At 41.5% G+C, this 288,358-nt stretch overlaps 9 protein-coding genes and 2 long non-coding RNA genes across 12 annotated transcripts; 6 read left to right on the top strand and 5 right to left on the bottom strand.

Annotated features, from left to right (window-relative positions):
- Window positions 1-645: 645 nt before the first annotated feature.
- Window positions 646-94,239, bottom strand: mpped1 (metallophosphoesterase domain containing 1). Its single transcript, XM_026146499.2, has 7 exons — window positions 94,079-94,239; window positions 87,801-88,167; window positions 82,391-82,572; window positions 58,220-58,445; window positions 16,392-16,507; window positions 5,057-5,170; window positions 646-1,842 (listed from the first exon to the last, which is right to left on the bottom strand). The coding sequence occupies exons 2-7, from the start codon at window positions 87,977-87,979 to the stop codon at window positions 1,724-1,726; spliced, it is 936 nt and encodes a 311-aa protein (XP_026002284.1). The 5' UTR covers window positions 87,980-88,167; window positions 94,079-94,239; the 3' UTR covers window positions 646-1,723.
- Window positions 7,975-9,562, top strand: LOC145421445 (uncharacterized). Its single transcript, XR_013902799.1, has 3 exons — window positions 7,975-8,099; window positions 8,470-8,562; window positions 9,182-9,562. It is a non-coding gene; the product is annotated as an uncharacterized LOC145421445 (long non-coding RNA).
- A 9,915-nt stretch (window positions 94,240-104,154) lies between the features above and the next one.
- On the bottom strand, window positions 104,155-224,240 carry scube1 (signal peptide, CUB domain, EGF-like 1). 2 transcript variants are annotated; one of them, XM_026146357.2, is made up of 23 exons: window positions 223,975-224,240; window positions 218,674-218,796; window positions 200,960-201,085; window positions 186,867-187,001; window positions 155,666-155,794; window positions 153,544-153,660; window positions 148,750-148,839; window positions 142,931-143,047; window positions 121,251-121,373; window positions 118,372-118,488; window positions 114,057-114,179; window positions 113,837-113,956; window positions 112,415-112,513; window positions 111,491-111,607; window positions 111,225-111,383; window positions 110,909-111,112; window positions 110,666-110,827; window positions 110,355-110,522; window positions 109,395-109,556; window positions 109,090-109,287; window positions 108,563-108,715; window positions 108,371-108,450; window positions 104,155-108,233 (listed from the first exon to the last, which is right to left on the bottom strand). In XM_026146357.2, the coding sequence occupies exons 1-23, from the start codon at window positions 224,060-224,062 to the stop codon at window positions 108,081-108,083; spliced, it is 3,063 nt and encodes a 1,020-aa protein (XP_026002142.2). In that variant the 5' UTR covers window positions 224,063-224,240; the 3' UTR covers window positions 104,155-108,080. The 2 variants fall into 2 exon arrangements, with proteins under 2 accessions (XP_026002142.2, XP_026002143.2); XM_026146358.2 differs by lacking the exon at window positions 148,750-148,839.
- A 4,606-nt stretch (window positions 224,241-228,846) lies between these two features.
- On the top strand, window positions 228,847-229,607 carry LOC145421444 (uncharacterized). Its single transcript, XR_013902797.1, has 3 exons — window positions 228,847-229,084; window positions 229,170-229,287; window positions 229,419-229,607. It is a non-coding gene; the product is annotated as an uncharacterized LOC145421444 (long non-coding RNA).
- A 1,570-nt stretch (window positions 229,608-231,177) lies between these two features.
- On the top strand, window positions 231,178-241,103 carry samm50l (sorting and assembly machinery component 50 homolog, like). Its single transcript, XM_026147705.2, has 15 exons — window positions 231,178-231,739; window positions 232,504-232,617; window positions 233,376-233,477; window positions 233,572-233,659; window positions 233,806-233,912; window positions 234,065-234,195; window positions 236,944-237,031; window positions 237,106-237,234; window positions 237,353-237,424; window positions 237,911-237,997; window positions 238,192-238,262; window positions 238,553-238,620; window positions 239,159-239,305; window positions 239,558-239,699; window positions 240,308-241,103. Exons 1-15 carry the CDS (start codon window positions 231,719-231,721, stop codon window positions 240,351-240,353), a joined length of 1,413 nt encoding a protein of 470 aa, XP_026003490.1. The 5' UTR covers window positions 231,178-231,718; the 3' UTR covers window positions 240,354-241,103.
- A 1,703-nt stretch (window positions 241,104-242,806) lies between these two features.
- LOC113009536 (uncharacterized) lies at window positions 242,807-250,524 on the top strand. The gene is made up of 6 exons (XM_080291775.1): window positions 242,807-243,823; window positions 246,650-246,757; window positions 247,001-247,167; window positions 247,290-247,488; window positions 247,588-247,678; window positions 250,131-250,524. Exons 2-6 carry the CDS (start codon window positions 246,755-246,757, stop codon window positions 250,322-250,324), a joined length of 654 nt encoding a protein of 217 aa, XP_080147901.1. The 5' UTR covers window positions 242,807-243,823; window positions 246,650-246,754; the 3' UTR covers window positions 250,325-250,524.
- On the bottom strand, window positions 249,260-254,872 carry LOC145421442 (serine/threonine-protein kinase pim-1-like). The gene is made up of 9 exons (XM_080291776.1): window positions 253,952-254,872; window positions 253,322-253,558; window positions 253,071-253,196; window positions 252,853-252,947; window positions 252,667-252,714; window positions 252,364-252,582; window positions 252,094-252,274; window positions 251,837-252,007; window positions 249,260-251,747 (listed from the first exon to the last, which is right to left on the bottom strand). The coding sequence occupies exons 1-9, from the start codon at window positions 254,010-254,012 to the stop codon at window positions 251,656-251,658; spliced, it is 1,230 nt and encodes a 409-aa protein (XP_080147902.1). The 5' UTR covers window positions 254,013-254,872; the 3' UTR covers window positions 249,260-251,655.
- Window positions 254,873-260,791: 5,919 nt separating this feature from the next.
- Window positions 260,792-265,047, top strand: LOC145421440 (uncharacterized). Its single transcript, XM_080291773.1, has 5 exons — window positions 260,792-261,311; window positions 261,549-261,715; window positions 261,838-262,036; window positions 262,136-262,226; window positions 264,654-265,047. The coding sequence occupies exons 1-5, from the start codon at window positions 261,180-261,182 to the stop codon at window positions 264,845-264,847; spliced, it is 783 nt and encodes a 260-aa protein (XP_080147899.1). The 5' UTR covers window positions 260,792-261,179; the 3' UTR covers window positions 264,848-265,047.
- On the bottom strand, window positions 263,783-269,382 carry LOC145421441 (serine/threonine-protein kinase pim-1-like). Its single transcript, XM_080291774.1, has 9 exons — window positions 268,462-269,382; window positions 267,832-268,068; window positions 267,594-267,719; window positions 267,376-267,470; window positions 267,190-267,237; window positions 266,887-267,105; window positions 266,617-266,797; window positions 266,360-266,530; window positions 263,783-266,270 (listed from the first exon to the last, which is right to left on the bottom strand). The coding sequence occupies exons 1-9, from the start codon at window positions 268,520-268,522 to the stop codon at window positions 266,179-266,181; spliced, it is 1,230 nt and encodes a 409-aa protein (XP_080147900.1). The 5' UTR covers window positions 268,523-269,382; the 3' UTR covers window positions 263,783-266,178.
- Window positions 269,383-274,673: 5,291 nt separating this feature from the next.
- Window positions 274,674-278,944, top strand: LOC145421438 (uncharacterized). The gene is made up of 5 exons (XM_080291771.1): window positions 274,674-275,193; window positions 275,439-275,605; window positions 275,728-275,926; window positions 276,026-276,116; window positions 278,551-278,944. The coding sequence occupies exons 1-5, from the start codon at window positions 275,062-275,064 to the stop codon at window positions 278,742-278,744; spliced, it is 783 nt and encodes a 260-aa protein (XP_080147897.1). The 5' UTR covers window positions 274,674-275,061; the 3' UTR covers window positions 278,745-278,944.
- On the bottom strand, window positions 277,680-283,279 carry LOC145421439 (serine/threonine-protein kinase pim-1-like). The gene is made up of 9 exons (XM_080291772.1): window positions 282,359-283,279; window positions 281,729-281,965; window positions 281,491-281,616; window positions 281,273-281,367; window positions 281,087-281,134; window positions 280,784-281,002; window positions 280,514-280,694; window positions 280,257-280,427; window positions 277,680-280,167 (listed from the first exon to the last, which is right to left on the bottom strand). The coding sequence occupies exons 1-9, from the start codon at window positions 282,417-282,419 to the stop codon at window positions 280,076-280,078; spliced, it is 1,230 nt and encodes a 409-aa protein (XP_080147898.1). The 5' UTR covers window positions 282,420-283,279; the 3' UTR covers window positions 277,680-280,075.
- Between the last annotated feature and the right edge of the window lie 5,079 nt (window positions 283,280-288,358).

Here is a 288,358-nt window from a genome sequence, read left to right as displayed (position 1 = left end):
ATTAAGAATCTATGAAAGTGGTATAATCAGTGTGATAGACAGCATCAAATGGCAAAAGGACGTAGGTTTATCAATTATTTAAAGTTCCTTATTGCCCTGCTGAGATGAATGGAAATGAAAAATAAAAAATTACAATTAAAACGTGGATTTTAGAGAAGGTGCTAAAACTGTGCCATGTTTGTGTTCTAACATGTAAACGGCCCTCCTACTGTTTTCCGCATTTTTGCGTTCCTTGGTGAGCGGTTCTGACCCCTTTTCCTGTCTTGCCAATTTGGAAGCATTAAGACGTCAGCTGCTGCAACGAACGCTGATGTGTCGAAAGAAGCGAGAGTACAGCGTGAGTAAACTGCAGCCCCGGGGAACATTCATACATAATGTCGGAGATCAAAGTGTGACGTGTTCTTGTTATGCTAAGCACATTCAGACTCTTACTGGGATCAGCCACATTCAGAAATAAAGCAGCGAAAGAAAATTACTGTTTTTTGTAACACAAACTGCTTAGAGACATAAAAGAGTTAATACTCACCGAATGGGGCTGAGCAGCTTCACAAAGAAGAAAATACTATAATAAGCGTTACATTACATTACTAAACAAACCAAATAAAATGTAACAACCACAAATTTCTTGACACATTTTTTTTGAAAAGCATAGCAACACTTGGTAATCTTCAAGAAGAAAAATTCAAGTTTTTTTCTTTACATTGACAAAGAACATTTACATCGATCAGTTAGTTACAGCTTTGCTTCTCTTGAAAAGTTGAAGATCCATATCTTCCATAATTAACATAACATGAGGAAGCATCCTACTCCTCCCAGGTCTGGTGACATGACTGTTCAGATTAGCTTATAGCACCTTTACGTTGCATGTTACCTTGTCTCCTTTACAAGTCCGTGAGCCAGACGTTCCAGCCAAGGGCTAAAAAGCAACCGAGTCATTCATAGCATGAAGCATGGAGAGGAGGGAAAAGGAGGTGGAGGAGCAACATGGGAACTACGTGGAAGCAGGAATGGGACTCTGCCTTTAGTGGTTAAGAGGCTTACTGAGAGTTTCAAATGAGGCAAAAGGGAATCACGTCAGACATCTAGACCTCTTGTGCCCCCATACACTCACTTTGATTTCTCAAGCACAGACATGCTGGTGAAAAGAAAGAAAAAAAGAACACTCCAGCATGCTCCAGGCCTGAGGATGGGATCAAACAAGGAAGATAAGGGCAGTAGTAAAAGTTCTTAGTGGGAGGAAATTTGTAAAAAGATGGAAACTGATGTTCAAAAGTATGAAAAGCTTGGTGAAAATCCCCCAAACAAATGTCCCGTTAGTGCTGTGTAGCCGTGGTTCAGCTAAAACCGTCCCTTAGACGAGGCATTGGTCTTTTGCATTTCTGAGAGCAGCATCAGATTGTCAGTGCAGTAAAAGAGGATTTGAAGAATCGTCAGTTCGTTTGCATTTTACTGTCCTTCCATTAACCCTTGTCTCTTCTCTTTTAAAGTCCATGCTGAGATGAAGAAATGATGGCATGTGACAGAACACAACAGTGTGAGGGAGCGTCCTCCTTCCCTCACTCGGTCAGCTTCACGATCAGATTCTCCGGACGTGTGCTGCACATGATAAACACATCTGTGCAATATTTACAGGATTTGGTCCTTTCTGCCTGCTGCCTCACCTACCTCTCTTCATTTCTTTCTCCTTACTGATGGTAGGGGTTTGCAGATGAGATTCCTGTAGTCACGTAGTCCTGGGATTGGGCAGGTCAAAGACAATGGGCGCGTTCATGGGAAGGAAGTTCACGGTGCAGGCTGAGGCATTGATGAAAGTCGTTGTGCCATCTGTCATCATGCCATAACCTGAGGAGTTTTAAAAATGTCAGTGTCAATTTGATTTCTATAGGGCATTGGAAAGGTTGGCCAAAAAGAAAATAAATATAAATAAAATAAGACATTCAAAACAAATAGAGGTTACAGTTTATTCTAGAGTCTAAGACCCTGATCCCCTCTTTGGATCGGGCCCTTAGACTCTGGAAGCTGTAGTAAGAGGATCTGCCTATATGATCTCAGTACTATTTTTGGGTTATATAACTCCCTGAAAAGCCTTCAGCTGATCCAAAATGCTGCAGCAAGAGTCCTGACAGGGACTAGAAAGAGAGAGCAGATTTCTCCTGTTTTGGCTTCCTGTTAAATCCAGGATTCAAAATCCTGCTCCTCACATACAAGGTCTTAAATAATCAGGCCCCATCTTATCTTAATGACCTTGTAGTACCATATCACCCTATCAGAGCACTTCGCTCTCGCTCTGCAGGCTTACTTGTTGTTCCTAGAGTATTTAAAAGTAGAATGGGAGGCAGAGCCTTCAGTTTTCAGGCCCCTCTTCTGTGGAACCAGCTTCCAGTTTGGATTCAGGAGACAGACACTATCTCTACTTTCAAGATCAGGCTTCAGCTGGTTTAAATTTGCTAAAACTGGAGTGATGTGGTTATATCTTCTAATACCTGTTGCCAAGCAAGCAATGGAGAGTGTTAAAGACTAAGCTACAGAGAACAGCAATAGTCCAAACTACTAATGAAAAAGTTGGCAGATGTTTACAACTGTAGACACTAAAAACTAAGATTTCTAACAGTATGGGAGTAATGATAAGCAAGGGGACCAAGGGTTCCACCAAGGGTGTCAGTTAACTTGTCCAAAGAGTAGTTACAGCTTCCAAATCCAATAGTTTCTGTCTTGCTTTCATTTAGGGTTAGACAATTGTGTTAACCAGTCTTTCATGTAGACAGTTAAACCAAGGGAGCAGGGGGACAGAGACAGTTTCATACGGATGTAAGTTTGGATGTCATCAGCATAACAGTGAATATTATATTAACAGGGATCAAAATGGACCCCAAAGGGGACCCAAATGGACCTCTGTGTGCACCACACAACTCAGAACCTTCAAATCCTTCAGCTGTCCTGATTATTCATATGTAACTTTGGTTTTAGTTATTCATTTGGTTATTAATCAGACCTCCACGTTTAGGCTTTATGACACTGATTAAACTTGTCTACATTTTTCATTCAACCGTGGGGAAAAAGGACAAAAAGAAGAATTTAAATCAGTGACTCAACAGTTACAGGTATAAATATATGCTCCTTTCACTTTTTGTAAAACAGAAAAAAGGGACGATACTAACTATTTTATAAAAAAACAACAACGATGCAGACATTTGGGGTGGAGCAGTTTGACTCCCCAAATGGAAGAGACTTGGAAGCGTTGTAAATATACTCCAGGGAAACAAAAGTCTGAGAGTGCACCACAGGAAGAATCGTAACTGCGGCGGTTCAAGGGACAAATAAGAGATACTGCAGATCTGAACTGAAGAAACAGCTGCAAAACTGGAAGCTAGAAAGGCTCATGTGTTCTGAAATCCTGAGATTCTAGTTTGTGAAAATATATGCAGAGTGTGACACTAACTCCACTACACGTCTGCTTCAAAAGTGCATGCCTTCCAAATGGCAGACATTAAAGTGTTACAGTTTTTCAAGCACAAGTTAACTGCCATCTCTTAAAAAGCACTACATTTTAACGTTGTGCCGTGAACGTGTCATTTTCACCATCTCTTGGAACATTGCTTTGCATTTCTGTGCTGCTCCTTTCACATTTGGAATACATGAATACAAAACACGCTGAGGATCATTTCTGCCTCTCTGTGAGGCCTCACATTAATGAAGAGCACTGCTTTCAACCCATTTCTCCTCTTATAAAATCTGATCTAGTTTCTAATCTGGTTCTCTCTGATGTGGGACTCGTGCTCCAGGGGTTCAGTGCTGACCTGATAACCCTAAATAAAAAGCCACCCTCAACGCTGGGAGTGGGCCTCTTTGGCCCTGCTGGCCTGTATGAAATGCTGATAGGGATGTGGCCGCTCAGCCATTCTATGTTTTTTAAAACAAAAGTGTTTTGTGTTAGTTTAATCATTTAATTAGCATTTTAAGGTTGATGGATTTTCACAGATTTGCACTACCTTTATATGTTAACATGTGATTAGTTGAAATAAAACCCTATGGAACCACTGATACAACAGTTGCACGGCATCATTAGATGCTTAGTAAAAAAAGCCTTGTACTAATTAGCGTACTTCTTTTTCCCTAAACAGAAATTCCTCACATTATATGTGAGTTTGCATGTGTCAGAATTCTGATTTGAGTCACCTCATTTCAGTTTTCTCGATTTAGCACCAAATCACATCAACAGGCACCTCGAAGCACTTTATATCGCAGCTACAGACCTAAACAGCAGTTTTCTGTCTGCTGTGGTTCAGGCTGAATCAACCTTTGTCCAACTTGTAAATGTAATTCATAAATTTACCTTTAAAATTCTGTTTTCAAGTCTAATAATTCAAAGTAAAATTATCAGTGGAAATATATTTAAACATATTTGTGCATAAAATTAAATTCTAAATTGTTGATGTTTGGTTTTCTCTCTATTCTACAATGATAGCAGAGTAATGTTGCAGCCACACAGGTTACGTGATGCAACAAAAAAACTTGTTTAAGCTGTTCCTTAAAGGCTGCTTACTATTATTATTATTAGTTAGCTACCAGAAGCCTACTGAGGGGCAGAACTAAGTGCTTGTAAGCTGTTTGGTCTGTAATTTGTGAACAGCCTGCGCTGGTCTAAAGAATATAACATTCAGAGTCCTCTCAGATCTGATTTTTCATTCAAAGTGATTCATTTTCCATCCATTCGCTTCTGCTTATCCTTTTCAGGGTCGTGGGGGGCGCTGGAGCCTATCCCAGCTGTCACAGGGCGAGAGGCGGGGTCCACCCTGGACAGGTCGCCAGTCTGTCGCAGGGCCAACACAGAGACGGGCAACCATTCACACTCACATTCACTCACAGATTCACACCTATGGGCAATTTAGATTAATCAATTAACCTATCCCCACAAACTTGTGGGTGATTCATTTTATATTTTATATTACCTTTAAATTATTGAATACACATAATTTAAATATCAACGTCCATTTAATTGTAGCGTTCATTACTGCATTAAACATAAAGTATTCGACAGCAGTGTAATTAGTCGTACCTTCATGAATGTGGCCGAAAACATGTAATTTGGGCTGAACTCTCCTCTGGACTGTGTTGAGCAGCTCCATGCACCCAACACGCTGCATCTTCTTGGGAACCCAGTCCAGGAAACCTGCACACAGAGACGTGAATCAGATACGCTGCCATGCTCACAAAGCTTATGAAGGTTTGTGGAAAAAAATCTGCAAAGTAATGCAGTTTTTTTATTTTATTTGGTCAGTTAGTTTCACGCCCCAAGGACCTCAACAGCTACAGGCCGGTGGCTCTGACATCCCACCTGATGAAGACCCTGGAGCGGTTGGTCCTGGCTCAGCTTCGGCGCCTAACAAGCTCATCACTGGACCCACTTCAGTTTGCCTACCAGCCTGGCATTGGAGCGGATGATGCCGTCATTCACCTCCTACATCGTTCCCTCGCTCACCTGGAGACCGCTGGAAGCACTGTGAGAATCATGTTCTTTGATTTCTCCAGTGCCTTCAACACTATTCTTCCCTCGGTTCTAAAGGACAAGCTGGAGAACTCTGGAGTGGACCATCACCTCACTACCTGGATCCTGGACTACCTCACCGACCGACCACAGTATGTGAGGACTCAGGGCTGTGTGTCGGACAGGGTCGTCTGCAGTACGGGGGCCCCACAGGGAACGGTTCTGGCTCCGTTCCTCTTCACCATCTACACTGCAGACTTCTCCCACAACTCCACCCAGTGCTTCCTGCAGAAGTTCTCTGATGACTCTGCAATAGTCGGCCTCATCACTGATGGGGACGACAAGGAGTACAGAGGTCTGACCCAAGACTTTGTGGACTGGTGCCAGCTGAACTACCTCCAGATCAACGCCAGTAAAACCAAGGAACTGGTGGTAGACTTCCGCAGGCACAAGCATTCTCCACTGCAACCACTGAACATCCAAGGTATGGACATTGAGGCTGTGGACAGCTACAGGTACCTTGGTGTTCATCTGAACAACAGACTGGACTGGACTCATAACTCAGACGCCCTCTACAGGAAAGGGCAGAGCAGGCTGTACCTGCTGCGGAGACTCAGGTCGTTTGGGGTGGAGGGCCCACTCCTGAAGACCTTCTATGACTCTGTGGTGGCTTCTGCTATCTTTTATGGCGTGGTCTGCTGGGGCGGCAGCATCTCTGCTGGGGACAGGAAGAGACTGAACAGGGTGATCCGAAGGGCCAGCTCTGTTCTAGGACGCCCTCTGGACCCAGTGGAGGTGGTGAGTGACAGGAGAACGGCGGCTAAGCTGTCATCCCTGATGGACAACATCTCCCACCCCATGCAGCACTGAGCAGCTCCTTCAGTGGGAGACTGCGGCACCCACGGTGTGGGATGGAGAGATTTCGCAGGTCTTTCCTCCCCACTGCTGTCAGACTCCATAATAAAGACTTTAACTGATCAAGCACACACATCCATACATATGCAATAATACTAAGTGCAATAATCCTTTCTGTCATCGTTGTATTTTTACTCAGTTGTATATAGTATTTGTATTTGTATTCTATTTTTATCTTATTGTATATTTATTTTATTTTATTCTACTGTATATAGTATAGTATTTTATTCTATTCTGTACAGCTGTGTACTGTATTTATTCTTATTGTATTCTAATTTTTGCCTCATAACTTTTGCACTGTCCACTTCCTGCTGTGACAAAACAAATTTCCCACGTGTGGGACTAATAAAGGTTATCTTATCTTATCTTATCTTATCTTATAAGAAAATGATGCCCATTTCCATCCACTACCTTTATGCAAGAGCTGGGGTGTCAGCTGTTCTACAGTGGGGTGTATTTAAACCCCTCCAACAGAAGAGGAGACACTGAGGTGATAGAAGTTGAAAAATGAGAAAGATTAATCTTTCTGGTTAACCAGCTGAGCCAGGAGTCACGTAACTTTTACTTTTCTACCAACAACATCTCTGAACATTTAAAAATCACACCAATTGGTTTTTGTTCTGGAGGTTAATCCAACATGATGACGGTACTGTGAGCACTGAACAACATGGGAATGCCTTCACAGCGGGGCTGATTCTGACAGCTTTTTTCATTCAGTGCAGTTGTAGACATGCAATAAAAATCTTTGTTTTATTGCAGTTTTTTATTTGTGTAAATAACTAATTGCAATCAAAAAGAAAAAAAATGGAAGGAAATCATTATACACACACTCAAAAAAGTGAAATTTGGTGGTTATTGCATTTACAAGACTCTAACATGTAATTTGAACACAATGAATTTATGTTTCTAAAGTGAACGTAATAAAATCATATAAGATCTACAAGAAATTTACCAACTTAGCGCCTCTTAAATTTATTCTTGTTGATATGACATGATAAAATCTAACAAGAGTGGTTAGCTGCCTTAAAGACTCGCGATATCACAAGATCACGTGAGATTCTAAACAACAAGAGGCAGGAAAGCACATGGTTTGCTTCACGGTCATCTTGGAAAGGTAAGAGTGAATCTATCTTTATCCATCTTGATGAAAATACTTTTTGCACAAAGGTATCATTAGTTTGTCGATTCTTTTCAGTTCTATTTATTCACATTTGTTTTTTTTTTGTTTGTTTTTTTAAATATCTGTTTGTTTATGCCATTCTAGCTAGCTAACACGTTAGTGCAAGAATATAGCACAATGTCATGCTAGCATGATAGCCTAATATGAAAGACTTAGCTACTCCAAATATAGATATTGTTTATAACTTAACCTCTGCACATAAGCTAGTTTGGCTCTACCACAGAGACTGTTGTGATAAATTTACATTTTACGTGTGGGTTGTTGAAATTTGTAAGTTTGTAAGTTGCAACTGATGGACAGTGGTTTATTTAACAATTTATGTGTTTTTAGTACACTGAGGAGGAAAGACAAAACATGAACAGATATGTTTTCCTGTTTTTTAATTTTTTTGAAATTAAATATTTTTCTACTTAATAAACTTGGAGACTTGCAGTTCCCTCCTGTAAAGATAATAAATGTTTAATCTTATCAGGTGGTGAAAGGTCTGGAGAGCTGGCAGGCCAGTTCATCAAATTCATGGTGAGCTAATATTTTTCTTAAAAATTATCACATTCCCATGTTAAAAATGTAATATATTCATTTGTAAGTGACATATAGTTTTGAGACCAAGAAAACATTGCATTCTGATTTTATGTACACATCATCTAAACTTTCTTGAATTGGGGGTATGGCATGATTAAATTAATACACAAATTACAAAACAATATTAAAATGACAGACTTGTCTAAAATGCATAAATACTATTTGAAAAGATTAAGACTGTAAAACAATAGCCTCTGTATTTCTCACAAATTCCTGGTAATTCAACTAATAGTTCTTTAATCCCACTGCCAGGTCGTTGAGATGGATTTCCGTATATATTTGTTTTTTTCCCCCTCTGTGTATAAAGACTGATGCTGTTGAAATCAGAAGAGAATACATCACCAAAGGTCTTTGCGTGTACCTGAATGAAGATCCTGAGAAGCTGGTGAAGAATTACCTGGTATGTTAACTTGCCTGTATCCTTAACTAAGGAGATGATCAAAGATAAGCTTGAACTACATAAAAGAGTTTCAGGGGATGGGGTTTTCCTATAAATTACCGGTGGCTGTAAAAAATACCTTTTAAAATAGGAAAAGTAAGAGCTTTAAGTTTCTCACTGGATACTACACACACCATTCTTGAGTGTTTTATACTATCATTATTATAATATCATTATAATAACCTCATTCATACAAGATTTTTATGTAACATTTACACTTCAATGGATGTATCAGGAGCAACTTGGGGTTCAGTATGTTACCCATTGATAGTTTTAGTATCAGATTAGAGAAGCCAGGGATTAAACCAGTAGACAACTTGCTCTACCTCCTGTGCCACAGTCACCCCTATCACAAGATTTTGAAAGACAGGACATTGTTGAGGTATTGAATGAACTTCTCTTGAGTCAGGAAAAATATCGGGCAGTCATTTTTGATTACATTTACATTATTATAAGGCTTGAATGAATAAAGCTTTTAGGTATTTTACATTAATGTAAAACAGATATTTACTTTTAAAACTGTTTGCAATGGACATTAGTGAGAAATCATTATCTTTTTTTGTTTGTTTTATTGTCACAGGAAGTTGATAACAAGCATCGCCACTGCCATAGCAGAGACAGTCTTTGGAATCTGTGTCATTCGGTCAGAGGGTGCGGAGCCTGGCGATGACCCTCAGGATGTTGTGATTGTTCTAGAGGGGGTGGAAGTGATGGGTGAGTTGGGCAATGTAGTTTTTGCAGTGACAATGTTGCTTGGTCTGGTCTATTCACTGAACCTGAGCTACCCTCTGGAACTCAGGTACACCTTTGAGGTCCTGCACAAGATTCTTATGGAATTAGATGCACACGAACTATCCAACAGCACACAAAGTACAGGTTCTCAAAACACTATTTTCTCGTTGAGAAATGTTCCCATTACAACAGCTACACCATGTATCTGGACCATGAACCTAAAATAATTGCAGATATTTTCTTTTTTGAAAGTGCATCTGTTGACCTTCAAAGTAGTTGTATTAGTCATCGGAAAATCACCTGATTCAGCCATTCATTGTTGTTAAAAATTGTTTTAACAGGTTAACTTTCCACTTTGTCCACTACTTAACTTGTACTTGCATTTCATGTATTCTTTATACATTATGTGAAATTTGCTATAAATTCAATAAATTGGAGAAAACAAAAAGATGTGTATGACAAATTTTTATTTACCTTTTAGATGTAATAGTGAAATGTATGTTAACCAGACTCTAGACTTTGTTAAATGCTCCAAAAAATTACTCTTTAAATTAACTTAAAATAATCATGGAAAGAATTTCCACGTGATTAAATTGCTTTCTATTAGCATTAAAGACTTGTGTTGGAATAACTTAATTTGTATGAGTTGGTTCAACTCAATTAACTTAAGCTGGGACCAAATTTAGTAAATTAGTTGGAGAAAACCTACTGAATTGAGTTGGAACAAAACTCTTTAAGTTGGATCAACACTATTAAAATATATTGGATCAAAATGCAGTAAATACGTTGATTCATCAATCTTTAATTAAGTTGGTCCAACTTGAGTGCATTAAGTTGGAGTAACAGAATTGCATAATGCTAAAATAAAGCAATTTAATCACGTGGAAATTCTTTCCATGATTTTTTTATGTTCATTTAAAGAGTTATTTTTTTGAGTGCATATGTGTGCAGTCAAACTACCAGAAAGATACTGGAAATTGTATTTTCTGGTTTAATTATGTAGTTCAATACTCCCTAACATCGGAAACTCATTCAGTACTTGTATCCTCACCCTCCCACAGCAATGATCCTTGCTGGATCATTTCACTAATTCATTTAATGTGAGCTTGGTGATGCTGAGTTACATTTTTAGAAAATATAAAACAGTTATCTTTATTTCAAGACATAAATGTTATGAATGCCATAGTATGAAATTTGATGCATACACACTTGAGAAAGAAGCTCTTCTTTTCAAGCTGCTTGTCTAATGGCAAACAACATTACACAGCACTGAAAAAAGACTCTTAAAAAGCAGCCACAGAAAATAAAGTTCAATCAAAGCCGCACACAGATGCATACTTCACAGTATGTGTGACAAGGATAAAGCACGGAGTGTATATGATTTAGTGTCTCCTCCGCGACGACGGATGCTGCTGATGCTGAGTCAATAAAAGCATCACGTCAGAGGAATAAAATGACTGAGGACTGCGCGCCTCCATCTTCCCTGCTGTCTGTCGCTCTGCTCAGACAAGAGGACGAACAAAACAAAAAAGGCAACAACGATGAAGGCTAAAGGCTACAGCATCCTCAGTGCAGGAAAATAAAAGTTCTATTAAATATTGGTTATTGTGATCAGTGAATTCAGATTTTAAGTGTAAAATCATATAAAATGCTACCAAATTAATTTTTTTATCTGCCTTAATGTAAATATGTTTTATTCAGTATGACATGAAAGAGTCTACTAACTCATCAGGGAACAAGGTTCAACGTGAGCAACTTCTCATTGGTTCTTTGAAAACATCTTCAAGCTAAAGGCTCATGCAGTATAGCAGATATATAGTACAGTTGTTCTGCTGTGTGTGTGTGTGTGTGTGTGTGTGTGTGTGTGTTCACAGCTCCGTCACTTCCCACTGTGTGTAGCAGAAATCTATAGACACACATGGAGCAATCGTGCAGTGACAACAACGTCATAGAAATCTGTATAAATAGTATAAAGTATAAATTAAGTTTCCCAACAAGTATAGGAGGAAACAGAAAGCAGTTCAAATAGACTAGCTTGAACAGGTTGTACCCAGCAGTTCCCCGTATCTGCAGAGACTGCAGTCTCTCTCTGTTCAGGACTTCTTGATTTTACATACGAACATGTTTCTCTCCTGCTTACCAACACACTCACTGTTGCTGTGCGTCTCCCTGCGTGCAGCAGAGAGAGCGGCGAGGCTGAGGATGAATCAGGGAGACATTTGTATAGTAATATATTAAATGAAACAAAGGTACACAGTTTTAACGAAGCCACTTAAAGCCACACAGGGACTATTTTCATGGAAAAAAACAGCAAAAAACAAAAACGAAACAAACAGACAAAAAACAAAATTTCCACAGACACAACTTTTTGGGGGATTTTATCCGTGCCTGCAGTGAGACTTGAATTATCAAGTTGAAACAGCACACACAGCTTTCAGGGTGTAGTCGGGGTGCTAGCTCAGGAGGTAGACCGGGTCATCTACTGATGGGAAGGTTAGCAGTGTCCTTGGGGAGGATTTTAACCCTGAGCTGCTCTCTGATGCATCCATCGGAGTGTGAATGTGTGTGAATGTGGCATGTTGTATAAAGAGCTTTGAGTGCTCTGGGAGAGCAGAAAAGCGCTATAAAAGAATCAGTGCATATGTTCCAAACATACGACAGTAATCTTTAAGTATGTGTTATTGTGGGGTCGACCTTACAATATAAAGCACCTTGAGGCGACTGTTGCTGTGATTTGGTGCTGAATAAATAAAATTGAATTGATATTTTTAAGAATCTAAGGGTCTGAAGTCGTTGCGGGTAACACTTCAAGCTTCAGGCAAACAAATTTAAATGTCCTGGTTTTTCTTATTGATTAAGCTCCAGCTGGAAATGATGTTTTGGGGCTTCAGGCCACTCAATGCTATAAGTTTAATTGTATAATGGGAGGACTTTTCCCACAATGAAAGCCCCGATACTACATCAGAGGTGCTGCTGATCTGTTTGCTTTTAAAACAAAGAGAAAGAAAGACAGCCTTTATACATTTTTATATTCCCCAGCAACCTGCTCACAGCAGAATTAATGGACCCGCTTGTGCTCAGCAGAGGAATAACGACATCTGTGTACTAAGCTGGCAGTGAATCAGTCATGGTTGTAAAGTGATACAGACCAACTTCTTTACCCTCTAAATCTCTCCACCTGTAAAACACACACACACACACACACACACACACACACACACACACACACACACACACACACACACACACACACACACACACACACACACACACACACGTTTAGGATGGGTTTAGGCATAAAATGCCTTAAAAGTGTATTTTTACAAGCCTTGGGAGATGGTGGAAGTAAAGTGAGAAGTTACGAGGGCTTTTTGTGTCTCGGGGTATTTCACTCTAATGTGCTCCTTGTTTCGAAGCAGCTGCTGCTTTGGGCATTGAGCCTGTTTTCCTCTTTTTGTCTCACTTTCTCCCTTGTTCTCTCTGCTGTTAACTTCTTCCTCACAGCCAGATGAAGGGGCCATATTTTTCCTCTCTAGCCGCCGATCTGCAGCTTTATCGCGCCTCATAAAAGACGTTTGCTTTTGCCGCAGTGCGAAATTATGTCTTGCTCCTGCTCCTTTTTGCTTCACCTTCTCATCTGTTGTGTTTTACTTCGTCTTATTAAAAACAATTAGAAAATACTGTAGTGTCCGCGTTTGTGTTCCTTTCCCTTTTTCCATACTACTTTTTTTTTCATGTCATTCCCTCCAAGTCTTGCTCCGAGTATGTGTGTGTGTGTGTGTGTGTGTGTGTGTGTGTCATGCATTAGTAGCCTGCTGTAGCTGCTCCATATGCCTGTGGCTTATGAGCAGATAGCTGGAGACACTTGGCTAAGCTGAATGGAAAATAAATGGCCGTGTTCGCAGCCGAGACGCAGACAAGGAAATCAATCACACACACTCATCTGAACACCACAGCTGCAGCAGGAGATGAGGTGTGAAAGTGTGTGTGCAGGAGAGAAAGGAGTGTGTGTTTAGCCATATTTGTGATGCTTGCACAGGATGTCAGTCAGCTTGTGAGCTAGCATCTGTGTTTATTCAGACTGCTGCAACACTGGTGTGTAAGAGGATGAAAACAAGTGTGTATGAGCTGAAAAGTGATTACTAAGAAGGCTAATGATCTCCTGTACAGGTAAAGTGTGCTCTCAGGCAGCGCAAGATGAGCTGACTGATCTGTGTGAGTCATCGCTGTGATTACTTTCACCTTTTATGCATCCACTCAATCCAACAATGATTCATCGGGGCCCTTTCCACCACTCTTTCATTTGAAAGGTAAATGAACCATTGACAGAGCATGCTCAAGCTGTGCGTGTGTGCACGTCTACAAAAGCTGTGGATAAATGTCTGCATATACAGACTGTATGGTTTTCTGTAGTGTCTCTACAAGGACTACCGCGGTCAAATTTCATGCGTCGAGCATGTGACACGCTTTCTCACTGCTCACAGAAAAGCTCAAAGCTGCTCGTTTATGAAAAAAAGAAAAAAGCACAGTTAGCTTTCTTAATCTTAATACCCGACTTGTTCCACATTTCAGCTTCAAATACACTGTATGAGTTTGATTTGTCAGAGGCACACAGGCCTTCCTGTAATGTCATAGTCACATTATGGAAAACAGTGGCTGCAGACTGCAGCACGCCCAAAATAACTGTGACTGTGTGCAATGATGTCTGCTTCAACTGCTCTGTGAACACTTACAGGCAGCTGAGGTCTGACACAAGAGCACTGAGACTGAGTCCATTTCAGTTTCTCAATGCAAAAACCCCCAAACAACAAAGGGCACTGCTGTGTTTTTATTCTGATGGAGCTGAACGAGAGGCTCATAAATAGACTCGTCAGTAAATGCAGCCTGATTTGTCAAAATGTCACCAGAAGCTGAAGTTTTGTTTGCTGCTTTTTGATACATACAGCTTCATAGCATCCACGTGTGTGTCGCCAACTTTTTTTTCAGAAATATCAGCTTCAGGACACAGAGTTGGGCTTGGACAGTAACTCATACTTGTAGTGTAGTTCAGAAGCCCCGAACTTTGTTTATTATTTTCTATTATTGGTTTATTTTTCTTCTTTTTTTTAAATTTAAATTTAAATTTTAGTTACCGTGCCAATATTCTGTGTATAGATTTATTGTGACCTCTAATATCTTTTGAAATTACTGAGTAATAGCTAATATAGTAAATACTTTTTAATCAATAATAATAGAAGGTTTGTAAGTGTGAGTGATCTGAGCTGACCAGAATAATCGGAGAAAGCGGGCAGAAACCTGCCGCTCCACATCTACAAATCTATAACCAATGCAGCACAAACACATGCGCAAAATAGATCTGTGGAGGCTGAAAGTATGTAGCTTAGTCAGTCAGTTTACCTAGCCTTCTTTCAGTCTGAGACGATCGTATCAACATCAAGTAAAAAGCACAGATAGATAGATGCTTATGGCTCCGCCCCTGTAAACAAAACATGTTGCTCCATGAAACGGCCCCTCCCATACGGAAAAGATATATATAAATCTTATAAAGTTTGTATCTGTCTTGTGTGAAACTTGTATGAAAAGCATACAAGAGTGAAAACAGATATAAGATCCCTTGAAAAATTATATAATGAAACTTGTATGTTTTGGATACTTACTGGAACAATATATGAAAGTAATGAGAAAGTGGCCACTTTCATGAGTGAATCATAGAAGCCTTCTATGATTCACTATATGAAGCAAGCCAAATCTGATGCAAGTTTTTTCTATTTCTTTTCCATATGGGCTGGCTTACAAAGGGCGTGGCCTCTGAACTGACATGATGACATAGTCTAGTCTTGTTCTCCACGATTTCAGTCATCAGTTGTGTTTTCCACCTAAATTTCAAATTTTTGTATGTTTTTCTGGTTCCATGCTATCTCTCTCAGCCTCCTCCTCATGTTTTCTTGGCCTCCCTAATTTATGAAATTTCACACAGCAAAGCTCAGTTTTTCTCCTTCCAACAAGCCGAGATTATGCCGTGTTTGGTTCCTCCTCTCTTTTGAACTGAAAGTTAACAATAAATGGAAAAATAAATAAAAGATTAGGTGAGTTTTTGCGAGTCTCTCCACGCACAGATGTGACGCATTCTGTTCCAAACACATGTGGTGTATTTATCGAACCATCTGTGTGTGCTTTGTCTCAGTGTTCTGAGTGCACCTCTCTCCTCGTTGCATATGTATTTAAGGGAGGGCTGCTCAAATGAAGTAGACAGGTTAACTTCGGCTAATTAAAATATGTTTTCTGCTGGATTTACTCTAGTGTCCATGTCTATTTACACAAGCCAGATCGACTGCAATGAGGATTTAAACATGTACTGTATTAAACTGAACCTTTAATTTACACAAGCAACAAAAGAAAAAAGTAACAGTTAAGCTACAAGATAACTGAATGTAAACAAGTGTGGATTTGAACCTTTGACTTGTAGTCACTGAAGATGAATTTGATCTGTACGGCAGACACAAAACAGACATAAACACTCACACCTTGTCTTTATGTCTTGAATATAAACTTCCTATAGACATTCACGTAGCTCACTCTTGCTGCCCGTGCTGCACTGCTGCAACATGAACAAGTATCCTAACAGGTTGACTGACGAGACAAAAAGTACAACAAACCCAAAACAAGGTGGTGATGATGGTGGTCTGGGGCTGCATCGACGACTTGCTGTAATTGGTGAAACTCTGAATTGTGCTTGCATAACTTCTACCAGGGAAATTCAGACGGAGAACGCCAGGCCATCAGTCCTTAAACTGATGCTCAAGGGCACTTGGGCTATGCAGCAGCTTTTCACAGTCATCATTTAATAACTTCATATTGTACCTGTGTTATCCTTATAGATGTAAAATATCTATAAGATGTAAAAATGTATTTGATGATCTGAAACATGTAAATTTGACAAAAAAAATGATTCCACTACCAAATAATTGCAACTAAAAATGTATGTCAGTAACAGTGTTTCAAATTGAATATCTATGCACATGTGTGTGTGTGTGTGTCAGTTGTAATATGTGTCTCACCCAGTGGAGGGCAGTGTGTGACCAGAATGTCTGTGTTGTCTGGGATCTGGTTCCACTTATCCAGCAGAGCTTGACCTCGCGGCAGGTTGAAGCCCCAGCCGTAGTACCAGGGTTGCCTGCATACACACACAAGAGAAAACAGAGACATCATGCTTTGTCTTACAGCATCCAACAGGTGTCGCAAACCTTCTAGTTCTCCAGTTTTACATTAACAACACTGAACACTGGAGTTGAGCATTGCACTAAACACAGGACCTTTCTTTTTATTACCGGGTGTAAATCAGAACTCGGTCAGTCTAAATTCTACATGATAAAATCGATGAGTTCGATCCCTGGCTGCTCCAGTCTACATGCCAAATATCCTTGGGGAAGATATCCATCGGAGTATGAGTGTGTGTGAATGGTAGCATAGCAAAAAGTGCATGCTTGACTGAGGTTGTGTGAAGTGCTTTGATTGCTCAAAAGGACTAGAAAAGCGCTAAGAACAAGTCCATTTACCATTACCCTGACCTCAATAATCTGCTGGCTGATCGTTTGTTGTAGAATTCATTCTCACAGTTTAATTTAAAGGACCCAGAAAATAAAGCGGAGCTGCTGTCCAGTACATAAGCACCTCACAGCACTGCATTTCCTTTGTTTCACCTGTCTGTATGACCGCTGTATTTTATTTATGTGTATTTTGTATCTGCCACTCCTCAGTGCATGCAAATCACACATGAAGAACTAATCATGGTGAAACACCCTGCGTTATTTGAGCAGAGCTCATTTCTATCATTTAATATCTGCTTTATAGTCAGAGATGAACACTAATAAAGAGGAAAACACATCAAAGCAAGATTTTAAAAACTGCAAAAGAAAACACATTTTTAGTAACATGACCAAACTGTTTCTGCATCGTGGATAAAGAGCATGTTGAACAACTAAGTGCTACAAAATGAGAGGGAGTTATATTGCAAAACAACATATACAGTAAACTTGTGAAATCTGTTGTGTTGAAGCTTCTTCGTGATGACGGTCTACGTGGAGTTTTTCTGATCTATGTAACTTTTGGCACTGGTAGCACATTTGTGGCCCGACCTCTGGAAGCTGTCTGCAACTTTAAGAATATCTCACGAAAATGTATGGAGATCATCAAAGTTGACACGCGATGCTGACCCATTATTCCTTAACAATGTTTAATGATGCTCTGATACGTGTAACCTTGTAATTGCGATGCCCGACCATGCTTGCTTTCAGTCGCTAAACATGCAGTTTGACCTTCGGGACATGAAAGCAGTAATAGGATGTAGAGCAAAGGGATAAATCAAATGGTTTTGAGGGAGATGGGTGAGTAGAAAGATATATTAAACATCTCCTTGCGCACAATCAAGCCTGGAATGCACCAGGATGAGAAGACAAGGGAAAAAAGAAGAGGAAAGCCTTGATGGCTGGGGCTCGTGTCCCTTTACTTTGATAGCGGACGCCTTGGCCGTGAGTGATGCAGAAGAAATTAACATGTCACTTACAATCTGTACTCCGATCCATCTTCCTCGACAACACGCTGCACGCTTGTGTACATGTGTGCAACCACAGGCGACAACGTCCTCGGCTGCTGCCATGCAACCAACTTTTTATAAATTGCTGAGTGCAGTCACTCAAAACACCAACTTTATCGCTGCGGCCACTGCCGACACGTCTGTGCTCAGTGAAACATCAGATGAGGATTTTTCGGAATAATTTCCGGTGTGTGCCGATGTGTGTGGGCGGGTGTCTTACATGGTTAGGAACTTCAAAGACAGAAAGACAGGACTGAAGATAGGAAGAAATATCTGTCACAATGAATGTTTTCCACCTTTCCCTCTAATTAATAAAGCTAAAAATGGCAGCTTGGAGGTCAACAATGCGGGGACGGCTGGTCAAGCAGATGCGACAGTGCATCATGGAAAATCACCTCCTGTTTCAGCTTGAGTGCGTGCGATTAAAATTCCATTACTTCTTGAAGATCAGAGACTAAACATTTCTGACGAATGATCCAACACTGCCCATGAACACAAGCTCAATAATTTACATGGTGAATATTAAAACACTTGGACTGGCCTTAGCATATTAATGGAGCCTGTGGAATTTAATATTCATGTTGATCTTAACATAGATGTCTCAATGAAAACAGATGAGCTCAGCTATACGATTGATGCTGCGGATTCTCTCTGTGAGGGATAAAGAGCGAGTAAAGGAGAAGACGAAAGAAACCCTTGTGTTAATGACCAGCACGTGCTGATTCAGCTTAACAGCGATAGATAAGCAAAGAGAAAAATTCATGAAGACACTGATAACAAGTGGTGAGATGCTTGGATTGACACATAAACGCTCAAACCAACCATTTTGCTTGTTTTCTTAAAATAAAGTACATTTTATGGTGTTTGCAGACTGTAGAGAGGCTGTAGTGAGAGTAGGAAGCTGATGAGAGCCACGAGAGGTGGAGGTATGCACTGGAGTGTCAGTGGAAGCCAGACAGAGTAAATGTGTGTGGATGAGAAGCAAACAGATGGAACGAGTTTCAGGACCCGTGTCAACCAACCACCTGCTCCCTTGATTCAAAGGCAAAGAATGAGACGGCGTCATTGCTCAGAAGGTTGTGTTTTATTTCATTGTTACACCTGGATCTGTTGTTTCTGTCTCTGTGATGGAGTGAAAGCTTAAGTTTAGATGCATCATTAGTTTTTCTTCCATTTTGCCACCATAGTTAAGGAGAAACACTGTTTGAGCATCACATTTCAATGCACTGTGCACAGATTTTAGTGCAGGGTATCATGTGAGACCATAGCCAAGTGTGCCCTACTAGTGTTGTTGCACTAGGGCACCAACGCTGTGCCTCACTGCTGAATGCAGCATCTTCCAAAAGGTGCACATTTTTACTTTAAAAGTCTACATTCTCCATTTCTGATTTGCAGGACACTCGTCAAATTTTCACTGGTGCTAAGTGGGTAGTTGGTCAGTGTTTGCAGAAAAAATGCTTCATCCAAATAAATAAGGGCAACTCTAGAATTCTGTTAGCATGGAGACTTTTGTTGCAGCACAGTATAGTGCACTAAGCAACAGTGAAATGCATGGGGGTTAAATGGTGTCGTTAGCATTTTAGCAATTGATCTTTCTGCCTGAAACCCAGCAGGTCTTTAGACTTCCGTGACTGCCCTGATGAAGATGAAGGCAAAGTCTCCTCTGGATGAAAGCCATGTGATTATGCCATCAACTGTTGTAACTTGGTGTGGAATTTAGTCAGTTTTCTACTTATTTTTTTTAACTGTAAGGAAAAGAATTAATGCTGAAACTGACACTATGCTTTGCAATATGGTTAGAAGAATATATCATTTCTAGTTTTCTGCATCTTCGGGCTCGTATGACGTTTTAAAGAAAGCAGAAGGAACTGATGATTGATCACTGAGCACCTGTCAGAACTTTTTGAAACATAGTTTGGTGGAATAAAAACTTATAACAAGATTTTCAAAAGGCTGCAAAATTTCCAAAGGAAGAAAAAATCATTATCTCAAATTCGTCATAAAGTCCCTAAAACACTGATGGTCTAGTCTATCATTTTGTCAACGAAGGATTATAGTACCTTTGCTAAAGCACTGGAGCTTGTTTTAATTTGGTACCATCAATCATTCTGTATGGGAAGGTGTCACTCTCTTTCAAACAGTTATATCTCATTTTACCAGCAAACCTCCTCATAGTGTCCACGGTGCCAGGAAAACGTGTCCGTGCCGATTGTAGGCGTCACAGTTACTAAAAAGAGATTATCTCCCGCGAGGAACTGACCGTATCTTCTTTCTAGGAGAGAACCACTCCTGTGTTTGCTGAGCAAACCCGGGAATAACTAAATGTAATTCCACTGATCATATCCCTGCTGCAAAGTGATGTTTTTTATCAGGTAAGAGATTACAATGATACAGGTGATTTGTGTTAAGTTACAGGAGTAGAATCAGGCGTGCGGGCGTAGGGGGAGCGTATTAAAGATTCTGTTGACGTGCTGGGCTGCTGTTTGTTATGGCTTTTACAAGAGAAAAAAGAGGAGAAAACAGATGTTTGTGCTACAGAACTCAGTCCCCAGGCGCATCTTCGGGCTGCGCGGGGGAAAAAACACAACAGCCATGAAACCGTTACTTTCATTTCTCACACTCACACAAACGTTCAGAGCTACTGGCTTCACCTCTCCTAAGGACAAGAGGAAAAGTCAAACTTGAATGCATTTTTGCAGACCCATTTTCACTTGGGTTTTCATGCATGTGTTTAACACTGTCAGTGTATATATTTGTGCATGTCTGTATAACAGAGGGGCCTCAGATATCACCCGAGCGAGTCCACGAATCATTGAATGCCTCTTCTACCTCATTCTCTCTCTTCTTCATCTCATCACGTATCTGTGCCCGTTTCTCCTCCTCTCCTCTTTCTCCTCTTGACATATTACTCCATCTCTCTGTGAATGTGTGTCTCTCTCTCCTCATTTCTCCTCCTCACTCACCTCGTTAGCGAGGGAAACGACCTGCTGCCAGGAGAGCAGTCTGCTCTCTGTGAGGCCACGTTGAGAGGGAATTTTTGAAAAGCACATCAGCAGCGGAGTTATTCTGAGGTCCAGCAGGGAAGAGAGAGAAACAGGGTTTGGAGACAGGTCAGGAGGAAGTAGGACTGTACATCCAACTTTAATTTAAGACAGAAATCTGGCCAAAGGTCAGCGCATTTTTAAGTATCAAAAGCTGGCCCTTGCCAGGTTGGTTATGATTATTGTGATCTGGCCAAAGACATTTGCATATTTAGATTTTTAACAGTTACAGAGCAACAGTAACTGCCGGTGTATCACTCGCCTGGAGGCTTGCTGGTCTACAACTGCCCCCTGATACTCCTATACATCCTTACATTTGTCATTCATTGTACATTTTCTTAAGTGCTGGGGCAGCTCTGATGCAAATATCTTTACAGATGTAATGATCGGAAAGCTCACTTGCTTCATTAAAGCCCTCATTGTGCTTGTTCCTTTCAACTGTCGTACACCAATGTTAGCCAAGCAGTTAGTAACAGAGCTAAACCTCTGACACTATGACTGTGGAATATGGAAAGGAGCAAATGTTATAACATCGGCTGAATGGAACTGCACAGCCGTGTCATAACCCTCTATAAATATCAAATTAATATTTCTCACTTAGTGTATCAAAATGCTACTACGTAGTAACACTCAGGTGAAAAAACAAATCCAGGTGTGATGGTAGAAAAAAGTGCTAAAAACACATGAACACTAGTCACAATGGAAGTGTTGAAAAGCAAAAGATGAAAAAAGGGATGTTGAAGTAAGCGCTGTGTTTTTAAAGTATACAAAGAGGAAGTAAGAACTACAGAAGATTAATATAACGAGGTCCATCCTAATGTTTAACACAGGCCCTGTGCTAATCATTACATGCACCGACACAGTGAAAACACCCAACTGTGATCACCTCTGCTAGATTTAATTAACTACTCACGACTTAACAACCCTAATAACAGCCTTGCAGGCAGGTTGGGTTGGGCCACAGCGGTGCGCGCACACACACACACACACACACACACACACACACACGCACACACACACACACACATACGCACACACACACACACACACACACACACACACACACACACACACACACACACACACACACACACACACACACGCACGCACGCACACACACACACACACACACACAGGTTTCTCCATACTTGTAAATGCATTCATGCCTGTAAAATTGTGATTTTATTTCAAACCACCTCTGCCTGACATCTATCTGTTTGCCTGTGCTTGCAAACCTTGCTGGGGAAGAAGTGAGCAGAGGGGCGCACATGATCCCATGAGACTTAACAGCTCTCGCAGAGGTTGATTGCAAAGTCTCTACTAAATCATCTGGCAGGTGAGACCACCTGCAGGTAAATTAACACTAGCTGCACCACACAAAGTACTTCTTGCATATGGCATTGATGTAACTCAGTTTTTACTCCTAATGACTGCTGGATGCAACAAAAATGTATTAATACAAAATTTTTAAAATGCAATATACAGTTTGATTAGTTAGAAGACACTGTCAAATCTTTGTTGACTACAACATCTCTTACTTTTGACTAGATAGACTGTGGCATTTAAATGCTCAGCTGGTACTGAGGGGCTCAGAGTGTGCCAAGATAATATCCCCCACAGCATTACACCACCAGCAGCAGCCTGGACTGCTGAGACAATCCAGGGTGGTTCTGACCTTATCATCTAAATGTTGCAGCAGAAATCAAGGCTCAGAAGAACAAGCAATATTTTTCCAATGCCCTGTTGTCCAAGTTTGGTGGCCCTGTGTGAATCCTAACTTCAACTTCCGGTAGCACTTTCTGCTACAGCTCGGTAATAAAGTGGTAATAGTAAGGTAACAAGGGGGAAACAAGAGGGTAATAAGGTGGTAATCTCTAAGTTACCATTTATGCAATTTATGCAATTGCCAACTAATATCATGGAAGCAACAGTGGTTACAATTGAGTAATATTATGCTGAAATTTATGTAATTGCATAATAAGGGCCCCAAAACTGGGGGTAACAATGTGGAAATAGAGCTTGGTAATAAAGTCGTAATAGTAGGGTAACAAGGAAAAAACAAGAATGTAATAATGTGGTAATTTCCAAGATATTACCACTCAGTTACCTGTGGTAGGTTCTGTGTAATAAGCATAAATAATAATAATAATAATAACAAACAGCCGGATTCCTACTTTCCATTTTGTCCCTGGATAAAGACAAAGAAGGAGTTGGGTGCCAACTGCTAACTTTAGCCACTGTTTGCCTCCTTTTTGTTTGCCTCCTAGATCCATGCTTGCATAAATCAGTGGATTATACCAATACATTTAAAATCAAACCCATATTATAGCTACTGCTGTAGAACTGCAAGGTAAGTAAAACCTTTTTTTATTCCTTTAGTTATATTTAGGACCATGTCTTTTGTAGTTATTAACTGTCACATACTGTCACCTTACACCACTAAGAGAGTAGCTAACAGTAGGTTAGTAGCTAATGTTAGCTTAGCTAATAATACCTAGAGTAGTTCTAAAAACTAAGGTTGGATAAAAGTAAGACTGTCATGAAAAAGCTGATCGTTATTATTGTAAATATGGACAGAGAACAAGATGCGGTTAGTAATACTTTCAATTTTTTTTCTCTGACAGTTTTTGTTTTTTTTGTGAGGAGTTTTTTTTTTTTGTGAGGAGTTTTTTTTTTGTGAGGAGTTTTTTTTTTGTGAGGAGATTTTTTTTTTTGTGAGGAGTTTTTTTTTTTTTTGTGAGGAGTTTTTTTTTTTTTTTGTGAGGAGTTTTTTTTTTTTTGTGAGGAGTTTTTTTTTTTGTGAGGAGATTTTTTTTTTGTGAGGAGATTTTTTTTTTTGTGAGGAGTTTTTTTTTTTTGTGAGGAGTTTTTTTTTTGTGAGGAGTTTTTTTTTTTTTTTTGTGAGGAGTTTTTTTTTTTTTGTGAGGAGTTTTTTTTTTTTTGTGAGGAGTTTTTTTTTTTTTTTTGTGAGGAGTTTTTTTTTTTTTGTGAGGAGTTTTTTTTTTTTTTGTGAGGAGTTTTTTTTTTTGTTTCCTGTTCTCATGCTGTTCTCCCATAGGTGCCCAGCCTGAGAAGAGGTCTCTTTTTTTCCTCTTGTACTTTTTCCCATTGTTGTGTAATTTTTCTGTGTTTTCTCTGCAACGCTGCCGATCTCCGACTGTATTCCCATGTGATGTCTTTGTTGTGTGTGTAAGTCGGGGGGTCCTATTCCTCTGCGGGGCAACCTGCATATGGCCAATAAAGCATTCAATCAATCAATCAATCAATCAATCAAATGAGACATATATATTTGCCCCAAAAATTAAACACTCCAGTTTAGGTCATGTTTGCAGACCATGTGGTCTTCTGACATGTCGTATTTAAATCCACAAACTAAATGCACTGATTCTTATATAGCGCTTCTCTACTCTCCAAAGCACTGTATGCAACATGCCACATTCACCCATTCTCACAAGCACTTTCTTTACACGTAGTGCTTTCTAACTACATTCACACTCCAATGGATGCATCGCAGAGCAACTTGGGATTAGTATCTTGCCCAAGGATACGTGACATGCAGACTTCACGTGCAGACTGGAGGAGCCAGTGTTTGAACCACCAACCTACTGATCAGTAGGTGACCTGCTCTACCTCCTGAACTACAGCCACCCCAAACCTGTTGGGCAACTTATTGTGAACACTCCATTTGGCTCTGCCATGGACATGGTGAGGCTACATGTGCTTTATTTACCTATCAGCTTATTAGATAATGAAGAAACAGTAATGACCCTGCTTCTGTGTTCAAGAATGAATCCCTTCTCTTACTGACAGTCCCTCAGTGCGCAGTAAGGCTAACTGCAGAAATATTAGTGTGTTAAAAGTTCAGTACCTTAATGACGAGGGTCCCTGAAAGATTTAATTTTGAGAAGGCACAAACCCACCGGGATTTAATGACAAATACAACTGCATCATAAGAACAAAACCATAATGGTGATTTTAAAGAATGTTTAGCACAAAGGTCAATTAAGTTCAGTTGAATTTTATCTTTACAGCTCCAGATCACAACACCAGTGACTTCGAGTCACTTTACATCGTAAGGCAAAGACCCTACAATAATACAGGGAAGGCCCAACGATTAGATGACCCCCTACGAGCAAACATTTGGCAACAGTGGGAAGGAAAAACTTCCCGGTTCAGGTAGTGGCAGCCATCTGCCACGACAAAGACACACTATGTAAAAGGGCCAGAAGCTTACAAAGGAACCAGAACCAGATCGTGCCATACATTTGCCTAAATATGTTTATCCCCTCCAGTGGCAGTAATTAAGGGTGCACTCCAGGCACTTTAGTACAATGGACAGTGTCCTGACAACTAGATACTGCACTGCAGGATCGGCAACATTATGCTAGAATAGAAAAAAATGTCAGTGAACATGTTACAGATATGGTCAATAATATGCAAAACTGCAGTGTGCCAAATATATTAACTAACTGTATTTATTAGGTTGATAGAAAACATAATCCGGTGGCTTTAATGTTCCCTTCAAAATCGGTGCTTCAGTTAAGCTGTGTGGGAATGCAATTTGTAGGAGAGAGACGGCTGCGTGCCAGAGCGAACACTGCCATGAAAAAGTTAAACCTATTAGAAACGTCTGTTATGGATTTCATTATTTTTTGACGAGCCTGCCACATCGAACAGCCAACTCAAAAGCTCCGAGTGAGTTATTACATCTACAAGGCTGCGGTATTGATCAACACGCAAAATTATTATAACGTGTGACCGCTAGCATAAGGAATTACAGGCCATTCCAACATGTCTGGAAACGCTTTGCAGAGCAATCCAGGAATTCCTGCACACATTTGTAACCGAAGCTTTTAACGACATAGACAAAAGGACACATTCACAGGAACCTTTATGACATCCCGTTCTAAATTGATTTTCCCTTTGCAGCTGTAACAGCATCCACTCTTCTGGGAAAGTTTTCCACACCTATAAAATTTTTCCCACTCATCCCAGAGAGCAATTGTTGGGTTAGATACTGATCTTGGTGTTTGATGAGACATCAGTCAGGACTTTGCGCAGGCCAGTTAAGTATTTCCGTTCCAACCATCAAACAACGCCTTTATGAAGCTGAAGCAAGCTTTCTTCTCACTGGACCAGTAAAATAATGATACGTCTGTCTTTACACTGTATTAGACTGAAACGTAATATTAAAACGTAAGTCTTAAACGACTAGAATGACAACAATAGTGATAGAGACAAGATAATACAAAGCAAAGTCAAGAAATCAAAGAAGGCAGCAAAACACAATCGAATATTTAGAAAAAGAATCTAATTTTCTTGAGTACAGATTCAGTATTGTGTGTTTCGAAAAGCAGAGGCTCCACCAGGCCTGCTTTCACTCACCATCCCCTCTCTCCTCCCACACAATGGGATTAGCAGTGCTTATTTAAGCTAATTTGACTCAGTCAGTTTTAACTCAACAGACATGGCGACACTCGTGGACATAAGCAGGCATGTGCGCAGAGGCAAAATCTGCACATGTGCTTCAGTGTTCACATAGCCTGTGGTGGTACACGCCAAGCATGCAAGAGTTTGACTTGCTCGGCCCACTCAGCCCAGCGGGACGCCGAGCGACACAGAGGGGGAACAAGTTGTTTTATATGGCGCAAAGAGACAGTTCTTCACGTTAATTATTTATCGTGACTCAAAACCACTGTGGACGCACGCTATTCGATTCCCCCAGTCGTGGACAGACTTTGATGTTTAATCACGAGCAGCACACACGCAAGTCCAACCACCATAGTGGCTTGATCCTCACAGCAGGAACACAGAGAGGCAGAAACAGGGCAGGAGAACAAGAGCCACTGAATGAGAGGATGGGGGGACAGACAAAAAAGAGGACGGTAAAATACACAAATGAAGAGAAAGAAACGGGAATCATTAGTTAATAGATGAGGGCATGATGAAAGAGATAGAGAGAGCAGGGAAGGAAGAGAGGAAGAGAAGCAGTGAGGGAGGAACACAGCGCTAGAAGCAGGATTAGAGATGTGACAGAGACTCGCCTGCAGCATCTTTCTCACTGTCAGAGTGTGTGTTGTGGTGTACTAACACCACCTTACTCCATCCAACACACACACACACACACACGCACACACACGCACACACGCACACACACACAGGTGTGCTCAATGTTCTTAAACTGATAGAAAAGCATTTTTTACATTATTAGTTCCTTATGGAGAATGTTAACTTAGAATAGAACAAAACAGCCTCTTATTGTCAGCAAGATGTTCAACGAAATTATTTAAATTATCTGCACATGTACAACTTTGTCATAAAGAAAATCATTTTATTTATCTCTCCTCTGTCATTACCTCAGCCAAACGACTCTTGCTGCCTAAGCCTGAGCAGCCTGTTGGCAAACGTCATGTAATATGACTAATAACTTATAATTTTCATATCAATATATTTTATCCTGGAAATGGCCTTTAATGGAAAAAAAATCCTTAAAGTTCAACAGAATAAGATTTAATTCCATTTAATTCAGTTGTTGATTAAATTATTATAAAGTGCGTCAAGGAGCTTTACATTGTTATGCAAAGAGCCTGCACTGTTAGAGAGACAACAGTGAGAACCATCAGGAGCAGCATTGGGAAAGTGGAAGAATTCCCTTTAAACAGTAAGAAGCCTCACACTCGGGGGGAGGGGGGCATGTGCTGCACCTGGTTGTGCTGTAATGGGAACGAGGAGACAGAAGAAGGAAAAAATAGAGATGCCACAAACAATAGAAAGGACAAAAATCAAACTCAATAAATACAAGACAAAAGACAGTGACATGCAGCAGGTAAAATAAGTATTAAACACCAGTTTTCCAAGTAAATATGTTTCTAAATGAACTACTGACACGAAATCATCATCAGATGTTGGTAACAACCCATCAGATCCAGACATACAAAGAAGTCAAACCAGAGATGCTCATAAGCACGTAACACGTGAAGAAAAGAAAGTCGTGACACCAGCTGAAATCTATCAGTAATTAGAAAGCACTCCTGCTACTTAGTGCACATTAATATCAGCTGGTTCAACTGATGGCCTATAAATGGTGTGTCATTACCACATGTCACGATGGGTACAACCAGCGAGCGCTCCCACAACCTCATTGTTACAAAACATACTGATGCCATTGGTTACAAAAGAATTGAATAAATACTGGAGGTTCCAGTGAGCTCTGTTGGGGCCGTAATCATCATGGTGTGGCTCTGTGTGGCCTTTGAATAGCTGTCCACTGTAGTGACCACTATGCATGAGGGTTAAGATGAAACCAGGGTGGACGTTTCAGTAAAACAATCATCCTAAACACACGGCCAAGGGCTGGATAGGTTGTTACCAACATGAATGATATGATATTACATGTCCCATTATACTTTTTATAAGTTTTTCTTTGGGCATTGGCTGCTTTTCCACTCATGTCTACTCCAGTGTTTTATTCCAAGGAATACTTTTGTTTCGGTTTGTTAGCTGAGACACTTGAAACTCGACTCAGTGTTGTGTCTACACATAGCAGAAAACTTAGAATAGAACCCATGTTATCTCGTGTCTTTACCACCAGCCTGTTCCAAAAGTACTTCATTTGTTCCCATTTCTTCAGCTGAATCTCTGAAAAATGCCAAAGACACAGTGTGCCAGGCACAAAACTGTATTTTTGCACCAACAAGGTGATTCTGAAAGTGCTATTAGATGAAAACGTGGCACATCTTGACATCTTGGTGCACAGTTTGTTCTTTAAAAATTTGAGGAAATTAGTCGAGTAGAGAACCAAAAAAGAAGTGGCAGGCCTAAAAAACTGAACCGTATATAAAAGTCCCTAAGAAGCAGGAAATAATCCAGCTCAGGCCAAATATCGACCTGAGAAACAAATCCCCTCAGCTGACCCATCTTCTGTTTGCTGAAGATCGGTCACAAATATTCTGAATGCAACAGTGGCTCTCAATAAGCCGCTTTAAAAGAAAAGAAACACAAAGAAAAGGCTGAGATGTGAGAATTGGAGCGAACATTAATGACTTATGGAGTGATTTATCCAAATCTGAACATTTCAGGTCAAACGTTGTCAGTGTGTAATCAGGGGTCACCAGACAGGTAGTACATCTAGAAAACATGATGGGGGCTGGTATAAATGGTTATGGGGGTGGGGTGATTCACAATTGGTATATACAAAAACCAAATGCGATGACCATAAACAAGCTTGTAAACTAATGGATTTTATTCTGACTGCAGTTAAAATTTGTGGGAGATCTCAAATTATTTGTAGCGACTTTTCAGATTCAACTTTTTTTTCAAGTTATCTGATGTGGATGGGAAAAAATCTAGGTACAAACCTGTCAAAGCCTCATATTTTGATATTTGATCAATAATCTTGAGACGTTGGCTCTCATTCACTTTGATTTTGTCTTTTAAAATGAGTTTGATTACTCTGGAGGTTCATGTACAGTTGGTTTAAAGAATATTGGATTTTTTAGCTGCACTGCTCCTTTAATCTGCCCTTTTTGTGGCCTCAGTTTCACCTGTGTGGCGGTGAGTGTGTCCTCGCTGTAAACCTCTCTGCAGAGAGGCAGATTGGAGACATGTTGGCCCTCAGCATGACTTATGTAACTCACAGCAGGTCACAGAACACACACACACACACACACACACACACACACACACACACACACACACACACATATATTATCACTCTTAGCTCTTTGTGTGTGGGGAAGGGAGGGGGGATAATTTTATTATCACCTATCTCGGTGTTTAAGACAGATCTGTGTGATGGTGTAATTGCAGGTGAGCAGTGAGTGCAGCAGGGGTCTCTGCAGAAAGCAGCAGAAGGATAAGAAGACTGCCAGCGTGCTGATCTGCACACAGTGTTATACTAGACACAGTCATCTTTCCAGTGATACACTAGCAACACACACACTGTCAGCAGTGGGCCCAGTTGGGTTTGGTTTCCTTGTGTGTGTCCAAGCATCCTGTGAATCCTGGACAAGGACACTGTGGCATCACAGAGCCCATCTGTGGGACAGAGAGTGGGGACATCTGTCCATTTGACACACACAAATGGTGTGTGTGTGTGTGTGTGTGTGCACTTGTGTGTTGCTCACAGCTGTGTTCACTCACAGCTTTCACACCCATCAGCACCATTACACAGAAATACTATGATATTGCACACATTCCCAGTGAGTGTTACATGCCAACTACTATCTCACGGTTTATGGGATGAACTGCAACTGCACATATGTATGTGTGAGTGGAATACAGTTGTTATCTGTAGTGCATAGAAAGTATTTTTCAATTAACACAAACATGCACACACATATATTGAGGGCTCAACCAACAATTATTATGATAATGATCCAGATGGAAATCAGTAATGGAAGAAAAGGATGAAAGTGGAAAGTAGGGTTAAAATTTTTAAACAGTCAATATAATTGATATAGTCTACGTCAGGGGTCGGCAACCTCTCTGATGATGAGTGCCATTTAAAATTTCCTCAGAAGCCAACATGATTGCATTAGCAATAAATTTAATAACGCTCTATATTGACAGTTACACACTATGTAGAACAACTTCATAGAATTATATTTGTTCGCAGATGTCGGCGGCTATCAGCGAATAGTTATCAGCTATTTGGAAACAAAAAAAGACACTTTTTAATCCATAACAGCAAATGAACTGTACAACAGAAAATACAAATGCTATTTATGGTCTCCTCACAACAATGATAAGAAAAATAAACTGAGCCAATATAGCATGTTTGTTGATACAGAGACACACATGTTACTGTGATCTCTGGTCTCCACTCAGACACACAGGTCTCCGAGTGTCCAGCATTCAGGACACTGAGGACTCATGTGAGAGAAAATCTGCTCACACAGACATGTAGAGCCAAGTACTGTCAATAAGGCCTCTACAATGTTCTGAAGACCAGCAGGTGAACATGCAGCTCCATGAACACGCACAGCTGTGGATTCCAGCTGCGCTCGTAGTTCTGCAAACTTTGACCCCACAGAGTCGAGCTTTTCAGTTCAATCAGCTGCATTTCGATGTTGCATTAACTGGCAATAACTGAGCCAGTTAATGCGAGACAAATCCAGCTGCTCATTAAAGCTTTCTGGTTTGATCAGAAAAGAAAACATTGGTCCAAACACCTGAAAGTCCCAAAAACGCATAGTGAATTCTGTCTCGAGTCTACGGATGTATCCGTGTATCTCCGTGGTGCTGATGCTGTGCTGAGCAGAAAGCTCCTGAAGCATTTGAAGTGTCGGAATGTGGAAAGCTAACAACGTCCCTCTCACCAGTAGGCTAAGCTATTTTTAGCCAATTACAAGTTGAATCTGGTAGTTGGGGTTGTTAGCTAAGATATCGTCATTAAGAAGCGACACAGCTAATGTGTGTATGCGAGCTAATTTGCGATGTGCACCGCTGGCCCAGTCATTTATTTTTTGATGCACCTTCTCAGATTAATTCACTGCGTGTCGTGCCCAGGGCTGGACTGGGACACAAAATCGTTTTAATTAGAGACCGGCCCACCAGGTATTAAAGCCATAAAGCCTTTGAATGAAAGCAAACGCTGTTGTGACAGTGATGTACGCTCTCTGTGCCCCCCTTTCCCTGTTAATGCCCTACCTGCCCCCCTGGCAACACTTTGCTAGACCCGCCCCTGCACAGTTACCAGCTGTCAGCTACTTAGAAAAGGATCCTGGTGTTATTTGTCTCTCAGAAACAGTTCATAACTTCAACTCATTCATGTCACCTAAAAGGTAAACCTGTTTCTCCATCACCTGTTCAGCTCTGATGATTCAGTAAGGACATCTCCTGGTTTCATCTTCATGTTTCCCTCTCACCACATATCCAAACCGACATCATGACCAGCAGCTTTACAGCTGTGGCTCCAGCAAACATCAGCTGATACTAGAAATTAATATTAAATAAATTCTAACAACAGCTGATCAAGCTTAAACGTGCTGCTGTTGTTTAGCGCGACATCCGCTGGTTTCCTCTTTCTGGCGCAAACTGGGAGATAAACAAACGAGAGAGAAAAGCCGATCAGCTGATCACTGATCAGTTTCATGATTGAAGTAGCAACAGGAGAGAGAGGGGGAGAGAATGAGAGAAGAAGAGGCAGCTGTGCAGCATAACGACAGAATAAATCCAGCTTTGTGCCTTTTTCATTGTAGCTGCCTACGTCTCTTCTCAGCTCAATACGAAACGTGTAATATTTTCTCTGAATGAGGGACCATTCCATTTTTAAGGAGCCGTTGGAAACTCTACTAACTAACCTTATGAATAAAGTTCACTATCTGTAACATCATAGCACCACCCATAGCTGGACTGGCCATTGGGCATTTGCGCGGTGGGCCGCTGGCGATTTTTTGTTTTTATGGGCCGATCGATTTTTTTTTGGGGGGGAAGGGTATAAATAATGAAAGGTGTTGGATTGGCCAATTGGTCATGATCGACTCTGGGCTGGACCAATTACAGCCGAGGAGGTCGGCTGCACCCTCCCCCTTGTTTAGCAATCTTATAGACGAACTAAAGAAAATGGAGAACAAAATGGAAAGGAGGTGCAGAAAAAATTAGGGCCAAAAAGAAACAAGCCCTTCAGGCAGACGCTGCCAAATGTGTAAAAATAACTGAATTGTTTGGCGGTAGCTATGGCAGAGCTTCCACAGATTTAGCAACATCAGCAAGTGGTGGAGGCCAGCAGGTGGATAAGGGAAAGGGGAGGCAAGAGGAGGAGAGACCCGAGGCGGCCGCCGGTCATAGTGGCAGAGGAACTGAACTTCAGGTAAGAAGTTATGACCTGCTGTCTGTCTGTGTCAGATATAAACCAAGTTTAGTTGTAGTTTGTTTTCGTTGTGCTGACTTTTTACAGTCGCTTAGAATAACTGGTACTGCGTACTAGCTAGCATGACGGAGTTTAAATACTGCTGGGCGGGTGCTATGAAGTTACTGATAGTAAATTTTATTTTATGCTTAAGGTTAGTTTCTCAAACTCCTCAAAATCTTAACAAATTGTGCCAATCCTTACATGTTGCACCAGCTGATTTATCATCTAAAGTGGAGAAGTCTGTGACAGAGGAGACAGAAGAGCAGCAGAGAGAGAGATGGAGATGGAGAGATGACTTTATGTCATCCGTGAGGGATGCATTTGACATATGTTTCACATATTATAGCCCAACAAGTTACTTATAGCAATTTAAATACGAGCAATCAGTTTTTGGCAAATACCGGCTATTACAGTTAATAATACAACAGCTTCTTGCCATTTTTTGTGTTTCTTTTTATCGCTGTGTAACTGAGTTGAATTGAAAGCCTGCATGCGCTAGTACCTCTTGCCACAAGTTCCCAGAATCCGTTGCGGTTTTACCCCTGAATGACGTCACATTTTTGGTGGGCCGGTCTCTAGTCAAAATGCCCGGGCCGATTTTTTGTGCCAGTCCAGCCCTGGCACCACCCAGCTGTATAGAAACTCCGTCATGCTAGCTAGCACGCAGTACGAGTTATTGTAACTGACTGTAAAAAGTCAGCACAACGAAAATAAACTAAACCTAAACTTGTTTTATATCTGACCAAGATAGACTGCAGGTCATAACTTCTTACCTGAAGTTCAGTTCACCTGACACTCGGACCTGCAGCCACCTCGAGGCTCTCCTCCTCCTGCCTCCCCTTTCTCTCATCCACCTGCTGGCCTCTGTGGGAGCTCCGCCATAGCCACCACCAAACAACTGAGTTATTTTTCACATCGGCCAGCATCTGGCCAATCCACCACCTCTCATTGTTTATACCGTTACAAAAACCCCCCCGAAAAATCACGGCCAATGATCACTCCAGCCATGATCGTGCCATCAGTTAACCCTTTGCACAACAGCTGTGGCACGCGTGCCCAGGGTTGCCGACCCCTGGTCTACTTTATTTTACAGTGAAGTAACATGTTCAGAAAAGGTAAGTAACAAAAAAAAAGAAAAAACAACATCAGGAAGGATGGTTCAAACAAAGCCGGAATCCAAAAAGCAGGCTATAAGAAGCAAGAACAGGTAAGAGGAAAACTGACTTTAGATTTCAAAGTTACCCTGTAAAACTAAATCATTTCAGAACAACAGCTGTGAAATACCTTTCAGACAGGATTCCAGTATAGTGACTGTGCTTATTGATGTTGTAAGGACAGCTGACAGATCTATCCTTCTTGTACTGCTTGGCTGAAGTGCAGTGTTTGATACAGGAGACCATACGACCCTGAGTCTATAGCACTGGGTTGAAATATATCGGGGACAGCTGTGTAATGGTTTATGTCATTTTTGACCAGTCAGAAAGTTTTGGTTTCTATTCATGAGCACAGCCTTCCTTACTCTAACTTGTGGACTCCATCAGCTGTCTACACTAGGACTTACATCTGGGCCACAGAGAAGTGGCATTTCTTTCAGCTATGCTGTTTATCAGTGTTGGGAAAGTAACTTTTAAAATGTACTCCACTACAGATTACAGATTACATGCCCCAACATGTATTTTGTAGCGTATTCCGTTACGTTACTCAATGAGAGTAACGTATTCTGAATACTTTGGATTACTTAATATATTATCATGCTTTTTACAACTACATTAATGTACTATTGCTGTGTGATTCATTACTGAAGGTTACTCTCCACACCAACACCAGCTAGATGTTTAAATCTTAATATAAATGAGTAACAGTAGGTGGACATTAGGTAAGGCTGCACTTTTTGCAGTGATCTCGTACACTATTCGGCCCGTATATAAAACAGGTCCGCGGCTCCGAATCGTAGTAAAGGGACCTCTGACTGATACGTCGGGTACGTAGCTGAAAACTAGCTTTACTTTGTTGTCTGGGTCAACTTTGCTAGCGAGAGACAGAGAGAGGCGTTGAAAGGCTGCTGCAACGGGACTTATTCGTTCGGAGGAAAACACGAACACAGAGTGCAGTCGAGTCTTAATAGCTTACTTACAGCTGGGCTCGTCAGGCTCTCTGTTTGGCTGCAGTGGTTATTATTATATTTACATGCTTCCAGCTCCTGTTTCTGCTCCGTGACAGCTCGTACTTTTCCTTTTTCTCCCTCCCTCGCTCACAGACACATCACGGGTACGGCAGTTCATTCTCCCTGCAGCACGGACTACACTGCCCATCAGGCTGCATTGTTTAGGGCGTAGGTGTCAAACTCTGGCCTAATTACATTTGGCCCGCGAAGCCACTCCAAATTACTATTAGAGCTGGCCTACTGGTATTATACAGCTAATATATATATTGTTTAGTATTAAGCTTTGCTTGTTCCATATTCAGTTTTTCAGCAAAACGTGTTTGAGTCCATAAGAAAAGATTCATTCATAAATCTGGAGGATTAAATATATTTCAATAAATATTCATGTTAGCCCGCGACTTTGTTCCAGTTTTGAATTTTGGCCCACTGTGTATATGTGTTTGACACCCCTGGTTTAGGGCGATGCCTGTAACACCCTGCTATTGCCTTCATATTTAATCATTTAAAAATGTATTTCTTCACGTCATTATGAGACGTGAGATTGAGGCACGGGCATTTCAGCCTCTTAATGCGTTTTTGTTTGGGTTTCCACCGGCGTGGAATTACCAAACATAGAGAGGGCACAGCCTAACATATGAAACAGGAAAAGACCGCCGTGTAATCCATTTATTTCAACAAAGTAACTGTATGCTGAATACCACCTTTTTAAACTGTAACTGTAACGGAATACAGTTACTCATATTTTGTATTTTAAATACGTAACGGTACATGTATTCCATTACTCCCCAACACTGCTGATGAGACACATCTGCATCTCACAGTAACGACTCAACAAACCTCTCCAATGTTAAAACCAATATCAAGAGAAATCACTGGTCTAGGATGCAGCAAAGCTCAAGTCCTCCCTTAGTCCTTAATCCATCCCACGATAAATCAGTTGTGGCAAACCTGCGTGTGATATTTGATTTTAGTAGTCACCCAGTCCTGCTGCTAATATCTGAGGATTATTGCAAAGATATGACCAACACTGAGTTTTAGTGATACTCGGACTATGTTTGATGCTTGTATTTCTGGTCAGTTCGATTATTGTAATGGTGTCTTATCAAGTATCAGTAAGAAATCAATTAGTGCTGTCAAACGATTAATCAGAGTTACTGTGATTAATTTTTATTAATCACGATTAAATTCATTTTTATTCTATGTTAATTGCATTTCATTGTGCATGAGCAAACAGACTCAAGAAAAAAGGGAATATATACGCACTTTTATTGAACATATTGAACATTCATGTTAACAAAAAACTGTAAACATTTATCCACATTGATGTGGCCCTGTTACTAAGACTAACTTGCTGTCATTGTCCGAGAGGAGAGCTGGCCGCTTCTTATGTTGCCTGCAACTGAGAACAGTCTCTCGCACAGAACGGGGGTTACAGGAGTGTCCAGATATTTGCAAGCGAGCAGTGTCAGCTTATCATGACCTCCTGAATGAGCTGAGCACCACTCCAAGGGACAGTCCTGCACACTAATGATCGGCTCTGCTCTGTACAAGTGCATGATTCTGTCAGGCAGAAACTCAACATCGAATCCTGAGCCCATCTGTAAAAGACTCATTTTCTTGGGTGACCCATCTTCACAAATCTGTTGAGGTGGGGACTGATCAAGCAGCGTTCTTCCAAGTGTGGTCTACACCCTCTCTCGGTCACTCTTGGGGAGGCACTTCAAGTCCTTGAAATGAAGAACCAAAGCTACGTAAAGCGTTCAACGACGATATTAACAGGTCTGCAGTTTGTTGCAATCCACTTGGCAATTGTGTCAATCGATTTGTCCGAGGTAGACTTACTGAGTCTTCGTGAGTGGTTTGTCGCAAGTTGGGCGAAGCATTAGCCAAGGTGCTAGCAGCATCCCCAAATAATGTATGCTTCATTTCACTAGCTGGGCCCACGTCCTCATTTTAGGATTTGAAAAGGGTGACTGAGGGTGGGGCACGTAAACGAGAATGAACACCTTGCAGAACTGGGGGAACCTATATAGATGACAGCCAGAAGGAGCGTGTTTGGAGGCGTGGTGCTGCTCCTGAAATTCCCGTACATAATCTCCAAATTTTGTGAGTGTGAAGGTAACTCTTCTTGGACAAACTGCCTGAAATGCTTTTACAGGGACATTTCAGGGATTTTGAATCATTCTGCGCTGCAGATGGATTAATTGTGTCAAAAATTTTAATTAGATCTGCGTTAACAGATTCATTTTGACAGACCTAAAATCAATACATAGTCTTTAAAACGTTCAAAATATAGCATCAAACCTTTGTGCAAAAAACAAGAAAAGTGAACATATACAGACCAGTCCTAATGGACCTTTGCCTGTTCTCCAGAATACACACTGGAACTGTTGTCCTCATTTAAATGTTCGATCTTTCCTGGAAGTTTTTATCTTATACATTTGTTCATGGCCTTTATGTCTTATTGCTAATTTTATTCTTTAAAGTTTTATTTTTATGGTAATTTCAATGTATTCTTCACTACAGAGCCACAGAACAGTGTCTTATTTTTACTTTTCATTTTTGAGGTTGCACTTCAATCTTGTACGGCCTATTTTTAAATTGATATGATGTGGAAATGCATGCACATCTACAGCAAAAGTGGGGCAGGAGCTGTGCCAAAAACCATATCAACACATGAAAAAACCAACAATTCTGTGTGATGACAGCATGATGAAGAGCAGCTATGCTTGAAAAGCTCCACACCACCAATATGCAACAAACAGGTAAAATTGGAGTTCTGCAGAGTGCAAGCTGTTGATTTTTTCCATCTATTTTAATTGATATGCAAATTGTTTTTATAATATATTCCTGCACTTTTTTTAAGGTCTATTGTTTGTTTATTGTGTGTTTGGGAAGCACTTTGTAATGCTGGTTTGAGAAGTGCTATACAGCTATTTGGGCTGTTTTGGGGCTGTATTGTTTTAACATCACTTTCATTCAAGTGTTTCTAAATACATTTTTTCAAAGACACTCTCTGTGTCAGACATCAGAAACCAGCACCGGTGTTGGATAGCTGTCTTTCTAACGCTTAAACATATTTCCAAACAATAGATGATGAAGCTCTTCACCTTCTCTTGTGCCAGACATTTGAATTTGATTGTATATCTGTCTTTTAAACTAGTGTCAATTTCCTGGTTCAGTTTATTACTTCGTACAAAGACAAATCCAGAAAGTTTAAAGCTGCAGGGTGCAAGGACAGCTGTGACTGGCACATGTGCTCAGACACTGATTTAGGGAGTGCTTTATTTGCTCTAATATTGCACGATCATTTAATTGTGGATAATGATGTTGGAGATTAACATTTGTTTAATTGTTCAGTCCTGCAAGAAAGGATATTAGTTAAACAGGAGCCAAAACTTAGCAAATACTCAACAAGAAAGCCAACAACATGATATTAACCTGGTAAAGATGAATCTGCCGAGCAGCCCCTATTAACACTTATTTTTAGATAGTTTATCACATCTGGACTGTGGAAACTGGCCCGTTGGCATTCGTTGCACAGTATGTTTCATTTTTACTGTTTTTATATATTGACAGAAGATTTTTCAAAACAAAGTCTGATTCTGAATAATATAAACTCACCAACGACGTGTATAACTCGTTATCGCTGTGATATCGTTGTGCATCACGCTTAGCAGGAAGTCCCACAGATATCTGTCTGTCTCCACAGTGGGACAGATGGAAGGCAGGTTTTATTGCACACATTTCTCCATCTGAATTGATATAAGTAAAGTTATATATACCTGGGTTATCAATAACTCAATAAAATGAGTGTGGATGGATTAAAGAAGATTCAAACTGTTATTCTGATGCTTTGAAACAATTTATTTAGTGCAGCAGAGCATCACTCTGACAAAAAAGGGAATGTAATCATAGATTGGATGTAACTTTGAATCATACGTGAACACTCTGGAGGAGCCTCAAACAACCAGACAAAAAAAACAGCAGCAGGAAAGTTGTCCAACCAGAGAAGGGAGGGTCACATAAAACAACTGCACAGGTTTCACTCCATCATCCATTCCCCAAGTGAGCGCTATTACTGCCTTCCTCCAAAATGTGCATGGCCATCATACCAACTTTCTCTCACAAACAACGTTTGTCCATGCATCTAAACTGTACGTCTATCCATCCATTTATCCCCAAGGCAGTAAAATCTGCTTGTTTGCTGAGATGCCGAAAATTCACACCTCAAGGCCTGCGTCAATTACACACACACAAAACACACACACACACACACACACACACACACACACACACACACACACACACACACCTGGCAGGTCTCCGTCTCCCTGATGTTTTACCGTTTTTAATAAAAGCGTCTGCCATCACAGGGAGAGATAGAAGACGCACGCGTGTGTGTGTGCGTGTTGTGTGTGTGTGTGTGTGTGTGTGTGTGTGTGTGTGTGTGTGTGTGTGTGTGTGTGTGTGTGTGTGTGTCTTTAAGTGTGCAGACTTTGCAGCAGAGGAAGGCTTTTGGGATGAGGAACGATGGATAGTCAGACAAACAGAAAGACGCAGAGCAAGCAGTGAAAGTAGTGATGGAGGAAAAAGGGAAAGGATGCTGCCAGATACGTGAGGAGCCAAGACAGGCACTGGGGGAGGACATCAGTGGACAGGCAGAGGGAAGGCATCAAACACAGGATTAGTGACAGATGACGTTCAAGTCCCCTGTTTCTACTCTGCTTTGCTTTTCTGACACGCCAGCCCTTATTGTCCAATCACCGCGGAGCGCCAGAACTGATTCCGTCTCACCTCAGAAAGACAGATTCATGTCATACATCCTGAGACTAACAGGGAGTCAGATCCTTTTAGTACTGGGCTCTGATACAGTCAGAGGGTAAAGCCCTCTTTCACTAAAGGCACGTCACACTTAACCTCAGTAAAATATTCCAGAGCTGCATGTTTTTATGACTGCAGGATAAGATCCAGCAGCTTCATGCACCATTTTAAACACATTTCTCCCATATTCAATCTGACGTTTTGGTTTTTTTATATATGGTCTTTTTATTAGGAAGCTTTTGTTCTAGACTAGAATTTAACTTTAGGATCTGCAGGTTTGATGAAAGCTTCACTGCCCAACCCAAGCTCACATTTAACAAAAGGTTGGTTTAGCATGCCAGCGAGCCCATTACAGTCTGTCAGTATATGTTATGGATGGCACATAGAGTGCCGCTTCCTGTGTTTTTATTTAAACTTCAATATTTCAGATCATCATATAAATTTTAATTTTAGATAAGCTGGGGAAAGACAAAATGCAGTTTTGTAAATGATGATTTCTTTTATTAGGGTAAGAGAGTTAAAGCCACATCTCCACTGAAGGAACTTTCCTAAAGAGCTGGTCTGGGGTCAAACTCGCTGTTTTAATTATTTGAAACCATTCCTGCTTCAGGGGGTTGATCGGTTCATTCAGGAACTTTGGGAATGGAGCTTCTATCACTTAGCCCTCATCTGTTTGTTGTGTAGTCTGTGCTGACATTTGTAAATATTTGCTCATTTTGGACATTTTAAATTTGTTTTGCTGCTATTACAGTCAGAGCTGACTCAAAGCAGCAGACTTTAATCTGTCTCCAGTTCAAGTGTGATTGCATCCAGCACCGCTTTATACTTTATTACTCCCTTTTGGACTGAACTGGGACTGCTGGTTGTTCACAGGTCGCTGTGTCAGCTGGGGCAAACTTAAAATAAGTGAAATGAATTTAGGCCATATTTGGCTGGATCCTCGGGTCCAGGGTTGTTAAGGGCCACAATTTACTGAATAGGTTTTGTCATCCTGACACTTGACAACAAAAACCACTCGGGCTTCTCAGTGTGGAAACATAAGGACTCAAACTGGACATCACATCACTCAAACGAAAACACCTTCGAGGTTCCATAAATCATGATGGGTCACCTGGCGATTTGTTCATTTTAAAACTCCAGCTGGATTACAGCAAATTGTCACCTGAGGGTGTGGAAAAAAGCGAGGCCTTGATGTTTGGGACGTGAGGTGCAAAGATGAATTACCCCGAATGCCTTTTAATCGAGCACACCGAAGGTTGCCCTTCATTCATCCACTCATTCGCCTTCATGTATGTTGTCTAATCCAGAAACTTTCAAGGATTTTAAGCTTTTAAGATGCTGTGCGATGCATAACACACTGTAAACTATATATATGACATGTGGTTATATTCAGGAGTATGATCAACACATGTATGGTGTACAACAAAGGGAAAGCTTGAATTATAACGCTTACACAGCTGACAGAATATTTGAGTGAAACTTTTATCAGCTTGCTTCTGGGTGAATTGATCTTGGTGCCGTACTCTGATGAAGCCAACGTGCTGAAAAATGTCTGTTTCAGTGATAAATCTTTCCCTTCATTGCCGATTTCCGCCTTCCACAGTCACCAGCCCATTACATACATCTTATAAGTTGATGAAGCACCGCCATGATGCCATTTCCATTTTCACAGTACAATACAAAGCCATAAACAAAACCGCGTGAATCACAGTAAACAATCTCAGGGACGTGATAAATGTGGCTCTCAACATGTGCCACACGACTCCGCCGCCGACGCCAGTTAGTGTCAAGAAACACAACAATAACAAGTACGGGCCACAGAAAAATGCTCCGGGACGCTCCCCAGAGCCGGCAGTTCTAGACAATCCCTCCATCCCAGACTCTACCCCACTACCCACCCACAGATACACATGCACTACTCAGCAACACCCTCAATCTGCTGGGCTCGGCAGCGGGTGGGAACTGGGATGTGACAAATCAGCGGAGACCCTGACAGTCAACTTCATGCCCGGCGATAATGAGCTCCCGCCGGAGACGGCTCTCGCAGGGAGGGAACTAAGATGTGGAAAAACTTTAACGATGCGCTAATCGGCCGAAGCGGAGTACGTAAAGGATTTTTAAAAAAGGAACACAAAAAAGTTCTCTCCTTAGCGAGAAGGATGTGAAAATGTAAGAATGGGAGGATGAAGGGAGGAGGAGATGAGTGGTTTGAAGACACACAGATGGGCGGACAAACATAACCAGGATGAGGGGATGAGCACGGGAGTCTCTGCGGAGGCTGGGAGAGTGTTCTGGATGTGCAGCGGATGAGGACGAGCTGGATCAGAGCACATGGTTTGAGTGCTGCGTAAGCCTCCCTGGTGAACGCTGCGGTGTGTGCGTCTCTGTGTGCGTTTGTCTTCGAGAGCAGGTGGGTGAGTTGCTGTGTCGCTCGCCCACCTGTGCAGCTCGAGGAGATGAGGGACATCACATTCAAGTCTGATTTTGGGGACTGGGAGTGGAGTGAGTGGGCCTCTACTCAGCCATGTTAAGTCTCTGTGGCTGACAGCTTTCACAGTGGACTAACCGAACCAGACAGAAATAATGAGGCAAACCGGACAGCTTAGGTGAGAAACTGGGATTCACCCACCCGGAGGAGAGATTCAGCTGATGTTAAAATGTTTAGCTGTAATCAAAAATGAGAACTGCCCCGAGGAAATGATTTTCAGTGACCTGTGCTCTAAATATCAGTATGACGTTACTGCTCTTTTCTATTTATTTCTATCAACAAGTGCCTGATGGCTCACATTAAGGCACAGTGTGTGTTCTAAACAAGATGAAAAGGCTTTGTTTTAATATTAGTGCTGCTATGTAGGCTGCTAGTCTTACGTTCTGGCACCTTCCAATCAAGCACTGGTTGGAGGTTTGCGTAGGAGCCGGGAGCGAGGCTCCATTTCACTGCGAAAACCTGTTACAATGTGTTTGTGAGATGCCAGTAGACTGTTATCCCAAGCACCACTGCAGCCACCGATCGATACTTTTAACAATATCGACAGCGATAAAGGCGATTTGTTCTCGACCACTGTTAACAGGCCGTTTCATTTTTCTCCAAGTCTAATCCCTTCTCTGCAGGCTGGGATTTAACGGGAATACGCACGTACCCGGCACCACTTCACCTGTTTTCCAGCTTCGCCTTCAAAGAAAGCTCCATGAAATGTCAGGGGAAGGAAGGAGAAAGAATTCGTTTCCAGCTCCTCGTCGTGCCTCAATTGTTGCGTGTGACATTTTACACCCCCGCCCCTCCTCCCCCATTAACAAAGCCATTCTTTACTGTGCATTCATAATGAAGGGCAGTTTAACTTGCATTTAGAAGCGCTGGGGGAAGCACATTTGTCCCTTCCTGTTCCAAACAATAACCAATTACCAGAGAGTGTGAGGTGGGCTTCGGCTCCGTGGATGAGACGCCTCAGACAGCGGAAAAGCTGTCATGGGTGGGAGGCTGGGGGCTGGACGCAGGTGGGGGTGGGGGCTTTATGCCTCTAATTGGAGGCAGATTTCACGCTGATATTTCTGATGATGCTGCAGCATGAGGGACACAGAAAGACAGAAAAAGAGGGGCTAGGAAGGGAAATGGAGAAAAAGGAGGTGAACACGAGGGTGTGAAAATGAAAAGCACTGATAAAGAGAGACAAGCAGACAGAAGGGGAGAGGGGGAACTGGGATAACAGATGATGGAAACACTAAGAGGGGGAGAAGAAGACAACAGGCCTCACTGCTGTTTGTCTTGCAGGGATAATATTCCACCAAAGTCTAATTCTGTCCATAAAAGCTGTCGGACTTTTTTTTTTCCCTTTCCTCCCGCAACCTACCCCCCTCCCCTTCTTTCAGAGTGATAGTTGCCTTGGCAACCGTGGCAAATCTTCCTTTTCTCAAACAGATGTCCCATTTAGTTGGAAATTAGAATATGTAAAAAACCCATGAGACGCAAATTATTTCAAAGTTCTCCGGTGAAGAGAAGGAAACGAGGGGCGGGGGAGAGGAGAAGAAAGGAACAGAAAGAAACGAGGAAAAAAAGGACCAGAGTACCCCACCACTACCAGACACCTCCCCCCCCCTCCCCTTCTCGTAGCTCATCTTCTCTCCTGCGGACTCCCGCGCTTCAGCACATGAATCGTAGAGATTAGCCAGCTCATCCAGAGCTAGTGGCTTGTTCAGGGGAGGTGGATGGGCAGCGGCCTGGAAAGAGGGGTGGTAGGGTGCCTTCCTCTCCTTCATCCAGGATGGGGTTTGGGCAAACGGTAAGACCTGCCAGCGCGGCAGAAGGGACACACTGCAGCGCGGCTCACCGAGCTGCCCTGGAGGAAGTCCCTGCACACTGCAAAAAATATCCTGTTCTCAGGAAACCTCATTTAAGTTGGCATGCTGAGCCTTCAAATCCTACCAATATGTGTTCCTTGGTTTTGTTGCTAATAAACATGCACCTTAACAAGTTATTTAAGTCAGATTTCAAGAATCAATAATAATTTTGCAAATTCCTGCCATTTGGGTGAATTAATTGCTCTTGTTTCAGATGCAAATTAGTTCTTGGAAGAATACCCATTTCAACTGAGCATTTGATTAGATTTAAAGAAAGAAATTCACCCAAAACACTTTAATCACTTCAATAAAAAGAAACTGGCTGGGACTAGCGATTAACTGGCAAAATGCAAAGAACATCACGTCGTCCTGAGAAATTTCCAGCCCAGCTCTGAGGGAGATACTGGAACCGCTATTTTGCGCTGCCGTGCCACAACTGAACAGGCAGAAATTTGTCGCCGAACAGCAAGACCATCCACACCACAGACAGCAGTCTCAGTATGTAAACTCGCACCTGAGAGATGCCTCAAGGCAAAGCACAGTTCCTGTGTTGGTTGCTAAATTGCATTTTTAGGTAGAACTGTAACATTCTGTCTTTAAACGCGATCCCACAGTGTTCTGTGCTGTAGCAGTGAAATAAAACAAAGTGCTAATTTAGTAACAATTAAAAAGTTTCATTCCAGGAACCAGACAAATCAATGATCATTAAAGGAAACAGAAGAAAAATGACTATAATATCATTAATGCTTCATTTTCTTACCAAAGTTGAGGTTTTCCTTTGTGCAGCTTTATTAGCTTGACTTATGATATGTTTTAGTGTGACAGGACAGAATTCATCTAGGCAGTAAAACTAGTAGGTAGCAAGAAAACGTTTTACAAAATGTGATTTTCAGTACATGTCCAGCTTGTCCTCTTGCCTCTGCTGCCTTAATAATGGTGGTTAGCCTTTTCAGTCTACATGACTCTTCCAGCACATCTAATCCAGAATTTTTTTATCTCTCTCAGTGTTCTGTGTCATAATTATCGTCTTCCGGGGGGGTTGCCAAATTCCATGTTGTGCCAGTGCTCATCAGCCTGCTCGTTTGACAGCCTGATATCTTGATAGCCTGTGGATATTATTCCTGGTTCCTACCTAAACATGACAACGGGGTTACCATGAACCCCCTACTTACATGAAAAAACAACAGTTCAAAGCAGTTAGTTTATGCTGTTTTAAATTCTAGTAAACACAGTTTTAAAATCTATAGTTACAGAAAATTGTGATACAAACACTACAAGATAATAAACTGCAACCTTTGACAAGAGAATAACAATGCAAATTACAATTAAATAGTCCTAGCAGCGTGAGAGTATGCAAAGACGGGAATCTCAGCATTCCCTAAAAAGAAAATTGGTGAGAAAACGTGCCTCAATTTCAGCGCATCAACATGTTTGTCTTGCTTGCAACCCTCATTTTAATGCAAGTGGTTCACTCTGAGTTAATCTGCCTTTTTTCACAGTGAAGACGTTTGTTTTTGCAAAACTGCTGCAACAAATGAAACGGCATTTAGAAGACGGGGAAATGAGACTTCCCGGCGTGGACATTTCTTTCAGCGTCCACTGCGTCCCGTCGCCCGTGTCTCTGTGATCAAACCCTGAACATCGCCGCTCACAGATGAACTGCCGAGACAGAGAGGCAGGGAGTGCTGTGTATGTGTGTGTGTGTGTGTGTGTGTGTGTGTGTGTGTGTGTGTGTGTGTGTGTGTGTGCGTGTGTGTGTGTGTGGCGAGGCGAGGAGGAACATAAGGACAGAATCACTTTAATTTATTTTTTTCTCAACAATTGTGCGTGCCTTGAGCAGGGAAGGCATGTGTGAAATGGAGGGAAATGCCCCAGAGCATGCCATAACACAAATACACATACAAATGCTGACACACACCCGTGCACATAAGTCCTACCCCTGGAGGCCATTTAACAGGTAATTTAAAGAGAAATCCCTTGAGGGAAACGACACAGTAAATGTCCTCCCTTCTGCTCTTCTTCCCTCCATAACTGTTTATTCTGCTACGGGGCAGCACACAGCACTTAGGAAGGAGATAAAGATGAAATTGAAGAGGAACAGGAAGACAGAAAAGGGAATGGGTGGAGAAGGTGGTGGTGGGGAGTGACGAGTGTTAAAGTAGGCCATTTTTCCCCTTCTATCCGTTACCAACCCCCTTAAGTATCTGTTTATTAATGTTCAGTGTTCTTAGGCTACTTTATTTGGGTCCTTTGGGAACGTAAGTGCTATGGGGATGGTGGTGTGGGAGAAGGGATGGAGGAGGGGAGACGGATGGAGGAGAGAACAAGTCTCGGGGGAGCTCAAGAATCTCAGAGTGACTCCGATGTTAATTTAGTTGGGGCTCTGGTGAGGAGGCCTAGAAAAGCATGAACTCCCAACTGTATGTCTCGCCATCTTTTTATCTTTACAGGAGCACGCTGCTGCATGATACAACGCGTTGACTACAGACTGTGCATGCATTACATAGTATTCCACTGCATACGTAACATTTGGGTTTTTAATGGATTGCTTTCCTCCCAGCCGCTGATGTTTGTTCCTCTGAGTTCAATTATTGTTTACCATAAAGATATATAATAATACAATAATGTGAACATTTTACATCCAGAGTTTTAAAAAGTAACAAGACTCCCAAACCGTAATATTTTAGGCTAGGTGACAAATCGTCAACATGTTACGCTTTGGGCCACCACGAGATCGGAAAAATGAGGAAACATGAGAACCGTTTGGAATCAATCTACACATGTTCGTTCATTTGACTTAAATTGCTTTGGAAAACACTATCTAACGTCATTAAAGTGCTGGTTAGGGCTGGAATACATTCCTTGAACGCGTATTAATGCGGGACCGTCATCCTACTGGATTTCATCCATAACCCGGCTCGTAGCATAAGAATGCAGAAGGTCACCTTTCGCGCTCTTCAGGAACGCCGTGAGACGTGACAAATCGTCAGGATGTTACGCCTCGGGAGTGAGAACGGGCTGAAAATAAAGAACATTTTCAATATTTGTGACCGGCACACAGGCAAAGAAATGTCTTTCTCTGAAACTAACTTTGTTTTCCAAACTTCTTCAACCTTTTTAGCAAAAACTGCACACAAACACACAAAGCTACTGGTGTCCTGGTTTGCTCAGTGAAAGAGGGAATTAAGATTCACACAGGATTGAACCAGTAACCAGTTGTTACCTGCTGAAAGCCTTCAGCCAATCAAGCGCTATCCAGATGTGTAGACATTTACACATGAGTTGACATTTAAGAAAAAACCCTGAAACCAACGAAAACAACACATTCTGGAATAAAGCCTGTGCTCATATTAAATTTCGAGGCTTCATTCATTCTTAATTTTCCAGAGAAGATCTGCTTTTTGCTTTTTGCAGAATCCCAAGCTGAGAACCTTGAGTTAGATTTCCCCTTTTTTAACTAAAACGTAGCCGGTAGGTCAGCTTTACTGAAGTGGGTGTCATTATTGAAGCAAATCACAAGAGGTCACTTGCTAAGAAAGCAAATATGTTTTGTTCTATAAGTTTGTTCATACAGGAGTTAGACTTCATCACATTAATGTAGTTTATGTCTTCATTCAGAGATTCATTAGGATTCGTGGGTGCTATATTCTGATACTAATCAGATAACTTGTCTGGAATCCCAAACCCATCCATCTTCTTCCACTTTCTGTATGTAATCCAGGATTGCCTGGGACCTATCCCAGCTGTCGCAGGAAAATAAGAAGGCTCCACCCGGGACAGGTTGCCAGTCTGTCACAGGACTGACACAGCCACTCAACCACTGATGCTCATATTCACACGTATAACCAAAAATAACTGACTGGGAGAAAAACAGAAACAGGGCGAACATTCAACACAGAAAGGATTCAAACCTACAGCCTTCTTACCGTGCGGTGATGGTGCTAACCACTCTGCTGCCCTAGAAGCTCAAATAGTTGTAGCTTGAACACTTTATTTCCTGCGGCTGTGTAATGGCCCATCTTTTGGAAGTAAAGTGCACAGTGTCATTTGCTGTTAGAATAAACTGAGGACTCGATTGATCAATGTCTGGAATAAAGGATTAGATGTATTTAAACCTTTCTCTTTGCAACTCTCTTTCTTTGGAAAATGCTCATGGATGGATCCTGGTGGCGTAAAATCGGTAACCTCAGTAAACTCAAAGAAAGTCTCGTACTGATGGCTGTAAGCAACAAACTAACAACAGCTCCTGTTGTTGGTTTGTTGTCAAATCCAGACTGTATTCAGGTTATACTAATGATCACTGCTGGAAGCAGAAAAAAGTGTGTCAATCGTACAAAGTCTGATCTGGTCAGGTCAGGACCTTTTTATGGAAACCTGACGGTGACGGTTCACACAGGAAGCTGACGCACTGAAATAGTGCCAGATTAACAGGTAGGCTCGCATGTGTGAAAGGGGCTTGTGTGTTTCAGAGGTGAAAATATCTCCAACACTCCAGAACTGAGAGTGAGCTCTAAACCTCAGCGCCTTCGTGTCAGTACGTACTCTCTGAATTCAGCAGCGGTGTTTACGCCTCTGAAGCCAGAGTGCACATAAACATGTGTGAAGTGCTCACTAAGTGGAGCCATGCTACAACACAACACTGTAAAACGGATTTAGTTATGGATTAGCTGCTGACCTGTAATCAGGGCCTGCACGTTGTTTTCAAAGCATCCTGAAATGAAGTGAAACCAATGGCTGGCCGGGAGGCAGGGAATCAGTTTAAAACTGACTGATCTGCAAAATGGTCATCTACACAATTTGTACTCAATGGGCTAAAACTCACATCTCCACTGATGGTGTGTTTTCAAAAGTTGTCTGTTATTTCCCGTTTCCCTCCATCTGTCAAAACTTTCTCTGAAGTCTCTCCTCATCAGAACAAGAACAAAGCAAACTCTAAAAGCTTAAAGAAGAGAAACAAGGTCACAGTACCTTGATGCCATCTCCACCATCATTAGACTCATTATCACTAAAGGAGAAGCTCTGCACACTATTACTGTATTTTACCTCTTCGTTTTCCACCCCTCCCCCCTTCTCTCTTACTTTCACCAGGGCCGTGAAAACAAGCAAGTTAATTAAAGTCAGTGAGAGTCCCTTCCGTTTGCCGCTCATCAGTGAGGACAAGCCATCAAACACAACGCAGGTAGTCCATTTCTGTCAAATGAGGGAGCTTAGAAAGGGAAGATGGAGGAGGAGAGGGAGGAGGAAGATGAGATGGAGGGGGACAGGGAGGAGGAGGAGATGAAGAAAGAGGAAAACGGCCTCTCTTCATCTCTTTAGTTTTTGATGAGCTTTCTTAATTGGGCCACTATAGAAGGAGAAGTGAATCCTCAATAATTAAAAAATCTAATTAAGGAGTCTTTTGCATCTCCGTCCTTAATTATTCCACACGGAGCAGTGGGGAGCGATAAATTTCTGCCGTTTTCATTTAAAGAAGAAAACAGGGTCTCTCGCTTTCTCTCCCCTGTCACTCCGTGCAAATCCCCCATCAACAAACACACTACTTTGTCCCTCTCATGCCTTTGTGATTTCTGTGTGTCTGTGAATGAGCCGTCTCCTCCGCCTGTTATCCGCTCCTCAGAGACCGTCATTATATACGTTTAAAGAAATTGAACTTTTTTGGATCAACACTATAGGAACCTCCCCGGCCTCCTGCTCACGTGCTGCTTTCATTGCCCCAATATTTTAGAAAAAACTCAAAGACGTAAGGACAGACGGACAAAGACATTTAAGGTAGCTACTGTATATCTTAACTCTATAAAACGTTCGTTAGAATCTGAAATCAAGTCTCTAACCCCATTAGCTCCCAAGTTATAATTGCTGCCCTCTAAAATTCAATTATTCTAAGCATCTGTCAAACAGCCTGAAGCTAAACAGACACCCGTCAAGGTTTTACGTTCTTCTCTCGCATAGAAAATTGGAAAATAGGATATTAGATTTTGGTTCTCATGAAAAGACTCAACCCAACAATGACTGTATCCAGCTAACAGGGATGATGTATCACAGCCTTACAGTATATTCTTTTCTACTGCATTGTTGTCCAAAACCAATAAAAAGCACGTCACTGAGCTACAGTGTTGCATTCATAATGATGAGCATGTTGAAATAGGAGGGACTTTAGTAGGAACACATAAGTCTCGAGAGCCACGCTCAGGTAAAAGGAAACGGTGATTTTTAGCAGTTAGAAGTGTTTCTTCTGAGTCTCGTGTAATAAAAAATCACAGCCTTTATTTATCAGACTGAAATCACTCAAATGCTCAGGAGAGGAGACAGTCTGGCAATGTTATATTGAGACTTTGGTTTTACACGTATCTGTGTTTGTTTTATTACGTTTAGGCAGTGAACCACTGTGGTAGGTTAGGGAAAATGTGGTTTGAGGTAAAATGCAGAATTTCAAATTTGCCTTCATATGTTTGACCACAAGAGGACAAATACATGTTATGTATACAAGGGGTTGCCTGAAAAGATGACATCAGGAGATAATCTTGACCCTAACCCTGGTGGGAGCCTGTACTTCTACACGTTAATGACAAACCTCAAAACTAAGGACACTTTGGCTTTTACCTACTTCATGTCGCACCTGGCTAAACACACGTGTGTGTCTGTGTGTGTGCGTGTGTGCATCCATCTGAACAGCCAATCTTCAGGGGGTTGGTGGTTGATGGAATTTGTTTCAAATTCAAATTTTGCTGCTTTTATTATCTCTTGTTGAAAGGTTTTTCTGTTTTGTCAAAGGTAAGCAGCACACAGAGAAGCATGATTTTTTGCAGGACTACGATTATTGTTATTTAAACGTGACTTATTTTATGATTATAAACTGACTGAATTTGAGTTTAGAAAAGTCAGGAAACAGTGAAATCTCCATCATAAACAGCAAATCCCACACTGACATGGTTTCATCCAAATGCTGTTTATCCTGAACAGCAGCTGGAAACACACTAACTTTGTTTTTCTTTGAGTTCATTTAAAAAAACAAACAAATGAATAAAAACAAACATTATTGTTTACAATGACTTCCACAGTTAATCATAAACTCTTACATAGTCAGATTAATCACTGATTTCTTTAAGCACTGATATAAGTACATCCAGCTGTATCAACTGTTGATACTTCCTGGTGTCATGAGTAAAGCTGCAGTCACGAACAGATCAATCTGAATAAAACATAACCTGTGACAAACTTACACTGAACAAATGTGTCACGTGTGCAGATTACTTCAGCTGGAAAAACATTACACACATGATTGGCCACTGTTTAGGAAAATGTAACACAGAGAAAGGAGTGAATTATTGTGATAGATGCTTTTGTTGGAGATGTTTTCATTCCTGCTTCTATCAGACGTGACTTTCTACTCTATTGGCTACCGATATAAAAAAGTTGTGCAGAGCGAGAAGCGCATACTCGTGGCTGCATTTGTGCTGGTGGGGGAGCGGCTCCATAAATGTGCAAAGCTGCGTGTCCCGGCCATGCAGCTCATTATTAATAATGACTCAGATGTCATCTGCCGAGGTTGCCAGATTGGTGTCTGCTGCCTAGAATCTTAGTTGCTAAATTATGAGTAGAGAGTAGTTCTGAGATACCAAGCATCCAAGATCTGTGATACCAGCTGGTGAAACTATTATGTACTTTTCGTGTGAATATCGGATTTTTGGTGTTTTTAAAAGCAGGATTCAGTTCAATTAATAAAAAGTCCTCAGAATTCTTTGCTCGGAAAATTATTCCTAAATACAAAATGCACTCATCTAGGATTTTGTATATGAAAGAACACCTTTATCTCAAATACTGGCTTTTACGATTATCTCTAAGGGAAGCTCATACTGATGAAACACACAATTCGGCAACAGAAGAAAAACTACTGAAACAATAACATACTGGAACAACTAAAGAAGTCTCACCGCAGCATCGTTATGTCTTCTTTCCCATTTTTTAGAAAAGCTAGAATCTAACATTTTAGCCAATAAATCACAGCTGCGCACCATCGCAAGTATGAAATAATGTAATTTTAGTATTCAATTAATTATATACAGTGTAGCTAAAAGGGCAGCATCTTCCATTTACTCACAGTAACACAAATGTTGCAAAAACGCAATCCTTTTTCAATAAAGTAGCATTTCTTCGACAAACATCGCGAGTAAAAGGAAAACGTGGAGGACTATGATGACAATAGAAGTATAACACACATGACAACATCATTTGTATCAACACAACATGGACATGAAAATGAACACCTGACACTTAGCCAAATATGTGTCTGTGTGGCTTAAAGGGCAAACAGGGTGAAAGCTCCTGATTGGGGTCCAAGCATGTACAAGCTGTGAAATAGAATTTCCTTAACAATGACGGGTTTTTACTCGGGCATGGCCTCCCACGTTTAAATGACGACTGATTAGCAAATTAATTACAAAGGATTTGTTTTGTTCCTGCTTTTTATCCACCTGAGATAACAACCTAATTCACACCTCGGTACTATACTACAAAAACCAATGAGTATCATCATGGTCCAGATGATGATGATCATTAACATAATAATAATAATGACAATTTAAAGTAGAACACTTTTGCAATTGTTCATTTTCTGGCACTATCCCATGATTTCCTAACCATCTTTCCAGTGGAAACACTTTGGGAATCTGTGCCTTTCCTTCCTCTTTGGAAGCACATGATTAGCAGCATCTGTCTGATACTAACCCTCAGAACGCTTTTCATTCCTGTAGAAGCAGCAAGTGTGTACTTGGTTTTTTGGAGGACTGTATAAATCTATTGCTATCCACAAGCTAAACTAGCTCATTGATCAGATTGACTAATGATGGCCGAATCTGATTGAAGTTTCTCAACAATTAAGGGGCTAACGACGAATACCTTTGAAAGTCCCAATTAGCCACTCTGGCAGTAGAGTAATGGGTTTCCTGCTTAAATAATAATATACTAGGTAGAGAAAATTACAGCTTTTAACATTAGTATGAGCCCACTTATAATTATAGCTTAGCATGAATTATGACCTGGTTCTGTCTGCATTTGAGCAATTGTTACCATAATTGGACTTAGACAAATCTATGCACATTTATTTCCTACTTATTATCTAATACATAGAAAATAAATGAATGCAGTGAATAAACAATCTATATATACAGGAAACCAAAACAGTCACAACAAATAAATCAATACTTGATTTTTAAACATGTGTTACTTTTTTTTCTTTTCTGAATAGCCGTGAGCAATTTTTAAATCCACTGCGTGTTCATGAACAGTACACTCAAAAGTTAGGCTGATATGAGCCACATGCATACTTAAAGCCTGTAAGAGTCAAAGTTGGGATAATCAGCTTGATATTACAATACCAAAAATAATAATAATATTTCAGCCTATTGTTCTCCAAGTGGTCTAACAGGGTAATACTGAAGTATCTGACCTCAGCTCTGTTTAAAGGTGACAGAAAACCTAGCCGGTGACAGCAGACTGGGTTTAATAAAAAATGCTTTCAGACATGAATTTATAAGCACGTAGCAGTAAAGCAGTAAAGACACAGAGTTCAGACTAAGGTTTGAACTCATAATTAGGTCATGTATGTGGCTATGTTAACCTCTGTCTCTCTTCCACAACATGTCTTTATCCTGTCTTCCTTCTCTCATCCTAATCACAATCTCTGTACCTCATCACCCAAACTTTCCCACTATTCATCTTTTCATAAGAAATAATATTAATGTGTGATTAGGCTGCATCGTGTACAATATAATCCTTTAGTATTGTAGTGGTGCTATGAACAGCTGGTGTCTGCACCAGCGCTCATATTAACCCCTCAGAATGTGAAACAGGTAAAGAGACTCAGAGCAGAGAGTTACTTCACATTCAGATTGGCACAGGAAATCTGTGAGGACGAAATCAGGCTGAGTGGTGATGAGGAAGAGACGCAGAAAATCAACTTCCACTAACATCAGCGAGTCACATTTACTCTGACAGCAGCCATACCCTTCATGCACACAAACGTAGATACTGTAGATCGATCTTTATTCACTTTTTTTTTTTTTAAACTTGTTTTGGTGCTTGTCAGCCTGTGAAAAAGGGGACAGAGGCGGTTCAGTTCTTCCACCATAATATTCAACATTCTACTCTAAGACTGAGACATGCACATGAGTACTCCTGCTCTGTCCCATCAGCTCTCAGACAGAGCATCTTTCTGCAATATGTTTGTGACAAATGGCTTGTAAAGTCACATTAGCATCAGAAGTGGGGAAACGGAGCAATGCCCCTGCATCTGTCTGATTTTTCAATACATGAAGAGATAAATTAAGAAGCTTTTGGAAGTAAGAAGGATTTAATATCAGCTGGGATAGTAAAAGGTTGCATGTGCATCTGTTTGTGTATACGACAGAGTGTGCGAGGAGCAGTAGGGGCCTGCTAGGAAGCACACAGCTTCACAATACCTCTTAGTAGGAGAGGATGAAGTAGGAGTGAGGGACCCCAGGAAGGAAGGAGTTAACGGCCCGTGAAGCCAGATGGATGGAGGAATGGAGGAGGAAGAAGACACACCAAGTGATGAAAATGGGAGGCATAACGAACGTTATAGGTGACAGAAAGAAATGAAGAAGTCAAGCCAGTCACTGCTCAGGAAATGATGAAGGAAAGAACAGAGTCACTGTTTCTGCTCTTTCATTTTCCCCTCTTCTCTTTTTGGTCTGAGATAAAGACGGTCCCAATTAAAATTCAATTACATTAAAATAAAAACAAATAAAAAAACCAAAACAAGTTACACTAGCATGGTTTCGCTTAAAGAAGAGCGTTACTGGTTACTGCAAATGAATATAAAGCTGCTCTAAGGTGTCGTATGATAAATGATTTGTTTCCTAATGGCAGAGGTCTCGTCTAGGATCATAATTCTGCAATCCATAAAGTATGAAGGCTCACTGAACATGTTCATGTGAAGAAAATCAAATGAAACAAAAGTCATGGCCATCAGATTCACTTGATCTCAACCAGGCTAAAAACATTTTGGACTGAAAGAGCTCTCCACCACTATCTGGAGCCTTTTCCAACTGACACAAGGCAAGAGGCAAGGTATACCCTGGGCAGGTCACCAGTCCACCACATGGCTAACACATCTACAGCCAATTCCTTAGAGTTTGTCTTTAGACTCTGGGAGGAAGTCTCTGGGAGTACCCAGAGCAAACTTGTCAGGCACGGGGAGAACACGCCCCACAGAAAAAGCCCAGGCCGGGTCGGACGTAGGAACCCAGAAGCTTGTTGCTTTGAAGTGACAGGTCTGACCACACCATCACTGGACATTTTATAACTAATATGTGAAGCTTGTTAGTGAAATTTTGACTTGTTTCTGTTCTCTGTGTGAGCCTGTCCTTTTGTGAGCTCCATGTACATTTAGTTTGGAGGTAGTAACGTCAGTGCTTGTGGTGGAGGGTGTGAGGTGGTGGGGGTGGGGGGATCAACAGGCCATACAGCGTGGCACTGGTATCACTATGGTAACACAGGTCATAGTGATAGCACCATCCTGCTACACTGTAAAATCCTAAAAAGTTAACAATAATGATTTTTTTAAGTTGAGTAGGTTACGCTGGTGTTTTAGAAAACGTTACAGTTTAAGAATGCATATTGCAATCAACTAAGAAAACACAATCAGCTCTTTATACAAAGTAGTTACTGCCACTGTATCTGGACAAAATGTGAGGAGCAGTGAAATAATGTGCCGCAGCATTCAAAAGTGCCAAGAGCCACATCTACGAATTCCTTTCAAAGAGGAGATTGAGAGATTAGAAAGGTGAGAAAGAAATACAAGGACGAGTGGTTCTTTAATTTTCCCAAATCAAGAGGTAAGGGTGGAAACAGGCGTGCAGAAGGTGAAGAAAGGGAGGAGAAGAGGGAAGAGAGAATTGGTGTTAAACAGAAAAAAAAGAGCGGAGGATTAAAGAGAAAGAATAATGAAAGGATGCTCAAAGGTAATCAGGGTAGACATTAAGAAGGAAGGTGGTGAGAGGGGAGCAAACAGAAGAAGGGGAGAACATGCAGAGCCTCCAGCTGGAGCCCCTCTGTGCTGCAGGAACACACCCTGGGGCTTACACACACACACACACACACACACACACACACACACACACACACACGCACACACACACAAGTATGTAGTCCAAGACAAGCGAGAGGACATGAGGGTGCATAAACCCATGACCAGACATTCACACATTCGCACAGACACTCATCACATCATGTGGCCATTAAACCAGCGAGGGCCAGCTGATGAATCCGAATAAATCTCTTCCTAAATCTGCACACCGCTCTTCCTTTGTCCCGCCGTTTCTGTCCACATCTCTCCCCAGATTCCTGCCCTCCGTAGGCGCTTTCACTTCTCCGTTCCCTATTGCCTTTTTCTTTCTTGACTTTTCCATCTATCTCTGCTCACCTCGGGCAGCTCTCTGCAGTGGCCCGAGCAATAAAGTCAGGGGAACCTGCTATCACAGCAAACCAATTACCCAGCACACACACACACACACACACACACACACACTAAAACAGTGTCCCTGGGAACCTGTCAGTAAAACACCTGATCATCATCATCAAGTATGTCAGCCCATCATCAAACCACTTACACACACACATGCATGTTATCACATCCTGGAAAACTGAAAGCAAATCCAGCAAAAGATAAATAAAGAAGAAGATAACTGATCAGTTTTAGTGATTCCAAAGGTCCCCCCAGACCTCAGGAACTTTCTTCTTCATAAGTATAAAATCTGGTAAAGAATCACACTGGAGGACGAGAACTGCAGTTCATAAAACTCTCTTTTAAATGTTGGGGGGGGGGGGGGGGGGGATTAGCTCATACTTTAGCATAGGTCGAAAAAGGACAAACATTGTTGATCACCATGTCAAAATACTCGCTGTACAGACTGGTAAAATATTAGCCATGTAAATGCCCATCAGCCCTGACAATGGATCAAAACAAGACGAGTGACTGACAATGAATTGCTGAGCTTGTTTGCAACAGAGGAATTTAAACTTGTTATGATGCTCGTCAGCACAGGGGTGCAGTGGGTAGCGGTGTTAGCGATGGTTTCTCATTTGGCCTGCATGGGTTGCTCTGGGTCCTGCCACACAGTCTAAAACACACATGCTAGGCTTCTTAGTGATTCTAAATTGGTTGTCTCTGTGTTAGTGATGGCAGCTGGGATAAGCTCTGCCCTCTGCAACAGTGAATTGGTTAAGCAATTAAAAGAATGAAGATATAAACTTTCTCGTGTAATATGTCGCCTCAGCAATCCAACTGGTGCAAAAACACTCTTTAAAGCTTTATCAGAAAGCTACCCAGAATTATGTGTTTTTGTGATTTTTTTCAAGGAAAATAAAAACAAAATTCGGTTTCAGGTTTGAGCCCAACTCATGGACAGATGCATTTGCTTCAAGACAAAGGGCAAGAAAGGAACTGCTGAACCACTAACAGTCCCATTTCTCTCATTCATTGTGTAACATGTACAGTGCATTTATTTATTTGAATGCTACCTGGCCTGAGGTTTGCGCCAAGATTATACGTGAAGAAAAGTAGAAACAGCCAAACTCAAGACTGAGTGTTGACCCATTCAGACCCTTACAATATACATGGGATTCATTTTTTATTCACAGTAAATTAAAGGATATTTCCAGTACTGACTGGGTTTTTTGACTCTCCACTTGCTAGAAGAATATGCTAGTAGAGAATGAAAAGGGATATTAAGAACTTTCCTACCTTGAAGAAAGTAGACTCATAATTCAAGTGGATGCTGTGATGAAAATTGGATGTGTTATTGAGCATAGCCAGTGCAATGTGCATGTGGAAACCGCTACACCATGGAGTCAACCTCCACATGTCAGATTGCATCACATTATAAATCTTCAACAATCTGTTATATTTGACTACGTTTGAAGTTACCACTGCATGACTCGTGTCAGCAGATTTATATGTTTCTATAAGAAAACCAAAGAGTCAATCCTTTGTTAAGAAAATACTCCACATACTGTACGCGCAGCCCTAGTTCTAATATGCAGAAAGAGTCACTCACCAGGGGGAGCCATAGATTCTGAAGCCCCGCACGGTGACCTCAGAGTCCTGCAGGTAGATGCAGTTGGTCAGCAGTGACTGGACGTTCTCGTAATTCTCTGGCTTGAGCTTGGAGGCTGAAGGGAAGTAGTAGAAGTCCTGCTTGATGAGGTCTGCCATAAACTCCTGGTCAAAGGTCAGCTCATGATTTCCAGCAATTACTATCTTGATGTCGTAGGGGAGGGTACCTGAGAGGGTAAGTGGAGTAGTGAAAGTTATGGACAGGGAAGAGGGGAAAAGAGAAAAGAAATGAAATTTGAATGCAAAAGTGGTAAGAAGGATGGAAAATGAAAGAAAGGAGAAAAGAATGAATGGGGAGTGTGATCAGGAGGCCCAATTCCATAAGGAAAAATAGATGGGGTGGTGGAGGATCATTTTCAAGGGTGAAGAAAGAAAGAGAAAGAAATGACAAGAGCGGAGGGAGAGGAGATGATGAGGAAAAAGATGAGAGAGTAGGAAAGAGAGAGAAGGGAAACAGAAACGGGAAGAAGATATCAGCACAAAGAGGGGAAGCACGGCAGATACCCGGGAAGGAGAAGAGAGCGACAACTTTAAACCCAGCTCAGATGGCTTGGCATTCACATGCAACAAGGCTTTCTAGTTGTTTTCCTCTATATTTCGAGTAAATCTGTACATCTGTCTTAGATTCCCTCCATCAGTCAAGGTCTCAACCCAGTGCACTGCTGTCTTCTGTTAATGGAAGCATAGCTGAATGCATCCGTCAGGGAATCTTTATCTGAAGGATGGATGAGGAGGATCATTGTTGGCTTTACAAAGCAGAATATTAAACATTTATAGACTACGGCAATAACTGCTGCATCTTTAGCCCCTTCGTTTCCATCATCCCCTTCTAATCAAAGTCTCCCTCCTTCAAGTCAACGTGCATTCTCTGCTCTATTTCAGCAGCCATAATTGGCTATTCAAAGCTTGGCACAGCAGGACGCGTGATCGATCTTAGCTCATCAAACCCAGCAGTAGCCGGGCCTTCACACTTCTACACAATGTTTTCAAAGCTCGGCTCGGGAAACAGAGAGCTAACACTGACAAACATCTGGGGGTCTGCTTTGTCAGGTAAAACGGCTGACGGAGGGTTCAATCACCGCAGCTTTTTTCTTTTTTTGTTGCTGGCAGGACGACGCGGCACGCAGCTGAGCACGCCGGTTTGTGTGTCAGCATGTGTGCGCTTGCGAGCGACTTTCCCATGCGTGTGCGAGTTTGCACGCATCTGTGCATGAACGTGTCATGTTAGTGAAAAGGAGTAATTAAACCGAGCTTTAGAAGAGGCTGACAGCCCAGTGACGGCTCTGTCATAACAGCCAATCACAGCCCAGTGACAGAAAAAGAAAACGAGTGGAAGAGGAAGGAGAGAGCGACAGAAATACTTTAGGAAGCCCAAAAATCCTTGAGTGTGAAGGAGGAATAATAACAAGATGAAAGCAGCTGTCAAAGAGTGCCCATCTCTGCAGTTTGGGTCTGGGCCGCCCCCTCTCCCTAACACAGCTCCAATTTGTTTGGCAGAAGGGCTTGTGTTTAGTTGTCAAGCAGACACCAAAAAAGGCCCATAAATGAGGGGCTGCACCTCAACAAAGGCACACGGACACAGATAATCAAAAGATGTTCCTTTTTGTTCCTTTTCCTCAGGGTTTGGCATCTGAGGCTTAGTCATCCCCAAATAAATCAATGTTGGAGGAACAATACGTTCTAAAATATCATCATATACCAATCATATACCGATTAAAGCTCTCGGGACCGCTGGGAATTCTGTGCTTTACTTTCAGAATTTCCATTTGTGCTCCAAAATGCATAAAATCCCTGCACATGACTGATGCAATAATTGGCATGTGTTTCGCGTGCCAACTGGCCTGTGTTCTAAAGTGCGATGCCAAAGCCTGCACCGCGGCTACTGAAGTCTAACATTTACCTCTCTATGCCTCTCACAAATTTCAAGTAAGTTAATGGGGGTACAAGAAAAAAAAGTCATAGTGAATTCATTCATTACACACAGATTATGGCCATAGTAACACTCAGGTTACAGCTCATGTTTGTTATCAGCCATTCAGTGGACACCATTAACTTGCACAGACTCCCCATGATAAGGCACTTCTCTGATGGAGAGTGGTCTAGAAGGAAAGCCCCAGACTACAAGAGCATAGTTGCTGTTTATCAATAACCAGAATGAATATTGGATGGAAGGTGCATCTTCTGGCCGGCAAGAATAGTCTTCAAGAGGACATATCACCCTGAGTCAAGAAACACAAATGTGTGGATTTCGTTATGTTAATAGAAAGACTTCTGTGAGTTTTTGCGAGCCTCTTTAAAAAATACACCAAGGGGCTGGGAATTTAATAAATCTAACAACAACTACAATACGGCTGCAAGAAGATAAGCTGATGGTCATACTAATGATCACTGCTGTAAGAGAGAAGAAACAAAGACAGAATACAGAAGAATAAACACATAATGAAAGAATATTTGATGCTTGTGAAGACGCAGAGAAACCGAACTATTCTGTTGTATTTGTGTCCACCTGGGGAACAGAACTCAGCATTCTCTTTTCTCTTGGCCCTGTGGCTGTAATAAACTGTCCGACTGCCATCCTATGCTGGGCAGTTAGCTAACAGTGGCTTTCTAAGGCTACAAAATTATTTCCTTCTAATACTGGAAATTAGGCAGAAAACCAGCAGAAAACTGTGGCCCAAGAAAACAAAAGTAAAACTGAATGATGCTCAGCAGCTTTCTTACATATAATCAATTTAAAAAACGAGCAACAATGTTTCAGTTTTAGAACAATTTTAGTTTTTAACATATCAGGAAACATAAAAATGATCTAGTCCTTATAAAGTTTAAAGATCAGGTAAGCTCAGATAAACACACGATTTGTTATAGTTTATTCAGCTAGAACTGAGCTAAAATGCAGAAGTCGTGTTTGAAAAGCTGGAAGAACCACATTTAACAGCAATAATGTAAAGTAATAGTTTTCTGTTTACATGCCATCGATTACATGCCAGAGATTTGTCAGCCCTCGATTATACACAGCTCTCTTATGGTCCACTCAGATCTGGACTTTGACTATGCCAAACTTAGATTCGTTGGTATATTAATGAAGGGTTCATAGTCAACTGATTGACTGCAAGTACTGTGGCAACCAGCCCAAATATCCCATCACCGTGTTTGACAGAGTTATTTCTGCTGATATTTCTGCTGTATTTGGTTTTAAACAAACATGGTACGGTGCATTTTAGCCAAACATTACTACTTTGGTCTAATCTGTCTAAAGGACATCGTTCGAGAGGTCATGCGGTCTGTTTGGATGCAATGTTGCAAACCTGCGCCATGCTGCCATGTTTGTTTGCTGAGAAGAGACTTTCTCCAAACATGCCATCTTTTTTTAAATGTAGTTTCCTGAGCTTTGACATGTTAGGTGAGGCCTGTAGACCCCAGTTGTACAGGAGCTCTTGTTTTTTCTCTGAGCAGTGCACAGTGATGGGATTTCCACTCCCAGTGAATCCCAGACCTGTGAATAATTTTCCCCGCTGTAAGATAATGATTTCAAATTGTTTAATAATGGCCTTATAACCCCTCCCAGACTGATGTCAGCAGCAGCTGCTTCACTGCTGATGTCTTTCCTCTGTGGCATTACAACAAACACCTGAATGCTCTAGACTGCCAAAGCTAATGCTTTTATATTGATAATCAATTGATTAAGTAAGGATAAGCGGAAGCGAATGGATGGATGGAGGAATTCTGTATATTTGATTAGCAGTACTCGGCTTTTACGTTCCATTCTAATACTTACGGTTTTTCATGCACTGTTTCTGCATTTTAACTTTTTGTTAAACAAAATAATCACACAGTCAGGCATGTCATATTTTGTAGATCATTTATGGTTTTATTTACCTAATTTTAAGACCTGCTGAGGACCAAACATTTTTCATAGTACAGTATAAAGAAAAGAAAAAAAAACTGAACTGACCAGATGAGCTGAGCAAAAAGTATGATGAAATATGATTTGTTGTTTGAACTGGATAACACTGTAGGACTTATACAACTTGTCTATTTCACATCCAAAACACCACGCAAACGTAGAACGCGAGCAGCATAGACACCCTTGATGAGTCCATCACCTAACAAAGGTTTAGTGATGTGGATAATGCAACCTATCCCTCCCTCTGTGGAGCAGGATTTGCTGCGACCTAAAACCGCCACTGATATGTGTCAGTGCCAATCTTACAAAGTCACGCTGTAGTCAGTTACAGTACAGTATTTAATTAACCTTTTTACTGTGCACACAGACCCTTGGTCCCAGACTTTAGACGTCATGGCAGTGATTCCTCCTGAAACAGCAGAAATCCTCATCATGTTTATGCAGCTAATCTGTGCTAGACTGAATAAATCAAAGTAAAATCCAATGATGTTGCTGGAGCTCCCTTCAAGGCAGCCAGTTATACCATAAATTAGATGCGACTGCAAGAATGATCACCCAGGTGAGCAGTATAATTTAGGCAAAATATTAATGTCATTTTATAACTTTTTAAAAGGTGTGCAACAGCTTTGCCCCATCTTCTTTCTAGGAAAATATTTAGAAATATAAAGAAATCTATATCATGAATTCAGCTGGAATAAACTCTGCATGCATGCATCACGTTTGCCACATAAACATATTTGCTCAGTGGTTATTGATTAATGATATATGACCATTTTATATGCCCCAATAACTGTCCATGTAAAGCTGTATATGCACATTTACATATGTAACTTTATTTAATAATTTTTATATATTTTGGATGGAGGGATGAAGGGATAGAGGGATGGGTGGACTTGCAAACAAATTTGATGCAAAATTTGAAGTCGTGTACAATAAAAATATGAAGAATAAAATGATTATACAACAATAGGAGAAGGAGCTAGAGGCTTGTCTCTCAATATAAGCAATGGCTGGGGAGAGCCCGAGTCACTCAGTCCCCATCTATCGAGTTTGTCTGTTTACTGTTGGTGCACATGCTTAAGGCATACACCACAGGGGTGCTTTTACTTTCTTTTGTTTGTAATTCTACTCAGTTGTAGAAGTTGAGGGAAGTGCTTTGAATAGTTCTCAGAGCTTCTTGAAGGACATTCCAAAGATATCTGGATGTTGGTTGCCTTTTGTTCCATTCTTTGTCAAGATGATCCCACAAAGCTTCAGTAATGTTGAGGTCCAGGCTCTGATGAGGTCAATCCACGAGTAACAGCGCTCCATTGTATATTTTTTCATCCAGGTATACTTTCACATTGTATTTGGCAATAATATTATTTTTGCTGTGAAATCTTTTCTAGATTGCCAAAAAAATGGGAACAAATGATGTTTTGTGACAAATTTCAATAATTTAAAATTACTTCTTTGCTAAGTTAAATGAAGACACGCCACTGTCTTTTATCCTGTCTTCCTTCTCTCACCCCAACCAATCACAGCAGATGGCCCCGCCCCTCCCTGAGCCTGGTTCTGCTGGAGGTTTCTTCCTGTTAAAAGGGAGTTTTTCCTTCCCACTGTCACCAAAGTGGTGCTCATAGGGGGTCATATGATTGTTGGGTTTTTCTCAGTATGCATTATTGTAGGGTCTACCTTACAATATAAAACGCCTTGAGGTGACTGTTGTTGTGATTTGGTGCTATATAAATAAAACTGAGTTGAACTTACCTATGGCTTTGAATTTCTTAAACTTGACCTTATCCAAAACCTTATGATAACAAAACAAAAGAAATTGAAAAAAGTTACTTAATATTAGCTACTAAATACTAAATAACAGAAACCTTTTGTAAAACAAACAACTCTGTAAAATAACTCTAAACTAACCTCAAAATAAAATGCAAATAAATAAATGTAAAAACTAATTTGACAACCCTGAGACACCAATTACAACATATTACTCAGACAAATAGTTTATACTAACTTTAATATACCTATTTTAAAAAAAGATAACACCAATGTAAAATATTTCAAATTTATTTAATAGTTCTCTCGCCTGCTAGTTAAGCTTTAATATTATTAAATTAAATTAATTTTGGATTCCTAAGTTGCCCACACTGGTAGCGACTGAAAATTTGATGACTTCGAGCAAATACAAGCAGAATAAACATGAGGTGGATATTGTTGACCAACCTTGTAGTAAATATACTGTATTAGACTCGAAATGTTAGCATGTGACAAGCTGTCAGATTCAAAGTGATGTGCAACAAGCAACTCGCTTGTGGACGCAGCGTTAGAGAAACATTTTTCTACTACTATGATTGTTGCTTTCAAAATCTATTAACTAAAATAGAAATGCTTATATGTGTGGTGTGACAGTAGTCTGGCTACACAAGCCAAGTTTTGTTTTGTAGCTTACCTAGCCTTAGCTTAAAAGCTAAAAGTAAGGTAAAGCATCGAGAAGCAGGACAAATTAGCACGCTAGCAAGTGACAGAGCCAGCGCTAACCAACAAGAGAACATTACAAACATCAACTGACTAAAAAAGATGTAGTTCCAGTGGTATGATATAAATAGTTCAGGATTTTAGGACAAAAAACACATAACAACAGTACTCCAGCAGATATGGAGTAGGGGTGTGGGGATGGCTAATTGGTGAGAGAAATATGTCCACTGTCAACATACAAGAAATTCTCCATTACAATTAATGCCCTGGAGGACGGGGCTGTGGCCCCCCCACACCCTCTAGCAGATCGTTGCATGAAGGAACCTTTTAAAAAAACAAGCGTGTCCATGCTCACAGGTGTACACACGGGTGATCACACCCACAAACTACACCCTTTTTGGCTCCTACCTCAAAGCACACTGTGTTCTGTTGATCTTATGTGCTGCACAATAATGTTTAACATTTAGTATTTACTGTCATATTCCCATATATCATTGTGATGTTGTTTATTCCTCTTGTTCTCTTCTGCTTGTTTTCTTTTTTCTTTCTCAGCAGGTGACCCAGGTGATAGATTTATTTTATTTATTTATTTTTGGGTTGTATGGAAGCCCCAAACGCAATTTCATTGTTCTTGACAATGACAATAAATAAATAAATACAAATACAAATACAAATATGCATTTTTTTTCTTTTTTTCTTCTTTTTTTTTTCTGCTCATTCTGTTGGTTTTTGTCTTTTGCCCTTCTCCCCCGTCCCTCTTCTCAGCTGTTTCTCTTTCCCTCTTTCTTTCTCCCCTTCTTTCCCCCAGTCAAGTCTGTCCCATGTTCAGTAAGTGAAAATAAAATAAACAATAAAAGGTGAATCAAATGGACCATTACGGCAAGGCTGGGATGGTCAATTTGGTAAAGTAAATCCGTTGGGTATCTTTCTTTGCCTTTAGACAATAATTCTGACGGCAAAAGAGCCAAACGGGACAGGCCAAAAAACAAAAAAAAAATACAAACATCAACTGACTAAAAAAGATGTAGTTCCAGTGGTATGATATAAATAGTTCAGGATTTTAGGACAAAAAACACATAACAACAGTACTCCAGCAGATATGGAGTAGGGGTGTGGGGATGGCTAATTGGTGAGAGAAATATGTCCACTGTCAACATACAAGAAATTCTCCATCCATCCATTCGCTTCTGCTTATCAGGGTCGCGGGGGGCGGTGGAGCCTATCCCAGCTGTCATAGGGCAAGAGGCAGGGTACACCCTGGACAGGTCGCCAGTCTGTCGCAGGGCTAACACATAGAGACAGACAACCATTCGCACTCACATTCACTCACACATTCACACCTAGTGACAATTTGGATTATCCAATTAACCTATCCCCACAAGCTGCATGTCTTTGGACGGTGGGAGGAAGCCAGAGTACCCAGAGAGAACCCACGCAAACACAGGGAGAACATGCAAACTCCACACAGAAAGACCCCGGCCTGATGGTGGAATTGAACTCAGGAATTTCTTGCTGTGCGGCAACAGTGCTAACCACCGTGCCACCGTGCTGCCCACAAGAAATTCTCCATTACAATTAAAAGTTGCACAGTGAACATGTCAGCAAAATGCACTTAAAAAGGTATTTATTGAGAGAAGTGTGAGTGCTGTATTCTGTTACTGAGTAACAGTTTTTACTACTGATGAATTAATGTGGAGGCAGCATTTTTTTCTGCTGTAAATAAGCATTATATAAAATAGCTGGGTAAGGTGATGTCGAGGGAGGATATGTACCCACCTATCAAGACTAAATCACTGCATCTAAATGCAGAAAAAAAAGATATAAAGGAAAGTGGCACGTGGATGCATGTGAGCCCAAGAAAGACAGACGGCAAGACAACAATGGAACAACAGCACAGGAACAGGGCACTCATAAATTCTCTAACAAATAAACATTATCTGTGTTGCCTCAGAAATTCTGCAATGTGAGCAGTTTTCACCCATGAAGTTTGACAGCCAACTGTAAACTGAGAGGAATAAATCACGCACAGAAATATAAAACTCCACCAGCTGGACACAAATACCCTCCTCCCCATCCTCACACACGCACACTCACGCACACACTTTTACTTTCCAGAATTAAACTTCAATTTCATGGATGATTTTTTTTAAAGTTTCCCCCAGAAGAAGCTGCAAAATGACAAGGTGTGAATACCAAATAGCTTAATGTTACACAGTAGATTCTGCAGCCAGTGTTTGCATCTGTTTTCCATCCCAGCCAACCGCCTTCAGTGTGAAAATAATAAAAAGAAAGACTTTCAACAATACAGTCGATTATCCTGAATGTCCACAAGGAACAAATTGCTCAGAAACAGAGAATGAATTTGTTACTTCTCTGACAAAAGCGAAGAAAAGAGGAAAAGGTGTGGGTGGAAATGTGCGAGTCAATGTGAGGGGGAAATCTAACATATGTGGCAACAGACCTTCACAACACGGGGAATGTTCTTTGTCACCCCAATATCTTTGTCTTTGAATTCAAGTGACTCTTTTTAAACATCGAATACTTTTAATTTGCCTGGTGCAGAGGGGACAGTCGAGTAGCGTTAAAGACAAAAAGACCAGAGAAAACGCAACAGCGCAACACAAGGCGGCTTTCAGGAGTGGAAACAGCTGGACTTCAGTCTCCCCCTCCGTCCCTTCATCCCTTTATTTCTCTCTGGTTCTTTTTCAATCCTCTCTCACTCATTGTCTTCACTCTTTTGTTGAGTGCCTGGCCCCTCCAGTCATGCACATCCCAGATCTGCTCCATGTCTGGCTGTCTGTGTGTCACCACAAAAACCTCCATCTTTCCATTAACTCCAAATGGTGGTCAGTGTGAGGGTAAATGCATGTAAGGTTGCATGTGCAGCCTGCATAGATGTGCTTGATCCCTGGAGTTGGGTGCATAAGCATAATGTCTGTGGATCTTGATATGTGAGTGAATAGATTGTTAGTGTGTGTGTGTGTGTGTGTGTGTGTGTGTGTGTGTGTGTGTGTGTGTGTGTGTGTGTGTGTGTGTGTGTGTGTGTGTGTGTGTAACTCCAACTGCCACCACATGAAATCTTCCGGAGTTCGGCCACCATTGTTCTGATGCTGCAATGGGTGGTCTGCTCTTTGAAGAGGAAAATCCTTGCTCTGCCCAAAGCTCTTGCATGTACAGGGGGATTACTGCCCATTGTGTGTGCATTGGTGTATGTGTGTGTGTGTGTGTGTGTGTACTCTTATATGTGCGCTTGTGTGGATGCACAAACAAAATAAAAAGGAGACATTTCCTGCCTGCCAAGACAAAGTTAAATCCTATCTCTGTATGTGTGCGTGTTTGTGTGTGTATACTCCAGATATAAAAAAAAATAGTAGCCAAAATGTTCAGCCAAATAACTTAATACCAAAGTATGTGTGTCTAGAAATTCTGTGTGTGTGCTACTGCAGAAAATAGAGGCCAAATGTTTCCTGCCAAGCCAAAATGATTAAATCAATACCAGTGTGTGTGTGTGTCAGTATGAGTGAATGCATGTGTGTGAAAAGCAGTAACCAAAACTTTTTTCTAAAATTAAATTAAAGGAAAAGCAACAGATTATTACAGTTTCATTCTTAAGTTTGCACATGAGCCTTGTGTAGCTAAAACACCTTATATAAGTCTCATATTTTTTTTGTTGAATGTCATTGACTGGATGTGAGGTTACTATAGTGAGAACGTTTTTTCTGTGTTATTGTGTCATATTTTTTAATTGCCTCTTTTTGCATTTATAGGCTTTAAAACACGCATCTTTAAGGGAGGATATTTCACCTCATCTCTTTCTTCCTGGGAGCTAAAAATGCGCCTGTCTGCCACAACGTTAACACTAATGGCGTGATCTGCCCCAAAACAGGTCAGTATTTTTAATATTTGGCTCATCAATGAAGTACTAAGCATGGTAACAGAACAAGACAGTTAGCTAACAAGAAACAGCCACTCCAGTTTCCAAAGCTCGTACACGTCTAAGTTCATTAACTACTAAAGAATCCAGAGCAAGTCTGACTATCGTATCGTATCGGCGCACTTAAAACCCTTTAATTTTCTTAAAAATCAACAGCGCGCCTTATAATCCGGTGCGCCTCATGTAGGAATTCTGGTTGTGCTTACTGACCTCGAACCGATTTTATATGGTACAAGGCGCTCAAAAATCTGTCCAAAATGTTTTAGTACGACTTTGGTAAGCTACAAAGCCGCACTACCTACCTTAGACAGGAGCCTCGCGGAGTAATCTGGGTCCTAAACTCCGTCCGTTTCGGGTCCCAAAGTCAAACGAACACTGCAGCATCACTGAGAGTTACAAACTGTCTAAATTCTTTCATCTTTAATAAAATGATCAGCTGCTGTTTTACCAGGTGTAACAATTAAGTTTAACATCCAGGCATCCATGAAAACAGAATTTATTACATTTAACGGAGTTAGAAGTTAGCAGGAAGTTAGCTCGCTAGTTACCTAAACATGATATTGCATGTTCTGACTGAGAGATTTCTGAAAAAATTCAAACGTACAGCTCTGCTATCACTTCCAACATAAATGAAGACAGGAAACTAAACAGCAGTGACGTTTGTAGGGTTACTGAAGTTGGGCTAGCTGGTATATAATGATGTGCAAAACGATTGTTGTATATTAGCATAACATAAACACAGTGAAGCTGCAGGATGAACGCTAACTTTTTTTTCCACTCGATAAAAGTTAACGTGAGGGTTCCTGATGGTTAGAGACAAATGCAATCGCATGGCAGGATGCTGTAAACGGACCAAACTTCAGTCAGGAGAACAACTGAGATAATCCATCCACAATACGAGGTTAGTCATTCATATACTGCAACAACGAAATATATGGTACTTTGATTGATAGGTGTACAAACAACAGGACGCTGTAGCTACTGGGCTGAATTATAATATGATCTTTTTGTGGTACAGCTGTCTACTGCTAGCTAACCAAGCTTTCTAGCCTTAGCTGACAAATTCATCTGTGTCGTAACCACCCAAATATCAGAAAATTACACTGTTAGGGTGCCAAAATTTGAACGTTGTAAAATTCATAACTAATGGGTGACATCAGAGTAGCTACATTCACACCTTTAATGCTGAGATTAGCCTACCTAAAGCTTTTATAAGTACTCTAGTGATCCAAGAGGAGACCACCTAAAAGCATCTGGTAATGATGGTTTAACACTACACTATTATAAATTATAAGTGGAGATAATATCATCTTATCAGTATCACGCCACAAAGCATATAGAGTATCAGGACTGAAAATGTCAGGGTGTGGTCCAATATAGTGGATGCCTCACAAGATACTAAGGAAAGAAGGACAGTATGTCAGTCACAAGTGGTTAGCTCACTGGTTATTGATTTGTGATTGACAAGGTTTTAATAAGCATTTCCTAGTTTATCCTAATTTCTGACATTAATGGGAACCATAATTTATAAAACAGACACAATATTTTATATTCATTGTGGTTTACTGAGCCCCAGTGAACAAAGCTCACACCACAAAGCAGTTGAAGGCCATTTTCCTATGAATTTTATACAACCTGAGATCTTTTTAGAACAAGACGAATACAGGTTTTTAGATCAGGATACTGTGTCCATTATTAATATACAGTCTATGTTCTGCAAAAACCTGATCTGATAACTGCTGGGCTAAACATGTAACCATCATTCCTGTTTTCATTTTTCATAATAATATCCCCCCCCCCCCCCCCCGAGCTTGCGACCCCCACTCAAAAAGTGTAAAATGTTAAGTATTTTTGGAAATAGAGGGGACTGAAACCCACGCCATCAAAATGCCTGGAGCCTAAATCCAGCACCTTAGCCCACTCAGCCACAGCTCCATGAGCAGGCCAACAACAATAGCTCGTGTGATGGAGTTTTATATCTTTCTTGTATTGCTACTTTTAATAATGGTTTTGATATAATTAACTTCTATGTCAGAATTAATTGAGGTAAAAAAAAAGGCTTTATAATGCTGGGAGGTTTCTGTCAATGTTTTATTGAAAGCAGTAATCGGATAAGCACAAATTGGCAGATTGTGTTGGACTCTTGTACCATAAACGTAAAATATCTAAGGTATGTGGTATCAGATACTGTCACTGTATTGTATATTGTATAAAAGTTACATCCCTCTGAAAGTAAAATAAAGTGGAAAAGCGTGAATAGACGATGTATTAAAGTTGTAATCGTAATACTACAAATCTCAGTTCTATTGTTCTGTTTTTATGGCTTGGTACCAGCATTTTGGGCGTTTGTGGTTCCTGTATAGATTTTTATTGGCCTTTTTGCACCATCTCTGATTGTCTTACTGCTCTTATTTCTTGGCGTATCTGCCATGGTTGTAGCAATGGAATTCTCTTAAAATTCCAAGGTGTAATCAACCAGGATTACACCTGCATACCAATCTCTGTCAATAGCCTGTGTGTTTATATATATATGTCTTCTTTATGTATAAATTATAGAGAGATAACAGCCAGACTGTGCAGTTTCAGCCAGCCTTTCTGTGTGTGTGCATAAACAGAATTCCAATAATTCAAAGGGAAGCTTCAGAGGCAACAGCAATGATGTTCAAAGACAGACAAGCTAAAGACTCAGCCTGGATCAGTTGTAATTGCTTTACAGCGTCTGTGCGCGCACGCGTGTGCGTGTGTGTGTGTGTGTGTGTGTGTGTGTGTGTGTGTGTGTGTGTGTGTGTGTGTGTGTGTGTGTGTGTGTGTGTGTGTGTGCGATACGAGTCAGAGGAAACAAAGTAGTCAGTGACATAAAAGAAAGAAACAGGGAAGGTAAAGAGAGGTGAGTAAGGGACGAACATGCAACAAGGTAGAATTGGATGATGGCAGGAAGACTTCTGCCTTCCCACCTCAGCTTAAACTTAATACTCATTTCATTTAAATCACCGCCCACACTCTGCTGCATATCCCCACACACTCACAAACATGTACACACACAGTCGTACAAGCAGACGCAAAACAAAGACAGCCAGCAATTATGAGACGGCATACACAAACACCACCTACTGCGCCACGCATCCAAAACACACATTTTATCTGAGTACAGCAGCACCTCCTAACACTTCACAATGTCCTCGCTGAACATAATGCATTACACACACACACACACACACGAGCAAAGACACATAAAAGCAGCGACAAAGACGGATCCAGCGCATCATCAAGCGGCCTCGTAGGTGGTCTGTCTCTTCTCTTTCACTCTCCGACACTCCATCTCTGTCTCTTTCATCCTGTCTGCTCCGCTTCCATGTTCAGTGTTACAAAATTGCCTCCAGGATAATGTGGCTGAAGATTAAGCTGCAACTTTCAGAATAAGCAACGTGGGTTTTTCCGACGAATGCTGATGAATAAAACCACTGGCTACTCGCCATATGTCCCATATCTGTTTCGTTTTATTTCTACTGATGCCAAATTTAGCTGATGCTAAACAACATCACTTGTACACTGTGCTGTTGTACCTTTATTGTTCTCGTCAAAGCCGCTACATCATCAGACCACATCGACTAGCAGGGAATGCTCTGAAGGTAGTTCCAGGCCATTGTGCTTTAGTACCAAGGTTTATGTAACGTCATATTTAAACCTTGGATGAGAACACGAACTGTCCTTCTCTGATGAACAGCTTGTTAACACCAGGCCTATTTGAGTACTCTTACAATGGCGTGCTCAATCCCAACTGGTAGCGACCGGTGGCTGACACTCATGAGCCTGGCTCTGCTGGAGGTTTTTTCCACTGTCACTGTCAACTGTGAAGCACAACTCCCTGTTTTATAAAATGCTGCACAAAAAAGTGCACATTTTCTGTTTACTGAGTTCCCAAAGCAGTTCAACCAGACACACCCAGCCCTTCAGGTGTGGCAGTGTGACAGGACATGCCCAAAACACATCATTTAGGAGACATCCTGGTGCCATGCCCGAACCATCAGCATCCATTTAGAGCAGTGTTTCAAGACCACTGAGCCGCGGCACATAGATGTGCCGTGAGAAATGATCAGGTGTGCCGTGGAAGATCCTCTGGTTCCACCTGATTAGTACGCTAAGTGACCGACATGAGTATCGGGCAGATCAATTACATTCTCTTCCACTAGTGGGTAGTACAACTAACTGCTCTAATTAAATGGGTTGCCAACTGCCAATAAAACAGAAGAAGACGAAAAAGAAATGACATAATTGGCATGCAGTGTGTAATAGCAATGGATCAATATTTGAAAGCAGTCAGTCTGACCTGGTCCTGGAGAAAACTCCGAGCCAGATGAAGGCCCTAGCATGAGTAGTGGTCACAAGAACGCAAAAGAGGTATACTGGGGACAAACCAAGCCAATTCTGCTATACAGGGTACGCAGGAAAAATGATCAATGTGCTTTTCGTGACATTTTTGTTTAGTGGTGTGCCGTGTGATTTTTCTAATGTGAAATATGTGCTGTGGCCCCAAAAGGTTGGAAAACACTGATTTAGAGCATATGAGACCATAGCCATGCAAACACGTCTAGAGGCTGTATCTAGCCAAGGCTTTGCTTCGAGCTAAACATCACCATCTACAGTCGGTGAAAATCCAGATCGATGATGTTACAGATTTAACCCTGTAACAGTTGGTTTGCTGTCGGCTTGACAGAGAGGACTAATGACAGATTTAGCAACAGTTTGCATACGACGAATTACAAACACTGATAAAAAACAGTGAAAGGGAAAAAGAGAATTAGGAAATGATGAGAAAGACTTCCATCATTTCATGAGAAATATCCACCGAGGGTTTACTATCTGAACTCGAAGAGGGAAAAAAGAAACTTATTTGAAAGAAAAAGATGCGCATTCTACTGCATCTTCTTCCCTCCCTGATATAAAAGCAGCGAGGGACAGATGGGAAAAGGTTTGCCTAAATTTACAGTCACGTGAAATTCTGTTGAGTTTCTCAATAAGAGTGTCAAACCTCCTCATTATGATCTCCTCCAGCAGCACTCACTGCTGAGTAAACACACGTAGAAAAAGAGGTGAAAAAAAGACAAAGGAAAGGTGAGAAATGTGGCAAAATAAGGATTGAATGAACAGTGAAGGAAGAGAGAAGAGCAGACCAGAAAAAGGCAGCAGCTATGAAAGTTTAATAACCTCGCTGTTAGAGAGCTAAAGAGAGAAAGCTAAGAGACGAACGAGGGCAGCAGAGGCGGTAAAGAAGAGATCCAGCGGGCAGGTGAAAGGGTTGAGGAGTTCAACACCTGACAAAGGTTGGAGATGAAGGGGCATAAAAATAAAACACACCCAGGCAAGCAGAGGCAGGTGCAGAGCAGCAGACACCCTCTCGCTCTGCCAGGCAAATAAAACACACACACTTGCATTTAAAGTGCCGACACGGCAATCGCATCATGGTCGTCGCTTATCTATTATTCAGCAGTAAAGGGGAACAGATAGAGCAGGCGCTAAATTAAGAGCTGTAACAAAGATGCTAAAGGCTGTGGACCTCGCAATCTGGAGTCGGGGGGGGGCACAAATCCAGCGCTCCTGAGGCAGCAGCAGGATGAAGACTTGGGTTATTTCTCTTTGTACAGTCTAATAAGAGTAAAGATACATTTTTAAAGAAGCACTACCTAAAAATGCATCTAATAAAAAAAGCCGATAACATCTCACAGAGGAGGTGTGTCCTTCACTGTGTTATTGCCCATCTCTGCAGGTCCTTCCAGTCATGAAGGACTTTCATCCCAGTTTGTTTGTTTTTGTTCCCACCGACCCTCCTTTTCAGTCCAACCACAGATGGAGGCAAAGACGTGGCCGGTGAGATGTTGAATGGTAACATTGAAGCAAATGGTTATCACATCTCCTCTTTGCACATCATCATCTGAGCTTCACTGTCTTGTATCTGCACGAGGACGTGTCAGACCTCATTTATAAAGCACAAACAAAGTTTGCTTCACCTTAGTCTCAGCAGGTGGCTGTCTCATCTGCTCTATGCTGCTTCACCATGAAGCATAAACAGGTGAACTGTAGAAAAGCTTGCTGGCTGCCTGTTCCTGCTCCTTCAGCCTGATGCAAGAGTCTGTGATTAGGAAACTTCTTTACCGCACTTTATATTTAGCACTTCTGAAATGCTCCTGCTGTTTTTGAAGCGGCACTGCTACCTCTGTCCCGTGCATTTCAAGGGTTATTGTGGTGAACAGCTGTGGTATCAACGAGCTAATAAAACAAGCTGATATATTCATATATATGAACACAGACAAAGCAGCGATATAACGGGATGAAAAATGCACTGATGGCTAAATAGTGGCGTGAAACAAAATTTTAAAAAAAAACAATTACATTAAAAACATTAATGATATCAGAGCATTAGCAGCACAGTAATTTGAAGAATACCAGAAGCCATGTGCTCAACTTAATGAAATGAATAAATTTAACAGGCTGTAATGTAGTCCCAGGTTACAAAAGACCCGAGGTGTGCATAAAAGGTGGAATGAGTACGAACTGATTAATGTTTTGTTTTTTTTTTACCTCAGACGAATTTTAAAAAGAGGACATTTCATAATTTTTTATGCAACCTGCATATGTGTAGAACTATTAAAGCGCTGTGAGTCAACTGGACGGTGTTTTGCTACAGTGAATCTGAAGGAAGTGTAAGAGAGTCACTGATGTCAATCAGGAAAAAGCAGACAGAAGGAAAGAAAGAGTGAGAACAAAGCCTTTAAGAATTAAAGCTGCTCCTCTCTTGACCCAGAGTCGACACCAAAGCAAGAGGAGATCCATATTTAAACACTCGACACTCACTGCAGTACATTCCCGCTCTGCTCTGCCAGATCCCGTTATCACATGGCATGAATAAAAATGCCACTCAAGCCTACAGCGAGGGCAGCGCACACAAACAAACACGCAAACACTTAGGGTTGCCTCAGCTTACGAAATCCACGTGGATCGTTGCTACGGCGCGCGTGTTCGCAGGCACGGCTTAGCGCTGAAAGCCTGATCAAAGAGACCATTATTGGAGACAATTGGACTGAAGTGCGCTGCTCACAAGCTCCAGGTCTGCCTCTCACCCTCTCTAACCTTTTTTTTACTTTCCCCAATTTATTCACTCGCTCCTCTCACCTGTTCCTTGCAAACATCTCCGCCCACAGCAGTCCAGTTGAAAAGCTGCCCAATGTGGCTTTTCAGCTCCACTTAAACGTGTCCTTTTTTATTAATCAGTGCTCTTCAGCATGCACATTGTGCTTGCATAAAAAACAGAGTGACCAATAGTTGTGCATTCATTTTGTCAGGAGAATTTTAGTTCATGGTAAATGGACTGACTCTTATTTAGCGCTCAGTGTGATGTTTGCACAGGATTTAACATTAAAAGTATATGTATATGTAGTTATGTCAGTTAGGAACAGCATCATTAGTCATTCAGCACCAGGTGCATGAGCAGACGAGGCCATGGGGTAACTTTACTGAACTGTACTCGAGTACATGTAAAGTAAAGTAAGTCTGTTGGACTTGGACCCACTTTTTTTTTTATTAATGTTGGTGCCTCAACCGCTAATCATCCTTTAGGCAAATATTTGACATTGTATATGCTACTATATTTATGTACTATTTATAAATATAAATTCCTGGATATTATAGATGAAGACAATATATTATAGACATAGATGCTATAGAATGATAAATTATTAAACTCATCATCAGCTGAAACACTGATCCACACATTACTAAAGCAATAGTTATAATCCAGTAAAGAGTTCTGGTTCTGGGCCACATCCAGCCCAGTCTGTGAGCAGCATCAGAGTTTGGCTCACAGTTTGTTCCAGTTTTGGAGAAATCACAACTTCGCTGTATTAATTTAGCAGACTTTTGAAGACTTTTATTTATTTTTAAAATGTACGTATGTACGTACATGTGCGCTAATGATGTTAAAACAGACATTTATAAGAGATGATGTGAGTCTTACAAAAAGCAACACTGATGCAGAATGTAGAGCTTGTACAATACATGAACTCAAAGTGTTTATTTAGTGAAGTCAGAGGTAAAGCTGTGGGCTTTTGTGGAGAGCAGATTACTCTGTTCAAGGGTTACAATTTGAATTTGCAGAGAAATGTGAAGATCTGACTGAGGCAGGCCAGAATATTTGCTGCAAAAGCAACAATGACTTTGCTCAAGCGTTGCACATCCTGTGATGGATGTGGGCACAGTACCAAAGAGTGTTTGGTGGCTTCTGCTACACTAATAAGCCCTGAGAAATATAAATGAATAAATCAAGACATAAATAAATAAAGGTAAATGAGATGAAGCATTAGATCCTTTATATACTGACTGACAGGATGGATCACCACGACAATAAAAGTGTGGCATCAGGTCCATGAGCTGCGAGTTTACCAAAGTAAGGCAGTATCCCTCTGGGGAGACACATGGGCACTTTGCTCTGCTCCCTATTATTTTTAAACCTCCGCGTTCTCCTTCCCTGTCATCCCCTTACCTTCCCACCACTTTCCCTGCATGAATTTCCTCTCCTCTCCTCTCCTGCAACATTTGCCATCTCTGAGAAAGCCTTGAATGGCTGCCAGCAGCCCCAAGAGCCAACTGACTTCCTGCTAAAAATAAAAGCTGAGAAAAATAAGAGCTGGAGAGAAAGGAGTGGAACCAGAAAGGGAGGTAAGGAGGATAGAGAAGGGGGAAGAGGGAAAGGAACAAGACAAATAATGGGGGAGAAAAAAGCAAAGATTGATAGGAGAGGAAAAGATGAAAGAGCAGAAAGTTTGGGAGCAGATGGTAACACCTGACCGAAGTTTGTACAGACGCTCTTTCCAAATCAATACGCTAAACCTGATCTCCCAGCAAATCTGTTCAGCACACACTAAACAGCAGGAGTTACATTCATCTACAGAACATCCGTGTGACAGAGACAGGGAACAGGAGGGAATGAAAAGGACAGAAAGAATAGGAATAGCCACATTATAAATATTTATATCAGCAGTGGAGAGAAGGTGGCGGGGTTGCAGAGGAGAAGGAAATAATGGGAGAGCGGAGCAGGAAGGGATGGAGAGAGGAAAGACTGACTTCAGAGGCAGCAGCAGGCGCATTTGGCTCAGTTTATCTTTTCTTTCCCGTCTCTTACGTCGCCTCTCTCACCGCTGGAGTGCAGGCTAGCGGATTTACATCTCGCGCTCCCCACAGCTCCCGTGTGTGTGAGCGAGGAAGGAGGCGAAGGACAACAAGTTCTCCCCTTATCTCCCTCTACTGTCTGCTTCCCTCCTTCAGACAGCTTTACACGCACCCGCCATCAGGCACGCACCTTTTCCTGGCGTGATTTTCACCGGGGAAAGGTGTGGATGACGACGATGAAGGCAGCGATAGCAGGAACTGTTCTGCCTTTTCTGTAGATTCGAACACTGAACTTTTTTTTTCCGCTGTTGCTCAGCTTCGTGCGAGGTTACTTCTTCCTGTTTCAACAGATTTCACGTGGCGATGATAAGACTTACACGCGCTCCTTAGTCAGTACAGAGATAAGAAGCTTCCAGCAGAGCAAAAGTCAAAGAAAACAAGTCTGAATTCTCTAAAGGCTCCTTTACTTTCTTCTTAACAAAGGGTGTAAGAATATAAGGACGCACGGCAGGAATTTCTTTGCCAACTAAACTTAACTTTCATGAGTATTTGATTTACATGGCACTGACAAAGCATAAAACGTTAATAAATAATAAAGTTAATTATTATTAATAAATAATTTACAGATTATTGTTGATAAATAAGTTCTAAGCCATTAAAAACAACAGGTTTGGGGAACTTAACAGATTAACACCAATGATGGCAGAGCCGCCTTTGAAGGAGCTGGTCTGACATCAGCACCAACCTGAGACTTCGCTCACTGCTCGGACGCTTGGGTCCATGGAGGGGAATAAGAGCAGCTGCAGTTAGGAGATCACTCACTCTGCCGTCGGCACTAAACCTCCTGTTTTTTCACAACAACTTTTATAGACTTTCATAATACGGATGCTTTAATCGTGATCTGTAAATGATCACTAAGTCATTTGAAACCACTACAAAACAATATGAAGCTCTTTACGTGGCTGAGCGTCCGTTCTGCTGCAGTTTGTATCTGCTGCACCTACAGCAGCAACAGACAAGAAGAAGGTTGAAAAGTTGGTTTAGAGTCAAAAACCCGTCAGGAACAAAACACCTACTCCAACAACTCCATTAACAGACAGGAAGGAGAGAAATATAAACAAGAGTCACTAATTATTAATAAACGTTGTTTATGTAATATTAAGGGAACATGGTACGTAGAGGTGGGAATCACCATACATCCCACGATACGATATTATTGCAATTTTCTTAAATATTTTGCGATATTCAGATTCTGTACATGAAGGTAAACTTTATCAATATTCATTTTATCTAATATCAAAGTCTCGCACTCAGTCTTTCTCTCATTTCAGTTTTATTGTTGACAAACTGAACGGTTTGTATTACAGTCTAGTCCCACTGAACTGAATGCAACCATCTGGTACAATTATAACTATTCTGCACTATGCAATATGAAAACTATGCAGCCCCTTCAGCAACTGAAGGATTTGAAAGTAAATTAAAACAAAATAATTTTACATTAAATAAAAAAGTTTTAAACTTAATTAAAATAAAACATGTCTTAAATTAAAATAAGTAAACTGTCGTGTTTATTGCTGCCAAAAAAAAGTTAAACACATTTGGACAGTGAAGGAATGTCAGGATTCTTGCTCAGAAAAAGGATCAACGTGCTCTGAAGTCAGAGTCCACAAAAACTTTTTTTTGTAACAAAATATCGATTTCTGCCGTCCCTGTATCGATACATTATTAGCAAACAAAATATCACGATGCTACACAGTATCGATTTTTTCCCCACCCCTAATGGTACGTTACAGGTTGCACTAAAGAGTGAGAGAGTGAAAACAAATTTCAGGCAGCTCAAATTTGTTGTGTGTGAGGATATGTTTCAGTAATGTTTAATAAAAACAACCTTTTGATAGAAAACAACATTATTTGTATTTGTTTTGAGATGGCAGGCTGACAGGACTCCACACAAAGACAAGCCAGTGTCCTCCTAACACTGGTACCAAGCCTGCAGAAATGGGGAGAGTTGTGTCAGGAATGTGGCATAAAGTCTTTACCCAATCAAACATGCAGATTATCAAGAATGAGATTTCCGTATCAGATCGGTTGGTTAACAACGACCGCCTCTGGTGCCGTCGTTCAACAGGATGCCGGTGGAAACTGTGCTGCTGTTGGCCAAAGACAAAGGAAGAGGAACGTGTGTTCTGACGCAGATAAAGAGAAGGAAAGGCTGCAGTGTGGAGGTGCAAGTAAAGGCCTATGACTGGTGAAGGGAGAGAGCTGGCTGATATGATGGAGAGAATGAGCACATATAAGTTGTGAAGGCAAAGAGAGGATCAGACAGGATCATGAATTTGAAGCTGGAGGCTGAAGAGGTGAATGTTGTTGGTGTTTATCCCCCACAGGCTGGACGTTAGTTAGAAAAGAAAGAGGAATTCTTTAAAGTGTCCCCAGGAGAGAGAGAGTGGTGGGTGGAGCAGACTTCATTGGACAACAGAAGAGACGAGGAAGTGTTGGGTAGGTATGGTGCCGACAAGAAAAATGGAAGATCGTTGGGTTGGCTCTGGAAGTCGAGGAGAGTAAGTAAATAAAGGGTGAGGCAAAGATTACATGTTGGGAGTTGTGGAAGAATGTCTCAGAGAGTACAGGGAGGAGTCGAGAAAGGCTTCGGGTGGTAAGAACAGCTGAAGTGGTGAGGGAAGCTGCCAGAAGGTGTTTGGTGTATCCTCTGGAAAGACAACAAAGGACAAACCGTAGGCTTGTTCTTATACTTTACCGCAGCACTCAAAGCACTTCATGCAACATGCCTCATTCACACCCATTCATACAAGCTCTTCTGTTCTATACCGAAGTGCATTGTCTCTAACATTCAGGCTCTGAACACACCAGAGAGCAGCTTGGAGTTCAGTATATCCTGAGGATACTTTAGCATGCAGTCAAGTGGGGCCTCCAGGGACTGAGCCACTAACCTTCCAATTAATAGAGGACTTGCTCCTGAGCTACAAACACTGAGATTTGGTTGTGGAATTAGGAAGTACCGAAAAGTATCCAAAAGAAGACAGATCAGCGGAAAAAAGGCAGTATAGGCAGACCTGTCATCCCAGACAGGTCACCTGGTAACGTCTAGGAGAGAAGGCAGTAAAGAAGAGATAAAACAATCTTGAAAGATCTTGAAGAGAGTAGGGAAGCCTTAGGAATGGTGAACAAGAGTATTGTACCAATTTGTTTAAAAAGTGCAGACTGTAGTAAATATAGAGCGATGAGACCGATGAGCCATAGAAGTTATGGTGAAGAGTTGTAGAATGTAGGTTAAGGACAGAGCTGACAATCAGGGAGCAGCAGTACGCTTTCAGGCTGAGTATGAGCACTACAGATGCAACGTTTGGTTGAGAAGCATAGAAAAGGAGTTTGAGTTTGTCCATGTGGATCTACAGATTACAGAGTGACACAGAGTGTCAGGAGTGACAGGGAAGGTTCTGCAGGCATTACATCAGGAATCTGAGCCCCTTCTTATTTGCTGACAGATGAGACCAGGCTGGAGTTACCGTGGATGTTTTGAGTCGACATTGTGAGAGTAGGGAGAAAGTGGAGGAGAGCTGGAAGAGGAAGGAAAGTGAGACTGAGGAGGACAGGCGATGCTGCATGGAGTAGAGGTAGTGAAGGTAGATGAGTTTAAATACCAGGGGTCAACAGCCCAAAGCAACAGGCAATGCACAAGTGAAGAAGAGGGTGCAGTGGAGTGGGTGGAGATGAGCGTCAAGAGTGATTTGTGACAGAAGGATAGCAAGAAGAGTGAAAGGAAAGGGATGGCAGCGCAAAGAATGGATCTATGTGGATCCCATGTGTGAAAAGCTGGTGTGCAGTACGAGGGGATGTTATACTGTTTGGGGTGACCCATCGAGATTCGTTAAGTTAAACAGTATCAGTTATTAAGTTGTATCAGGTCGTTGCTGCGTAATAACATTTTGAGTAAAATGTGGAATATTAAAGGTTGATTCAGGTTCCTGTTTTCTGTGCTGTTGGAGAAACTGTGAAAGAACCAGGCTGGTTCGAAGGGTACGTTCAAACTGTCTGTGCAACCTCTGTAAGAAACGAGAGGAGTGTAACACAAACCAGACTCACTTTGTGCCACATCGCACTATATTGTGGGTTTTGCATGTTTGCCACAAATCACATGTGGGATTCTTGTATATTACAGCGATCAGTTTCCCAAAGCACAGCATACGTTTTAGTTTAATGGTTGTTTTCAGTACAGTCTAAAACTGGCTCAAAGACACTTCATGTTCAGCGCATTGAACGCTCACTTTACTTTATACTTTTACCAAAGTTTTTGTTTTTGGCTTCCTGTTTTCTTGTGACATGTCCGAGAAACTCGAGGTTTTTTATAAGCTGACTCAAATCACTAATCTTTAAATTCAACAAAAAGAAACTCAAATCTATGCAGAAAGGATGCAAACTGCTTTAAAAATGTGTGCGAGAAAATGGTCAGCAATATTAGGGAAGTTTCTGACTTTGAGTTAATGCTCCAAAAACAAGTGGAAGCTGTTTTTAAAAAGAGAGTTTCATGCATCAGCATTAAAATACTCTCTGAGAACTTTTTAGTTCTTCTTGATTAGGATCAAGATCACAAGGGGGTCACGGAAGACAGCTAAACACATAGAACTGCTAACCTAGCCAGTCGTTGAACTTCTTGACCTCGGAGGGCAGTCCCAGTTCGGTGAAGTCTCCAGCATGGATGAACACATCCCCGTACGGCATCTGGATGGCATCAGTGCGGGAGTGTGTGTCCGAGATGCACACAAAGCGTGTGTAGCCCGGTGGCTTTGGAGTGTCGTGAGGCATTGGGTCAACCCTGAGACAAGAAAAGGAACAGAGGACAAGAAAGCAGGGAGTGAGGATGCGAAACGGGGCCACTGCAGCTTTTGCTGTACTGAAACAATACAGCAGAAGGGACAACAATGCTATACGTAAAGTCTCTGTGGTAAGAGGCTGACAATGAAAAAAGTTAGAATTAGTATCCAACAGAAAATCATCCCCACAGACTGAGGCAGATGGGGAAACAAGAGACAGCACAAAGGAGGAGGGAGAGGCCACAATAAAAGCACGGTACCCACAGAAGCAGAAAAAGAAATGTGCAGAGATAGAAAAAGAATAAAGCACAAATATAGAAAAGAGCAGAGTCCTGTGGGATTTCAAGTGAGTGTGCAGATCCATGGGGTCTCTGGGGGGGAGAAGGAGAGCTGGTGAATAACCATGGCCCACTTAAGTGAGCTTTCCTCCAGGTACCTTAACACCCAGCCCTACTTCCTCCTCCTCCTCCACCCATACCACTAGAGACAGAAAAAGATGAGGCGACGAGGGAAGCAGATACACATGCACATAAGACAACCAGCAAGAAATGAGTCACGAAGTAATAAAATACAAAAGAGGGTTCATAGAAAATATAGCACAACTGATGGGACTGAAATGTAAGATGATGTAAAGTGACTGAGCTCCACAGGATCTCTTCTTCACATGACTGTTCGAAAGACTCTGTGATTTTATATAATAGCCTAAAGTTGAACTAAAGCTCAGAAATAGACTGAGTGACTTAATTGCACAAGCTGCCACAGCTAGAAATTGAACAAGCAGAATTGAGGTCAGTTATAGTCATGCTATAAATAGCCTGATCTAAGGTAGCTAAAGGGGGGTATTAGAGTGTTAATGTGCTGGTTTGACAACATGCTGGGAGGAGGAACCCTTGGACTGAGCAGTTTCTGTCGTATTGTAGCTAGAGCTGGGCGATATGAGATTTTTTCATATCACGATATGTTTTTTTCATTTCAGGCGATAACGATATCTATCACGATATAAGCCAAATAACTATATTTGTAAGATTTAAATGTGCCGTTGCTCACAAGTAAAATGTGAAATAATCAGCAGCTTGTTTTTAAATATTTATTTCCCATAATAAGTTCAACAGGGTAGATGTACTTAAGGAACATGAGACTTTTTCAGATAAATAAAGGCAAATATTGCAAACTACACAAAAGGCAGCCGCTAAAGCGTTTAAGTTTCAAAATAGAACAAACGAAACAGACTAAATTGTCAATTCCACTTAGAAACAAAATATTAATTCTAAAAATAAATCGTAGTTTGTTTTACAGAAGAACAGACAAAACTGACTAACTTTTGTCAATATCAAATAAACTGAGAACTAAAAGGAAATTCTCAATCTCTCCTTGTTGTATAGCTGAGCTTTTCAAACAGTTTTAACAGTTACTTTAGTCTGACAAAAGCCGAATGACGAATTAGCGCTTCCAGTCAGACACTGAGGCTACGTCCACACGTACACGGGTATTTTTGAAAACGGAGATTTTCCGTTTTCGTTTTAAAAAATAATCCCGTCCACACATAAAGGCAGAAATGAAGGAAAACGCTGCTATGAACATGCCAAAGCAGCAGGTGGCGCTAGATTCCTAACCGTGCAGAAATGTTGGCCAATCAGAAGTCTAGAAGCCTCGGTGGGAAAAAGTAAACAAAGCTGCGGCATAGAAGCAGAACCGAGTCGTATGTTTATGTAAGCATTTAAACACTGCAGAGAGTAGAATTAACAGTAACAGTATTGTAGAAATTCATTTCACCGAAACAATAACGTGGCGCACAGTGTGACGCATGCACCAGTTTATTGTATTTCCAGACTTGCTTTCAGCACAATTTACAGTGCAGCTACTCTGTTTTTTGTCAGACTTGAAATAGCCGAAATACCTTCACACTACGGAACTTCTATGGCTCTTCCGTTCGACAATCTCTCCGGCATTGGAACCATCATCTGTTTTCTCTTCGGTCACGCTCGGTTGATTTTTCTAGTCGGCACACTCATTTCCTCCATTATGCGCTGACTCCATTACCCGCTGGCTGCTTCCCAAACAAACACACGTGCGGCTTGGCACTTGTGCTGTGCGTAGCAAGTCACGCGGCGTGACGCTGCGGCTGTGATTGGTTCAGCTCTGCGCTACTGAATTTGGATCGGCTGACCTTTTTTTTTTTTTTTTTTTTTTTTAAGAGGACAAGAGCGGCGAGGTCTATCGCGATAGCTTAATTTCTCTATCGAGTAAAAGTTATATCGCGATACATATCGTTATCGTTCTATCGCCCAGCTCTAATTGTAGCCCTGTTTATAGAACAATGTCTGGATATGCATCAGAAGTTAGTGAGGGGGATTTTTGCCTGTGCAGCTACGCAGAAACACCCAGGTCGGCAGGCCGCAGCTTTATTGATATATACTGAAATACCCGTCATTAAAACTACAAGAGAGGCTGTCAAAGGTTTATGGGAGGAAGAGAGAGACAAAACACACACATTACATAAAGCTTGAATGAGCATGTCACTGAAATAAGTATTTGATCCCCAAGGAAAATGTGATTTGGTACATGATGGAGAAATCACTAGATTTGCATACATTTCAGGAGGGACTCCAAACTTTCCAAGCCCTTTAGGTTTCTTAGATGTTGTTTTACAACTCAAAGACGCAGCTCCTTCCACAGATTTTCTGTCGGACTGAAGTCTGGAGACTGGCTAGACCAGTAGACCTTAAGAGCCATCCACGACCCACCTTCAGTGTTCTGGCTGAGGGAAGGTTCTCGGCCCCTAAATGCAGTGAAGTCGTCCTGTACCCTAATACATATGCCTACCCCCATGTTTGACTGCAGAGAAGGTGTTTGGGTCATGCTCACGTCTTTTCCTCCAAGCAAGGTGGGCTGAGTTGATGCAAAAGAGGAAGATTTTGGTTTGATCGAATCACCCCACCCCCTTTAGTTGCTTCTATAAGTAATATATTAGAGTTTTAGATGTGGCGTTTCAAATCATTTTTAGCCTTGATTTGCCGTTTAATAATGTCAGCTTTTGACATTACTATATAATACTTGATCTGTGTGGTCAAAAAGTAACTGCTATTGTCTTTGAAGCCCCAATGTTAAAAAACAAGAAACCATATCTTGACATTTATAAGCTACATACTCAAGAGTGCCATTTATTGCCACTTACTGCTGCATCTTGAAACAGTGGAAATCACACCTGAATGAAAACTACCATTAAATATAAACAAGGGGAGAAAAAGGGATTCAGAGCTTCAGATTTCACAAGAGCCCCACAGAAACATCCTACATATGTTCAAAACCTGATCACTGACAATTCCTTACAAAGGCGCGATCTGAAGCTTCTTATTTACTTGGTTGGAATTGCAGTTACGCAGCTGTCTGCAACATCCTGCGGTTTGATGCTCTTGTTATGAAAGAAGTGTTCGGTGCACGGCTTCTTAGCTTTAGGAGATTACTTCTAACCTGACCGTGATTCACAACGTAGAACATGTTACAGAGTCTACTCATTTATTGAACAGCTTTAATGATGTAATTTAATACTATAATTAAATGGCACCGCTGGCCAGATATTGAAGTGTAGCAGAAATTCAATTCAGTCTTATTAAAACATTCATATCTTTATGCTTTACTGGATCATCTGTGTCTGAAGACAAAATATGAGTATGAATTATGTGTTTATATTTTGAACTTTTTTAGTTGAAGTTCATAATTAATGTTATTCATATAAATAATCAGCAGTACTGACAGAGACTCCAAATTGCTTTACATTTTAGGGAGAAGGATAAAAAGTGAGCTTATTGTAGAATAAGTTCACATATGCATGGTTTGTTTTTCATGAAGTTATAAATGCATATCATCCTTTTTGGATTCAAAGTAGAAAACTAGCCTACAATCTACAAAGAGACAATCTGGAACTATGTTATAAAAGCCTCCCAGTACAGGCCAATGGGATTTCGTCTCACAGATGACATGACTCTTCTGGCTCCGTGGCTGCTGCCATGTTGATTTTTTGGAGCCAGAAGTGACAATATACTGACTACGTGGTTGAGTGCAACCATCTCAGCCTTGCAAGCGTGGTTATCAAGCTACACTCACTATGCACAGTCACAAAAGCATGCTGATCAATGCTAAGCTACAGACTGATAAAATCCTCAGATTTCACTAACTAAATATCCTTGGATGGGCTGTAGCGACACAGTGGGTGATATCATGTGTCAGATAATAACAATAATAACTTTGAGCAAGCCACAAGTGGCCATTAGAGGAGCTGCAACACCTGCACTGTTTTTGGCATTTCTGCACTGCAGCCTCGCAGGTTGCTGGTTGATCAGTACTAGCTTAGCATAAACTACAAAGACCCTTTGTGGCAGGAATGACTGACTTCCAGTCTGCGTCTGCACAGACTCACATTACATATAAAGTGAACACTTGGAAGGCTTTTATTTTTTGCAAAATATTGCGTAATGTAAATAATTTATTTAAACTTTAAATATTGAATTTTATTTTACATTTTAAATAAATAAAATTATTACATTATGTAAAATTCCAGTAACTATTTCTTGCATGTTATTTTAGAGCCTGAACTATAAAACAATTGCAAGAAAATTCAAAAGTAATTTTTTGCAATTTATTCCTTAAAAATGTATTGTGCAATTTATTTTCGGTTTTTCGAGGGAAAAAAGCAAAATAAATCACTCTGCTGATGTGGAAGTCTCAAGTTGGCATTACAACAAATAGCTGTAGCCATGGCAACAGATGAAGAAGCTTCATAAATGCAAAGAAAGGAATGTTATTAATTTACATGCATCGTTCCAGGAGCACACGAGATGCAAACGGTCAAAACAGTTTAAAGATGTAGATTAAAAATCAGTGTCAGGTATCTGAGCAACGGCAGACAGTTTGTATTTATTTGACATTAATCATTTCAAAAGTATTAATACATTATCATTATTATTATTATTAACCCTATTATTAGTCTCCTGAAAACCCAACAAACAGAGCTCAGTCCAGACATATACTTTATGTGGCAACTGCTGCTGATCAAGAAGTAGCTGCAACACTCAGAACTATAAATCATTATCTCTACATTTCTGTTATACAGTGTGTTAGTGCAATTTAAAAGATAACCAAACAAAGATATCAACAAATGTTTATGAGCTCCAACTCTCAATGACAGCAGGATGCTCCATGATTACCAGCAGCTACATTTCCATCTACTCACATGTGAACGTGAGGCGGCTGGAAGCGTCCCTGGTTGATATTGTAGAAGGTGAAAGCCTGAGTGGGGTTGGTGCTGTACTCATCCACCTCCACAGCAGTCCTGTTGCCTCGCTGTGAATGTGACTGAGCCTGCGACTGCTGCCGCCTTGCGGCCATGATCTCTGACAGGGTGAAGGCCATGATGCTAGGGACCAAAGCAAATGGAGGAGTGCAAAGTTGTAGCTGCTGGTTGTTTTTGCTTTAGGGCAGTGGGTGGATTGTCCCTGCCTTATGAGAGGCTGCTGGGAAATGTCCTGACGAGTTCAAACCCTTGGTGCACACACAGTCCCAGTGACCTGAGGAGACAGCATCACATTCTTCTTCTGCACCTGCAAAGAATGCAAAAGAGCAGAGCTGCAATTTGGCGTATGACGTATTTGCAGGAGAACCCTTATTTGAATAACTGAAAAAAGAATCATTGCAGTTATCAAATATTTAAACAAAATGTGCCGTGGAACATTAGCACAGCAGCAAACAAGTGTTTGCTATCCAAGGATACTGTGGAATAATGGCACAGTTAGCAGTGACACTGCCTCTTTGTGTCTGTGGGGTCCCAAAAAACTCTCCATGACTAAAGCAGGTGGTGGAACAGGAGTTGGACCTACTGATTTAGACTAGGTTTAAATCACAACGGACCGTTTAATGGGCACAGTGAACAGTACCTGAGCTCAGCTGGCCGGCTACACTGAACTTAACCCTCCTGCCATCCTTTAAAAAACTCACACCCATCACCCTAGGGACCATTCTCAGCCACGCCATAAAAAGACCATATATCCATATTTTATTCCACTTTAAATTAGCCAACCTTGTAAAACTACTTCTCCCTGAAATATTCATGTAAAGTTTTAATTATATTTTCGTTGTTTTAACCCTTCAAATCCCAGTGTTATTACATGAGCGCCCTGTGTTATAAGCCCCAAAAACCAAAAAACGAAACTAAATATTTCCACAAAAAACCAGTTGAAGTAATATGTGATTGTCATTATAAGTAGGCCTTTAGATGGACCAAAGATTGGCACCAACATACATTTTGACCTGCCATTATTTTTTTTGCATTTTTTTTGCAATTTAAAAATTAAAACTTCAAGGCCCTGAGTCTTCATTGACATCCAAGAAAAGAAGAAAAAATAAAATCATATGATGATAATTTGGGGTTGAAAAATAGCGTTTATAATGGAAGTCAATGGGCAGAAAATGGTCCCCAGGGTGATGGGTGTGGGGATTTCTGCTGCTCAGCCATTTTAGGCTGATTTAAGGAATTCACACTGGAATATTAACATTGACAGGTAAAAACTATCCTGTGGCAAGTTTGGTTATATTCCACTGAACACAGTGGAAATGGCAGCCATTTAACACATAGCAGTGGCACAAAAAGGTCCCAAGAAGGCAGGAAGGTTAAATGGCTCAGAGCAACTGCTGTGTTATACACAATACTGGATACCAACTGCACCTCCTGGCAGGGATAACACTGTCACTAAATACAGACCTGTACTGTGTCTTATGAATATGATTTATTTTATTTTTTAATAGGGTAAAAATAATAACTATTAAAGTAAGATTGCAGTTACCTTAAAATAGACTAAATCACAGTTACACTACAACCATGGATGATAAAAAGCACAATTCTGACACGAGGCACGCACAAACATCACAGCAGTGTCTACATGTAAAGCCTAGGTTATAAAGAACGAACTGAATTACCCAGTTCAGTGAGAAGCTAAATGACAAACGTGTGTTTGGGCACAAATGTGTGTTCTAAATTAAATTAAAAATGCTCTTTAGGTTTTTCGTGTGCTACATTGTTCTTTTCATTCGAGTTTTTCTTTTCAACAATGAAGTGAACTGATCATTTCCTTTCACTGCCCATCCCTGACGTGTGAGACCTCCCTGTGTGTGTCGCCCATTAAAGCTCAGATTTAACTCTGCAGCTCATTTTTCAGAGGCTCTGACGACTGCTGGGAGAGCGCAGAGCCGCTGAGAGGTGCTGAGATGACGGAGACGCTGGAAGACGGAGGTGATAATTTGGGGACAGGCTGCTTTGGCAGAGTCCGTCTGGACTGCCGCACGATGTCGGCGTGCCATCTCGATTCCTCATTCGCTGACGCGACAGATACACACTTCACACCCCGGTTGTTTGTCACGGGCAAATCCCAGCATGGTGGTCGGTGGATGTGTTTCAGGAGTGTGTGCAGCACATGTGCGCATTAGCAGGTTGATGTGTATGAAGGCCTGCGCATGCATATTTTAATGTGCTTCTGTTGTTATAAATGTGACAGTGACAATCCCTCACACTGCTAGTGTCAGACAGGAATGTATTAGCAGATGCTGAGACTGTAACACACTGGGCTCAGACGCAGCTGTCGAAATCACGTAGTTGACGACTGAATATACAGCTAACATCAGCCTGTCTAAAGAAAAGGGTTTAATCCATTGATAATAAATAATAAATAAATAATATGATCGATCGATTAAGGGATTTAAGCAACCCGTGGTGATCTAGGTGAACTCTTGCAGTTGTGAAAATAACTGCATTTCCTAAATCTTTCCAGAAAGACGGATCAGGATTTATTTCACTGCTAAGCACTACGTGGTGGAGAGTAAATATTAACACAAGTTGTGATTTATTTGTGACCAAATCAAATAATTTTGGTGTCAAAATCTAACCAAACAGAGGCTGAGTGTTATAAGTCACAGGATACAGGCCTGGATTGGATTTCTCTGCCAAAGGTCAACTATGATGCTCTTATACCACGTCACCTCCTCTAAAGATCTCTTACGACCTGATGGGGGCGCTACACCAGCTAGTCTGCAGCCAAATACAGCATATTGATTCCACATGTTGCGTTGAGCCCTGAACTGAACAGCGACATAATTCTCCAGCTTGAGCAGATTGACAGGTTACAGCTCTTTAATACAAAGTGTGCATGACTTCCAAGTGAGTCCATGTAAGAATATTGCAGGTAAGCAGGTGTCATGTGTGTTTTCTCTGCATTTTCTACACAGGCTGCACCTCATCCAAGCCGAGGGACTACTTCCAGTACTGAAACCTGTCTGTAGTGTGCTACCTGTCAGAAAAAATCACCTTCAATCTCCTGACCTAATTTACCCCATGTTTTCTATTTTTGCATATGTTATTTGAAAGTAATTTGCAGTCGACCTATTGCACTGTTCAGACACAAGGATGTGTTGGGATTGGCTGCTTTTAACCAGCAATTCATTCATTACTTTAAGATATTATTACCAGTGTCACTGAATCATATTATGGTAATAAATGCCACCATTATCTCAATATTATGGCTCAACCTTAGCTGCTATTATTTGATGTTGGTGCTATCAGCAGCTCAGTAATCTCTGAAATGTAGGGTGGTTTCTGAACGCTGAAACAAAACTATATCTGACACATAGCTTAACAAATTCATTTTGCTTTTCATTTAAATATGAAAGCGTGTTAGAAGAAGCATCTGTACCTACACTGGAAATGTTGGCCCACAGTGGGTTCGTACGTGCTCCGCTGAATGCACAATCACAGTAGTTGAGGGCATTCACACTGAAATTAAAAGAGTGTAAGGCGCTGAAATGGTGCGCGCCTGCTGGTATCAGTGTGACGAGTAATTGAGCGATGACAGAGACGGGACTGTACAGCTCTGGAAAGCTATCGTAAGGAAAGAACGTTGTCTTTTACTCAGACAGTTTTCCAATTACAAAGTAATTTACCAGGAAGGTGAGCTTACATGCACCTATTTGCATTCGGTATGACATGCTCTGCTGCATGAAAACCTCAACGTTTTTGGTTTAGTTTCTTTTAAACGGGACTTTTGGTTTCATTAAATGAATAAAATGGCTGAGTTTGTTCACACAGCACTAAATTCAATCTGAGCGCAGGCTTAAACATTTACATGCCAGTGAGACAGCCGTATTGATTAAAATTAATGTACATCTGTTCCATCAGACATCCGCGAGACTGACAACATGTTGGAGACAACTTCTGTGTGGACAGCCTGTTTGTCTCTGAAAATGTTTCTCATAGAGTCTCGTCCTTTGTTATTTTAAAGCGAGTGTTTCTGCCACCGGAAAATCCTCTTTTCTTCCGCTGCATTTTACCAGCTCCCAGCAACATTTAACTTATGTGTGAAAAAGGTGGATGTCTGATGGAAACATGCTAACATCAACATACAAGCATATCTAGGAAAGCAGGAAAGCAATAAAAGCAGTCTTCACTCCACTGTTGCAGTATTGTTCTGTTTTAGCCTGAATGTGTGTCCCTGTTTTTATGGGTGTACAGAAAACCATCAGTGGATTACTGTCACTTTAAGAAATAATGGGTGCCATTTTTTCACGATTTCTAATTGTGTACATTTATGTTGTCTTTTGCTTCATTGTGCTGAATTTTAACAGACTAGCTCCAGTAAATTTCACAGAGATCATATCGGCCACCTCTCTCTGTAATGTCCAATTCAAAATCTTGTTTAAAACATTCCAAAATAAAAGCTGTAAATGAATTTCATGAATTCCTTAAATAATTCTAAGTTTAAATTGATTTGCTTATGCGTACTTTACCTCAGGAGCATTACCCCAAAATGTATCTGTGCTTTAAAGTGTACTGAACCTCATGTGAGTGTAATGCTGTTTTTCAGCACACACTGCAGAGAAGAAACCGGTCACACAGCCTAACAAAGGAACTCCTGTATTTTGTAAGATGGGGGGTCAAGAAAGAAGAAGGACTCGTGCACACTCGAGCCCACACAATCTGTTTTACACGTTCACAAGTTTTCACTCACAGACTCTGTCCAAACAGAAAAAAACATTTCCTGCAGCCAAAACTCATTAGCTCGTGATTTTTGTGTTCTCTGCAAAAGTGCCTTTAGATCATCTGAGTTATGACAACGTTGTCTGATTAAAAATGGGGGTCAAGACTTCTGGTGACAAGACTAATACTGTCTGCAGTGAAGATCACAGTTTACAGGAATAATTAAGATGCAAAAAATTGATGAGTTGACTGTGAAAATAGATACAAGTGCTATTTACTATTTTTCTGGCTCAATTTGTTTGTCATTGTTTGAATTCATAACAGAATTACAATGCTTTTATTATCTCCACTGTATGGGCCCCTAGTCTATTTGGTAATTGGAGAGAAGAGAAGAGAAGAGAAGAGAAGAGAAGAGAAGAGAAGAGAAGAGAAGAGAAGAGAAGAGAAGAGAAGAGAAGAGAAGAGAAGAGAAGAGAAGAGAAGAGGAGAGAAGAGAAGAGAAGAGAAGCCCTGCAGCGCTCACACGGATCCATCAGTGTTCACTAGTGTAAGTGGAGCGGCTGATAAATGCAGAAACGTCTGATTGATGCGCTCTCCTCATGGGGACATTGTCATATTTAACAGCGACCGTCACATTAGACCGTGTGCCGATCCTCCCTGCTTATTCGCCCGTTTCCTGCTACGTATGGACACACAGAGAAAATTAAAGTGCATCTGAGTGTGTCGCTGAATTACAGTTATCTGTTTTACGCGTAGCCTGGAGATAGTGTTGGTCTGATTTGGAGTCACGGCTCTGTGAAATTTGGTGACGGCTGAAAGAAATTTCCTATCCAAGGCTGAAAAATACAAGAGAATAACATCCACAAAGATTTCTGTGCCGATTAACTTCTCTTTTAATGCGGCGTTTTTCACCTTTAATTCGCTCCTGCTCACTTTGTCTCAGCAAAGCGTTTTGCAGGCAGAAACTTTAATTAGAAATCAGGTGAAAAGTTCAAAGTGCGTCTGTGATTATCGCCCTCGTGCGCGTTTTGCAGAGGTGTCCGTGCACTCACACCGAGTAACTGACTTCTAATGAAACTTTTCAGCCGTTTGGTCCACAGGCTGCACCAGCTGTCTGCTTCTCACACGTGGAGCCTGGAAGCTCCGCTATCAGCCTTCTTTTCAGTCTGAACTGCCCTTTGGATGCGGTGCTGTGGTGAAGTATGAACGACTATAAGAGCGTTCCGGTGAGCTCCACTGGAAAACGCGACATCTGGGGACGTATATATATATATATATATATATATATATATATATATATATATATATATATATATATATATATATATATATATATAAAGCTCTCTGCAACCGAAGCCGGGTGAGTGGAAATGTGGCATCAGGGCTGAGATTAACCCGAGAATATGCCGCGGTATGCGGGTTCGGGGCAAATCTCTGCTCCGCTGTCTCATGCATTGTAAACAGAGCTGTAAAATAAATAGGAGTCTACCTACCAGCTTCAGTCGCAGTGAGGCTGCTCAGTGTTGGATGGTGTGGAGAGAGGAGTGTCTGCGCTGCCACAGAGACGCGCTGGTCAGTTTGAATGCGTACCCCGTGGTGCACCGGCACAGCGTCGTAGGCACAGCCTCTCTCTCTCTCTCTCTGCCTCTCTCTCTCGCCCTCTCAGTCCGGCCCACTGTGTTTCACCGGTGAGCGGTACAACGAGGAGGAGCAGAGCAGGGAGGGAGGGAGGACCGAGAGCAGCTGCGTGCGGCACCACTGGACTCATTCCCGGTCAGAAAACCCGAGGAAGCAGTTCGGTGCAGTTTTACTTATACAGGACCAAACCACAACAACAGTTTCCTCAACGCACTTTATATTGTAAAGCAAAGACCCTACAATAATACAATAATATGACCGCTTGACTACACGGGGACCACACGGCCCGTGTCCATCCGTTTGACGGTGAATGTTTCTGTTCAACATGACTGTTTCATTCACTAAATCGGTTCATGTGCTGAAACAGCAAACGGACATTTCTTTTCTTATTTTCCCTGCGGCTGTAAAACGATCAGAAAGCAGCATTCAGTCGCTCTTTTTAATTTCAGAAAGTGACTGCAGCTCTGTGACATTTACAGTAAATATAAAATAAAGCTCTAATCCGGGTTAGTTTATTTATTTTTTGTCAGTTTACATTTCTAATAATTATTCAGCAACAATAAATTTGGCTTGATAGGCTCATTTGTTATCAAACGTTAGACGTGATAGTCCAGTCATAATGGTTATTGTCAAGTTAATTTCTCATCTATTTACATATCTCATTAACCTGGAGGTGCAGTGGTTAGCTCTGCTGTCTTACAACTAGAAGGTTGCGAGCTTTAACCCTGGCTGTATGTTCTGTGCGAGTCTAAGCAGTGTTGATGGATTAGCAGCCCGTCTAGGGTGAACCCTCTCCTCACCCAATGAGCGCTGTGGAAGGCTTTACCCTCATTTGACCCTAACTTGAACAAGCAGTTAAGAAAATAGAAATCATGGATCAAAACTGTAAAAAAATGTCAAAAAGAACAAAGTTAATTGTCAAGTTTTTGGGTTTGGATTCTTGTTTATTATACAAGCCAACATTTGTGAAACAAGCGCGACAGTAAAACTGTGTGAAACCACAACACAACCTCAGTCTGAACATGTTGGCAGGATTTCACTTTCTATCAAATGCTGTGGTTTGCATACTGACACTTTACTTCTTCAGCTGAACAGTTTGAACTACTTTATAGAAGTTTGTAAGTAAACATACTAAAGTACTGCAATAAAGCGCAGATTTATGCTACTTGCACTTTAGCACCTTTAGGTCATTTCATACAATATTCTGCTTCTACTCCAGATTTCAGGAGGGGAGATACTTTTCACTTCACTGTCTGAAGCTGTTTAGTTACTGGCTACTTTATAAACTGGGATTTTTATACATAAAAATTAGATTATACAAACATAGCTGACATATCAATTAAGTGATCAATCGACCATAATGTTAACTGATAGATAATTTAATGTGGAAACATTTCTCACTATTTCTCTTATTATTTACAAACCAAATGAAAATAATCATTAGTGCCAGTTGAGTACAACTGGCACTAATGATTATTACTGGATGAAAAAACTGGGTGATAAAAATGAGCTCCACCTCTATCGATGAATACTAATAATCCAGTGATAGAATTTATGCTCCGTTTATTGTTGTTCTTTCAAAAATTCTATTTGTTTTGGTGGCAATTGCCAGATAAATACAACTACAGCAAAGAAGGAATCACAATTACACATAACACGCATAAACAAAGTCCTTCATAATAACAGCAACAACCCATTGCAATAGCATGAAAGCAACACAAGAAACATCAGAAAGTTTAACCTGGTGTGATCCTGACCTCTGTCCAGACTGCATCCATTCAAATTTACCAAAGAGAGGCTGTGATACATCGCATCGTTGTACCGTGTCGTCGGTGACCTGCAATCTCTCTGGATATATTTATCATCTTATTAAGTTTGTTCTTATTAAATACAGATAAAAAGATCCCAGGCAACAGAGAAACAAAAGGAAAAAATGCCACCAGCTCACTGTCTCCAGTTTTTGATACATACATATCTTAACATGCATATCTTGACATGGGATGCAGTAAGTCCTTAAACAATTGAGGAAATGGAACAAGTGGAAGGTAAAACAAGAAGATGCACGCCTAAAAGGCGATCTACAGCATATCCGAAAGAGGACCTGAGAGATGCATCTGAGCCTTCGGTTGATGCAGCCTCATCAGAAATGCGCTCAGGTGGCTATCAAGAAGCTATTCTGAAGGAACTGAAAGACGGCGGCACGGCTGATGTGTGCCAAATTACACAAGACCTGGACTGAAAATCAGAGCTGCCACAGAGTGTTAATCCAAATTTGATATTTGAAAACACAATGGAGGCTCTTTCATGGTTTGGGGCTGCACAAAACAGTCATATCAAAATGTTACAAATGTTGAAAACCAACATATAATGCTTAATGAGAGCTGCACCGAGTCATTTATCCACTGATTACAGATATAAACGATGTCTGCATGATCTGATATTAAAATAAATGTACATATTGTACCCACGAGCAGGATCAGGACTATATCGCTGCCACTGTTTGCAGCTATTCAACAAACACAAGATGTATTTTCTTCAAGACCACAGATGTTTTTAGTGCGTGTCCTTTTCTCCATGTGTGGCTTTCAGCACATGCGATGCTCAGATTGTCACCGTAGAATCCCGCCCCTTCTCACTCACCATGTGTTTATACACCACTCTGCATTTAATTATGAGTTATTATTATTCTCTGGCTCTCTTCCACAGCGTGTCTTTTGTCTTGTGTCTCTCCACTCAGCCCCAGCCGGTCACGGCAAATGGCTGCACATCGTTGAGCCTGGTTCTTCCTGTTAAAAGGGAGTTTTTCCTTCCCACTGTCACCAAAGTGCTTGCTCACAGGGGTCATATGATTGTTGGGGTTTTCTCTGTATTATTTTAGGATCTTTACCTTACATTATTAAGTGTCTTTGGGCGACTGTTGTTGTGATTTGGAGCTATATAAATAAACTGAATAGAATTGAATAGATTTTTGAGCCCTGATCCAAAAGGTAACTGCAACCAGAGCACTGTAGACACTTAAAACAGACTTCCAGTGATGCAGAATAAATGAGCAATATTTGTCTGTTCATAGTTTTTAATGAGGAAGGAGGATTCGGTATCAGACGCAAATTATTTTTCAACCATGCTTGGAAGACACCTTTAAAGGAATCTGCAGACAAATGTGTTTGAAGAACTTCAAGCTGTGACAGTTACACTCTGCCCTGTGCTGTGGTAGTTTGTTAGAAAACAAATTAAAAGAAATGCTGTACAATAAATGTTAAAATCAGAAGATAATTCATGCAAAAGGAGCTGACACTCTTAGTGTGGTGGCCCTGATCCCTTTGGGCCATGACTATGACAGCGTGCCTTGCAGCAATAAAATGCATCTCTGTAGCAGATCTCTGCAGGTAAAGTGTTTCACTTCCTTCAGCCTGTGACCTGTTTCCTTGTTCATTACAATGTATGTTATTAATGTATAAAGCAAAGCAAGCAAAGGCTTGTAAAATCTTCATCATTTCTGCTGAAAGGAGAACTTCATCATTTATTGGCTGTGTGAGGGATAATCAGTCAAATTACAGCATTACAGCACATCCCCACCTCTGCTCCTGTTTATCCTCAGGTAATTGGACTGGGATTTAGGCCAGTAATGAGCTGAACAAACAGAACGCAATCCAGAACTCAAATATATGCCCAGGGTGGAAGCTTCCAGAGTAACAGGCTGAAGTGAGTGCACCATCTGGTGGACACTTCACTCAGACACAAAGCAAGTACAAAAAACATCAGTTGAATAAAAAACACCAGTAGCGCTCCACCCTCTCACACCGGACCAACAAAATTACAGTTACTCAGAATAACCTCAGTTTCGGGCTTTTGTATCTTCATCTCTTGAGTGTATCCTTTGACGATGACACAGCTTCCTCCTCGAGAGTCCATCCATTCGCTTCCGCTTATCCTTTTCAGGGTCGCGGGGGGCGCTGGAGCCTATCCCAGCTGTCATAGGGCGAGAGGCGGGGTACACCCTGGACAGGTCGCCAGTCTGTCGCAAGGCCAACACACAGGGACAGACAACCATTCGCACTCACATTCATACCTAGTGACAATTTGGGTTATCCAATTAACCTATCCCCACAAGCTGCATGTCTTTGGACGGTGGGAGGAAGCCGGCCCCGGAGGGAATGTTGACACATACTCCTCGAGAGTGTTGAACACAAATCTTTGGTGCTATGCAGCAAAATTACAAAAAGCAAAATGTGTTGTTTTCTAAGTAGTAACGGACTTCAGTACTGCTCACACACCTGGACTAAAGAAGCTTCTCGGACGAGAGGTGAAACGTCTTCAAGAAACCTGAAGAAGTCCAGACGCTTTTCTTCTGTTAAGACTACGATTGATGACTGAGAACCACAGACATACTTTACACTCAGTTCTTTCAATACTGCGGTAAAATCACCAAATTGGAGATGAGACACTTCATTTCTGGCTGATTTTGCTGAAGTAGAGCCTGAAGAAATAGAAAATATGGTTCAAATTCTTACAGTGTTGGCTGCATATATATTAAAAGTTCAGTATCTGGTTTATGCAGTGTACACTATATTATGCACATAATAGGAAAATAAATAGAATAAAGTTGCATTTTTGCAGATTTATAACATACCTTATATGCACCCAATAAATGTGTAATTTGACCAAGTGATCACATTTTCCTAAGCAATCGGTCCGTGTTCTGTCTTTATCACTTCATAGCCAGTGAACTTTCAGAAGAGCAAATGACTGAGGAAGGGAGACAAGACAGCGAAGGGAGAGTAATCTCAGCATCTGGCACGGTCGCATTTGCCTGCAGATGCTGGCAGCTGATTGGACGTCCTGGAAAGATCACGTAGGAAATATCAGATCGGCCTGTCAAATATGATTAATTACTAACAGCAGAGAAGCTCAGCAGTTACAGTGATATTATAAACAGGCAGTGAACTCAAACATTAAAGTAGACCGCTGCTGCCAGTCAGGTACAGGCCACTCAAATTAGCAATATATTAACATGTATATCACATATAATAGATTTGATATAATTACAGTGATTGTCCTTAAAATGGAAGAAACTGAAGGGAAAAAAATCACCATTGATTTATCACGAGGAGGTGATACGACTGAAAGAGTAGAGAATGTAATTTTGATGTCAAAGCGACCATATTTGACACAATAACACAAAATGAAACATGAATGAAAGTATGCTTGCTGTGACGCATTATCTCACTCTGTGGAGGCTGTTGCTTCCATTTCAAACTAACAGTAATGTTGGATATTTCTATTCCAGTGCTGCACAAAGAACAAAAACTGAGGAAAGTGGGATAAATATGTCTCTTTTTGTGACTTGAAATGTGTATAATTTATCCAAAGTCACTGCACGTTCATATTTATATATCTACAGTAAAGTATTATAGGAAGACCACTACAGAGGGCCACAAGCTCCACTCTGTCCCTGCCACCCTCAACCCCGCCCAGCAAGAAAGACTCTTCTATTTGAAAACTAAAAGGCATTTGAGGCACATGTGCATTTGAAGTATATTACAGCTGCATTATTGTACTTGGAAAGAAAATACAACCTAGTCTGATTTTGCACTTTGCACAGTGCATATTTTTCAAAAAGTTGAATAAAAGAAAATTGTTATTTTCCAAATATTTATTCACATGTTTTTCAAATTTTACAGATTCCTTGATGTTTCTTGATCTCTGCACAGCTTCTCACTGAAACTGGCTCTCTTTAAGTGTGCAGTATGGCTCCTGCATGATTTAAGAAATAATCACTACTATTTAAGACCTTTTTAAGACCTCAATAAATAAAACTTAAAATGGAATATTATTAATGCATCTACATCTCAGGTTTCTGAAACAGTCCTGGTAAGATATAAAGCGGTCCATCATAACAACAGTCCCTGCATAATCATGCTCAGTGCTTTCTTTTGCCACATTACAGGAAAGTGAATCTAAGACAAGGGATTCATGTTTATGTGTGATTTTCACCACTTTCTGGGCTTCAGCCAGTTTATTGGTTATATTCAGTTAGAATGTCATTGGAGCTAATAGGGGATTGCGTTGTTCTGTAACACAGTAGTAATAACGTACTAATTTGAGAAATCACCTCTCACAACTACACTTAGAATTCACATAATGAGTCAAGGTCACTTAAAGTGACTGTGGTAAAAGTTATTTTTGCAACAGCTGGTGGAAATACGACTATAACAATACTAATAACACACAGACTATATGGGCAGTTCTAGTTATCTAGTATTTAATAATGTTACTGTTTTCTTACACCCCATGGCTTTCACTGTGCTTTGTTAATCAAATAAAAATGATAACAATAATAAAGAATACAAAAAAAGGAAAATTAGAGATGCTAAAGATTAGACATACAGTGGCATGAAAAAGTGTTTGCTATCGTCTTGATTTCCTATTTTGTTTCAGATCATCAAGTAAATTTAAATATTAGACAAAGATGACACAAGTATGCAACACACACTTTCTAAATGTAGGTGTTTATTACTAAAATAGGAAATCAGGAAGGGGGCAAACACTTCTTTCACACGACTGTATGAACTGTCATGATGTGACTGTTTAAGAGTATTTTTACTGTTTTTCTTTTTCTTGTTAGTCCTCACACACACACACACACACACACACACACACACACACACACACACACACACACACACACACACACACACACACACATATATGTATATATTAGTGATGTCAATAGATTGAAAAAAAATTATCTGATTAACTGATCTCACAATTTTCTATAATTAATCGCGATTGATCACAATTACTTGATCAATAGTCTGGCTGTAATTACATTTTTTCAACTTTATTTAAAAAGCTTGTAACTGACATTTATGCAATATAATGAGTAAATGCAGAATAAACACAAAGAATGTTAAATGCTTAAATTCAAAGAGAATTTGAACAGTTTTCCTTTAGCACAGGCTCAACTTTTAAAAAGCCTATATGCTAATAGGGAAGTATACACTGATATATAATATATATTAGTGCTGTCAAACAATTAAAATGTTTATGCAGATTGATCACAGGGGAACTGTGGATTAATTTTGATTAATGATTAAACATCATTTATTTTTATTCTATATTAACCACATGCTTACACTAACCAGTCCCCGGCCTCCTTCCTTTTGCTTAGCATACATGCTCAGGGTCAGGAGCTCTTTGTCTTGATGTCAGTGGCTTCTATCTCCTCCTTTGGCCAGTTTTTTTTTTCATCCCATCAGGGTACCTGATGTACAGGAGGTGACTGATGAAGGCTCCATTCCATAATCTGTATCCGTAGCCAGTCTTGTCAGTGATCTCACTGAGGGGTTTCAGGCCTATGCAGAACAGCAGTGGGGACAGAGCATCTCCTTGGTAGATCCCACACTCGATGGTGACTTGTGCTATGGGCTTGGAGTTGGCCTCTGTGTTGTACGCCACATCCCCACTGAGTTCCTGATGAAGGCTCTCAGGGTCCTGTTGATCTTGAATAGTTCCAGGCATTCCAGGTTCCAGCTGTGGGGCAGTGAGTCATAGGCCTTCTTCTAATCAATCCACAGGTTGGTCAGCCTGGTCCTGCAGTCTCAGCTGACTGCTCGGTCTACCAGCAGCTGGTGTTTTGTGCCTCTGGTATTCTTGTCCATCCCTCTCTGTGCCCTGCTTTTGTATTGAGCCATGTGCCTGTTCATCTTAGCCGACACAGCAAATCAGTTTACCAAAAGCACCTATGCAAGGCCTAATTTCTATATTGTGTGAGTCCCAGCTCCGGGATTGCACATTGCCCAACTAATGCTGCACCTGAGCCAGTTAACATAAAAGCAAACCCAAATGCAAAAGAATCTGTTTTAAAATGCAACTCTTACTCTAAAATAAAGCAGTGAAGAGCAACAAAAGGAGAAAAGAAAAACAGTAACACAATCTCATGTGCAGCCTGCTCTGATATAAATTACATGTCAGTGCATAAATAACACATTTTTATCTGTTGAATGTATTGAATTACCACACCTCCAACTGACTGCTATGTTTACTACACAACTTAATTATTGTCCTCTTAATCACTACTAAAAAGCAATGTACAATAAACATCAGACACATTTCATCAAACTTAATTAAAAAGAGCTGACTTAAAAAAAGCATCTGTACCTTGAATCTCTGCTGTAGGGCAAAATAATCACAATGCGTGTGAATGGCAGCTAAATCTAAAGAGAGAAGAAGAGCACTTGCTGCTACTTCCTCCCTTTGATCCCTTGTGTCCTAAAGCCTTCCCCATTACATCTCAATCTATTTCCTGACCATGTTCATTCCACCTTTTGCTCCTTATATTTCTGGTTTTGTTTTCTGTCGTAGCAGATCCACCTTTTTTCCCCTTGTCTATCTGTATGATCCACTTCAACACTAAACTGTGTTACACAAGGTGCACGAGCACACAGGTAAGGTTAGGGAGAGGCCGGTTGTGTTAAGAGATTTAATTGGGCAATCTACTGTCAGTAGTAAAACTGAACCAGTGGGCTGCTGTCAGTGCTTAAGGGGCTTTCACGCCATCCTGTAAGCTGCATGATTATAACAACAAAGAGGAAAAAAATTATATCGACCAATTGGCCCAGTGCGTAGGCCCACCAGGCAAATGCCAGTTTGTATGCCAGATTTCCAGCCCCAGTTACAAACCAATGGTAACAGCTGGTTGTGGAAGAAAAAAAAAGTGAAAATGCACTTGAACAATCACAATGAAGCCGTGGTAAGAACACAGCTGCATTACTAAATATTAAGAAAAATAAAACTGCCCACATACTCTGTTCTTTATTCCCAGTCAGTAAATCCACAAGCTGTTGTATGCAAAAGTAACTTTTACCTCATTACTTTGGAGTTTAATGCACAAGAAGAAAACCAAACACCTAAAGATCTTTGAGTGCCCCCTACTGGGCTATTTCGGTTTGTGCAGAGTTGGACAAAATCCAGCATAGACTTGTTTCCTGTGTAGGAACGAACTGTCACAGAGGTGGAAGCTGAGAATAGTGTCCAGCTGCTGCAGCATCAGCATAGAGCAGCTGATGTACCAGCTGACTGTTGCAGCATCACTGTATGCCACAAGTCCTGCACACCTCTCTTTAATTTGGAAGCTCATCATTTAGCCTGGAAAATAGTTTGCTGCTTTATAAAAAAGAAGTTGTTTTGTTAGTTGCAAGGCACTGTAATTATGAGGCAACTTAAAGGTTTGATTCTAGAGGAATGGATGTGATCCTCTCTTACTGTATAGAAATAACCTCACTTCCAGCATTCACACCACCACCTCTTTACACTGTCTGATTCTGTAATATAGCAGCTACAGTGTATGGCCATCATGCTATCAAGTTAAAATACTGGAATCAGTTTAGTTATAACTCTCACAAAGGACATCCACCCAACCTGTAACTTTTTGTCTGTTACAAAAACAAATGACACTGTTAACTCCCTCTGCTTTGAATTCAAAAGAGGTCATTATTAACACGATTTAAATTAATGCATGTATTAGGAGTAGGTGGGACAATATGTAAGAGTTATATTTAACAGGCTGTACATTGCTTTAATTATTGGATTTTTCATCTGATAAGCTTTTAAAGAGAAACTGGAAATTTCTGAGACCCCCAAAAATGAAAGTATCTCACCTCCCTCTCTGAATAAAATTGAAATAGTGTGTGGATGATGGTGACGCGTATTTCTGATGTAGTGTCCAGATCTGCGGCACAGATTGTTTCACTTGATGATAAATGCAGTATTAGCAGTGTCAGCTAAATTTTCCGGTAGTGTACCGGAAGACGGTTGTGCCAATAGCACGTAGAAGCACATCTGAGATAAGAGATGAGCGGATAGGAGCGTTTCTCCTCTGAGTCTGTTCGACTGAAGATTCCACACGCAGTCAGAAACGAGACAAGTCAAATCGGGTTTCTGCTACTATTTTATTTAATTTGTTCAGTACTGGAGTTTCATGGACTAAACAATGGCACACCACTGCGTTACAGTTTCTCTCTTTGGATACAACCAACTAACACAAACGTTAAAATTATTCCTCTACAGAATGGACTAAAGTACACATACACAACCTCTGTTTCTATCACAGGCACCCAGCACAAAGACTCACACAAAGAATCAGTCACGCAGCGCACACGTTCTGTTGACACTCATAAACCACATTCGTACACCCACTCACAACTGAATACATTCTCAGAAAAAAACAATTATAAATTTTTAGAGCATTTCATATATTTTCCATAACACTCATAATGAACAGGACCCACCTCAAACAAGAAGGAGGCCGTACCGCAGTATGGAGCTGAATATCTAACAAAACGACTAATTTGGGAAATTACACAATGATTTTGGTGAGAACAGCCTTGAGGACACACTGTATTTCCACATGTAGCTGTCTTACAGGGATGATTCTCAGCCAATGCAAAAATAGATTTTTTATTTTCCTTACTTTAAAAAAAAAAAAAAAATTATTCTGGACAAAAACCCTAAACTTTGACCAGTTTATCCCAGGTGAGTGCCATGCAGGACCATACTGCAGGTTTTGCTTCAGCCCATTAATTACAAGTAGTTCACAAAAATGCATACTGTTTCTCAAAGCAAAAGTCTTTTCATTGATTTCCTACCTTCTGGTTTCATTTCAGAGCACTATGAAAATCAACTTTCAGACTTTAAAAATCCATCATTGTAGTTTTTGTAATATCTTGTATTGTGGCGTACATTCGAGAAAATGTGTTTTTGGAACATCAAAGACAAACATGCTGGTCACAGCTAAGTAGTAACTAACGAGTTTGTACCATCGATTCTAATAGATCATTGAATTGGTTTCTGCGCTGTTTCTGATAATGACTTGGATCCAGAAAATGAAACAGTTACATTTTATTGACTGCTCCTTCACGTGTTGACCCAGTAATTTCATTGAGGACAAATGGCATTCACTGGCTAACAGCTAATGCAGCACACCCACTAACAGAGACACACACACATGATACATAATATAGCCACTAGCTGGCTCATCCTAGCTTTCCTTAGCTTTAAAGTTAGCTAGTAATACTGTTGACACTGAGGGAGCATCAAGTAATACTTTGGATTTTATCTGCGACATTCACACTGAAGTCACTCCACAGACTGTTACAGGCAATGCAAATTTGAAACTAAAAGATCTGAAACTGTTGAGTAACTGTGCTCTGAGTTTCAAAATGGTCCATGCTAGCAAACTGCACGCCATGCAAGTTTATATCAAGTAAAGTTAACTGTCATAGTGCACTGAAGGTTTCGTAGCTTCTACTTTGAAAAATACTCAGCAGTGATTTGTGTTTGAGAACAAAAGTAGCAAAACCATCAAGGTGGTAATTTATTTGAACGTCAGTGTGACAAGCTCCAATTTAGCGATGGCTATCCCTTATCTTCCTTGTGCCCAGCACAAAGACTAGAATGACACAGGTAACAGGACATTAGTCTCTAAAAAAATGTCAGCACTGATAAGGGATTTTACATTTTTACCATCAGCATGCATGTTGTTGAACAGAATTACACACAGATAAGTTCAGTGAAGCTGTAGTTGCTACAAACGCTCGGGCAAGAGATGCTTCTCTTTCCGACTGCGCCACTACATTCACCTTCAGACCAACACTCCACTCACTCCTGACTCGCTTTTCAACTCCAGTCTCAGTGTGCAGATGTAGAGTCCATCTTCAATATGCGGTATAGGAGTTTATATATTAGTAACAATGGGAATGACACAGAAACGTTTAGTTTGTTATAAAAGAAAAGTATAGTATACTCACATTTCCTGTTTAATGGAAAAGTGCGCATCTGTTTGAAGTCATTTTAGAAACTTGTAGATATTGTGATGTATAATGCCATCATGCAAGAAGCGTTTACAGAGACACTTCTTCTCTCTGGCAGCTATATAACGTATTTGAGGGCTAAAGTAGGACTGGGGGAGTGGAAACACGTACTGTAGCGATGGCGGCATGGCTGGCTAATCCAGCGCTTGCACTGTATTTCTATGCGTTTCAGTTTATTCTACAGTCGAAGGCTTTGAGATGCTTCAGCCTACCTAACTTTCTGTGTGTGTGTGTGTGTGTGTGTGTGTGTGTGTGTGTGTGTTATTCAGACAAATTTGAGGGTAACTGCAAGCTACAGAGTGGAAGCACAGGAGACACAGCTGCTTCTTTTTCCTATCACCACCACACCAGGCACATAACACAAAAAGGTAACAAAACATGTAACTTAGATCCTTTCCCCTACAGTTTAAAATATAAAATTCAAGTGCAATGAAAGTTCCAAATACTAGTTACACCAGGTACATTTCTCTATAACGTAACAATCTGTTACTTGCAGGTAGTTTTATCTCATCTCAAAATTACAATGTAGATTTTGCAATTTGCCCAATTTAATCTTTCCCCAGTGGATAAAGCATCACTGGAGTGGAAGGATTTAGATGTCACCACTTTAACATTTCTGATTTAAGTGCACTGATTGTTTTCTCATCTCTGTCTTGTGCACGACAGGGCCAATAAAGAAATCCAGTTCAGGCTGTGCTCTGCGTGGGCACCTGTGTATGTCCACACGCTTGTTCACAGATCATTTTTAAAACATCTGCGCGCCCCTCTGCAAGTTCCAAAATGTTCAGTATAAATATTAAAAAAGGACATAACAACACAGAAAGCAAATAGGAAGACTGTAGAATACAGTTGTTAGAGAATGTGCAAACAATGGGAAATGACTGTGAGAAAAGAAGAAACAGAGTTTGACCGATATATTGGGTAGCTGATGCTGGCCTTTTGTTAAGTGCTGCTGTGTAATAGCATGCGGATTCAGACTTTTAGATGACTTTAGAGTTTTTTAATATGCATGTTTTAAACAACAGCTACATGTTGATAAATTTGCTTTGTTTTTGAGTTGGATGAGAAGATGAGGTTTTGTTAAAGCTGGAGTAGGCAACATGTTTGCCTGTGTTGGTTATGTTCTCATAACCTTGGAGGATATAGTATTTGAAGTAGTCTGACAGGGAATAACACCCTTGCACCTTCACAGGGTTCTGCATTCGGGCTTTAGTCTAACTCTTAGCGAGAGACGTACAGTTGCAGGTCTTTTTACGCCTGATCAGCTAGACTATAAAACAGTACAAAGATGGAAAAGGTCATGTTGTAAGCAGAATACAGTGGAGGAATGGATTACGGCTGGTTAGCCTAGCACTGACAGACTAGGAAAGACTAGTCGATAGACCGAGTCGTCTTTTTTCCACGAAGCTGCGCATAATATTTCAGTTTTTTGGCGGTGGGCATGGGGGTCTCCCGCAGATGAAACAAACTGACATGTGGGATGTACCATTACCTACAGGTTGGGACACTGCTGTTTCGCTGCACATCCTCCACTTGATTACCACTTTATATACATTCTATAAAACATTCAGAGGAAGGAAATATTTGCCAGATGATTTTACTAAATTAGTAAATTACCATAGTTACTGTACTGTTTCTGCTGAAAAATATGTATTCATTGTTACTGCCAGATAAACCCTTACTCAGATAGCATGCCTGTGGTAATTAACAGTTCAGTGCAAAATCTCCAAATTTAAGAAAGAATATATCAATACAATATACAGTATAAAAATATAAATACTGGCCTTCAAAAACCTCTATCGGTCAAACCTTGTACAGAAAGCTCCATTGTTAGTGATGTCTTACGAGTTAGAAAGCTCAAATATACATGGATGAATAGACAGAGGCAGGGCAGAAGTGGGATGGGGGTTTGGGTTACATTTAGTTTGCTGGATTTGGAATGATGCAGGATGTCAGGGTTGTTGACCAGGACCGCAGACGGGCCTGTCTATTTGTATGGTCGTAGGAACCTGGAGACTTTGGAGCGCAGCAGCTTGATGAAAGAACGAGGGAACATCTCTTTGGACTCTGCTGCTGTGTACTTGAAATAGTTCTGGGGGTGAGCCAGCACATCAAATAGGGCTTTTATCAGCTTCTTGTCCTGTGGGGAGAATAAAGATACAAAGACTGTCAGCATACTGGACCCATCTTATGAGGTGATGACTTTTTTTTACCTTATATGTTAGTGTGACCTTGGAACAAAGATCAGCTGGTAATATGATCACATTACATGCATACCTTGAGAATCTCCTGGTGATTCTCAGAGGCGTATAGCCTGCCATCCCGCACGATGTCTTCTATCAGCTGCTGGTAGTCCTCTGCAGCATAACAGGGTTAAATCAGTGGGTGAAAATACGCAACGCAGTGAAATAAAAAGCTGTAAGATTGTTTAAGGTTGGCTGTCGCTGAACTGCGATGAAGCTGACTCACCATCGTAGGTGACGTATGGAACTTGGAAGCCTTTGCCGCTGTTCCCCTCGTTGGACTTGAACTGGATCCAGAGCTTACGGGAGCGGGAGGTGAAGGCGATGGGTCGCTCGTAGGTCTGACACGTCTCGTAAGTGGTGATGGAGGTGGGATGGGCTGAAGACACAGCACACAGCACAGTTAGAATCTTCTAGAGCTTGTTTTTCTTGGAGCATGTGGAATGACCTAAAGCTCTAGAAAAAAAGCTGATCTTTAAATCGGTCCAGTCTGAAATGAATGATAAACAGTTCAGGTGTGACAGCATGACATACTGTGCCACTGGACACATGTGCATGTCATGGCAGCGTCATTAAAGTCACTGTTCACAGGTAAGCATTTAGGAAAGAACCACAGTGCCATATACTTTCTTACAGGCACTGCCAACCCTACCACTGTGCAACAAACACAAGCAGGCACACTTTTGCATCTTCATTTAAAGAAACGTGAAGTCAACGAGTTCATCAGTTCTGTACATTCATATTTCTGTTTACCGCTCTTCCTCATGACCAGCACGTCTCCACATTCATCCTCAATGGGGAGGAAAATCTCTGGCACCACAATGAGGATGCGTCTCTTGTGTGGTGGATTTATCATCCACACACAGTCCACGTTGGATGGGTAATCTCCAGGGTAGTTAGGAGACTCAATGTAGCCTGTGTACTCTCCCAGCTCCCCTCCGCACACCTGGTCTAAGGACAAAATTGTAGAAACCCTTTGGAGTATTTAAACCAATGCCAACAATATTGTGATATACTTCTCATTATCAACCACAATGGGTAATAGTGGGCAGCTTTACTTTTGCACTGGGAGACGTTGGTAGCACCATCGAAGTCGGTGGTGGTGTTGCCCGGGCAGGTGATGCAGTAGTTCTGGCTGGATTCTGACTGGTAGGTGCCTGCTGGGCACCGGATGCAGCGGTGGGTACTGGAGTTGTAGTAATGCCCGGGAGCACAGTGCACTGAGGAAAGGTAAGGGGTAAGTGTGCACACAGTACAACTCTATTAAAGAGCAGACACACAAAGAAAACACTGAACCGCACACTCACTAAACAAAATCAGTTTGCACCAAGTTCCATCTCAACACATCTGAGCACTACTTTATGGCCCCTTAGTTATGTGGCTTTATTAACCCATTAAAGTGACAGCATTGTGTCATTCAGACAATGCGCTCCTTTATGATAGTGTTTACCACAGATTCGATCAAACGTAACCAAACATTAAGAGAACGAGCCACAGTGTGAATCAGCTAAACGCATCATTAATATTCTCATTTGCTAGTGTCGTGAAATTTTCCAGATATTTCGTCTTAAACGCAAGAAGTTCAGCATAAGTCTTATTAAAAGGAAACAAACAAACAAAAATAGTGGTTTTCATCCTCTAGGATCATCAATGGATGGACATGCTAAATTTCTAAATACACTTTACTTATCTCAGTGTGGACTGACCTGAATACATGACAACAACCAACAATCTCTCCACACATCTAACAATAAGACAGCCATCAAACCAGCGGCAGCTGGCCGCAGGGTTTAGGACAGTGGCTGAAGCAAAAAGAAGTTTGGTAAAGTCGTGAAACAAGACTTTGATCAAATGTTTCTGGCACACTGTCAGGGAACTCCGTCCTTACTGGTCGCCTCTGGCACTTCTATTTTAATTGTGTTGTTTATTGTTGTGTATTATTTGAACTGAACTTGCACTATAAAAGCAATTCTGACAAGTACCTTCAAAATAAACCACAAAAAGAACAAAAGACACACCTCTGGCCTCACAGTCCCTGAAGGACACAGATCCTTCATACTTGGTCATGAGGCCTCCTCCACAGGGGAAGCACAGGACACGGCCTGGTTCTGGCTGGTAGAAGCCCAGCGCGCAGGGCTGGCATGGGCGGAACCCATCATCAGAAAAGTGACCAACTGGACACTGACCTGAGGGGATGATAGAGGAGAAACTTTCTTTTTGGTTTTCATTTCTTCTTTCTACAACATTAATATTAATATCCAGATTTTCTGACATTATAAAATGGAAACAATCTCAGTATTAGTGAGGAAAAAATGGGATAGGGAATTACCTCCACACTGGGATACATTCTTGGCACCAGCGATTCCCTGTCCTTCAGTACTGGGACATGGCTCACAGGAAAGTTGTCCCACCGTGTCCTGGTATGTACCAGGGGGACACTGGACACACTGCTCTTGCTCCCCACTATAAAATGTCCCCACACCACAGCTCACTGAGAAGAAATACACAAGTTAGATCGATAGATCCTGATGAAACAGTAACACCCAGTCAACTCTTTCAGCTGCAAACATACCACACTTTCCATCTCTGAGGACTTGTCCTGTGCTGCAGGTCTCAGCACCCTCTGCCGCCTTAGGTGGCTTCTGGGCCACTTCATATTCGGTCCCAGAGAACTGGATGTAGAACTGCTGTTTGGTGATGGACTTTCTGAGTGTCCTCATGGCACTCTGCAGCCTCTGCTTCATTCTCTCCCGCACACAGTCCACGTTACACGACTCTGAGGAAACAACATTCAGACCACATTTCGATCATAAATATTTGATTTCTCTGTAGATTTAATGTTTTTGTGTCGATTATATTTAAAGCAGAGTTAAGAAGGATCACCACACCTGAGGCATCTTCCTCCTTCATCTCCATCTCAAACTCAGCGGTAATGTGTGAAACCTCCTTTGAAGGAGATTTGCGTCCTCGCCGGCGCTTCTTAGATGAGTCACACTTGAGGTTGACAAACGTTACCTGGCAGTCATCGGTGCAGGGGAACTGGCCTCCTTTCAGGCAACCAAAAACAGTGAAGAAGATCAAATTTAGAGTGGGCTATAAACGCCAGTATAATATCAGTGCCAGATGCTGCTGTTTAAATATGACAGTTCATTACCTTGGATGTTCTGCTTGGATACGTCTCGGTGTTTCTCCTTGTTGCGGGGCTTCAGGTGACACTTGGCATCTTTGATCTTAAACCTGGCCTTCTGCTTGATGGGTGGTGCCAACGTGTCTATTCATACAGAACAACATAAGCTGTTACCTCAAGATCACTTTACAAATCAACTCTTTATTTGATCATTTATAGGACGCTACAGCCATCACATAACTGCTCATTTGCTATTTGTTGCACATTTGTTGTGTGTATAATCTCAGTTGCTTGTTTGTGGTCTGGTTAAGTGTGTGAACAAACTCAGAGTGAAAAAGAGGCAAGTGAAGAAGAACTTGCTCAGTGCATCATGGGAAGCCCCCAGCAGTTTACTGCAGCATTTAATTAGAGCTATTTCGTTATATTTGGTAACTCATAACATATCCTGTTCTTTCATTTTGTTACTCTCTGCCTCCCGCTCTACTTTTGGAAACTTTAGTCACCAGTAAACCTGCAGAGTAAACTCCTCTGTTAGTATAATACACTGAGATATGACAGGACCTGATCATTCAAGATTTTAAGCTAAATTCCAAATTCAACAGGAAGGTCAATGAAGAGACAAAAACATAACAGAAATGTGGTCTCGGGCCAGTTAGTAATCTTGCATGTAGTTGTAAATTATGCTTATTTATGTATGGATTATTATGTATTTATGGATGGATGTTGTATTTTCAGTATGTACCAGCTACTGCCTCCTAACTACCTGCAATTAAGATAAGTGCTAAAATAATAAATGCTACCAGAATTTAATGAGTAATTTGTGTAAAAACAATTTCTCAAGTGGAGACGAAGCAAATCCAGAATAATATTTTGTAGAGTCAGTACATGTGCAGGGAGCATAGAATCCCATCACTGATCTGCACCTACTGTGTCCCATTATGTTTACTGTACCGGCACAGGCGGGTAAAGCCGTGGTGACGTTCCTCTTCTGAGGAGGTTTACCAGGCTGGACGGGCACTCCGCAGCTCAGTGTGTAGCTGTTCTCTGAGTCTGTGAGAAACAACAACGCAGAACAGGATTAAGTGACCAAAGAAAACCAAAACCTGATGATGAGAACAGGTTAGGACTCTCGTTGTATGTTTCATAGGATGGCCAAAGGCACAGTTGTCAGCATTATTAAAACAAGTTTGGTAGATGTTTAGTGGTATAAACAAAAATGTGACCTTTGATTGTGAAATGAAGACCCAGATGAAAGATCTATGAGCCATGCTTTTCTCTGTTAATACACGTAGAGACAAAGATGCATTTGGACGGGGAAGTGAGGGATTAAAAAAGAGCCCGGGCTCCTTTCAGCCACAGGAATTTACATGGCTCATTCCTCCTTAAATTAAGATGTACTCATAAAAGACACAAAAACAAATATTTCACTTCATGCCTGAGAGCGATCCATCATTCTCACACAATAGCTGCCAAGTAAAACGAAGGGACAGCCATGCTGTGGAAAAATTGGCATGATCAAAGAATGCAATCGATTTACAGATGTGTGTTAAGTACTATTGCAGGAGGAGAGGCTGGGGTGCCAGCAAAGAGGAAGGATGGGTGAAGCCAACAAAACCTCTCAGAGTGAAAAACACATCAGTCTGAGCACAGAGGCCCCTGAAGAATCCACAAATATGGCACTAAAGAGCGCAAGCTTCATCAAGAGGGGAATGGCACAGACAGACCACCAGAGGGCAGCAACACATGCTGCACCAGAGCAGCACAAAGGACTGTTTCCAACATACAGCTACAGAGACAGAATAAAAAACCATCGATGGCAATCAACATGTTAATGTAGAGATTTTACTGTTGTGCTATATAAATAAAACTCTATTGAATTACTGTTAATTAATCTTTAGTTTTTAGGATTAGTTATAGATTAGATGAACAATTAATCATTTTGAAGCTACAAATGAAGCTGACAGCAGGTTAACAATTGCTCTCTCCTTCCTGTCTGACTTTCTGCAAACTTGTTTGTGATCCTTCCTGTTTTCAGTGCAGGTTTGCTTTGGGTTTTCTTCATTTTTTCAATCAGTTTCTTTACAGATTTACAGATTCCAGATTCCAATTACACATTTATTTGCACCAAACAACCATTTAATGGACTGAAAAAAAAAATGACGGCATGAATATAAGTTGTGTCAGCATTAAACATTTGTGGTCGACAGATGAAAAGGAAAACCCAAAAAACCAAGCTCCTACATATAGAACACGTCCTGGTACGAATCTGAACATCACGGACCCAAAAGTTCACTGACAAAAATAGAAAAATATATGATTAATAGGAAACACTGTTCTGCCATGAGACGCCAACATGAGTGTGTTTGTGCACACCTGCGAGGAAGAGGGCATTGGAGGGGCAGGACAGTGAGCAGACCTCAGCTCCTCCGCTCTTGATGCAGGTTAGCTGGGCTCGCGGTGCTGGCTTCCCATTGGGCAGACATTTCACTCCCTCTGAGGAGTACAGAGTCATATCACTTCTGTTGTGTGATCTGTCCACCGTGCCTCGCACATTCACAAATGTACACACAGGTGTGTGTGGGCTGGTGCTTACCGATGCAATCTTTCTTGTTCCAGTGGAGTTTCTGTCCGGGTGGACACACACACTCGTAGCTGCCCTGGGTGTTTATGCAGCCGTACTCACAGCTGCCGTTGTTGATGCTGCACTCATCGATATCTAAGACAAAGACAGGATTACAGCACGTGCGTTGGCATTTCACTTTTCAGCTTTCACGTCTAATGGATTTTATGCACCGCGAAGGAGAGGCGATTTGTACAGGGTGTATCCCACCTCCCACCCTATAATAGCTGGGATGGGCTCCAGGCAAGCGCCCCACCCACACCCCTCACTCCCAGCACAACTCTTAACTGGATAAACACTTAGGAAAATTGATGGATTGAGTTATGCAACACTCGTAGTGCTCTTTAAGGGAAGGTTGCAGATGAATACGGCTTAAAGGTCATTTTAGACTCTGTCTATTGTTTCAGGTTAATTTAGCAGCAGTTATACATGGACTTCATCCTGGAGTTTCATTCTGTGTTCTTTGGGTTATTTAACTCTCTCCCTCTTATTATTTATATTTGAGGGTATTATTGGACAGGCCCTGCTGGCGACCTGTCCAGGGTGTACCCGCCTCTCGCCCTATGACAGCTGGGATAGGCTCCAGCGCCCCCCGCGACCCTGAAAAGGATAAGCGGAAGCCAATGGATGGATGGATGGTATTATTGGACATCATGCAGTGGAAATGAAAGGAAAGAGAAATGAGTTAGGCTACGTTCACTCTGCAGGTCTTGATGCTCAATTCCGATTTTTTGATCAAATCCGATTTTTTTGTCTGCTCGTTCACACTACAAATAAAATGCGACAGCAAACGCGCTCTAGTGTGAACGCTCAAAGCGGCGCATGCGCAAAAGAAGACGTCACACACAGACGTCTGTTTAGACCCAGAGCAACAGTATTGTTTGACTGATGGCCTTAATATAAAGACTTCAGACTTTACGTTTCCCAATTTTTGCTTTAAGTTATTTTGTTATTTACATAATAATGTCGATAACCTAATAATGATCCTTGTTGCTGTTTCAGAGGAGCGCTGCTTCAAAGGATAGATTTCTGTCAGAATCTGCAGATTATACAGTACAAATAAAATGTTCACGTTGTCTTCCCAAGAGTTTCACTGGATGGCCAGGAAGCGTTCACCATGTCTTCTTGGGCGCTGATAATTGGCGTCTGTCTTGTGTCAGTGACATAAAAGACGGATTTAATGCGACGTGACCATCAAACAGCAGTTGCTTTCTAAAACATCAGATATGTATCGGATTCAGGACCACATATGAAAGTGACCCAGGTCGGATTTGAAAATATCGGATTTGTGCCGTTCACACTGTCATACCATGATCAGATAGATGGTCGCATAGGGTCAAAAAAATCGTATTTGATGCGCTTTCACCTGCAGTGTGAACGTAGCCTTAGAGACCAGCCATGTACCAGCACCCTAGGATTAACGGCCCTAGAAGACACTAAACTCCGCCCACAGAGTACAATTTACTTACAAAGTTCTCCTTTCCAAATCACATATCAACCCGAAATCTTGACTAAGTTTTACGTTTTACATTTCTCAAGGACTCTTTGTCCATTTTACAAGTCTTTTCATTGCCTCAAACTGTAGAGAATCTAGCCTCTCTCCCTACTGTACATGCGTAACTGCCTCTTAGGTACATGTGATATCTAAAGCTGCTAAAGGTGAAAACATCTGCCTTCAGAACACCAAAGCGCTTCAGTGTTGTCACTATTTTTTCCTGCTTTCACTTGAGTGTTATTAGCTTACTTCTGTGCTTAGATGTTTCCTGTGTCTTTAGTTCTCAGAAGCTTCTTGGATGAGGTGAAACGTCTTCAAGAACCTTTTCTATCCAGGCTCCTTGGACAGATTATAAATTGCTACCTTTTCAAAAATTAAATGACCTTTTTCCATTGCTGTGTGATTCAGTTCATGCCCTTTACAGGTACCAGCAGAGTGCATGCATCGCCATGACCTTCAGTATACAGGGAGTGCAGAATTATTAGGCAATATTAATATCAAAGCTGAATGTTTTTGGAAGTAGTTTTTAGTTTGTTTTTAGTTTTAGCTATTTTAGGGGGATATCTGTGTGTGCAGGTGACTATTACTGTGCATAATTATTAGGCAACTTAACAAAAAACAAATATATACCCATTTCAATTATTTATTTTTACCAGTGAAACCAATATAACATCTCCACATTCACAAATATACATTTCTGACATTCAAAAACAAAACAAAAACAAATCAGCGACCAATATAGCCACCTTTCTTTGCAAGGACACTCAAAAGCCTGCCATCCATGGATCCTGTCAGTGTTTTGATCTGTTCACCATCAACATTGCGTGCAGCAGCAACCACAGCCTCCCAGACACTGTTCAGAGAGGTGTACTGTTTTCCCTCCTTGTAAATCTCACATTTGATGATGGACCACAGGTTCTCAATGGGTTCAGATCAGGTGAACAAGGAGGCCATGTCATTAGTTTTTCTTCTTTTATACCCTTTCTTGCAGCCACGCTGTGGAGTACTTGGACGCGTGTGATGGAGCATTGTCCTGCATGAAAATCATGTTTTTCTTGAAGGATGCAGACTTCTTCCTGTACCACTGCTTGAAGAAGGTGTCTTCCAGAAACTGGCAGTAGGACTGGGAGTTGAGCTTGACTCCATCCTCAACCCGAAAAGGCCCCACAAGCTCATCTTTGATGATACCAGCCCAAACCAGTACTCCACCTCCACCTTGCTGGCGTCTGAGTGGGACTGGAGCTCTCTGCCCTTTACCAATCCAGCCACGGGCCCATCCATCTGGCCCATCAAGACTCACTCTCATTTCATCAGTCCATAAAACCTTAGAAAAACCAGTCTTGAGATATTTCTTGGCCCAGTCTTGACGTTTCAGCTTGTGTGTCTTGTTCAGTGGTGGTCGTCTTTCAGCCTTTCTTACCTTGGCCATGTCTCTGAGTATTGCACACCTTGTGCTTTTGGGCACTCCAGTGATGTTGCAGCTCTGAAATATGGCCAAACTGGTGGCAAGTGGCATCTTGGCAGCTGCACGCTTGACTTCTCTCAGTTCATGGGCAGTTATTTTGCGCCTTGGTTTTTCCACACGCTTCTTGCGACCCTGTTGACTATTTTGAATGAAACGCTTGATTGTTCGATGATCACGCTTCAGAAGCTTTGCAATTTTGAGACTGCTGCATCCCTCTGCAAGATATCTCACTATTTTTGACTTTTCTGAGCCTGTCAAGTCCTTCTTTTGACCCATTTTGCCAAAGGAAAGGTCGTTGCCTAATAATTATGCACACCTGATATAGGGTGTTGATGTCATTAGACCACACCCCTTGTCATTACAGAGATGCACATCACCTAATATGCTTAATTGGTAGTAGGCTTTCGAGCCTATACAGCTTGGAGTAAGACAACATGCATGAAGAGGATGATGTGGACAAAATACTCATTTACCTAATAATTCTGCACTCCCTGTATAAAACACAGCCCTTACACAGCAGGCTGGATTTCCTGTGTGTCTTGATGCCTTTCTAGCACACACAGCATTGTGTTTTTAGCCTTCTGTCAGATTAGAGCTATTGTGTCACGCATTAGGGAGCCTCTGCACCCACGGCTCTGCCAGTACTTTACCAGCTGTACTTCCTTTGACGAGCATTAGTACTGGTCAAAGGAAGTACTAAGCACTGCACACTGAGATCACCCCATAGAGCCTGTCATCTTTGACCATCACAACAAGCAAACACATCATACTGAAGAGCTCACTGCACATCTTGGCAAATGGCCCTGTTACAGATTATTAATGCTACTCACTTCTGCTGTCATTGTTTTGATGTTGGGGGATTTCTGTAATTTCCAATGAAATGTGATTTGTCTAACTCACAAATGGACTTCATTCATAGGTCTTGTTCTCTTGTTGCTTTTTCTTCTTCTCTCAGCTGCTCCCTTTAGGGGTCACCACAGCAGATCATCCCTAACATATCCTCCTTCACTGCATTCATGCATCTGTGCCTCCCAGCTCTATATTAAACACCCTTTGCCCAATATATCTACACCATCTCAGCCTGGCCTAGTTTCCCCTCTGATATCCTCATTTCCAGTCTTGTCCATTGTGGTCACTCCAGCTCCGTCAACTGTGCCACCTCCAACTCTACCTGCTGTCTCTATGTTTCCTTTTCTTTGCACCTTTACACAAACGAACAGATCCTATCGATTGTCTAAGACTAGATAAAAACTGTGTTAAAAAGTCAGTTTCATCATCTTGTTGTGTTTCATGTATTCTTCTCTTTCTCTGGGAAAGCTGACACTCACCTCCACAGTGAGTCAGACCGTACAGGATGTATCCTTTGTTGCACAAGCACTCAAAGCTGCCAGGGTAGTTGATGCATGTGTGATCACAGGTTCTCTCAAAGGAGCACTCATCAATGTCTGAGAAAGACCGAAAAGACACAACAGGTGAGGAGGAAATGAGTCAAAGTAATACTACAGTGTAATAATACAGAATGTCTTCATTCACTCATTTCCCCATTCATCTGGGCATGCGTTCTTTGAGCCAGCATCCACCCCTCTAGCATACCTGGGAGGGTCTTACCAGGTCCATCAGCTGTCAGGCATTGCTCTCTCATCCTCCCCCTTTACATCAGTCTATGTTGGCCTTGTGTTTGTTTTTGTTAGTTTATTTTTAATCAGTTCTTTTTAATTTAAGTCTGTCTCTTGTGTCGACTCCCTTCTAGATAATACTAACTGTTAGTCCCATGATTGGTCACTATAATATGCCTTCATACACACTTCTCATAAAAAATGATGTGCCCTTAAATGACCCTAAATTTGTAGCATGGTGTCCTTTATTTTGGATATTCATTCAAAGGGTAAAGACTAAAAGCATCGTTCTGTCGGCTGCTTTCATACTGACCTAAGCTTATCTAATGAGTTGGCGGTCTGTGTTGTTAAATACAGTTTATACAATGTTGACTTTGTACATTATGGTCCGATTAGGGTAAGTCAGGGTGTATTATAGGGTTTGGGTTTGACAAGGTGCTACTATGTAAGTGTGCCTGGTGTCATCAATATTAGACAATATTCATTTTGTTTCCTGTCACGGGGCTACTAGAACATGAGATTCACAAAGGATAGTGACAAATGTTCAGTCAATTAAGGAGAAGAATGACTGCGATTGTTCAAATCCAAAACAAATTTGTATTCTGATGACAAATATTTCAGGGTATTAAGTATTTCCACTTCAAAAGTTTCACAAAAGTCTGCTGGTGCATCTCTGGACAGGTTCAGTCAAATAGATCTAAGAGAATACAAAGGCTCTCCTGCTGCATAGAAGTAAAGGTCAGTGGAATGAGTAGATTATCAACAATCTGATGGCAAAGACTCATTTCAGGGTGCTCACCAAGTACTGAAGAGGCCATGTCATTAATGTGCACGTTAGAGTAAACAGATTCAAGCGTCCCACACTAAACTAGGACAAGACTTATTCTAATAAAGCTGGAAAAACTTCCCGGGAATGAGGCTGAGGCACATTCACTGTTGCATCAGTGTGAATATGTGTGCACGAGTGCGCATGCCTGCCTGCGTATGTGTTTTTGTGTACTTCTCCTGCGCCAAATATTATTAACCTAGCAGGAATGGAGGGCAGCTTTTTAGGCTCACCTGGTTTATTTCAGGCTTTTCTGTGGGGCTTTAAAGAGGCTAAAAATACAACATGTTATAATGGAGGAAGTTTTTAAGGGCTGGACGTTGGCTCTGTAAATACTCCAGGCAAACGTCCATGTCAGGACGTAGGGATAGCTCGTCTGTTTAGAGTTTAAATAAACCGAGCTGGGAACACAGGAGCTGCATATAGTGATTTAGGATAGAATGAAGCAGCGCTGATGTCTGGAGCGTGATCGTTTTTTCAGTGAGATACACCCTTGGTGATGATGAGGTGTTTTGATAGCTATTTTAGATGTTTATTTAAGTGCTGGCAATATCCCGTCTTTATAAACAGTAAGAATGGAGGGAATCATTCGTGGAAACTAATGATGCAGCCGTGGCAAACAACTAATCTTTCTGCTTAAGTTTCTCAGCTAGGTCTGGAAAATGCTCTACAGTTGGCATGTAGTGCATAACCAGAAGCTATTTTCTCTGGAATTACTCAGAAGCACAGAAGATGTTTACGAATGAAACAGTATATTTCATTTTAAGGTTATGTTGAGGCTGAACATGCTAGACGGGGCAGCTATTCGGAGCCACGAAACAGTGGCATAGGTGTGTCAGAAGTAGAGAGTGGTGCTGTGATGTGGCTGACGGGACTCAACACCACGCTCTTAAACACTCCAAAAAGCAATGCAGAGTTACTCCAACACGCCGCGTACACAGTTTTTCCATCCTGGGAATTTGAGGCTGAGGGCAGAAGTACCTCAAGGTTTAATTGTTAATAAAAAAATCATTTTGTGTCTGCCTGCCTCCTGTCTCACTTGCTGTGACTTGTAACCAGGAATCTGCCTTTGGTCATATAAGCATGAGCACTAAGGAGGCCTGTTGACTAGACACCCAGCTGACGAAGCAGCTACACTGTTGCAACAAGCACATTCGTTACATTCTGAGAAACATTTGGATTTTATGGAAGTATTTGTATTTAACTTTCCACAGGTTCAGATGAGATAACAAAAGGCCAAAAGGTCCAGTAGCATGTTAACTTAGCACAACTATAGGAAGTGGAGGTAGTTCCAGTACACTGTATCTTTGCACTTGACGAGAGGTCAAAGTGACTTTATGATCTTTATATACAGTGCTGCACAATATCATTGCTCTCATTTCAGTTAAGCAACAGACTTTTTAGCCTGACATTTATAATAAAACAACAGAAGAAGAAGCATCAGAAGCTACTTTCAGTTGTTGCCTTATTCACAAAGGTTTGATTTTACGCCAGATGCCCTTCCAGACTTTTTTCTTCTCACAGGATCAGACTGGTAAACAAATGCATAAGCCACTACTGCTAATATACTAATAGTAACATAATTTATTACAATAATTTTATTTACAAAAAGAACAGGAAATGATATGTCCAGAATAATACTATAAATTATTTTGCAGTGATTTTCCTTCCATGCTTCACTGTGTTCACTAATGCCACAGCACTTTGTCACAGCTGGTGATATACAAAAGTCAAACTGTGTCACTAGCAGCTGAGAGCGACTGACCTTGGCATGTCCTTTCATCTGTGAGAAGTTTGTGGCCTTTTTGGCAGCTGCACTCAAAGGAGCCCACAGTGTTTCGGCAGAAGTGGTCACAGCCTCCGTTATTCTCCTCGCATTCATCAATGTCTGGGCAGAAAAAACACAATGAAAAGAGAAAGGCAGCAAAACTTTGTGTCAGAACTGAACTTGTGATTTATGAAATGTGACTTGAGTCATAAAATTAGATGTAACATTATCTACACCTACTTTCAGTACCATTGGTATTAATTTAGAGTAGTTGTCAAACAGCTAACAGATCATCTGCAGAGGTTTATTTGAAGAGTTTCAGTCAGGTTTCAGAGCTCATCACAGCACAGAAACAGCTTTAGTGAAGGTTACAAATGATCTTCTTATGGCCTCTGACAGTGGACTCATCTCTGTGCTTGTCCTGCTAGACCTCAGTGCAGCGCTCGATACTGTCGACCATAATATCCTATTAGAGCGATTAGAACATGCTGTAGGTATTACAGGTACTGTGCTGCAGTGGTTTGTATCATATCTATCTCATAGACTCCAGTTTGTGCATGTAAATGGAGAGTCCTCTTCACACACTGAGGTTAATTATGGAGTTCCACAGGGTTCAGTGCTAGGACCAATTCTGTTTACATTATACATGCTTCCCTTAGGCAGCATCATTAGAAGACATAGCATACATTTACACTGCTATGCTGATGACACCCAGCTCTATCTGTCCATGAAGCCAGATAACACACACCAATGAGTTAAACTGCAGGAATGTCTTAAAGACATAAAGACCTGGATGGCCGCTAACTTTCTGCTTCTTAATTCAGATCAAACTGAGGTTATTGTACTCGGCCCTGAAAAGCTTAGAAATATGGTATCTAAGCAGATTCTTACTCTGGATGGCATTACCTTGGCTTCCAGTGACGCTGTGAGGAACCTTGGAGTCATTTTTGACCATTTTTTTTTCTTATCTTATCTTAATTCAATTCAATTCAATTCAATTCAATTTTATTTATATAGCGCCAAATCACAACAAAAGTCACCTCAAGGCGCTTCATAGATACAGAGAAAAACCCAACAATCATATGACCCCCTATGAGCAAGCACTTTGGCGACAGTGGGAAGGAAAAACTCCCTTTTAACAGGAAGAAACCTCCGGCAGAACCAGGCTCAGGGAGGGGCGGGGCCATCTGCTGCGACCGGTTGGGGTGAGAGAAGGAAGACAGGATAAAGACATGCTGTGGAAGAGAGACAGAGATTAATAACAGATATGATTCAATGCAGAGAGGTCTGTTAATACATAGTGACCTTAATGACCTTGTAGTACCATATCACCCTATTAGAGCACTTGGCTCTCGCTCTGCAGGCTTACTTGTTGTTCCTAGAGTATTTAACAGTAGAATGGGAGGCAGAGCCTTCAGTTTTCAGGCCCCTCTTCTGTGGAACCAGCTTCCAGTTTGGATTCAGGAGACAGACACTATCTCTACTTTCAAGATTAGGCTTCAAACTTTCCTTTTTGCTAAAGCATATAGTTAGGGCTGGACCAGGTGACCCTGAATCCTCCCTTAGTTATGCTGCAATAGGCTGCTGGGGGATTCCCATGATGCACTGGGTGTTTCTTCTTCACTTACTATGTGTTAACAGACCTCTCTGCATTGAATCATATCTGTTATTAATCTCTGTCTCTCTTCCACAGCATGTCTTTATCCTGTCTTCCTTCTCTCACCCCAACCAATCACAGCAGATGGCCCCGCCCCTCCCTGAGCCTGGTTCTGTTGGAGGTTTTTTCCTGTTAAAAGGGAGTTTTTCCTTCCCACTGTCGCCAAAGTGCTTGCTCATAGGGGGTCATATGATTGTTGGGTTTTTCTCTGTATGTATTATTGTAGGGTCTACCTTACAACATCAAGCACCTTGAGGGGACTGTTGTTGTGATTTGGTGCTGTATAAATAAAACTGAATTGAACTGAATTTCAAATGCATCTTTGGGCACGAAAAGAAGCCTTTGGTAATTCCATGACAAATATCATAACCAGTAATAATGTCAGCAACAAACATCCTGAAAGAAGTTTTGGAAAAAGATTAAAACCAATTTTTCTCTCATAATGCTGTGAAAAAAAGTGTTTTAATCAAAAACATCTGATATTTATATTTTATATTTTCTGCATTTTTCAATCAGAAACGCCCTGCTGTAACTCTCCCTGAATGCCTTTTTCTCAAGCAGAACATAACAAAAGGCAGGGGGGCTGATAAAGTGACAGCTTCATTTAAACATACACCATGTGGGTACAGTAGCAAGACATAAGCTGGTTGCTCAAGCAGACATTTCACAGCCCATTGTTTTTTTGTGGTGTCCAATCTTGTCTGCAGAATCACAAAGAAATATTTGAGGACTGGAAACAGTCAGCTGGCAGACAGAAAACAGCTGACTGCATCATTGTTATAAAACATAAGAACTGGGGCGTAGTAAATCACGAGTGATGAGTAAGAGTACCCATATGGAAAAGATATATATAAATCTTTTACTATTTCTTTTCCATATGGGTATGAAATACAATATATATATCTAATATTTTTTGAAGAAATAATAACAAAACAGCTCACCATGTTACATGAAATAAAAGATCTAGAAAAGGAAAAGGAAAAGAAAGAACTTGGTGGAACATCTCATAACTAAACAATTAGTTAAGAATAATTTTTTTGCACATGTCGAGGAGCGTGTCAGGCTACATTTCATTGTGTGTTATACTTGTATAACTATGCATGTGACAAATAATAAAGAACCTTGAGTAAGAATTATATTTGTCAGCAGAAAACTGCAGTTTCTCGATTTTATCATTTTATACTTCTTTTGGCTGCTCCATTTAAGGGTGGTCACCACCTGTCTTCACCTCATCCCATCCTTTGCATATTCTTCTGTCACACTTTTGCATGTCCACCCATGAACCTTCTCTTCAAGAAATCTGAGAAATCTGTGGAAGTAGTAAACAGGACAAGACTTTGGTCCTCCAGATTGCAGTGCACGTATTATCTTGTCCATGTATCTGATTTAGAAACTGTATAAAATACTGTAATGTTGAGAGTAATTCTAAGGCTTAAATGGATCCAGTTTATAATTTCAGAGGTCTAATGTGCAGCCATCAGCTTAAAAACTCTTTAAGCATTTATTTTTTCGTATATTCATATATTTATGAAAAAATAAATGTATATAAGAGCATATATCTTAGCTGTTCCTGAGACCATGCTCTACTGGACAGAGATCTTAGACGTTGTTCCTGGGATCTGCTGGAGCCACTCGGCTAGCTTGGGGGTCACTGCACCGATTGCTCCGATTACCACGGAGACCACCGTCACCTTCACCCTCCACATCGTCTCGAGTTCTTTACTGAGCCCTTCGTACTTTTCCAGCTTCTCGTGTTCCTTCTTCCTGATGTTGCTGTCATTCGCTAGATCGATCACTACGGCCGTCTTCTTCTGTTTGTCTACCACCACTATGTCCGGTTGGTTAGCCACCACCATTTTGTCCGTCTGTATCTGGAAGTCCCACAGGATCTTAGCTCGGTCATTCTCCACCACCCTTGGGGGCATCTCCCATTTTGACCTCGGGACTTCCAGGTTATACTCGGCACAGATGTTCCTGTACACTATGCCGGCCACTTGGTTATGGCGTTCCATGTATGCCTTGCCTGCTAGCATCTTGCACCCTGCTGTTATGTGCTGGATTGTCTCTGGAGCATCTTTACACAGCCTGCACCTGGGGTCTTGCCTGGTGTGATAGACCCCAGCCTCTATGGATCTTGTGCTCAGAGCTTGTTCTTGTGCTGCCATGATTAGTGCCTCTGTGCTGTCTTTCAGTCCAGCTTTGTCCAGCCACTGGTAGGATTTCTGGATATGGTAAATGGTAAATGGACTAGTTCTTATATAGCGCTTTTCCACTCTTCTGAGCACTCAAAGCGCATATCAGCCACCTCCTCTATCTGCTGGTGGTGCATACCGTGCAGGGCCCTGTCCTTCCTGGTTTCTGCTGCCTGAGGTATTCACTGAGCACACTGAGTGGATGTTCGCTGTCTCATCCTGGACTGTGGTTCTGACACTCACCAGTCCCGGCCACCTTCCCCAGACCTAGCATACAGTCTCAGGATGCTGGACTTGGGATGAAACCCTCCATGCATGGTCAGGAGCCTCCTCACCTTGATGTCAATGGCCTTAATCTCTTCCTTTGGTCAGCCCATTATCCCAGCGAGGGTACCTGATCACGGGCAGGGCGTAGGTCTTGATAGCCCGGATCTTGTTCTCACCGTTCAGTTGACCCCTCAGGACCCTCTTGTCTGTCTGCAGGTGCTTGGTGGTTGCAGATTTCCTAGCGCTATCTTCATGGTTCCCATTTGCCCTAGGTACCTGTAGCTATCCTCGATGTCTGCAATGTTGCTTTCTGCTAATTCGATCGCCTCAGTTCTGACTGTCTTCCCTCTCTTTGTTACCATCCGACTTTACTCTTCCAAGCAGTGACATTCCAATGCTGCATTTTATGGTGGTGTGGATCAGTGAATCGATGTCTTTTTCACTCTTGGCATACAGCTTGATGTGTGCTACTTAGCTACACCCAATAAAACCAGTCAAACAACTGGGAGACAGACTCAGTGATTGAGAAATAAGCCTAGTAAAGAAACATTGGCGACTGTAACTAAAACAGATGTTTGTCTATTTATATTGCTCAAAAAATGAAGGGAAAATTTATAGTCACGGTATAACAGAGAGTCAGTTCGACTTCAAGAGTATCAGTCTGTTCAATTTGGAAGCATAAACCACTGTGAATCAATTTCAGGTACTTTGGTACAAACATCAATAGGACAAAATGACAATAGGTGCACTGGTGAAGCAACAGCAAGACCACTCCCCAAAAGAGAATAAATTTGCAGGTGGTGAACGCACACCATTGCTCTGTCTTATAATCTGTCCTGATGGACTTTTCTCTAGTTTTGCTTTTTGCTAGTGCTGGTAGGATGAGACCGTACCTACAGCCCATTCAGGCTGCACAAGTAGCACAGCTCCTCCAGGATGGCACATCCACACAAAGTTTGCACCAGATGGGCGACCTGTCCAGGGTCCTGCCTCTCAACCTGAGACAGCTGGGATAGGGTCCAGCCCACTCATGACCCTGAACTGGACAAGCAGAAGGATGGATGGATGCCAGATCACATAATTTCAGTACCTAAGTTATCCTTTAACAGTTTTACCTCAAAGTGTATATTTACTCCCCTCACCTCAGTCTCTAAGCGTATATTTAGTCTTACTCTTCCTACATATATTGTTGTTTTTTTGCACTGAATGGAACTGGAGCCTCGTCGTCTCGTCTCTCTACTGTACTGTATGTAGCAGAGATGACAATAAAGTTTATCTGCTCATTGCAAATGACACATGAATGAATGTTAAGTTATGGTTGTTATGGTTAAAAACCTTAGTTAAGGTTAAGAAAAGACTGAAATGAAGCATAAGATACAGTCCATTTCTACATTTGAAAAATACTACTTTAGGCTTAATTGTAAAAAATTGTAGCATAAATTTTCAGATTCTAAGAATTCTTCAGTAATCCAAGTTTTAATTATAAATATGAATATAAAGTATCAAATGTAAAGTAAAGAAAAGTTTGGGAAGCAAAGGAAACTGAGTGCCAGGACTTCAGAGAAGCATCATTAAAATCATATTTGGGCCTTCTTGCTGCCAAGGATGGTGAGATGAGAGCAGTTTTCCCTGTTGTCCTCTTCAGTCTGTTTTCTACTACGGCACATTTGCAGCTTTCGTTACAATGTTTTATACACCGGTAATCCAGGACAATTCTAAAACTGAAGCAGTTTGGATTTAGGACCTTAACAATCATTATACAATGCTTCGTCAGCCAGTGTTATGTAAACACTGTTTGTGATGATTCAGCACTCAAACAGTTATGTGGTCCTGCTAGAAACTGTGTGCCAGTGAAATAAAATCTGGATACCTGAGCTCTAGCTCAGGTGTGGTGCAGCAATCCACAGCCACAGATTCAGAACAAATAATGCAAAGGCAACCCTGAGGCACCAGGTTCACTGCCAACCACAAACCTGCTGGTTTCTGGTTTCACCAGCTCCAAACCTCAAATCTTATTTCCTCCCCTCTTCCAACTTAGCGCGGCCTCAGATGAACCCAAACTTCAAAATAGTTCATCTTTTTCTTAGGAATACATTTTAGTACTCTTCTTTTAAATCTCTTTAGAACAAGTGCATCCTTTCCAGATAAGGACTAAAGTCTTTCTGTTTACTCACACAGGGAGAACTAAGCCCAAAGGAAAAAAGGTGGATGGGGAATCGAGAAAACAAAAGAGGAGAGAAAGAGGACAACGGTCTGGCATATTATACACACTAAGCCTTTTTTGATTGGTGCTCTAAGTGATGAAAACTGTGAGGGATTAACACCTAAGCCCTTAAACCAGGGAATAAGTTGAGGAAGACACTACAGAGAAATAGTGGAGTAGGTGTGTGTGTGTGTGTGTGTGTGTGTGTGTGTGTGTGTGTGTGTGTGTGTGTGTGTGTGTGTGTGTGTGTGTGTTGAAGTGGGGGGAAGGATGGGGGGGGGGGGGAGAGGACAGGAAAGTATATGATGACAGAGAAAGAAGGCGAGGGACGAGGAAGAAGGTTCCCACCAACTACGTTTGCTTTTTTGTCTCCAATTTGACGTCTTGGTTGCATCGATAGTTATTTTTTAGATGACATTTCAAACAGGAAGGTTTTATTTTTCTAGACCATCAACTACCACGGACAGATTTGTGTCTTTTTATTGTTTGTATATCCAGATAGCTAATCAGTTTAACGTTAGTTTCATAAAATGGTTAAAACACTGACTAACGTTACTTTTTAATACACCAATAAATGAGAAAAGACTCTGAGGACCAGACTGGTGTATTTGGTACATCCAGAAGTTCAAACTACTCAGCAATGTTATGGTTTTAGGTTTTATTTTAGTTTTCACTTTTTGTGTTTTTAGTGTCTGCTTTTTCCCACCATCTTCTGTCTCCAGTTGTGCTGAGATCCAGAAGTGGACAATGGATTGCTGCTGCCAGAGTTGTGGTATTTGCCAGTTCTGCGATGACTAGCCGGTCAGTCAGCCGATCCGTCGCCTCCTTTATGCTCCAGCAGTCAGCCAGTACTCTCAGAGGGCAAGTCTGTGTATTTTGAGGGTTTGAATCACACCTACAGTATTTTGCTCTTGATCTCTTATTACATATAATCTTGTTATGTTCACTCCAGTGTAATGAGACCCATCTGAATTTGTGCATTTATGCTGAATGCTGCCTTCTGTAATACTAACACAATGCAGAGCAGCTACCCAAGTTTTCCTACCACCGAGATCAATTCTCACAGTGTAAGACTTTGGATACTCGTCTGAAAAACAAGGCAGCATATCAGAGATGCTTGAATCTCTTGTAATACTGTGCACCTTAAAGCAGATTACATGCAAGCTGGAGAGTAAATAATTTTGCATTCATTCAGTTGATCTTTGGCTTTGGAAAATAGTTTTTACTCTATAAAAAAAAACCTTTCCATAAAGCTAGGAAATCCTATTCCCTCATATTTGTCTCTGAAAACAGAGCCAGTGTTCTGATAAGCCAAGTATTAATTCAACCAGCATTGGCTTTATGAATTTATTCCCTGATACACTTGAGCAGAGTAACTCTAATCATAGTATACACAACTGCTGATGTTTACCCACAATAACATCTTTCTCTGTAGCATCAGTCTTCAGTCCCACAGACCCAAGCTACCGGGTATTATTGAACTGATAGCTCTGACTTTGAGGTTTTGCTTATGTTACATTCTTGGTCCTTGGATTATGGTTTCTGTGTCACACCATTTCTATGCCTCGTGTTCCCATGTTCCACGTTTTGGTGTTGAGTCTCAGTTTCCTGTTTTACTTTGGTAATCCTTGTCCCATGTTTCTGGGTTCAGTGTTGCTTCCCCGTGTCACATCATGCCTGCATTGTCCCTCGTGGCTCGCATTCCCTAATTATGCCAGTATGTATTTAAGCCCTGTGTTTTTCCCTGTTGTCACGTCCTCCGCGTTAGCTGTGTCATCAGGTTATGACCTGCCACGCCATGTATTCCCAGTTTAGGTCTTGATGCATCTCAATCATCCAGGAAAGTAAATCTCCAAAAAGTTGATCCTGTTCATCTGGACGTAGCGTTTTGTGGGAGAAACGTTTCGTCACCCATCCAGGTGACGTCTTCAGCCTCAGCTGACTGCAGGTTTCCTTCCCACTGAAGGAACAATGGGCTGGGAGGTCAGTTCCTTAATCTTAATTATGCAAATTCTCCATCTTTAATCTCCCAGCCCATTGTTCCTTCAGTGGGCTGGTTTCAGTCATTATGTAAATGTACTGTTTATAAGATTGAAACCTTTGTAAGAAGTCACCTGGAAGAGTGACAAAACGTTTCTCCCACAAAACGCTACGTCCAGATGAACAGAATCAACCTTTTGGAGATTCCCAGTTTAGGTTAACCCTCCTAGTTTGAGTTTTGTTATTGTTTTATAGTTCTCATGTGTCTAAGTTTGTTTTGCCTGCAAATAAAGCCAACGCCTCAAGTTTAATATTCCGTCTTTGAGTCCTGCGTTTGGGTCCAACCACTTCCTGCCACACAGCTTACCGTGACATGGTGAGAGTTAAACCCTTACCTGGCCCACCGGTCTAATTATAGACTGATTTCTAACTTTTTTTATTTCAAAAATGAGTTGTCAGGTAGTTAACTGGTCACTTGCAAAGGAATGGTCTCCTTGAAGAACAAGAAACAGCACTAGTGAAGGTCATGAACGATCTTATGGCCTCTGACAGTTGGCTCACCTCTGTGCTTGTCCTGCTCAGTGCAGCGTTCATCACCACTGACCACAATGTTGTAATACAAAGATTAGAACAATGTTATTATTAAATTAACTGTCATGCAGTCGCCTAAAACATATCTTTGTGATAAATTCCGGTTTGTGGAGTTAAACGGGGATCCTTCCTCATAGAGTTGCAAATGGTTCCAATCAGGTTACAATGTACTTTTTACATCCTTCTTTTAGGCTTAACTAGCCTTAGCCTCCCATGACACAGTGAGGTTATTCTTAATCTGAATATGTCCTTCAGCATGCACATTCAACAGATATGTATCACTCCCCTCATTCATTTGAGGAGAATCACTGTTATCAGAACATGCAGTCTCAGAGTCTCATGAGCACTTTGCTCTGAGACTGCAGGCTTACTGATGGCTCCTGGAGTTTTTAAAAATAGAATGAGAAGCAGAGCCTTCAGGTACCAGGCTCTGCTACGAGCTTCCATCCTTTAGTTATGCTGCAATAGGCTGGTGGGAGGGCCCCTGTTTACTCTTCACTCATTTCTTTTCACTCCCTGTATCTATACACCATCATACTTTAATCATCAGTGAAGATTAAACTCTGGCTGTCTCTCTCATAGTGTGTCGTTTCTCCTGTCTCTCTCTGATCTCTTCTCTTTCCTCTTACCCCCAACCGGTGACGGTGCAGTGCAGCTGCTCTCCAAACCTGGTTCTGCTGGAGCTTTGTTCCTCTTAAAAGGGAGTTTCTCCTTCCTACTGTCGCCAAGTGCTTGCTTATAGGGCATCATGTGATTGTTGGGTCTTTACTTTTAGTTGTAAATTGGCTTTTCTCCACATCTTTGTGTCTCAAGTATTTCTTTGTTTTATTGGCTCTTGCTGGATCATCTTTGTACAGTGCCTTTTGTTGTAAGTGTTTTGTTGTTGTCTCTTTAGTGGCACTAAATGAGTCTCAAACACACATTACCTGCTTTAAACTTTCACAATCAAAACTTTTCAAACCCCCACTTCCCAAGTAATCTTCCACTGGGAAAAAAAAAATGAAAACCCTGCAGCAAAAACGTACGATGGTTCATGGATATCGTGAAAATGTTAACACGTGTAAGAAGCAGTGTGGCTTACACTTACATGGCTTACTCTTATATATTAAAAATGTAGATCTTTATGGCCTGAGAGAAGAAGTCAGCACAAGAGCACAAACACGCAAAAACCTTCTGGTTTATTTTAGCGTGTCATATTCCTGCCATACATAGTTTTCTGCTTAGACGGGATAATCCACTGCAGTCATGGAGACTGAAGTCTTACATTTCTCTTGAATAATTACTAATAGATCTAAGATTTGCATGGTTGCTGACATCAACCTTCCAGAGTTTGTGATTTTGAGGGACTGTGATGTTGTGATGCTGTGACAGTGAAGAGGAGCACCTGTGGTAACTTGCTGTTGTGTTAATTAACAGCACCATTACATGTAAGAAGTAGCATGCATTTAATGCAGTGTGTAGCTTTAACCAGTTGGAGCCAGTTACTACCAGCATCAGTAAGAGGTGGTGAGAGCACAGGAGTACGCGCACACGTTCTCTCAGTGTGGCGTGATAGGAGCCCCATAAAACAGTAAGTCATCCACTGTGTTTTTCCAGCAGGGCAGACTCAGCCTCTTTGGCCCGATCATCTCAGTCTCTATCCTGAGGGAGTTTCTGCTGAATGAACTCTTCATCTAAATATGGAGCTGAGACAGGAATCCAGAATGAGCTGGCTTTGCGCCACAGTAGAAATGTAGTAAACTGTGTCCCGCCGTGCCCCGTGTAAAGGGATTGTCCCTCCATCTGGCTGCGCTAAAACAGATTTCCCCGTGGCTGATGGGAAGAAAATAAGGCTCAGGGATCTTTCTTTTTTATGGAGTGTAGGACAGGTAAGGGCATCCAGACACATGCAACAGCCTGTCGAACACTCCAGACTGTGATGTCATACTTACAGATAAGTACAAGGAGGCTGCTGATTGCTCCTTTTTGCTTTCTGCTCTTCACTGTCAGAAATTCAACTTGGATTTCATTTTTGTGTGTCATCTGCTCCTACTTTCTTTTTTACACATTGTATTTTTCTGTATCTTCCTCTTTCGTGTCTAACGTGAGGCTCTGATTCTCTCTGAGGATTTTAAATCAATCAGCTGCTTTCCTGTTCCTCTGTGGCTGACCGCAGAACGCATGGCTATCTTTCCCTTCAGGTACCAGCCCAGGCACACTTGGCCTCAGGACTTTGAGACTTTAGGAAGTCAAGAGCTTTTTTGGGTTCATTTTCTGCATCTAGTAAGTTCAGTAATCGTTTAAAAAGAATTTACCTAAATTCTCTCAGGTATACTGGCCTATATACCAACTAAGGAACACACACATACACACACCATCACTCCCCTTCTGCCCACATTGTCTCCTCTAATGCCTCTAATGTAACAAAGGTAGCTACCACCATCTACCCAACACAGAAAGCTTCCTAATTATTCTGGCAGCTGCAAGCACTAGCACACACAACCCACACTTAATGACCCCACCAGGGACCGCTGAACCTTATAATGGGGTATGTAATTACCCTGAATGGAGCTTAAATAAGCTTTGAGGTTAAATAAATACATTAAGTTTTAGCACATCTTGAAATGATCACATCTAGAGAGAAGACACAGGACAGTTAAAGACAAGTGAGGTTGTGTGATATGTGTGGCATGTCAGAGTTGGTCTTTCTACACGGAACCACTGCTGCAAATCCATCCATCCATCCATCCATCCATCCATCCATCCATCCATCCATCCATCCAGGAGGAATCCAGGAGTCAGATGCCCAAACCGCCTCAGCTGTTAGGAGGAGGAGCGGCTCCTACTATGACTCCTTCGCAAATGGCGGAACTCTTCATCCTCTCTCTAAGAAAATGCATAAAATATCACCTGAGGAAGCCAGTCATTTTATATAATCATAAAAAGAGTGCAATCCTCTACCAAGACCAATGCATTATTTCACAACTTTAAAGTTTCCTGCATCACAGTTCAGTGGGTTCATGCACCTCTCCACCAAGCTTAGCCTTTTAATTTTGCATTCAGACGATTTTGCCTTTAGCCATCATGATGAATTTACAAGGGGCCAAAGGGTGAGTGAGTTAAACAGGACAATAAAACCCAACAGCATTTGGCGGGACTTTATCCTTGGAAACTGTCTAATGGGATAACGTCAATAAATAAGATCACTGAACACAAGGACATTGATATGAGTTAAGGTTTTCACAGCTAGCAAGCAGGTGGGTAATGCTGTCTTTAAAAGGAACATTTGAGAGTAGAAGGTGCTTTCAAAAATACTTGTCAGTTTACTGGAGGAATTATTTGTCTCTTGTAACACCTAAAACAAGACTAGCTGCAGCCAGCAGTTCCTCACAGGAAGCTGACTCATCAGAAACAAGAGTGATTTGGCTACGAGCGCAAAGGATGAAGCCTAGCAAAAGTGCTGTTGAGAAACTCAGGGGAATCATAAACCAGAGTATTTGCATTGGGCAACCTCAGGATGGTGCTAGAGGTCAAATCACAGGACCCCCAAGGTACGTGACATTCATCATCAAGGAAGTGTTTACTGACAGTACAGTCGACACTAAACAACATAATTTGTAGCTGGGCTATGCAGTGCTATCACAGCTAACAACACAGCACTTCTGCTTGTGTTTGCATGAGAAAACAATAGAAGAACACCTTTATGGATAATGAGCACATTGATAGCATCGTGCAGGTCGTGGGTTTGTTAATGCAGGTGAACTAACTGCAAAACAAGCTGGACTGAGCTGAGACTCTCTGACAGGGTGCACATGCAATGATGTGTCCTGCCTTTGTAAAGGGAGTGGTTGAACATTTCAACCCCACTACCACCACCACACACACAAACACACACAGATACACCCACAGGCTGTCTCTCGGGATCCATGTCTGACGTTTACTCTAGACGATCAATAACTTACTCCAGCCTCCAATCAATAGTTCCAACCTTTACCACGTCTCTCTGAACACCACGTAGGTCTACCAGACGATTCAAACCGATTGTGTATGAATGTTTATGTTCAACAGCCAAATTTAGTACTTTTTAGACCTTTTGTAAAGTCACTTTAAGGATTTGGATTTACGAGAAATTTATCAACTACAATAAAGTAAATAAAAAGCTGGCGAGAGCAGTCCACTTCCAGCTGAACCTAGGTAATGAATTTTCTGAGAGTGTGATGCCACTCAAACACAAAATCAAACATTACAGAGACAATGAACGGCTTCTTTAGGGATAGAAAATGTGTCAAAATGTTTATTGCAATGCTGAATTTGGAGTGTTTCTCAGTAGAAATTAAAAGTGTGCATTAACACGGAAGAAATGAATTTAACAGCGTGTAGCAGCAGAGGAGAATCTCGCAGAAAAACGGTGGTTCTGGAAACAGTCATAAAAGTTTAGAGCAGAGCATCGTTTCGACTTTCAAACACAGAGAGGGAGAAGTTTACCTGACATGACACTCACTAAGTCACTCCTGCAAAATCTGTCTGCACTGCTAAAGAAAATATTCTGGAACCTTTTAACAAAAAGAGAAAAAAATCACAAATGAGAAGACTTGCTGACATCCACCTGAGCCAAAGGAAACAGGCCTCCCGACCCCTTCTCTTTCTCTCTGTGAGCCTCAGGCTGGGTTTGAGGAGCCCAGTGTTTGGAATGAGAAACCTGACTCCAGTGGAGACCCTGATGATGCTGCAGAGCCTGATTAAGACCTAGCAACTGGCCCAAGTGATCAGTGCTGTGGACTATACTAGCCAACTGGAGGAATGATGGACTCTAACTCCTCAACTCTGACTGTTGCCTCCAGAGGTCAACGGTAGGGTCTCCAGTATGATTGCCTGTCCATTTCGTTGAAGCAGACTGACCAGGAATACAGCTCTGGTCACTTAAGCCAATATAAGATTTGTTGCAGGAATGTGCACACAGACCTCCTGAGTATAAGCTGTGTGGTTTTACCAAATATTTGCAGTAAAAAGCAATTAAATGGAATAAATTTGCAGAAACATGAACCTCCACAAATAATTATGCACGGGGGAAAGGAGATCTAGTTTTCTTGAAGAGCGTAGGTGTTCTTTGCGGGGTGCTGGTGGTGACGGGGACAGACATCATGCCGGGAGGCAGCGTGTATTTGTTCAGGTATTAAATGATCCTAGTGTTCGATCCTAGTGCTGTTTAATAACAAACACTCCACGAGGGCATGTGGGCCAGGGCTCCAAACTCTCACAACAGTGAAAGAGTCAGTGATCCAGCCCGCTTCAGCTGGAACAGAGACGGCCGGCTGCGATTGAGTCAGTGTGTCTCAGGCTTGATCTCACTGACCTGCGACTTCTCCCGAGGTCAAAAGTGACATACGAGTTACTAAATTATGTTTCTATATAAACTGTCGGACAAATGTGTCATATTGAAAGACTGAATGAGTCGCATCCAGACTGTGGCTCAGGAGGCAGATGCTGTTAGTAACTGAGGTTGTGATGGTGATTTTGGTCAAACGTAGCCACCTGCCCGCCGTGTTTTCTTGACCGGGAGCATCTATAAAGAATGTAAACAAGATTAAAAATGCTGTCACAGCAAGTTCACGCCACACTACCAGATCACTTTTGTGCCAAAATATAAAAAAGGTGTCACATGTGCAACTGGTGTTGTTACAAGAGTGTCACAGCTTCATCCTCACATCACGAGTGTGAAGCTCTGTGCAGGTGTCTGCATACCAGCCAGTTATTATGACCGTGTGAACTGGTCCTCGAGACACTACACCACAATGCACCAACTACACATGTGTCCTTCAGGGGCTGAGTGAACTCCAGAGACAGCTAACAGGAATGTACAATCACCTGCAGGTGTTGGGCCACTGACTCATGTTCAGTGCTTGACTTTTACAGAACGTTCATAGCACATGTAGCATAATTAAACTTCCTAGTGCAACTATGAAGCAGAAAATTGAAACATAACCATCGCTAATCATAGTAGACTGAAAGCAGGGTATGTGTTAACTGACAAGTTGTTTCTTTATGCTTGTGTTTTTCAGTCACTAGTTCTGCTTCAAAACACAAAGATCAGCAGAAAGACAAACTCACAGTAAGGGACGAGCACAATTGTTCATCTAGATGATTCCCCTTCTGTAAAGGTCTATTAATTTCCCCATGAATGGCTGTGATCATGTCCTTGTCTCGGTTTGATGTGAATGTATGTTTGTCTGTTTGTTTTCACTTCTCTTTAAGTAGAGAAGGAATGCAGGCCAGTGGGAACGTGTCTTCGGTGCCACTGTAGTGGGATTTGTACGCCGACCACACAGAAACACAGATAACCGCACGCAGAGGTCCAACAGCGTACATGCAACCGAAATCTGCGTTAATTAACCTGCAAAAACAGAAGCGCGCACACATGTGCTACAGTAACATATAACCACCAGTGTGCACCATCTAATCAAACATCTGGAAGCTGTTAAAAACAACCTCTCCCTCTGTCTTTCTCTCTGACCCAGTTGTCGGCACGAGAGCCTGTGATGAAATGGCTCCTCTGGTTGGCGTGTCTGTCATCGTGAGAGGCTGAACCGCCTTGTCTTTCAGCGCAGATGAAAGAGCGTTTATCAGACTTGTGGGTTTTAAACATGCCCTACATATTTATATTGAAGTGATTATGATAGACAGGCACGACAGGGCACATCCCCTTGGCTTTAGATTTAAGTTGGATGCAAACAGGCCGAAGGAGAGCTGTCTGTCTCGATCAAGCAATTTAGAGGCACATTAGACGGGAGACCACCTCATAGCACGGCGTTTATCTTGCCACTAACTACTATGTTCTGAAAACTGCTAAATGCAAGCAATTATACCCTATGCACTACAATACACTGCTAACACTACTGTGATTACACGCGCCACCAGAGTGGAATACACCTACACACACACGACGCACATAAATACGCGTATATGTCCTGGAGCAGGATGTTGCATCTCCAAGGTAACAGGAAGCTGTCACCCCGCTTTAGATTGAATGATGTCGAGAGCCCATATACACAGTAATGATATTAACACAACCTAACGGAAGATGTTAAAATATTCAGTCTTTTACATCCAGGACTGGCTGAAGTGAAGCAAATATTCTTAACTTAAGACACTTAAAAGGGTGTAATTTTGTTGCTAATATACACCAGTAAGTTGAAAATTGGAACTGATAAGGCGTCACACAGAGACTGTTTTTCAGCCAGTCGTCAGACAGGAACCATTATCACACATATGTAAAGTATCATGAGTGGATCTTGAACACTAAACAGTAAACTCTGCATGAGACACGGGGTAAAAGCATGGACTGTAAGTAAAAGATGGCCACAGCCACCTACTGGTCATTGCGTCTTTCAGCTTTAATGGCGATGCGGTCGCGTTTTTCTTGGGCTGTTGACTTTGATCACTTTTTCACTGTAGCCATTTCAAATGAAGAGGCAAACAGTAAGCCCACATTTAAGGATCTGTGGGTGATGTCACACTGTGGCCATATTTCTCCAATCTTACATGTTTTCTGACCTGATAGACACTGATGTGAGCTGCCTGCTCTGTGTTTCTCAGTTCCCCTCAGCGCTGGATTTATGAAGCCCGGGGGCTGATCCACAACCAAATTATGTGGGCGTGGGACAGCTGGACTGCACTCCTATCCATCTTTCTAACTCAAGGCAAAAAAGCAGAGCGGGGAATCTTTTTTTTCTCCACTATAAATGCTGGGTTCTGTCAGCATCACAAATCACCCAAAGGGACAGTGTAAGTGTTCGCACAAGATGCTGGGCTCTTAACTTGACATCTGAAGAGATGATCTTCCAGCTGTGATCTTTACATAACTGCCAGCAGATGATGGTGCTGAAAGGGTCGCTGGAATCATTTTCAGTATACATCGTGTGCAATAATTCCCTTTGACTGATTTCTGTCTTTAAAACGACTCAAAAAACAACAACAACAAAAGGATGCAGCACCAGTTGTTTCAGCAGGTACCTCAAAACAAAAGCAGGTCTTACATCTTTACGTGACTTTATCTTCAAGTATTTATGGCTGAGCAAAGAAGGAGCATTGGTTCTACTTTGACCCCCTCCAGCTGTACTATTGTGCAGTTTGTCATAATGAAATAAATCAGTCACGCTATTAAGCTTTTAGTAAGGTATTAGCAAGTAAATATCATTTATATAGCATTACTCCTCCTTAGTAAACCATTTATGAACACAGCGATTATTAGTAGCACTGTTAGCAGTACATGGTTACACCACATACAACAGTGACAGCTGTACATGGTGTAACAGCAGCAGATGGATAAACATATCAGCATAAATGACATACCAAGTACAAGTAATGACATATAAATGGAGAAATAAACACTTGCTTACTACCTCGGCATTATGATAAAATCTAGTGCCACCACACTGGAATCAAGTTGTGACATGATTTAAGTACTGTACTGTAACACAGGGTGGGACCACACAGCTTTACAAACTCAAAGATCAGTGATGCTCCAACAGCATTTAACATGAAACTCAGGTACCCATTAGTAAAGCTAATTAGTTTAAAATTAGTTATGAAATTCATACCCGAGAAATTGTATATTGAAATGATTAAAGTCAACAATTTACAAGCTACAGGGTGACAATAACAGATCATGTTTTTTCATTATTAAATTTTTTGTCATCTTAATAATCATAAATTATGGATTTCATCCTTTTTACTGGTTGATTTGTTGATTTTAATTTTTACATTGTTCTCTTTTTAATGATTTCACTTGCACCACGTTTGCTTTTTGATAATTTTTTCCATTCATTTTCTTGTTTTTTGACTTAGTTGACCTAGTTTTATATAAGCTCTTGTGTCATAACAATAACATGTTAAATCAATGCATCCAGTCAAAGCTGGCTAACATTATTAATTAATCATTTGAAATTACGCTGACTCGTCTTGCCTTGTGGTTGAGTGCTCTTGCAGGTAAATGGATGTATTTACTGTATTTGCAGCTGGATGGTGCTGTCTGTGTGAGCGTGTGCACATCAAGGTCGAAGAAGAGAGTGTGTGTGTGTGTGTCAGAGAGAGAGAGCGAGAAAGGCCAGCGTGGGCCTCACTGTTCAAACATCTCAAAGTTTGCCGACACGTCGTCTGCCTTGCAGGCCTGAGACAGCTCTGGCTCCAGAATTTCACACACCTACATGCCACATTCTCAGACTGCCCCACAGTCATTTTGCAGACACACTTTATCTGGAAGACATGCACGCACACAGTATTTTAAATTATAGGACCATACTTCCATAAGACCAGCTGTCCAGATTCTGGACATCTTGCCTTGTGCAAAATGACCAATTCCTTGATTCTACGTCGACATCTATCTCACGTCCATCACCTGTGGGCTGTTTACTGTAAATGTCTCTCTACACATCAGATATCACTCACAGAACGTACCACACTGAAAACCTGTTCACATCTTCTATTACACACCAAAATAAACTTTTATTTTCAGGCAAATCTTTACTGATATGTAGTTGGCATGGGTCAGCAAGGTGAAATTACACAAAGAGAAGGTGCTACTGTCAGCCAAAGACCAAAGACTGGGAGAGGCAGGACGTGTGTTTGGAGGCAGTGAGAAGCAGAAGAGCAGAGGTGAGAGTAAGGACCATCAAGGGAAGCAAGGATGGTGGATTCAAACTGTTCTACCGTACCATAGGAAGCTAAATGGAGTGGGACTAATCCTGAAGGAAGAGTATGTGACTGTGACTCTCAACACTCCCACAGAAGCTTAACATTTATTAAAATGGGGCAACTTGGAGTTCAGTAAAAAGAGCGAGGGAACTGATCTTTGAGTAGATGGCCTATTTTACTCCCAGAGGCATCCTTAACTGTTGTGGAGGTGTAGACTTTGTCAGACAGCATAATTAGTTTTGAATCTGGAAATCGAAGGCGTGCTGTCATGAGCATCAGTGCGTATGACTCCAAGTTGGATGTTAGTTAAAAGCGAGAGCTACTCTATAGAAAAGTGGCGCAGAGTGTCTGCAAAGGAGGTTTGCTTTGTTTGGGACAGACTCCAACAGACATGTAGGAGAAGGAAATCGACCTCATGGATAGGTATGGTGTAAAGGAGAGAAATGCCAACGGTGGTGGAATTTGCAAAAAGGATGGAAATGGCTGTTGAATACTTTAAGAAGAGGAATCGACATAGCATAACATATAAAATTAGAGGAAGGTGCACACAGAGAAGAATGTAACTGGATGGCATTGTGTGGGATGACTTTGAAAATCAAATTGAGGAAGTGAGAGAAGGTAAAGGACTAAAAGCTGAGAAAGAGTGTTGATGGAGAAACACAGGAGTTGCACTGTGTCTCTGTGGGTGCCAAGAGAGGAACTGTGGTCCTGCACGAGGAAGTCAGGAGTGGCAGAGAAGCATGTGAGGGTGGGATGGTAGGAGTGACAGATGGTTTCAGAGTGGGTGTGGGATTACATGAGGGATCAGCTCTGAGTCCCTTTTTGTTTGCAATGGTGACGGACGGGACAAACGAGGTCAGGCAGGAGTCTCTGTGACAAGCTGTGATGTTTGCAGATGACATTTTGATCTATAGTGAAAGTAGGGAACAGGCTACAGTCTGGAGAGGAGGAGGGGTGCTTTGGAGAAAAGAGGAAAGTCAACAGAGGCCGACAGAATGTGAGAATCAAGTATAAGAGTGAGGAGTAGTGGCAATGAGTTTGAACACAGAGAATCAACAGCAGTGGACACTGCATAGGACAGGTGGGACAGGGTGGAATAGAGATGAGTATCAGAGATGGTTTGTGACAGAAGGAGATGATTCCATGTGAAGCTGACGTGATATTATATTGTTTGCTTTACTTGCTGCTTTGTTGAAATATTTCGGCGATGTGGGACTAGGTCTGTTCATGATAATATGAAGTTTAACTGTGATAAACTGCAAAAAATTGCAAACCTATTGCCGAATATGTCCCGGTCCTGGGTCGGTGGCCCAGTGTTTTTGGTTTTGTACTTTTACTTTTGATTTCATTACGAAGTATGACTGTTTGTTTTGGGTTCTGTCCTAGTATTTCAGCTTCCTAGTTTTGGCAGTACTTCCTGAGTTCTTGTTGTTAGGTTTTGTTATTTGGTTTCCCAGTGTTTATCCTCTTCTCTGTGTTCCTTCTGTCTGTCCATGGTGTTATTCTGTCTGCTCATGAGTCTGCGTCTGGTAACTTCTGTCTCGTCTGGCTCGCTCTGTCTGTCGTGTACTTCCTGTTTTACTTTGTAGGTCTGTGCCTTATGTCTGTGCGTTCAGCTCTGTGCGCTCCCTGTCTCGTCAGTGTAATCAGCGTCAGCCGTGTCTCCCAGCTGTTTCCTCTTAGCTCTGTTCACCTCTTGTATTTAGTGTCTGCGTCTTCCCCTGCTCGTTGTCGCGTCGTACCCTCTTTCACTGTGTGTTCTGTTTGCCAGCCTGTCTACCTGTTTAGTTTGTTCCGTATTCCCAGTTTAGTTAGTTTTTCTGTTCAGTCTATCCCAGCAATAAAGCTGAGTTTTCTGAATTACTTCTGCCTCTGTGAGTCCTGCATTTTGGGTCCTCTCTTCCTGCCTGCACACAGCCACGACAGAATGCATCCACACTAATTCACGTTAAACAGAAATTCACACTAATCGCTTAAATTCAGTCGAGCCAGACCCTCACAGATCTAAAATAAGAAAGAAATTCCTCCACAAACTGTAACAGGATGGCGATTCAACACAAAATGATATACACTGCTTGTCAAACTTGCCTTGATTTAGAACCAGCTGGCAAACACTTGAATTGCTTTTCCAAACAGATGTGTTTTTATGAATTAGCAGTTTTTTGCAAACCTTCACCAGTCTGTATATCAGTGACATTCAGTGCAATTACTGAGAAATCACTTTTATTTGCTAATCACAAGGTTGCATTTTTACTCTAGTGTGAATGAAACATTACATAATTTTGTTGATAGTCAAATTTCTTCAGCTGGCTGTACTTCGGTGATTCATCTTAGAATAGTGTTTGAATGCTTTACTTTCACTAAAGAAAAGCTCTCAATTGTTATTGTGTATCTTACAATATTAGGCGCCTCGAGGCGACTGTTGTTGTGATTTGTCTCTATAAAAATTGAATTGAATGAAAGGTCCTGAGGAGCTGAGCAGACAGAAGCCCCTACCCTCTGGGGTTCTTCCACCAACTGAAGACAAACAAACAGAAGTGGCCTGCTCTGCACTGCTGGACGTATGAATGCAGTCTTTAAAATGAGAGCTGATGACACATTCTCAGATTGTTTGGGACCGCTATTCTGCTCTTTATAACCTCTTTATGCATTTGAAAAGTTCAAAAACAGAAAACCTTGAAGCCCTTTTGTTGCTTCTTTGTCCAGCCCTGACAAAAATAAAGACTTGTGTGGGACTGGGCTCCAACCCAGCCACAGACCCACAGGTCTGCCTTACTCCACGAGGTTGTTTGTTTAGAGGAAAGTCAAAAGGCTATAATAATGTGTTTGGATTGTTAAGGCCCACGCTGCAGCATCTTCTCCTCGGACCACCGTCATTGACGTCATAGCTCGGCTCCCAGAAGGGGAGAAATGCTCAACTGCAAAACCAACAACAAGCAGCAGCAGAGCAAATGACCACGAACGAAGCTTTGTGCAGATCGAAGTGAAGCGGATGGTGAGGCCAGAGTTTGGCTGTGGATCACTCAGAAAGCAGTCGTGTGAACCGTGTGAAACTAACCCTTTCCACTCACATAAGTCACACACATGTATATTCACACACTATCTTCTCTTTACTGACCTTTGCATGTTTTTCCATCAGGCTGGAGGGTGAATCCCACAGGGCAGCTGCAACGCACCCCCGTAGCTGTGTCTTTACACGTCCTGTCGCAGCCGCCGTTGTTGACGGCACAGGTCTCTGCAGACGGCAGGGCAGAGATGGGAGAAAGGAAAGAGGGCTTATTACCATGTGAGCCCTACCTTTGAAAAGATGAAAAAGCTATTTCTGACACCTGACACAGGTTGAGACAAAGCTTCATGCGGTAGAAGAATACAGTATGAAATGACAGCACAGTGAACTGTATCCTCGTCTCATGTAGCTTTGTCAACACACGGATGAATCCTATGACAACTGCAGTTTTTATGAATGGAAGAGTTTTATATATTCATTTACAACACTTGGTAGTATACACACGTCAAGATTTATTATAAACAATGTATCAATACAACAAGACAAATTCCACTGAGGAGTGTGAAGAACTCTGAGATCGGTCCTGTTTCCAAAAGTGACAAGAAAACACAAGGGTCAGTAGATGAAAAATAAAGTTAGTGGATTGAGTGCTGTAAGTCTAGAAGACATTCATCAGAGCTCAAGTGTATATTTTCCTAGAGAAAAATGTTCTTGTATCTGGTGGAGATAAGTATTCCCTGAGCTGATCCTAAACAAACACAAGTCCATGGTAACTCTGGCTTACCTGCCCAGCTGCTGTTGCTTTAGCAAAGCTCAACACAAACCTGCTCAATGGGCCTGCAGAAGTGCTGAAGAGGCTGAAATTTGACATCCAGAGGAACTGATTAAAACTACACCTAATAAGGAAGATTGGCTTTGTATCTGTTCTGCTTCTGGTGGAGGTGACTGAGATCCAGAGAAAATCGTACCAAAGTATTTCTGTAAGGAATACTAGAATATAGTATAATAACAAATTTAAGGAAACAAACACACCTCAGAAACATCCAATCTAATTTATTTAATTCCTAAGAAGATGACACTCTGGACCTTAAATAGCGTTGGCAGGGACGCCCCCCACCTCCTTTCTCTTGGCAGCTTTTCCTTTAATTAAAATGCTAGGAGATTGTGTGCCCGAGTGAAGTAAAGAGCAAAGTAGGAAAGGCCTATTCAGTCAGGCAAACACATCCACATCTAAAGGTCAGTGCATTAGCATAATGCCCTTTCAGAATGCAGAGTCACAAACACATCTGAGCCAAGATGGCTGATGTTTGCTATCAGGAAACAGGAAGGTATTTGTACATTTGTTTGTTTTCCCTCATGCAGCACCAAACAACATCAGTCTCACGCCACCATCCCATAATCTGTGCTTTCTGGTCCGTATGTGTTTGTCACTCTGCATTCATCATCCTTTTAATGCCCATTTCTCTTGCTGGAAAAGTTTCCAAGCAAGAATGCAAAATGATTTCAAATGTAAATGTCTGGCTCAAATGAAGCATTTCAGAATGACAGCTGGCAGTTTTGTAGTTGCAAAGACTGGAAGGAGAGATACCTCGACATCCAGGCAAGACACAGCAGAGCCCTGTCCCGGACTCAGGCCTCTGTCAAGTGTGTGTCTCACAAATGTCTATTGCATTGAGGTCAGTGTGTCTGCATAGGTGTGTACAGTAAAAGTGTATGTGCCTGTCAGTGTGTGGAGATGTTGTTTATGGGTCAGGGTGATCTATACCGAGTACAGTGGGCCCTGTCATTAGCTGAGGGTGAGCCTCTCTATCGCCACGCCCAGCCCAGCCCCAGGGCCAGGCTGAGCTCGGGAGTATTGATGAAATGCTGGGCCTGCCTGACATCCGGCACAAGCCCCTCATACTTTCCTCTCCAAGCCTATAACTCCAAATACTTCTTTCAGGTTTATTTGAGAGTGAGTGGTGGGACTTGTAGCAATAATCCGTTCTTTGTATTTTATTTTTATTTTCTACGATGGAAAGAAAAGAGAGACAGGCTTTCACTGGTGCTTGCTGAAAGTTTATGACAGTGCTTGCTACCAAACAAATACTCGCTGTAGTCTTGTGTTCAGCATGCAGAAAAGTAGACCTGAAGATTATATTTCAGCTGTGGGCTCTGCGGTGAGTACGTTACATAAATTAAATGTGAGCAGTTCAGCGTAGACGGCTGCCTTGATTAAAACAGGTCATCATGTGGTGATTTCAATGATGCTCAAAGATCGCCCTGCAAAAATAACCTCATTCACTTTCTCATGTCTGACCTTGTTAAAAAGTAACAAAATCTGTCAGTTCACAGCTCTAAAGTGCACACATTAACACTAATTGAAATTTTGCTTTCATCCACTGCAGCGTCTTCCTGATTGCTGGTTGCTTGTGTGCACAAGCAGTGTACCAAGCATTACAGTTGATGAAGTTAATATTCATTATTCAGGTTATATTCATTTACTTAGTCAATTACAAGAAGACCCTGCGATGTGCACAGCTGCTCCCTTTGATTATTCAGTATCACGTCCATACATCAGATATGGACTCTAAAAACCCCAAGAAAGTGATATATACAAATTATAGAGGTTTCCTTCAAACATTCAAACTTAAGCGATGCCTCTGGTCAGAATTCTTTTAAAATTTTAGAATTCTGCAAGTGACACGTCTATTAATGTGTCAGTAGCCTAAAACACGCCATTTAGTATGGCTGCTCCGAGTAAAGTTAAAAATGTTCTCCTCATTGCTAAGCATTCAGAACTGCTTTTGCCAGTGTGGTTAACAGGGGTCACATCTTTTTCCTTGTGTCTTGTGTATTTGTGCACATTTTAAAGGCTTGTTATGTTTCTTAGAGCACTGTTTGTTGCTGGAATGTGAGCTAATCCCTCAAAAACACGCCCAAGTCCCTGACAGCCTCACATAGTGATCATCCCCCAGCTCCATTTATTAAAAAATACTGGCAACTGCCAGTGCTACCCCTCAGCCTCCTAACAGACGCACCTAAGGTATCAACTACAAAATCTTACGTCACCTTGTTCTCAAGTTGTAGCATTCACAAACGTTGGCGTCCACGTCACCTGGTGTGGGGATGATAATACCCCATGTAAAGCCTAGCTCAGCCCAGTAGAGCTATTTTGTAGTATATTTATATTTTACATAATTTTAATATTTGACCATAAACATATATATGCTTATACTTGTTGATGTGGCCATTTTTAAAACTGCTATTGTTGAGAGGAGGCTGGAAGATGATACAGACTGAAGAAGAGTCCAGCTTCAGCTGTCAGGATTACAACAGGCCACACAGGAGAAGAGGAATAAAAGGTAAAACAGTTGTACATACATATCAGTTACACTCCTTACATATTAACACTGACTGCTGTTGCCAACTCTTTCCATGAGAGGAGGACACATCTCCTATTTATTTAAGCTGGGGAGCATAAAACTGTGCATGCTAAAGCAGAAAGGATTAGGACCTGCTGCACTGCTGTAAAAAGGGAACAGTGGCATGACCTCTCAGCACTCGACAAGATCCACTGTCGATCCTGCGGTGGCCATGTTACTGAGCTATGTATAGAAACACCAGTGTTGGGGAGTAACGGAATACATGTGCCGCCGTTACATATTTAAAATACTAAATATGAGTAACTGTATTCCGTTACAGTTACTCTCATTGAGTAACGTAACAGAATACGTTCCAAAATACATTTTGGGGCATGTAATCTGTAATCTGTACTGGGATACATTTTAAAAGTAACCTTCCCAACACTGATAAACACACACATAAACACACATGACACAACTGTGATGATTTCCCTTGTAGCACCATTTATTTATTTATTTTTACATTTTGCTCTCTCCTGTACCTGATCCACTTTTAGCTGCTCATACAATATTAACACCATGAGCTGTCACAGAATGATTTAAGCCTAGTCTCTTTCCTCCCTATTTCCCCTCTCCCTCTCCTTATGGCTCGTTTTAGCAGCACATTTTCATTAGAGCCTCGGCTGCAGCTCGATCAGTCTTAAACACTGTGTCATCTGCAACAACGAGGGTGGACACTGCAGCACCATTTCTCTCAGAAGCAGAGAGAAAAATGATAGTAGTGTCAAATCTAACATACTGATGCTCTCAGACAGTTTCAGTGCAGCAGTGGTGAGGTCTCTGTGCTCTAAGGAAGCACATATACATATTTATGCTCACAGATCTGAAGGAAGCATGTGAGGTATTAATGTTTTACAGAATTAGGGTCATGTTTAGGACCAGGCTAATATCGCTCTATGATATGTTAGGGCACAAATCAGCATTTATCAGTGTCAGTCAAATTTTAATTCAACAGCAGTTATTATCAGGAATTGACTTGTCACGTCAGATGGGTTCTTAGTATTTAGTTTGGTTTGGGTAACACATGTGTCACCTGCTGTTTGCTGTAAATCTAGTCTCAATAGAGACTTTGGACATGGAGCTGTCCAACACGACTTATTTCAGCTCTTATGGGAGTCTGCTGCATGGTTATTATTGGTCCAGCCGATATGGTTAATGGTTAAAAGCTAAAATGGAAAGATCTTGTTGACAACCAGCTAGGCATCAAAAAAGGAAAGAGTAGATCTTTATTACACATGACATAAATGAATTAGAGGCGCTGCTTGTTACAGAATCGTGTTTCTCTGTGGAGGTTTGTGCCATTCCAGCGTGGCATACATGACAGACTTTCAGCAAACCTGTAACACTACTTTTGGGGCAAAATCAGAAGAGGAGGCTTGCTGATATGACAAGAGATGAAGCAAGGTTTAGAATGTGAGCAAATCAAATATTTGGTAAAAAGATGAATGGGAGCGGAGAGAAAATGGAAGAAAAGCTAAAGAGGAATGAGGAAGCCTGTGAAACCCAATTTTCCATCCTTGCTTCAAGCCACAGTGGCCAGAACCTGCTTAAAGAAAACCCGTGTAAGTTTGAAACATGTTTTAATGGACCACAGAGTATACAGGACATTTGGTAACAGCAGGACTTTAAGTTGCTCGACTCCTGTCTGAGAAACAAAAAGACCCCAGGCATTGAATTAGAGTAGAAATGTGTTGCTTCAGAAAAGGCACATCTTGACTGATCCACCCATTTGATTTGGTGAAAGTCTGATTGATTGAGGTGCTACAAAGTCATTTTAAAGGTGTTAAAGTAACCACGCTTGATGGTAGGCTCCTAACCTTCATTAACTCAATCGTAGTTTGATGTTTTTAGCCCACCCTTGGTGTTTTTGGAATTAATTACAATTGGGATTAAGATTAGTGGCTCCAAAATTTTCACCAATAGCACAGATGCTGATCTGCAATAAATTTAAAGGCGGAATAGATGGATACATCCTCAAAGTGGTACAAACCATCACTGAACCATCAATGTGAACCAGGGATCTGGCTGCTACAGTTTCACAGCCTCTTACCTCTTCGATGGCTACGGTTATGAGAACGTTCTGCTAAGTACAGCTGGAACCTTTTATGCTACACTTGTGTCAACATGGGGAAAGTTGGGTCTATGACCTTTATTTTTCTATAAAGCCTTTTGTTTTGGAGCATCAGTAATCAGAAATACAGGAAGTGGAAAACAAAACATTTGGAGTATAACTGGGAAAGTAAATGTTAGTCACTGAGAAAACCTTCGAGGCCTCCAGAGGTTTGAAAAGTAGAGTTATTCAGTGAGACTTGTTTTACCCGTGTTTTTAAATCTCATCAGATATGAGAAAAAAATAAAGCAAACTGTGACTGTGGGGGTAGATGCAGTGAGCCCCGAAGGGTTTCCAATTTTCTCTTGATAAAATGTAGTTAGAGAGGAGAAGGAGAAGGGCGCGGATAGGAGTAGAGTCGGGAATACAAGCACAAGCGCCATAGCAACACATAGAAAGAGGAAGAAAAGAGTTACCCATAAGTAGCCGCCGTTTCACCCGCTTGTCCACATCAGCTACTGACGTGGCATTGAACTCAGAGCTCTCAATTGCAGCCTCATCTTTCTCTAAAACACAAGTAACAAGGGGACAAACAGTGAGCAGCAGGTTAATGAGAAGCCCAAATGACCAGACCTTCAGCCCCTCTTGGCGTTTGAGCAAAAAACCAAAGCCAAGAAGCAAGAAGCGATGAAGAGGCGCCAAAATCCCTGTTAGAGTGTTAATCCCCAAACAAATGATGAACCCCCAGAGCAAATTAAAAGAACAAAACAAAATGAAATGAAAATGATCAGTATCAGTGTGGAGCTTTCAAAATGAAGCGGTAGGTAGACAATAGGTAGGGAAGGGGAGGAGCTTCAGGGCCCACATATGAGTAGATTTGTTTAATGATAGCGGTGTGGGGTTTTAGGGGTGGGATGGGGTTGGGATGAACAGTGGGATCGGGGTTTATTTCTTTGATGGAGCTTCTGTCTTAGACCAGCCATGCTTTGTCAGCAATGATTTCCTCACATTAGGATGGAGGGACACGAGAAAGAGAGGGAGGGGAAGTCACTCGTGGAACATGTTCGAGACGAGCTGCCTTAAACGTGGGCACAGAGACGAGAGGGATGACAAGAAAGAGCAGAAAGAGTGATGCACAAGAGGTCACAGGGTGGAAGGAGTTGCCTGAAGAACTGAGCAAAGATGAGATGATTGAGAGGGAATGAAAAACACAGAAGAGCAGAGAAAGAAGAAAAACATCAGTCCCATCATGCCCCACAGTGGGAGAGCTATATGAAGGAAGGAGGTCTGAAGGGATGGGGTTTGAAGGGGGTGTAAGGAGAGCATGCAGAGAAACAAAAAACAGGAGGAGGTAGTCTGGGGGCAGCGCTGGTTGCCTGTTTGTCTATGGCACATGTCACAACTGGCTTTAACAGTCAACGCTGGAAAAACCACATTCCCAAAGGCTGGGCAGCGGAGGTGGGGTGGGGGTGGAAGAAGGCAGTCGGATGGCTGTTAAAGAGGCATGCATGTGCTGCATTGGGGATGGTAGGTTTGGCGATGAGCAGGAGAGGGAGGTGGTCTTTTATTGGGCTTGAGCCATTAAGGCCTGAATGAGCATCTCTGTGAATGCACGCCACTCGCTTCAAAAAGGACAGGCCTTGGATGTACATGCTCGGTCTCATGAGGTGTGGATGGGGGAAAGGGGCATAGATAAGGGGGCAATTAACGTCTGCCTCAGCCTGCGACCATTTTCTCCCTCTCCTCTCAGGCACATGATGGACAAAGTGGAGGGCTCTCTGAAGCACACTCAGGGATGAATGCAGGCTTTTCTGGTGCTGAGCTAGTGGATAAAATGTAGTTATTTGAATGTGTGTGAGTGCCGAAGCAAGAGCTGCTGCATACCATCTCTTGTGTGAAATAATCTGTCAGAGTGGGAGACATAGTGGATGTGGATGTGTCAGACAGGTTTAGAAGGGGTTGAGGGAGAGAGGTCCCAGCCACTCATCCCTAAAGAGTCTATGGGACTAAGTGGTGGTCGAAGTCCCATAGAGAGGGGAGTTGCTTTAGAGAGCCAGACCTACAGAGAATGAGGAGTGGGAAGAATTGAACCACTCTACTACTACAGCGAGGAGGAGATGGTAAAACCAATGCACTGGGGACGAAACAGAAGGACCAGTGTTGCTACAAACAACAGCAGCAGCAGCAAAAGAAAAGTCCTTCAATTAAAAAAGAAAGAAAATTGAAAGGAAAAAGAACAAAAGTGAATTACAGGCTCTCCTATGCAGCTGAGCAAGCAAACAAACAGCCAGACAGATTAATGAAAGACAAACGGTCGATGTGGCATGTGAGTGACGCATGCAGCAGGAATGGCAGGTAATAAAGTGAGGATGGGTGAACCCTCCAAGTCCCTTTTCCTCGGTTAACATGTATGGAGCAAGAACAGGTACAAGTGGATGGAGTTGCAGCGACTTTGGTTTTTAACCAGTCTGTGAGATGGAGGGTGAGGAGGTAGTGAGAGAGCTGGAGGAGGAGGTTAGCTTTGCTTTTATGGGAGCTTTCTCTAAGATCAGGCTGCAATTGAGATTTCCATTTTTAACCACAGAGTCTAACAAAAGGTCCCCCAACCCATAGTCACTCTTTCCTCTCGTGCACTGAGGATTAATCCCCATATCCACCTGATTCGGTTTGAACATGGTTGCTCAGACAAGACAGGCAATCAGGTACTATCACCAGAAAGCAGGAGGAGGGAGGAGGAAGAAGGAACAGAGGAGTAGCGCTATATAGAAAGGGTCAAAGGGGGTGGGGGTTAAAGGTAGGCCCATAAAGCAGTTGGGACACTCAGACAGAGGGGGTCCTTGCTTTGATCAAAAAATGAAGAGAGAGACAGACAGAGAGAGAAAACACACAAGACACTGGGAAAAGAGGGAGAGAAGTGTTCCCGCTCTCATTTTGCTTCCTCTTCACAGCCTTTTCTTCATCGAGTGTTCCAGTTCTTCAGAGCAGCTGGAAGGAAAAAGGGTTAGTGGCAATCAAAACCCGGCGCTGCTGAAGAGCAGCACAGCAACCTGCTCCAGTGTTAAGGCTGAGAGACAGCGAGACAGGTGTGTCCAGTGTTCAAACACAGCCATCAAAATGTCATCAGATAATTATGTGTTCACCAGTGTTCACAGACACGACTGACCACAGACTCATCAGCTCATCTGTAACATTAAATATGAAATCACACTTTAGGTTTTAACCTCTCCTTGATGTATACGTGTTGTGTTCACCGAGGTTCAGCTGGCAGTTAAAAACCACCTGTGAGCCACAGTCACACAGTCTCATCCGAAGCTCTGAACTCGATTGCTAATAATCCAAGGATTTCTGTCTGGAAACATACTTTGACCTTTTCTGGAGTTCCAAACAGCCACATAAGACTCATTTTGCTATCCTTAACTTTCCAAATATGAGGATCTTCCAGCTTTCAGATGTCAACCTCCGTCTCGTAATACACATAAACGCCTGGGTTTTTGTCCTATTTTCTTTAGCTGACTGGGATATTGTCATTGCTTTTGATCAGCAGCTCTTTTAGCAGGAGACACAGAGATTTTTCCTGTGCACCAATTTAACTTGAACAGATGGTCTCTGCTCTCATTTACTCTGAGCCAAAGTGAAGCTTCTTCCTTAAAACTTTAAATAACTAAGAACAGCAACTGAAAATACTAACTATGCTTAATAATTCACTCCCCAAAATTAAATAATTTTCACAAATATTACACAAGAATGGTCATTTTAAGGACTGTATCTAGTGTGCCATTTCCTTCATGCAAACAGTGAAAACGTTGTTTATTCCGTACTGTAAGACACCGGAATATCTGCGCTGCTCACAGTCCAAGCTAGCCAACACAGGAATCTACCATGCAAAGTGTTTGAGAATCATGAGAGGCCACCTTCACGTCCTACTGCAAATCCTTACAGTAGCGACATTGATTTAAGTACACTGAGGACCCTGACGATTATTAGAATATGTAATCTGATGATCAAAAATACAAGTGATCATGTGTGTAACAGCAGCACTTGTACCCATATACTTAAACTACGACAAGCTCTGATAAACATGCTCTGAGAGCCGGGTTGTAGTGATGAAAACTGCTTTCAGGTTTAGCAAAGTTTCTTAAATTTAAGTCAACAGTAAGAAGGAAAAGCTCTGAATGGCTTCACATACCTGGAATGCCTTATTCATGCTTTACTGATCGGAGAGCGAGTGAGATGAAAATGAATCTCCTCTAAGCAAGAACCAGGATGTGTACAAATGATCTGTGTGAGCAGAGACAGCTCCCTACTGCTCGCTGACTGAGCTCATTACTTCTGATATAATGAATGTGATTATTATTCAATATGTGTTTAAAATATGTCACCACTGTTTCCTCGGTCCTGACATGTTACTGCTGGCATGCTTAATAAATACGAACTTTAGCTCTCCTAAATAAGCTTGGATACACTAGCAGAGTTGGGTTTGAAAATCATTGCACTGAATCTTTCATTTGCATTTTACATGTTTTTGGGAAAAAAACATTTATTTGTGCTTCTTCAATTATATAAAAAAGCAGAGTTATTTTAATTTGTTACACTATATTCTCTCTTGTCTTACTGTGTGTGTGTGTGTGTGTGTGTGTGTGTGTGTGTGTGTGTGTGTGTGTGTGTGTGTGTGTGTGTGTGTGTGTGTGTGTGTGTGTGTGTGCGTGTGTGTGTGAACTTTTACTCTCACACAAGCATATTTAATCTTACAGTATCACATGTCTTATTTATATAAACCATCACTGACGGTGTCAGTGGTTCTAACTATGCTAACAACATGTTCAGATATGATTCCCAAACAGTGGAGTATATTATAAATTCACAGTAAGTTTGACAAATGACCTGAAAACTTTAAGTAGTCCTGGAAGTATGAGTCACAGTCAGGTCTGCAACTATGATTAACTGTACATGTATCGCAGTGTTCCCTTCCTGTCGAAGCCCAAAACTTTTGTAGAAATTCTCATCAAAGCTTTGAATCCATCGTCTTTTTTAAGGTCTGTGTGAAAAGCTTCCTCGCTCCCTCGTGTTCACAGAGCTTAAGTACGGTAAGGTTGAGGCAGTATGGGGGAAGAACTTTTAGGTGACTCACCAGCTCCAACCCCCCGTACATGTTACTCTTTGTTCTAAGCTATAAAACTGTCTGAGGCCTTCCATTATACAGCAGATGTTACAGTCAGGCAGCTGTGAGAGCTTCGGGGTGTGTGTAGAGAAACTCGGTGGCTGTCACTCACCAATGCAGGTCTTGCTGTCTGAGTGCAGGGCATACTTCTGGTGGCAGCCACACACAGGCCCCGTGTCTGTGTCGTTGCATGTGTGCTGGCAACCGCCATTTCCATAGTTACAGGTCACTGAAGATAACACAGACATCAGCTCTCTTTAGAGTTTATAATACAGTGCCAGTGTTCATTTACTTGTTTATTTGTCTATATTTGTTTACATTACTGATCTCTGGTCATTTGTGCTGTAAGACGCAATCAGATTTATGCTGGTCAACAAGTCAGCGTGAGTGAGAGGACAGAGAGAGAGCTAGAGGAGAATACACTGAGTGGGAATTAGATGGGATGGTAGCAGAAAAGGGAGAAGAAGTAAAAAGGAGAGGGAGCGAAAAGTTATTACGGTGGAAGAAAGGGCGAGAGAGAGGAAACGCATACTGAAGCATAAAGACATGGAGGAGAGAGAGAGATGGGATGTAACGGACGGAGAGGAGACTGAGCATCATGTTCAAATCATTTCCGTAGCAGTTTCTATATGTTGCTGTTTCTGAAACGACCGGACATTTTAAATACAAATACGCACAAAAAACAAGAAACCATCAATATTTGTCTGCCTAAGATCTGATATGTTTTACTCTTTCATCCACCTCAGCCTGGATGGAAAGCTAGCTTTATGGCTCCACAATAACATCAGAGTACCTCCTTCTTATTTGCAGCACAGGAGCTTTGTCTCTATAAGGGCACAGGAAGAACTGACTGTGTTGGTGATTGCCATCCTGGCTGCTGCCAGGCCCTAAGGAGCTTGGAAAGAAAAGTGTCTGGACTTTTTTAAGTTTCTTGAAGACGTTTCATCCAAGAAGCTTCTTCAGTTTTAAGAGCAATTGGTGGAGAGTCCCAGATTTAAGCCCTATGGGAGTGTCCCCAAGGGGGTCACGGACCCCCTATTGATCCTCCACCTAGTCACTTGGTTATGAGAGGTGAAACGTCTTCAAGAAACTTAAAAATGTCCAGACGCTTTTCTTTCCAAGCTCCTTAGACTACGATGACCTGGATGAAGCTTCACAGACCAAACAGTGATTACTTACGTGCACTGAATAAACTCTATACAAGACCAAAGGCTTGAGTTTGGTCATTAACCGTTCAGGGAAAGTAAAGTAAATCTTCCTGTAGTACTCAGGAACAGTGTCTGGTCTTAGTATCTAGCAGAGAAATTCAGTTTCAGCTTTTGTTCCTTGGAACATAAAAACAATCACCTATGAATTCCTATGTTATCATTTTTCCATCATTTTCAGGTCCTCCTATTTTGCCGAGTGTTCACAGGTCACAAAAACCAAGTGTAAATAGAAAAACTTAGATCCTTAAGACTCTTCATCCTGTGTCGATTAAGAACATCAAACATAGAGAACTGGAAATGCGATTAACAGGCATAAGAATGACAGAGGAAAGTGAGGTCTGTGCGTCTGTATGTGTGATGCTGGAGGCTTTGCAGTCTGCCAGTTCTTTCATCACTCATTTACTACCGTCCACTGCTGCCATGCTCAACAGGCCAGCACAGCACCGGGTCCCTTGCCGCTAATGAAATATTACCACAGTGGGGGAAACATTAGAGCTTTTTTGAGGCTTTCAAAATCTTAATACTCTCACTGCCTAAAAGTATAGCGAGATGATTTGCCAAACATTGTAAGTGAAAGCTCACTTTCCCCCATCAAAAACAGCAGCCCAAAATTCTCTAGGTGCGAGGAGTGAGAAACAGGAACTGAGTTGCAAAAGGACATGAAATCGCTCTTCTGAATCCTTCAGCACCTTCAGCTTGGCTTGAAACGCTTAGCTGATTTTGGTATTAAATGTCCAACCGTATATTTTACCACGGGAGGCCCGGTGGAATTGGTCCATTCATTGCTATTGCAGATGTTTATAACAGGAACATTTTGATCCTTCGTGGCACTAATACATCACCTCAATAAAATCAGGTCTATAAAACAAAGTGATAACACCTTGCTGTCATGTGAATTGTAAAATACAACGACAAGCACACATCTATGAAAAACGTATGTAGACTTAAAGGCACGCTGTGTCAGTGAGTTGACACGGACACTGTGTGCGTCGGTTTGGGTAAGTGAAGGTCAAATGTGATACATACATGTGCAGTCCTTCTGATTTTTGGCCAGCTCAAAGCCAGGACGGCATTCACACGACACGCCGCCTTTCCCCGGAGCTTCCCTGCAGATGTGGGCGCAGCCGTGGTCCTTGTTCATGCAGTTCATTCCATCTGGGTGGGAACACGGAGAATATTTAACACTTTACATAAAGAAAGCTTTTTTACCTGATTATACAGAAGCGAGAGGACAGTCCTGATCTTGACTGACTTAGCCCCTCAGTCTGAAACAAGCCTTTTTAGCTTTAATGAATTCTACTATTTGAAACTACTTTCTATGGGCAGAAATCTGTGCCATCAGACACTGAATTTGAATAAGTTAAATGTGAATTTGAATCGCTTGGATTGAATCTGAATTATAACTTGAATAAATGCTTTTAAAAGCTGAATATGAATTATCCTAATTTGAAATTCAATTTATTGGTTTGAAAATGATCATCACTAAATTGAAATTGAATTTTATATTTTGAAAATGAATTCATTTGCTTTGAAACTGCATTTTACCCTTTAAAAATTTAGCTCTTGAATAATTTCAGATTCACTTCTCACCGTTCAGTTTCAGTTCCAAAATTCAGTTTTTGGGACTTACATCCGGAGTAATGAGCGCAGACTAATAGAACTACGTTTTACTAGCGGACCGAAAGTGTTACTGACGGGAATCTACAGCGTCTTGAGCTGAATTAAGACTTCAGAAGTCATTCGTCATGTCGAATGACCAGCGGATAAACTCTCAGGTTGGTAATAAATGTATTACAAGAACAAGCGTCATGTTAACAAATGATAGCTGTACAGTAGCATTACAAAATGCAAAAAGGAGCCTTGAGTGTTAAACCCATATTACTCCAAAGGTGGTTTTTAGTTGTCTAGCTGACTATCCCGATTCCTCTGCTGACATCCTTCACCAACTTCATCATCCTTACACCCTTAATCACAGCTGTAAAAATCCCACAGGGTGCCGTAATCACACACGGCAGGTCAGCCGCAGTATTAAAAGGAGACAGCAAGGAGACTTGTAACTGAAGAACTGTGGTTTCTCTGTTAGATGTGTTATATGTGACAGCAAGCCCAATCTTCAGGGTGAGCTGAACAGCCAAGGGTCATTAAACCGCTGCTTTTCTTTCCTAATGCTACGAGCCAGAATGATGCTATCTGAAACCTCATTCTCACACACGGTAGAATCTCGACACGTCTTCATCAGGACCAATTAAAGTCTACATGTCAATGCTTGACCCATCTCAGCTTCCACTAAGGCTTTTTCTTGTCAGCACTTACTATTTCTTTGTTCTAGTCTGTTCATCCATTCGTTCAATCACAGAGGTCTGCTTGATGTGCTCTTAGTCTACTCCTGGTGATTTACAGAGCACATTGTGGCAAGAATATGTGAAATAGGACAGGGGAGGAAGCAAAGAAGCAGAGGATGGAGGATCAAGTAGTGAGGAAAACGCCAGCCAAAGATATCACTGAGCTCTGGCAAGAAATGGGGAATTCGTTTGGGTTTGTGTCACAATCAACTGACTTTCTCTACAAAACAGAAGTTGAAAATTTGATAGGGGGCTTCAGTTTGAAAGAACGGTTTGTTTCATCCTCGTAAGAAGTTGTTTTTCTTGCATAGCTTTTTAGTGGCTGGTTGCTCATACGACTCCTTTCACTTAATAACTGTTGAACAGTCTTTATTCTCCTGAAATGGGAGTGATAATGAATGATTAATGATTTTTAACTGTACACTCTTAATTTGACTATTCAATCAAAGTGCAAAATCAAAAGCACTCATGCAGGAACATACATTTACATACATTTACATAGCTGACAAAGAGTAAAACCAAATCCACCTCACATCACATAATTCAGCCAGATTGGCTGGTACTGATATGCAGCCAAATCTGGACCCTGTACAACTCATAAAATTAGCAGACCAATGATGCTAGAGGGTAAAAAGCTCTGAACATATGCCAAAGCATGCATAGATCTTATTTGAAAACTAAACTCATAAGAAAGCACTGTTTCTACAACCGGTTTAAACTTTGGAGAAGTCAAATAAACGGAGAGAGAGCGAGAAGACGGACACAGGCCCGGCCGTCAGCACAACTGAGCCTAAAACAGCAAACAGAGCTGCGGGCGCGAACTGTGGCCAACATGACGAGGGGGTTAGGCTGCCTGGCTAAGCCTAGAGCTCACTGACACACTCAGTGTGCTGCATGGGTTACTGGTGAAAAACGGCAGAGGTTCATGGACCAGATCTTAAGACGTTAGAACTATAATAAGTGTATGAAAATAAAACAAAGGATTTTTTAAACCCATACGAGAAAATGATAACGGTTGAATCAATTCCCATTTTAAAAAAAGTTGCACCAATAATGGAACAGTTAGGTGAATAAACACAACCGTAAGAAGTCAAAATCCATAAAATCTAACTGAAATTTTCTGATAAAGCAACCCAACAAACACCTTGAGTGACTCCTGCAGTCTGAACAAGCTGTAACAAAGACTTTCACTCCTTGCGAGTATAGTTAGGCGATATTTGCAGAAGTTATGCAGATCAGCTGTTTATGTGGGCATAACAAAAAAACTACACACACACACAGCTGAAGCATGACTGAACGTCCCTTAACCAATGTGCTTTTTCAAAGGCATAAAGAATATTAATGCATTTAAAATATATATATATCTGACCTGACCTCTGACCTGTGGAGTCAGTGGTGCTTTGAAGTGAATAAAACACACCAAAAAACAATGATATGTGCTGCCTGTGCCAATTGTGACTGCATTTCTTCACTTAGCAGTGAAAAGGTAAAGAAAGGGTTGATCTTTCTTCTTTCCAGCTCAGTGTGCAGCTTTGTTTAGACAAAGAAGGTCAGCAGGTTTACAACTACTGAACGTCCTCGCTGGGAGCCCCAGAAGGTCCAGACAAAACACTGAGGCACATCCTCGTGGCCCTGTAGGAGCCCCCAGGATAGACTTTGCCTCTCACACAGGCTCTCCTCTGTCTCTTTTATTATCCTCTGTCTGTCTTTCTCTTTCACCTCTCTGCTTCTCTTTATCCAGCAGTCCTCACATCCCTCTCCTGCTCTCTCAGGAGGTCTGACTCCAGATGAGGTCCAAGCATATCACAGCCATGTTATTACAACCTGACTCTTGCAGCGTTACACCCCAAAGCCCAAAAGTCTGGCTGGCAAAGTACAATCAGAGACAGAAAAAAAGGAAGGAATGAAGTGAAAGACAGAGATGGATAGAGGGAGACAAACTGAAGAAAGACGAGAGGAATGTGGAAAAAGAATGTTAGAAGAAAGGCGAGAGAGGGACGCAGAGCGGGATAATTTAGAGTCTCCGAGTTACTCTCCTCCCCGTTTCCTTTGAGGGTGATGAGGAATGAGGTGATGCTGACAGCGAGTCTCACAACCCGATCTCCCCACTAGGGACAAATACACATTTGACAGCTCAATTCAACTGTAGATGTTAAAGTTTCAATAATGTGAAACACCTATACAAATACGACATAAATGGAGTCTGGGAGCTAGTTCGGTCTGTCAGTTGAACTGTGTTCGCCCCAGTATGCTCACATTATGTACCAAACACACCCCTCCCAATTTAGCAGCCAATTCTCAATAAAAAGGACATTTCCCTGACATGTTTCTACATCCACCCACGCCACCAACACCCACCTTCACTTTGCCGCTCCAAGTGGATAACTACTCATTACTCCTCTGTTCAAATGTGTGGCATGTTCATGGGGAATGACGATGATCACTTCAAATGTGTCTTTTCTGACTGAACTATATTTATAAATCCCATGAGATTAATAGAAACACCTTTTTAAAGTGAATTTCTTTTGTCAGTTACTCAGGTTCAAACTGGACACCTGATAGATGAAAACGATTAGACTTAGTTTGGTCAGAGTTCTCATCTTTATGCACTCATTTAATTCTCCACTGTGTAAAAAACACCTAATATTAAGCAGTAAATTGATATCCACTTATTTAACAAAAACATGACCATTGTTCACTGGCAGCACTACTGGCATCACATTTAGTGACCACTGGTTTCCTAACCACTGGTTGGATTTCTTGATGACAGCCACTTCTCCTTTGTACAGATAGATATCCCATGCAAGGGCTTGGCCGTGCATGATAGTTCCTCTTCGTCTTCCTCATCGTTTTCTAGCTTCAGCTGCCCGAGGCTTTTCTGGAACAACTCATCTCGGGGATCATCATTCACTAATCGTGGCCCTCTCGCTTTCCATTGCTCATAGAACCTCTGGGTAAGACTTTTGAAGTGTTTTGGTCTTGATGTCAGTGGCATTTATTTCCTCCTGTGACCAGCTTATTATTCCAGATGGGTATCTGTTGACTGGTAGGGTGTATGTTCATCTTCACTGAGTCCCACGGAGTTCCTGATGAATGCTATTAGTGGACAATTTGTCTTGTACAGTGCCAAGAACTCCAGTATCCATGTTTTCTTGTAGTCAGTTCAAGTGGTGCTCAGATTGGTCTGCCTGGTCTTAGTGTCCTGACATACCATCAACCAGTTTTTTAAGTTTGTGCTTCGGCTCTCTGGTGTTATTTTCAGTATCTGAACTATGTCCATGGATTGACTCATATACCTGCTTGGCTTGGTTTCTATGATGCCTAAGAGGAGCTTCCATGTTGTGGAGAGGCAGGTAATCAGCAGGTAGCTTAATGGTGTTACACCCTTTGGAGCTTCATGATCAAGATTGTTCTACTCTGTGTGAGCCAGTCTGAATGAGTATCTGGTATAAGCTGCCTCCTTATTTGTGCTGCCAGGCAATTATGGAGTGTTGTTTAGCTTCTTCAGCCAGTAGGCATGGATCATGTCAGGTCCTGGTGCACTCCAGATCTTCATTGCAGAGACGTGTTGTTGGATGTCTGCTCTTAGATCCACCAGCCATTGATGTGACAACTCTTTCCCTCAGATGTTCTTCCAGCTCTGGGTGGGTCTGCCCTTGTGTGATCCTTCCTTTGTAGCTGAGAGTACACCCTGAATGGATCTTTGGAGATCAAAGCTCCTCGGGGTGGCTGTAGCTCAGGTGGTAGAGCAGGTCAGCTAGTAATTGGAAGGGTTGTGGTTTGATCCCTGTCTCCTCCGGTCTGCACGCCACATGTTTTTGGACTTTGGGGCGATGGTGGCTCAAGAGTTGTGTGTTCGTCTTGTAATCGGAAGGTTGCCGGTTCGAGCCCCGGCTCGGACAGTCTTGGTCGTTGTGTCCTTGGGCGAGACACTTCACCTACCGCCTACTGGTGTTGGCCAGAGGGGCCGATGGTGCGATATGGCAGCCTCGCTTCTGTCAGTCTGCCCCAGGGCAGCTGTGGCTACAACTGTAGCTGCCTCCACCAGTGTGTGAATGTGAGAGTGAATGAATAGTGGCATTGTAAAGTGGTTTGAGGGGTCCCGAAAAGCGCTATTTAAATGCAATCCATTATTATTATTATCATTATAAGATACTAACCCCAAGTTGCTCTCTGATGCATTCATCAGAATATATATGTGTGTGAATGTTAGAATAGATAGAAAGCACATTTTTGTTCTCTAGCATATCTCTTGAGCTTGTGGCCAGAGCTGGACCCTTTGTTTGGCAGTTTCAGTTATCTGTATCTTTTTGTATGTGTTTTTCATCCAGGACCTTCTGCATGATGCCCTTCTGCACCTCAGTTAACCAAATAATCTCCTTCCCTGATTTTGACTTCCAACCTTCTTCTCCATTGGGCGCCTCCTGCATCCTTAAACTTAAACCCAAGTGCTCCTAGGATTACTCTGGTAGTGGTGTATATGAGCCATATGGTTTCAGTGTTACATCGTCTATTTCAGCTCCACTGCTCTCTTCTATCAGGGCTGGATCATTATTTCCATACGTTGTCCAATGCGCTCTAGCCCCAACATCTCCAGCTTTCATAGTAGCTTTCGGCCATTGAAGTTACTGCACTGAGCAACTAGGTGCTTCTTGGTCATTGCTGATGTTGGCTTTCTACTCATCAAATCAAATCAAATCCCTTTTATCATCACATCACATGTGCAGGTACATTGGTACAGTACATGTGAGTGAAATTCTTGTGTGTGAGCTCCACAAGCAACAGAGGTGTGCAAAAATACAATAACACAAGAACAAGCAAAATATAGGAATGGCTAAATCTGAGAATTATATGAATAATATATGTACAATATAAGCTGTCTCTCAGTCTGCTGGTTCGGGACCAGATGCTGCAGAACCTCCTTCCTGATGGAAGTAGTCTGAACAGTTTCTGGCTGGGGTGACTGGAGTCCTTGATGATCCTCCCCGCTTTCCTCAGGCACCGCTTCCTGTAGATGTCCTGGAGGGAGGGAAGCTCACCTCCAATTATCTGTTCAGAGCACCGCACTACTCTCTGGAGAGCTTTGTGGTTGTAAGCGGTGCTGTTGCCGTACCAGGTGGTGATGCATCCAGTGAGGATGCTCTCAATGGCACATCCATAGTTCCCAAATGCATTGCACATAGACCCTCTCACTGGGTTAGCTGGTCCAGTATCATTGCATTACTTATTATCAGTCCTTGCCCATATATGCCTTGTTCCTTCCTCCTGACTCAACCTCTGTATACTTCAATGAGTAAAACTGGTCAGCTATGCTGGTTGTGGGTTATAAGAGAGTAATTCATGTTTTGTTTAGGCAGAGAAACATTAAATAGTCGGGGAGGTCCAATAACCCTGAGCCTGAAATTTTGTCATGCTTCCTGTACATCCCACAAAAGTGGTGAACATAACAGGGATTTCAGCCATAAGCTTTTAGCTTCTGCTAAGCTTATAAATGATAAAAATTCTGTTCACTTCATTGAGCTGGCAATATTGCGTCACTGTTTTTTTAAGAACTGTGGGAAAAAATTCCAGTTATTTGACATCTACATGTCCAGTATCATGTAATCGTATACATTACTGCACACGTGCAAAGTACCATCAAAAATGAATGCCTAACCCTCTGACACTAAACACATTTTGAACCTCAAATATGGCTTCAAACTCGTGGGGACGGGCATTTTGTCCCCATTAGTGACTGTTGGTCCCCACAGTTATAGTAGCTTGCCAATCCTCACAAAGACAGACAGACACACACACACACACACACACACACAAGTTTCCAGTTCAGTAGTCAGAAAACCACCCATAAAAGAAATCAAACAAACAGAAACAACCTCCACTTTAAAGAACACTTTTACATAAAAGCTTTGAAATCTGGGATATCAAACAGGAATAGTTTAAACAGTTTATATTGTTACAGTTTCCTCTTCAAAGAAAACCCAGTTGCAGACTAGCTAACAGAGCAGCTTGCCATCTGCAGTGCCTTGGGTACGGTTAAAGTCTATTTAGTGGTTTCAGTCGAGGAAATACTTCCAAAATGTTAAAAAAAAAAACCCTCTATGCAAAACATCCTTTTAATTTTTCAAAGACATCAAACTTTGTTTTTGCTAACCCAGGAAATTATAAAACTAACCCTAACCAAGGGAATTCAGCAACTGGTTCCAAAAAGTGGAACTTTTCTCATTTTCTGACTTGGAGAAATAGGATGTGAAGAAATCTTCTTTACAAACTGGAGCAAAGAGGCTCTCCACCAGAAAAGAAAAAAGCAGCCCCTCTTAGCCATCGCCCCCCTCCCTCCACTTTTCCATCCATCTCTTGTAAATGCCATTTTAATTTAAATCTGTCAGCCGCTGGCTGTGTGTCTCTCACTGCTCTGCTCAAACCACAGTGCTATAGGTGCTAAGCCATGAATTTCAATGAGAGCTTTTCTTCAACTCGCTGCATTGAACTCCTTTAAATAAGGACTGTGCCTTTTTAATAACCCTCCCCAATCTCCTGGTTAAACACAAGAGGAAACAAGCACCATTCCCACCTACACACACACACACACACAGAGTTTATTTTGCTTTCTTTCCTTCATCTGGCTCTAACCTAAGACATATCGGCATATCAGGAATGCAGATTTAAATACTAACTTTGGTTTTGAGTTATGAGCATAATTACTTCAACAAGCATAACACCAAGCAATGATGCTGTATTATTATTATTATTATTATTACATTGTGGACAATGAAGTAAAACTTGGACAGCAGCTGAATCAGTTCACTAAGATAAAGTGCAGATAAATTGTTCTGAAATGTGGAATGGAAATATTGTTTTTATCTTCCACATAAATGAAGCCAAAAAGAAAAGCAACACACCCAGAGAAATAATACAGAGAGGCAGCAAATAACAAAAGGGAAATGTGGTCTTTGTTCACAGAAATGCAACCACTATGACGCGTGCTATTAAAAGTCTTTAAAGTGTTTAAAGCTGCCAAAAAAAGGATTTAAAAATAGTTAATTTTTAAATAAACATTTGTTGTTGAAACAGTGTTTAAAGGCGTTTAATTGTAACATTGTTGTTCTCTATCAGTACAGGAGCTCGAGCATTCAAGATGAAGGTCTCCTTCATCCAACACATGTTTATATTTACTGTTTTGTTCATTTATTTTGAACAATTTTTCTACAAATCTAAAACATTACATTTCATAACATCAGTCACAAACAGGATGCAGCATCAAAAACCACCTTGGCTTTGGTCACTAGCAGATTACCATGGTCGCCTGTAGTTTGCATGGAAAATGTTAACACTCACTAACTAACCACCATGTGGTTGTGAAACCGTAACATTCACCTTCAAAGTAAAAGTTATCCCTTACAGTTTCACTACAGCTTAGCAAGTAATTGTGTTTGCAAACTACAGGGAGTGCAGAATTATTAGGCAAATGAGTATTTTGTCCACATTTAGTATTTAGTATTTATTTATTTATTGTCATTGTCAAGAACAATGAAATTGCGTTTGGGGCTTCCATACAACCCAAAAAAAAACCAAAAAAAAAACAAAACTTCTTCATGCATGTTGTCTTACTCCAAGCTGTATAGGCTTGAAAGCCTACTACCAATTAAGCATATTAGGTGATGTGCATCTCTGTAATGAGAAGGGGTGTGGTCTAATGGCATCAACACCCTATATCAGGTGTGCATTATTATTAGGCAACGTCCTTTCCTTTGGCAAAATGGGTCAAAAGAAGAACTTGACAGGCTCAGAAAAGTCAAAAATAGTGAGATATCTTGCAGAGGGATGCAGCAGTCTCAAAATTGCAAAGCTTCTGAAGCGTGATCATCGACCAATCAAGCGTTTCATTCAAAATAGTCAACAGGGTCGCAAGAAGCGTGTGGAATAACCAAGGCGCAAAATAACTGCCCATGAACTGAGAAAAGTCAAGCGTGCAGCTGCCAAGATGCCACTTGCCACCAGTTTGGCCATATTTCAGAGCTGCAACATCACTGGAGTGCCCAAAAGCACAAGGTGTGCAATACTCAGAGACATGGCCAAGGTAAGAAAGGCTGAAAGACGACCACCACTGAACAAGACACACAAGCTGAAACGTCAAGACTGGGCCAAGAAATATCTCAAGACTGGTTTTTCTAAGGTTTTATGGACTGATGAAATGAGAGTGAGTCTTGATGGGCCAGATGGATGGGCCCGTGGCTGGATTGGTAAAGGGCAGAGAGCTCCAGTCCCACTCAGACGCCAGCAAGGTGGAGGTGGAGTACTGGTTTGGGCTGGTATCATCAAAGATGAGCTTGTGGGGCCTTTTCGGGTTGAGGATGGAGTCAAGCTCAACTCCCAGTCCTACTGCCAGTTTCTGGAAGACACCTTCTTCAAGCAGTGGTACAGGAAGAAGTCTGCATCCTTCAAGAAAAACATGATTTTCATGCAGGACAATGCTCCATCACACGCGTCCAAGTACTCCACAGCGTGGCTGCAAGAAAGGGTATAAAAGAAGAAAAACTAATGACATGGCCTCCTTGTTCACCTGATCTGAACCCCATTGAGAACCTGTGGTCTATCATCAAATGTGAGATTTACAAGGAGGGAAAACAGTACACCTCTCTGAACAGTGTCTGGGAGGCTGTGGTTGCTGCTGCACGCAATGTTGATGGTGAACAGATCAAAACACTGACAGAATCCATGGATGGCAGGCTTTTGAGTGTCCTTGCAAAGAAAGGTGGCTATATTGGTCGCTGATTTGTTTTTGTTTTGTTTTTGAATGTCAGAAATGTATATTTGTGAATGTGGAGATGTTATATTGGTTTCACTGGTAAAAATAAATAATTGAAATGGGTATATATTTGTTTTTTGTTAAGTTGCCTAATAATTATGCACAGTAATAGTCACCTGCACACACAGATATCCCCCTAAAATAGCTAAAACTAAAAACAAACTACTTCCAAAAACATTCAGCTTTGATATTAATGAGTTTTTTGGGTTCATTGAGAACATGGTTGTTGTTCAATAATAAAATTATTCCTCAAAAATACAACTTGCCTAATAATTCTGCACTCCTTGTAGTCTGCATCTTCACTGCACACTACGGGCAGCTGCAACAGTCTGGTAGCAACCAAAGCAATCGCAATTGTTTTTTCTGTGCAGCACCATATAGCTAATCGTCATCAGTTTAACTTAGCAACAACCATGACCACTCACAGTCATGCAGGCCTGGTGAACAGACCGGGCCTGCATGACTGTGGCTTTAGCAGTCAGTTTCACAGCCACTAACACTCCCAGCCAGTCTGGGCATACTAATGTTTTTGCTAACTGGTTACCAGGTAATTGCCAACCCGTCTCTATGGCTGTGGGACAGAGTCCTTGTTAATTATTCTTTCCATTATACTCCATTTCATCCACACAGTGTATCAAGTTAAACAAACTCAGCTTTGAGTCACATGACTGGGGCAACATGTCACATGCCTGTGAGTAGCCCTTCACAGACATTGCATCTTAGCATATCTTAGTCCAGACCACCATATAAATCTAATGAAGCAGTTTTTGTAATTACAAAAACAAAAGTAAAAAGGATGTAGAACTGTCACTATTATCTGTTGGTGTATAATTTTGCTGCTGCTGGATCCAGGTCCTGATACCAAGGACCTGATACGTGGTGTAAAGAAACTTGCAGGAATTTAAACAGCAGAATGTCTGAGGTGAGAAAGTGGCAACCAAGCCTGCTACAAGGTGTTGGGCAACAACTTAATCACTTTCTGTGAGGGCAAGGCTTTATTCTTTATACAGGACACACCTACACCCATGGGCAGCCACACTACAGATATCCTGCTTGTTGGCTGGTTGCAGACTTTTGCACATCGGATAACATTGTTTTCAAATGAATATAAAAGTCACATTTAAAATTGGTCTGCTGCTTTTTATGATATGCCCACTGAAGAAGCCTGACATGATTTGGCAATAAGGTGAAAGAGCCATGAAACACATAATGTCAGCTGAGTAACGGATGGATCAACAGAACTATTGTTTGCATTTCATTTCTCCTTCCTATCCATCCCTCACCTGCAGTGTCTTTACTTCAAAACTAACACTCTGATTCAAAACTATAAATAAGTGATTTAAAAAAACACCCCATTATTACATGAGAGGTGTTTGGATTCAAGAGTCATTCACCAAAAATCACAGCACATGAGCAGCTACTGGATTCAAAGCAGATAATATACAAAATGGATGTGAGTGATTACACTCTGTAAGCGCCTAAACTGTCAATGCTGCCAAATAACCCAACTTTGACAACAGACTAAAAGCACCTGAACATTCACTGTGATTAATCACCTGTCTGAAGCAACTTACAAGTCCCTGCAAGTTGTCTTTCACAATGTACTGAAGTGAACTGGACTGCCTGAGCTTTAGCTATATCTAAAAACTGATGGAGTTCTTTGAAAAATGGTCAGCAGTTATGTTAAGTACACTTAATGTGTAGTTAATGAGGTACAACCTGCAAACCACAAGCCTGCTCCTTAAACACACAAGCAGTGCGGGTGCTCGTGCCCTCGGAGCTACAGCTATGGTGTCAAAGCAGCAATGCTTACATGGAAGCCAGAAACAAAAGCAGGGCAGCGTTTAGTGTGTAATGTTACCAGAGTCCAGCTGCTGATGTCATAGAGAGACAAATGTCCAGGGAACTGTTTGATGCACATAGTCACTGTTAACTGAAACAGTTTAACCACAAAACACGTGTCCAAAGCAGGTAACTGATGAGAGTCGAAAACGTTTACTTCATGTGCAGATATATATGTGTGTGTGCGTGTGTGTGTGTGTGTGTGTGTGTGTGTGTGTGTGTGTGTGTGTGTGTGTGTGTGTGTGTGTGTGTGTGTGTGTGTGTGTGTGCATGTGTCTCATTTCCCATAAAGTCGTCTCCCCGTGTTTCCTGTGTTTGCTACTGTGCAGTGGCTGCTCACCAGCTCACCTCCACGCCCTCGTATTAAACATTTCCACCTACCAAAGACAAACTCTGAACTAAAAATACAGCCAGAACAGGGAGAAAAAATGGGAATTCGACCTTCCGCTCTCATGTAAATAAGTTATATTTACCCCTGAGAGAAAGACAAACAGAGGGATTACTCAGTTATTAGAATTTGCGTTAGGTTAAAAAGGTTAAAAATCACAAGCTGGAATAATATTTAAACAAAGTATTTATAAAATGAAAGAAGAGGGTTTTGGGAGGAAAGCATTAGAGTGTGCTTTGAGTGTGTGTGCATATGAATGTATCTGATCAGCCCATAGTGTGTAGTTCACTCCTGAGACACACAAAAGCAGCTTTTACGTGTTAAAACAGAATTGAGACACATGGCTGGCAACATTTAACATACTCAGAAACTCACAGCATCCAAAGCCAGATGCAAACATCAAGCTTTTCTTTTACCTGCACTGACCAGGAAAGTGAATACAAAGGATAAACATAGATCATTTTAGGTCTGGTTCTTTAATGTGGGGTATGAAAAGACACGAGTGCTGCAGTTTGGCTCGTCGTGCAGGGAAAACACACAAAACAAGATGGTTCAGCTTTATCAAATATGCCACTAAACCGTGACAAGGAGCAAGCATTCATACACTCAGCCTTATCTTTATGGACAGCAGAGAAATGCATGAAATCCTTTCATAGCTGCAGAGTTTGCAACATTTCTGGTAGTACTGTAGGTAGGTAGTAAGAAACCTCAAATCTTTTCATGTGTGGAAAGTAACAAAGTAGAAATACTTTGTTACTGTACTTCAGTAAAAATTTGAGGTACCTGTACTGATTTTGAATATTCATTTTTCTGACAACTTTTGACCTTTTTACAGGCGTGGGCTGCATGTAGTTGTATTCAGTGGCGTAAATCCACAAAGAGCAGTAAACCTCAAAGCAACAGCAGCACATGTTGGGATCCTTTTACCCACTCAGACTATCTCAGGAGTCCCACTGACGGCACTCATTCTTCTGTTAGGTTTGGAGGGGAAGTAAAAAAAATATTATATGTTCATATATGTTATTATATTATTATTAGATTAATATAGCATGAGGTGCAGTTGGCTTTGCATACATCGTTCCTTTTTTGAATACATTTCAGAGGCTGTACTTTTTCACTTTTATTTGAGGAAAGAAGTTGAATTAGTAATTCAGGGTATGTACTTGAATGTGTGTATTTTTGCCACCTCAGATAATCGACACTGCGGTCAGTCTGAGCTCATTGTTGATGCTTGTAGGCGTGATAAAGCCATTATAAAGCTTGTATACAGAGGTGAAAGTGTACAAGTGGTGCTTAAGAGCATTATCAACTATACAAAATACAATACAGAATAAATGCTGCCCTCAACAGCAAGCCTGACCCATAGTCCATTATTGTACTTTAGACTGCTGGAAAGTATCCAGTAGCTTATTCTCACACTTTTCATAACATAAAAATAATTATTCAGTGTCCTTTTAGGAACATTTCACAAGGACACTGAATGTAAGCTTAAATATATCAATCTGCCCTTTTTTCACTCTCAGTTGAGTCACTGCAGTCGTTGATTCTATTTTAGGGGCTTTTGCATCAACACATTAAACACTATAAAAACAAGTATCAGGTTCCTAATTGTCAAACTAACAATCATTTACAGTGAAGCTGTCGATATGAACCTTAATGGCATTATTTCTAGCTTTCGGTTAGCTTAGCTTTCAATTGATGCTATGATGATAGCAGCCAGGTACACAGAGTTCCCTGTACTTAAGGTTCCCACGTGGCCCAAGCCTGTCATTTAAAAGCTCTCTGTACCTCCAATTTCCTGCTATGGTTTGTTTAAACTGAGAATTCCTCTGTCATGAAGAGGATGTGTATGTGTGCGAGTCACTGTGTGTGTGTGTGTGTGTGTGTGTGTGTGTGTGACTGTTGTGCAACAACCTTAGCCTCAGTCTGCTTCCTCTCCTCGCACAGCTCCAAATAAACAGCACTGCTCCAATCCACTATGTTTTTCTCACTGTTTATTTTTCTCTTTTTCTACCCAAACATACACACCTCCCCCACAGCCTGCTCCCACTGCTCTCTTTCCTTCTCTCTCTTGACACGGTACAATATGTGCATATATATATATACATTGTGTGGATTATCTCATTATTTCAAATAATTCCCAACTCGATTAGTTAGTTATGCTGCTATAGGCTCGGGGTGCTTGAGGACTTCGTGTCCTAACTCCATGTATTTGTATCCTGGGCTTAAAGCAGGATCTACAGGTGGGGGGACGCTAAGTTCCAGTGGAGCAATGCACCACGAGAAATGACTCACTTACAAAAAAGTCACATAAGAATTTCTACTGTGAGCTTCAATTTATTTGCTTTCATGGTGGACAGACTGTGGTCCACTGACCCGTGCTGCTACTGGCTCTGAGCTTTACTGCTCTTTGTTGATGTAGCCAGCTATATTCTACAATATATAAGCACATGTTACATAGATATTATGACTACTTTCAAACCCATATAAATTCAAATAGATGAGTCCAACCAAAGTCCTTCTAGAATCATCTCCTCTGACTCATCAGTCCCATTGGACCAGTAATTTTGAACCATTATCTAAATGAACTTTTTTTTCAGACAAATCTCTTAGATGTTTGACACCAACATTACACAACTTACAATCCAAAAGTCTTTGGGTGCCATCTGCTACTATCAGGTCCTAATATAGCAATGACTGCAGACACCCCAACCTGCACCCATCCAGAATCGTCACAATCACCTGTCCTCCTCGTCATACATTGTTTCTAAAATGCAGCCTGTCCATCTTTAGCTAGAAAGACAGATTATGTACCAAACCACACAGAAACATTTTATTTGTCTTTGTCGAGCTGTTTAAAATCCTGCATTTGAAAAAGTTACTTGTGCCTAAAAGTGTGAATTGATGACAGGAATAAGAAGGAAAAAATCATTTTAATAATCATTTTATTTACTGATTAACCAAAGATATCTAACATTTGCCTATTTTGTCCTTTTTCTTTTTCATGGTCTCTCTATGCTCTTCTGCATTAACCCCGTCCTTGCTTGGTTCTGCCGAAGATCTTGTCCTGTTAAAGGGGAGTTTTCCTGTCCACCATTGCCAAGTGCTTGCTCTGACTGGCAAAGGGCTGTCCTTTTTGCCATCTGGTTATCGATGTAACCACACTACAGAAACGTCAGCTTACACTCAAAATGCTAAAAATACTGCTGGCGGCCAGAAGCAGGTACACCTGTGTGACATCTGACTTGAGTTATTCCATTCACAAGATTTTCTGAAAACTTGAGTTCAAGATCACTGAAATTCGAAGTTGCCTGAGATTTTGAGTAGATGCCTTTGCTATCGATTTCCTTCTATGAGGCTTTGTTCTCGAGTTATCACATTCACAATCTTGGCTGCTCACCTGCAGGGTGATGACAACACCCCATCAGCCGTTCACACGTGGGGGGTAAAAAGCATCAGCAAACAAAGGACGCTGCAGTAAATACAAACCATTAATGTAACATGATACTGTAAATTTAGTTGCATTACACTTACAAACATGTCCTCGCTTCCTTTACAAAGGTGGGCTTTGTAGTCATACGTAAATACTAAGATCACACGTCTGTTGTCATTAGGACAGGAAGTTGTGTTGGTGTGTGAGACTGGACCCTATAGGGTTTATATTGTTAACTCATAATTAGGAGACAGTGCATTTCAGGCCATTTTACAGAGAAACGAGAAAGTAATACAACGAGAAGTATAAAAAATTACTTTCCCCTCGGAGTAATCAAGTACCATCCTCCCTTCTTATTAAGAAGAGTTGTGTGTAATATGTGTAAAACATTTTTTGAGTAACAACCCCAACACTGATCAAAACAAAGAGGGGAAATGCCTCCAACACACAAACACTTGACCACACATCACACAATTAATTTGCATTAATATAATGTGTTTGATATTCTGCTTAGAGTCCGAATGGAACTGATAAGTGACTCGATAATGGAATCAGAATTGCTTAATTCATATCAATTCCCATTCCTAGTGTCCATACCTAAAAAACTGAAAGAAAGGTCCTCATCATCTTTATTGGGGATTTGTGTTGATGTGTGAGACTGTAGGTTTATATTGTTAACTGGTAATTAGGTGACACTGCATTTCAGGTCACTTTACAGAGTCATGAGAAAGTAATCTAATGAGTAATGTAGCAGATTACTTCTAAGAAATGTAATGGGTAATACATTACCAACAATCCCAACACTGGCTTGTTGAAGATATTGTGGGGTTAACCTAGTACGCAATGACCAGTGTCTACCAAAGAAGAGACCTGTAGGAAAACACATGCACTGAGGCATCAAAGGTGTTTAGGGTAACCACAAACTAACCACAAACTAACAATATTAAGCAGGTGGATTTAACATGGTTGCAGATCGGCGGTGCTTTGCGCACTCAGCTGTACTTATACCACTGTTACTGAATTTCCCAGAGGAAACCACCCGAGGGATTAAGAAAGTTCTATCTAATCGAATCTTATCTAAAGTTCATAAGATTGCAGGGGTTTCCAAAACTGGTCTCTGCTGGTTCAGTCTGTAAAACACACAGGACAGCTCGCGCACAACTGTGAGGCTGAAAACTGACTTCATGGAAACACTCAGACGCAGAATCGTTAAAATGTATCTTGATAACTAACAATCAGCATCGTGATTCTTTCTTTCTAGCAGCGTATTTTTCTTACCCAATATTAAAAATCCTCAAGTCCTTGGGTTCCACAGTTCACAGAGATTCAGCCGACCATGGCGTCCGCATGAAATGGTGTTTAAAATTCCCAACCTACTGCCAAGTCCAACTTTGCCAGGAATTTTGGTGTTGAGCTCCGAGAAGAATTTACAAGCATATTGTTTTCACTGTGTTTGGCTGAGGCCACATTGTCCAAAAGGCACAATAAATAAATCAGACAAAGAGAAGACCTCAGTCAGCTCAGAAGCATCAATTTATTCTGTAATACTACACTGCAACTAATCAACCTCTGCACTGCTGCTGCAAATCATAAAAAGTCAGGGTCACAGACAGTAACGTGAAACTTTCACTGGTTTAATTAAATGATGGCTAAATAACTGATGGCACAAGCTTTAGCCTGAAGTCAGCAGGTAACCCAAAGCCCCAGTTGACAATCCAGATCTCCCATTTTCGAAATCCCCAAAATGGAAAATAGCCTCTCTGTTCAACACGCATGTCACCGTTGGGCCTTTGAGCCATACCTGACTCATGCTGTCATAGCTTTCTCACGTCATGACAGATCGGGAACATTTGCTGGGAGGGCTACTTCCCAAATCAAAATTGGGAGCTCGCAGGCCAGAGTTTGGTTCTCGTCTGGATGTGCTTCAGACAGAGCTATGAAGCACAACAGAGTGGAAAACACACCATAATGGAACAAACAATTGTTGCTAGGCTTTATTATCCCCCAGCCGAGTGTCAGGAAGAAAGAAATGAGCCGCGAGCTGACACTTACCACATGCAAAGCAACAACCTAACACACAGCGTCTCTCCTTCTCTCACACAGACTCCTCTGCTTTTACAAACACCAAACAGTTGTATGTCTAATCGTTTGTCTCTAGAGTCTGTTAGAAATGATTCAAACTTTTAATACCTACAGTATGTTCGAATCTCTGCAGTAAAACGTTGTGTTCAGCAGCATCAAATGCTGCACAGAGGTCTGAGATGAGTCCACTGTCAGAGACCATAAGAACCTCCAATAGTGCTGTTTCTGCACTGTGATCAACTCTTTGAAGACTTTGTGAAATAAATGGAAGGTTGGAGATTCTCACTCTGTCTGGTGTGAAAAATTGCTGCTCATACTCACGCTGGTCATACAGTGTAGATCGTTGTGAAGTGCAGGAACTGTTCATTTCTACTGGTCTTCACAAATCTTTAAACAAATCACAAACCCATATAATATGTTTCCATAAATACATTTTGAGGCAGATAATCTGACTCAGCATTTACCGTCAGGTGAACTACAAATGATCACCAACATAATATCCTGAAAATACCAGAGCTTAAAGAAATTCTATATTGCACCACATAAAGTTACATTTTTATCTATCTAGTTACAGAGTACAGTTTTTTGGGGGCTCAGTTGCTTTTAAATAGTTTGACCTACTTTAGAAATAGTTAATTTTCTGCAAACTAGTGGTTGGAGACGCTCCAAAGAGTCACCACATAGCTAAGAGGCTATTAGATGACTAACGGGAAAGGAAAAGAAGGAAAAGGAAAGTTCTGCTCCATGAATCTGTTTTCATTTGAGGACTGTCAATCACTGATTTATAAAATATTATTTTACAAATACTATATAATTTAGTTATTAGTTATTCAACTGAAACCATGTGAGAAGCTTAGAAGAAGAATGTCTCTTTGGTGGAACTGTTGGACATCTTAAGTGGGACAAACGGCCCAAGCGGGACATTGTCTTTTATGTACATTATGTACGATTTTTTTAAGATGCAGAATTCTTCATTAATGCTCTGAAATAAATGCTGTTCAGCATCTTCTGACATATAGTGAAGCAGAAAATGAAATCTGGGTCATCACAGCATCAGTATGAGATATAAAAAGCTGCGTTCTTTGTGTAATCTGCAGAACTTGTACAGATTACATAAAGAACAGGAAGAAGGAGAAGATACAGGATTAGGGAAGGTGGGCTTGGAAATGTGCAGGGAGATTCCTGTGGGATATTGGGATGCTGCTGCTATTCCTGTCCAGTGAGAGGTTCAGGAGACAAGCTCTTGATTGAGGAGCTCTGGATGGGGCGGTGCAGTGGCGGTTAAAGGCTTGAGACAGCCAGCAAGAGCAGGGCAGCAGAAATATACCACAAGCATCTTCACTGGTTGTTTACCATGAAGATCCCCCTGACAGCAGCAGGGATTACACAATCTAAAAAGTACACAGCACAGAGGACGGGGTGGACAGACAGGAAGACCAGAAGTACTGAGACTGAGAAGGTGCTGTTTCTCTGTTAAGGTGGATTCCTAAAAGCATCGATGAAAAACAAATTTAGTGTTAACATAAATGAATGGATTAAATGAAATGGATCATTCAGTTTTTCAAATACATGATAATCTGCGCTGTGGATAGTTGACCAAACTTCGTCGGCTACATTACACAGAAATGAAGAAGAGGAAGTGTCCCTAGCTGTCACCTGAATCTGCTTCCCCTTTTGTAAGATGTGGAGAGAGCAAAAAGACAGGCATTTTATGGTGTTTCCAGTGAGCAAACACACATCTATTTGTGGATCTCTCTCCGAACATCTCAACAGAGAATCCTCTAACATCCTGATACTAGCTCCTACGTGCCTTCACCCTGACCACACCAACACTGTGACCACTCAGGCTAGAGAGGGACAGCACAGAGAGGCCAGTCTATCTCTGCCTTTTCCTTTTACCTCACTTTTCTCTCCTTTAACTCACCCTTCAGCACTTTGCCCCAGTGTCCCCTTTATGTGTCACTGAATAGAAGACAGATGACTGTCTTCTCATGTGTCTTTGAACCTGATTGCAACACTGTGCTCATTCATAGGCCCATTTATTGCATTTATAGAACGAGAAGAGAAAGCAACCCCTGTCCGTGTCAGGATCACTGGTCCTTCAGTGGTCCTTGCCACCACACATTGAGTGGATATTAAATGTGACAGATTGAATGGGTTACAACAGCAGGATAGTTTCAAAGGATTTAAAGAACCACAGCTGGCATCAAATGTCACGCGATCCATATCTCGCCTAAGTGTGAAAGTCAGAATGTCAGTGCTCTCACTATGGGCGCTCACATAGTTATCTATAATCTACAACGTCTAAAATAACTTTACATTACGTTACTTTAAATTACTTTAGTTACAATAGAAAAAAAAACTGGTGCGAATGGTTGTCCGTGTCTATGTGTTAGCCCTGCGACGGATTGGCCACCTGTCCATGCTGTACCCTGCCTCTCACCCTACGACATCTGGGATAGGCTCCAGTCCATCTGCAACCCTGAAAAGGATAAGCGGAAGAGGGAGGGATGGATGGATGGATGGATGGATGGATGGATGGATGGATGGATGGATGGATGGATGGATGGATGGATGGATGTGATGGATGGATGGATGGATGAATGGATGTGATGGATGGATGGATGGATGGATGGATGGATGGATGGATGGATGGATGGATGGATGGATGTGATGGATGGATGGATGTGATGGATGGATGGATGGATGGATGGATGGATGGATGGATGGATGGATGGATGGACAACAGAAAATGTTAGGGCTGTAAACAGGAATGGGTAAAAGTGGGGAAGAACAATCTGGAACAGCATACTAGTGCCTTAAAAATGTGAAAGAGGTTACTGCATATTATTGCTGACTGAGTTGATGTTTCGTGTCCAGCAGCCTGGCCTTGCTTTCAGCTCACATGCTCTTACTATACAGGGAGTGCAGAATTATTAGGCAAGTTGTATTTCTGAGGAATAATGTTATTATTGAACAACAACCATGTTCTCAATGAACCCAAAAAACTCATTAATATCAAAGCTGAATGTTTTTGGAAGTAGTTTTTAGTTTGTTTTTAGTTTTAGCTATTTTAGGGGGATATCTGTGTGTGCAGGTGACTATTACTGTGCATAATTATTAGGCAACTTAACAAAAAACAAATATATACCCATTTCAATTATTTATTTTTACCAGTGAAACCAATATAACATCTCCACATTCACAAATATACATTTCTGACATTCAAAAACAAAACAAAAACAAATCAGCGACCAATATAGCCACCTTTCTTTGCAAGGACACTCAAAAGCCTGCCATCCATGGATTCTGTCAGTGTTTTGATCTGTTCACCATCAACATTGCGTGCAGCAGCAACCACAGCCTCCCAGACACTGTTCAGAGAGGTGTACTGTTTTCCCTCCTTGTAAATCTCACATTTGATGATGGACCACAGGTTCTCAATGGGGTTCAGATCAGGTGAACAAGGAGGCCATGTCATTAGTTTTTCTTCTTTTATACCCTTTCTTGCAGCCACGCTGTGGAGTACTTGGACGCGTGTGATGGAGCATTGTCCTGCATGAAAATCATGTTTTTCTTGAAGGATGCAGACTTCTTCCTGTACCACTGCTTGAAGAAGGTGTCTTCCAGAAACTGGCAGTAGGACTGGGAGTTGAGCTTGACTCCATCCTCGACCCGAAAAGGCCCCACAAGCTCATCTTTGATGATACCAGCCCAAACCAGTACTCCACCTCCACCTTGCTGGCGTCTGAGTGGGACTGGAGCTCTCTGCCCTTTACCAATCCAGCCACGGGCCCATCCATCTGGCCCATCAAGACTCACTCTCATTTCATCAGTCCATAAAACCTTAGAAAAACCAGTCTTGAGATATTTCTTGGCCCAGTCTTGACGTTTCAGCTTGTGTGTCTTGTTCAGTGGTGGTCGTCTTTCAGCCTTTCTTACCTTGGCCATGTCTCTGAGTATTGCACACCTTGTGCTTTTGGGCACTCCAGTGATGTTGCAGCTCTGAAATATGGCCAAACTGGTGGCAAGTGGCATCTTGGCAGCTGCACGCTTGACTTTTCTCAGTTCATGGGCAGTTATTTTGCGCCTTGGTTTTTCCACACGCTTCTTGCGACCCTGTTGACTATTTTGAATGAAACGCTTGATTGGTCGATGATCACGCTTCAGAAGCTTTGCAATTTTGAGACTGCTGCATCCCTCTGCAAGATATCTCACTATTTTTGACTTTTCTGAGCCTGTCAAGTCCTTCTTTTGACCCATTTTGCCAAAGGAAAGGACGTTGCCTAATAATAATGCACACCTGATATAGGGTGTTGATGTCATTAGACCACACCCCTTCTCATTACAGAGATGCACATCACCTAATATACTTAATTGGTAGTAGGCTTTCAAGCCTATACAGCTTGGAGTAAGACAACATGCATGAAGAGGATGATGTGGACAAAATACTCATTTGCCTAATAATTCTGCACTCCCTGTATTTGATCAGTATTATGATGACCTCTCACAAGACTTCCTCTTTTCTGTCTTATCTCTGTGATGTGTTCACAGTGAGGATGTAAATAATTAATTCAGAATATTTACTATTTAAAAAGTAATTTCAAATGTACAAATATAACTGTAATAGCAGCAAACATCAGGATAGCATCTTGCTAAATGACTGATATTTGTTGCACTTACAGCCTGAGGTGTTCTCTGGGATGTTAACCATTGCACTTTACCAAAGACAAAATGACTAATGCCCTGCGATGCTGCAAACTTTGGTATCAATCCAACACCAAGTAAATACAGGGCCAGTACTACAGATTCTACTAAATCATTGTGCTTGTTACTTTTCACAATAAGTTTACAATATTGAACACAACAAAATGCACCTTTCAGTTTTTCACGTATTTTTCAACTAGTTGTTTTGTTTTGTTTTGGGGTCTCTTGTCCTGCAAACAGGAGGAGCAGACAGAGAGAATGTGCCACAGATACAAACCTCACTTTTTGTTAAGCAGCTAATTGTTGGGGCTTTCTCTTATAGTCACTTTGAGGCAGTTGTTGCTGTGATTTTGTGCCTTTAATCCATAAAATATTTCCTTATAATCTGCAGCAGTGATAGGAATTATACAAATGCGGTTTCCATGTATAGCTTGGTCAGGGGCAGGATCTTGTAGCAAGCATGGGGAGGAAGAATGATAAAGTGAGAATGTGCTACCACCTTAAGCCATTATTGGTTACACTTGGACAAGAACCATGAAAACTGAACACTGTAAAATTTAACTAACTGAAAAAATAAAGCAAGTCAAACATGCGAACACAAACCAAATTCATTTTCTTTTTTATATGTCTCAGCATTAACTTATTTTGGCTTGTTAGCCAAAAGTAACTCATAAAGGAGCTCTGTGAGTGCCTACATCGTAGTGAATTGTTGTTACAGTCTACTTACAGAACTTCAAGTTCACTAAAGTCCTTTAGGCATCAAACCATTCTGGAAGCTTGCTTAGTTTGTATTTGAGGAAAAACTATGAAAGAGCTTCAGAAAGCCTGATGAAATACTGCCCATCCATCCATTTTCTTTAACTTATAGTAGCTGTCATAGCGTGAGAGGCAGGTGCACTCTAGACAGGTCGTCAATCTGATTGATCAGACCATTTTAAAAATGATAAGGAAGTCTGACTCCTTGGAAGGACAACGTAAAGAAATGTGACTCAGAAACTGTTGATTCTGTTCATCTGGACGTAGCGTTTTGTGGGAGAAACGTTTCGTCACTCATCCAGGTGACGTCTTCAGTCTCAGCTGACTGCAGGTTTCAATCGTATAAACAGGACATTTGCATAATGACTGAAACCAGGCCACTGAAGGAACAAAGGGCTGGGGGGTCAGTTCCTTAATCAGCTTTGACAAAAGTCCAGCTGGGATAACCACAGTTACTCAGGGCCTTCTTGATGTTCTTCTGCCTCCCTGGCTGCTGTGTCCGTGGGGATGGTGTTTGCTCTGTGTTGTAGCGTCCTGATGACGCCCAGTTTGTGCTCCAGTGGATGATGAGAGTCAAACCTTAAATACTGACCCATATGCGTAGGTTTCCGGTACACGTCAGCTTTTAGATGTCCCCCATTACTGATGGAAATCTCACAGTCTAAGGAGGCTAACCTGCCACTTTTCATATCCTCCCTGGTGAATTTGATGTGTCGGTCCACCAGGTTACTGTGATCCGTGAAATGTGGAACGACCTGAGATTTGATTTTCACCCAGGTGTCATCCACATACCTGAACCAGTGGTGGTGTTTCAGGGTAGGATAGCAAAGCCCTCTTTTCCACTTCTTCCATGTACAAATTGGCCACGATGGGTGAAACTGGGAGCCCATGGCACACCCATGTTTCTGCCTGTAGAACTGACCCTTGTATGTGAAGTAGGTGGAATGAAGACAGTTCAAACAGACTTGGTCGATGCTGAGAGCGGTCCTGTTGCTGAGGTTGGGGTCATCCTGTGATCTCTTACAAACTACCAACGCTTCTGTGACTGGGATGCAAGTGAAGAGAGATGTAACATCGTACGAGACCACGGTTTCATCTGCCTCTTCATGCAGCAGCATTTTGTGTTCATAAACAGACACTGTGCAGGTCGCAGCTCAGCAGCTGTCTTGAACACCAAACTGAGTTACTGTTTATGCTCCTAAGTGCAAAGAGCAGCATAGAAGTGGACAAAGATAAGGATATAATAATGCCAGTTGTCTTTAAACAGCTGCAGGTCTTACTGACAGTACATAGTATAGTACTTTAGCCAATCTACCAAGAGTAGCACAGATTAATTTGTCAGATCTGATGAGGGTATGTCTAATCTACTTAATCATAAGTGCAGTCTGTTATGCATGAAAATGTGCACAATTTCTGCTCTGTGATATTGCAACAAGTGTTTATTGAACTAAAAAAATGGTCTCTTGCACAATCAGCACATAGTATGCTTTCTAATGTTTGTAAAAAGTGCCAAATTAACCTACACAGTCTCATTTGTGTGCGTGCTGCTGACTATGCACACAAATTTAGTCTTCTGTGGTCTTTACATAATTTTTTTTTGCATGTTTTTTATTTTATTTTTGTGATGGACTTAAAAACTAGGAAGGAAAATCAAAAAGAATTGCAAAAAGACATCATATTGGACACTCTGTCTCCCATTTCCCTCTAATGCTCCACATTAAATTCTACTCTACATCAAAATCGACTACATCGACTACTGAGCACCATTTACGTGCACATTTGCACGTGCACTTTGTTGTCTGCTGTCTGTTAACATGAAAAAAAAAAGTCTTCCTTAGATAGTTAGATAGTTAGTTTTTGTTAATCTATGTTGTAATTCATGTTAGGTCAGTCTGTCTTGTCTCTGCTAGCCAGCTAACTAGGCCTCTTAGTTAGCTAGTTTAGTGTTTTCTGTTTATTTATGTTGTAAATTTATGTTGCATGTAGCACCTTGGTCCTGGAGGAACGTTGTTTCGCTTCACTGTGTACTAACTGTATATGGGTGAAGTGACAATAAAGCCAACTTGACTTGACTTGACAAGCATGAATAGCTCAGCTCTAAACATTTGGAAAGACCTAAAACAATGTGCTAACTGTTATTCATTCACTGATTCTGACTCAAACAGCCAAGTAACAGCAAAGAAACATCAACTATTAAATGGCCGACTTACTAAATATTTATATGATAATACAAAGATTCTCCTTCACAAGTTTGTGTTATCAAACAAAATGAAAACTTCCCAAATGTTCACAGTATTTCTTCAGTTAATCCTGACCGAATGTGTCTTAAAGTACAGTACAGTGGACGTGGCTCTCTTTAACTCGCCGTGTGTTTTCCAGGCTTCGTTGAGCGGGCTGAAGAGCTCGTAAGAACAAAAAACAAAAAACGTTTTAGGACTAAAAAACAAATTTAAGCTGTTACGTTATTGCATCACTGCTGAGAAACAGTTTATTTGAAGAGTTCCAGTCAGGTTTCAGAGCTCATCACAGTGAAGCTAAGAGACAGATGACACGTGGATCTCATTAGGATAGAGATTTGTGTTGGTGTGTGGGACGGTGGTAATTACAAGCCAGTGCATTTTGGGTCATTTTGTGGAGAAACACAAAAATAATATAGGAATAGTGCAACAAATGGCTTTCTCCTGGGAGCAATTAAGTAAAGTACTGTATTTAAGAGTTCTGTTTAATATGTGTAACATACATTACTGTTTTTTTGACTAATGACCCCAACACTTCACAACAAAGACAGGAAAACATCACAAACATTTGACCACACAGTCTGCAGTTAATGGTCTTTGATATTACATTACATATTATTTTGAGAAAATAATAAGAATAAGAAATATTGATAATGGCATCAGAGTTGCTAAATTCTTATAAATTCCTGTTCATTATTATCAGACTGTCCTAAAAGCTCACTGAAAAGCCTTTGATCCAAAACACCTGAGAGAGTACTGACAGGGACATAGCTCTCCTGTACTGGTTTCACTTCACTGGATCCTGTTAAATTTAAAGTCCTTGTCCTCACACACACAAGGTCTTGAATAATCAGGCACCATGTTTTCTTAAAGACCTCATAGTACCGTATAAGCCCAATAGAGCACTCTGCTCTCAGTCTGATGGTTTACTAGGGCTTCCTGAGATATTTCAAAGTAAAAATGTAGAGTCTTCACCTTTCAGGACACTCTTCTGTGGAACCAGCTCCCAGTTTGAATCCAGGAGATAGACACCCTTTCCTTTTTAGATTAGATTTAAACGTTCCTTTTTGACAAAGCATAGTAGTTTATATATATAGTGACTGTTTCTTGGGTCAGGTGAACATGAAATCTCTCTTAGTTATGCCCCAGAAAGTTGATTCTGTTCATCTGGACTTGGGGAGAAACGTTTCATCACTCATCTACATGACGTCTTCAGGGATCAAGAAACAGACCTACAGGCCACTGTTCTGCTGCTAGTTTCAGTCATTGTGCAAATGCATTGTTTACAAAGGTTGATTAAACCTGCAGTCAGCTGAGACTGAAGAAGTCAGTTGGATGAATGACGAAACGTTTCTCCCACTGAAAACGCTACGTCCAGATAAAGAGAATCAACTTTTGGGGATTTCCTTACCTGGATATTTATATTCCACTTTGCATTTCATTAGTTATTACTGATTTCTGGCTCTCTTCCACAGCATGTCTGTCAGGAAGGGCAGTGGCTCTCCCTCCATGAGCCCAGTTCTGCCAGAGGTTATCGTCTTGTGTTTGCTCATATGAGATCATCTGCTCATTGGGTTTATTAGGGTCTCTACCTTAAACTATAAAGCCCTTGAGGCCTTATATTGAATTGTATTAACTCACATTAAGCATCACAATCTAAAGATAAAATGTTTTCCAGGAACATTTCATGTTTCCCATTTGAGCATCACTATCATTGGCTATACCATCATTCCAATAGCAAAACTGCCATTTTCATTCTGTGATTTTCAGTGAAAAAGTATTTGCCCCTTTCCTTCTGTTAGGATCTGCCCAGCTGACTTTGCAAAGAGAGACGATTGAGAAGTATATTCATGAGAAGTATATTCAGGCCCACCTCATCTCTAGTGGGCGTAGGGTTGTTCTTTGTGGACAAAAAGGATAGGACTCTCAGGCCATTTATGGACTTCCTTAGATCACTGTAAAAAAAAAAAGAAAGAAAGAAAGAAAGAAAAGAAATACCCACTGCCAGGAAACAGTTCTGCTTTCAAGCCCCTCCATCTTTAGTCAGAAGGGGACAAGTGGAATTCAACACACCACTGGACTACTTTGAATACCTGGTGGTGCTTGTTGGACTAACGAAACACTCCCCCACCATGTTTCATGTCCTAGTAACTGATGTCCTCGGACACTTTCTGAACATCTTTGTATTCAGCATGCTGCAGCAGTTAACTGAGATCCGTCTCTATGTGTTTCACACACCCTCAGTAACTTTTCTAAGTTGTGTTTTCAGAGGACTTAGAGGGGGTCGAGCAACATTTTGTAATATGGACTAACCATAGGAACTTGACTTATGTGCAGAACACCAAAGGCAGAATTCAGGCATGTTGGTCTCTGCTCTTTGGTTGTTCAGCTGCTCCGTTTCTTATCATCCAGGGTCAAGGAATATAAAGCCTGATGCCCCTTCCCATGAGTTTTCACCTGATAGAGATGATCTTAAGCCAGAGAGCGTTCTTGCATGCTCACACACAGTGGGGAAGATAATCCTGGGAGTTTAAGCTGGATCCTTGTCACAGGCCTTCTTCCATAGATTCTCTAAATCAGGACATTTCATAGTTCCTTCTCTAAATTATCAAACTCCTGCCACTGAAACGTTTAATCTCCATCTTGAACATGTTTTCAGGCTCAATGGCATTCCTTTGGAGATTGTGTCAGACCGACAACCCGCTTCATATCCCAGTTATGGAAGGTTTTCCATTCACCTCTCGGAGCCAACCTGAGTTCCGGATTTGCGGACAAACAGAAAGATTAAACCAAGAGTGGAAGGCAGACCTCCGCTGTGTTGGCTCAAGTAATGGACGGATGGATTGAATGTGCGCATAAGTCACTTACCTCATCTGCAACAGGTCTCTCTCCATTCAAAGTGCCCCTAGGTTACAAGCCTCGCATGTTTGTGGGCACAGACAAGAGCCCGCCTTCTCCACACAAATGAACAGAAAGGACGTCTCGCTGGCCTCCCTGCTACTCCCAAGGTGAGAGAAGGGTGGTTCTCCTGAAATCTCTTTCTAGGACTCTCCGCTGTAAAACTAAAATTGCTCCAGGATACACTGAACTTTTCACATGTCGCAGTTAAACCGTGTTTCTTCCAGTCCACTGCGCTCTCCAACCAACTGCGTACCTCCCGCCAGCTTGTATTCGACGGCAGCCTGCACACAGTGTTTGATGGATTGTGGATGTCTGGCACCGGGAGCATCCGTAGTTGATCGGGAGGAGTATGGTCCTGTTTAAAACTGCAATCCAATCAATTTTACACTCTGCTTATACATGAATACCCTCCAGTGTGGCTGAATTAAAATACTTCTGAAAAGAAGAACGGGGCAAACTTTCTCCACAGCGCTGTGAAAGACTGAATGCAAGATATTGCTAAAGATGCTGCTAAGGGTGGTAAAGCAGTTATTAGGTTTAGGGGGCAAATACTTTTTCACACAGGGCCAGGTAAGCTTGGATGGATTTTTCCCTTAAATAAAAGAACTATTTAAAAACTGAAAGTTGTCTCCTTTGGTTATCTTTGTCTAATATTTACAATTTCTTAATGATCTGAAACATGTAAGTGTGACAAATAAGCAAAAAAAGTAACCAGGTAAAGAGCAAATACGTTTTACAGCAGTGTAGAGCAAAGGCCGTTACAACCTAATCATGTTGTGAAAGCGACACGAAATTCATAATTTTCAAGATATGAACTTGTCATGTACAAACCGAACATGTTTTTGTGAAAATTATCTCCTCAAAGAAAGCACTGTGAAGAAAATGAAGTCAATATGAAGCCATGATGAGCTGGTACTGATGTTTCCAAACGAGAAGGAAGCAGTTCATCCAAAACTCACAAGAAGGAAGCAACAGGGAGAATTTCAAGGTTTGCTTCAGGAATTGAAGCTGTATCATGGCCACTTTCTTACATATCTTAGGATCATACTGGGGCTGTTGCAGCTTTTTAGCTACCGAGTTTTGCCTCTGAGGAGGCAGTGAAATCACTTCAGACACAGAGCAGCATCTAGCTACTTGTCTCAGGTAAAATTGTATTATTCTACAATTTGTATATTCAGTACTGGTGTGCACGTTGAGTCATGTGTGCACTTGCTCAGATCTGTTGATTAGGATCAGAAAAAATGATCAGACTACATGGTCAGTGTCGACGGCTGCTCAGGTGACGCTATTTAGTTGACTCAAAATATTTTTAATGCACACAGATGTTACACATCTGGTGTGTAAATGCCTGAACAATAGGTTTTATGATGTGCAGATGGGTTTCTTTATTCTCAGCATCTAGATCTCCTGCAAGGTGGCATACATTGTTGTGGTTGTATTTGTATTCAGTGGTTGTGTTTTCTTCATCAACAAAGGCTAGGGTGGCTGTGGGGTTCTGTGACTGTCTTACTGAATTCAAAATGTTCTGTCTACCTTCCTAGGTTGTAGTCAAAATCCTCGGCTGAAACACAAAACTGAGTGATGAAAACAGTCAAGAGAAATAATTTTATGGAATGGAATCAGTTTTCAGGCCCCTCCTCTGTAGAAGAAGCTTCCAGTTTGGATTAAGATCAGGCTTCAAACTTTCCTTTTTGCAAAAGCATATAGTTAGGGCTGCATCGGGTGACCCTGAATCCTCCCTTAGTTATGCTGCAATAGGTGTAGGCTGCTGGGGGATTCCCATCATGCATTGAGCATTTCCTGTCACCTTTCTCACTGAACATGTGTTAACAGACCTCTCTGCACTGAATCATACCTGTTATTAATCTCTGTCTCTCTTCCACAGCATGTCTTTATCCTGTCTTCCTTCTCTCACCCCAACCAATCACAGCAGATGGCCCCGCCCCTCCCTGAGCCTGGTTCTGCCTGTTAAAAGGGAGTTTTTCCTTCCCACTGTCACCAAGTGCTTGCTCATAGGGGGTCATATGATTGTTGGGTTTTTCTCTGCATGTATTATTGTAGGGTCTACCTTACAATATAAAGCGCCTTGAGGCGACTGTTGTTGTGATTTGGCGCTGTATAAATAAAACTGAACTGAATTGAATTGAATTAAATTGGAGGAATAATTAAACACAGAGCTTGTTTGCCACAGTTTGTCCAATAGCCTGCCTACATCTTCATGCCTATGTGGCAATTCTTTTTCCAGATCCATAAAGTTTTGCATTGGATTTTGACACCTCAAAATTATATTCCCATCTGGACTGACTGGGAAAAGCTTCACATCATGATTATGAGCTATTTTTATCCTCCTTATCAAGACTTGGTTTGGTGCTCATGACATTGGAAAAAAGGTCATCATCATAATTATCTGTGATAGAAAATGTAAATTCTGGAATTTTACAATGAATTTTATTCCACATATTCACATTTATATTAGCACTATCACGAGCACTATCACGTTTAGTGTTGCTCAAACTGCAAATCTACGACATCACTGGTCAGTTACAGTTATTGTCTTAGAACAAATAATTTGATGTTGCTAGTTGAGCCATGTGCTTCAAAAGTCAAGATTCAAAACCAATGAACCATCATATGAATTAGACTTGTTGCCTCACAGCAACAAAAAAGTGTTTTGTGTGCGGTCCACGGTGAGAGTTCACTGTGGACTGCACTCTTTCTCCACTGATGTCTTACCGTCAGAGCGGTGGATGCAGGTATGCTGGTTGTCACTGAGGAAGAAGCCCTCTGTGCACATACACTCATAGCTCCCCATGGTGTTAACACACACTTGCTGGCATCCACCGTTGTTGTCCAGACACTCATCCACATCTGTTTGGATGGAGAGATACAGAGAGAGAGAGACATAAAGGGAAGTGAGCAAGATAAAGTCGGCCACGACAGCGTGCTGGAATAACAGCCCATTAGACTTCATAAATAAACTTGTGTCAGTGAGAGTTTATGTGCCGGGAAATGTCTGATGAGACGGATGACACCAGAGTCAGGAATGCGAGGGCCACACGCACACGTGCACACACAGACTGGGAGAAAGGGCAGGCACGCTGTCCTAAGGGGCCGACCCTGGCACAGCGGGCGGCCGAACCAAACTTCAGGCACTGTAAAAGGGGGTGACAGGGGTGTGTTGGTGTGAGTGTCTGCATTGTGTCGTTGCGTCTATGTGTGTGTTAGTGCACACTGGTAGTGCACGAGTGTGTTTATAGGGCCCGACTGTGCTGCTGAAAGGCCAGTAAATTTCCAATGGGGCATGTTGATGGGCCTGAAGTGAACTGGAAACATGTAACACCCTTGACTGACTTTAAGAGGGATCAAACAGGGCCACCCCTGTGTGTGTGTGTGTGTGTGTGTGTGTGTGTGTTTGTGTGTGTGTGTGTGTGTGTGTGTGTGTGTGTGTGTGTGTGTGTGTGTGTGTGTGTGAGAGAGAGAGAGAGAGAGAAAGAGACTTTGCATTGTGTTTAGTCTGAGGTGGTGAAGTTGACGTAACAGACAGTGCAGACAGGTTACACAAACACAGGCAGAAGGAAGGACAGACAGACGAGAGGCGATGTCATACGTGCTGGGAGACTGAGGGGATCAAACATGGAGCTTTTCTTTCTGTTATAATTAGTGCTGTCAGTGGCAGTGCTGTTGCCCCGTGCGCGGGGCTGCACGGCGCTAACGCGTTAATGAGCTAACTGCGCTAATGCGTTGAAGCTGTTAATGCGGTTATGGCGTTAACGTCATTTTAACGAGATTAACGCTGACAGCACTAATTATAATTTGTCAAATATTTTCAGTGGTTGACAGGTCTGGACTTTAGGTAAGCTAAATTAGACTGTTATTAGTGAACCTTGCTTTAAATATACATATACATATATATATATAGATATATATATATATATATATATATATATATATATATAAAAACACCCAGCACGCCCCTGCGGGCGGTTTATCCTTCCAGCTCGGGTCCTCTACCAGAGGCCTGGGAGCTTGAGGGTCCTGCGCAGTATCTTAGCTGTTCCCAGGACTGCGCTCTTCTGGACAGAGATCTCCGATGTTGTTCCTGGGATCTGCTGGAGCCACTCGCCTAGCTTGGGAGTCACCGCACCTAGTGCTCCGATTACCACGGGGACCACCGTTACCTTCACCCTCCACATCCTCTCGAGCTCTTCTCTGAGCCCTTGGTATTTCTCCAGCTTCTCGTGTTCCTTCTTCCTGATGTTGCTGTCATTCGAAACCGCTACATCGATCACTACGGCCGTCTTCTTCTGTTTGTCTACTACCACTATGTCCGGTTGGTTAGCCACCACCATTTTGTCCGTCTGTAACTGGAAGTCCCACAGGATCTTAGCTCGGTCATTCTCCACCACCCTTGGTGGCATCTCCCATTTTGACCTCGGGACTTCCAGGTTATACTGGGCACAGATGTTCCTGTACACTATGCCGGCCACTTGGTTATGGCGTTCCATGTATGCCTTGCCTGCTAGCATCTTGCACCCTGCTGTTATGTGCTGGATTGTCTCTGGGGCATCTTTACACAGCCTGCACCTGGGGTCTTGCCTGGTGTGATAGACCCCAGCCTCTATGGATCTTGTACTTAGAGCTTGTTCTTGTGCTGCCATGATTAGTGCCTCTGTGCTGTCTTTCAGTCCAGCTTTGTCCAGCCACTGGTAGGATTTCTGGATATCAGCCACCTCCTCTATCTGCCGGTGGTACATACCGTGCAGGGGCACGGTATGTATATATATATATATATATATATATATATATATATATATATATATACATATATATATATATTAGGGGTGCAACGATACACAAAATTCACGGTTCGGTTCGATACTTTGGTGTCACGGTTCGATATTTTTTCGATACAAAAAAATGTTCATGCCCTTTTAATTTGTCATTTATTAAAATTATAAATATATATTTTAACTCAAAAGTACAGTTTTTAAATTTAACCCTAACCCTTGTGCGTGTTTTTTATTTTGACAGCGAATGCACACCTGCGGACCACTTATGTGCAGCCCTGGTTATTTAGCTCATCATATCGCAGCCACAGAAATTCTTTTGTCCATGAAACCATAAAGCTGCACTTTCTTTTTGCCTTATAGTCTGATTTGTCATAACTTCTCCGTTTTGTGGTAAGCTTTTCTTTGGCTGTCACTTCTTCACCCTGACCTGTCTTATTTGGCTCAGCAGAACTAAAATATATATCCTGCTGCTTTTACACACGCACACACACACACACACACATAAGCTCAGCGATTCTCTGCGCGATCAACCTCTCACATGTTTAAGCTGCAGGAGATTTCACTTGTCATGTTTGCATAGTAAGCTAATGATTAATAAGACGATGTCAGAGGAATTGGTGCACAAATTATCATCACTCACAGATCAGTGCTGTCGCTCTCTATACACAGTTCGCAGGATTGCAAAGTGAAAGCAAAAAACAAGCGCAAATTCAAACGCGATTTCAATATGTCACATATTGACAGTGGCTCACCGATGCCAATGACATAATTACCCAGCTACATTTCTGAAAGAATGCAAAAGCATTGACATATATTTTTCCTTCCTGCGATAGGCCGACGGGCAGGGCAGAGATAGATTTTGGTAGCCCGACTGGAAAAATTTTGCGAGCCCTGTATCTGATTGAGGAATCACTCATCTTTGGAAAAGAGAGTTTATTACAGAGAAATGGCTCTTTCCAAAATAAAAGCTATACTATAGCTTCTTCTGGGCTATATTCTCAGCAGCATATTAAACATATCAGGTCCCCATAAGGAGAATCCTGTGCTAACGGCTGTCTAAATGACTCGGGTAAAGTTTGTAGCATGCATGCTTGTTGTTTTTGTCTGCTTCCACTTGTCTTTGCACTAGGATGATGTTGGAGTAAATGTGCAGTCATATTCGTTGTGTTCCCACTAGTGCTGTCAGCGTAAATCTCATTGAAATGACCTTAACGCCACAACACGGCAAATCTCCGTTAACGAGCTACCGCGGATCGCCTTGAGCGTGGGGCTGGACGGCCAACACGTTAACGAGCTAACTGCGCTAACACACTAGTTCCCACCCATGTAATTGAGCATTGCATGGCACATCCAACATACTTTACTTTAGTCCATGACGCGCTTACCTTCAGGGTCATACGTCACATGAAAACCAAAATAGTTCCAAACGCCAGATCTGAATGAGGATGGGGGAGGTTCAATTTGCCATGTTGCAAGGAGAGCTTAACTTCTGTCTCACTAGCTTGCCCTACGCTCAGTGAATCTGCGCTCGACTGCTGCACTGTCGAGCGCAGATTCACTGAGCGCTCAACACAGACAGCATCGTCAGAAGGAAAGTTGATAAAATAAATTAAAAATTTTGTATTGTTTGATACATATGCGTACCGAACCGAAAGTACTGTATCGAACGGTTCAATATCGATACGAATATCGTTGCACCCCTTATATATATATAATATATATTATATATTATATATATATAATATATATTAGGGGTGCATATATATATATATATATATGCACCCCTAATACATATATATATATATATATATATGTATTAGGGGTGCATATATATATATATATATATATATATATATATATATATATATATATATATATATACGTGTATATATATATATATATATATATATATATATATATATATATATATATATATATATATATATATATATATATATATATATATACGTATATACATATTTGCAGAATGTAGTTTGGCATTGTCCTGCCTAATAAAACAAGACTTGCCTCTGATGAGAGTTAATACATTTAAGTTTATAATGTTCTACCTAGCTTACATAAATGGCAAGCAAAGCACACCAGCTAACCTCATCTCAAAGCAAATAAGCCATCCACCCATATCCTTCTGCTTGGTAAAGGGCAAGAGACAGGGTACACCCAGGACAAGCTGCCTATCTTTCACTCACCAATTAACCGGACCCATCCATATCTTTGGACTCTGGGAGAAAGCCAGAGTACCATGACATGGAAGCTCCACACACACAAAAAGCCCCAGGCAGGAGCTGAACCAAGGATCTTCTTGCTATGATGAAACAGTACTAACCGCCACAGCACCTTTAAAACAGCCATATTTACTCCAATTCAGAAAGGAACACTTTGGAAAGTCTGTCATAACGAAAAGGAAAGCTGGTAATTATTTACACTTAGAAGAACCTTTCAGCTTTAGTAAAATGAACACAGCACCTTAATTTCTAATGTCAGATAAGAGAGTTCAGACAATAACTATCAAGAGACAGGTCCATAGGACCTTCACATATACCTTCCACTGAATGAACGGATGTCTTTGTGAGTTCCTGTATATTAGCATGAGACCCGCTGCTCTGCACAAACGATATACTTCTGTTCAGTATCAAATGTAAAACTCTGAGCATAGTGTGACCAGCCTGTCTGCTAGCATCTGAAACTGTGATTTTGCTAAGAGGTTTTTCCTCTTAGGTACAGGTAGGTCTTTCCTCTTGTGTCTTGCACTGTTTACTAAGGTCGCCCCCCACATGGTGTTAAAGAGAGAGGCTCTTCAGGGAATACAGAAAAACAAGAACAAGAAATGCACCAGACATGACACTCCTCTAGTTACAGAGCCCTATATTATGTTCATTTAAAGGGAGGCCATAAAAAAGAGTACATATGTGTAATATATGGGCCGCTGTGTTGGTGGGAAATCATTTATATAGTTTCCAGCTTCGAAAAAGCATTTGCAAACTGGAACTCTGTCTTTGTAGTAACTGCTTGAATGACATAAACAACACAATTAGGTCATTCTAAAGATGTATTATTGGGGTGGCTGTAGAGTAAGTCAGTGACTAATCGGAAAGGTGGTGGTTCGGTGCCTAGCTTCTCCGGTCTGCATGCAAGATTCTGACCTCTTGTTGCTCTCTGATGTATCCATTGGTGTTTAAATATCAGATAGAAAGTACATAGTACTCGAGCGGTTATTTTGTGTTTAGTTTGTGTGTGCATGACATCATATGATGTCAGTGATATCATATCACTAACATCATCAAATGTCCTCATGGACTCCTGCTGTAGCAAGAGACTACCACAAGGTGGTTTTGACTAGTTTGGCAGGTGCACATCCCTCTCTCTGAGCGTGCTAAACCACAAGATGCAATCACAAAGCTTAAACTGTGAAAAATGAAACTCCATAGACTCGACTAGACTTCAGACTTTTATTCTACTGACCTTAACTGCACTGCATTTTTACCAAATGTAGGCTACTGTAGATGGCGCATGAATGGGAGTCTAGACAAGCATTGTGTCCTGGCCTTATAAATGCATGAGCTTCCAGTAAATGCGTAAATAAAGTGGTTTAAGAATAGCACAGAAGTCACGTTGTCCTCGCTGAACCCTCAGCTTTGTTTTTATTGCACTTCCTAACACTATTTCAAGCAAATCTCATGGTTTAATGCTTGTCATAATATGACTGGTTCATTTAGTTTCCAGGCTGGAGAGGGGGAGGGAGTGAGGACAGAGAAAGAAGAACTGAAGCTGTGTCCAAGTCTAAGTGATCTCTGCCAACATTTCTGCATGAACAAAGGCCAGTTCCAAAATGCACTCGTCTGTTTTGTTTGATTGCGCTTTGTAAACTCGTGTAAAAGTTTGTTTGGACACAGTGACAATGTGCTTCTCATATCAACTGAGAGGCTGAGGGAGGCAATTCAAATCAATTTTATTTATATGGTGCGAAATCACACAAGCTTCCTCAAGGTAATTAAGGCAAGGCTTAAAGCAAGGCAAGTGGGGTGAAAAACAAAATGGAAAAAGGCACGGAAAGGTAAGGGGGGTAAAGCTTGTAATTCATAGTTGCGATACAGTCATGGGGAAAAGAAAGTACACTCTCATTCAGACAGCATTAAAAATATAAAAACCAGTGGGTACATAGTGGATCCTAAAATTATCTATTTGCCATCTATCAGCATCAATATATGTAACTGCTAATAATGTACGTCTTAAAATGTAAAGAAGAGATTGCGAGAAATACCGTTCAACTTGTAACATCCTAAGTTGCATTATTTGTCCACTAGAGGGCACTCTGCAGCTTCCTTCTTGGTAACGCGTGTGGAATGCTACAAACGTAACAACCTGCTCATCTGAACAGTCAGGCAAAGCGTAAACAAGTAAATAAATAACTACACATAATAACCGTTAGAGAAATTTGTTCATGTTTTGCATATCTAAATCAATCAGTATTCTGATTTAGAATATTGGCTTTTAAAGTTTGAATTTATTGGCATCAGTCTTCCTATATCAGTCAGGCAAAAGCAAACCACATATTAACCAAAACACCTCAAACCAACAGTCGAGCACAATGAGGATGATTTTGCCTTGATTTGAAGAACGGGACAGCGGCACAATCCCGTTACTGAAACCTCTGTATACCAAAGTATTCTTAATGTGAAGCCAGCTAAAACTGGGCCAAAAAACATGACAATAATCCCAGGCATGCCATCCACATCAACTCTACAAGAATCACTGTGCAAAAAAGTAATCAGATTACTGTAATCAGATTACTTTTTTCAGGTAACTTGACCAACACTGCTCCTGACCCAGCGTTTTCAGTTCTTTGTGATCTTTGGATTATGTCAGGTTCATTTGTGATTTATTCTACGGTTCCTAGGTTTTGATCCCCTGCCCCTCATGTTTCTCTGTGCCTTCTGTTCTGTGTTTAATCTTCTCTGCCTGCATGTTCCCCCTGTGTTGTTGCCTATGTGAGTTATTGTGCTTTGCTCCCACTCCTTGTGTTCCGTGTTTTCCTCTCCCCTTCGTGTATTTCTTCATGTTCTCTCCCTCTCTCTCTCCAGGCTGTCTGTGTACTTCCTGTGTTACGTTTAAAGTCCACATCTTGGTGTCAGCGTTTCTAGTTTCGTGTCCTCCCCGTCCTGTCAAGTGTAATTGTTCTCAGCTGTGTTCCCTGTGTGCTTCCACTTCCCTCATTACCTCCTGTGTATTTATGTCAGAGTCTCCCTCTGTTCCGTGTCGCGTCGCCCCTCATGGCTGTTTCCCTGTGTTTCCTCGCGGTTCAGTTAGTCATTTCCCAGCTTGGTTTAGTTCTGTTTTCCCCGTTCTCCTGCAACAGAGCAGTGCTTTTGAGTTTATTCCTCGTGTCTCAGTGAGTTTGTGTTTGGGTCCAATCCCTGCCTGCACACAGCTGGAACATGACAGTTCCCAGGTCACTGGGATAGGCTTCAGCTCCCCTGCGACTCTGACAAGGATAAGCGCAAGAGAATGGGTTCATCTCACCAATGAGGTATCTTCCAAAGTCTGTTTATTCTCTTTTGCTGGGCAATATGTGCACTGTTAAACTTTGGAAGATGCCCAGAAAGACTTTCACAACCCAGCCTTATAAATGACTATGTACAAGTACTTTTTCACTGTGGTGCATTTCTGTGTCTTATCTGTTGGTGCAGATATTCCACCAACAGCATTTTTTCCATACATTGGAAGTTGCATGCAAGTTTGTGTTTCCCCATGCAGACCTTGTCTTTTACATGTTGGACTGCTCTGTGACACACTGTCTCTGATGACTGCCCCACTGTGCAGTCACCTCTCAGATCTCCACATGAAATAAAAAGAACTTGTCGGAACAAAAATAAACTGAAGCGAGAGCGCCAGACATTCACAGAGGGCACCGAACCATCGACACATTGAGGCCAGCTGCGTCTAAGCCAAAGCCAAATAAATAAAGTCAAAAGAAGAAAGGAGCTGAACAGGATCACTCTTTAATCAGAACAAAATTAAGCAATCTTAAATCAATTAGAGCTCGACTCGTTGACACGGTGCATCTGGAAGACTTCCTGCAGACTCGCACACGTCTGTTGCCCTTTTTCTTTTTTCTTGGCTCACTTTTTCAAAGTGCAGTTTGTCATCCCAGGCTTCTTCAAAACACCACAAGTTTCTGAGGTTTCTGAATGTCATTCTTTGGGTCTATTAAAAACCACGAGTCGTTATTGTTTTCCACAGGCAGGCCCAGAGAGTGTGAGAAAAATGAGAAATAAATTGAGAGTGAACTTTGAAACAAACAAGCTGGATAAAAATGTTGTTTTCATATTATTCTGTTGCCCTGTGATGGTGACCAAACACCGCAGTCAACTTACCACTTCCCCGTCAGCTTTGATCATCGGCAACCTCTCCTGCTGCGAAACCACACAACCTGAACCCGACGCTGATCGGACCTGAAGACATATGTGTCGCAGCAATCGACATTATTCGCCAAGCTATGATTAATGAGTCAGAAAGCAGAGCAGTGCCTGTTAGCGACTCTTTCACCAGTCATGGAAGACATATGACTTTAATGTACAACATCTTTGCACTTATCACAGCTGATTCAACCCACAGCACTGACATACGATGTTATGACAACTTGTAATATGAGAGCCAAGACACTATCTGTCTATGAATCAATAGTGTTCATATACAAAACGAGTGTGCAACACATTTTCTATACAGTAAATGTGCTGAATGAGACACTGGAGAGTGAGACATTATAACAAATACTGCCGTTCTGGTTGATGGGCAGCACGAAGAACAAGACTGGAGCTCGGCTTTAACTGCGGTTTGATGTTAGGCCAACACGTCACTCTCCGAAAGTTCTGTTTATAGGGTTACCATGCATCACAGGGCACTATTTATCTCTTTAGCTAGCGACGACAGTAAACACGAAGCATCAGAGAGTCTCCATGAGTCAATACACAGGAACGTAAACTGCAGTGTCATATATCTTCTCAAAGTGGGCTTAATGTAGATGGATTCTATGTAACACACATCATATCTGAAGTATAAGCTAATCTTCTGGATCTTTGGTGGCCAAACAATGCTGTTCCCTTTTGGCTTTATGAGTTTTCAAATGGAAAATTCAAGGACCGCATTCCAAAATGAGATATTGTCCCACATTTGCAAAAACATCTGGGATCAGAGTAAGCCACACATCACAGGGCTACTACTAAACATGTGAGTAATCCCAACACCTTTGCCCACGAACTGACTGGATTTGTCTCGTTTGAATTCCTTGTTTTCAGCTGAACTTTAGGGAATAAAAAAGTTCAACAGAGGTCATACAGAAATGGCAAAACCACCAGGTGGGTAAAATAAATGGCAGCAGCCCAAAACAACATCATTCCATCTTGCAAATTTATTTTCTGTTTCATGTTTAATTGCTGAAGACGCGTCTAATTCTATAAATATACCAGTGCCAGACCACAGTAGATACCATTTGTTGTTAAATTGTTTTTTAATGAGCAAACCATTTATAGAAACAATTAAGACATAAAAGATCTAAGAACAATTTTATAGTAAGTTATACACTTAATTTACTGTAATCGCATTACAAATGACAGATCGTTGGAAAGGCACACGAACTGTAGATTAGGAAATCCATTTGACATTTTTATATTCTGTGTAGCAATGGTGACATCACCACAAAGGACATAACACTGCATTAAAAAAAGCTAACTTCACTGCAACCTTCACATTTCTGAAGGTCTTGCCTCTCGTCCATACATTTAACCCCAACGGTCGAAAATGTTCCAATTCAGAGAAACATTTTCATGGGCGTGACTGGTTTCTTTGGTTTCTCCATTTAAAAACAACAAACCTTTACCATCGATCACGTCCCCCACTGAGCCACTTCAGGGTGCCGCAGTAGTTTCCTAATTTATTTTCACTTTGTATGCATCTGGCAGGGAGACAAATACTGTCATTACACACCTTTGGGGTCATTTGTATATCATGGTGTTTGGGATTATTGCCCAAACATCAAAGTCCTGGTGAATGATGGGACGCGCTGAATATTTCTGTTTGTCTGTCTCAGTTGTATTCTCTTTGCTAAAGATGTGGAACAGCGTCACATGAAAATGGGTCTGCATTTTGAAAATATGACTTTTAGTTTGAACAGTGTTTGTGTAGTAACGCTATATTTGCTTCTTAAACGAACAGAAGAACATTTCCTTATCCTCCTTTTAGCTGTAACAGGTGGCAACATGAGGGAGTAGATGAGTAACAATTAACAAACTCTCTCTCTACAGATTTATACTAAATGCAGAGAATGCCTTTTATTGTCACTATACATGTGTACAATCAGACACAGAGATACAGAGATCTCCTGCTCAGTGCAGACATGGGCTGAGGTGCACAGTTCTACAGCACATATGAACAGTGTTCAGAAATATCCAATGTACAAATATACAAAAGAAAAAATAGATACATACCTTTAAATACAGGCATGTATTCAGGTATACTTATAGCTGTTAGCATAGCTGTTTCTGTTCACATTTGTAGCTGCTGATGTGTTATAAGACAAAGGTCAGCAAACAGAAAGATTTCGAAACATGCTAAAAACATGACAGAGAAAGATGGGAGGATAAAAAGAGCATGTCACAGATCAACAGAGGAAGCACTGGGCGAAGAGATGGAGGTGAAGAAAAACTCAAATAATAGAGTGAGAGAGGACTGTGAGGCAGAGATACTGGGCACCATCAGAGAACATGCTTTCAAAATAAAGGCATGGAATATTTATGAACAGGAGAATAAAAAGAGGGAAAAATGGCTAATCAACAAGAACAGAGAACTAAATGACAAATGCCAAAATACAGAGAAAAGGACAGGAATGCAGAAATTAGGAAAGGCAAACAAGTAGCTGGTAGCGGTCTGACTGTGATCACACACATCATGCATCTGATTTCACACTTTACTGCCTCGTTTGAACTCAGTAACCTGGTTTTAATTAGCAGCAGTTCATAACAGCCAGTTTCAGTCACCATCTAATAAAACAAGTCTCGCACTGATTTCCTGTCACTGGGCTGCAAAGAGCGACCGATGACAGTTCCCACAGCAGTCAGTTGGTATCACTTGAATTAGTGGCACAAACACGTGCGGTGAAATGCCACGAACCACATGCCCTCTTTTTAAGGACGACGCAAAGGCTAACCAAGCTAGCGGCACAGGATGACAAGCCAGCAGAAAATAAACAACACAAAACACAGCAACACATAATTATGGTGACAGCTTCCCACCAACCCACTGCTCCACATGTAAAACTGCCATGTTCTCAGGGAAAATCTCTTTAACAAGCATGGGCTGCTGCCATTATGTCTCTCTCAGCCAGTCACATTTAACACATTTCGAAAGAGTTCAAGTCTAAAACCCGAAGAAACTCGTGAGAATCGATTGAAATGCAGTTCCTTTAATGACCACTAGATGCTGACTTATAATGAATTAAAAGGAATATAGAATAAGAATAGCTCGTGCAAGCACAGCGCGCCCTCTTAGTGTTAAATGACAAGACAATGAGGGGAGAAAAACAATGAAAAGTTGGAAAGGTGTAAAGTTCTGTAGTGTGAAGAAACCTTTAGCGTGTTAGCAAGGAAGCCTGATGATGATGGAGAGGGGAAGTCCTGTTTCAAACAAGTGCAGGCTGCACCAGCACTGTCTGGGAAATCAGTCAGTTGAATGAAAGTACTGCATTTAACTGCATAAACATTTAATATTTACAATTGATAGAGCTGGTCGTCAGCAGTGTTGGTCAAGTTACTTGAAAAAAGTAATCAGTAACTAATTACTGATTACTTCCCCAAAAAAGTAATCCCGTTACTTTACTGATTACTTATTTTCAAAAGTAATTAATTACTTAGTTACTTAGTTACTTAGTTACTTTTTAAAAACACGATTTACAACCTGAAGAGGTGATAAAGTGATAGATCTTTCAGCCCAATTCTACTTTTTCTGCATAATCCATCATACAAAATGTAATCAAATGGAAAAGTCTCTTTTTAAAACTTGTTTTATTAGTTTTAATCTTTTAACTTTATGCATCAAGCAAAAATTTAATTATCTGCAACATTCTCTGACTGGAAGAAATTAGTTTAACATTTAAACCTATTTTCTGCACATTCCAGCACATAAAATAAAATATTTTTTGTGTTTACACTCAGTCTTTCAAATAGATGCAAGTAAAACACAGCAGAAAATAAATAAAGTCAAAGACTCAGCGGTCCTGTTGCTCTATTTTCACCTGTAAAGCAGGAGTGGGGCAGGCGGAGGTTTACCCTGGTGCAGGTGTGCAGCGGTCAGTGGAAGAATCCGTGAGTTTCTCTGTGAGTTTCCCATTACGTCGTAGCTACTCGGTGCTTGCTCGGAAGTTTAGGGGTTTTTTTTCGCTGTAAAAAGAAGTTTTCTTCCCACGCACGATGGACGCTAATGTTTTTGTCACTTTTTATGGAATCAAACTCAAAGTAAGGTCAGTACTTCCACGCTTTAAACGCTGCACGCTCATACTCTCTCTGCACTCCATATATGATCCATTGTTGATCCGCACACAGCTGTTGTCACGAACGTCGCACTCGCTTACGTCACTGTCATGAGACACTCTCGCAAAAAAATCACGGTTTTAGTAACGCAGTAACGCAGCGTTCCTACGGGAAAGTAACGGTAATCTAATTACCGTTTTTGCAATAGTAATCCCTTACTTTACTCGTTACTTTAAAAAAGTAATCAGATTACAGTCAGAGACAGCCACACAGTGAGTATAGAGTATGATCTGAGCTACCTTACAGACATATGATAGATGTGGGTGATCACAAACACTACAAAACAAACCAGGAAGTCAACTGAAGCATCAACCTTTCATCATAAGGCTGTTTTGTTCTTAGTTTCTGAAAATTGATCAACTTTCCTCTCTTTAATAAAAAAGGAGAAGAACTAAACTAATTACATTTAAAATATTTAGCAGGGAGTTATTATTAATAAAAAAAAAAGGTGTGTCATGTGTTTGGAAGTGCAGTCAATGTTAAGAATGTAGCTCAATAGACAGTGTAGTTAATAATGCCTTTGACCATGTTTGTGCATGAAATTAAATTCTAATGGCAAACCTTCAACTTTAGCTTTAACTCTGCTCTATATCAGCTGTCTGAGAGTCATTCCTGTGAGGTGAATCCACAATTCAGCAGCTAGTCTCCACTGGCAGCTGCTGCCTTAGCAATCAATCTCTCACCTAGTCTCTCTAAAAGTTTAAAGAATGAGTTACAACACTTTCAAATGCCAAACATATCCCAGCAAAGACACACGAGCATCTGGAACGACTGTTCTTATGTTTCTGACGTTACTTTGTGGTCGTCAGTCAGCAGCACAGGACCGATGAGATAAAGTGTGTTTGAGCACATCCACGCAGTCCTGCATGTTACACGGGGCAGGAGAAAAAAACACAGAAGTCTAGCTGACTGCAAGTGGATAACAGAGCACTCGGCCTAAATGGTCTGATCTGTCAGTACTAAAGCACAGCCAGATATCTGCAGGAGAACTCTTCAACCCTGAGCGCCTCCCTGCAGTACACAGAAAAGAGCATAAAACAGCACAAATCATGGAAACCCTCCAACTGATGACAGAGCGACTATGCGAGCAAGGCGTCCTGAGCCAGACAGGTTTAATAGGTACAAGGACAAAAGTGCACACACTTAAACACACATACTCGTTTTTATATCTTAGTGTGGACATCTCATTGACATAGCCAGAAATGAATGTCTAAACCTAATGTCTATGTCTAAACATGTACACACACACACAGATATATAGATTACCCATCATCACTAAATGTGCACGCAGTATGCAGACACATACAAGATACTCAAGATGTTCTCATTTTGAACAAAGCTTAGTTATTTTGCAAAACACCACAAATGTCATTGAGGTTTGTATCCTGTTATAAGAGATGCACACGAAGGGGAATAATGCATTGAAAAATTGAGTTACCCAGACAGTTGTGTCCATCGTGGGCCAGCATGAATCCATCGTAGCACATGCACCTGTAGTTGCCTGGTATGTTGATGCATTCGTGGACACAGCCCCCATTGTAGTCATTCTCACATTCGTCCATGTCTGATGAAGACCAGAGGGCAAAGGTTAGTAATCATGCCGGCCTAAATGGTGTCAAATGAATTACAGAGCTGACGTAGCAGTTGAGTCATTAAAGCCCGGTTTCAGCGGTGTAGGCAGTCGCTCTTAACTGAAGTAAATTGAGAATAAACCATTTTTTTTCTATATACTGTAGAAGTAAACGTGAAAATGACCACTTTAATGAACTAAATATTGCTGTTTGAGGGGAAATGCAGAGGGTATTTTTATTAGCACTGTGAGTCAAGTTTCAAATTTGCTTTCCATTTGGTAGCTCTGATCAATGACTCAATGCACTCTGTGTACTTAAAATCTAATAAGCTTTGTGAGTGGGCTCTCGCTCACTGCCACACCTCTTCACACAGTCTGGGTGAAACTGGAACCCTTGAAACCTGAAGGCTGAATCAAGTCTGTGCATCGGTCACAGATGCTAAATGAAGTTACAGGTAACAGTATTGTATGTAAATATGTTAAAGGTGCTATGCATAGGAATATGAAGAGATGCTTCTGAGTGCCTTTACAATTTCACCATCACTGCCCTAGAGTGGATTTCCCTGGCGTGACATATCAAGTGTTCAGCTTGAGTAAAATTGTCTCGGACAGAAACAAATGAGAGTAAAGACACCAAAACAACACACAATGACAGCAAACACACATTAGAGAGGCACTCTAATGTGTGTTGTTTGATACAGTGATTAAAACGACACACACACGTCACCATAAAAGTCTGTTCCTGCTGGTTTCTTAGGTAGCAGGAAATCCATCAACCCTGATGAGTGCCATCCTTCGAGAGTAACCCCTGAAACATCACAGTACAGCTCAGGAAGGGAGTAGTTGGTTGGGGGATGTCAGTGAGTGTTTATTCATCTGGGGATAACCACCCACCTCCATGCTGAGCCAGCAGAGGTTTTCATCGGAGCAGCTTGCAAGTGGTTGCCATGCAGAGCCACTTAAACAAACAGTCCTCCCCCTCCGTGTGAACAGCAGGAGATCTGCCGTGCAGTAGAGGAAGACTTAAGCCCAGGTCCTCCTGCTCTGTCTGTGCGACGGCTGATGCAGCACAGGTATACGTGCACTCTGATTCAGGCTGACGTCTGTGCACCTTCTCTTCCTTGAGCCAAGTAGGATGCCGCCTGGATGGGTTAGTCAAAGTCATGTGCAGCCTTTCATTCTTCTTTCCTGGCTTCCTGTGTCCCAAACTCTCTCCCTTTTTATCTCGTCTCATTTTGCTCTGCTCCACACATCTGCTGTATTATCTGCCTGTCTATCTGCCTACAGTTCATCTGACAGGTTGTATACATGAAAACAATTTAAGAGTAAATTCACTGGAAAGAACCTCATCCGTGCACCTTGCCCGATGGCCTGATGACTCAATGAAAAGAGTTTTGTGCAACTCTGAGCTAGAACTCTGTGAGCTGTGAGTTACTCCTCATCCTGTTTTCCACAGATGAGGAGTAAGAGACATACTAAACCCTTTAGTCCTTTACTTCTGTGGCTAAAACAGATCTCCAGAGACTCTTGCAACAGCCTCGCATATGAGTGCAGTCAGCAACAGCACACAGTAATAGTTGACATGCAGTGACGTGGAACCGGCAACACGACACATTACAGTAAATCAGAGAGATGCACCTAAAAACGTCCACATTTATCCTGCATTTAAAATATTTTAAATGCTGTACATGTGCATTTTCACAAGTAAAAGAAAGAAGGACAAATCGTAAAAATGAAACCCTCAGCCATTCACTTCCTTTCACAAGAGTGATGTTGTGATGTTGGCTCAAGCGACCGCTTTGAAGAGTCAGACAGACATAAACATAAAGGATCCTCATCAGAGAGGTTTTACTTAATGGTTTGAAAACAATTATGACTGCCACGATCTCCACCATGAAGCATCACAGACATGTTTACCGGAAGCCAATTATGCAGACTAACACACACAAGGGCATTTTAATTCGCTTTGTTTGATCTCTGACAAAACAAGCCCATATTGTGTGTAGGTCATGGACCGCTCCAATGTGATTGTGATTATATGAGAAGATTAATATCACTGCCTAACATTCAGTCCTGTTATAGGAAAAGGTAACCAGAGCCCTGTTTAAAAACTTTAAAGTGACCAAAGTACTTTAATTGAGCTACACGTGAGCACCAACAGATTGAGTTCATTTTAAAATGAAAGAAAATGTAACAAAAAATGGGGGAAAAAATCACTCATTTAAAGAGCATGAGCTTTGTGTATACAAGCTCCTCACGGCCATCACTGGCTCATCCTAAAAGGCATTTGCAACTAATTACACTGAGCTTGAATGGGCGTCTGTTTGGGGAAAGGTTGTTTGGACACTTTGCTGTGCTGCCAGCTCAGATGGTGTGGTTCAACACGATGTGGCACCTCCTTTGTCGTCTGCTTTTCATCTGTCAGAGACAAAGGGGAAGGTAAGGGCTACAACTAACGTTGCATATAGGGAGAAACAGCCTCAGCGCTGCGTGTGAGTGAAAAGCTGCGGGTGACTAATTGGTGTCTGTACTGTTTCAAACAGCCGGACCGAGTCTGTATCATGGATTATGTTAAGATGGCCATATTTGAATACACGTCTTTATGGGCTTTTAAAAGCGCAGTATGCAATATCTCATGGGCATAATGACACAAAGTAAAGTGGGAGCAGGAGCTGCAATCGTTTCTGATTCACTCTTGTTGATAATTAAGGTTGAGTTTATGTTTCCGATCTAGTTAAATAGATGCAAATAATGCAGAACATCATGCACAATGCTAGCTTACCATTATAACTTGAGTCAACTACACATGCAGATGCTGTGCTGACAGGTGTGGGGGAGCCCGGGACTCGTACCTGCTGCCAAACTGAGCTTACTAAAAGAAACACTACAAACGCTCACAAAGCAGTGTACACAAGTGGGTAAAATAAATAACAGCATCAAGCGCCGTAATAGCCAATAAAAGGATACAATAAGACATAATACTATAAACAGGTAGTTTTAAAATGCATAAATAATAAATAAATAAACATTTTCAACACTAAGCTTGTTTAAACAATTAACTTTTCAGCTATTTTTTAAAGAATCTACAGAGTCAGCAAAATGTAAAATGTTCCACAGCCTTGGTGTTGCAGACAGAAGGGATCTGTTCCCTGTACTCTTTAGTCTCGTACAGGGAACAACTAACTGAATCTGAGCCTGTGAATGAAGAAGCAGTAGCTGAGATAATCTGGAGCCTAGTGCTCTAATTAACACAAGAGACAACGATTTTATATGTGAGTCGAAGTGCAGAGAAGAATCAAATATTTAATTCAATTCAATTTAGTTTTATTTATACAGCAACAAATCACAACAACAGCCATTTCAAGGTGCTTTATATTGTAATGTAGACCCTACAATAACACACACAGAGAAAACCCAGCAATCATATGACCCCCTATGAGCAGCACTTTGGCGACAGTGGGAAGGAAAAACTCTCTTTTAACAGGAAGAAACCTCCGGCAGAACCAGGCTCAGGGAGGGGCGGGGCCATCTGCTGTGATTGGTTGGGGTGAGAGAAGGAAGACAGGATTTATATAACAAGATTTCAAATGCAGGACTTAGCAGTCTTGCAAAAAGACGCAAGAGCCCGACTGTAACTCAGGAGGAGCAATAATCTCAGTCTTGTTGGTATTTTAAAAAAAAGGGTAATTGTTGGGTTTCTTTAGTAACCTGAGTCAAGCAGTGGCCGTAGACATGAGGGTTAGAAGACATATGCAGCTGAATATCATCGGCATTAAAATGATAAGGAATGCCATTAAAAGATTGAAGAATGCTAGCTAAAGGAAGCATGTAAGAAGGAAATAAGACATCAAAGGATGCACTGAGATCAAGCAGAATGATTATAGATTATAGAACAACTCTCTGCATCAGACGCCAATGTAGGACCAAAGCTGGTGCGAGTCCCAGACAGGACAGACGGCTAATATGTCTAAGGATAAAGGTTTCATTTTAGATTTCAAGTCCATCACCTTGGCCCTGTGACAGACTGGCGACCTGCCCAGGGTGTACCCCGCCTCTCACCCTATGACAGCTGGGATAGGCTCCAGTGCCCCCCGCCCTGGAGAGGATAAGCGGAAGCGAATGGATGGATGGATGGAAGTCCATCACCTTATTTACAAACTGATTAAGAAATGTGTTAAAAGCGTCATCAGCATGTAACACAGCATGTTGAGTTGTAGAAGAAACACCTTTGATAGTATCACATAAATCCTTGGATTATTCTTATGACAATTTATGCGATTGTGGAAATAAAAGTATCTAGCCTCTTTCATGCATCATTATAAGAGTGAAGGCCGTGAGTTTGATTATTTAACCAGAGTGAGTGGGAACTGACAGCTGGATAGTTTGTAAGAAGTTAACAAGGAGCTCCACATTATCAAAAAGAAGAAAACAGTTATCGATAAAGTGGCTGCGCTAAAGACAAACTTCAGAAAAAGAGTTACAGGAAACATTAAAGGAGACTGACTTATGGTCACTGAGAACAACTTCACTTATGTTCACACGGTCAATAGTAACGCCATGAGTGAAGACAGAGTCCAAAGTATGACTGGCAACATCACTACCCCCAGATACATGCTGAGCAAAGTTCAGAGTGCATGATGCTCAGGAACTCCTCAGTACTCTCTGATGTATGTTAAAGTTCACTTTTTACTGTTTAGTCTTTTTCTTTATAATCGTATGGGGGGCATATGTCAGACGTACGTTTTAGAAAAACCAGCACAGCTATTTACAATAAAAATTCAGAACTTGACAGTCTTGACACATTTAGAGTCTCACAAAAAATGCTTTTCCATGAACATCAGTCAAAAAACAAAGAAACTGTTTTACCAAACTAACAGATATATTATATTTTTATTTTATTGTTTTGCTTAGCCACAGAAACCCATGCTAATGCCGAGGAGGCTTGGAACTCTGCAGTTATTGCAGTCAGCACTCGGCCACCTGTGACTGCACGCGGTCAGGGATGCTGGTTTAGCTCAGTGGGTGAGCAGGTGACCATATGCCGTATGGCTGGACAGCAGTAGGCCCAGGTTTGAGTCTGACCTGCAGCCCTTTGCTGCATATGTTCCCCCGTCTATCTGCACTGTCTGTATCCATAAAAGGCCAAAATAACTGTGTGTGCTGTGATTCCTAAACACTTCCTTCTGTAACGTCATTTTCTGTTTCACCAAGATGCTTAAACTGGTCTATAATATAAAATCATATATACACATTAGTGTGGTTTGAGTTAGTGCTGAACCATGCTTGTCATCGTGGTAATAATCAGTGGGCTACAAGAGGCAGTGGTACAGTTCATAGAATAAACATACATACTGAGACAGTATGAAGAAATGCCAGCTAGCAGCAATGAACAATAGAAAAGTGTGCAAGTAAACAAAAGTCAAGCCACAGTCGCTTTTGTGACACTTTTTGCTCCCTGTGGGCAGCTGTGGCTCAGGTGGAAGAGCAGATTACCAGCCAATTAGAAGGTCAGTGGATCAGGCCCGGACTCCTTCGGTTGAAGCATCCTTGGGCACAGAACTCGGATTTCCCCCAATGCGTCGATTGGAATGTGAGTGTGTGTACAACTGTTAGAAAGCACTTAGGCACAGATACACACTGTATGATTGTGTGTGATTGAGTGAATGAGACTTGCAGCAGAGAGCTCTGAGTGCTCAGTTGGCACTCAAAGGTGGGATGTAAGTGCCAGTCCATTTGTCAGTTACACAACTGAATCATATGTTCAAAACAAGCTCCTTCAGTTTGCCACATTCAACAAAGAAGCATCAAAGAGACGAGCAGTCTGTGCTCATGTTTCCTGGAACAAACTATTTGAAACAATGGATGCATAACAGTCCACACAATTCAACTAATTCGTGGCAACTTTTCTGAACTTCTGCTTATTGCGTAAGCGTTAAGTGCTCATATGTTTGTTTGACAGAGAGATTAGAGGGAGGTGGGGAGCTGTGTAGAAGGAGGAGGAAGGCATTTCACTGGATCTACTTTGCCTCAAACAGTGCCACTTCCTGCCCCTGAGCTGTTGCTGACATCTGACAGCAGTGCCCCAACACTGACTCAGTGGCTGCTGCTTCCGCTCACATGCACGCATTTTCTAATTACTAGAGAAATGTTTATGCTCCACGTCTCATCAAATGAATTAGGCGCCTTTGCTGATGGACCTACACCCCCACTCCCACACTGGAATTATATTCTGAAGGGCACAGGGAGTAAATGAGAAAGGGGGAGGATGCAGCTTTCCTTTCAGGTAGGATACTGGCCTCTGAAGGTTTCTAGTGTCTGGATTCTAAGTTGAATAATTACATGCTCTGTTTACTGAATACCAATGCTATTTTATGGCAGGAATTAATAAATAGGTAAATCAGAGGTTACTTTACTTCAGAATGCATTTTTCTGATAACTTTTTATTTTTACTTCCTACATTTTAGCACAAACATGTATAAATGGACGGGTTGTTATATAGTGCTCTTCTACTCTGAGCACTTAAAGCACTTACACAACTTGCCTCTTTTGCTATCTAACACTCAGATGGATGCGTGGGAGTATATTGCCCGAGCAACTTGGGATTAGTATCATGCCCAAAGATATTTGGTATGCAGACGGGCTGCTCCAGTGTCCATACCAAACATCAGTAACCTTGTAATGCCCTGCTTTAGCTCCTGAGCTATAGCCACCCCAGTCTGTGGGTTCTCCTCCCTACATTTTCAAAACACATTCACTACTTTAGGTTTCATTGAAATTTTAATTTCACAGCACTGCACACCTTCAAATGTCCTAAATAGAGGGAACAATAGCACATTAAAGACAGTCTTATTGGTGTATCCATCACTGTGGCATACAAAGTAATAGTTGCAGTTCTACACACGTCTCTGCAGTTTCTCTCGTCCTGTGATTCCCTCAAACTCCAATCCCCACACCATCAAAATAAAAAATACAAACAGCAAGAAATTTAAAAGAAAAAAATAAAAAGAATTAACCATAAATAAGAAGGATGTAACACTCTCAACCCATAGCTGGACTGGCCATCGGGCATACCGGACATTTGCCCGGTGGGCCGATGGTGATTTTTCGTTTTTATGGGCCGATGATTTTTTTTTTTTTTTTTTATGACAGTATAAACAATGAGACGTGGTGGATTGGCCAGATGCTGGCCGATGTGTAAAAATAACTCCGTTGTTTGGTGGTGGCATCACGGAGCTTCCACAGAGGCCAGCAGGTGGATGAGGGAAGGGGAGGCAGGAGGAGAGACCCGAGGCGGCCGCCGGTCCGAGTGTCAGGTGAACTGAACTTCAGGTAAGAAGTTATGACCTGCAGTCTGTCTGGGTCAGATATGAACCAAGCCTCGCCTCTGTCAGTGCTCCCCAGGGTGGCTGTGGCTACAATGTAGCTGCCATCACCAGTGTGTGAATGTGTGCGTGAATGGGTGGATGACTGGACGTGTAAAGTGCTTTGGGGTCCTTAGGGACTAGTAAAGCGCTATACAAATACAGACCATTTACCTTTTTTTTTTTTCAAGTTTAGGTGGAGTTTATTTTCGTTGTGCTGAGTTTTTACAGTCAGTTACAACAACTCGTACTGCGTGCTAGCTAGCATGACGGAGTTTCTACAGCTGGGTGGTGCTATGATGATGTTGAACTTTATTTTGTTCATAAGGTTAGTTAGTAGAGTTTCCAACCGTCCCCTAAAAAACTGAATCGTCTCGTATTCAGAGAAAATATTACGCGTTTCGTGTTGAGCTGAAAAGGAATACAGTTTATCCCGGACTTCTGCTACAATGAAAAAGACAAAAAGATGGATTTATTCTGTGTCTTTACACTGTCAGCTGCCTCTTCTTCTCTCATTCAATCATGAAACTGATCAATGATCAGCTGATCGGCTTTTCTCTCTCGTTTGTTTATCGCCCACTTTGCGCCAGAAAGAGGAAACCAGCGGATGTCGCGCTAAACAACAGCAGCACGTTTAAGCTTGATCAGCTGTTGTTAGAATTTATTTAATATTACTTTCTAGTATCAGCTGATGTTTGCTGGAGCCACAGCTGTAAAGCTGCTGGTCATGATGTCGGTTTGGTTATGTGGTGAGAGGGAAACATGAAGATGAAACCAGGAGATGTCCTTACTGAATCATCAGAGCTGTGATGGAGAAACAGGTTTACCTTTTAGGTGACATGAATGAGTTGAAGGGAAGTTATGAACTGTTTCTGAGAGACAAATAACACCAGGATCCTTTTTTTAGGTAGCTGACAGCTGGTAACTGTGCAGGGGCGGATCTAGCAAAGTGTTGCCAGGGGGCCAGGTAGGACATTAACAGGGAAAGGGGGGCACAAAGAAATACTTTTCTTTCTTATTCTCATTTAAAATATCTTGCTTTTAAAAAATAATTGTCTGAATCTTACAACCAAAGTTTTTATCTGATGTAAAATGTATAGAAATCATACATATATACCAACAAGACAGTGTACATCACAGTCACCACAGCGTCTGTTTTCATTCAAAGGCTTTATGGCTTTTCCTGTAATACCAGGGGGGCCGGTCTCTAGTCAAAATGCCCGGGGCGATTTTTTGTCCCAGTCCAGCCCTGTCTCAACCACAAAAAGAGTAAATGAATTAAATGTGTACTATTAAACATTAGGTCTCTCTCCTCTCAGTTCTTTTTAGTAAATACTTTAAAAATTAAACCGCACATTCAGTTACTGTGCCCTACAGAAACTTGGCTACAGCAGGATAAATATGTTAGTTTAAATGAAACAACACCGCCGAGTCATACAGTCAGAATCCTTGAAACCCAGGCCAAGGAGGAGGAGTGGCAGCAATCTTTCACTCCAGCCCATTAATCAGCTAAAGACCCTGGAAAAGATCTAACTCGTTGAAAGCCTGGCTCGCTGTCATGTGGACCCTAACCAGAAAGGTCACAAACAAGTTTTAGTTCTTATCTAGCATCCTCCTGGCCTTAATCAGAATTTCTGTCTGATTTCTCAGACTTTTTAACTTAGTGCTGAGCAGAGATGGGCAGTAACGTTACTTGTAACGCGTTACTGTAATCTGATTACTTTTTTTAAAGTAACGAGTAAAGTAAGGGATTACTATTGCAAAAACGATTACCGTTACTTTCCCGTAGGAACACTGCGTTACTGCGTTACTAAAACCGTGATTCTTTTGCAAGAGTGTCTCATGACAGTGATGTAAGCGAGTGCGCCGTTAGTGACAACAGCTGTGTGCAGATCAACAATGGATCACATATCGAGTGCAGAGAGAGTATGAGCGTGCAGTGTTTAAAGCGTGGAAGTACTGACCTTACTTTGAGTTTGATTCCATAAAAAGTGACAAAAACATTAGCGTCCATCGTGCGTGGGAAGAAAACTTCTTTTTACAGCGAAAAAAACCCCTAAACTTCCAACAAGCACCGAGTAGCTACGACGTAATGGGAAACTCACAGAGAAACTCGCGGATTCTTCCACTGACCGCTGCACACCTGCACCAGGGTAAACCTCCGCCTACCGCAGTCCTGCTTTACCGGTGAAAATAGAGCAACAGGACCGCTGAGTCTTTGCCTTTATTTATTTTCTGCTGTGTTTCACTTGCATCTATTTGAAAGACTGAGTGTAAACACAAAAAATATTTTATTTTATGAGCTGGAATGTGCAGAAAATAGGTTTAAATGTTAAACTAATTTATTCAAGTCAGAGAATGTTGCATATAATTTAATGTTTGCTTGATGCATAAAGTTAAAAGATTAAAACTGATAAACAAGTTTTAAAAAGAGACTTTTCCATTTGATTACATTTTGTATGATGGATTATGTAGAAAAAGTAGAATTGGGCTGAAAGATCTATCGCTTTATCACCTCTTCAGGTTGTAAATTGTGTTTTTAAAAAGCAACTAAGTAACTAAGTAATTAATTACTTTTGAAAATAAGTAATCAGTAAAGTAACGGGATTACTTTTTTGAGGAAGTAATCAGTAATTAGTTACTGGTTACTTTTTTCAAGTAACTTGACCAACACTGGTGCTGAGTTCAGATAAAAGAACAGTTGAAAAGCTTTCAGTTTATCAGAAATGCTGCAGAAGAGCACTACCTTAACAGGAGTGACCATATAAGCTTCTTTTAACTGACTCTGTGTTGAATTAAGAATTTCATTTTAAATTATTTTATTTTCATACAAAATCAGGTCCCATCAGGGTACTTCACTTTCAGACTGCAGGCTCTGTTGTGGTTCCTGGACTTTCCAACAGTAGGATGGTAGACAAAGCTCTCTCCTGTCAGGCCAATCTTTTTTTAGGTTTAGGACCAGAAAAATACATAAATAAAGAAGCTCTCACTACCACTGCTTACAGAATAGTAACCCATAAGTTTACCTGTGCTTTTATTGTAACTGTACATTCTTCAGCCATCATATTAAAACCACCTGGATTATGTATACCACACTTCTGTAGGTACTTTGTGTTACTTACATAAGTGCTGTGTGAGCCCAGCTTGTTCCTCTAAAATAGCTCGGATTCATCAGAAGACAGGCGTTTCTCCTGGTGTCGGAATTTTCCACATCTTCTAATACGGCAAACAAATGTCAATAACAGCTGGCCACAACCAGACCAACAAAACAACTTTAAGGGAATTTACCACCAGGCCCAAAACAAACAGTACAGTTAGCAACAAGCCTGTGAAGACAGTCATTAGTGGAAGCCAAACAGACCCACAACCTCGGTCACACAAGCCTAGTGCCTGACAACCTCTGATGGCTACAGAAAAATGTATAATGTGGTGTCTGGCTGTCGCCTGGGGAAATCAGCAAATCAGCAACGAGAGTGCTGCCCCCAAAAACCTCATGTGATTGTTTTGGTCACTCACAGACTGCTGCAGTCACTTCTCTACAAACACAATTTACTCTCCAAGTTGTAGTGAATCTTCACAACCTCACACAACACGCGAGAGCATTTTCATCTTCAAAGTAAACATTTGTCTTCCAAGTACAAGTTGTGTAACACAAAACACACATTTCAAAGGCACAACTTTTCCTTTAAAGTCACAGAGTCACCGTTAGCGTCACACAGTTCCATTGTTTGTTTGCAAGTAGCTGGCAGATAAGTCAGCGTGATATATGCAAACTTATGGTTCGTGTCACGTGTTTTATCACAGCTTGCTTATTGTAAGTCTGAAGCTTCTTTTAGACTTCTACTTCCCAGGTGAGGACCAAAAACAAAGAGGCATGAATGTATTACAACAGTATAGCGAGCAATCATGTAGTAAACTGCGACATCCCAAACAGTTACCAGTTACCATATCATATGGAGGCTGTATTTAGTGGACATCTGATTGACAACTGCTCTAAAACCAACTAAAGTCTTTACCGCTACATACTGATTTAGGTTTTCATCCCCCAAAATGAATGCGAGCTTATCCATGAGTCTGGGTGACAGAGAAAACGAAACATAAAGTTTGTACTTTGTTTGGAAACCATAACATGTCACAGTCTATCGCTCAGGCTGAGACTGTGGTTGGATACAGAGCCACAAAGCAGCTGTGTGGTTGCCAAGTCAAGACCGCTTATGTCATCGGGGCTTTGTCTTTCAACTCTGTATAGAGTGAGATGGACTGAAGGCTAAGGCCGGTAACAGTCTGTGTGGCATTTCTTTCCTCCTTCTGCACTTTTTCTGAGTGGCATTACTAATTGCCAAGAAGCAGGCTGTAGATGTTGCCTTAAGGCCTCGTTATCTATATATAAAACTGGAGCCTTGGTGAATCTGACCTGCTCCACTCAGAGTGTGCAAGGAAGTGTCAGAAAGACAGACAAGCGAGAGCGGGAGGTGCAGCAACACACTCAGCGATGGGTGGGATGGATTTCTGTGAGTGTGTGAGCTGAGTTATATCATCTATGTGTGTCTGTAGGTAGCCAGTGAGGAGAGGCTGACTGATGACGGAGGTGCAGACACCAGGCAGACAATGGCCTAGTATCTCTCTGCCATTTCGTCTTCATGCCCTCCCACCTGCTCTGTCTCCCTCATCATCCATTCCTCCCATGAGATGCACTTTTTCTCTCTTTCTCTGGGTGTTCGTCGAGCTTCTCCTCGTGTCATTTTGGGATTTATTTCTTAGAGCAGAAGAATGTGGTTAGAATTAGGCTTAACCTAAAGGTACGTGACAGGGTGGTGTAGGTTTTGAAACAGGCAACGATGCAAGGCAGCTGTCACTTACTCCAATAGTCAAATGTGCACATTGTTTACCAAGATCTCAATATGCGCTGTTGTTACGTGTACAACAGAAACCTCCTGGCAACTGGGAAAAACCAGTTACCCTGTAAGTGACAAGTGTCGGGTAACCACAGGGTGGCTTTGCAGACAACCCACAGCTCTGCAGCAGCCAGGTCACTCACTCCCTGGATCATCACATGCTGAAATGGAGCTAACCTTTCCATAAAAGATGAAGGAATGGTGCATGATATAAAACAAAGAAATAACAGGCATCTTTGTCATTTTAGGAGGGTTCTTTTGAATTGGAATACCTTCACTAATCTTGTGGAGTTTCTCTTCCCTGAACTATGAAAGATAAATATGGCCTGGAAATGCTCATTTCTAGTGCAACATGTCGCGAAGGTAGACTGAGCACACAGATCATCTCCCGTGGTCACCAGAGCTCGAGTCCCAGCCATGACAAAAGCACAAGAGAGTGAGAGGTTTCTAATGGAGCTGCACAGGCCAACTCCCTCTGGAACCTCGAAATTGCGTTGTAGTTATGTCATCATCAACATAATCTATGGCTTTGTTGTTTCTTTACATGTATTGACACTGATTTTCAATATTTAGCTGAACTTTTGACCATACAAACTCTTTCAACCTTGAATATGAGCCAGACCTTCAAGATTTTGCAATTGTTTTGGTGTGAAAAAACCAAATCAGTCTACATTGTTGATTTCTTTGGACACTTGTTTATTGCTTGACAAACTTTCTCAAAACTAAAGAATTTTCCAGTAAAATATCTGCAGGTGTTTTTTTTATCAAGAAACATCAAAGTTCTCAAGAACTTTGGACGTGAGGTCAAGCTCGATGTGTTCGCAGCACAGATGTCAGATCCTCATCCAGGTGTTTTGATGGTAGAGAAAGCACAAAAAAGGTTCTCTACCATCTAATGCAAATGTGACATGTTGCTTCTTACTTATGTCCAGAAAAGTAAAGCTGATAGTTCACTTTAAAAGACGATGCCATGCGGAGCCACACTGTCAGGAGAGACATACCAAGCAAATGCTCGGAGAACTCCGCGGCCCCTTACATTGATCCACAACTGTCATGAAGTTTATAGACACGAAGGACAAACATGCTGGGCTACCACATGCTGCCAGAAAAGCTTCAGCGTACCTTGGCATTTGTTCTCCAAGCATCTTGAACTCTGCTACAGGAACAAAACACAATTCTTTCACTACGATCTCACGCCATCGTTTGGTGTTCAGAGTGCATCAGTGTAAAATCTCCCCTGTAAGATCCAACCCATCAAAAAATATCCAGAACATTCTGATGTTTATTAACCCTTACCACAAGATCCACAAACATTTTTTCGCTATATCATGTTGTTTATGACATATTTATTATATTTTTAATATATATTTATTATATATTTTTATATCACATTTGATACTTTGGGCATTTTTGGCAACTTTTCTTAACAACGTTAATTTTAGGCAAAAAAGTTTTGTCCATAACATTTTGAAATTATGGCAAGTATTGATCATGTTGCTGAGATAGAGGTCTATCATATATGATACAAAGGGCATTATATATTATATATATAAACTACTGTAAAGCCAGTAGCATATGATTCACACTCATTCAGCTAAAGGAGAATGATTCCTTCCAATGGGGCAAGAAAAACCATGCGAGCAAAACGCCCCTGTACAGAATGAGAGCTCCACTCATTGCTTAGAAGTTTCAGGTTCTTCAGTGTTTTCTGTGAGTTACAAAATGCTGCTGGTGACTTTGCTGAGGAGGTCAGTTTTGTCTTATAGTATATCAAGACATGAAGTGGATAACGAAAGCACTCCCTGATGCAGACACAGCACACTGCTGTGTTGCAATAACAGCTAATGAACAACTTCAGGAACCCAGAATTTTCTTTACATTTGGACTTACTGTCTGTAGTGATTCAATGCAATGGAGAGGTGTTTACCAGCAAAGCAGACGTGTTAAAGAGCTCAGCCACTCTGCAACAACAAAGCCTGCATCACAGCAACATTTCAGTAGTTGCCAATTATATTTCAATCTGTTTACTGGAGTTAACATCAGAAAACGGTAGTTATGCACAGGAAACATACTAATAAAATCACTTGGGCAAACACTGACACTGTGGTTGCATGCAGTCTTATTGGTCATTATAACCCCCAATGTTTGCCAATGCTGATGTCACCATAACGCCCTCCATCACCCCACATCCTCCTTACGTTGTGCTAAGATGTTTATTAGTTTGATTTGGTCAGATCCACCCCATGACCATTACCTCCAGTTTCAAAAAGCAAAGATGGAAGTCTTCAGAAATCAGACTTGACACTATACACATAACTGTCTTTTGTGCCAGTGCTTCTACAGCATCGCCCTTACTTTCAGTACAGGCCACGGTTTATTTGGTTCTTAAGACGTGTCTATTTACAAAGCATGAAGAGTGCATCTGGAGGTCTCTGAAACACAGGTGCTCTGGACCTGGGAAAGATGACAAATGAGAGCAGCAGTCTGGGCTATCATAAATTTCTCGGTCAATGCACTTTTAAGAAATGGGGAGTAAAATGTCTCTTATAAGCACTTCTTTTGACACAGTTTTTCATGATCCTCTGAATGTTTCACTACACTGCTGAGTGATCATCCACTGATATGGAGTGATGCTGATAATAAAGACACAGAGATGACCTTAGAGCTGCGGAGAGCAAGCACAGAGACTCTGCTGCTTCCAGGTGCTTCCAGGAATAGCAGAGCCACTAATGGCGCTGGCCAGCAAAGTGGGCTGTAATGCCTGTTGATGGAAAACACAGCCGGCCAATTACAGCGACCATATCTAATCACCAGGGTCAAGGGTCAACTCCCATCCACCATCTGTCTTCATTTGGCGTCTCTGTCATGAGCTGTTGCTTCATTGCCAGTGAAGAGTTTAAAAGACCTGAATGTACAGTCATGAGGCAAAGGGAGGACAGTGCATGACACGTACACAGTGAACAGTGATGTCCTAGCTGACATTCAAGGTCCATCCATAGTGCACTTCACAAACATGCTCACACTGATTCAAAGGTATCTGTGGCTGATGGGACAGATCTGCTCAGACAGCAACATTACGGAGGGACATCATAACCTTGAAAAGTCTGGAGCCTCCTGCCGTCTCCTCTCAGAGGAGAGAGAGAAGCTGTTGTCATTCAGCACACATGGTTTAGAAAGACTGAGTGTCAAGTGTAATAAATCACCCTGTCTATGCAAACAGAAACAGAGACAGATCCGCGTGTATTCTGAGACATTAGTGTGCACAGTCAGTAATTATGCATGTCTAAAGGGTCAGTTCATCCAAAAATGACATCATTGTGAGATAAGAGCACATGCTGATAGTAGAGAAGAGAGTTCATGGAAAGATCAAATGGCAAGTTGTTGTTGTTGTGCTTTAAACTCACTGTAAAAAGTGGAAGATGTTCTACTGACAGTAGATGTTGTAGCATTTTATTTTAAAAAGTTAAGCTAGCTCTTGTGGATTAATAATAATTCTCCTCTATATGTACTGCATCACATCCTGTCTGGGAACTGTTGGATTTGAACTAAATATTAAAGTTTCTATTTGAAGTTTGAAAAACCCCACAAAGCCAGAAAGACAAAGAGTTTCTCCAACTAGAGATTAGAGGGTTTTTCCATAGCATTCCTTAGATGCATTATTTTTTTCAGTCAGTCACTTCTCACTGGAATTTCACATAATGTTAGCTAGCTAGTAGCTCACAGAGCTAGCAGGCGTCTAACAAGAGAAGTTAAAAAAGAAAAGAAAACTGAAAACACAAAGACTGGACCGATGTTACAGAACAACTGCCTATTGAAAACCCATGAAAAATTCCCACACTGAGGACCTGAATGAAAAAGCTGCAATTTAGCTTGAACAAGCTGATTAGACCTGGTTTACATAATCTAGTTAAAGTGGCTATCCAACTCAGTGAGTTACAGATCAGCCACAGCGATCCTGTCATGTTCCTAGACTCTAGTTCTGATTGGTGAATTATCATTGCTGTTGGGAATGATGACTATTTCATAGTCAGCTGAAAATGTCATTTATTATAACCAGATCTGAGGCGATAAAACAGGAAATAGAAATATACTTAAATTAAACCAGTGTGGGAAAGATTAGATGATCACAGTGGTCCTGTGAGCACGTTTAAATAAATGTGTGACAGCCTAGACCTAACAGAGGGTGAGAGGTGGAGAAAGTGTATCTGTGCAGTCGGCTGTGGCTCCAGCTGTGGTGTGCTTTCAGGCAGGAGTGGAGGTGTGAGCGCACAGCCGGGTGCCGCCCCCTTCTCACCCCGACACCCTCAATAAGTCGCTTTCTCTCCGTTAATTAGGAGAACCCTGTGGGTGTGGGGTGTGGGGGTTGTGAAACAGCTGTCCATCCTGCGGTTGCATCAGAGGCCCAGTTCATGCACTCACATCTAAGCAAATTCACAATAATTATGATGAACATCACCTATCCTTCATGTGAGGAGAGCATACTCTGATACAACAGTCAAAAAGTCAGAAGCAACCAAGTATTTTAGTCTTCTTTCAAAGACTTTCAAAGATTTGCTGTGCTATTAGAAAAGTTTGTACACTGTCATCATTGTCATAGTCCCTCTGTGATCAGCGTAGAATGAACCTGTTATACATCTTACAGCAAGGCAACGTCTTTGACAAATCAGTGGAATAGCCTCAAACACTTTCACAATGGAAACCCAGTTAGCAGTAACTGACTTTAAAAATAAAGTTATAAAATTATAAAATGGAAAATTGTCATTCTTGAAAACAAAAAAGTAAAATGAATCACCAAATTTGCTCGAAGAACTGTTAATAACCTAACAACCTGCCCAAGCGAGTCTCTGTGTGAGAAACACCAGACTGGCTGCATTGTACACCTTTGTATAAGAGTCATAGTTCAATTAGCACCGCCTGTCAGATGCTCATATAGTATTAGAAACCACCATGCACCACCACCCCCACACCTTTTAGATATCAAATAGCAGCCATTATTCAAACCAAGTGTTTTACTCTTCCTTCAAAGACGTGTTACTGCTAGAAAAGTCTGTTTTTAGGTTGTGATCCAACGCTATCAACGTCTCCATGAAGAGGTTGTTTCAAGCTATTGCTAGATCTGCCAGGCATCTTGTTTAAAGCATACTAAGGACTTAAAGCTGTTTGTCTCAACCTATTGCTTCTGGATGTGCTCTCACTCTCAAAGAGGAGTAACATGAAGATGTGCTTTGCGTTCATATTCTATAACAACTGGTACATTCCTGCGTAAATCCCAGCCATTACTGATTGTGCTTTCACTGGGATGAACCGAAGGAAACGTAGCACTCACCCTCGCACTGTTTCCCATCTCCCTTGTATCCAGGCTTGCAGATGCAGTTGTAGGATTTGGCTGTGTTCTGGCAGAGGGCGTCGATGTGGCAGTCGTCTGAGTCCTCTGCGCACTCATCTACATCTGCACAAACACAAAACATCAGCACCTAATTAGACGCGAGTCCCTGGATCAATGAACTCCACGGTGTTGCATGTGATAACTGATATATTGTTGTGATGTGATGTCATCACTTTACACATGTGAGCTAACTTAACAATTACAGAAGGTTTTTTGTATTTCCTTTGTTTGTTTGTTTGTTTGTTTGTTTGTTTGTTTGTTTGTTTGTTTGTTTGTTCGTTCGTTCGTTTGTTTGTTCGTTTGTTTGTTTGTTTGTTTGTTTGTTTGTTTGTTTGTTTGTTTGTTTGTTTGTTTGTTTGTTTGTTTGTTTTGCCTGTCCCGTTTGGTTCTTTAGCTGTCAGAATTGTTGTCTGAAGGCCAACAAAGATACCCGACAGATTTACTTTATCAATCATCATCATGATATTGATATGATAGTGGTTGAGAGAGTCATTGAGGCTATTATAAAACCGTTTACATACATCTGTAATTTATCATTTCAAACTGGTCGATTTCCAGACAGAATGAAAATAGCAATAACTATAAAACCACATTACATTCCCTTTTTACTCTTCAAAAAAAAGCAATTCGAATCATCCACAATGCAGGTTATAGGGAACATACAAACTCACTATTTTTGCAGTCTGAAATATTGAAAATTGGCGATCTAGTGAAATTCCAAACAGCATAAATTCTATTCAAAGCAAAAAATAAAGAACTGCCAGGTAATATTCAGAGTATGTTTTTTTTGAAAGAAGGAAGTTATAATTTAAGGGGTTTTTGTAACTTCAAAACAATGAAGGCACGTACAAGAAAGAGCTTTTGTGTTTCTGTGCATGGAGTGAAACTGTGGAACAAACTGAATATGGAATTAAAGCAATGTCCAAACATAAAACTGTTCAAAAAGAGTTATAAAAATATGATCTTCTCGATCTATAAAGAAAAGGAAAATATTGAAATTAAGTGAATGTCTCTATTTTAAAAAAAAAAAAAATTATGATGTGATATTACAGTATATATTATATCAGAAATCTGTTCACTGTTTTTATTACAAATGTTATCAGTAAGGAAGCTGACTAAATATTAACTGATAATTTATGGCAAAGGGGTGGGATTAAATAAGTGTTTACTTCTTCCCTTTCAACATGTAAATTAATCAGAAGGTTTTTTGTATGTATTTTGTATACTACTTTTTTTCTCTCTTATTTTCTTTTCTAAGTGTACTTGTATATTGTTCACATGTTGAAATAAATTACCAATCAATCAATCAATCAAATGGATCATCATCATGCCGTATCGGTCCATTTGATCGACCATTGTTGTTGTTATTTATTTTATTTTCAGTTGTTACAGACGGGACAGACATGGCTGTGGGACAGGAAAGGAAGAAAGAAAGAAAAAGAGAGGGGAAGAGGGACAGTGAGAAAGGGCACTTAAAAAGAGAAAGAAAAAAACCTCCCGGATCACCTGTTGAGAGAAAAAAAAAGAAAACAAGCAAAAAAAGAGAGCAACATAATAAACACAACACCATCGCATTAATCTAGCTACGTGTGAATAACAGTAAATACTAAATATTGAAAGTTGTTGTGCAGCACGCAGGATCGACAGCACACAATTTACTTTGAGGTAGCAGCCAGGTTTGTGTTAGTTTGTGTCTGTGAACAGTGAACACCTGTGTACACACCTGTGTGGATGAGCGTGCTTGTATTCAAAAAGGGTATTTCCATTTATTAAACAGGAAGCTCCTGTGTTGGATACACTTGCAGCAATGAGCAAGTGGTCATTGCTGCACTTTACCGAGACAGGAGCGTCCTTTGGTGACAACACATATATACAGAACAGATTCAGAAAAGGATGCTTTGGCTTGTTTAATTACAAAGTTTGCCCAGCAGGGGGCTCTGACTGTATTGTTCTCAGCACTGTCTGCAGTACATGTAGCAGAGTACATGTCAGAGAGCCCAGAGATAATAAAATCATTTGAGAAATAAATTGCTAAAGTTATTTAAATATAAACCAGTTGTTATGAACACGTAGTGTGCATCAGTTTGATAGTAATATTCCCACTGACACATTTGGGTTCTTCATATTCTTCTCTCAAACGAGCAGTGACTGCTGTTGAATATGAACAATAAGAGAATTGATGAGTGAAACTAGCTACTCTGTGCGATGTGTCGTCCAGTCACGTGAACACAGAGTGGCCAAGCGTGGAAACAGGTTGAGGTTCAAGCACCCACTGATAACTCTGATGAAACACACTGATTTAATACTGTAACAGTGTAACAATGTTCCAGCACTCAACTTCCACATTTCCACACAGTCTGTGAACTTCATTTAAGGAATGCTTTCCATTCTTGGTCTAAGCAACAAAACTTAAAACTGCAACAAGTGAAAGTCCTTCATTTATAATTTTACCAATGTGGAAGTTTCATCATGAAAAAATGAATTAAAGTATTAAAGTTCTCTATGTAGAAAAGCACTTTAATGACATTATTTTCACTCATACATTACTGTCAGGATTCAGCTGTTAGTTTTTTATACTTCATATCTAACTGCATGTATCTGCTCACTAAGATTGCTTTGGTTTATCTGGGCCCAGATTGTCTGTGCAGAGGTGCTACGAGCTCAGTGAGCTGTTCTAGGGGAATACTCGTCTCGTGACTTCCAGGATGGGGTTTTACCCTGATGTGTTGTTGCAATGGTAATCCTGCTCAGCATGAGAGGAAACGTCATTTGTTGTATGAGTTCAGGAACCAGTGGTGCAAAGCTAACAACTGAACACCTCTAATTTAAAAAAAACCTGCCTAGATGCACCACTGGTTGGTCTCAGATAGCCGGACTCAGCTGCTGAAGGAGAGCTGTTCATGACTGGGCTTGGGGACAGCTCGATGAACCTGATTTTATGTTAAGGTCTTGTTGAAAGTCATTCTTTGATGAGGCAGCTCATGCGGTAGAGTGGGTGGTCTACCAACTGGAAGGCTGGTGAATCGATCCCCAGCTCCTCTAGTTGAGGTGTCCTTGGCAAAAGACAGAGTCCACAGTTGCCTGCGATCCATATATGTGCATGTAGGATATATGTGTGCATGATTGGGTGAATGAAATGTGTAGTAGGGAGTGCCCAGCTTGAGTAGAAAGGTGCTATAAAGATGCTATATAAGTACCAGTCCATTTACCATTTACCCTGACAACCAGGAGACATGATCTGTCCTGCTTATCCTGTGTCTGCTCCAAGGTCTCCTCACCAACAGCTCACCTTAAACTCCAGCAGGCATCCTAATCAGATGCCCCGACCAATGTTGAGGACATATGTAACTCAAACTTCTACTTAAAAACCCGGGTAACTGTACTCAGGCTCTATTCTGGCACAGCTTGTATTGTATAGAGGTCAAGTATCCACGAACTCGAGAAAATATTGTGAGAACCATCAAATTAATAAAAGCAAATGAAAGACGAGTAATTACTCGTCCATCATGTCAGACATTTGTGTTATTAGACACACTTTTGTTAGACAATAAGAAAAGTGAAAACAGTTTGAGATATTATAACCCAGACTATTCTGTTCGATGGATCAAAGTGTGAGAGAAAAGATTGTAAAGCTCCAGGTTAAACCCATGGTTCGACCAGCTGTCTATAAATGATTTGAATAAAATGATGTGTGCTGCCTTATTCAGCTTTAATGTGACTAATTTGGCTCTTTTGCTGTTTTAAATCGTTCATTTTACCTTTTTGTTTTGCTTGAGAGTGTGACAGTGAAGGAGAGCTCTCCCGTCATGGTGCAGCTGCAGATGACATGCAGAGAGCAAAGGGCTTAACAGCTCTTCAATTGATCAAGTTATTGATAGAGGAGCTGGTCACATCTGGGCCTCAATCCAAGGGCAAAGGGCCAGCTTATTACAGAGGGAATAAACACACACACACATTCACACAAGGGGGGGACTCACAAACACAGACACAGAGATTTGTTGGATCCTACTGTCAGATCCTTCACCATCTCCACAGAGCTGCTTTCCTCGTCCTCCGCTTCCACCAGAATACAAAAGGCCAAGGTGTAGGCTAGCTACAGGCGATGAATACACCTTAAAAGGAATTTTCCAATAAATAATTTCCCAATGGAAAGAAAAAAAGTTTGGACCTAATTTGTGTAGAAGTGAGAAAGAGAAAACTAAAAAGTGGTCTGAGGGTTTCAGCTCCAAGTTGTAGCGTTTTATTTTATTAGATCATTGGAGGGGGGCATTTTAGGAGTTTGTCTGCGCTGCCTGCGTCGTGGTTCGCTGTCTCAATAACCTCACCCTGTTCCCAGAGGTGAGAGTCTTAACAATATGCTGCTGCTACTACAGGCTCGTTATTGGCGCCTGCTGCCTGCCTGTTCCTCCTGGGACTTTTGACGGTCCTCCTGTCACCTTCACCAACCCTCCTCACCCCACATTTACACACACACACACACACATACACACACACACACACACGCACGCACGCACGCACGCACACACACACACACACACACACACACACACGCACGCACGCACGCACGCACACACCTCCCTCCTCGTCCCCTCCTCCAGCTCTGGAAAGCCGGAGACGAGATGCTACGTTTCGTTAAATGACTTGCGCCGTCTCACCCCCTGAGTAAAATCCTGAAATCAGGCAGCGCTCTCACTCCAAATCAAAGCAAACGAGAGCCCAGACCATAGATCAAGCTGTGGTTTCCGACTGAAACTGACCTTTGCGCGCAGGAAACAGAAGTTCCGGTGAAGTCTGGGAGACCACTAAACCAAATTGCGCGTCACAAATGCCGCACAGAGGGAAAACGGTGATGTAAAACAGAGGTCCTGCCAAAGTGGTGTCACTTAGCTTAATAGATCAAGTATGCTTTTATGAAACGCCCAAGTTAAATTCACACCGAGCGAAAATAGTGCGCAATCGCGAGTTTTCAGTGCCATGAAGTGTAGTTTTTGCATCAACACAGCGCTGTTATGTCACATGAAAACAAGTGCCATGTAATGTCATTGCTGTATTAATACACAATGCGATTGTAGTTAAAAGGTAAGTTTAAAGACGTCGGGATATTTGAAAGATTGTTTTAAAGTCTCCAGCGACAATATTTTCACTCATCATTTCCTCATCGGAGCCGGCAAGACAGAAGCCACCACAAAAGTACTAATGGTTGACAATAAAGCAAGACAGAGAGGAAAGGGGAGCGCTTACCTGCCAGTCCGGCATTCCCCATCACCCCGCAAGTATTTATGAGGAGGATGAACAAACAAAAGTCCCGAGAAAAACAAGCGCTCCCCATGCTGACAGACGGTGTGAGGATTCAGCACGGCTTTTCTGGGGGTTTGGACTGGACTGAGTGGTGTGTGTGTGTGTGTGTGTGTGTGTGTGTGTGTGTGTGTGTGTGTGTGTGTGTGTGTGTGTGTGACAGGAGAGGAGGAGGACCGCTTTCAGTGGACTGGCAGTGCAAGAGAAGAGAGAGGGGGGGGGGGGGGGGGGGGGAGAGAGAGAGAGAGAGAGACGGGGAGGGGTGGTGGTGGTGGGGATCCTAGCTTTCTGATTGGCCGGTGTATGCCGGTAAGAACGAGAGAGAGAGAGAGTGGGCGACTACAGGGTGGCTACAACGTGAAGGAGGTACTCGGGTTCTTTTCAAGCTCAAAGCTCTCCGATAAAAACATCATTGTGAAAAATGACCAAAAAGGCCGGCGACCCCCAAGACATCCCAGGAGCTGATTTTTTTATTTTGAAGTATTTATTTAGGTTTTCCTGTGTGAAATCACTTGTATAGTAACCTCTCCAGATCTCTTTAGATGAATAAAACAGTAACGCATTAGTGTGGATATAGCCTGAGGCTATGGAGAGGGAAAGGTACTTTTTGATCAGAACCCACGCACATGACATATAACAAATACCGATGCCAAAAGTCAAGCGCACTGTGAGCCACTAAAAGCTTTCGCCGGCGATACAGAGTCCTGTCAGCGCGCATGCAGCGATTTTCTTTGAGCAATCCTAATGTTTCCATAGCAAAAGGAGGTTATGAGTAAGAACAATCTATTTAAATGTGTACAAATATTACTGGGTTCAGTAGAAGCAGCATAAATCTTTGTTTTAAAAATGCACGTCAGACTGCGTTTCTTGCTTGGGTCAGATACATAGACTGTATATAAAAGATGAACACAGTCACTCACTGGTCTGATATTTTTAAAAATCACTACACTATTGTTGCTCTTTGCCATCACAGGGTCGTGAGCAGAGGCTCGGAGCCCCCCCCCCCAGACTATTGAATTATTTGTGTGCAGTGATTTTAGCGAGAATGCAGGCTTACGCAGCTTCCTCATTAATCTTTCAGACATCTTTTACATACAGCCAAGACCTCTGCCTGGATCCAGATCTTTGAATCCATCCACCCTCTAGTGGCTGATGACAGAAAACAAAATTCCATCCTCCTAGAAACTAGGTGTCATGCTGAAGCACTTTCTGATTTCTGGTCGGTACGAGGTCGGTGGAAGTGTTTGCTGGTCACATGGTTTCAGAACAAACCAGATCAAGAACTTGGTGTAAGGTGTGGTGAAGTTTAATGTGTTCATTTTTATTTTTAAGGGCTTTATTGGCATGGATGTTTAAATAAACAAATATCCAGAACATACAATAAACAGTAACAGCAATATAAATCCTTTCCTTCTTCTTCTCTTGGCAGCTCCCTTTGTTTTCAGCCGATCACCTGCCTCCATCTCACCCTCTTGCTCAACATGCCTACATCCATGAACCCTGGTATGGGTGTGTTTTCCTTTATGTCCCCGAGGTTTACAGTCTGGGAAATTACCTATAATTTTAATCTTTTAGGATGACAGTGTTTCTCATTCCTTGCACATTGATATGCTTTCTGAACTGTATGACTTTGGAGCTTTCATGGATAAGGAGGACACCTAGTGGCCTGATGTCAAGAGGCTAAGGAGTAGCAAATTAGGAAACAGACCTTTGGGGGGAAATTGAGTATGTAGTCATTTGACTGAAAGGAAAAGCACAATGAAAAGAAATGCAGGGATAGGAGGAGGTTCGCTGTCTTGTGACAAAATATTCCACGTGTTCTGAAGGGTCAGATATGGCCTGGCTTCTCTTTTTGTTAGAACTCAAGGACTACAGTTCATAACACTGTAAACATACATATGTGAAAATGAAATTATTTTTGTCAGACATATAGTAGGCTTCACCCGTTGCCTACTGGTGGTGGTCAGAGGGCCCGGTGGCGCCAGTGTCCGGCAGCCTCGCCTCTGTCAGTGCGCCCCAGGGTGGCTGTGGCTACAATGTAGCTGCCATCACCAGTGTGTGAATGTGTGCGTGAATGTGTGTGTGAATGGGTGGATGACTGGATGTGTAAAGCGCTTTGGGGTCCTTAGGGACTAGTAAAGCGCTATATAAATACAGGCCATTTACCATTTAGTTCAAGAAGTTATTTAATGCTGCTGTGTGCCTTACAGGTGTATTAGTGATGTGTTCAATGTTGGTCTGTTTAGCCTCTATGTGAAAGTCGGCTACGGGAAGATGATCATCTCTTTCTGCCGGACACCAAATTTAGCTTTTCTTCGCTCAAAATAAATTTGTCTTCAAAATGCAACACTTGCACCCGCAATTTTTTTTACGTGTGCTCAGAATAGTGGCACAAAAATAACGCCATACCCAGAGCTCCGAGTGGTTATAGAAGCTGTATCCTAGTTCAGGGTCTGCAGCCTTAAAGGCCGCATTTTAAGGCTGATTACGTCACAGCGACGCGACGAAGGCTGTCCCAATTCAAAGGCTGCTCGAAATGCGGCCCTCAAATGCGTCCTTCATTTCCCTGAATTTTAAGGATGGGTCTGTGTAGCCTTCGTGGCCCAACATATCCCAGACTTCATAGCGCGGCGGTGGTTTGGATAATTTTGCCGAAAAAAAACGGCGGAAGCGTTGACTGAACTGTCAAAAATAAGTACTGAATATGACGTCACTTATTTATGTGCGAATGTTTAATAATGAAGAACATTAAAACATTCCTGTTGGCCACATGTCGGCAAAGTTACAAACATAAGCAATGTTTGTACTAACTTGGTTTTAAAGCCTCTACTTCTAAATATATATATAGTCGACCTTAATCTCACAGAGAATGTGATGATTTATGGATAATTAAAGTCAGTCATATATCCACAAACACAACAGGCTGAAAGTCAGTGATGCTGCTCGGTTTGCAGTCCTGAACATCACGGCACAAGCAGGATCCACTGCACTGTTAATGTGAGCTGTGTTATATTGCTGCCTCTGTTCGGTGGTGTCGAGCCAAACGGACTTTAACGTGTGTTTGAACGAGCTGACGGTTCACTCGTTAAGCTGAAAGAAAGATGCTTTAATCACAGCAGTCACACATGTGTCCACTGCACCATCTGGAACTCTTCTTGTTTACACTCGTAATGACACAAACACTAAATCCTCCTTCTCTGGTGCTGTTTTGTAGCAGTGTGTACACCTGAGACTGTCACCTGTCTGTCTGTCCTGCACTCTCTCTCTGTTTCTTTCTCTCTGATTGTGGAATAAAAGTATGAACATGTGTTTATAAGTTACACTTGTGTTTGAATCCTGCAGCTTATCACACATTTGATTTCCATGTGTGACGACTGCAAGTGTCCAGAGTGAGGACAGCTGAGGGACCCACTGCTGCACATCATCTGTGAGGCTTTGCAGCCCTGATGATCCACCAGGACAAACTCAGCAGTGTGTGAGGAAGAGGAGGAGGAAGAGCCAGCAGCAGCTGACAGATGGAGAGAATAGACAGACTGTTCCCTGTTTGTGAAGGACTGCTAGGAAAGTTTAACATAACTGTCTGTGCTGAATCAGTCTTATTAGGTAATGTTCAAATAATGTGATCATCCCAGTGTTTTCAGTGTGGGAGAAAGTACTCAGAGTACTCAGGGCCTTCAAGTTACACACTATGAAAGGCAGCAACAAGTTTAATGTTCAGAAACCTAAAGTCTGTATCAGCAGCAGAATGGAGCTAAAATAAATGTTGGTTTCAGTTCTATGAAGCTTTGAGTATTTTGGATCGGCATCGTGGTGGGGGGCGGCATCACGGGCATCGGCAAAAAAATAAAAAATTGCTGGTACTCATGCTGCCCCGACGTCAGCCAGCGCATATTGGGAATGGCATAGGCACCGATCGGTTTTCTATCGCCCATTTGCTGGGAGTAAGGGCGCCCTCTGTTTGCGAGGTGCGCCTGCTGCTTGCGGCACAGGGAGGAGAGGGCGGGGCGGCGGGTGATTCTCTGACCGGCTGGAGCAGCATCTAATAATCCACCCCAAAATAAAACAAAATAAAAACAAACCAACAAACACAAAAACCAGACATTATGATACAGACTTATAATTTGCACCGATGTTTTTTCAAAATTCTATACGTAAAAAGTGAGCGCGAGAGCCCTCGGTGTGCCTGCTCGCTGCTGAAGTCAAAGTAAACTTTATTGTCATCTCCGCTACAGTCCAGCATATAGAGAGACGAGACGACGAGGCTCCAGTTACAGCAGTGCAAGTAAACAAACAATAAATATAAGACCAGTAAGAAAATAAATATACACTTTAGGACTAGAGGTAAAGGGATCAATAACAATTTAAAATATATAATTTACAGGTTGATGATTTAAAGTCTCACACACAACACATCGAAACGTTGAGGGGGGCCGGCTGCTTCCAAATAGAGCACATTTCATTCATAATGCTGTAAATCCAAGCCCATTATGTATTCATGATTTGAATCCTGGGTTGTGTGAAATCCTAGAAATAAACCCTAGACAAAGCAAATCTGTGAACTAAGGTGTAGGTCTATTAGGTTATGTTGTGGTGATCCTTGAGTTGGGGGATGGGTGTTCATACTGTGCAAAATTAAAACCAAGGTGGAATAGAAAAGTTCAAAGCCATCAGGTAGTGATGGGACGTTCTGTATCGAGGCTTCGGAGCGTGTGTCGAGTAATGGAGGGGGCGTTTCCGCGAAGCGCGTATCGAGGCTTGCTTCATTTATGGGAGGAGCTGAAAATGATGACGTCCGAAGCCTCGCTGCCCGGCTGTACCACGTGACTGGTTCATGAAGTGGTTCGAACTTTGCCGCGAGCTATGACAGATATAAACCCCTCAGACTTCATTCAAAAATGTGGGTGTTTGATGGAGAGTTGCGGTTAGTGAGAGTTTGGAGACCGTTTGGAGGTTTATGAGAGTGAGGAGAGAAAGTCAGGAGAGAATGGAGCCAGCTAAGAAGAGGAGGATGTCCTCCCCTGTGTGGGAACATTTTGATCTTATTCCTCCCAACAAGGTATGTAAATTTCTACAGAAGATGTATTTTCATGATACTGATGGTGCAATACAATTTATGTTAAGTGGCTTTACTTTTGTACAAGGTGAAGTGTTTGCTATGTGCCAGGGAGCTGGGATATAACAACAACACCTCATCCATGCTTAGGCACTACAGAGCTTTGCATGAGAATAAGAGGAACACCGATTGTGGAGCAAGACCAGGTGAGCCATCAAATGAAATGATAATATAGCATGCAGTAATGTTACTAAATGATATAACAATATTATACAACTGTTATAAGTTACGTGTGTGATATTTATATTTGTGCTTTGTCTTTATTGTCTTTCCTCAGGAGAACAATCTCAAATAGATGAAGACCTGGTTAGCATGGTGATTGAGGACTCCCAGCCATTTAGCATTGTGGAGGACAAAGGATTCAAAAGATTTGTTAAATCATTAAATCCTAGCTATGTTCTCCCCACTAAAAAGGTCATAAAAGCAGTGAAAATTTAGTTTTTACAGAATAAAATGTGAACAGGCAGGAGTGTGTAGCTGTCCATACCTCAACGTTACAAAAGCACAACCACTGTCCACACCCCAACCACACCTCACCTCACAGTAAATGATCATTTCCATTTTAAGCATTTCCAAATAATCATTTTCCATACTGCCACTATAAATATACACAGTATACTGCCATCACTACAATATACATGTTTTACACACTCCTTTTGTTGTTGACATTTACAGGCTGTGTGCAAAATGCCACACTCTTCAAATTCATGCCAGCTATTATTTTTACGTCCAGTAGGTGTCCTGCTAGAGCAAATGAAGCTTCATGAAGCTTCGCGTTGGGGTGAACCAATTGGATGAAAAGCTTCAGTGCTTCATGGGGCTTCATCTGCCCATCACTACCATCAGGTGCTCAGTTTAGAAAAAAAGAAAAGAGGAGGAGAAACGAAAGATACAGGCAAGCAGATGTGTGATTGGATAATGGCAGGTTATGTATCCTGAAACAATCAGAATACTTTATTAATCCCTAAGGAAATTATGTGGGTTACAGTTGCTCCAAGAACTGGTAAAAATAGTAACAGTAACAGACTAAACTCCAAACAATACATTATGTTACAGATTTTAATATTAATTAGTCATTGTCAGTTGTTGATTTGTCCTGTTCTCAATGTACAACGAATTATGATGGCTGTTTGGTAGTCGTTTGCATACTATGCATACTCTCTCTCTTCGCGCGTGTGTGTTTCTGTGGTGAAATTCAGTATGGTTCCGACAACAGTTTTATGTTAATGTACAATCGTTAATTTTTATGTATGTGTGTGTGTGGGAGTGGGGCGCCAGAGGGAGTGTTCGTCCAGGGCGCCAAACAGGCTAGGACCGCCACTGCTGTCAAAGGTACTTGTCTTTGAGTGAAGATTTAAGGTGACAGGAAATATAAATAACTGCAACTTCAGTCTCTGACCCAGAGTTCAAGCTCACTAATCAATCTATCTGACAATACATATAATATTGTCCATATTATATTTACATCACCACAGGGAGATGATTTTAGTCTCAAGAACAACATTAGCTAATTGTTATTTACTAACTAATCTTAAATGAGTGTTCAGCACAGAAAGGAAGCCCAACAATCATGTTTACAGTCCTGTGGTCTCAGCCTCAGATACTCAACTAATCAAAGTGATGTCATGACAAAAATGAATGACCAACAAAACATTTTTTCTCCTTCATTTCTGTCACACAAAGCCGTATGAGACATTTCTCGCGGTTAGTATCATGGTTGCTAGGCAACCTGAACAGCGCGACGAAGGCAAGACCGTCCCATTTCACAAGCCTCTCACTTCCGCACTTCTCGTACGCACCGTACGTAGTACGCGTAGTGCGCGTACTTCAAGCGTGCAGTCTCCTAATTGGGACACAGCCCCTGAATTGAGATACAGCCGCAGTCGCGTCTGCGTGCGTAGTCGTCACGTGACTCGTTGACGTGGCAGACAAGTCCAATGACATAAAAGTCTTTTATCGGTCCGCTTGACTGTCTTGCACAGACCTCCAGGAGGCAGGTCGGAGCAGAGCAGCGCTGCATTCCATCCAATCACATGAAGAAGCCACAGTGACGCCTTTAAGAACCAGAAATATGTTCGCTTTGATAGTTACAATCATGTAATCATATCTTTTTCTTCTCCTCGAGATTGTTTTTGTTACATTACCGCATGTAACCTGTCAAAATGTCCTAAAATAATGAATACTGAACGGAGTCTTTTGTGGGGATAACAGTGTGCCTTTATTTTCGCGTTACAGTACAAACAATAGCTGATAACTCGTACTGACATTACAGCGACCCCGTAACAACCTGAAACGTTCAAGTTACGTTATTTCATTCAGTTTCAATTATCAGCGAACATATACATGACCACAGCAACTTTTACCGACTGTCAACATTTACCGAATGTGTTATCCTTGATTGAAGCTCTGTACATTACAAGGTGTACACGAACGCAGCACTGAACTCCAGCAACTGTCATGGCGTCTTCCTTGAAGGGGGTTTGGTACTGGAGAAAGTAGCTGCTGTCACTTACCAGTTTCTCCGTATTAAAGCGCAGCTGACGTGGACTGAAGAGTTTTGGGGCGCCGGTAGTTAAAATGGGGACCGTCCATGCTAAGGTAAAGCTTATTTCATCCTAACCTTTAGGTGCATTTTATATCATGACCTCCCTGCCCAGTGAATGCTGCAGGCTACAGAGTCACCAGCATGTGTACTTCACGTACTGTCACACGCAGTTAGAAAATGACCAACAACAATAAAAAGCGACGCGTCAAACTGGTTGATTGCTCTTGTTGATTAAACGGTTACACTTTGCCTTTAGTTCACGTAACGAGGCGAAACGCAGGTTTTTCTCCGCTGGTTTGTCACCACGTTTTAGATAAAACTCCTGGTTATAGTGATTATATTTTAGGGACATTTGCGCCTTCGAGTATTTAAAGGAAAACACTAAAAATTCACACCTGTGTGAACATTATTTTCCAGTACTTGCCCAGACCAGTATTGTCATTCATTTGTCATGTCCCGCACGTATTTACTGCGTGTCAGGACTCCTGTCTTTGCTAGTACTCCACGTCCAGCGACTTTCACCGGCATCAGACACTCCTTCCTGAAGCTCCACCCACTAACCCTCTTGGCCTTTGTTTTCCAGCTGGTTTTTAAAGGTGTCATACGAAGGGTTTTTTCCAATTTGAGACTTTTTATTTCCTTCTTGTACTGTGACATAAACCATTTCAAAATACAAAATACAGCATCAGACATGGAAAAATAGCAAATGTAACTTTTTTATGGACACTTTTTCAATTAAATATGTTGCAAAAGTCAAATTTGTTTCAGGTATCCTGTGCTTCCTTGCATTAATGCACTTTATTTGTCCTCGGTGCAGAGTCTGGATCCACTCCCAATGCATGGCCGGGACTTGGATGTCCACCCTGAAGATTTCATGGAGACTCCAGACCAAGGGCAAGACTCCAAACAGGAGATCCTTGAAAACAAAGATGTGAGTAGTTGTCAAAGCAAAACATGCTAGTTGTATGTTTCTATGGTTTATTGTTTTATGTCATGTATGTTCTGCAGCTTTGGATGTTCATATTAAACATGGCCAAGTATCAACTAAAAAGTTAAACTTTTAAGAAAGTGACCGCGATCAGCCAAAAACTCAGGCCTCAGGTTGTCCGTACAGTCACAGTTGGATGTAGCCAGCTCATTTGCTTTGTAGGGTCATTGCTACAAGCGCAGCATGCACGTGGACAGGCAGAACGGCTCGCGAGCTGCCTGTTTGTAGGTTAGGGCTCTGTGAGGAACCACCAAAAATATGAAATGAAACTGTCAAGATGCAAACGAAGTGCAGACCTTAATTCAAGGAGCTGAACAAAATCTTTGCATTGATTGTTAAGAAGCTACAACAGTTTTATTTGTGTGAAATGTCTGGAGATGATTTCCCTGTTTCCAGTCCTAAATGTATATATGCTTGATAGTACGGTGCTGAGCATAGCTGTAACTAAGTGTTGTGCACCACAATAGTGCAAAGAATAATAGTAACTGTTATGATCCTAACCAAACTCCACTTCATACAAGTGTATGAAGTGTAAACTGAATGTAGGATACAGTAAGATTGCCATAGTTCATAATGCAGTGTGTTGACTCAACCACGAGGTCATGCAATAGGATATGACCATCAGACACATGATTAAAAGTAGCAGTTTTTAAAAGAAAGTAAGTGTTTGGTGACGATGTGACTTTTATCCTTGATCACAGGTGGTTGTCCAGCATGTGAACATCCAGGGTCTGGGGAGAACCAAAGAGGATCTGCTTGGCTATGAGATCTCTGATGTTTTCCATGCCAAAAATCTCATTGATGTATGTCTCATAATTCTGCTTTTCATTAAGCCGTCACGGTCGTCTCAGTGAGTCTATCTGAGATCCGTAAATAACTGCAGAGGTCTTTTTTCAGGTGATGAAAAGAGCTCATGTCGCTAGGCAGAGGCTGCTCCGCCTGGGAATCTTCAAAGACGTCGAGGTTCTGATCGACACATCTGAAGGTAACTGATTTACACCTGCAGCCCAGAACAGAGCTTTGATTTCACCTGCTGTTCTCATGTGAAGCAGGGATGGTCTGTAAAAGTGACTGCATAGTGTGGTAAACACTCAGCTGACAGAAGCATTCTTTGTTCTGATTGGACCTCAGGTACAGACGCTCTGCCCAATGGCCTGGATGTAACTTTTGAGGTGACAGAGGTCAAGAGGCTGACAGGGAGCTACAATACCATGGTTGGCAACAATGAAGGAAGCATGGTGAGAGACGCAACAGCTGGCATGTTATTTAAGCTGCATGTGTTAACAGTGATGAATAACTTGCCCAGTTTGTATTAATAAAGACACTTATCATACCTCAGAGCTGCCTGTTTGACAGAGGTGTGTTTGTGACCCTCTGTAACGTCTCTCAGGTTCTGGGTTTGAAGCTGCCCAACATGTTGGGGCGAGCTGAGAAACTTACCTTCCAGTTCTCCTATGGGACCAAGGAGACGTCCTATGGCCTGTCTTTCTTTAAGCCCCAACCCGGACATTTTGAACGCAAGTATGTGCACAAAATCCCGCCTTTTGTGTTCTTGTTCTTTCACTGTTTTTTTCAGTTGGGCTCTTTTTTTTTGTTTTTTTTCCCCAAGACGGATCCTCTGTTCAGCCTTGTTCAGAAGGTTTTCAGTTTTTTGACAAATTGAGACATTATGTGATTTTTCTCATGTTCTTCCATAACTACAATCAGCTGCGTTCATATACACTTCACTCCGCTGTTAAACAGAGCAGGAATTTTTAGCACAGCTTTTCCAAACATGCTTTTATTTTGGATGCTTTGACTTTACACACAGAGAAAGAATTATTTCACAAGCATCAGAAACTGTCAGGGTTAAGATTATTAGTCCTCCTGATGTTTAGAGGGGAACTGCAGTGGTTTGAATCATATCTATGTAATGGACTCCAATTTGTTCATGCAGATTACACAATATGATTAATTATGGAGTTCCACAGGGTTCAGTGCTAGGACCAATTCTGTTTACATTATACATGCTTCCCTTAGGCAGCATCATTAGAAGACATAGCATACATTTACACTGCTATGCAGATGACACCCAGCTCTATCTGTCCATGAAGCCAGATAACACACACCAATGAGTTAAACTGCAGGAATGTCTTAAAGACATAAAGACCTGGATGGCAGCTAACTTTCTGCTTCTTAATTCAGATCAAACTGAGGTTATTGTACTTGGCCCTGAAAATCTTAGAAATATGGTATCTAAGCAGATTCTTACTCTGGATGGCATTACCTTGGCCTCCAGTAACACTGTGAGGAACCTTGGAGTCATTTTTGACCAGGACATGTCCTTCAATGCACATATTAAACAAATATGTAAGACTGCTTTCTTCCATTTGCAGCATAATACTCCCACCGCCGTGTTTCACCGTGAGGATGGTATCCATCTGGCTGCATGCCTCTGCATTCTTTCTCCCAACATAAGCAGAATCTCTGTGGCCAAAGAGCTCTAGTTTTATTTCATCTGACCAAAGGCTGTGCTTCCATTGCGCCTAGTCTTTTTCCAGCTTATCTTTAGCAAGCTTCAGTCTGGCTTGGTGGTGTCTCTTCTGCAGAAGTGGAGTTATTGATGGTCTACAGCCTCACAGTCTGTCTTCACTGATGGTACTGTCAGGCCCTTTAAGTTTGTGCAGCTTGCCCATTTGGAAGGGATTGATGCATCTACCACAGGTGTTTAACTGGACTTCACTCAATGACCAGGCAGAGCTTTTGTTTCTCTTTCCTCTTTAATCCTCTTTTCAGCCATAGATGGAAAAACCAGCTGCCTCCCTTTATTTTATAGACACATCAGTTCCACACAGTCTCCCTGCTGGTGACTACTTGTTGAAGGAATTATACTGGTTTCTTTCCCCGCATGTGACAACTTCCTGTCATTCCATAGTTTGTCTTCTTTTCTTTCCCGGACAGAAAAATAGACACAAGATTAGTTCCTGACTTGCCTACCAAGCTGTCACTGTACTTGTTGCCTCAGGGTTCACCGCCTCCTAAATTCCTGACTTGGCTAAGTCCTTCACTGGTATCTGGGCAGTTGTTCTGGAGTCTGTAGATGCATTCAGCTCAATTGGATTCACTTCAATCCCAAGAAAGGCACCGGGAAAATTTTTACCAAAACCTTCAGTTTCATAGGTGCCTAATATTTTGTCCTGTCTGCGGTATTTGCTGTCACACACTGTTCCTCATAGTCACAGCTTGCTGTGTTTAACATGTGTTGATCATAATTATTGATAGTCCGGTACAGTCAGTGCATTGTTTGGAATTGTGCAACATGTGTGTTATTGTTTTACAGAATAGCATTTTCAAAATGTGATACTAGCAGAAGGTGGCCAGTAGGTGTCACTGTGGCAGTGGGAGTCGGACTGGTTCGAAACCTCATTACACAAATGCTTTGAGCATTTCAAACCTGGATATGTTGTAATTGTTTTGCACCTTTTGTGCAGTTTGAAGGCTGAGGTTAGAGAATCATGCTGATGCAAAACTGTCTGTCCTGTCTGGTTCCCCCATTAAAATCCATTCGTACTGTACAGTGGCTTCTTTAAGATGTGGTGATCTATAAATATACATAAAAGTTTGTACTTATAGTCTGTACCCACCCCTCCATCGAACTACCATATGCTACACAAAGGCTCTCTGTAATATGAAGAAATTATCCTAGGACTGGCTGGGGAACTCCAGGCCTCGAGGGCCGGTGTCCTGCAGGTCTTAGATGTGTCCTTGATCCAACACAGCTGATTCAAATGGCTAAATGGCCTCATCAACATGTCTTCTCCAGAGGCCTGGTGATGAACTAGTCATGTGATTCAGGTGTGTTGACCCAGGGTGAGATCTAAATCCTGCAGGACACCGGCCCTCGAGGCCTGGAGTTTCCACCCTGTCCTAAAAGTTGATGTATGAAAAGTAATTCATGGTCATTTGTTGTACTTGTCAGTCTCTGCGAGGTTATAGACACAATGAGCCTTCAGCGTTACTTATCATAGTGGAACAGCTAATCATGTAGACCTTGCAGTACCAGAGTTTTTCCTTACTGGAGTTCTTTGTTTTTTCCACCATTTCCCCCAAACAGGTTTCAGCCACAGCCAAAGGAAAATCACCTGGAGTTAGTTTAATGAGGAACTCACAAAGCTTTGTGGCATTTTCTGACAGCAGTCGTTCTTCTGATTTGTCATTTAACTTGTTTCTTACGCATTCATCTACCAATAGGCATCTATATGTTGAAATATGTGCCGTTGTCTGTTTCAGCCTCACCCTCAACATGTACAAAGTGACGGGCCAGTTTCCATGGAGCTCCTTGAAAGAGACTGACAGAGGCGTATCTGCAGAACTGAATGTCAGTGGAAACGATATTAAAAATGATGACAGTTACTGGGAGAGGGAAGGAGTAACATTTGTGTCTCTCTGCAGTTTCCTCTTGGCGTGACCAACCACACGCTGAAGTGGGAGGGTGTATGGAGGGAGCTGGGCTGCCTGGCGCGCAGCGCTTCCTTTGCTGTGCGAGAGGAGAGTGGACACTCACTGAAGTCTGCTCTCTCTGTATGTCACTGAATTATTACGGTTCCTTTCAACATGTGCTTTATTATCATGTCGTGAGAGTTATTGATTATTGATGATTGCACCAGTTCAGCAGGTCTCCTGTTGGTTTTGTTTGCAGCACACTGTGTCAGTTGATTCAAGGAACTCTGCCATCTTTCCCAGCAGAGGTGCCTTACTTCGCATCAACCAGGTAAGTGTGCGCACATAAGTACACTCGTAAACGTCTGTCTGCCACACTTTTGGCTCTTGACATTAGGTTTGAAAAAGTAGCAATCCCCACATTTGCCTCACCTGACCTCTGAGAGATACGTCAGGTACGATGGACAGACAGGCCGTATAGGGAAAAATGGGCGTTTCTTCCAGGTCTAAAGGCGTTGCCACAGTGGGTGTGCCTTAGACCTGAGTACAAGTTTTATGAGAAAATGAGCCTTCGCTGATAAATCACTAGATTCAAGTCTTCCTAAATATAACACCGTGGTCCTTTTTCACTCCAATCTTCCCCCAAAGGATCTTTATACACATGAGCCTGAACTCTGTTCTTGAAGAAAAAAGTAAAGTTTTAGCTGTGAGATTTTTTTTACTACTCTTCCATTGAATGATATTGTTACCAACATCGAAATCATAATGATCAGTAGGTGTGTTGCAGGATTGTAACCGAGTGTGTTTGTATGTGTAGGAGCTGGCTGGATACACTGGAGGAGACGCCAGCTTCTTGAAGGAGGATTTTGAGCTGCAGCTCAACAGACGGCTCTTCTGGGATTCTGTAAGAGTGAAATAAGTCACACATGACCCGTTCAGTATGATTCTGTAATAATATCTGTGTTATGGAGGGTTTCACTTGGTCATTTTATACTTGATTACTCAGGCTGTGTGTATGTCAGCCAACCAGCAGGGGACAAAAGAGTTGGCTGTTAAACTAAATGTGATGTGTATAAGAAACGTTTTATGTCCCCTCAGGTTTTGTCTGCCTCTCTGTGGGGTGGGATGCTGTATCCCATTGGAGGACAGGCGTCCTGCATAGCTGACAGGTATGCCTGATTTCTCCAAGAGCTGATGTCTGACTTTGACTCACCAGCACTGCTACAGTAGATCAGCAAGTAAACTGAGCTTTCTGAGCAGTCAGTTACTCCAAATGAAATATAATAAAGCTGATTTATTGTGAGTTTGGTATGAAGGAGGACAATTATTTTTATAATTTGTCTTTTAGACTTTTGTACTTACCACTAGAACTGCTTTCCTACGGCTTTCTTTACCCAGTTTTTGTCATTTTGTCATCAAACTGTCGCCTGATGGTGAAGTCATTTTGTATTTTGTCCAGGTTTTACCTTGGAGGCCCAACTAGTGTACGAGGATTTGGGATGTACAGCATCGGGCCACAGAGTGAAGGTAAAGTCCATTGTGACATCGATAACAGACATCACCAAGTGTTCTGTCACAAATGTTTGAACACCTGAGAAAGAGCGGTCTGCAAACTGTGAGCTGTTTTTCTGTCACGAGGCTTACGTTAGTTAAATTGTAATGCGGTACGTCTGTGTTACATTGTTTCCAAATGATGTGACAGGCTGAACCAGACGGATACATAGGAATCAGTCCGTTTACCAAAAGGTACAGGTTTGTAACTCTGTGCTGTCTGAATGTGGATGGACTCCCATGCAGCATATTAACAAGCAGTACAAATACAGAGCAGATAGCTCAGTAGGTAGAGTGGTTGCCCCATGATCGGAAGGTCGGGGGTTCGACTCTACTGAACAGCTACCCTGAGGTACCCCTGAGCACCTACACACTGCTCCCCGGGCGCTGCATTGGTGGCTGCCCACTGCTTCACTGGGCGAATCCCTACGGGGACTAACACATACACATTAGAGCTTAGCAGCACAGAAGAACAAAAATAGACAGTTCACTGTGGTTCCTCTGTGTGTTCTAGGTGACTACCTGGGTGGAGAAGCATACTGGGCAGGTGGTCTGCACCTCTACACTCCTCTACCATTCAGACCAGGCAAGGGAGGCTTTGGAGACCTTTTTAGAACACATTTCTTTCTCAACGCAGGAAATCTCTGCAACCTCAGCTATGGTGGGTGAACACTGTCGTCTGTGAGATTCAGCTTTTTCTTTTTGCCTCTGTCTTTGATTCGTTTGCCTGTTTGTGGCTCTTTCACAGTAAGATATAATAAGTTCGTTTCCATCTGGGCTTCGTGACAATTTTATTTACATTTTTTTGAGGAAAGTTTTTTCTCAATCAGCTGTTACTGTTTAACAGAAATGATGCCATGAATCTGTAGTGTGCAAGTTGTGCTGCATCATTGTTCCATGTTATGTTGTGCAGGTGACGGTCCACGAGCACACCTTCAGAAGCTAGCTGAGTGTATTCGCTGGTCGTACGGAGCGGGCATCGTACTGCGGCTTGGAAACATCGCCAGACTGGAACTCAACTACTGTGTGCCCATGGGAGTTCAGAGTGGGGACAGGTGGGGGTCCGGTGCAATATGACTACTGCATTTTTCAGGGTTTTTATAGATGCAACATGGGAAGGGCATGGCTAACTGGTTAGCAGTTATTGAATTTTAAAAGTGTAGGAGGACTGTCCAAAGTCAGGTGATGATGGCGTTATTGTATCAGATGAAAAAAAAGAAAAATGCTGAAACTACCTCAGTGAATGGCACAAACTGGGACTACTTTCTACCTAATGTGGTAACGTAGATGTGCAGTGAGTGCAAAAACAGCCCAGCCTGCTTTCAGTGCCAGTAAGGAGTCTACAACAGCAGTGTGGTAGTGGTGGTCCTGAGGCAGTAATCAATGTTTTTATGAGAGCACAGTGCTGCACAGAAACATTAGATTCAGAGTATTGTACAGAAGAAACACGGCTGTATGTAAACTACAGATAACCTTCCAGCTCGTCCTTAACTCTGCACGTTTTTGGCTCGATATCGATACCTGACATAACTGATTTTACGTCAATAACAGACTAAAAATATAGCGTCGAGCTTCATGGTAGCAGGGTTTCTGGGAAATGTCTCGTTAAGCGTGAGAGCCTGCCTCCGGATTTCCCGACTTGTGTTTCTCGTCTCCTCTGTAGGATATGTGACGGTGTCCAGTTTGGAGCTGGAATTCGTTTCCTGTGACCTCATCTGTCTGCCGCCCCGAGTCCTCCAGTCGCTGATGTGAAAAGGGAAACGTTTTGTCATTGTCACCTGTAACTTGTCGTAGACTGTGTAACACTAGCATGGATCCTGGATAAAAATGTGCCTGACCTTGCCAAACTCTTCTTTTACATGCAACAAAATGATAGTTAGACATTTTACAGAACTCAGCTGATTGGTCAGTCAGACGCAACCTGATATAAAATGTGTTTAGCAGCTCTGTAAAATACCCAACACGGGTGAAAAAGCGTCTCAGCAGTCATTGATCGATGATTCCTCTTCCTGGTTTGTTTGCTTTTCCTTTGTTTGAGGTCAGCAGCACTGGCACCTTGTTTGTGGTAAAATAATCCAACCAAGTTGTTTCCCGTGACAACACAAAATAAAGAATTTCCAGAATGTTTAAAGATGTTCTGGGCATGCAACATGCCATCTGCTTCTCCAGGAGCATCACATGTTAATCATTTAATTTCACAGTTAAACATACACCGCACGCTCTCTCCTGAGTTGGCGTGTTTGCTCGAATTGTACTTGATGGACTGCAGTATAGAAACCAGCACTTTTTTTGATCACAACGGTGGCGCGGGAAGGAAGCGAAGAGGAGCGGCGTTCCCGTGCTCATCTGTCAGACGTGCAGAGGCGGGAACCCTCCCCCGAGCAGCATCCACCAACAGTGCTCTTACCTCTTTTTGATGTTGTTCAAGCTATTCACAAATAAATCACATCTGCTCCCTGCTTTCTTTCCTCTCCCCTGTTTGGTGTCTCAAACACACACTCAGAATGGGATAAAAGTAAAAGAGGCGGGTAATCGCCCTGTTTTATACCTTTTAGTGGGTTTGTTTGAAGCTCTAATAAGAGCTGCAAATTGATACCACGGACGTGTGCCAATATTTATGCATTTGTTTAAATGATTCTCACAGTAAACATTTTCTTCAGTAGCGCTGTCTCTCTTGACGGTTAGGGCTCTGTGGCAGTGGCCTGGTTTTTCATTTCATAACAGCAAATGGTTCTCTGTTAGGTTTGACCTTGACTAGATTGTTTTGGACCACAGCCTTTACATCTGTTAATAAATCTGAATCTTATTTGAGCAGGTAATAACATAGAATAGAATAGAATTCAACTTTGTTGTCATTGCACATGCACAGGTACAGGGCAACGAAATGCAGTTTGCATCCATCCAGAAGTGCTTTAGTGATATAGATATATTACAATATATATTAGCAATAGTATAGATATGTAAGTATATTACAGAAATGGGTCTATTATGGTATGTTATAATGTACACGGTATGAAGTATGTTGTGAATATTCTATAACTAAGTATGTACAGGCTGTAGTGAGTACAAGCTATGTACAGGATATGAACAGGATATAAATATGAAAAACTATACAGAATATGAAATAAATAACTTTACAGAACCTGAGATATACAGCTATACAGAAATGGGAACTATGCAAGTTGTAAACAGTTGTAGGATTAAAGATTATTGAATGTACAGAATGATTATTTACACAGAGCTATACAGTAGTGCAGTTAAGATAAGTGAGGGTGTAGATAGTTTCTACAGAGGCTATATAAAGTGCTGGTGGTTGTGAGTGGTGGTTCACTCGATGTTATTATTGTGTGTTTGAGGGTACAGTTGTCCATTGTGGGGGTGTGTATGTTCAGTCCATGAGTTTAACGTGGGTCAGATGTCAGGAGGCAGAGTTCAGGAGTCTGACAGCTGTGGGGAAGAAGCTGTTCCGGTACCTGGTGGTCTCCTGTAGCGCCTCCCAGAGGGCAGGAGGGTGAAGAGTCCATGTGATGGGTGACTGGGGTCTTTGATGATTTTCCCAGCCCTTTTCAGACACCGCTTCCTGTAGATGTCTTTTATGGCAGGAAGTGGTGCTCCGGCGATGCGCTGGGCAGTTTTCACGACCCTCTGCAACGCCTTCCGGTCCGAGGCAGAGCAGTTCCCGTACCAGACTGTTATACAGTTGGTCAGGATGCTCTCGATGGTGCAGCGATAGAAGTTCACCAGGATGTCTGAGGACAGGTGGTTCTTCCTCAGAGTCCTCAAGAAGAAGAGGCGCTGGTGAGCCTTCTTGACCAGCTTGGAGCAGTTGGTCGTCCAGGTGAGATCCTCGGAGATGTGGACTCCCAGGAACTTGAAGCTGCTCACACGCTCCACAGCCGTCCCCTTAATGTGGATGGGTGGATGTGGGTCAGCATTCCTCCTGTAGTCCACGATGAGCTCCTTGGTCTTCTCGGTGTTAAGCAGCAGGTTGTTTGTGTCGCACCACTCAGCCAGACGATCCACCTCCTCCCTGTAGGCGGCCTCATCGTTGTCCAGGGTGGGGGGGGGAGACAGGATTTGAAGTGTGCTAGGACCAGCTGCTCTGAGCACTTAGTGATGATGGGGGTGAGTGCTACTGGGCGGTAGTCATTGAGGCAAGATGGGTTGGAGTTTTTGGGTATGGGGACGATGGAGGTGGATTTGAAGCAGGCCGGTACCACAGCGTGGGCCAAGGACAGATTGAATATGTCTGTGAGCACTCCTGCAAGCTCCCCAGAACACGCTCTGAGAACACGCCCGGGGATGCCATCAGGACCTGCAGCCTTGTGGACATTGATCCTGCTCAGCACCGCTCCTACATCGGTGGGGGAGAGAGTCAGAGGTTGGTGGTCTGGCGTCATGTCTGCTTTGGTTGTGGGGTTCCCTCGCTCAAAACGAGCATAAAAGTTGTTGAGCACGTTGAGGAAGGAGACATCAGAGGATGCGGGGGAGGGTTTGGTGGTCCTGTAGTCTGTGATGGTCTGGAGTCCTTGCCACATGTGTCGGGGGTTGGAGTTGGAGAAGTGTTCTTCTACCTTCTTTTTGTAATGGTGTTTGGCTTTTTTGATGCCCTTCTTTAGATTAGCCCTGGCTGTGCTGTAGGCGTGTGCATCTCCTGACCTAAAGGCGGTGTTGCGGGCCTTCAGGAGGAGACGAACATCCCGGTTCATCCAAGGCTTCTGGTTGGGGTACATGGTGATCCGTTTCTGGGTGGTGACACTGTCTGTGGTTTCGGAGATGTAATCCAGTACAGATGAGGCGTACTGGCAGGCACGTGCAGAGGGGGGGGCTAGAGGGGCTTGAGCACCCGCCCCTTTCCTGATGGGTGCCCAAAGTGCCCTTTTGTTGAGGCAACCTTAACATTTTTATATTAATTATTTTTTTTTATGTGCGTGCGTGCGGAGTCCTGTCTGTGCCCATCAACAATAATATTTAACTATTAATCACAGTTTTGCTAAATAAAAGGATCTGGCTTGCATCAGTCACATGATCACATTTAACCAATGATCACTCTTGACGGCAGAACGCGCTGGTTACGAGCCGGGAACGAGCTCACAAAGAGCACGCGCATTTTTTGCGGTCCGGAGCTGCAGGAGAAACACAAGTTAACTCAGAGACACAGACTGATGCGACAAAACCAGTAAGTAGGTGTACAGCGTACACTGTAGTGTGTAGCACACAGGAGTATTAGCTTATTACGTACACGTTGGTAAGCTGTCTTGTTGCAACTGACGAACTGAAACAAACGAGCGTGCTGTGTGTGCAACAGCGCGACAAACATTACCTGTCCTTTTATTAACTGCACAGGTAGTGCTGGTCGTAGCTGCTGGCTACCTGTGTAAGGCTGTCATGGGTCTGTAGCTCTGTCACCGTTTTAGGGAACATATTTAGTTTTAAAGTATTTATAATAATAATAATAATGGATTGGATTTATATAGCGCTTTTCAAGGCACCCAAAGCGCTTTACAACGCCACTATTCATTCACTCTCACATTCACACACTGGTGGAGGCAAGCTACGGCAGTGGCGTGTCTAGAAAATTTTTGTTGGGGGGGGCCAGGTAGGGGCACAGATTTGGAGAAGGGTGGCAGATGTAATTGGCAGATAATGTTAAAAACAATTCTACCAACCGTTAACCATAATTCAATAACCCTGTAAACCTAATAACCGTAACCTTATTAGAATGAGATTTTAACCACTACGGTGCAAAGTGTTTAGATACTGTGTTGATTAAGTACAAGAGATACAATCAGTCAGTGTTTACTCAGCATTCAAGGACATCAATATTTGCATAGTATTTTTACTGACATGTAGTGCACATGTGTTTTGGGCAAAAACATTTTTGAATATTAAAATACGAACATTTTTAACATACAATTGGCAAATTAGCCAATTCCAATGCAAAACCAATGCCTGTTAAAAAAAAAAAAAAGAAGATAATCTTCTCACAAACTGGTGTTTGATTTTGAAACAGGAAAAAAGTGGAGAAACAACTGAAAAGACTAACATTTGAATAAAACCTGAAAGCAAGTAAATACTTTATATGCTGCCTTACTTTAGTAATATTGAGAACAACACTGGCTGATGATGAAATGCAGTCAGCTGGCATGGTGACACTGCCAGTATTAACCTGCAGGGCTGGACTGGGACAAAAAATTGGGCATTTTCACTACAGACCGACCCACCAGGTATTAAAGCCATAAAGCCTTTGAATGAAAACAAACGCTGTGGTGACAGTGATGTACAGTCTTTTTGGTATATGTATGATTTCTATACATTTTACGTCAGATAAAAACTTTCTTCGCAAGATTCAGATAATTATTTAATAAAAGCGAGATATTTTAAATGAGAATAAAAAAGAAAAGTATTTCTTTATGCCCTCCTCTCCCTGTTAATGCCCTACCTGGCCCCCTGGCAACACTTTGCTAGACCCGCCCCTGCACAGTTACCAGCTGTCAGCTACATTAAAAAAAGGATCCTGGTGTTATTTGTCTCTCAGAAACAGTTCATAACTTCAACTCATTCATGTCACCTAAAAGGTAAACCTGTTTCTCCATCACCTGTTCAGCTCTGATGGTTCAGTAAGGACATCTCCTGGTTTCATCTTCATGTTTCCCTCTCACCACATCTCCAAACCGACATCATGACCAGCAGCTTTACAGCTGTGGCTCCAGCAAACATTCTAACTAAATAAATTCTAACAACAGCTGATCAAGCTTAAACGTGCTGCTGCTGTTTAGCGCGACATCTGCTGGTTTCCTCTTTCTGGCTCAAAGTGGGTGATAAACAAACAAGAGAGACGATCAGCTGATCATTGATCAGTTTCATGATTGAAGTAGCAACAGGAGAGAGAGGAGAGATAATGAGAGGAGAAGAGGCAGCTGTGCAGCGTAAAGACAGAATAACTCCAGTTTTGTGTCTTTTTCCATCCTAGCTGAAGTCCGGGACAAACTGCGTCTCTTCTCAGCTCAATACCAAACCCGTAATATTTTCTATGAATGAGGGACCATTCCATTTTTAAGGAGCTGTTGGCAACTCTACTAACTAACCTTATGAATAAAATAAAGTTCACTATCAGTAACATCATAGCAACCGAACAGCTGTATAAACTTGTCATGCTAGCTCACGCAGTATGAGGTATTGTAACTGACTGTAAAAAGTCAGCACAACGAAAATAAACTCCACCTAAACTTGGTTTATATCTGACCCAGATAGACTGCAGCTCATAACTTCTTACCTGAAGTTCAGTTCACCTGACACTCGGACTGGTGGCCGCCTCGGGTCTCTCCTCCTGCCTCCCCTTCCCTCATCCACCTGCTGGCCTCTGTGGAAGCTCCGCCATAGCCACCACCAAACAACTGAGTTATTTTTACACATCTTATAACTCATAACTCTTATGTTAAGTGGGGGAACTTGCACAATCGGTGGCTAACTAAATACTTTTTTGCCCCACTGTACACTCACTGGCCAAATTTTTGTTAGATACACCTGTTGAGCTGCTCATTAGGTCAAATACCTAATCAGCCTATCACATAGCAGCAGCTCAGTGCATTTAGGCATGTATACATTAATAAGATGACCTGCTGAAGGTCAAAGGGGATTTAAATGACTTTGAACATGCATTGTTGTTTGTGTCGGACAGGCTTGTCTGAGTATTTCAGAAACTGTACAACCATCTAACCGGTTTATAGAAAATGGTCTGAAATGGAGGAAATCTCCTGTGAGCAGCACTTCTCTGGGAAAAAATCACTTGTTGGTGCCAAAGATCAAAAGCGGAATGAGCAGATTACTTACAGCTGTAAGGAAAGCAACATGAACTCAAATACCCACTTACTTCAACCAAGTTATCAAGAAGAGCACCGCTGAAAGCACAATACGTTGAACCTCGAAGCTGATGGCCTAGTGTCACCTGCTGGATAGAGGTGAAAACACAAAGCAAACAATGTCTCTTTCATCTGTTTCACAGCATGCACGGGAACTGGAAACTCGCCGAAGGGAGGCAGAGGAGAGAGAGCGGAGGAAGCAGAGGGAGGTGCAGCTGGAACTGGAAAGACAGCTGAAAGAGGCTGTGATGGTAAAAAAAAAAGTTTTCCACTTGACACCAATTATGTACAGAGTCTTTTCTCCTTGACTTTGATCTTTGAGAACTCCAGCAAAATGTTGACTGTCATTATAAAATTCACACCTAGTCTTTAATGATTTGGAAAAATGGTTATGACAGTCCAGGAAAAGGTAATTCAGGAATAGGTCAGTTTATACCGCTCTGTTGGTGCATCTGTTTATGTAGCTGTGTGTGTGTGTGTGTGTGTGTGCATAGATAAAAGACAGCATGCAGGCTGAGATGCAGGTGAAGGAAAAGGAGGCTGAACAACAGAAGAAGAGGATCAGGGAGCTGGAGCTGACACAGCAGCAGCTGGAAGTTGCCCTTAATATGGAGATCCAGGCTCGGCTGGAGGAGGAGAGGGCCAGACTGGAGCTTGAGCGGTAACAATGGATTTCTAACTCTTATTATAGCCCTTTATTATTTTATTTGTGATGGAGATCTGAGATATCCATGAGAAGTATTAACATTTTCAGTTGCTTCTTCCCTTTTTCCCCTCCTTCAGGTTGCTGCAGGCTGAAGATGAAAAGAGGAAACATTTCCAGCTCCTCCAGGAGCAGCAACGTACAATGCAAAACCTCAGCCCCATACAGGAGCTGTCAGATGGCAGTCCCGATGAGGACACCCCCTCAGCCCTCAACTCTGCCTCTCAGGAGCTCCAGGATCTGCAGGCATCTCGCCAAAGAAGTCACCAGCGTCTGGAGGTGAACAAGTTTGTTTTGACTGGCTTTGTGAGCAGCATCTTATTTAGTGCTCTTCTAAAACAACACTGATGAAGATGCCTGCATGATTTTTGTTTCCAGGAGGTTCAGGAGAGGCTGAGGAATGCCAGTCAACAGGTACGGCACTGGAACATCCAGCTGAACCGACTGATGACCCCCATTACTCCTGCAGGTGCGGTATTCACTTTGCCTCTTTGCAGCACAGACTTCTGGAACAGAGTGTTAGTATAGTTAATAACAGTGTAGACCAGGGGTGTCAAACTCAAATACACAGTGGGCCAAAATTCAAAACTGGATCAAAGTCGCGGGCTAACTTTAACATTTATTGAAATATATTTATTCCTCCAGATATAAGAATGAATCTTTTCTTATGGACTCAAACACATTTTGCTGAAAAACTGAATATGGAACAAGCAAAGCTTAATACTAAACAATATATATATTAGCTGTATAATACCAGTAGGCCAGCTCTAATAGTAATTTGGTATGGCTTCGCGGGCCAAATGTAATTAGGCTGCGGGCCAAATTTGGCCAGAGTTTGACACCTATGGTGTAGACCATATAATCTGTCAGATAATTGCATTAAAATGCTACAAAAGGCACCTACCCCCAAACATGTCAAGAGATTCATTCAGTGACTTGAATGAAAGAATCTGACTCACCTCAAGTTAATTAAAATTAAAAATAAATCTTATTATGATTTAAACACGGAAATCTTAAAACGAAAAATAAGCGCATGCACAGTTGTTACAGGCTGCAAACATGTTTTATACTGCTTTGAAGTCTGGGACAGCATCATAAGAGGCATAACTGATCTCACCATAGTCCCATGAAGACTCAAGATGAGTGTTTTCACGACTGCCATCTTGGTGTTTTGAAATCAGGCATGATGAATGAAGGGAAGAACTGTCTGTTAAGGTTCTCAGTCGTTCAGGTCATCGTAGTCTAAGGAGCTTGGAAAGAAAAGCATCTGGACTTCTTTAAGTTTCTTGAAGAGCATTTCACCTCTCATTCAAGAAGCTTCTTCAGTTCTCTGAAGAAATTCTGAACTGAAGAAGCTTCTCAGATGAGAAGTGAAACATCTTCAAGAAACTTAAAGAAGTCCAGATGCTTTTCTTTCCAAGCTCCTTAGACTGTAGTTAAACTTCACACACTGGACTTGTCAGTCACACATCCTTCGCCAGTAGGCATTCCCAGAATGATCTTTCCCCTTCTGACGCTTAGAATGACCAAATATGTGCAAAATGGACAATTCCACATGCCACCATGTCAGTCTTTTATTAAATATGACATGAAACAAATGACTGAGCCATTAAATTTGTCACAAAGGTGTTCACCTAATTCCAGGCAAATGGAATAGACTTCTATGGGACCATAAGTCTTTTTGCACTTTGACATTTGTTTTACTTTTCAGATCTGTAACCTATAACTTTTATACTGTATGTGTTTTGATCATAGGAGTCTACTTACTTACTTTTAGCACGTTTAGCAGATGATGTTGGCTTCTTTTTTCAGTACTGGAGCTTCCTGCTCATTGAAGACTTTTCTAAAAGGAAATGCTTAATCCAAAATGGCGTTTTAAGGGCTTGGATTAATGTCAATTTCAGCAAATATTCTTTCTTATGTTAAAAGAACATGGATCTCTGTCAGTGATAACTTCTGACTTTATAACTCAAATTTTAAGAGAGAGCTTCACTGCTAAGCTCTCATCTGTGTGGGTGTCACGGTTCGCTTGAGGACTCACACGCAGGACTCAGAGGCACAGTCAGTATTTATTACAGTTCCACCAGGTGTATATACAAACAGTGCAGGGGATAGTGCTATATACAAAGCGGTGACAGGGAAAAGGCTCTGGGGAAATCCAGGTAGGGAAAAGACACTTGCTCCTCTTCTGACTCTCTCTCCAAACACCGCTCGGGGGATGCAGAGTCGGGTCCAGGGGATCTATGTACAGAAGGAAACACACGTTAGAGGTTTTGCACAGGGAAGCAAAAGAGAACTTGCTCAGAGCCGGGCTGCACTGACGCGAGTCACACACAACGATCCAGTGATGAGTAGAAGCCACTCCCTGGCTTAAATGCTGGCTGCACTGATGAGGCCCAGGTGTTTCCTCCTCAGAGGGGCGTGGGCCGAGGGCGTGAACCCACCATGAGTTCCGCCCTGGCGAGAGAGAGAGAGAGAACACTACTAGTCAGCGGCCTGCTGATCCCCTGGCCGTGACAGTGGGGTTCAAATCCCTTATTCAGATTAAGATTTTATGTGACATTACATTGGCAAAAATTACATTTACTTGAATAATGTGAGTATTGGAGTAAGTACTTGAGTAGTTTTTGAATAACTTTAATTTTGTAATGTGCATATTTTATGAATAATGATGTTTCTATACTTTAATCTACTGAATAAGTAAGAATTAGACTTAATAATCTTTTTACTTTAAAAAGGGAAATTGTGTACAATCTTTTATTCTCCAAAATGCACATAATAAAAATGTTTTGGGGAATGTATGTGCTTTTTAAAAACCAATTGCTTCTTACTTGATGCATGCTATAACTTTCAGCAAAACTGAACTAAAATGTGTTAACAAGCTTACCAAATAAGAAATGTTTTGTGAATTTTCTTTGCAGAGCGACTGGAAAGCCGGCTGTTATCAAAGCCCACATGCCCTAAAAAGGAGGCCAGTAATGAGTTCATCACTAAGTTTAAGATAAGAGTTGATCAGAATAGAGGCGATGATGAAAGTCTGGAGCATCAGTTGGAGGCTGCCAACCTGTCTGATGAATCGTTCGAGGCCCAGACAGAAGTCAACGGACAAATATGATCACAGACATTTTAAAAACGCCAGTTGAGAGTTAAGGGGGAAAAATATTGTAATAAGTATATATTTGAATTGCACACTAAGATATAAAGTGATGGCAGCGAGCACAGTGTTGCAGGATTTAATTAAAAACACATCTGACTAAGACCAACTGAAATTTAGAGTTGTGTATAATAAAGTTTATTCATGATTAATAAAACAAATCTGTAATAATTTTCTTTCTCTTTTGTCCAGCTGAATCTCGCTACAGCTTAAATAAAAGAAAAGAATGTGTTTTGAATATATTAAACTATTCTCTCTGTATCTATATAGATATATATGTGTATTCGTACCCTTTTTTCATCATCTAGTTTCCTGTGCCAGATCTTCTACTGATCCACTGAGGCAGACATGTAAAAAACATGAACTAAAGCATATTTCTGTATATAAACAGGACTTTAAATCTTTATCAACAGCTACTTTAGAGGAAATTCTTCAATAAACTGCAACCAAAGGCTCAACTCAGAGGACAAAACCCAACCTGTTATAAATAGTGTGACACCAAACTTTCTCTTGTGTAAAGTTACAAATAGGAGTAATTATCCACAGAAGCTTTTATACATAATGAAGTTATAATTCGTCCTGTAGAAATTGTACATTTAAGCTATATAGTTCCCTCTGTGATAACTCTGCTATGAATGCCTCTTATTAACTTTTATGCTTTTACAACCCACTATGAGCAAACACTCAGCAACAGTGGGAAGGAAAAACTCCCTTCTTGAAGGAAAAAACCTCTGGTAGAACCTGGAAATCTGTCTAAACTAGTTGGGGGTTAGAGCAACAGATGCAAGTCTTCAGATCATTTGCAGTGTGACTGTCTTTGTGCACACTTTAACCTGATTCAGTTTTCTTATTTGTCAAAATGCACCATGGGTAAAAAAAAACCAAACAAAACAAAATAGTAATGAAGGAGAATCCTCAGCAAAGATGAATTAAACAAGTTTTATTTTGATCCAATTTTACTTTAAGTAAAACACATCTTTATTTGATGACTTTAATGTCATCAAATAAAGACAGTTTTGATGGAGCTCCTGACCCGGCCCAAGCTCTCTATGAAGACGAGGAAAAACTCCCCAGGGGGCCAGATCGATGGGAAGAAACCTCGGGAAAGCCCATTCAAAGAGAGATCCCCTTTCCTGGGATGGCTGGGGGGGTTACAGGAAGTCCGAAAAAGCTAATTTTTTATTTATTTATTTTTTAAGATTGACCCATTCCTGTCCAACAGAAAAAAGAAAGGAGGTTACCACAATGTATCACACTTATATGATAAGGTGTGAATTGTGTGTTTGTGTGTGTTATCTTAGCCAGGGGTGAAGCTGGAGCTCCTCCAGTGTTGGGCGCTTCTCCGGGGCTATAGTTAAACATGCCTCCAAGAAATTCTGGCATTCTTGAAAGAAAGAAAAGATCAAAAAGATGAAGATGATAGTTCTAGTGATCCAAGGCATCAGTGAATCTGGAAGTGTGAAGTTTTCTTACCTGTGGACAGACGCTTTTTGATGCTCAGTTTCTTTGCGAGGAACCTCTCGGTACTAAAGTGCCGTGCATGAAGCGCTTCATACAACACCACTCCCATTTGCCACACCGTGGTGGGTCCACACCTGTAGCAGCTCCTCCTGTACCACTCGGGAGGGGTGTGAAGAGGAGTGCCTAACAAACAGACACAATTACAATTTCTTCTAAAACAAAAGACACAAATTGTTACATCTGTGAAAAGCAGGAGCAGAATATGTTACCATAGAAGACGCGATACAGAGATCGCTGTTTAACAAAGCAGCTCAGTCCAAAGTCAATGATGCGAACTCGAGGCACATCGGAGCCGGTCTCAATCAGAATGTTTTCTCCCTTGATGTCCCGATGAAAGATGTGTTTATCCTCAAGTTCCTTTACAGCATCAACGAGTTGCTTCAGAATGACCTGGAAAAGATGAAAAACACAATAATGAGTTAATGCTTTTCTGCCTTGATTGAATGCTGTACAGTCTAAGGCTCTCCCAGTCAACCTACCTTGGCCTTGTCCTCTGGTAAGGTTCTTCCATATTCTGCTTTGTATTTTTGCAGGTCCACAGCGGGGACAGGTCTCTCCAGCACCAGGATCAGCTCTTTGCCGAGGTCGAACCACTCCAGCAAGGACACAGGTGCTGATATTCCCACTGACCCTTCTGCTTCACCTGCAAGTTTAACCATAATGGCCACTTCCACCGAGAGCATCTTCCCGCTTTCATCCTGAAATATTACAACAAAGTGGATGATGAGGAACGCCGCATTCAATCCAGTAATGTAAAACTAATTCAAGTGTTGGACGCTTACCGCCACTTTGCAGTAGACTTTATTTTTGGGAATGTGTTTGATGGCAACCTAGAAGACACAGAGCATTGGTGAGCATTTCCTCAGTATGACATAATGAAAGGTGGAAACACAGCAGACGTCTCAGTTTACGATATTATCCATTATCTGCGTCACTGCCTGTGTTACTACCATCATCTGAACACTTACTGGAAAACGATCTTCTATCCGGTAGCCAGAAAACACTGCTCCGCAGCCTCCTTCTCCGAGCTGGTGCTCCTCCACATATCTGGCTTGGAATTCACCTGAACAGACAAAACAGCAAATCTTGTTTTATTACAGCTGTGACACAAATTACTCTCCTCTGTAGCCTAAATGTTCCTTTTGCCCTTCCCCTGAATATAAAACCCAAGCTGCTTGCTACTTACGTTTTTGGTCTGCCACTGATTTTTTGTCCTGGTCCACATTCCTTTTTTTTTTCTTGGGTGACTCTCTGTCGTCTCCCGTGGCCTTTCTTTTGCCATGTTTTACGCACACCTGTTTGTTGTTCAAGTCTGGAGATGTGGAAAACACCAAAAGCACATCAGCTCACTGGATGATAGACACAAACACTAAACACCAATATCTTAAACCTAGCAACCACACTTAATCTACCCCCTTATTCAACTAATTAGCCTACCTTTACCAGAGTCCAACGAGGAGGATGCTTGCTCCTTGTCACCGCTCATATGGTCAAGAAGTTTAGCCCTCTTTGCTTTCTTTGTTGTGTCCTCTTCATCTTGCACAACCTTGCGCTTCACTCCTTTGACCACATCTGAGCTGGTGGAAGGACCAGCCTGCTCAGCGACCCTCCTCCTTTTCATTGGGGTCTTCTTTTCAGGACTGGCCTTTCTTTTAGCAGTCCTGCTCTTACGATCTATAAACGACAACAACACAGTGGTGAAAAAGAGTCCCCGACATCAAGACTGGAAGCAGTTTGATGGCAAAGAATTTGAAATTGCTTTTGCTTAAATGATCACAAGTTTAATCTTGGGATGAAAAAAAAAAACTGATCAGTGCGAGTTGATACTAGGTTTACTAAGTCTTAGATCTTGATGACACTTGTTGGTCTGTTTTTACTGTTGAGTCCAAGAATAAACTTATTACATTATTTTACCAAAAGACCGGTAACCTTTCTTTGATTAGACATCTTGTATTAAAGCTATTTTCAATTAAACATATGATTCAATTGCTCCAAAAATGATTCACACAGTGTCAACATTTCTAGGATTTGGATTTTACCAGGATTTGATTTTATTATTTTACTTACCTTGATCTCCCGAATCTTTCTTATCGGCTGGAGTGGCAATTTTTCTTGTTTCCTTTTTCATTGTAATTTCGGAGACCCTTTAAAATCGAAAATGTAAACCGTAATGAGCTAAGATTGAGTTAATACTCCTTCAAATGTGCACCCTTCAAATGCTTGACTTTTCTAACTGAATTCTGTAAGCTTTATAAGTAAACTCTGGAAACTACGGCAACACAACATAGAATCTTGCCTTTCAGTGACTTCACTGACTGCCAGCAGTTCAAAGTAGTTTACAGAAAAACACTGGCAGACAAAGCCATAATATTTCATATAATTCAATCATTTCATATCAATTAAACAGTTTCTTTCATTATCTTTCATCATTTGTATAAAGACCTCATGTATGGATGACAGTATGAAGATTTGTGGTTGACCACACACATTATAATAAACACAGTGTCAGCTACATTGTCATCTGATTTAAAGTATTTATTATGTACATTTAACTGTCATGGTAGTGAGTCTGTGACCCAGTGTTTTGTGTTTGTTCATTTATATTCATTGATTATTCTTATGTATGTTTTTGGTTCTCTTTATTGTTTTCTTCTTGTGTTATATTCTTAGGCTTTAGGTTTCTGTTACTTTGCCTTGCCCCTGTGTCCCACGTGTCATGTCTAGTCACTCTTGTTTCCATGTTCCCCAATTTCTCCCCAGTCAGTCATGTCTCTGTGTCAACTCTGTCTTTGTAAAAGTCTCTTGTTTGCTGTTTTACTTTGATAGTCATGTGTGCTGTGTTAGTGTTTTCATGTCTGTGAAGGTTCTCAGTCATCTAGGTCATCGTAGTCTAAGGAGTTTGGAAAGAAAGCGTCTGGACTTGAAGTTGCTTGAAGATGTTTCACCTTCTCGGATGAAAAGAACTTAAACTTTGCTTGAACGTCTTCAAGCAACTTAAAGAAGTGCAGACGTTTTCTTTCTAAGCTCCTTAGACTATGTTAGTGTTTTCAGTTTTCCTTCCCCATGGTCTTGTTGTTTGTGATTTCTCGCAGCTGTGCTCTCATCCTGTGTCTTATTCCCTCATTTATCCCTCTGTGTATTTAAGCCCATTGTTTTCCTCTGTTTGCTGTTGGGTTATCTGTGTGACAATTAAATGAAATAGCAAATGCAACTACAATTTCAATGAGATTCATTCCTGGCATTCTACTGCGGTGGCTGAAAGTAGACACCAAGCATTATCACTGTAACTGATGTAAATATTGGACTTGGAGGGGATTCGTCTGATAGACTGATGCAAACATTACTGTGAGGAAATTTTTGAATCTCCCAATTTTCTTTTTTTCTGAAAGAAAGAAAGTTGGTTACTGTATCACATTTGTATGGCAAGATGTGAATTCAGTATGCGTGTGTGTTTGTGTCAGAGAGGAGTTTATCTGAGCCAGGGGTAAAGCAGGAGGTCCTCCAGCATTGGGCACTTCTCCAGGACTTTGTTAAAACTTGTTTTCAAGACGTCTGAAATGAAAGAAGGACAAGAGATATCGAGATGATAATTCCAGTGATCCAAGCGATCACATTGATTTTCTGCAAAATTTTCTTTTTGAGAGTCATTCGGCTGGGCAGGGGGTATAACACATCTGCAATGCAGCAACATCTGCTCTCTGGGCCTGTGTGAGAGTGTTATCTCAATGGCGGGAATGAGGATGTTGGAATTTGGCATCTCAGGCACCAACTCATCTCTTTCCTTAACCGGGCTCACCAGAGATTGGTTTCAGCCTCTCTCCATGCTTTAAGGAGGTTGAGTTGATAAATCTGACTGGCCCCTCCCCTGTCTGACCCTATCTCTTCATAGTCAACACCAATGTTCTCACCGTGTGACCATGAACGGTCCTTACCACTTGGCAAGTAATTTCGAGCTAGAAGAAGGGAGTAAGACAAGCACTTTATGTCCCTGTGAAAATACAACTACATTTTATCAAATATCACTAAGCAGTCCTTACCTTTAAATACAGCCTGGTTTCTTTCTCTTTCTTTCTATATCTCTGAGTGAAGTTAGCTCTCATTCTTTCTCTTCCTGTGAAATACAGCAAGTAGAGCTTTAGATAGCAACACACTGTGACACAGTTAGTGTTTGTTGAGGTGATAGAAATGCTGCATTTGAAATTACCTGACACAACATTTTACTCCCTTTTATGTTCACTCCTTTTTTTCTGAAGTACCACAAATTATGGGCACGTGGGGTTGTTCTGGTGTTGTGCTAAAAATAAATAAATCAAAACTACAGTACATGGTTTGTTCTTTCATCTCTTTTTATGCGACATCCTCTACTGATTAAAACGCGACTGCCTTTCACTGTTTAGGCTCAAATCTCATTGTTTGAAGGCCTGCAGTGACGTGAAATATTAACTTCCCCCAAATGCGTTAAACCCAAAGTAACGAGTTTGTTTTGAAAATATACGGAGTGGAAACTACAGATATTTGTAGTTTTGTACGTCTTTCTTCCTCCACCAGAGGCCATAGGCGCTGTCGATCTTGTATGTCCTCCTGCGGCAACATCTCTGTGAAGCTGATGCCTTCTTGCTTGCAGGTTGAAGAATCTTTGGTGCGCCTCCACAATTCTTCTTTAATTCGCCTCTGTGTGAATAGAATAATGATGTTTCTGTTTCTGCCATCAACTTGTTTCCCTAAGCGGTGGACAATATCAACAGCCTCTTCTAAGTTCAAGTCAGGGGCAATCTTCTGAAGCGTTTGCAAAACCTTCACTCTAATGTTTTCGTCTTTGTCTTCCTTCATCCCTTTCAGTTTTAGGCACCACCTCATTCGGTAGCGCTCTTGTTCTCTCACTCTTCTTTTCAAGTCTTCGTTTTCTTTAAGCAGCAGTTCATTCGCATTTGCCAGTTTAACAACTTTCAGTTTGCAATCAGCTATCTCTGCAGCGTTAAACTCTACAGCCTTAGCCAAGCTGGCAACCATAGCTGCACTTTGTCTGTTTTGTTCCTTGATATCCTCCAGTTGTGCTTCAAATTTTTTGTCAAGTCCCATAATGGCTTCAAAAATAGTTTTATTGGAGATATCATCTTCCTTCGCTGAAGATTTTGTTCTTTTCTCCTCTGGCGGTTGTTTTCGTCTCCCTGTGAGGTGTCATGCCGAGCAGATATCAGAATTGAGTTCAAGCAAAGTTGACTCTTTTGGTGATTACAGTTTGTCCGGGCGGGCTGTGCGTCTTATTTCATCTGCAGACACGTCGTTGGATGAGGAACAGCTCATGTTGGCATCAGTGGCAGTCAGGATGGCGGCATCTTCCAGAGGGAAGGTCAGGTCGCTGGTCTCTCTGAGCAGGACGCTGTCCACCAACAAGCCCGGTTCCACGGCTGGAGATTACCCTCCTCCGGCTGAAGCCCCCGCTTTTCCCCCGAACAGCGAGCCAGCAGCGGCGCCTCAGCGGAGACCCAAAAGCAGCGGCTGCTCCGTGCTCCTCTTCCCCAGTCAGGGCAGCCAGTTTGTGGGCATGGGCAGAGGACTTTTGAAATACCCCAACATTAAAGAAATGTTCACCATAGCCCAGAAGATCCTGGGTTATGACCTGCTGTCTCTGTGTCTGGAGGGCCCCGAGGACGAGCTGCAGAAAACCCCAAAGTAAGTGCCAGATAAATGTCTGGAAAAGGACAATAACTGCAGGTCCTGCCTTCTTAAATGTGGCCATTTTATCTTTTAAAAAAAAAAATACTGCTACAGTAATATTAATTTATATTTAAAATGTGCGCACATTATGTATGAAGGTGTGGATGAATGATGCTTGTTGTAAGAAAGCATTTTGAGTGCCCAGTAGAAGAGCATCTTTCAAATGCAAAGTTTCTCATTTCAACTTTAATTACTGCACATGATTAAGGCGATAAGAGTAAATAAGGCTTCCAACAGTGGTTATTTCTTATTATCATATCTTATTTTTATTGGTTTTATCAGTAGATTGTTGTTTCACTCCCACCAAAAACATCACCGTAAATAATCTTCTGATTCTGAATGACCATTTAAAAAAATAAACAAATTGTTCTGAGTTAATTTCAGTTACGGATGTATCTGTCACGGCTGCCGAGGCGAGCCGTGTGGAATAAATGAGGATCCAAGCGCAGGCAGTCGTAGAGGAGTGAAGGTGATTTATTGAACACAAAAGAATGTGGACAAACAGCAAACGGGGCTCGAACTAAACTAAACTGGGAAACAACTAAACTACAGAGCACAAACCTGAATGAAAACGAGCAGAGGAGGATGACGATGAACAGCAGGGAGAAGACACGGTGGATACACAGACTGACACTGAGTAATACAGACGAACCGGCAACAGGCAGGAGAACACACAGGGCTTAAATACACACACCAGTAATCAGGGGATGAGAAACAGGAGGGCAACACAGCTGGGAGGAATCTGGGCTGACGGGACAGGGGAAACGTAAACTGATCACACTCACATACGACACGGACCTTCACAATAAAACAGGAAACTCAGATACATGGAACCAGACAAGACATTGAACTAAACAGACAGATTCACAAACAGATGGGGAGACACCATAGACAGACAGGTACAGACGCAGACTTAGAGGCAGATCGAAAATAACACAGAACTTAAACAATCATCATCTAGAAAATGATAACAAACTAAAAGCGCTGGGTCACCGACCCAGGACCATGACAGTATCAGTGACGTAAATGATATATCGGTCATAATCGGGAGGCTGTTACATTTTTATTTTTTTTACTTGTTTTGACTTGTCTTTTCTGGGGCGATGAACTTTGCAGAAGGTAGAAAGATTTCTTTTTTGGGGTCTTTTTGTGCATTTGTACAGTGGCGTGTCTAGAAAATTTTTGTTGGGGGGGCCAGGTAGGGGCACAGATTTGGAGAAGGGTGGCAGATGTAATTGGCAGATAATGTTAAAAAAAAATCTACCAACCGTTAACCATAATTCAATAACCCTGTAAACCTAATAACCGTAACCTTATTAGAATGAGATTTTAACCACTACGGTGCAAAGTGTTTAGATACTGTGTTGATTAAGTACAAGAGATACAATCAGTCAGTGTTTATTCAGCATTCAAGGACATCAATATTTGCATAGTATTTTTACTGACATGTAGTGCACATGTGTTTTGGGCAAAAACATTTTTGAATATTAAAATACGAACATTTTTAACATACAATTGGCAAATTAGCCAATTCCAATGCAAAACCAATGCCTGTTAAAAAAAAAAAAAAGAAGATAATCTTCTCACAAACTGGTGTTTGATTTTGAAACAGGAAAAAAGTGGAGAAACAACTGAAAAGACTAACATTTGAATAAAACCTGAAAGCAAGTAAATACTTTATATGCTGCCTTACTTTAGTAATATTGAGAACAACACTGGCTGATGATGAAATGCAGTCAGCTGGCATGGTGACACTGCCAGTATTAACCTGCAGGGCTGGACTGGGACAAAAAATTGGGCATTTTTACTACAGACCGACCCACCAGGTATTAAAGCCATAAAGCCTTTGAATGAAAACAAATGCTGTTGTGACAGTGATGTACAGTCTTTTTGGTATATGTATGATTTCTATACATTTTACGTCAGATAAAAACTTTCTTCGCAAGATTCAGATAATTATTTAATAAAAGCTAGATATTTTAAATGAGAATAAAAAAGAAAAGTATTTCTTTATGCCCTCCTCTCCCTGTTAAAGCCCTACATGCCCCCTGGCAACACTTTGCTAGACCCGCCCCTGCACAGTTACCAGCTGTCAGCTACATAAAAAAGGATCCTGGTGTTATTTGTCTCTCAGAAACAGTTCATAACTTCAACTCATTCATGTCACCTAAAAGGTAAACCTGTTTCTCCATCACCTGTTCAGCTCTGATGGTTCAGTAAGGACATCTCCTGGTTTCATCTTCATGTTTCCCTCTCACCACATATCCAAACCAACATCATGACCAGCAGCTTTACAGCTGTGGCTCCAGCAAACATTCTAACTAAATAAATTCTAATAACAGCTGATCAAGCTTAAACGTGCTGCTGCTGTTTAGCGCGACATCTGCTGGTTTCCTCTTTCTGGCTCAAAGTGGGAGATAAACAAACGAGAGAGACGATCAGCTGATCATTGATCAGTTTCATGATTGAAGTAGCAACAGGAGAGAGAGGAGAGAGAATGAGAGAAGAAGAGGCAGCTGTGCAGCGTAAAGACAGAATAACTCCAGTTTTGTGTCTTTTTCCATTCTAGCTGAAGTCCGGGACAAACTGCGTCTCTTCTCAGCTCAATACCAAACCCGTAATATTTTCTCTGAATGAGGGACCAATCCATTTTTAAGGAGCTGTTGGCAACTCTACTAACTAACCTTATGAATAAAATAAAGTTCACTATCAGTAACATCATAGCAACCGAACAGCTGTATAAACTCGTCATGCTAGCTCACACAGTATGAGGTATTGTAACTGACTGTAAAAAGTCAGCACAACGAAAATAAACTCCACCTAAACTTGGTTTATATCTGACCCAGATAGACTGCAGCTCATAACTTCTTACCTGAAGTTCAGTTCACCTGACACTCGGACTGGTGGCCGCCTCGGGGCTCTCCTCCTGCCTCCCCTTCCCTCATCCACCTGCTGGCCTCTGTGGAAGCCCCGCCATAGCCACCACCAAACAACTGAGTTATTTTTACACATCTTATAACTCATAACTCTTATGTTAAGTGGGGGAACTTGCACAATCAGTGGCTAACTAAATACTTTTTTGCCCCACTGTACACTCACTGGCCAAATTTTTGTTAGATACACCTGTTGAGCTGCTCATTAGGTCAAATACCTAATCAGCCTATCACATAGCAGCAGCTCAGTGCATTTAGGCATGTATACATTAATAAGATGACCTGCTGAAGGTCAAAGGGGATTTAAATGACTTTGAACATGCATTGTTGTTTGTGTCGGACAGGCTTGTCTGAGTATTTCAGAAACTGTACAACCATCTAACCGGTTTATAGAAAATGGTCTGAAATGGAGGAAATCTCCTGTGAGCAGCACTTCTCTGGGAAAAAATCACTTGTTGGTGCCAAAGATCAAAAGCGGAATGAGCAGATTACTTACAGCTGTAAGGAAAGCAACATGAACTCAAATACCCACTTACTTCAACCAAGTTATCAAGAAGAGCACCGCTGAAAGCACAATACGTTGAACCTCGAAGCTGATGGCCTAGTGTCACCTGCTGGATAGAGGTGAAAACACAAAGCAAACAATGTCTCTTTCATCTGTTTCACAGCATGCACGGGAACTGGAAACTCGCCGAAGGGAGGCAGAGGAGAGAGAGCGGAGGAAGCAGAGGGAGGTGCAGCTGGAACTGGAAAGACAGCTGAAAGAGGCTGTGATGGTAAAAAAAAAAGTTTTCCACTTGACACCAATTATGTACAGAGTCTTTTCTCCTTGACTTTGATCTTTGAGAACTCCAGCAAAATGTTGACTGTCATTATAAAATTCACACCTAGTCTTTAATGATTTGGAAAAATGGTTATGACAGTCCAGGAAAAGGTAATTCAGGAATAGGTCAGTTTATACCGCTCTGTTGGTGCATCTGTTTATGTAGCTGTGTGTGTGTGTGTGTGCATAGATAAAAGACAGCATGCAGGCTGAGATGCAGGTGAAGGAAAAGGAGGCTGAACAACAGAAGAAGAGGATCAGGGAGCTGGAGCTGACACAGCAGCAGCTGGAAGTTGCCCTTAATATGGAGATCCAGGCTCGGCTGGAGGAGGAGAGGGCCAGACTGGAGCTTGAGCGGTAACAATGGATTTCTAACTCTTATTATGGCCCTTTATTATTTTATTTGTGATGGAGATCTGAGATATCCATGAGAAGTATTAACATTTTCAGTTGCTTCTTCCCTTTTTCCCCTCCTTCAGGTTGCTGCAGGCTGAAGATGAAAAGAGGAAACATTTCCAGCTCCTCCAGGAGCAGCAACGTACAATGCAAAACCTCAGCCCCATACAGGAGCTGTCAGATGGCAGTCCCGATGAGGACACCCCCTCAGCCCTCAACTCTGCCTCTCAGGAGCTCCAGGATCTGCAGGCATCTCGCCAAAGAAGTCACCAGCGTCTGGAGGTGAACAAGTTTGTTTTGACTGGCTTTGTGAGCAGCATCTTATTTAGTGCTCTTCTAAAACAACACTGATGAAGATGCCTGCATGATTTTTGTTTCCAGGAGGTTCAGGAGAGGCTGAGGAATGCCAGTCAACAGGTACGGCACTGGAACATCCAGCTGAACCGACTGATGACCCCCATTACTCCTGCAGGTGCGGTATTCACTTTGCCTCTTTGCAGCACAGACTTCTGGAACAGAGTGTTAGTATAGTTAATAACAGTGTAGACCAGGGTGTCAAACTCAAATACACAGTGGGCCAAAATTCAAAACTGGATCAAAGTCGCAGGCTAACGTTAATATTTATTGAAATATATTTATTCCTCCAGATATAAGAATGAATCTTTTCTTATGGACTCAAACACATTTTGCTGAAAAACTGAATCTGGAACAAGCAAAGCTTAATACTAAACAATATATATATTAGCTGTATAATACCAGTAGGCCAGCTCTAATAGTAATTTGGTATGGCTTCGCCATTAATTAGGCCAGAGTTTGACACCTATGGTGTAGACCATATAATCTGTCAGATAATTGCATTAAAATGCTACAAAAGGCACCTACCCCCAAACATGTCAAGAGATTCATTCAGTGACTTGAATGAAAGAATCTGACTCACCTCAAGTTAATTAAAATTAAAAATAAATCTTATTATGATTTAAACACGGAAATCTTAAAACGAAAAATAAGCGCATGCACAGTTGTTACAGGCTGCAAACATGTTTTATACTGCTTTGAAGTCTGGGACAGCATCATAAGAGGCATAACTGATCTCACCATAGTCCCATGAAGACTCAAGATGAGTGTTTTCACGACTGCCATCTTGGTGTTTTGAAATCAGGCATGATGAATGAAGGGAAGAACTGTCTGTTAAGGTTCTCAGTCGTTCAGGTCATTGTAGTCTAAGGAGCTTGGAAAGAAAAGCATCTGGACTTCTTTAAGTTTCTTGAAGAGCATTTCACCTCTCATTCAAGAAGCTTCTTCAGTTCTCTGAAGAAATTCTGAACTGAAGAAGCTTCTCAGATGAGAAGTGAAACATCTTCAAGAAACTTAAAGAAGTCCAGATGCTTTTCTTTCCAAGCTCCTTAGACTGTAGTTAAACTTCACACACTGGACTTGTCAGTCACACATCCTTCGCCAGTAGGCATTCCCAGAATGATCTTTCCCCTTCTGACGCTTAGAATGACCAAATATGTGCAAAATGGACAATTCCACATGCCACCATGTCAGTCTTTTATTAAATATGACATGAAACAAATGACTGAGCCATTAAATTTGTCACAAAGGTGTTCACCTAATTCCAGGCAAATGGAATAGACTTCTATGGGACCATAAGTCTTTTTGCACTTTGACATTTGTTTTACTTTTCAGATCTGTAACCTATAACTTTTATACTGTATGTGTTTTGATCATAGGAGTCTACTTACTTACTTTTAGCACGTTTAGCAGATGATGTTGGCTTCTTTTTTCAGTACTGGAGCTTCCTGCTCATTGAAGACTTTTCTAAAAGGAAATGCTTAATCCAAAATGGCGTTTTAAGGGCTTGGATTAATGTCAATTTCAGCAAATATTCTTTCTTATGTTAAAAGAACATGGATCTCTGTCAGTGATAACTTCTGACTTTATAACTCAAATTTTAAGAGAGAGCTTCACTGCTAAGCTCTCATCTGTGTGGGTGTCACGGTTCGCTTGAGGACTCACACGCAGGACTCAGAGGCACAGTCAGTATTTATTACAGTTCCACCAGGTGTATATACAAACAGTGCAGGGGATAGTGCTATATACAAAGCGGTGACAGGGAAAAGGCTCTGGGGAAATCCAGGTAGGGAAAAGACACTTGCTCCTCTTCTGACTCTCTCTCCAAACACCGCTCGGGGGATGCAGAGTCGGGTCCAGGGGATCTATGTACAGAAGGAAACACACGTTAGAGGTTTTGCACAGGGAAGCAAAAGAGAACTTGCTCAGAGCCGGGCTGCACTGACGCCAGTCACACACAACGATCCAGTGATGAGTAGAAGCCACTCCCTGGCTTAAATGCTGGCTGCACTGATGAGGCCCAGGTGTTTCCTCCTCAGAGGGGCGTGGGCCGAGGGCGTGAACCCACCATGAGTTCCGCCCTGGCGAGAGAGAGAGAGAGAACACTACTAGTCAGCGGCCTGCTGATCCCCTGGCCGTGACAGTGGGGTTCAAATCCCTTATTCAGATTAAGATTTTATGTGACATTACATTGGCAAAAATTACATTTACTTGAATAATGTGAGTATTGGAGTAAGTACTTGAGTAGTTTTTGAATAACTTTAATTTTGTAATGTGCATATTTTATGAATAATGATGTTTCAATACTTTAATCTACTGAATAAGTAAGAATTAGACTTAATAATCTTTTTACTTTAAAAAGGGAAATTGTGTACAATCTTTTATTCTCCAAAATGCACATAATAAAAATGTTTTGGGGAATGTATGTGCTTTTTAAAAACCAATTGCTTCTTACTTGATGCATGCTATAACTTTCAGCAAAACTGAACTAAAATGTGTTAACAAGCTTACCAAATAAGAAATGTTTTGTGAATTTTCTTTGCAGAGCGACTGGAAAGCCGGCTGTTATCAAAGCCCACATGCCCTAAAAAGGAGGCCAGTAATGAGTTCATCACTAAGTTTAAGATAAGAGTTGATCAGAATAGAGGCGATGATGAAAGTCTGGAGCATCAGTTGGAGGCTGCCAACCTGTCTGATGAATCGTTCGAGGCCCAGACAGAAGTCAACGGACAAATATGATCACAGACATTTTAAAAACGCCAGTTGAGAGTTAAGGGGGAAAAATATTGTAATAAGTATATATTTGAATTGCACACTAAGATATAAAGTGATGGCAGCGAGCACAGTGTTGCAGGATTTAATTAAAAACACATCTGACTAAGACCAACTGAAATTTAGAGTTGTGTATAATAAAGTTTATTCATGATTAATAAAACAAATCTGTAATAATTTTCTTTCTCTTTTGTCCAGCTGAATCTCGCTACAGCTTAAATAAAAGAAAAGAATGTGTTTTGAATATATTAAACTATTCTCTCTGTATCTATATAGATATATATGTGTATTCGTACCCTTTTTTCATCATCTAGTTTCCTGTGCCAGATCTTCTACTGATCCACTGAGGCAGACATGTAAAAAACATGAACTAAAGCATATTTCTGTATATAAACAGGACTTTAAATCTTTATCAACAGCTACTTTAGAGGAAATTCTTCAATAAACTGCAACCAAAGGCTCAACTCAGAGGACAAAACCCAACCTGTTATAAATAGTGTGACACCAAACTTTCTCTTGTGTAAAGTTACAAATAGGAGTAATTATCCACAGAAGCTTTTATACATAATGAAGTTATAATTCGTCCTGTAGAAATTGTACATTTAAGCTATATAGTTCCCTCTGTGATAACTCTGCTATGAATGCCTCTTATTAACTTTTATGCTTTTACAACCCACTATGAGCAAACACTCAGCAACAGTGGGAAGGAAAAACTCCCTTCTTGAAGGAAAAAACCTCTGGTAGAACCTGGAAATCTGTCTAAACTAGTTGGGGGTTAGAGCAACAGATGCAAGTCTTCAGATCATTTGCAGTGTGACTGTCTTTGTGCACACTTTAACCTGATTCAGTTTTCTTATTTGTCAAAATGCACCATGGGTAAAAAAAAACCAAACAAAACAAAATAGTAATGAAGGAGAATCCTCAGCAAAGATGAATTAAACAAGTTTTATTTTGATCCAATTTTACTTTAAGTAAAACACATCTTTATTTGATGACTTTAATGTCATCAAATAAAGACAGTTTTGATGGAGCTCCTGACCCGGCCCAAGCTCTCTATGAAGACGAGGAAAAACTCCCCAGGGGGCCAGATCGATGGGAAGAAACCTCGGGAAAGCCCATTCAAAGAGAGATCCCCTTTCCTGGGATGGCTGGGGGGGTTACAGGAAGTCCGAAAAAGCTAATTTTTTATTTATTTATTTTTTAAGATTGACCCATTCCTGTCCAACAGAAAAAAGAAAGGAGGTTACCACAATGTATCACACTTATATGATAAGGTGTGAATTGTGTGTTTGTGTGTGTTATCTTAGCCAGGGGTGAAGCTGGAGCTCCTCCAGTGTTGGGCGCTTCTCCGGGGCTATAGTTAAACATGCCTCCAAGAAATTCTGGCATTCTTGAAAGAAAGAAAAGATCAAAAAGATGAAGATGATAGTTCTAGTGATCCAAGGCATCAGTGAATCTGGAAGTGTGAAGTTTTCTTACCTGTGGACAGACGCTTTTTGATGCTCAGTTTCTTTGCGAGGAACCTCTCGGTACTAAAGTGCCGTGCATGAAGCGCTTCATACAACACCACTCCCATTTGCCACACCGTGGTGGGTCCACACCTGTAGCAGCTCCTCCTGTACCACTCGGGAGGGGTGTGAAGAGGAGTGCCTAACAAACAGACACAATTACAATTTCTTCTAAAACAAAAGACACAAATTGTTACATCTGTGAAAAGCAGGAGCAGAATATGTTACCATAGAAGACGCGATACAGAGATCGCTGTTTAACAAAGCAGCTCAGTCCAAAGTCAATGATGCGAACTCGAGGCACATCGGAGCCGGTCTCAATCAGAATGTTTTCTCCCTTGATGTCCCGATGAAAGATGTGTTTATCCTCAAGTTCCTTTACAGCATCAACGAGTTGCTTCAGAATGACCTGGAAAAGATGAAAAACACAATAATGAGTTAATGCTTTTCTGCCTTGATTGAATGCTGTACAGTCTAAGGCTCTCCCAGTCAACCTACCTTGGCCTTGTCCTCTGGTAAGGTTCTTCCATATTCTGCTTTGTATTTTTGCAGGTCCACAGCGGGGACAGGTCTCTCCAGCACCAGGATCAGCTCTTTGCCGAGGTCGAACCACTCCAGCAAGGACACAGGTGCTGATATTCCCACTGACCCTTCTGCTTCACCTGCAAGTTTAACCATAATGGCCACTTCCACCGAGAGCATCTTCCCGCTTTCATCCTGAAATATTACAACAAAGTGGATGATGAGGAACGCCGCATTCAATCCAGTAATGTAAAACTAATTCAAGTGTTGGACGCTTACCGCCACTTTGCAGTAGACTTTATTTTTGGGAATGTGTTTGATGGCAACCTAGAAGACACAGAGCATTGGTGAGCATTTCCTCAGTATGACATAATGAAAGGTGGAAACACAGCAGACGTCTCAGTTTACGATATTATCCATTATCTGCGTCACTGCCTGTGTTACTACCATCATCTGAACACTTACTGGAAAACGATCTTCTATCCGGTAGCCAGAAAACACTGCTCCGCAGCCTCCTTCTCCGAGCTGGTGCTCCTCCACATATCTGGCTTGGAATTCACCTGAACAGACAAAACAGCAAATCTTGTTTTATTACAGCTGTGACACAAATTACTCTCCTCTGTAGCCTAAATGTTCCTTTTGCCCTTCCCCTGAATATAAAACCCAAGCTGCTTGCTACTTACGTTTTTGGTCTGCCACTGATTTTTTGTCCTGGTCCACATTCCTTTTTTTTTTCTTGGGTGGCTCTCTATCGTCTCCCGTGGCCTTTCTTTTGCCATGTTTTGCGCACACCTGTTTGTTGTTCAAGTCTGGAGATGTGGAAAACACCAAAAGCACATCAGCTCACTGGATGATAGACACAAACACTAAACACCAATATCTTAAACCTAGCAACCACACTTATTCAACTAATTAGCCTACCTTTACCAGAGTCCAACGAGGAGGATGCTTGCTCCTTGTCACCGCTCATATGGTCAAGAAGTTTAGCCCTCTTTGCTTTCTTTGTTGTGTCCTCTTCATCTTGCACAACCTTGCGCTTCACTCCTTTGACCACATCTGAGCTGGTGGAAGGACCAGCCTGCTCAGCGACCCTCCTCCTTTTCATTGGGGTCTTCTTTTCAGGACTGGCCTTTCTTTTAGCAGTCCTGCTCTTACGATCTATAAACGACAACAACACAGTGGTGAAAAAGAGTCCCCGACATCAAGACTGGAAGCAGTTTGATGGCAAAGAATTTGAAATTGCTTTTGCTTAAATGATCACAAGTTTAATCTTGGGATGAAAAAAAAAAACTGATCAGTGCGAGTTGATACTAGGTTTACTAAGTCTTAGATCTTGATGACACTTGTTGGTCTGTTTTTACTGTTGAGTCCAAGAATAAACTTATTACATTATTTTACCAAAAGACCGGTAACCTTTCTTTGATTAGACATCTTGTATTAAAGCTATTTTCAATTAAACATATGATTCAATTGCTCCAAAAATGATTCACACAGTGTCAACATTTCTAGGATTTGGATTTTACCAGGATTTGATTTTATTATTTTACTTACCTTGATCTCCCGAATCTTTCTTATCGGCTGGAGTGGCAATTTTTCTTGTTTCCTTTTTCATTGTAATTTCGGAGACCCTTTAAAATCGAAAATGTAAACCGTAATGAGCTAAGATTGAGTTAATACTCCTTCAAATGTGCACCCTTCAAATGCTTGACTTTTCTAACTGAATTCTGTAAGCTTTATAAGTAAACTCTGGAAACTACGGCAACACAACATAGAATCTTGCCTTTCAGTGACTTCACTGACTGCCAGCAGTTCAAAGTAGTTTACAGAAAAACACTGGCAGACAAAGCCATAATATTTCATATAATTCAATCATTTCATATCAATTAAACAGTTTCTTTCATTATCTTTCATCATTTGTATAAAGACCTCATGTATGGATGACAGTATGAAGATTTGTGGTTGACCACACACATTATAATAAACACAGTGTCAGCTACATTGTCATCTGATTTAAAGTATTTATTATGTACATTTAACTGTCATGGTAGTGAGTCTGTGACCCAGTGTTTTGTGTTTGTTCATTTATATTCATTGATTATTCTTATGTATGTTTTTGGTTCTCTTTATTGTTTTCTTCTTGTGTTATATTCTTAGGCTTTAGGTTTCTGTTACTTTGCCTTGCCCCTGTGTCCCACGTGTCATGTCTAGTCACTCTTGTTTCCATGTTCCCCAATTTCTCCCCAGTCAGTCATGTCTCTGTGTCAACTCTGTCTTTGTAAAAGTCTCTTGTTTGCTGTTTTACTTTGATAGTCATGTGTGCTGTGTTAGTGTTTTCATGTCTGTGAAGGTTCTCAGTCATCTAGGTCATCGTAGTCTAAGGAGTTTGGAAAGAAAGCGTCTGGACTTGAAGTTGCTTGAAGATGTTTCACCTTCTCGGATGAAAAGAACTTAAACTTTGCTTGAACGTCTTCAAGCAACTTAAAGAAGTGCAGACGTTTTCTTTCTAAGCTCCTTAGACTATGTTAGTGTTTTCAGTTTTCCTTCCCCATGGTCTTGTTGTTTGTGATTTCTCGCAGCTGTGCTCTCATCCTGTGTCTTATTCCCTCATTTATCCCTCTGTGTATTTAAGCCCATTGTTTTCCTCTGTTTGCTGTTGGGTTATCTGTGTGACAATTAAATGAAATAGCAAATGCAACTACAATTTCAATGAGATTCATTCCTGGCATTCTACTGCGGTGGCTGAAAGTAGACACCAAGCATTATCACTGTAACTGATGTAAATATTGGACTTGGAGGGGATTCGTCTGATAGACTGATGCAAACATTACTGTGAGGAAATTTTTGAATCTCCCAATTTTCTTTTTTTCTGAAAGAAAGAAAGTTGGTTACTGTATCACATTTGTATGGCAAGATGTGAATTCAGTATGCGTGTGTGTTTGTGTCAGAGAGGAGTTTATCTGAGCCAGGGGTAAAGCAGGAGGTCCTCCAGCATTGGGCACTTCTCCAGGACTTTGTTAAAACTTGTTTTCAAGACGTCTGAAATGAAAGAAGGACAAGAGATATCGAGATGATAATTCCAGTGATCCAAGCGATCACATTGATTTTCTGCAAAATTTTCTTTTTGAGAGTCATTCGGCTGGGCAGGGGGTATAACACATCTGCAATGCAGCAACATCTGCTCTCTGGGCCTGTGTGAGAGTGTTATCTCAATGGCGGGAATGAGGATGTTGGAATTTGGCATCTCAGGCACCAACTCATCTCTTTCCTTAACCGGGCTCACCAGAGATTGGTTTCAGCCTCTCTCCATGCTTTAAGGAGGTTGAGTTGATAAATCTGACTGGCCCCTCCCCTGTCTGACCCTATCTCTTCATAGTCAACACCAATGTTCTCACCGTGTGACCATGAACGGTCCTTACCACTTGGCAAGTAATTTCGAGCTAGAAGAAGGGAGTAAGACAAGCACTTTATGTCCCTGTGAAAATACAACTACATTTTATCAAATATCACTAAGCAGTCCTTACCTTTAAATACAGCCTGGTTTCTTTCTCTTTCTTTCTATATCTCTGAGTGAAGTTAGCTCTCATTCTTTCTCTTCCTGTGAAATACAGCAAGTAGAGCTTTAGATAGCAACACACTGTGACACAGTTAGTGTTTGTTGAGGTGATAGAAATGCTGCATTTGAAATTACCTGACACAACATTTTACTCCCTTTTATGTTCACTCCTTTTTTTCTGAAGTACCACAAATTATGGGCACGTGGGGTTGTTCTGGTGTTGTGCTAAAAATAAATAAATCAAAACTACAGTACATGGTTTGTTCTTTCATCTCTTTTTATGCGACATCCTCTACTGATTAAAACGCGACTGCCTTTCACTGTTTAGGCTCAAATCTCATTGTTTGAAGGCCTGCAGTGACGTGAAATATTAACTTCCCCCAAATGCGTTAAACCCAAAGTAACGAGTTTGTTTTGAAAATATACGGAGTGGAAACTACAGATATTTGTAGTTTTGTACGTCTTTCTTCCTCCACCAGAGGCCATAGGCGCTGTCGATCTTGTATGTCCTCCTGCGGCAACATCTCTGTGAAGCTGATGCCTTCTTGCTTGCAGGTTGAAGAATCTTTGGTGCGCCTCCACAATTCTTCTTTAATTCGCCTCTGTGTGAATAGAATAATGATGTTTCTGTTTCTGCCATCAACTTGTTTCCCTAAGCAGTGGACAATATCAACAGCCTCTTCTAAGTTCAAGTCAGGGGCAATCTTCTGAAGCGTTTGCAAAACCTTCACTCTAATGTTTTCGTCTTTGTCTTCCTTCATCCCTTTCAGTTTTAGGCACCACCTCATTCGGTAGCGCTCTTGTTCTCTCACTCTTCTTTTCAAGTCTTCGTTTTCTTTAAGCAGCAGTTCATTCGCATTTGCCAGTTTAACAACTTTCAGTTTGCAATCAGCTATCTCTGCAGCGTTAAACTCTACAGCCTTAGCCAAGCTGGCAACCATAGCTGCACTTTGTCTGTTTTGTTCCTTGATATCCTCCAGTTGTGCTTCAAATTTTTTGTCAAGTCCCATAATGGCTTCAAAAATAGTTTTATTGGAGATATCATCTTCCTTCGCTGAAGATTTTGTTCTTTTCTCCTCTGGCGGTTGTTTTCGTCTCCCTGTGAGGTGTCATGCCGAGCAGATATCAGAATTGAGTTCAAGCAAAGTTGACTCTTTTGGTGATTACAGTTTGTCCGGGCGGGCTGTGCGTCTTATTTCATCTGCAGACACGTCGTTGGATGAGGAACAGCTCATGTTGGCATCAGTGGCAGTCAGGATGGCGGCATCTTCCAGAGGGAAGGTCAGGTCGCTGGTCTCTCTGAGCAGGACGCTGTCCACCAACAAGCCCGGTTCCACGGCTGGAGATTACCCTCCTCCGGCTGAAGCCCCCGCTTTTCCCCCGAACAGCGAGCCAGCAGCGGCGCCTCAGCGGAGACCCAAAAGCAGCGGCTGCTCCGTGCTCCTCTTCCCCAGTCAGGGCAGCCAGTTTGTGGGCATGGGCAGAGGACTTTTGAAATACCCCAACATTAAAGAAATGTTCACCATAGCCCAGAAGATCCTGGGTTATGACCTGCTGTCTCTGTGTCTGGAGGGCCCCGAGGACGAGCTGCAGAAAACCCCAAAGTAAGTGCCAGATAAATGTCTGGAAAAGGACAATAACTGCAGGTCCTGCCTTCTTAAATGTGGCCATTTTATCTTTTAAAAAAAAAAATACTGCTACAGTAATATTAATTTATATTTAAAATGTGCGCACATTATGTATGAAGGTGTGGATGAATGATGCTTGTTGTAAGAAAGCATTTTGAGTGCCCAGTAGAAGAGCATCTTTCAAATGCAAAGTTTCTCATTTCAACTTTAATTACTGCACATGATTAAGGCAATAAGAGTAAATAAGGCTTCCAACAGTGGTTATTTCTTATTATCATATCTTATTTTTATTGGTTTTATCAGTAGATTGTTGTTTCACTCCCACCAAAAACATCACCGTAAATAATCTTCTGATTCTGAATGACCATTTAAAAAAATAAACAAATTGTTCTGAGTTAATTTCAGTTACGGATGTATCAGTGACGTAAATGATATATCGGTCATAATCGGGAGGCTGTTACATTTTTTTTTTTTTTACTTGTTTTGACTTGTCTTTTCTGGGGCGATGAACTTTGCAGAAGGTAGAAAGATTTCTTTTTTGGGGTCTTTTTGTGCATTTGTACAGTGGCGTGTCTAGAAAATTTTTGTTGGGGGGGCCAGGTAGGGGCACAGATTTGGAGAAGGGTGGCAGATGTAATTGGCAGATAATGTTAAAAAAAAATCTACCAACCGTTAACCATAATTCAATAACCCTGTAAACCTAATAACCGTAACCTTATTAGAATGAGATTTTAACCACTACGGTGCAAAGTGTTTAGATACTGTGTTGATTAAGTACAAAAGATACAATCAGTCAGTGTTTATTCAGCATTCAAGGACATCAATATTTGCATAGTATTTTTACTGACATGTAGTGCACATGTGTTTTGGGCAAAAACATTTTTGAATATTAAAATACGAACATTTTTAACATACAATTGGCAAATTAGCCAATTCCAATGCAAAACCAATGCCTGTTAAAAAAAAAAAGAAGATAATCTTCTCACAAACTGGTGTTTGATTTTGAAACAGGAAAAAAGTGGAGAAACAACTGAAAAGACTAACATTTGAATAAAACCTGAAAGCAAGTAAATACTTTATATGCTGCCTTACTTTAGTAATATTGAGAACAACACTGGCTGATGATGAAATGCAGTCAGCTGGCATGGTGACACTGCCAGTATTAACCTGCAGGGCTGGACTGGGACAAAAAATTGGGCATTTTCACTACAGACCGACCCACCAGGTATTAAAGCCATAAAGCCTTTGAATGAAAACAAATGCTGTTGTGACAGTGATGTACAGTCTTTTTGGTATATGTATGATTTCTATACATTTTACGTCAGATAAAAACTTTCTTCGCAAGATTCAGATAATTATTTAATAAAAGCTAGATATTTTAAATGAGAATAAAAAAGAAAAGTATTTCTTTATGCCCTCCTCTCCCTGTTAAAGCCCTACATGCCCCCTGGCAACACTTTGCTAGACCCGCCCCTGCACAGTTACCAGCTGTCAGCTACATAAAAAAGGATCCTGGTGTTATTTGTCTCTCAGAAACAGTTCATAACTTCAACTCATTCATGTCACCTAAAAGGTAAACCTGTTTCTCCATCACAGCTCTGATGATTCAGTAAGGACATCTCCTGGTTTCATCTTCATGTTTCCCTCTCACCACATCTCCAAACCGACATCATGACCAGCAGCTTTACAGCTGTGGCTCCAGCAAACATTCTAACTAAATAAATTCTAACAACAGCTGATCAAGCTTAAACGTGCTGCTGCTGTTTAGCGCGACATCTGCTGGTTTCCTCTTTCTGGCTCAAAGTGGGTGATAAACAAACAAGAGAGACGATCAGCTGATCATTGATCAGTTTCATGATTGAAGTAGCAACAGGAGAGAGAGGAGAGAGAATGAGAGGAGAAGAGGCAGCTGTGCAGCGTAAAGACAGAATAACTCCAGTTTTGTGTCTTTTTCCATTCTAGCTGAAGTCCGGGACAAACTGCGTCTCTTCTCAGCTCAATACCAAACGCGTAATATTTTCTCTGAATGAGGGACCATTCCATTTTTAAGGAGCTGTTGGCAACTCTACTAACTAACCTTATGAATAAAATAAAGTTCACTATCAGTAACATCATAGCAACCGAACAGCTGTATAAACTCGTCATGCTAGCTCACACAGTATGAGGTATTGTAACTGACTGTAAAAAGTCAGCACAACGAAAATAAACTCCACCTAAACTTGGTTTATATCTGACCCAGATAGACTGCAGGTCATAACTTCTTACCTGAAGTTCAGTTCACCTGACACTCGGACTGGTGGCCGCCTCGGGGCTCTCCTCCTGCCTCCCCTTCCCTCATCCACCTGCTGGCCTCTGTGGAAGCCCCGCCATAGCCACCACCAAACAACTGAGTTATTTTTACACATCTTATAACTCATAACTCTTATGTTAAGTGGGGGAACTTGCACAATCAGTGGCTAACTAAATACTTTTTTGCCCCACTGTACACTCACTGGCCAAATTTTTGTTAGATACACCTGTTGAGCTGCTCATTAGGTCAAATACCTAATCAGCCTATCACATAGCAGCAGCTCAGTGCATTTAGGCATGTATACATTAATAAGATGACCTGCTGAAGGTCAAAGGGGATTTAAATGACTTTGAACATGCATTGTTGTTTGTGTCGGACAGGCTTGTCTGAGTATTTCAGAAACTGTACAACCATCTAACCGGTTTATAGAAAATGGTCTGAAATGGAGGAAATCTCCTGTGAGCAGCACTTCTCTGGGAAAAAATCACTTGTTGGTGCCAAAGATCAAAAGCGGAATGAGCAGATTACTTACAGCTGTAAGGAAAGCAACATGAACTCAAATACCCACTTACTTCAACCAAGTTATCAAGAAGAGCACCGCTGAAAGCACAATACGTTGAACCTCGAAGCTGATGGCCTAGTGTCACCTGCTGGATAGAGGTGAAAACACAAAGCAAACAATGTCTCTTTCATCTGTTTCACAGCATGCACGGGAACTGGAAACTCGCCGAAGGGAGGCAGAGGAGAGAGAGCGGAGGAAGCAGAGGGAGGTGCAGCTGGAACTGGAAAGACAGCTGAAAGAGGCTGTGATGGTAAAAAAAAAAGTTTTCCACTTGACACCAATTATGTACAGAGTCTTTTCTCCTTGACTTTGATCTTTGAGAACTCCAGCAAAATGTTGACTGTCATTATAAAATTCACACCTAGTCTTTAATGATTTGGAAAAATGGTTATGACAGTCCAGGAAAAGGTAATTCAGGAATAGGTCAGTTTATACCGCTCTGTTGGTGCATCTGTTTATGTAGCTGTGTGTGTGTGTGTGTGTGTGTGTGCATAGATAAAAGACAGCATGCAGGCTGAGATGCAGGTGAAGGAAAAGGAGGCTGAACAACAGAAGAAGAGGATCAGGGAGCTGGAGCTGACACAGCAGCAGCTGGAAGTTGCCCTTAATATGGAGATCCAGGCTCGGCTGGAGGAGGAGAGGGCCAGACTGGAGCTTGAGCGGTAACAATGGATTTCTAACTCTTATTATGGCCCTTTATTATTTTATTTGTGATGGAGATCTGAGATATCCATGAGAAGTATTAACATTTTCAGTTGCTTCTTCCCTTTTTCCCCTCCTTCAGGTTGCTGCAGGCTGAAGATGAAAAGAGGAAACATTTCCAGCTCCTCCAGGAGCAGCAACGTACAATGCAAAACCTCAGCCCCATACAGGAGCTGTCAGATGGCAGTCCCGATGAGGACACCCCCTCAGCCCTCAACTCTGCCTCTCAGGAGCTCCAGGATCTGCAGGCATCTCGCCAAAGAAGTCACCAGCGTCTGGAGGTGAACAAGTTTGTTTTGACTGGCTTTGTGAGCAGCATCTTATTTAGTGCTCTTCTAAAACAACACTGATGAAGATGCCTGCATGATTTTTGTTTCCAGGAGGTTCAGGAGAGGCTGAGGAATGCCAGTCAACAGGTACGGCACTGGAACATCCAGCTGAACCGACTGATGACCCCCATTACTCCTGCAGGTGCGGTATTCACTTTGCCTCTTTGCAGCACAGACTTCTGGAACAGAGTGTTAGTATAGTTAATAACAGTGTAGACCAGGGTGTCAAACTCAAATACACAGTGGGCCAAAATTCAAAACTGGATCAAAGTCGCAGGCTAACGTTAATATTTATTGAAATATATTTATTCCTCCAGATATAAGAATGAATCTTTTCTTATGGACTCAAACACATTTTGCTGAAAAACTGAATATGGAACAAGCAAAGCTTAATACTAAACAATATATATATTAGCTGTATAATACCAGTAGGCCAGCTCTAATAGTAATTTGGTATGGCTTCGCGGGCCAAATGTAATTAGGCCAGAGTTTGACACCTATGGTGTAGACCATATAATCTGTCAGATAATTGCATTAAAATGCTACAAAAGGCACCTACCCCCAAACATGTCAAGAGATTCATTCAGTGACTTGAATGAAAGAATCTGACTCACCTCAAGTTAATTAAAATTAAAAATAAATCTTATTATGATTTAAACACGGAAATCTTAAAACGAAAAATAAGCGCATGCACAGTTGTTACAGGCTGCAAACATGTTTTATACTGCTTTGAAGTCTGGGACAGCATCATAAGAGGCATAACTGATCTCACCATAGTCCCATGAAGACTCAAGATGAGTGTTTTCACGACTGCCATCTTGGTGTTTTGAAATCAGGCATGATGAATGAAGGGAAGAACTGTCTGTTAAGGTTCTCAGTCGTTCAGGTCATCGTAGTCTAAGGAGCTTGGAAAGAAAAGCATCTGGACTTCTTTAAGTTTCTTGAAGAGCATTTCACCTCTCATTCAAGAAGCTTCTTCAGTTCTCTGAAGAAATTCTGAACTGAAGAAGCTTCTCAGATGAGAAGTGAAACATCTTCAAGAAACTTAAAGAAGTCCAGATGCTTTTCTTTCCAAGCTCCTTAGACTGTAGTTAAACTTCACACACTGGACTTGTCAGTCACACATCCTTCGCCAGTAGGCATTCCCAGAATGATCTTTCCCCTTCTGACGCTTAGAATGACCAAATATGTGCAAAATGGACAATTCCACATGCCACCATGTCAGTCTTTTATTAAATATGACATGAAACAAATGACTGAGCCATTAAATTTGTCACAAAGGTGTTCACCTAATTCCAGGCAAATGGAATAGACTTCTATGGGACCATAAGTCTTTTTGCACTTTGACATTTGTTTTACTTTTCAGATCTGTAACCTATAACTTTTATACTGTATGTGTTTTGATCATAGGAGTCTACTTACTTACTTTTAGCACGTTTAGCAGATGATGTTGGCTTCTTTTTTCAGTACTGGAGCTTCCTGCTCATTGAAGACTTTTCTAAAAGGAAATGCTTAATCCAAAATGGCGTTTTAAGGGCTTGGATTAATGTCAATTTCAGCAAATATTCTTTCTTATGTTAAAAGAACATGGATCTCTGTCAGTGATAACTTCTGACTTTATAACTCAAATTTTAAGAGAGAGCTTCACTGCTAAGCTCTCATCTGTGTGGGTGTCACGGTTCGCTTGAGGACTCACACGCAGGACTCAGAGGCACAGTCAGTATTTATTACAGTTCCACCAGGTGTATATACAAACAGTGCAGGGGATAGTGCTATATACAAAGCGGTGACAGGGAAAAGGCTCTGGGGAAATCCAGGTAGGGAAAAGACACTTGCTCCTCTTCTGACTCTCTCTCCAAACACCGCTCGGGGGATGCAGAGTCGGGTCCAGGGGATCTATGTACAGAAGGAAACACACGTTAGAGGTTTTGCACAGGGAAGCAAAAGAGAACTTGCTCAGAGCCGGGCTGCACTGACGCCAGTCACACACAACGATCCAGTGATGAGTAGAAGCCACTCCCTGGCTTAAATGCTGGCTGCACTGATGAGGCCCAGGTGTTTCCTCCTCAGAGGGGCGTGGGCCGAGGGCGTGAACCCACCATGAGTTCCGCCCTGGCGAGAGAGAGAGAGAGAACACTACTAGTCAGCGGCCTGCTGATCCCCTGGCCGTGACAGTGGGGTTCAAATCCCTTATTCAGATTAAGATTTTATGTGACATTACATTGGCAAAAATTACATTTACTTGAATAATGTGAGTATTGGAGTAAGTACTTGAGTAGTTTTTGAATAACTTTAATTTTGTAATGTGCATATTTTATGAATAATGATGTTTCAATACTTTAATCTACTGAATAAGTAAGAATTAGACTTAATAATCTTTTTACTTTAAAAAGGGAAATTGTGTACAATCTTTTATTCTCCAAAATGCACATAATAAAAATGTTTTGGGGAATGTATGTGCTTTTTAAAAACCAATTGCTTCTTACTTGATGCATGCTATAACTTTCAGCAAAACTGAACTAAAATGTGTTAACAAGCTTACCAAATAAGAAATGTTTTGTGAATTTTCTTTGCAGAGCGACTGGAAAGCCGGCTGTTATCAAAGCCCACATGCCCTAAAAAGGAGGCCAGTAATGAGTTCATCACTAAGTTTAAGATAAGAGTTGATCAGAATAGAGGCGATGATGAAAGTCTGGAGCATCAGTTGGAGGCTGCCAACCTGTCTGATGAATCGTTCGAGGCCCAGACAGAAGTCAACGGACAAATATGATCACAGACATTTTAAAAACGCCAGTTGAGAGTTAAGGGGGAAAAATATTGTAATAAGTATATATTTGAATTGCACACTAAGATATAAAGTGATGGCAGCGAGCACAGTGTTGCAGGATTTAATTAAAAACACATCTGACTAAGACCAACTGAAATTTAGAGTTGTGTATAATAAAGTTTATTCATGATTAATAAAACAAATCTGTAATAATTTTCTTTCTCTTTTGTCCAGCTGAATCTCGCTACAGCTTAAATAAAAGAAAAGAATGTGTTTTGAATATATTAAACTATTCTCTCTGTATCTATATAGATATATATGTGTATTCGTACCCTTTTTTCATCATCTAGTTTCCTGTGCCAGATCTTCTACTGATCCACTGAGGCAGACATGTAAAAAACATGAACTAAAGCATATTTCTGTATATAAACAGGACTTTAAATCTTTATCAACAGCTACTTTAGAGGAAATTCTTCAATAAACTGCAACCAAAGGCTCAACTCAGAGGACAAAACCCAACCTGTTATAAATAGTGTGACACCAAACTTTCTCTTGTGTAAAGTTACAAATAGGAGTAATTATCCACAGAAGCTTTTATACATAATGAAGTTATAATTCGTCCTGTAGAAATTGTACATTTAAGCTATATAGTTCCCTCTGTGATAACTCTGCTATGAATGCCTCTTATTAACTTTTATGCTTTTACAACCCACTATGAGCAAACACTCAGCAACAGTGGGAAGGAAAAACTCCCTTCTTGAAGGAAAAAACCTCTGGTAGAACCTGGAAATCTGTCTAAACTAGTTGGGGGTTAGAGCAACAGATGCAAGTCTTCAGATCATTTGCAGTGTGACTGTCTTTGTGCACACTTTAACCTGATTCAGTTTTCTTATTTGTCAAAATGCACCATGGGTAAAAAAAAACCAAACAAAACAAAATAGTAATGAAGGAGAATCCTCAGCAAAGATGAATTAAACAAGTTTTATTTTGATCCAATTTTACTTTAAGTAAAACACATCTTTATTTGATGACTTTAATGTCATCAAATAAAGACAGTTTTGATGGAGCTCCTGACCCGGCCCAAGCTCTCTATGAAGACGAGGAAAAACTCCCCAGGGGGCCAGATCGATGGGAAGAAACCTCGGGAAAGCCCATTCAAAGAGAGATCCCCTTTCCTGGGATGGCTGGGGGGGTTACAGGAAGTCCGAAAAAGCTAATTTTTTATTTATTTATTTTTTAAGATTGACCCATTCCTGTCCAACAGAAAAAAGAAAGGAGGTTACCACAATGTATCACACTTATATGATAAGGTGTGAATTGTGTGTTTGTGTGTGTTATCTTAGCCAGGGGTGAAGCTGGAGCTCCTCCAGTGTTGGGCGCTTCTCCGGGGCTATAGTTAAACATGCCTCCAAGAAATTCTGGCATTCTTGAAAGAAAGAAAAGATCAAAAAGATGAAGATGATAGTTCTAGTGATCCAAGGCATCAGTGAATCTGGAAGTGTGAAGTTTTCTTACCTGTGGACAGACGCTTTTTGATGCTCAGTTTCTTTGCGAGGAACCTCTCGGTACTAAAGTGCCGTGCATGAAGCGCTTCATACAACACCACTCCCATTTGCCACACCGTGGTGGGTCCACACCTGTAGCAGCTCCTCCTGTACCACTCGGGAGGGGTGTGAAGAGGAGTGCCTAACAAACAGACACAATTACAATTTCTTCTAAAACAAAAGACACAAATTGTTACATCTGTGAAAAGCAGGAGCAGAATATGTTACCATAGAAGACGCGATACAGAGATCGCTGTTTAACAAAGCAGCTCAGTCCAAAGTCAATGATGCGAACTCGAGGCACATCGGAGCCGGTCTCAATCAGAATGTTTTCTCCCTTGATGTCCCGATGAAAGATGTGTTTATCCTCAAGTTCCTTTACAGCATCAACGAGTTGCTTCAGAATGACCTGGAAAAGATGAAAAACACAATAATGAGTTAATGCTTTTCTGCCTTGATTGAATGCTGTACAGTCTAAGGCTCTCCCAGTCAACCTACCTTGGCCTTGTCCTCTGGTAAGGTTCTTCCATATTCTGCTTTGTATTTTTGCAGGTCCACAGCGGGGACAGGTCTCTCCAGCACCAGGATCAGCTCTTTGCCGAGGTCGAACCACTCCAGCAAGGACACAGGTGCTGATATTCCCACTGACCCTTCTGCTTCACCTGCAAGTTTAACCATAATGGCCACTTCCACCGAGAGCATCTTCCCGCTTTCATCCTGAAATATTACAACAAAGTGGATGATGAGGAACGCCGCATTCAATCCAGTAATGTAAAACTAATTCAAGTGTTGGACGCTTACCGCCACTTTGCAGTAGACTTTATTTTTGGGAATGTGTTTGATGGCAACCTAGAAGACACAGAGCATTGGTGAGCATTTCCTCAGTATGACATAATGAAAGGTGGAAACACAGCAGACGTCTCAGTTTACGATATTATCCATTATCTGCGTCACTGCCTGTGTTACTACCATCATCTGAACACTTACTGGAAAACGATCTTCTATCCGGTAGCCAGAAAACACTGCTCCGCAGCCTCCTTCTCCGAGCTGGTGCTCCTCCACATATCTGGCTTGGAATTCACCTGAACAGACAAAACAGCAAATCTTGTTTTATTACAGCTGTGACACAAATTACTCTCCTCTGTAGCCTAAATGTTCCTTTTGCCCTTCCCCTGAATATAAAACCCAAGCTGCTTGCTACTTACGTTTTTGGTCTGCCACTGATTTTTTGTCCTGGTCCACATTCCTTTTTTTTTTCTTGGGTGGCTCTCTATCGTCTCCCGTGGCCTTTCTTTTGCCATGTTTTGCGCACACCTGTTTGTTGTTCAAGTCTGGAGATGTGGAAAACACCAAAAGCACATCAGCTCACTGGATGATAGACACAAACACTAAACACCAATATCTTAAACCTAGCAACCACACTTATTCAACTAATTAGCCTACCTTTACCAGAGTCCAACGAGGAGGATGCTTGCTCCTTGTCACCGCTCATATGGTCAAGAAGTTTAGCCCTCTTTGCTTTCTTTGTTGTGTCCTCTTCATCTTGCACAACCTTGCGCTTCACTCCTTTGACCACATCTGAGCTGGTGGAAGGACCAGCCTGCTCAGCGACCCTCCTCCTTTTCATTGGGGTCTTCTTTTCAGGACTGGCCTTTCTTTTAGCAGTCCTGCTCTTACGATCTATAAACGACAACAACACAGTGGTGAAAAAGAGTCCCCGACATCAAGACTGGAAGCAGTTTGATGGCAAAGAATTTGAAATTGCTTTTGCTTAAATGATCACAAGTTTAATCTTGGGATGAAAAAAAAAAACTGATCAGTGCGAGTTGATACTAGGTTTACTAAGTCTTAGATCTTGATGACACTTGTTGGTCTGTTTTTACTGTTGAGTCCAAGAATAAACTTATTACATTATTTTACCAAAAGACCGGTAACCTTTCTTTGATTAGACATCTTGTATTAAAGCTATTTTCAATTAAACATATGATTCAATTGCTCCAAAAATGATTCACACAGTGTCAACATTTCTAGGATTTGGATTTTACCAGGATTTGATTTTATTATTTTACTTACCTTGATCTCCCGAATCTTTCTTATCGGCTGGAGTGGCAATTTTTCTTGTTTCCTTTTTCATTGTAATTTCGGAGACCCTTTAAAATCGAAAATGTAAACCGTAATGAGCTAAGATTGAGTTAATACTCCTTCAAATGTGCACCCTTCAAATGCTTGACTTTTCTAACTGAATTCTGTAAGCTTTATAAGTAAACTCTGGAAACTACGGCAACACAACATAGAATCTTGCCTTTCAGTGACTTCACTGACTGCCAGCAGTTCAAAGTAGTTTACAGAAAAACACTGGCAGACAAAGCCATAATATTTCATATAATTCAATCATTTCATATCAATTAAACAGTTTCTTTCATTATCTTTCATCATTTGTATAAAGACCTCATGTATGGATGACAGTATGAAGATTTGTGGTTGACCACACACATTATAATAAACACAGTGTCAGCTACATTGTCATCTGATTTAAAGTATTTATTATGTACATTTAACTGTCATGGTAGTGAGTCTGTGACCCAGTGTTTTGTGTTTGTTCATTTATATTCATTGATTATTCTTATGTATGTTTTTGGTTCTCTTTATTGTTTTCTTCTTGTGTTATATTCTTAGGCTTTAGGTTTCTGTTACTTTGCCTTGCCCCTGTGTCCCACGTGTCATGTCTAGTCACTCTTGTTTCCATGTTCCCCAATTTCTCCCCAGTCAGTCATGTCTCTGTGTCAACTCTGTCTTTGTAAAAGTCTCTTGTTTGCTGTTTTACTTTGATAGTCATGTGTGCTGTGTTAGTGTTTTCATGTCTGTGAAGGTTCTCAGTCATCTAGGTCATCGTAGTCTAAGGAGTTTGGAAAGAAAGCGTCTGGACTTGAAGTTGCTTGAAGATGTTTCACCTTCTCGGATGAAAAGAACTTAAACTTTGCTTGAACGTCTTCAAGCAACTTAAAGAAGTGCAGACGTTTTCTTTCTAAGCTCCTTAGACTATGTTAGTGTTTTCAGTTTTCCTTCCCCATGGTCTTGTTGTTTGTGATTTCTCGCAGCTGTGCTCTCATCCTGTGTCTTATTCCCTCATTTATCCCTCTGTGTATTTAAGCCCATTGTTTTCCTCTGTTTGCTGTTGGGTTATCTGTGTGACAATTAAATGAAATAGCAAATGCAACTACAATTTCAATGAGATTCATTCCTGGCATTCTACTGCGGTGGCTGAAAGTAGACACCAAGCATTATCACTGTAACTGATGTAAATATTGGACTTGGAGGGGATTCGTCTGATAGACTGATGCAAACATTACTGTGAGGAAATTTTTGAATCTCCCAATTTTCTTTTTTTCTGAAAGAAAGAAAGTTGGTTACTGTATCACATTTGTATGGCAAGATGTGAATTCAGTATGCGTGTGTGTTTGTGTCAGAGAGGAGTTTATCTGAGCCAGGGGTAAAGCAGGAGGTCCTCCAGCATTGGGCACTTCTCCAGGACTTTGTTAAAACTTGTTTTCAAGACGTCTGAAATGAAAGAAGGACAAGAGATATCGAGATGATAATTCCAGTGATCCAAGCGATCACATTGATTTTCTGCAAAATTTTCTTTTTGAGAGTCATTCGGCTGGGCAGGGGGTATAACACATCTGCAATGCAGCAACATCTGCTCTCTGGGCCTGTGTGAGAGTGTTATCTCAATGGCGGGAATGAGGATGTTGGAATTTGGCATCTCAGGCACCAACTCATCTCTTTCCTTAACCGGGCTCACCAGAGATTGGTTTCAGCCTCTCTCCATGCTTTAAGGAGGTTGAGTTGATAAATCTGACTGGCCCCTCCCCTGTCTGACCCTATCTCTTCATAGTCAACACCAATGTTCTCACCGTGTGACCATGAACGGTCCTTACCACTTGGCAAGTAATTTCGAGCTAGAAGAAGGGAGTAAGACAAGCACTTTATGTCCCTGTGAAAATACAACTACATTTTATCAAATATCACTAAGCAGTCCTTACCTTTAAATACAGCCTGGTTTCTTTCTCTTTCTTTCTATATCTCTGAGTGAAGTTAGCTCTCATTCTTTCTCTTCCTGTGAAATACAGCAAGTAGAGCTTTAGATAGCAACACACTGTGACACAGTTAGTGTTTGTTGAGGTGATAGAAATGCTGCATTTGAAATTACCTGACACAACATTTTACTCCCTTTTATGTTCACTCCTTTTTTTCTGAAGTACCACAAATTATGGGCACGTGGGGTTGTTCTGGTGTTGTGCTAAAAATAAATAAATCAAAACTACAGTACATGGTTTGTTCTTTCATCTCTTTTTATGCGACATCCTCTACTGATTAAAACGCGACTGCCTTTCACTGTTTAGGCTCAAATCTCATTGTTTGAAGGCCTGCAGTGACGTGAAATATTAACTTCCCCCAAATGCGTTAAACCCAAAGTAACGAGTTTGTTTTGAAAATATACGGAGTGGAAACTACAGATATTTGTAGTTTTGTACGTCTTTCTTCCTCCACCAGAGGCCATAGGCGCTGTCGATCTTGTATGTCCTCCTGCGGCAACATCTCTGTGAAGCTGATGCCTTCTTGCTTGCAGGTTGAAGAATCTTTGGTGCGCCTCCACAATTCTTCTTTAATTCGCCTCTGTGTGAATAGAATAATGATGTTTCTGTTTCTGCCATCAACTTGTTTCCCTAAGCAGTGGACAATATCAACAGCCTCTTCTAAGTTCAAGTCAGGGGCAATCTTCTGAAGCGTTTGCAAAACCTTCACTCTAATGTTTTCGTCTTTGTCTTCCTTCATCCCTTTCAGTTTTAGGCACCACCTCATTCGGTAGCGCTCTTGTTCTCTCACTCTTCTTTTCAAGTCTTCGTTTTCTTTAAGCAGCAGTTCATTCGCATTTGCCAGTTTAACAACTTTCAGTTTGCAATCAGCTATCTCTGCAGCGTTAAACTCTACAGCCTTAGCCAAGCTGGCAACCATAGCTGCACTTTGTCTGTTTTGTTCCTTGATATCCTCCAGTTGTGCTTCAAATTTTTTGTCAAGTCCCATAATGGCTTCAAAAATAGTTTTATTGGAGATATCATCTTCCTTCGCTGAAGATTTTGTTCTTTTCTCCTCTGGCGGTTGTTTTCGTCTCCCTGTGAGGTGTCATGCCGAGCAGATATCAGAATTGAGTTCAAGCAAAGTTGACTCTTTTGGTGATTACAGTTTGTCCGGGCGGGCTGTGCGTCTTATTTCATCTGCAGACACGTCGTTGGATGAGGAACAGCTCATGTTGGCATCAGTGGCAGTCAGGATGGCGGCATCTTCCAGAGGGAAGGTCAGGTCGCTGGTCTCTCTGAGCAGGACGCTGTCCACCAACAAGCCCGGTTCCACGGCTGGAGATTACCCTCCTCCGGCTGAAGCCCCCGCTTTTCCCCCGAACAGCGAGCCAGCAGCGGCGCCTCAGCGGAGACCCAAAAGCAGCGGCTGCTCCGTGCTCCTCTTCCCCAGTCAGGGCAGCCAGTTTGTGGGCATGGGCAGAGGACTTTTGAAATACCCCAACATTAAAGAAATGTTCACCATAGCCCAGAAGATCCTGGGTTATGACCTGCTGTCTCTGTGTCTGGAGGGCCCCGAGGACGAGCTGCAGAAAACCCCAAAGTAAGTGCCAGATAAATGTCTGGAAAAGGACAATAACTGCAGGTCCTGCCTTCTTAAATGTGGCCATTTTATCTTTTAAAAAAAAAAATACTGCTACAGTAATATTAATTTATATTTAAAATGTGCGCACATTATGTATGAAGGTGTGGATGAATGATGCTTGTTGTAAGAAAGCATTTTGAGTGCCCAGTAGAAGAGCATCTTTCAAATGCAAAGTTTCTCATTTCAACTTTAATTACTGCACATGATTAAGGCAATAAGAGTAAATAAGGCTTCCAACAGTGGTTATTTCTTATTATCATATCTTATTTTTATTGGTTTTATCAGTAGATTGTTGTTTCACTCCCACCAAAAACATCACCGTAAATAATCTTCTGATTCTGAATGACCATTTAAAAAAATAAACAAATTGTTCTGAGTTAATTTCAGTTACGGATGTATCAGTGACGTAAATGATATATCGGTCATAATCGGGAGGCTGTTACATTTTTTTTTTTTTTACTTGTTTTGACTTGTCTTTTCTGGGGCGATGAACTTTGCAGAAGGTAGAAAGATTTCTTTTTTGGGGTCTTTTTGTGCATTTGTACAGTGGCGTGTCTAGAAAATTTTTGTTGGGGGGGCCAGGTAGGGGCACAGATTTGGAGAAGGGTGGCAGATGTAATTGGCAGATAATGTTAAAAAAAAATCTACCAACCGTTAACCATAATTCAATAACCCTGTAAACCTAATAACCGTAACCTTATTAGAATGAGATTTTAACCACTACGGTGCAAAGTGTTTAGATACTGTGTTGATTAAGTACAAAAGATACAATCAGTCAGTGTTTATTCAGCATTCAAGGACATCAATATTTGCATAGTATTTTTACTGACATGTAGTGCACATGTGTTTTGGGCAAAAACATTTTTGAATATTAAAATACGAACATTTTTAACATACAATTGGCAAATTAGCCAATTCCAATGCAAAACCAATGCCTGTTAAAAAAAAAAAGAAGATAATCTTCTCACAAACTGGTGTTTGATTTTGAAACAGGAAAAAAGTGGAGAAACAACTGAAAAGACTAACATTTGAATAAAACCTGAAAGCAAGTAAATACTTTATATGCTGCCTTACTTTAGTAATATTGAGAACAACACTGGCTGATGATGAAATGCAGTCAGCTGGCATGGTGACACTGCCAGTATTAACCTGCAGGGCTGGACTGGGACAAAAAATTGGGCATTTTCACTACAGACCGACCCACCAGGTATTAAAGCCATAAAGCCTTTGAATGAAAACAAATGCTGTTGTGACAGTGATGTACAGTCTTTTTGGTATATGTATGATTTCTATACATTTTACGTCAGATAAAAACTTTCTTCGCAAGATTCAGATAATTATTTAATAAAAGCTAGATATTTTAAATGAGAATAAAAAAGAAAAGTATTTCTTTATGCCCTCCTCTCCCTGTTAAAGCCCTACATGCCCCCTGGCAACACTTTGCTAGACCCGCCCCTGCACAGTTACCAGCTGTCAGCTACATAAAAAAGGATCCTGGTGTTATTTGTCTCTCAGAAACAGTTCATAACTTCAACTCATTCATGTCACCTAAAAGGTAAACCTGTTTCTCCATCACAGCTCTGATGATTCAGTAAGGACATCTCCTGGTTTCATCTTCATGTTTCCCTCTCACCACATCTCCAAACCGACATCATGACCAGCAGCTTTACAGCTGTGGCTCCAGCAAACATTCTAACTAAATAAATTCTAACAACAGCTGATCAAGCTTAAACGTGCTGCTGCTGTTTAGCGCGACATCTGCTGGTTTCCTCTTTCTGGCTCAAAGTGGGTGATAAACAAACAAGAGAGACGATCAGCTGATCATTGATCAGTTTCATGATTGAAGTAGCAACAGGAGAGAGAGGAGAGAGAATGAGAGGAGAAGAGGCAGCTGTGCAGCGTAAAGACAGAATAACTCCAGTTTTGTGTCTTTTTCCATTCTAGCTGAAGTCCGGGACAAACTGCGTCTCTTCTCAGCTCAATACCAAACGCGTAATATTTTCTCTGAATGAGGGACCATTCCATTTTTAAGGAGCTGTTGGCAACTCTACTAACTAACCTTATGAATAAAATAAAGTTCACTATCAGTAACATCATAGCAACCGAACAGCTGTATAAACTCGTCATGCTAGCTCACACAGTATGAGGTATTGTAACTGACTGTAAAAAGTCAGCACAACGAAAATAAACTCCACCTAAACTTGGTTTATATCTGACCCAGATAGACTGCAGGTCATAACTTCTTACCTGAAGTTCAGTTCACCTGACACTCGGACTGGTGGCCGCCTCGGGGCTCTCCTCCTGCCTCCCCTTCCCTCATCCACCTGCTGGCCTCTGTGGAAGCCCCGCCAT

This window comes from Astatotilapia calliptera, chromosome 17, assembly GCF_964374335.1.
Source record: "Astatotilapia calliptera chromosome 17, fAstCal68.1, whole genome shotgun sequence".
NCBI classification, from domain to species: Eukaryota; Metazoa; Chordata; class Actinopteri; order Cichliformes; family Cichlidae; genus Astatotilapia; species Astatotilapia calliptera.
The sequence above is the reverse complement of the archived record's forward strand: the minus strand, read 5'-3'. Positions and strand labels throughout refer to the sequence as shown.

Coding starts and splice junctions, on each gene's coding strand:
- samm50l (XM_026147705.2), top strand. CDS start 231,719: ATGGGGACCGTCCATGCTAAG. Junction 237,032..237,105: donor GCGTATCTGCAGAACTGAAT/GTCAGTGGAAAC, acceptor GTCTCTCTGCAG/TTTCCTCTTGGCGTGACCAA. Junction 237,235..237,352: donor CACTGAAGTCTGCTCTCTCT/GTATGTCACTGA, acceptor TTTTGTTTGCAG/CACACTGTGTCAGTTGATTC.
- LOC145421438 (XM_080291771.1), top strand. CDS start 275,062: ATGTCTCTTTCATCTGTTTCACAGCATGCACGGGAACTGGAAACTCGC. Junction 275,606..275,727: donor GCCAGACTGGAGCTTGAGCG/GTAACAATGGAT, acceptor CCCCTCCTTCAG/GTTGCTGCAGGCTGAAGATG. Junction 276,117..278,550: donor GACCCCCATTACTCCTGCAG/GTGCGGTATTCA, acceptor TTTTCTTTGCAG/AGCGACTGGAAAGCCGGCTG.
- mpped1 (XM_026146499.2), bottom strand. CDS start 87,979: ATGGCCTTCACCCTGTCAGAGATCATGGCCGCAAGGCGGCAGCAGTCG. Junction 58,446..82,390: donor GAAGTTCAACGACTGGCTAG/GTTAGCAGTTCT, acceptor TTACCCTCTCAG/GTACCCTCCCCTACGACATC. Junction 16,508..58,219: donor AGAATCTATGGCTCCCCCTG/GTGAGTGACTCT, acceptor GTGTGTATGCAG/GCAACCCTGGTACTACGGCT.
- LOC145421440 (XM_080291773.1), top strand. CDS start 261,180: ATGTCTCTTTCATCTGTTTCACAGCATGCACGGGAACTGGAAACTCGC. Junction 261,716..261,837: donor GCCAGACTGGAGCTTGAGCG/GTAACAATGGAT, acceptor CCCCTCCTTCAG/GTTGCTGCAGGCTGAAGATG. Junction 262,227..264,653: donor GACCCCCATTACTCCTGCAG/GTGCGGTATTCA, acceptor TTTTCTTTGCAG/AGCGACTGGAAAGCCGGCTG.
- LOC113009536 (XM_080291775.1), top strand. Junction 247,168..247,289: donor GCCAGACTGGAGCTTGAGCG/GTAACAATGGAT, acceptor CCCCTCCTTCAG/GTTGCTGCAGGCTGAAGATG. Junction 247,679..250,130: donor GACCCCCATTACTCCTGCAG/GTGCGGTATTCA, acceptor TTTTCTTTGCAG/AGCGACTGGAAAGCCGGCTG.
- scube1 (XM_026146357.2), bottom strand. CDS start 224,062: ATGGGGAGCGCTTGTTTTTCTCGGGACTTTTGTTTGTTCATCCTCCTC. Junction 155,795..186,866: donor CTGCATCCACCGCTCTGACG/GTAAGACATCAG, acceptor GTTCCCACCCAG/ATGGAATGAACTGCATGAAC. Junction 108,451..108,562: donor TCCATACGTCACCTACGATG/GTGAGTCAGCTT, acceptor GTTATGCTGCAG/AGGACTACCAGCAGCTGATA.
- LOC145421441 (XM_080291774.1), bottom strand. CDS start 268,522: ATGAAAAAGGAAACAAGAAAAATTGCCACTCCAGCCGATAAGAAAGAT. Junction 267,106..267,189: donor AAGTCTACTGCAAAGTGGCG/GTAAGCGTCCAA, acceptor GTAATATTTCAG/GATGAAAGCGGGAAGATGCT. Junction 266,531..266,616: donor TCTGTATCGCGTCTTCTATG/GTAACATATTCT, acceptor TCTGTTTGTTAG/GCACTCCTCTTCACACCCCT.
- LOC145421442 (XM_080291776.1), bottom strand. CDS start 254,012: ATGAAAAAGGAAACAAGAAAAATTGCCACTCCAGCCGATAAGAAAGAT. Junction 253,197..253,321: donor CTCGTTGGACTCTGGTAAAG/GTAGGCTAATTA, acceptor CCACATCTCCAG/ACTTGAACAACAAACAGGTG. Junction 252,948..253,070: donor ATCAGTGGCAGACCAAAAAC/GTAAGTAGCAAG, acceptor TTGTCTGTTCAG/GTGAATTCCAAGCCAGATAT.
- LOC145421439 (XM_080291772.1), bottom strand. CDS start 282,419: ATGAAAAAGGAAACAAGAAAAATTGCCACTCCAGCCGATAAGAAAGAT. Junction 280,695..280,783: donor TACCAGAGGACAAGGCCAAG/GTAGGTTGACTG, acceptor CATCTTTTCCAG/GTCATTCTGAAGCAACTCGT. Junction 280,168..280,256: donor CAAAAAGCGTCTGTCCACAG/GTAAGAAAACTT, acceptor CTTTCTTTCAAG/AATGCCAGAATTTCTTGGAG.